Below are 288358 nucleotides of genomic sequence, written 5' to 3'. Positions count from 1 at the left end.
TTCTGTAGTTGCAGCGAGCAGGGGCTACTCTTCATTGCAGTGCGCCGGCTTCTCATTGCGGTGGCTTTTCTTGTGGAGCACGGGCTCTAGGTGTGCGGGCTTCAGTAGTTGTGGCTTGCGGGCTCTAGAGCGCAGGCTCAGTAGCTGTAGCACACAGGCCCAGGTGCTCCATGGCATGTAGGATCCTCCTGGACAAGGGCTCCAACCCATGTCTCCTGCACTGGTAGGCGGACTCTTAACCACTGTGCCACCAGGGAAGCCCAAGGATTTTATATCTATTGATTGGCATTTATAATAATCCTCTGAAGAATGACCTCCATGTTTCAATGAGGAAACTGAGGCACAGAGCAATCACAAAGCTCATGAGTGACGGAGCTCTGTTTCAAATCAAGGTAGTGTGGCTCCGGAACTCTCACTTTCTTTACCACTACATCTTACTGTCTCACAATGACCTTGGCTGTTAGAGAGGATGGGCTTTGTCATACTGGGAATGGAGGAAGTAACCTTGGAAATCCCTTAACAGAAATCCCTTAAGAACTCAAAAATCTCTATGCTACCATATTAACAAAGATTGTTTCTCATTCAAACTCTCTATTGATTGAGGGTCCATGAGGAGATAGGAATGCTGGGAGGGGGGAGTGAATGCTCAGCTCTGCAAAGTCACTCAGAGACCCAGGCTGACAGAGGTTCCACGATCTTGTAAACTCCATCACTTGAAGAAGAAAGTGGCCTTCTCAATCCCTTGGACCAGGGAAGAGAGAGGTGGGATAATCACACATGGGTTTTTCATTGCCTCAGCTGGAAGGGACACAGGTCATTTCTGCTCATCCATCATTGACTAGGGCTAGTCACATGACCCTGCCCAGCTGCAAGGTAGTTGGGAAACATAGGGGAGCCACTGGGATATGTGTAAGCATTTATTTCTTTGCCACACCCCCTGAGGTGGCTGTGATGCCTGGCTCAAGAGGCATTCAGAGAGCTCAAGAAATGTGCCTAACGAGACACAGAGTTTGGCGTTGGGCCTCACACTCAGGTAGTCTCACTTGAATTCTTGTGCTTTTTTTAATCCCATCAGTGACTAAATGTAAGTGTCTGGAGGGGTATTCTCCACACCAGTTAGCATTTATTTTTCCTCAAGGGCATCCAGTAAATGCTAACACCACCTCCAAACATAAGGTGACGCTAGAAATATCTGGGTTGTAAATATAGATAATTGTGCTATCTTTGGGAGGTGTGCTCATTAAATCATCAGGTGAAGTATCTAATGTCAGCCTGGGAGTAGAAAGGATCATGCTTGGTGCCTAAAAATAAAGAACGGATTCACTGTGGGTTGCTAATATATGTAGCTTCAAAAAAAGCAGCCACCACCTAGCACGCCTCCTGTATGTGTAAAAGACCACAGTTACACTGTTAGTGACAGCTTTTTGAAGTTTCTGGAGCTCTGCCATCACAAATTGCTCCAGGGACAGAGGTGACAGGTTGGAGGAAAGCTTCTTTCTCCCTCAGCCTGTGATCAGCCTTGGCTATTGCTGTTTATTAACCCACAGCATGAACAGGAGTAAGGGATTCGCTAGACTCCACAATTTTAACATGAAACGGCAAGTGATGAAAATTCTCACCTTGTCCAGTTGCTCAGGGTCTATCGTTTTGATAATTACATCTTAAGATATTGCACATTTTCCAAATGGGCAGCCGTATTGATGGGAAAGAAGAGGGTGCCCTGAGGTAGGTAGCCCCTACTTACATGTTCCTTGACACGGAGATGCTTTGTCCTTGGTCCCCAGGAGACCCACTGCTAGGACATGGAGACCCCATATCTGTCCTGCACCTCTGGAAAGTGCTCACTTGCACAATACGTCCCTTGTGAGCTAATGCTATGCTTGGGATTGTAACTGCATGAATATTGACAAGCCCATCCCAAACCTTTCTCTCTGACCTGGCATCTCCTCTAGTGCCCTAAGGAAACTTGGCCTAGAAAAGAGGCCAAGGCACGAGTGCCCAGGGTGGCATGCTGGACCAAAACAAGTCAAATAATGATTTAAAAAAAGCCACCATTAATGAGCTTTGCCACAAGCCCAGTACTCCTCTAAGTACTTTATATATCAATTTATCTAGTTCTCCCAACAACTCTCTGAAGCGGGCAGTACCGTTATTTTTATTTTACAGATAAGGGAACTTGAGGCACAGGGAGGTTAAGAAACGTACCCAAAGTCCTACAACTAGATAGCGGCAGAACCAAGTAGAGGAGGTCGGCAAAATGGTTTTAGAGGTTGGGTTCTTAACCAATACAGAAAAGAAAAATAAAAAGAGGTTTGGAGGGGAAAATACGATTGACAAGAGGAAAGCCATTACTCCTTCTGCCATGTTTCTCTCCTTGGCGTCCATAAGGCCCAGCGTGAGACTGAGGTTACCTTTCCCAGACTGACTGTGGTTCCAGAGGGATCTGAGCCCCAAACTGAACTGATTATTGAAACCACCTGGGGAACGTAAAAAAGGCAGCTATTTGAACACTGCCCCTGAGCTGCTAAACCAGTCTGGGCCCCCAGAAATAATATGGCACATTAAATTTCCCCAGGTGTTTCTAATGGCCAAGGAGGTTTTGGAGTCCCTCCTGTAGCAGAATTAAAAAGTTCCCAAACACAGGGATAGGCTAAAACTGGCCTGAGGTTAAGAAGAGGATCCCAAGACACATCACCCATGATGTGCACGGGAAGTATATTTTAGAATGAGCGTCAAGGCCAGATTTGAAAGGGAAGAGAGGTGGTCATGATTCAGAGTGGAAAAAGTGTAGCCGGGAAGGATCTGATCATCAGTCTGCCCCAGTCATCCCTGTTGCCTTAGTGATGGGACTGAGGTCCTTTGAAAAACACCATTTATTGCTTCTTTTTCTTTTTATACCATGTACACCATAGTAAAATTGCACATCAGTGCAAAGAAGAAAATTAAGAAGCACTGGCATTTCTAACACCTAGGGTCATACTGCTAACACTTGGGTGCTCAGAATCACTTCCTGCCGGACAGATGTACATCCTGTCTCTTTTTTTGGACAAGCTGGGGGCACCACCATTTTGCCATCTGCCTACCTGTGGCCTCACTGAGTGAGGCACCAGTGGGTACCTTGTCCCTTCGGTAATGTGGGTTTGCCAGAACTTGAGGCTCAGGACTCCCGTGTGCAAAGCTGAGCTGGGATCAGCAGGTCTGTAGGATCCAAGGAAGCCTGTGCAGCGAATGGATGGTCTGGTGGACCTGCACCACTAGTTGCCACAACTCCTGCCATGCCAGCAACACCACCATCACTAGCACCAGCTCAGAATCATGGTGTCCAACCCGGGAGGAACCTGAGAGACCACCTGGTGGTCATTTTATAAACAAGGAAACCAAAGCTTAGGAGGGTGAATGTCAAGCCGAGCAGTCTGCCTGCCTTAAGATGCCTGAAATGTAACTACGGATCTGGAAAAGGAGTCAGATGATTCCTAAGGGACATGATTAATGAATGGGCTACAGAAAAACAGATGGGCAAAGCTCACTGGAGCTTGACTTTGTGGAAATCCTTTATGACCACTGGCTCACCTATTTGTATAACTTAGCTGCAGCTTAATGGGGGGAAATCCATCCAACAGACCCAACAGGACTGCATTCCTACATTTTTTTTGGTGACAATAGCCCCACATACCCCGCCTTCCTTTCTTCCTATCTCCACCTGCAATGCGATCAGTTAGGTTTTGTCAAGCCAGAGCTCGTAATTTTGGCGTATCCTCGTATTTGGCTATGTTAATAGGGTTACTATAAAAATGTTTGCGGTGTACTGCAGGGGTTGGAAAACTTTTCCTAAGGTCATAGAGTAACTATTTTAGGGTTTGTCAGCCATAGGGTGTCTGTTGCAACTACTCAACTCTGCAGTTGTCACACAAAAGCAGCCACAGACAATATGTAAATGAATGAATGTGACTGTGTACCAATAAAACTTTATTTACAAAAATAGGTGGCCAGCCTGCCAAACAGCCTGTAGGGGGATTATTCTATGCATAATAGTGGTTTATTCCTGACAATTCTACCACATAATTATAACATATCTAGAAATGTTTAATTATTTGATGAGATGTCAAGAGAAATGACTGAATCTTTACAGTGAGAGCAAAGTCAGATTTAGTCATTGGAAAAAGTTCACTTGATTCTGAAAACTCTACTTTTCTGCTTTTTAATGACTGCCAGAACAACATTCTTGCCAGACACGTGCGCCAGTGACTCTGTGTGAATATATTCATAGTGTGGAGTTATTTAAGCTCAGACTACACAGTTCACCAGTCTAGGATATTAAAGCAGATGGAATATTGACGACCAGTTTAGCATGCTAAAGTTTCAGTCATTCTTAAAGCAGAAAATGCTCTCAAAGTAGTTAATTCTTTGTAAGAATATATTATAGTCGTTTTCTATTGTCAGTTAGTTACGAAAACAAGCTGCTCTAAAACTTAATGTCCTAAGACAATATTTATTTAGCTCATGAATCTATGGATCACCTGGGTGGTTCTTTTGATCTAGACCAGACTCTAAGCCAGTTTCAAACGGTACAGACTGGACTTGCTCTAGCTCTCATGTCAGGGGCTGGGTGGTCTAGCGTGGCCCTACTCACATGTCTGGTGGTGGGATGGCTGTCGGCTCAGGCAGTGGTGGGCGGGGAAGATGGTACAGGATCTCATGGCTGTCATTCTCCAGTAAGTCAGCCTGGACTGTTCACAGTGCCGTCCCAGGAGGTCACGATTGTGAATGGAAGCCTGAAAGGCCTAAGCTCAGAACTGGCACACGGGCACTTCAATCGCCTTTTGATTGCAAGGCGATTGCAAACAAGACCAGCCCATATTCAAGAAGCAGGGAAATAGATTCTACCTCCTAACGAGAGGAGCACAAAGTAATACTACAAACGGTGCAGATCCAGGGAGGCATGGACGTTGCTGCAATCAATCCAGCATAGTCTGTAAGAGAATAGGCAAAATAATTGTGTATTTTTTTTTTGTTTTTTTGGGTTTTTTTGCGGTACGCGGGCCTCTCACTGCCGTGGCCCCTCCCGCTGCGGAGCACAGGCTCCGGACGCGCAGGCTCAGCCGCTCTGCGGCACGTGGGATCCTCCCGGACCGGGGCACGAACCCGTGTCCCCTGCATTGGCAGGCGGACTCTCAACCACTGCGCCACCAGGGAAGCCCAAAATAATTGTTTTTTAAAGATAGGATAGGAAACCCTGTTGACAACATCATTCACATAGTTGAGCTGAAAACAAAATTAGCAAGACTGATGCATATTTTTCACAGTGTTGCAGTGTGTTCTTACTGTTGAATGAATCCAAACCATGTCTCAGGTGTTGTTTCTGTCCACCTCACAGGCCTGTCCAAACTCCAACATTTTTCTTAGTGTGTGTAATTGTGCTCTACCTTAAGAAAGCCCTGGGTATGAACACTCAAACTGTCAAAAGAGAAATTAGGATGCTATTCTTTGATTGACAGTAATTCTTTTAATTTTTAACAGAAGGTTTTATTACAGACTTCCTAGAAATGGTGAGTTTTCTATTTACCATGTAATTAACTTCGTAGAAATTTGGCATGGACGTTTTCTGGGCACTCCTATCACCAGAAACATGACACATCCGTATTTCTCTCAGGACTCCTTAAGTATTAAGATGATACTCTTAGCTTTTCTTTTTTTTTTCTTTTCGGCCACACCGCATGGCATGTGGAACTTCCCTGATCAGGGTTCGAACCTGCGCCCCCTGTAGTGGAAGCGTGGAATCTTAAACACTAGACCACCAGGGAAGTCTGATACTCTTAGTTCTGTTTCTTCACCATGTTTATAATATATGAAAAGGCCAAATTTGCAACAATAGTACCTTTTTTTTTTCTTTTTAAGGAAGTCAGACCACACTGGGCCTAGGGAAGAAAGCACTGGCCAAATGTTCAACAGAAGGGAGCTATAGCCTCTGTTCAGTGAGATGGCACAGGTACTAGAAAGAATAGCAAGCTTGGAGCCAGGAGATGTGGGTCTGAATCTCACCTACAAATATTTTCCTTTTTTTTTTTTCTTAAATTTAATTTAATTTTATGTTTTTATATAGCAGGTTCTTATTAGTTACCTATTTTATACATATTAGTGTATACATGTCAATCCCAATGTCCCAATTCATCCCACCCCCACACACACCCTGCTTTCCCCCCTTGGTGTCCATACGTTTGTTCTCTACATCTGTGTCTCTATTTCTGCCTTGCAAATGGGTTCATCTGTACCATTTTTCTAGATTCCACATATATGTGCTAATGTACGGCATTTGTTTTTCTCTTTCTGACTTACTTCACTCTGTATGACAGTCTCTAGATCCATCCACGTCTCTACAAATGACCCAGTTTCATTCCTTTTTATGGCTGAGTAATATTCCATTGTATATATGTACCACATCTTCTTTATCCATTCCTCTGTCGATGGCCATTTAGGTTGCTTCCATGACCTGGCTATTGTAAATAGTGCTGCAGTGAACATTGGGGTGCATGTGTCTTTTTGAATTATGGTTTTCTCAGTGTATATGCCCAGAAGTGGGATTGCTGGGTCATATGGTAATTCTATTTTTAGTCTTTTAAGGAACCTCCGTACTATTCTCTATAGTGGCTGTATCAATTTATATTCCCACCAACAGTGCAAGAGGGTTCCCTTTTCTCCACACCCTCTCCAGCATTTACTGTTTATAGACGTTTTGATGATGGCCATTCTGACCAGTGTGAGGTGATACCTCATTGTAGTTTTGATTTGTGTTTCTCTAATGATTAGTGATGTTGAGCATCCTTTCATGTGTTTGTTGGCAATCTGTATATCTTCTTTGGAGAAATGTCTATTTAGGTCTTCTGCCCATTTTTGGATTGGGTTGTTTGTATTTTTAATATTGAGCTGCATGAGCTGTTTATATATTGTGGAGATTAATCCTTTGTCCGTTGATTCGTTTGCAAATATTTTTTCCCATTCTGAGGGTTGTCTTTTCATCCTGTTTGTAGTTTCCTTTGCTTTGCAAAAGCTTTTAAGTTTCATTAGGTCCCATTTGTTTATTTGTTTTTATTTCCTTTTCTCTAGGAGGTGGATCAAAAAAGATCTTGCTGTGATTTATGTCTGAGTGTTCTTCCTATGTTTTCCTCTAAGAGTTTTATAATGCCCGGTCTTACATTTATATCTTTAATCCATTTTGAGTTTATTTTTGTGTATGGTGTTAGGGAGTGTTCTCATTTCATTCTTTTACATGTAGCTGTCCAGTTTTCTCAGCACCACTTATTGACGAAGCTGTCTTTTCTTCATTGTATATCCTTGCCTCCTTTGTCATACATTAGTTGACCATAGGTGTGTGGGTTTATCTCAGCATTCTATCCTGTTCCATTGATCTATATTTCTGTTTTTGTGCCAGTACCGTATTGTCTTGAAGTATTTTCCTTTTTACAAGACATCATTTAATTCTTCTTGCCTCCTGTTCATTAGGGTAGGTACCGCCAGTGTCTGTCATTACACAGTGTTCTTTGTTTACCGTGTGATTCTCTGCTGTGATTCTCTTTACAGTTTCCATTTCTGTAAAGTGGGGCTAATGGTCCTCACTTTGCCAATTTCACTGGATGGCAAGGATCAATGAAAAAAATCGGAAGTGAGTTTCTTGTCAAACTCCTGAAGCTTGAACTTGAGAGTACCTCACTTACACAGCTTTCTTCAAGATAATTTTGTATTCATAATTTTGAATCTACCAGCGTTTCTTAAGGAGGGTCCTTAAGAGAAAAAAAGAATCAGGAGGGCCCTCAATGTTGGTGTCCTCCAGGACGCCACGATCTGAGTCTGCCTCCAGACATAACATGTAAGGAAGTACTTTATTAAGACTCTAGAGCTGAGGATTGGGGATGCAGTTCTTTCATTTAAGCTTTCACTTCTCATTAAATGCATATACTTCTGGAATGGGTAGCGCACAAAATCTTATCTGTCATTTATACTCTAGAGTGAGTGAGTTAGAGCTTTTCCTGAGAGCAGGTTTTGACAGACAGAGAAAGAAGAGAAAGCATAAAATGTGAGATCCTAAAATGAGTGGGGGAGAAGCCAGAAAGAGAAAGGAGGTAAGACTTGGGCAATGACCAAACAGAAAAGATGCTGCCATCATCTCGGAGTAGGACTCTGGACACCTGTAGCTCTTGGACCTGAGGTGAGGTCCGGAGACGCTAGAGGAAGGGGTGGAAAGTCATACAACCAAATGCTAACGAAGCATTTATCTTTGGGTGGCATGAATATTTTTATTTTCCTTTTTTGTATGTGTATACTTTTATTTTCCCCCAATTATAAAATAGACATGAATTGGCTATATCAGCACTTTTTTCACATTTGAGAAAGATTTTACATTTCAGAGCAAAGAGGACAGAGAAGACACCTCACACACTGTTGTACCAAAGCTAGACTGAATGGCTTAGGGCTTAGATAATGTTTCATATGAAGGCCCTTTCTCCTGGGTGGTTTTATATTTCCAGACACACATACCTATCTGACAGAAGCATTTTCCTCATTGAAGCTGATTCAGGCTAAACACGGGTTTTAAAGCTATGTAAAATTGAATCTAGTTTTCTTAAAGATGCTATTAAGAGACCATTAGGATAGAAACCTTTACCAGGGCTCATTCAGTTTAATTCAATTCAGTTCTACAACCCTTTTTTCTCCAGTTCCGGCACGTGGGAAGTACCAAAATGAGTAAGGCTTGATCCTTGCCCTCAAGATGCTCCAGGTAAAGTGGATGAGAGAGGTGCAAAGGCAAGAGCCACCACGCTGTCTGCGATGAGTGCTCTAGCCCTGTTAACTCTGGCCCCCCCGATCTATTGCTCCTGACCCCAGAGACAGAGGGAATTTTGGACAGCACTTCCTATATAAGGCGACTTCTCTCTGTATCGCCGCCAACCTAGATGAAGATCAAACTGCAGCTCTCATTCCCCACCTTGGGTTTTAAAACCTTGGTCCCATTCTCTGGCTGTCCCATGGAGACCTCATTCCTAAGTCTGCTGGAATATCCTGGAACACTGTCTCCTTCAGACCCACCAGCCTTTCCTGCTTTGCTTCCATTAGTTTCCATTCGCACTCCCCTCTTAACAAAAAGGGGAGTGAAATTCAAAATGCCTGTATGTGATTTGCTCCAGTTTCTCCTACCTTCCTTTGCCCAAACTTCTATTAAATACCATGAAATAGAGGCACAGAATGTGGAGGGAGTGGAGGGAAAAATGAATTCCAACTGGAGTGGGGTATCTGAGAAAGCTTTCTGGAGGAGATGCTCTTTTATTTGGGCCTGGAAAGGTAGGTGTGATTTCAGAAGGTGAGAGAGATGCTTTCTGGCAGTGGGATCTCGGTAAAGAAAGGGCAAACGGAAGGTGGGTTTGGGGATGGCAGATTTGGCGTCTGCTCTGGGCTGGGTGCGCTGCTGTGGAGGAGCGTGGCTCAGGGGAGGGAATTAAAGGTGGAGAGATGATTTGCAGCTATGCTGCAAAGGGTCCAGGATGCCAGTCTGTGTTTTTTTTGTTTGTTTGGTTGGTTTTTTTTTGCGGTACGCGGGCCTCTCACTGTTGTGGCCTCTCCCGTTGCGGAGCACAGGCTCCAGACGCGCAGGCTCAGCGGCCATGGCTCACGGGCCCAGCCGCTCCGCGGCATGTGGGATCTTCCCGGACCGGGGCACGAACCCGTGTCCCCTGCATCGGCAGGCGGGCTCTCAACCACTGCGCCACCAGGGGAGCCCTAAGTGTTTTAAAGTTATCCTTCGTGCAAAGGAGATAACCCTAAAATGTGGCTGAGAGCGGAGCGTCACCGAGTCCTGTGTGAGAAGAGTGAGCACAGAATCACCCCCCCCCCGCCCCCCCGAAATCCTCTCCACACAGCTTTTATTCCTAGGTCCTCTCCATAAACTAGTTTGCCTAGAATGAAGCCTAGGAGCCAACAGTCCTGTAACAGAACTTCCTAATCAGCCCCCAGCGGCCTGCAGAAATGTATGCTCTCAGAGCCGAGAGCAATGTTTATTGAGGCTAGGCCAGATCTACAGGAGTGTGCTGGTAAGCCTCAAGGCACTGAAACTTCATGAAAAATCACTCCGTGTCCAATTTAAACGCATGAACCCAGGAGCCTGCCCTGAGTAAAGGGAACATGCTGTGAAAAGTAGATATCTTATTTTTGTGTGAAAAAGACCAGGTAGTCACTCTTGCCAACCTCCATCACAGGCTAAAGAAAGTCAGATTCAGCTCATAAGGAGGCAAACAGATCTCAGGGAAGAAACACATTAAAACAATAATTCCTCCAGAGTCGTTCGGAAAATTGCCTGTGCTGATCCATAATGGAAAAGACAAAGTGCATTTGATGAGTTCAGCTGAATAAAATCCTGGAAAATTGTCTGAGTTAAAAAAAATTTCAAAGCAGAGCTTAAAAGCATCAGCAGGCTTTTGTGAGTCGGGAAATAGCAGGCTTGCGCACACACATGCACACACACGCAGACACACACACACACACACACACACACACACACACACACACACACACACACACACACACACACACACACACACACACACACGCAGGGGCAATTTGCGTCTTAATGGTGTGTCTTTTTGTCAGATGGTGCCTCTAACCCGGAGTAGTATCTTTATTGCTCATTTCCTACAGGGAGAGGGAAGTGGAGGGCTAGTGAGAGGTGTGAATCTGAAAACAGACTCCAGGAGTGAAAGAAGTCATATGGTCTTTTTCACTGGGAGGAACCCGAGTCCTTTGTGTTTTATTATTGTTGAAAGAGTTGAAGTATTGTCTTGTGGGTGGGACTTAATCTTGAGTTTTTATGGCTACGTCTTAAACATAGAATAAAGACAACCGAAATGCATGTGGGGGGCATGTGTCCAGGGGAAGAAGCAGAATTCTTACTGTTTACCTTTACCTGTTGTGTGTTCTCTGTTCTGGGGACAGAGGCCACAAGAGGGAGGTGCAGAGAGAACTACCTGCTCACTCCCTTCCAGTCCCCTGGACTTCCTTCTACAACACCTGGTCAGGGTGTGATATAGGTCTTGTGCCCCGTGGCCCAGATCTCAGGGCACCCAGAGGTGCTGGGGACTCTGGGCATCTGTCTCCGCGGATGGGCCTCGGGTGGCAAGGCCAACCTGCCCGCTGCCCTCAGAGATTCCGGCTCAGCAACGGCTGCCGCAGCAAAGCCAGCAGCTGAAGGTCTGGGACGCGGGTGAGGCCAAGTGCATCTCAGGAGGCCTATGAGATGGTCTTAGAAAGGATGGAGCCAAAGACGGTCACGCTGGGTTATTATAAAGACCTGTACTCTGACTGGATTATCTAACAACCTTAGGAAGACAGAGCACTGTTTGTAACAGGTCTCTTAGTTGACTGGGTTTGGGGTACATCAACCCATAGAGCTTTTATGCAGGGATTGTCATCCAAGAGTGTGAAGGTAGGAAATTATTTTGAAGGCTTTGTTCAATATCCTCTCTTGTTATAATGATGCAGCATCACTATGTGTATATCCAGAGTTTTACCAGGGGCTTCTTCAGCCGGGGAAAGGGGCCCACACGAGAGCAGGCCCAGGATTGCCTTTCTGGAATGTGCCTCCTCCCTGGGTTTTAATTGAACATTTACTAAATACCAGGTCTTGTGCGAGAAGAAGGACAAGGACAGGAGCACACAGAGCCTGCTTTCTAGGCCCTCACTTTGCAGAGGGAGAGGCCTGCACTGGCCTGATGGGCTCACAGGAAGGAGGGCCCATGGTTTACTCTCAGGATCCTTGACATCTACTCGTTGAGTGGACCTCGCTCTGCTCAAGTCCTTGCTCAGATGCCACCTTCTCAAATAGACCTACCCTACTTTTAAACTATGGTACCTCTCATCCCTTCACGCTGCTCTACCCTTTTTCTTTATTTCCATACGTGCATCTGCTAACATACCAGCCATATAGTTTACTTAGTCTTTGAACTAGTATTTGTGAACAGTTTCTTCCCCCAGGAATGGAAACCCCACAAGGCAGAGATTTTTGCTGATGCATCCTAAATATCTACTTGTAACCGACTGACAGTGTAACCGTAAGCACAGTCTGGGTCCCTGGGTTACCTGACTGGGGTTGGCCTGGGCTCCCTCTGGATTGCCCCTGAGCCAGGCTGTCTGTTCTGCAGCTCAGACCACAGCTTCTTTCTCCCCATTTTGTGAAAGAGCATTGATTCCTTGTTAGGAGCTGGAATCTGGGGTTACATCTTATAAAGCTCTGTTCCTAGGCTGGGAAGAGAGATTGTTTCTCTCCCCTTTCTGATTTATCTCTGATCATGGTGTCTGGGATTTCATAGGTAAGTGCTCAATTAATGTTTATTGAAATGAAACTTAGTTGGCAATGACATTTCATCTCTCTTTTCCCAAACATGGAAAGAACCTTACTGTCTCTGTCACCCAGGATTGCCTCTCTCTCTGTGTCTCCAGACATGGCCTTGGGGAGCGAAAGGCTGGTCTGGAGTGTGTGTAGGGCGGGTGATTCTTGTTCCTCAACACTGGTCTTCACCACAACTTCTCCCTCTTCTGTTCCTAAAATTCCCCCCTAATGAGTTGCCCAAGACCCTGCAGATGCCTGCTGCCTTGCTGTCCTTGCTGACATCTCTGAGTCAGCCTAGATTTAATACACTCCTCCTTGCCGATTGGGTCCCAGATCTCCACTATCAGAAACAGTATTTACATCTCTCAGTTCCCTCCTAGGTTACCTGAGATAAGCAAGGGGAGGAAGTAAAAACAGGGCATTAGGACCAAGAGGTGCCTGTAGGAACTCGAATGGGTCATCAGGTCTTTCTGGGCCAAGAGTCACATCTTGGATTTGCACTTGGTGGTGGGTTCCCTTTCCAAGAGTCAGCAGCCTGCAACCGAGCAAGGTGAGGAACTGCAGCAGAAACTCCTTACAGCTGCTTCAGTTCTGGAGGCTGACTGCAGATGCTTGCGGCCGCTTTTCCCCTCTTGCCTGGGGCTTCTAGGAAGTGTGCAGACAGTTCGTGATACTGCATGGGATCTCTCTGTGGCTGTCAGGCGAGAGTTACGCATGGGGAAGAAGGCCCTCTCACCAAGCTAGAGCCAATCTCTGTAGCCCAGACAGGGCCATAGAGGGTATCTGGTGTTTAACCAGTTAGTCCTTTGTCCAGTTGTTATAACCAAGGGAGGGAGGCCATTCCCTCGTGCTGCTGCTTCTCTGGGAAAGTGTCTTTACAGTTAGAGCCAGATGAAATGGGGTTGAGCCAGAGTGGGAGGGCAGGGCAGGGAGTCCACGTCCTTTCAATGGGAGAACATTCCCCCGAACTAGGATTCCCCTGCCCCAAGACTTCGACTGCTGTGGCTGTCAGTGCTCACTAGCAAGTAATTGATGTCCTTTGGGAGAATGAGGAGAAGAAAGCTGAAGGAAGTAAGGAAATAGGACACTTGGTCCAAACGATGTTTCATCTGCCTTTTTTCTCGAGTCTGCTGCCTTGCCAGGACATTCCCCATACCTCTGCCATGCAGCTCGCTGTATGCCTCGTCCATACCTACTGGACAGATTCTCATTCTTCCTCTATGTGCTGCTCTCTGTGAGCTTGGGAAAGTTTGCAAAGGCTAGGTTAGTGTCATGTAATTGCAGCATTATTTACATCCCGAAAATTACACTGGATAGAAGACCCAAGTTCAGACCTGTTCCCACCAGTCAGCAGTTTGTAGTTCTCAGGAGCCTTCAGTCTCCTTGGTCATAAAATGTTGATAACCATAGTGACTTCTTTGAAAACTTTGAGGCCACATTCACATGTAAGCCATCATTACAGTATGCCCCATTATGCCCCCTTTCTTTTCTACTAAATAGTGGAACAGTCTCTTTAACCAGAACTAGTACTTTGCTGAGGTATCTTCTTGCTTCCCCTTCACATTGCCTGTTACAGCTCTTCTGACAAGCAGTGGGAAACCGCCCACTTCAGTCCCCTCTTTTAGAGGTAAAAAGCCAAGGTGGCAACTGATCTTGCTGTGAAGAGTTGAGGGATTTTTTAATTGTAAGAATCTAGGTGGTTTTTTTTGTTTTGTTTTGTTTTGGTTTTTTGCCTGCCTATAACCCTCTCCAGGTGAAACCCAACAGGGATAATTAAGGTAAAATCAACAGTAACATCCTTCATTAAACTTCCAGAACTATATGGAACGTCCATATAAAAACCTTTAACCCAAAGATTGTATTCATTAATTAAATAATAAAAAATTAAAATAGCATGCTCCTTTATTATTGCTAACTTGGGGAAACTCACCATACCCTTCTAGTCTGAATGTTGGCACACTTAGGAAACCGAAGCTTCCTCATTTATCATACTGGATTTGACAATTGGTGAGGAGTCTCACTGGCCTCTGCCCTAAAATGCATAGGTGTTGCCGTGGGAGGGAGCTGCTGTGAGTCAGTGATCTCGACTCGGAAGGCCTGGACCACCAGAAGGAAGCACATGCTGGGTACCGCGGGAAGGTGGCCTATGTCTTGGTTACACAGATCTTTAGGTGATTAAAATAATATCAAGGACTTGAAGTTCAAGTCGTAAGAAGCCTAGAACACAGAGTCCTAGATTTAGAGCTGGAAGGCACTTTAGAGATCATCTAAACTCCTGCTACTCAAAAGTCTGGTCCAAGGACCGGCAACATCTGCGTCACCTGGGAGCTGGTTAGAAATGCAAAACCTCAGGTCCCACCCTGACCTACTGAGTCAGTGTCTGTATGCAGCAAAATCCCCAGGGGGCTGGAAGGTATATTAAAGTTTTAGATGCCTGGTCTAAGCCATTCCTCTTGTTGTATGGATGAACGAAGTAAGTCACAGCAAGTCTAAGTGACATCAAGCAATGCTGATTCAAGGAGACAGTCCTCATTGGTTCAACTCAAATTTCTACCCTATTTGTATCAATGGGATGGTACCACATTGTATAAATGTGGTACCAAAGTACCACACTTCTGGTGGCAGTTTATTCTGATTGCAGGTCAAGTGCTTAGATGCCTTAGAAAAGGAAACTGTGAACATGACAGCACAGAGGAAAGTAGCTTCGCATCCACCGCCTACGGCAATACAGCCCAGTGTTGAGATGGGGTTCACCTCAGGCCCTTTGTCCTGCTGCTCTCTCTGCCTGGGATGCCCCACCTCTGAATCTTCACATGGCAGACTCCACAGTATCTCCCAAGTCTCATCCTTGGAGAAGCTTTTCTTGGTCACTCTCTCTGGACCCAACTTCTCTCCCATCCCAATCCCCTCAATCATTCTCTATCCCCATGGTCTTGTTTTTTTGTTTTTTTTAATTCATGGCAATTATTAAATGAAATTATTTAGTTTAACAATTTATTGTCTGTCTTCCTTCCCAAAGCATGTTCCTTAGATGAGAGCAGGGACCTTGCTTTGCTTGTACACTGCCGCATCTCTACTCACCAAAAACAGAGCTTGACACAGTACGTGTTCAGTAATTATTTGCTAAGTGAATGAATAAGTAATTGAGAACAAAGTTTGCCATATTCCTGGTGAAGATAATCATCAAAAAGAGCTAACATTTATTGACCTTAGCAATGTGTAGGGAGGGCACTGTGCTACAGGCTTTATACATTTTCTCATTTAATTTTTTATTATCAAAAGCAAGAACTAGTGTTGACTGCTTGGAAATTGTAACCTTAAATGTCTCTTCCTAAAATTGGGGGAAATGATTGAAATCTGGACTTGACTTGAGGATATTTCCCTAAAGGAAAGCACTGAGTGGCCCTCTGCACAAAGTGGTCCACACTGGGGGAGGATCTCAAGGATCCAGGCTGAACTGGTTGGACCAGGGAGTTCACCATACCCATTGCTGTGTCTTGGCTCCCTTGATGGTTTTTCTTTGAGCTCATGAATAGGGACAACCAGACTTAGAGGCATGGCTTGGAATGAAATGTCCTGGTACACTTTTCAAAACAATGATGGAAAAATGTACTCTTGCTTACCCCTTGCATGACCTGCAAAGCCATTTGTAACAGAAAATAACTTGTGCGTGGAGGACATGATGCCAACCAGAGGACAATCTTTGATCTTCATTTTTCACCAAAGAAACAAAGCAAACAGGTCAATTTTGGCTTCAATCATCAAGTACATTTCATGGTACCTATGGAGAGAGGAAGAGCAATAAACTTGCCCTCATGATGACCATTCAGTACTCCTCAATTTTTTTTTTTTTTGCTATTTAAAATGTCTTAAAGTGCTCAGTCCCCATCTCACTCTCCATCTCACCTTCCACCAGCTCCACACATCCATCCAGACAGCTGTGGCCGGCTGACTCAGTAGGACGAGGCCCACAACCGGATCAGGAAGTCGGCCGGAAAGGCACATCTATAACAAGAAGCAGGAGGCTGGAGGGAAAAACAACTTGAGTAAATGTGTTTCATTCCAGCGAAGAGCTTTTTAAAAAACTGTTTAACATTTAAAGTTCTATTATTATTTTTGGCATCATGTTGAGTCCATGCCTCTTTTTTGGCTACTTTGCTAGTACTTTATGTATCTGGAAGCAAAATTAGCAACCAGTTTCAGTAACTCTGGGAAAGATCTTTTGGTGTAATTATAGGAGGTATTTAAATGCTATCTAAATGTTATTTGGTATACTCATCAAACAAGAGGCACAACTTGAAATGACCATATAAAATGACCTATAATTTATGTTTATATATCATAAACATTAAAAATGCCTTCAGCATTAGTCTCTGCAGAATTATATAACTTCAAAAAACAAATCTAATAATATTTACCCATAAATTCCAAGTTAATTACCCAATGCAAAAAACAGATGGGTATACAAGACCGTGGGTGGTTCCTTCCTTCACATGGTCAGTCATGGAGCTTGGTATCTTTATTTTTTCTTTTTTTGTCTTTTTTCATAAAATGAACAGTGTATTTCACATCTAGATCAAGAAACAAAACATTGCCAGGAACACAGAAGTTCCTCTTATGTTTCTTTTCCAGGCACAACTGCCTCAAATGTAGCCACTGTCCCCGATTTCTTTTTTTTTTTTTATTCAAACAGAAAGTCACAAAAATTATAATCATCCTCATCAGTTCACTCAGTCCCATATAATTAATTTTTTTTTCATCTTGATCTTTTGTTAGCACTGTTATGAATTGATCAGTTTTCCATTAGAGTTCTGAAAATGTTTATTCATTCAGTTCAGCAGTATAGTCAGTTACCTTGAGAAGAAAGTATAATCTGCTGTTTTTGGATGGAATGTCCTATACATATCAATTGTCTATCTGGTCTGTTGTGTCATTTAAAACTTCAGTTACCTTGAAATCAGTTACCTTGAAGAAAGTGTAATCTGCTGTTTTTGGATGGAATGTCCTATACATATCAATTGTCTATCTGGTCTGTTGTGTCATTTAAAACTTCTGTTTCCTTATTTATTTTCATTTTGGATGATCTGTCCATTGGTGTGAGGTGTTAAAGGCCCCTACTATTATTGTATTACTGTCGATTTCCTCTTTTATAGCTGTTAGCAGTTGCCTTATGTATTGAGGTGCTCCTATGTTGGGGGCATATATATTTATAATTGTTATATGTTCTTCTTGGATTGATCCCTTGATCATTATGTAGTGTCCTTCCTTGTCTCTTGTAACATTCTTTTTTTTAAAGTCTATTTTATCTGATATGAGTATAGCTACTTCAGCTTTCTTTTGATTTCCATTTGCATGGAATATCTTTTATCATCCCCTCACTTTCAGTTTGTGTGTGTCCCTAGGTCTGAAGTGGGTCTCTTGTAGACAGCATATATATATGGGTCTTGTTTTTGTATCCATTCAACAAGCCTGTGTCTTTTGGTTGGAGCATTTAATCCATTCACATTTAAGGTAATTATCGATATGTATGTTCCTATGACCATTTTCTTAGTTGTTTTGGGTTTGTTTTTGTAGGTGATTTTCTTCTCTTGTGTTTCCCATGTAGAGAAGTTCCTTTAGCATCGGTTGTAGAGCTGTTTCGGTGGTGCTGAATTCTCTTAGCTTTTGCTTGTCTGTAAAACTTTTGATTTCTCCATCGAATCTGAATGAGATCCTTGCCTGGTAGAGTAATCTTGGTTGTAGGTTCTTCCCTTTCATCACTTTAAGTATATCATGCCCCTCCCTTCTGGCTTGTAGAGTTTCTGCTGAGAAAGCAGCTGTTAACCTTATGGGAGTTCCCTTGTATGTTATTTTTCATTTTTCCCTTGCTGTTTCAATAATTTTTCTTTGTCTTTAATTTTTGCCAATTTGATTACTATGTGTCTTGGCATGTTTCTCCTTGGGTTTATCCTGTATGGGACTCTCTGTGCTTCCTGGACTTGGGTGACTATTTCCTTTCCCAAGTTAGGGAAGTTTTCAACTCTAATTTCTTCAAATATTTTCTCTGGTCCTTTCTCTCTCTCTTCTCCTTCTGGGACCCCTATAATGCAAATGTTCTTGTGTTTAATGTTGTCCCAGAGGTCTCTTAGGCTGTCTTCATTTCTTTTCATTCTTTTTCCTTTATTCTTTTCCACAGCAGTGAATTCCACCATTCTGTCTTCCAGGTCACTTATCCCTCCTTCTGCCTCAATTATTCTGCTATTGATTCCTTCTAGTGTAGTTTTCATTTCAGTTATCATATTGTTCACTTCTGTTTGTTTGTTCTTTAATTCTTCTAGGTCTTTGTTAAACATTTCTTGCATCTTCTCGATCTTTGCCTCCATTCTTTTTCTGAGGTCCTGGATCATCTTCACTATCATTATTCTGAATTCTTTTTCTGGAAGGTTGCCTATCGCCACTTCATTTAGTTGTTTTTCTGAGGTTTTATCTTGTTCCTTCATCTGGTACATAGCCCTCTGCCTTTTCATCTTGTCTGTCTTTCTGTGAATGTGGTTTTTGTTCCACAGCCTGCAGGATTGTAGTTCTTGCTTCTGCTGTCTGCGCTCTGGTGGATGAGGCTATCTAAGAGGCTTGATGGGAGGGACTGGTGTTGGGTAGAGCTCAGTAAAACTTTAATCCACTTGACTGTTGATGGGTGGGGCTGGGTTCCCTCCCTGTTGGTTGTTTAGCCTGAGGCGACCCAACACTGGAGCCTGCCCTGGCCCTTTGGTGGGGCTAATGACAGACTCTGGGAGAGCTCATGCCAAGGAGTACTTCCCAGAACTTCTGCTGCCAGTGTCCTTGCCCCCACAGTGAGCCACAGCCCCCCCGCCCCCCACAACCTGCCTCTGCAGGAGACCCTCCAACACTAGCAGGTAGGTCTGGTTCAGTCTCCTATGGGGTCGCTGCTCCTTCCCCTGGGTCCCGATGTGCACACTACTTTGTGTGTGCCCTCCAAGAGTGGAGTCTCTGTTTCCCCCAGTCCTATCGAAGTCCTGCAATCAATTCCCACTAGGCTTCAAAGTCTGATTCTCTAGGAATTCCTCCCCCCGTTGCCAGACCCCCAGGTTGTGAAGCCTGACGTGGGGCTCAGAACCTTCACTCCAGTGGGTGGACTTCTGTGGTATAAGTGTTCTCCAGTCTGTGAGTCACCCACCCAGCAGTTACGGGATTTGATTTTACTGTGATTGCGCCCCTCCTACCGTCTCATTGTGGCTTCTCCTTTGTCTTTGGATGTGGGGTATCTTTTTTGGTGAGTTCCAGTGTCTTCCTATCGATGATTGTCCAGCAGCTAGTTGTGATTCTGGTGTTCTCGCAAGAGGGAGTGAGAGCACGTCCTTCTACTCCGCCATCTTGGTTCCTCTCAGCCTCCCGTTTGTTCTTAATACCAGAACCTAAATTTTTGGGGGAGTGATAATGCAGTCAGGAGAAAAACTGTATTTCCAAGGTCCCTGTGGTGAGAGGAGGGCCGTATGACTGGTGGAAGCTGTTGGTATCTTTATTTTAATAAACTTTTTATTAGGGAAAATTACAAACATATACAAAAGTAGAGAGACTATGCCCCCAACATCCAGCTTCAACAATTCTCCATTTATTGGCCCTTTGCACAGATGGTGAGAGGAGAAGTTGATGGTGTGACCCTTGTGACAGCTGGAAAGGCAAAACAGTTGTTTACAATGGCAGGGATGGGTTATCCATATTAACTATTTGAAGCTGTAAGTAAAGTAGGTAGTTCACAAACTTAATCTCGACTTCTGCCTTAAGACATCAGGCGAAAAAATTTTTCAAGTTTATAAACATTTATTATCTACCATGAACCCATCATCATCCTAGATTTTGCAATGGATATAAAGTAGTCGTTAAAATATCAGAATGGTAGATAGTTCCATTTGTCCTTCCACATATCATCTCCTTGTTACCCCATCCTGCTCTGCACCCTGGGACGCCAAATGGTACTACATCAGAAGTCCCCCGACCCTCTGACTTCTGCTTGGTTGAGCCAAAGGGTGGCAAGGAGAGGGACACCAGCAGGATATTGGAGACTGGGAAGCTCAGTGGGGAGGGTACCAGCTCACATAAGATGTGAGGCAGTGCTAAGCGGCCTCGACTATCCAGCCAATGAGTTTTAGTTGATTCAGAAAGGAATAGTATTGTCAATACTATACTACTAATAGTATTGTCAATATCACTCATTCCTAGGGAAATGTAAATTAAGCCACAATGAGATACCACATCACACCCATTGGGAGATATCATGTCATACACATTGGGATGGCTATTATTGGAAAAAACAGAGAATATCAACTGTTGGTGAGGATGTAGAGAAATTGGAAACTTTGTGCATTGCTGGTAGAAATGTAAAATGCTGCAGCCACTGTGGAAAACAGTATGGCAGATCCTAAAAAAAGTTGACATAGAATAACCATATGATCTGGCAATTCCATTACTGGGTATATACCCAGAAGAATTGAAAGCAAAGACTGGAACAGATATTTGTATACCTATGTTCATAGCAGCATTATTCAACATAGCTAAAATGTAGAGAAAACCTGAACATCCATGGATGGATGAATGGATAAACAAAATGTGGTATATACATAAACTGGAATATTATTCAGCCTTAAAAAGAAATGAAATTCTAATACATGTTATAACAGAGATGAACCTTGAAGACATTATGCTAAGTGAAATAAGACAGGCATAAGAATGCAAATATTGTATTATTCCACTTATATGAGAAATCTAGAGTAGTCCAATTCATAGAGTCAGAAAGTAGATTATAGGTTACCAGAGACTGGGAAGATTGGAGAATGGAGACTTACTGTTTAATAGGTACAGAGTTTCCATTTGAGAAGATGAAGAAGTTCTGCAGATGCATGGTGGTGATAGTTGCACAACAATGTGAATGTACCTAATGCTACTATATATATAAAAAAATGGCTGTAATTGTAAATTTTATGGTAGGTGTATTTTACCACAATAAAAAAAAGTAATAGGTAGACTTTGTAGCTTTACCCCAAAGTGAAGAAATGGAAATTTGTTTGAAGGAGTAGTTTAGCATCAGTGTATGGGATTAAAATATGCGACCCAGTCTTCCCTCGCCTGCCACTTATACGAGGAACTTTTTTTCAATAAATAGGTACTCATCATGTAGTGATGAGTAGTTGGTTGAATCCGAGGATGCAGAACCACAGACGTCCAGCTGTGATGTTATCTCAGATTTCTCCTGCGCAGGGGGTGGGTGCCGCTTTTCACCCCCAGTCACTGCACTGTTCAAGTGTCAACACTATTTAACTTCTTACCAAAAAAAACTTCTTCTCCTCCTCCTTCCTCCTCTTTCTCTTCTTCTTCTTCAATTAGTATCTTTGTGTATATAGATGCGTTCTAAGGAGAAGGTAAGAACCAGGAAGCTGGCAATGTGGAGACTCTTTCTGCAGGGAATTAGGGCAGCCCAAAAAGAGAGGCAGAGAAGGAAGGGTAGTTAACAGAAGTGCTGTGATGAGACTGTTTTTTTCCAGGTCTTGTCAAGGAGGTGGTCTGGTCCTTTTCATCGTGGAGACCAGTACCTTTAATTAGGAACTACATTTTCGTGTTTTATTTATAGAGACCTGGCCAATAATATTGGCCCAGACACTGGTTACTATAAGCAAAATTTGCCCTGAGAAGGAGGCTTAATGATCCAAGTGCACAAAGAATTCTGTAAATTGTCTCTTCAATTACAACTTGTTTCAAGGGTGAGGTCTTCAGGATGATATTTTAATAAGGCACATGGTACTTAATATGCCAAAATATCACAGATATTTTCTCCATATACATGGGATAAGCATCAAGTTTACTTAAGAACAAGTGTAACTCTGGAATAAAGAAAAGGAGGCTATATCTGAAATGAGAAGACCTGAGTTTGAATCTCAGAGCTGCAGAAAACTAATATGCAAATATACGTTGTTATTATTCCTGTTACAATTCACTTGTACATTGTTCTCACTTTATAGCAGCTCTGTTCTTTATTCCCATGGAACAGGTGGAGAAATTGGACCCGAGAGAGATTAACTAACTCGGGGAGTAGTTATTAATTGACAGACCGGTACTGAACCAAAGCTGCCTTCACAAACACCACAGCTCTTTGGGTTCCATCAGAGGTGTGAAAGGCAGGTGATCATATACGTGGATTTTCCAGAAGACGTGATCAGAATGTTCTTTTCCCTCGGTTGTCTTTAGGGCAGGAATGAGAGTAAAGTGTTGTGCCAATATATAGGTCCAACCATACCATGCATTTCTTGCTTATATTTCTTGTTTAATTTATAATTTAAAAAATATTTTCATATCATGACTATTTCAATTCAAATAGATGGATGATGGATTTAAGCTCATTTTACAGGTGGTGAAATTGAGATACAACTTGACTTTTCAAAGATCACAGTTTGCTAGTGGCTAAGTGGGGGTGTGTCCCAGGACCCTCATCTCTGGACTGCTGTTTGTCATGACCATGCAGAGGTGGCTCTATAGTGGTTCTTAGATATGCTTAGGTGGTGGGACCTGGGTGTCACACTGACCTAGGCTAAGCACCATGGAAAAACAAAAAAAACAAGCCTTCCCATGCTAGTTTTTCATGTATACAAGTTGTAGTTGCTAATGACAGTTTTTAAAAAGAAGTTCTTGGGCTTCCCTGGTGGTGCAGTGGTTGAGAATCTGCCTGCCAATGCAGGGGACACGGGTTCAAACCCTGGTCTGGGAAGATCCCACATGCCGCGGAGCAACTAGGCCCGTGAGCCACAACTACTGAGCCTGCGCGTCTGGAGCCTGTGCTCCGCAACAAGAGAGGCCGCGATAGTGAGAGGCCCGCGCACCGCGTTGAAGAGTGGCCCCCATTTGCTGCAACTAGAGAAAGCCCTCGCACAGAAATGAAGACCCAACACAGCCATAAATAAATTAAAAAAAAAAAGTCCTTGAAGAAAAACTCAAAGTTGGAAATACAGTGTTCACTAACTTTATTTTCTGCAAATAAAGTTTTTGCACAGGAAAGGACAATTGTTAGGTGAATTTTAGAATTAGAAAAGTTCAGACATGCAGATTAAGATGTTCCTGTTTTTGCTTCTGTAACCACTCTTCTGCCAGCCAGCATTTCTATGAGTCACTTACACTTCAAAGGAAAATCTAACCCTTTTGAAAAGCAAACCCTCTCAAAAGAGTGATCTCTAGTAGGAGCCAATGGTATCTCTTTTCACAGTTAATTCCAGCTGCTTCCTTATTCCCACTTCCCAAACGCAGACTCCTAAATACACAGATAGCTGAACCTTACCTTCTGACTTCATTCATTTGATCAACAAATATTTATTAAGCACTTAAAACGTGCAAGCACTATTCTGGTCTCTTGGGATATGTTACTGAGCAAACAGAAGAATCTCTGCCCTCTAGACACTTATATTCTAGCAACTTTGAAGGTAATTTTCTATTCAGATATTAATAGCATTCAATATGTTGATTTCTAAGGAAAGTAGAATCCATTATATTATTCTCAGGTAGAGCTAGTTTCTAACCACAGCCTTTCCATTACCATATCTGCTGGTAAATAATCTGAGTAAGGAATATTGAGAGGAAATATTGTCATAAACTCAATATGGGTTCTTCTGACCTTTGGGCCCTACCTCAGATAGGACAGCTGGGAGCCTGATAGAACTTACTGGCTAGTAGCCCTTAAGAGTTGAGATTAAATCGGAATCAGAGAAGTATTTTCTTCATGGCAGTCAGTGCTAAAGAAACCTTTCCTCCCCCACCCCACTCCAAGCATTATATTAATCATTCATTGCTCGTGAATTTCAGACATATATTTTGTTTTTCTGCACAGAGCTTGGTAATGATAAAAAAAACCCAAAGGGTTCTGGGTGGAAACAAGCCAGAATGGGGAGGAAAAGGAGGATGATAGACCAGCTTAATAGCTTACATCCTAAACAGTGTCAGGAGGCACAAAGACAGAAATGTTTTGTCTTTCATGTTGCCTCCCAATCTAGGCCAGTCCTTTTGAAACATAACACAGTCTTGAAAATTTTAAGAGACTCTGCAACTCGAAATCTGAAAGCGTAAGGGAAGTAGCGTGGCTTCTTATTTGCTTCGTTAAAGTGTAGGTATAAATGAAATCAGTAAGTACATTTTAAAAAGCAAATGTGATGGACTTCCCTGACGGTCCAGTGGTTAAGACTTCGCCTTCTAATGCATGGGGTTCGTGTTCGATCCCTGGTCAGGAAGCTAAGATCCCACATGCCTCACGGCCAAAAAACAGAAACATAAAACAGAAGCAACATTGTAACAAATTTAATAAAGCCTTTAAAATTGGTCCACATCAAAATAAATAAACAAGCAAATAAATAAATAGCAAATGTGAGGCTTCCCTGGTGGTGTAGTTGTTAAGAATCCACCTACCAATGCAGGGGACACGGGTTCGAGCCCTGGTCCAGGAAGATCCCACATGCCTCGAAGCAACTAAGCCTGTGCACTAGAACTACGGAGCCTGTGCTCCAGAGCCCGCGAGCCACAATTACTAAGCCCGTGTGCCACAACTACTGAAGCCTGCATGCCTAGAGCCTGTGCTCTGCAACAAGGGAAGCCACCACCATAAGCCCGCGTACTGCAACGAAGAGTAGCCCGCGTTTGCTGCAACTAGAGAAAGCCCAGGCGCAGCAACGAAGACCCAACGCAGCCAAAACTAAATAAATAGCAAATGTGAAAAAAATATTGAGCTTATGCATTTGAGAGTTCTGACTCATAAGTTAGGGTTTCATTTTTTAAAATAAAAATTGTTATTTTGAGTTAGTTACAGAGTCTATGTCTCTTTCAGCTTAAGAAAACCCAGCAGATTCTGTCCCTTGTGCCCATCATCTAAGTTCTAAAAAGAGTTGCTGTTCAGTAACTGACATGAGAAGCTGACATGAGAAGTTACAATTTTCTTGGTTTTCTAAAAACAAAATGACAGTTGACATTTTGCAACTTTTGAATGTGGGTGGGAGGATGACAAATAGCGGAACATGTATCATTAAGGCACTCTCAAGGAGACTAGACTCTGGAATGCGTGCTGGGGACAGAGGCAGGAAAGAGGAGAGAGGTTTCTCAGCAGAGCAACTGCTGGGCAGATAGGGTCCGTAGCTGACTGCCGCTGTGATTACCAAGTGCTTGGATTCTGCAGTGGCATCGAAGCAGTCTCTTGTTCAAAGTTTTTTGTTTTTGTTTTTGTTTCTTAAAGATACCTAATTAGGATGAATAAAATAGTTGTCTCCTGTGTGAAAAATCTTCACTATTGTGACTGTTGATCCTAAAAAAGATTTTTAAGTGAATTTTGTAATGTTTCATGCCTTCCTCATTGATGCATTCTAGACTTTTCCTGTCATGGAACTTCTTGCTTTAATCCTGATGGGCACTTCAATGTAATGAACGTACAACCTCTTTAGCTATAAACTAGAGGTATAGCTCTTCCCAGATTCAATTTCAGCGAGGTTCTCTTAACCTTTGTTAATTGCACGTTGGAAAGATTGCTTGTCTGTCTGCAGTGCTGAGATGTGTGTGGGTAGAAGTCAGATTCATAAAGAGGTAGGCAGAGAGTTAGCCTGAGTTACTTTATTCTGACAAGCTTGATTTTGTGTGTGGGCTTTCTGGTGGTGGGACATTGTTCGTATAAAAAATCAGCCATGAGCTGAGCTACAGGCCCTTCATTCCAATTGTAAGTTTAGGAAATTGAGTTGAAGGTGGTATTGATTAGGTACAAAAGTGATGAATTATGGTCTGTCAGGAGCTCTTCATTAATTAGCAGAATTCCCATTGGCGTTGATCTGGACTCCATAGGGGCGATTTAGGAGGCAGCTGTACCCATGCTGAAGCTGTGCCCTGTGCTACAGTCCTTGTCAGCATCCTCCACAGAGTCTCAAGTCTCTGGGCCAGTAAAAAAGATCATTCCATCACATCGTGCAGCAAATCAGCCCCACTTTCAATTCACCACTTCCCCTTCTCAATATATACTGCCCTAAATATAAATTAGCATTGCCTTAAAATTTGGGGGTGGGTGGGAAGCAAATGGTAGTAATTTGAATGGTACATTGAACACCCTACAAAAGCTTTCTGGATCTCTATTAGGAGTCTGATAACATTAACATTATTAGAATTCAAATATTACTATAAATGTACATGCATATCCTTAGTCTATCATTTATTGCCTATTCTCGTATTAGATACATATCAAATGTCAAAAGACACAGTTCTTTTTTTTCTAATGATATAAAAAGCAACATGAAAAGTATAAATTCTCATGACATGTGAGATTAAAAGCTTTGGCCAGGAAACTGTTTACTGTATTTTGTGGAAATAAGGATTAGTCAAAGTTGAATACTCTTCCCTTGAGTTTAACACAAAATCATGGCTTGAACACCATTTATCTGGCAAATGACCAGAATTCTCTGCTCAGCCCACCCTCCAACTCCTGAGAAGTTGGGAAGCCTAAGGGTTGGGAAGGCTTCCAAACCAAACATACCCTCCTAACCAAGCATATGATAAGGGAATGCAAGAGGGAACTACGGTCCCGCTGGGTTTTTCTCACAGTTGGGGTGTAGCGGAGGTGATCCAGCAGCTGTTGGGAACTAACACTGTTCTGGCTCTTTCTTGCCCCTTTAGAGGTAGGCCTACCTGACTTTCTATCTTCTGAGAAACCCAAAACCTTGGTTTTCACTCAGCACCCAATATAGACAGTATATGGTTGGGAATGGCTGGCCACAAATGAGCTTGTAGGGATATACTGGGCGGGGGGGGGGGGGGGGGGGGCGGGGTTCGGTTAGTACAGAGTATGCTGAATGCCTATCAGAATTAGGGCCTCAGAAGTAAGTTTGACACTAGGGATGCTAAAGAATTCAGCAGCCCTCTTGATTAATGTAAACTCTATTGTGTCTTATGTATGGCAAGTTCTTTTCAGAAAATTCTTCTCTGGGGAGCTACTATGTCACAAATGTTACGAAGAACTCATACACCAGAGTTCCCACTTCTTGAGAAAAAATCTGTCTTTTCCCCTAAAACTTTTTGGGGTATAATCAGAAACAGTGAACTAGATGTACACGAAAAGCATAGATGTCAACGACATGGTGTTGAATGAAAATGGTTAGTGAAAAAAAATGAAATGAGATTTGTAACAGAGTATCACTTATGTACATTAAAAACACAAACACAGAGCTTCCCTGGTGGCACAGTGGTTGAGAGTCCACCTGCCGATGCAGGGGACACAGGTTTGTGTCCCGGTCCAGGAAGATTCCACATGCCGCGGAGCGGCTGGGCCCATGAGCCATGGCCGCTGAGCCTGTGCGTCCGGAGCCTGCGCTCCACAACGGGAGAGGCCACAACAGTGAGAGGCCCGCGTACTGCAAAAAAACAAAACAAAACAAAAAACCACACAAACACACAACCAACAACATTACACCTTTTATAAGGGTCCCTGCATATCAGACACTTCAGAGTGACATGCGTATGGGAAGGAAGAGTGAGGGGGGTTTGTGGGGGGGCTGGGGATAAAGGGATTAAATGAAATAAAGTCAAGTCAGCAAGCAAAGGCCTCGTATGGACCCAGACTGCTGGGCTGTGGATTGAAGAGTGTAATTCACTCACCTCTGTGAACCCGAAGGTCAAGGATTCCTATGGGAAGAGTAAGGAGTGATAGAAGAAGTGGGGGGTCCATGGGCACAGGGAGGGGAAAAGGAACCTACTTAGGTCATGCTTCCTCCTCCATCCTGCCCTTTGCCAGGCGTTCCAGTGACGTCTGCAGAAGGGGCCATGCCACAGGGCAGGGGTCAGCAAACTTTTTCCATAGAGGACCATCTAGAGAATATTGTAGACCATACAGGCCAGTCTTCCAACTACTGGACTTGGTTGCTGTAGCTTGAAAGCAGTCATAGACAATCCATCAGAAAATGCAGGGCTGTTTTCTAGTAAAACTTTATTTAAACAACAAGAGGCAGGCTGCATGTGGCCCATGGGCTCTGGTTGGCTGACCCCTGGCATGGGAGCTGGGCCTCCTTAATTGGTGTGGCCCACCATCCCTTATGCATGGCCCAGAGCAGAGCCTCTAAGATGATTCTGTCATTCAAAAATATGACCTATGAAGACAGATGCAAAGGCACCAGCCTCATTTAAATTCAGAGAAAAAGAACCCGAGGTCCACAGGGGCTTCCGTGATAATAGAATCTGAGACACGCTGAGCATTTGCTGCTGGGATAAATAACCCGGGGGCAGGGTTCACATCACTTTTCATTTGATCAAGTCAAGAGCATGTTTCATAAGCAAATGCAAATGCTCAAGAGCTTTTTGGAGTTTGCAGCAAGTGGCAGGAATTTACATTCCGTGTCTCCCAGTGGAACAGTGTCAAGGGCTCCCTCTCCACATTTCTCAGACAACTTGGCTTAAGTCTTAGGGGCATTCCCTCCAGGGACCTCCACGCTAGATAGGAGGCTGTCTGGGCAATAGCTAAACCCATGCCTGCGGCTCACATTAAGGGAACGTAAGACAAAAGCATAAAGTCTTCAAAATGATCATTTCTACACGAATAGGCCAATCAACACTGTAGATTCAAGCACGATGGTCGTCAGTGTGATGCTTTTCAGATGTCAGCAGGAAAAGGTAAACAAAATCAAGTAGCTGGACTGCCTTTCACCTCCACCCTGGTCCCCTGGCTTCTGGTTGCTAATTATCATCTCTCAAGGCACCTGTCCCCCTCCCCCGTCTTGTTTGTCTGGCAAGCATCTCAGCCTCTCTCTCATTACTGAGTCCCTGGCTGTTTCCCAGAAGAGGGAAGACTCCCTCTGGCACTGGAAGGACAGCCTGTACCCCCTGATGTGGCAGATCTTAATTCAGTCCTGTAACAGTGTGTTTATCCACAATGATCCGTTTGTTCCCAATTAGATTTCGCCAGGCACCCCTTCCCTGCATTTGACTTGAGTCTATACTTTCTTGCTACAGCTCCAATGCTTTACTCTCCTGAGGAGAGGCTGTTAGGCAAAAAAGGACCCTTTTAAACCCTGTATAAATTAGTGTCAGTCATAAAATTCACCCACAGAATTTCTCAGGAATCTACAAGTCAAGAGAGAGGTGAGAAGAATCATTAGCTAAGTGTGCTCTTCTGATGGGGTCCGTCAGGATTTCACTCCAGGGTCTGTACATCCTGACTATGACAGGGAAGGAGTTCTCCAAGCAGACCTAGGGGGGAAAAATTAATAGTCAAAGACCCCATGGACCTGTTATTCCCATGTCTGGTAATAAATCCAGAATATTGAAATACTGAAACTTGTTCATAAAGGAAGTGCATTTTGTTAATTTTGCTGAGAAGTTGCCCTCAGTATGGTTAACTGTACCTGATTTGAAATTTCACTCTTAGATGAGATTCAGAAATATGAATTCGACTTCACGCTCCCCTAAAAGTAAATGGTACCTCTATTCAAAACGATGCCAGAAATGTTCATCTTAGGTCACCCACAGGAAGCCTTGGGTGCCCAGTAACAATTACATTTACATTTTTGGTGTTGTGTTGGGATAAAGGGAAAGACTAAGTTATACCTGCTGAGTGTCCTCTGTCTTGTCCCACTCTCTGCCCAGATCAGACGTTGCTCTTATTTTCTCAGCTCTGCACCTCTGTCTTCTTTTTTGCAGTGCTTCTATAGCTGAACCCTCCAGGCCAACCACCTACATATCCTCTTCACCTTCACAAATCTGCATTTCTCTGGAGGAGGGAAAACAAGTGTGCCTTCTCCTTTCCAGGCATGAAGGTGACAGGGAACTCAAGAGAGACCAGAGAGACACAATATTCTTTCTACTCCTGGTGAGCATTCTGGGCATTTTGTTTAAAGGGTCAAGAGATTGACCTTTGACATAGAAAACAAACCTGTGGTTACCAAAAGGGAAAGGGCGGGAGGAGGGATAAATTAGGAGTTTGGGATGAACATATACACACTACTATATATAAAATAGATAACCAACAAGGACCTACTGTAGAGCACAGGGAATTATACTCAGTATCTTGTAATAACCTATAAAGGAAAAGAATCTGAAAAAGAATATATATATATGTGTGTATGTAAAACTGGGTCACTTTGCTGCACACCTGAAACTAACACAACATTGTAAATCAATTATTCTTCAATTTTTTTAAAAAAGAGAGACTGACCTTTAATTAATAACAGTAATATAAATGCCTAATTTTATTGAATGTTTACTTTATGTCAGACGCTGTGCTAAGCACTTTCTGTGTATTTTATCCTCACAACAACTCTGGGTAGGAGGAATTCATTGAATACCTCTTTCACATGGGGAAACTGAGGTTGGACAAATTGTAACTTGCTCAGGCATGGAATTTGAAACCGGGGAGTCTGGCCCCTGTTTACAGCCTCTATGCTATAGCAGGGAAAGGAATAGAAGAGGTACCGTCCCTGAGTCTTACCACTTTGTGGTTATGCAGTTTCTCAAGGGAGACGAGTCTCCATCAGCCTGTGTAGGATTTACTCAGTACAAACTAAAAATGCCTCCTGGATTAATCCGGCAGCCCACACCTTACCATATGCCTCCTCTTCTGCAATCAGTCCCTGTCTGTTCAGGGAATGTTAACTCAGGTTATTATTAGCTGAGGAATAATTATGAATATGTATATAATTCATGTATGTAAATGTATTAATACCCTTTTCCAACCCTTAGTCTTGTCTAAAGTGTTACCATGAAGGGACATTTTTATTTCTACAACCTAAACTCTTAAGACAGAATAGAGTTTTGTTTGTTTGGATTTAGCGTAAATCCTTAGTACAATCGAGATTGGAGGTGGGTTTTTTTTGTTGTTGTTGTTAAGAGAAGTGTTTGTACCTCATCTACAAAAGAGATGCCACCAACCCCTTTGTCAGTGGAGTGCTTTTCTAGACTATCTTCCTGGTGCCTTTTTGGATCAATGACATGCGTGTAAGATGGCCAGGCTGAGCCGGGGTTGCAGAAATGCTTTTGGAATAATGCAAAACTAACTGCCCTCCGTATGGCTCAAATGGAAGACCTTGGCTCCATTGGCATTTTTCTCTAAGGGAGGTAATTATCCAAAGACAAATGCCCACACTGACAAAACCCTAGAACAACAGTAACAAATAAGAGCTGACCTCTATTTAAAGCCTTCTATGGGTCAGATGCTATGCTAAGCAAATTACACACATTAAGTGGTTGCTATAGATTTGAGTACACTATTATGCCCACTTAACAGATGAGGAAACTGAGGTAACAGGTGGTAAAATAGTAGAGACAAGATTAAAGCCCAGAGTTTTTCAGTCCTCTGACTCACTGTGAGACTCAGCCAAGTGACAACATCCCAGCTGCTCCAGGGTCCTGGCAGGCAACTAACTTAAAGAAGTGAGGTCAGCCGCTGCAAGACAACAGGGAGCGAAGGGGCTCGAACAAATGGAGAGAGCATCGTCTAGCCAAGGAGGAGCTTCCGCTCACCTCAGGCAGGCGTGTGGGCCAGGGTGCCAGGTCTTTTGATTTGTCCAGAGCGGCCAAGAAAGCTGGAGTTCAGTAAGAAATCTCCCAGTTTTTGAATGCCGGCCCCTAATTTTATAAAGGCACTGTCCATGCCAACAGCCTACACCCGCAGCTCGTGCGGAGCCCACACGTGGCCATCTCCTTCCTCCACTGCACTGACTCCACGCACAGTTTCCCCGTTGCAAAGGATTTGCTCTCAGATATTGACCTTCTGTATGGAAGTGTTCCTGGCTGCTGGGCTCGAATTCTCTGCTCAACTTTATGAGCGCATGCTGTTGAAGAACGGAGAAAGATGAGGTGAACATGCCCACTTCCGTGTCCCATACTGCAGTTTATTCAGCTTGAGTGCCAGCTGCACCTTCGAGCTCTCCTGCGTCCTCTCTGCTGGGATCAGTGTCTTCTTGGCCTGAGCTCTCGTGAGGCTTTGTACTGCACTCGGTTGTGTTCTATCTCCCTTTTACCTGGTACATTTCTCCTTTCTCCCAATTACATAGTCAGCCTCTTGGGACAAGTCCAAAGTCTTACTAATTACCCTACTCTTCCCATCTTCGCCCAAGCCCAATCTCAGTGTTTAATAGGTTTACCTTTCAAATATTTACTACATTTGCTCTAAAAATTGCAGTACAGGGAGGCTTGTCTTTGTATTCTTATTAATTACGAGACAGGTTCAGTTGCTTTAATAAAGAACTAAACATAGTTAATTTGCCTCTTTAAACCTGTTTTCTCCTCTGTTAAATGTGAGTAATTACCAGACCTGCAAGAATCACTTAATAGCTATAGATTGCTTAGCACAGCGCCTGATGCATAGACGGCACTCAGGAGAGGTCAGTTCTCGTCATAGCTTTCACAGATTGCACTCAGCATTTAATACAGTGGAGCTAGGATTTACTAAGCAGCATATGGGGTCTCATTGCAGGGGGTCCTCACATCATGGGCTGAGATCCTGAGGAACTCATGGAAGGTCTCTTTCAAATTGAGACAACAGTTAGGGTTCCACATATTCGTTTCTTGTCAACTGTAATTGTTTGCTTGAACCTGGTAACTACTACTTTCCTTCTTAACGGAAATTTTACAAAGCTAAATGATGAATATGCTAATTACTGTCTGTCATGGGCTGAATTTCCATCCCCCTCCTCAAAATTCATGTGTTGAGGCCCTAACCTCCAGTACTTCAGAGTGTGATTGTGTTTAAAGATAGGGCCTTTAAAATGGTAATTAAGGTTAAACAAGGTCATATGGGCGGGTCTTAATTCATTCTGACTGTTCTTATAAGAACAGGGAGACACCAGGGATGGGCATGAGACACCAGGGATGGGCATAAAGAGAGAAAGGGCCATCTGAAGACACAGGAAGGAAATGGCCATCTAAGAGCCAAGGACAGAGACCTCAGGAGGAACCTAACTTGCTGACACCTTGATCTTGGACTTCCCACCTCCAGAACTGTGAGAAAATGAATTTCTGTTGTGCAGTGGTCCCCAACCTTTTTGGCACCAGGGACGGGTTTCGTGGAAGACACTTTTTCCACGGAGGTGGGGCGGGAGGGTTCGGGCGTAATGCGAGTGGTGGGGAGCGGCAGATGAAGCGTCATCGCTCACCTCCTGCTGTGCGGCCCAGTCCCTAACAGGCCGTGAACTGGTAGTGGCCCGGCGGTTGGGGACCCCTGCTGTTGTGCACACTACCCAGTCTGTGATACTTTGTTATGGCAGCCCTGGCAAACTAATACATGCTTCTTCCCTTGGACCTTTGCCTCTTTTCAGTCACGTAACTCCAGAAAATAGGAAATGGGCATCTGCTTAAAGTAAGTGGGAGAAAAATGCACTTTGGGAGAAAGAGCATGTTTGCCTAAAAACTCTCTCTCCTGGCCTAGTGTTTGGGGGATTTTCTGAGGAAGGTGTGTATGGCAGATCCTGTCCATGTCCTGCCCATGTCCCCTTGGGTCTCATCGCTGTAGCACATGCCAGCCAGACGTTAAGCTGCCAGCATCACATCAGTGTGTGTGGAGGTTTTTTCCTGGTTCCTGAAACCTACCCTGTCAGTGCTCAGTGTAGAATGGAAGTCCTGGAGAATTGATGCCCAATGACCCATGGTAACTGGAGTATAACTACCCCAACTCCCTCACACTCAAACAGGGTAACTCTTATAACTCTACATTGGCTTCCAGAGTTCTGCAGCAGTATTAAGCTCCAGATTAAAATATCAAGTATTAATCTTTCTTGATAATGCACCTTTTCTTGGCTTCCTTCCTATCCCTGTTGAAGTTCTCCATCCTTCCATTGCTATTCCTGGGAGCATCTCCCAAGCAAACTACTTGCTCTAGAGCTCTTATTTCAGGGTGTGATTCTGGGGGGACCAGAACTAGGGCAACCTGCTTTCTGGCTACCTGTGTGTGCATATGAAACATCCATATTTAAAGATGCTGCTACGGTTTCTAATTTAACAGTATGGCACACCGCATTGCATTCTTTCCGTGGTAAGTTGTCCATCAGCTGGTGAACCCTGGAGCCTCTCTTTGCAGGGAGGGGTGCTCTACAGTCCTGCCTGTGGAAAAGGTTTTGCTTCAAATTAACCACTCTGCATTTTTTTTTCATAAACACAAAAGCCCAATCCTTTCAGTGCTTATTGCATTTGATTAGCCTGTGCTCTTGCATCACATCTCCATGTTGGGTAGGTGTGTTTGCATCAGTGTAGAATGATTTTAATAACTTGTCTTGTGCCTGAGCCACATATTTCCTTATGGGGCTGCTGTAACAACTGCTGTGAAGTTTTCTTTGTCCATGGGGGTGTGGTAGGGGGCTTTGCTTCCGAATAGGAGTCCAAGAGACTGTGAGAGAAACAGACTTCTTAGGAACAGTGCAAGCTGCCCTGTGTGTGCAGTAAAGCTTCTGCTAAGGACCACTGACCCTAAGCCTGCGTTACTCTCAGGCTGATGGAGTGCAGTCAGAGGTTGAGGTCTTCTCAGTGCTTACTCAGAACAATGCTAAGGACACTCCACACTAAGTAACTTTCAGCCTTCCAGGCTCCCTTAACCCTCTGAAAACTATTTACAGCAAGACCCGCAGTTCTGGAATGAGGATGGTTCTGGTACAAGGCTCTAGATGAGCTCGTTAACAAGGCCTCACCTGGCCATATGTGTAAGCTCTGCAGCTGCTTTGCCAGCAGGATCACTTATCTTTGCCCCAATAGGAAAGGTTCTGTCACAGAAGCTATTTCTCTGTTGCATCTTTTGTGAATCTTTTTCTATTAGTGCATTAATCCTAAGAAGTATTGCTGGCTTAAAGGATTTATATGAAACGTTCAGGGGTCCACCACTGTAGCGTTTAATCACCTTCATTGCCACATGGTCTTCAGCTCAGGGCTAAAGGCCAGAACCACAGTTTTAAAGAGCTGTGGCTGACTCACTCCACGCATCTCAGCCAACTTATTTACCTTCTGCTCATTTACTGGTAAAAAGGAAAGAATAAAAGTGTGTGGTACTCTACTATTTTCCATCTAATTATTTAGAAAAGCCTCCCCTGTGAATTGATTAAAGTATTATATGGAGGGAAGTTTTCAGATAGGCTCTGGGTAAATCTACAAACTCCTGTAAATCCACCCATTACCTCTAAATGGACTTCCTTTGAAGTAGGTCATTCTGTAAATTATGAGGACCTTAATCCTGTCTTTAGTTTAAACATGTTTTGCAAGAAAATTTCTCCTAGCAACGTGTTGGGGTATTAGTTTGGCCCTGATGCAAACGGAGTTAGCATTGAACTGCGAAGCACAAAATCCCTTGTTTGGTTTCCCAGAACTTTTCCTAAAATTTAAAAATATTTTCTGTGTTTCTTTGGTTTTAGTAATGGCAAGTGAGTTTATTGGACTGAAGATTCCACATTGTTTTATTATCCTAGACAAAGGCATTGAGCACCCAAACTGTTTGGGGCAGGTCATCAAAAGCAGCTCTCACCCCTGCCTGAATCCCCTTTCATCTTCCATTCCCCACATCATCATCTTGTTGGGTTTTGCTTCAATATGTTCAACTCTTCCTTTCCTCTCCACTCCTGCTTAGACTACTGAGTAGCCTCAGTTGTCATCGCCTCAACTGGGTGTCCCTGTGATACCTCCAAGTCTGCCTCCTTGATCTTAATTCCAGATATTCTAGGCAACTCTGCCTCCTGTTTCTTGCCTAATTTTCCCCACGCATGCTTCCACCATGTCCGTCCCCAGCTAAGAAACATACTGTCCTCCCTATGGATTACCACACACCTTCCAATGTACTCTGCCTGACTTTCGAGGCCCTCCACATTCTAGCCTGTCCCTAACAGCCCAGCGTGCTCTCATTTTCCATTACTCAAGACGTTTTGCTTTTTCCTGTTACCGGGAACAAGCCATGATCATTTCCAGGGCCAGTGGGTATGGGTGTGCAGCTTGTGTATAGCCCCCTGGCATTGGGCATCATGCAGAGCTGGTCATTTCAACTTCCATGATTTTTTTTCTTCCCGCTACTTGACTGTCTAAATCCTTCTCATCCTTCAACATGTCCCTGAGCCATGATGTCTTCCTTAACTCTGCCAGTTCTCACTGATCTCCTCTTCCTTTGAAGTTCTGCAAGTCTTATAAGCTCTTCCCCCAAAAAAGTTCTTAATAAGGGCTCCCCTACTACAGAAGGCAAGAACCCCCAATTATTCATCTTTCCATCTCAGAACACAGTAGGGCTTAGTGACTATTGAATAGTTTTCTCTTTTTTCAAATGTGATTGTTTTAACTCTCCCAACTATTTTCTGACCTCCTTGAGGGAATGAAGGCTGTCATCCACATCTGTAGCTCAGACGGTGCTGAGCGCAGGATTGATGTTCTATAAATATTGGTTGTCTGATTCCTGGGCACGATCTATAATTAAGCCAGAAAGAAAAAAGAACATCAAATGTTCATATGCTTCTTAGAACGAAATCAGCATCACCTCTAGTTGGATTCCAGAGATATGTGATGTGAACCAAAAGGGTGTGATCTTCAAGCAATAAGGCCCATTTCAGGAAGTTGTCCAAATTGTCCAGAGAGAAGAAATGAATTAATCATTTCTGTCACCAACAACAGTAAAGTAGATTTCAAGCAAGGCAGCTTCAATTGTTTCGAATACTGAGTAGCTATTCAAGGTTATTAATATTGCAAACTGAAAGGCAGAAACACTAGAAATGCAACATTTCTGCCCTATTGTTAGAGGCTGAAATTTTATGAGGATTACCTGTTGTCATGGCAGAAAATTATTCTAAATACGTATCCAACAGTAACTCTGAAGAGTCTTAAATTCTCTAGTAGATGCTCCAGAAAACAGCCACAAAATTCTGTCATCCCATCTGTCTTTTTCTTCTTATGGAGGATCTGTGCTGCCTTAGAGAGACAAATGCAAAATTGAAACAGAAAGCAAAGTAGCCTCCTGTAAATGCCTTCTTTACTGTCTTCTCCTCTAGCATCTTCCCTGTCACATCTGATCTTGTGATGATTGGCTCTTCTTCTTTGGGGGTATCTGTAGGATTTGAGCATCAACAGGATTGGCAGATTTCCACTTGTTTTGCCCTTTCCCAGACTGCCCTCAATCCCTCCAAAAACTTCTTTGCCAGCAGATACTGGTCCACCTGACAAACACCAGCGTGGAGTGTTAACTTATGTTCATTTTCAGGCTTATACCTTGTAGTGGTGGTGGTAGGGTGCCGGAGGGTGATCCACTTGTACTAGATAGGGGTCCATGGAAGAAGGAGCAACCCTTTAAATGGTAGTGGAATTCATAATGAATGCTGCAAATGTAAATGGGGCAGCTTACATCTGTCTTCATTTCTGGTCTGTACACGCTCACATTTAGGGAGTTAGGCTCAGCCCAGGCGTCATGGGTCTTAGGAGTTTTTGTTATTAGATTACCTACTTGGAAAATATGATGAAGCCTATGTCTCTTTCATCAGAGAAGTACACAGGCATTCTTCATATGATTTCAGGAAGTTCCCAGACCTTCTAAAATCTATGTAGCCCAGATTGAAGAGAGTAATAAAGATACTTTCTAACACACCTGCACTCCTGACTGTGCCTGCATTGTTCTAGGTACTTTACACTTAATATCTCATGTATTCCCCACAATAATCTAATGAGGCAGGTCCTATGATTTTCCTCATTTTGCAAATGATGGAACTGAGACCAAAGACATAGCCCGTTCACTTTCCACAATGCTTCCAAGTCTTCCCTATGATTTCATGGACTCTTGACTACATTTCTTCTTCTCTTCTAATGTCTACACCCTAAATAGAGATCTAAAAAGCATCTTGTCCGTACAACTTGAGAAAAACTATTAAGACTTTACAAATATTAACGCCTGTTGATCCTCTGAGTCTCCCTTGTAAATAAATATGAAATTCTGTTGTTACTATTGTGAATGGTATCTGAGAACATGTTTCAAATCTACATATTTGAAAAGTGAAACGACATCAGTTTTGATCTGAAATCATAAAACTACAGTTCCGTGTAATGCCCATCATTGCAGAGAACAACTCTGTAAGTGATGGGGAATTCACACAGTATTTGGAAGGAATGGCATTAGTCCTCAGAAAGCTTACAGCCAAAGAGGAGCCAGGGAGAACACATATGCACATAACCCAGTGGACCACGACCAAAACTGGCTCATCCTGAATCGACTGGAGAACAGAGTCAGATTCTCTCAGCCTTGACAATGCAGGTTTTGACATTTCATCAGGCATAATCAGAAACTTTATGACTAACAGCTTTTCCTAGTTCTAAATCAATAGACCTAAAAGAGCACCTGCAGATAAAAGGTTTAGTGAGCAGCTCTGCTAATAGCAGTTGTGAAGCATTTCTTCCTCAAGCCCTCTTTTCCCTCCTAAGGGAGCAGGTCGGAGGGAGAGAATCAGATGAGTGTCACATTTTAATTTCCTAAGAAAGTTCTTCATTGCTGCTCTTATCAACATTACCTCTTTTAAGTAGGTTTATTTAGAAATAAAGATTGATACGTCAAGTGTTTCTCTCTATCCGGCCTTGATACAAAGCTTTAGATTAGAAAAACAAATTGGGGGGATTGCCTAGAACACATTCACAAAGTTTGTGTGCTTGTAAAAATGTGTGCAAAATTTCATGTTACTATCCAATCACCGTGTACTTGCATGTGTGTATGTGTGTGTTTGTGGGGAGATAATTTTGATTAAGTATTCACTATGGAATTTTTTAGGTTAGACCAGTTTTGAACATAGAATAGACAGGATTTATTAATGACGACACCACATATATATTTCACTGTTTGCTAGGTGTTTTCATAGGCATTATTTACTTTAGCCTTTATTACCATCCCACAGACTAGGTTTTATTATCCCCTGTTTTACAGATGACGAAACAGGCTCAAAGAGGTGAAGTGCTTGGTGAAGGTCGCAGAGCTAATAAATCAAGAAACGTGGGACGTGACCTAGGTTTTCTGGTTGCACTTTCAGTGTTTGTTTTATTCCCCCATAGCTGTATTCAGAGTAGAAAGGATGAGGAAGTTATGTTTCGGGTGTTGGCAGTAAAGAAGGTGCTTCGGGAATAACCTGTGTAAAGATTTGGGGTTTGCCTAGAGAGGGGATTACGTGGGAAAAGTTGGTGAAGATCGTATCTAGACCATTGTTTGTTCACCAGGTCACGCGGCTTCCTTGGACCTCACCTGGGATTGATCAACAGCAGCTCCAGCCACATAGCTGTGATTTAAGAGGTACCTCATTGGGTTAGAGTCTGCATGTAGACCCTGTCTAATCTTCTCAGCAACCTGGTAGTATTAGTATTACACAGAACATATCATGGAGGCTCAGAGAAGTCAAGTAATTTAAGGCCATGTAACTAGAAGGTGGAAAAATCTGGGTTTAAACTCAGGCCCATCTGGTTGCAAAGCACGGGTCTCCCCATTCCACCACCCAGGTCCCTCGAGTAGCCACCTTTGTGGAAATCACTAGTTCCGTGTCAGGATGAAAGTGGTATTACTTCAGCAAAGGTAGCTGGGAAGTGGGCAAGGCAGAAAGCTTTTTTAGCCTGTTCACATCTCCGTCCTTTCTTACTATCAGAGATAAATTTTTTTCTAACCATGCCTTATAATAACCGTTCTCAAGTTCCTTGGTCTTGGGACCCCTTTACACTTTTAAATCATTGAGGTTTTGTTTTCTGTGGGTCATGTTTATGGATACTTACTGTGTTAAAATTGAAAAGAGCAAAAATTTTTAAATATTTATTAATTCATTTAATAATAAACAGATTATATGTTAATAGAAATATGTTTTATGAAAAATAACTTCCCCAAAACAAAACAAAGTTAGTGAAAAGAATGGCATTGTTTATATTCTTGTTAATTTCCTTGATGTTTGGCTTCGAAGGAGCTGCTGGAGTGCCTTATCTGTTCCTGCATTCCGTTTGTTGCAATATCACATGTCCGTAGCCTCTGGAAAACACCAGTGTATCCTCATGAGAAAATGAGAACAAAAAAGACAAATAATATTTTAGCATTATTAAGAAAATAGTTTCTACCGTATGGAACCCCTGCGAGGGTGTTGAGGATCCCCAGAGGTCCCCAGACCACACTTTGAGAATTGCTGCCTTATGTAACCACTTCAGTATTCACTAGGGCCAGTGAAAAAAGTGAATGTTTGGGTTGGATGGAAACTTACAGGTCACTGAATCCAATCATGCATCTGATAACACGAAATTCCATGAAGCCTGGTGTAAGCCCCCTATTTTGCAAGGGTAAGGACTATATTAGGTTCAAAATGGACTTTAAGTAGATAGAAAAGCCTTTATTATGTTGAGAAGAAATTTTACTCTGTGGTTTCCATCTTCAGTCTTAACTCTGTATAGAATGAGTCCAGTTTCTCTTCTGTGTATTCAAGGTATATGAAAACAATGACCTTGTTGTCCCTTGAGTGCTGTCATCTTCTTTAAGCTAAAGAGCTTCTTTATATTTAAGAACTTAGGAGACAATTCCTGCTCTGAGTGTTCTCTAGCCCCACATCTATATCTTCTCACCAAGATCTTTGAGTACCAATTTGAACTCATACAATGTTGCCAGAATGCTCTAAGGCAGATTTTCTCACTGCTTACTCTGTACTTAGCTTGCGTCAATGCTACAGATGTTTCAAATTCACAAACAGGAAGAAACATACTGTCAAAGGTCTCTGTCTTCTGGTTGGGTATGACCTTTGATACCCTGTTTGCTTTCCCACTCCCTTCTGCCGTCCTGGTGCAGGCTCTGCTTCCTCCAAGGCATCATTTCATCTCTCCCTTCCCTTTCACCCCTATGGGACGGCAGTGCTCTAGGTGCAGCGCTCTAAGGTTTGCAAACAGCTTTACAAGCGTCACCTCATTTAATTAGCACAGAAACTCTTCACAGAATGCATGGATGCAAGTATTATAAGGAAAACACAGAAGTTTCCATTAACCCGATTTTATAGATTACCATGTTAATACTTCATGCCTGGGATTCTGTAACCTGCTTTGCTGGCTGCCCAGCTTTCAACGTCTCCCTATTTTAAAGCACTCTACATACTGATGCTAAAATCATCTTCCTTCCCTGCTGATCTGAACATGCCACCATCTGGAGTCCATTTATAGCCTCCCATCACCCTTGGGATAATGTATTTTCCTGTGACCTTTGAGACTCTGCATCTGCTAAGACCTCTGGCTTGCTTTCCTCAACCTAGGATGACAGTGTTTGGCTAATCACAGCTTTGTTCATTCATTTGTTCATCCAGCATTCATTCATGCAGGCATTTTTTAACTTAGCATCTACAGTGTGCTAGGCACTGCAATAGACACTAGAGGGGAATACAAAAATGAAACATCTCTGCCCTCCAGGGTTTTATAGCCTCATCTAGGTCTTACATGCAAACATTTAATTCAAATACAAGACTAACTGTGATAAGAGAGGCCGTGAAAGTAGATTCACAGTAGTAGGTATACTCTGGGGTTTACCTGAGGAAGGATTAATCCCAATGGGCAGAGCAGAGAAGGCTTCTGGGAGGAGATATTGTTTGATCTGTGAAAGGATGAGTAGATTTCCATAGCAGAGTAGGGAGGATGGGACAAGACTGGCCTGGCTTTCTTGCTGTCTGTTGGTCAAGTTATTTCTCTTATTGCCTTCTTGCTCTGTCTTCTTGGGTATTTTTTTGCACCAGTGTCCTAAATACCCAAGGGCCTGGTAAACTTGCACACCTGACTTAAAAAAAGAAATTTCCAGGATGATAACAGTAAATGGCATATAAAAAGGCATGAATAGAAGGATTTTGTTTCAAGATTATGAGTGTAAGGAATAGAGGACAAACTTATAAGGAGGAGCATCCACCCTTATCAGCCAGTCTCTGGCTGGAGCCACCAATGCTAACAGTGTAAGAAAAAATGTACCATCCCTGAGGGGGATATTTGCATGACGCATAGTGTGTGATGCACTACACAAATAGTAGCACAGTATCACACAGGTTTGTCATGAACCATCTGATGGCTGATAGTTCTATTTATGATGCTTGAACACTAAAATGAGTAAGGCTTAACATTTTTAGGTTTGAAACATGTTTCATTATTTTGCTACATTTCTCTTGCCTGCATATTCATTCCATAAGAAAACAAAAATAATGTTAGTATCCAATACACAGTTATACGTGGTATTCTCAGCAGAGGCGGTATGCGCTGTATTGGGTTTCCAGTGCAAACTCTGCCTCTGACCTCCCACTGCTCACCCTTAGTCCTTGGGAAGGTCTGATTCAATCTGTTTTGATCATTACATATTAAAGTGTTGGCAGGCTTGAATAGAGAGGCGAAATTGTATTTAGGTTTTCCATTTCAGAGAGCTGGTAAAGCAATGCAAAACATCTTAAATAGAGGAAAAATTAAAACAAGAGATGTTGGGAAGGGTTGGACACCAGGGAGGACTCACCAAAGTCCTGGTAGCTATGGTGTTAGGAGACTCTTTAGCATGACATACATTGTGTACATTTATCGGGAGATACGTAGGTACACAGGGAGGGGAAAAACAAGGGAAAAAACCCAGCTAACAGATGCTTTCCTTGGCGTTCTTTTTCTTAAAATTAATTAATTAATTGGCTGTGTTGGGTCTTCGTTGCTGCACATGGGCTTTCTCTAGTTGTGGCGAGCGGGGTCTACTCTTCGTTGCGGTGCACGGGCTTCTCATTGAAGTGGCTTCTCTTGTTTTGGAGCACGGGCTCTAGGTGCGTGGGTTTCAGTAGTTGTGGCACACAGGCTCAGTAGTTGTGGCTCATGGGCTCTAGAGCACAGCCTCAGTAGTTGTGGCGCACGGGCTTAGTTGCTCCGTGGCATGTGGGATCTTCCCAGACCAGGGCTTGAACCCGTGTCACCTGCATTAGTAGGCGGATTCTTAACCACTGCGCCACCAGGAAAGTCTCTCCTTGGCGTTCTTGATAATCACATGGGATCACAAAAATTAAAGGGGGAAAACCAAGGTGAGTCACTGCTTCAAATTTCATACAAGTAGAAATGGAAAGACACATGCTGTGTGTTCTCCAAGGGCCCAGCGCAGCAAGGGGTTGAGTGTCTCTGCTCCCTTCTGTCCTCTGAGCACTGCAGTCCAGTTCCACCCTTTACTCTCAGATATTTGGACCCCAACATAGTTATCTCTCCAGTCTTTTCTCTTGAGCTCCAGCTCACCCTCTGCTCTTGCTGGTCACATTTTCACTGGGGTGCCTTCTAGTTTAGTTAGTTTAACTGCTATGTAAAACGAAAATCCCCAAAACCAGCTCCCCCTACTTCCTGACTTCTCTAAATCCAGAGCCATTTTTTTAATTGAATTTTTTTGAATAGGTAATATTAAAAAAAATTAAAAATTATGCTTGAAAAACACCTCCCTTCTTTCCTTTCTCATGTAGCCAAGTCTGACCACTTGCAAAAAAATTCACGTTTCTTCACACACATACAAATATAAGTATAAATCTCCCTTTATTATTATTTTTTTGAATTCATAAGGGAGTATGTTCTTCACACTTTTCTGAGCCATATGTTCTGGTCATCTATTGTTGTGTAACAAATACCTCTAAGCTGAGTGGCTTAAAACAATTTGCTGCTAACTCTCATAGTTCGGTGGGTTGATTGGGCTCAGCTGCGGAGTTCTTGCTTTGGCTTCTCCCCGTGGCTGCAGTCAGATGTTAGCTAGTACAGGGGTCACGTGAAGGCGTGGCTAGACCGGAGGTTCCAAATGGCTTACAAATGGCTGTCAATTGATGCTGGTTGTTGGATGGGAGCTCAGTTGCCAGAGCACATCTATCTAGACTCTCCAGATGGCTTGGGCTTCTCACAGGAAGCTGGGCTCTGAGTGGGAGCATCCTAAGAGCCAGCGTCCCAAGAGAGTAGGAAGTGAAAGCTACCAGGTCAGTTAGGGGCTACTTACAGAACAGGCACTGTTACCTCTGCTGGATTCTACTGGCCAAAGTAGTCATAGGGCCAGCCCAGGTTCAAGGCGATGGAGAAATAAATCCTGTTTTCTTCATGGGGGCGTGTCAAGATTGTACTGCAGAAGATCGTAGGGATAGGAGATGCTGTGTTGGTCATCTTTGTAAAATACAATCTGTATCACCACCTGAAGTACTTTTCTACTCCTCCTAACATGTGTCCAAGCCCTGAGGAGCTTTCTTTTATAATCTCTGACATCTAACCTCTCTCTTTTTCCACTGACCCCACTCATTCAAACCCTCATCCCTTTGTAGCTAGGTGAAAGTCAAAGTTAGCTTCCTGGTCTCCCATTGCCCCTCACTGCAAATAGCCAATAAAACTTGTGTTTTCTTACCATATGTATTTCCATAAACTTTAACTTTGATGATGTCATTCTCCTAAGTAAAAATCAGCTCTGATACTCCAGTGGTTTTGTTTGACCTGTGCAATGTTGGCATACATAGGATTTGCTTTTTTGTTTTAACTTCCAACATTGCAAAATCAGGAGAGTTTATGTAAAAATCCAGATTAAGCTCCTTTTGAAACCTGGGTCCTTATATGTGGTAAAATTCAGTACTTCAACTAATATGTTCTAGATACTGAACAAAAGGAAAAAGACTTTCAAGCCCTTGTGGGACTTATATTCTTGTTGTGGGCAGGCAGACAACAGAGAAAATCGATAAGTAAAATACATAGAATGTTGGATGGCAACATTGGAGGGCTAGGAAAGAGAGCAGGAAAGGGGCAGATGGGAAGGGCTACAATTTAAAATCACATGGTCATGGATGGCCTCACTGAAATGGAGACATTTCCGTTAAAAAAAGCTTAAGGAGTAGAGGAAGGGTAACACTGAATTCTAGAACTATGCTTTCTAATAGAGTAGCCCAAAGCCATAAGTGGCTCTCTCAATTTATATTAATTAAAATTAAATAAAATTTAAAATTCAGTTTTTCAGGCACACTAGTCACATTTCAAGTGCTCAAAAGCCACATATGAGTAGTGGCTACAAAGCAGATACAGAACATTTCCACCACTGCAGAAAGTTCTACTGGACAGCATTTCAGAGGAAGTGTATTCCATGCAGAGGGTACAGCAAGTACAAAGGTCCTGGGGTGGGGTATTGCTTGATTTGAGCTAAATAGTGGCATGCCTCTTCTGCTTACACATTCCTGCTGTTCCCTATTGCCTGTGTTATACCATGGCTATATGGTAATTGTCATTTAGCAGCTTACCCCAAGCCCACTTTCCAAAGGTCCTGTTGATATTGAGTTTTAGAACTTTGGTCAATACCATAAAATCTATGGGATAAAGTCCAAACTCCCTGGTCTTGCATTGAGAAGCACTGTGTAGGAGTGTGAAGACCAAGGATCTGGCCTAGGAGTCAGAACACATGTGTTCTATTTTAGAGCAGAGGAGGTTCATGGTGTGATTCAAAGGGTATTATCAGGGGCGATATGGCACAAGCATCCCCTAATCAGAGTGATAACTGACCACAAGTGTCCTGGAGGGCCTCTACTGGACCAGGACTAAAGGTCTAGTGGACCTTTAGTTGGTGTTTCAGGAGGGAGTTGGGAGTATGGAGTATGACATAAGGGCTCAAGGCAATGCCGAACTACCAGTGGAAGCAGAAGTATTTCCACATTATATAAGCTGGTACACTCATATGGTACATACAAATAGGATTTCAGCCTTCAATGTATGAGATAGGTATTTGGAAATTGTAATGGATGATAGAGTTTATTGTAGGGCCCTTTCCAGTAAACACACACAGCTTTAGGTGACAGGATTTAAGGCCTTCTCCAGTGTGTCACCAGCATCCATTCTGATATTTTCTCCTTCTTCTCTATCACATGATCCCTCTCTCCCACCAGTATGACACATTCAGTGCCCAATATGTTCTGTGTCCTACCACCTTGGTGTTTTTCTCATGTTTTTCCTTCTTACTCAAAGGACCCGCACCCTTCTTTCTGCCTGGTTGAAGCTTCTGGACTCAGCTTGAAGGCACAGCTCAAGCTCCCTTCACTGACTTTTGCCTGTCCCAGACCAGAAGGATTTCCTCGCTCCTGTGGCCCTCAATGCTCATTATTCACACTCACTGGGCAATTACCAAGAGTACAAGGCAATATCTTTGTTATTTTATATGTGTATCTAGTCCTGGGCCAAGTTTTAAGTTTCTTGAAGGCAGAGGTCACAGGTCATTCTTTTTTCCTTACGTGGCCATATTTCCGTATATATTTGCCAAGCGTCTACCTTGAGAGGGCTGAGGGTACAAGCAAGGGCCCCGATCTCCTGTAATTCTCATTTGTCAGTTTTATTTTTTTTAACGTGAATAAGCTTACTCAATTCTTACAAGTCTTAGGCAAAGATAGGGACCCCAGTGTCCTACTGATAAGGAGTAAAAGCGCTGGCTGGCCCTTGTTGAAGACAGATTGATCTGGGAGGTGAAGTTTCACGGCTATCTGGACATTAAGGCCCTGCTGGAATAGTTTCATTCCCAGGGCTCCACTATTCCTACCTCCTGGAATGGTGTAAGCAATGATTCACACCACAGTAGGCCTTTACGCTTCACCAAGCACATTCATCGTATGCATCAGGCATTTAGGGAGGGTCAGGTTCCAACTTGTTAGCAGAGATTCACCTCCAGGTCACCAGACTTGAACCTATTTTGCTAAACACCTAGCATAACGAACGAACAAAAGTCTTCTCCCCTTAGCCTTTAATGATGAATGTGTCAAAGAGGGGACGGCGGGGGGGGCAATTCTACCTCACTGGTGTTTGACTTGTAGCAGAATACAGAGCCTATTTGAAGTTCTCTGGCAAAAACCATTTTTGGGAATAGCGATTACGATTTTGAGCCAGGCTGTGATGGGAACGGGGAAAAAAACCATTGCGCACACGGGGTGGGGTTGGTGTGCTCCAGACTTCCCAGCTCGCTTGGTCGAAGTTCAACGCTGGCAGAGAGGAAAAGGGGGCGAAGCGGGACTTTTCAGACTAAAGGGAGTTGGGGGATGGGCCGGGCAGTTGAGTGGGTTTGGTGCTGGATTCTGGGGATCCCGCACCTGTGGAAGAGACGGTGTCCAAGGTCCGAGGAGCGGCTGCCGGGGTCCAGGTCCACGGGCGTCCAGGTCCGCGGGCTGAGGTGTGCCGCTGGAGAGGGCGGGGCGGGGCGGGGCGGGGCGGGGCGCACCTGGGCGGGGAGGGGAGGTGCGCGGGGCTGAGCCTGGCGGGGGCCGCGGCGCGCGCCATTGGGCAGCGGCGGGCTGCGCGCCCCGCGCCCGAGCCGCAGTCGCGCCCTCTCACTGCCTAGCGAAGGCTTGGACGGCGCGCGGAGGCGAGCGCGGTGAAGAAGGGCCTTTGGCGCCGCAGCCGCAGCCGCCTTCAGGGCATGAGGATGGCCGTGGGCTCCGTCAAGATGCAGCCGCCGTGCGAGAGTCCGGCCCTGGCCGCGGCGGCGGCGGTGGCGGCGGCGGACGGCGCCTTTCGCCGCAGCCCGAGCGCCCGCGAGCCGGAGCGCGAGCCGCTGCAGTTGCCGCCGCGGCCGCGGCTGCGGGACCTGCCCGCGCTGCTGCGGAGCGGCCTCACTCTGCGGAGGAAGCGCAGCGCCGCCGGGGGCCGGGTGAGTGTCCGGGTCCTGCCGGCCGGGATGGGCGTGGGCGGCGCGCACGTGGAGCCCGCGCCCACCCTCGCGGGCGACCGAGGCGGGCGTCTGGAAGTTGGGGAGGTTCCGGGAGGGGCCCCCTTGTGAGAGACTGGGCAGAGGAGGCACCCGGGACGGTGGGGTCGTGGGGTTCCCCCAGGGGAGCGAAGGTTTGCCCTTCCCCCAGATGCACCTGACTTAACCCAAGCGCACCTGGATTCAGGCTGCGGGACCGTGAGCATCTCCGGAAGAAGGGCTGTTTGCCTGTCCCCAGAGGGGGAGCTGCAGGTGTCCGGTGCCTAACAGTCGGCCAGCCCTTTCCCGACAGCGAACCTCAGGCCCCACGAGTGGGATCTCCGTTTTCAGGGGGCATGAGACGTGTGCGCTGGTGTTGGGACGCCTCGTTGCAAGCTTTGGGCATCGGCACTGGCTCTGGCCGACGCTACGGACGAGGGGGAGACCCCGGAGTTGGAAGCTCCGGGGCGAGCTTTAGCTCCCGGGTTCCCGAGTTGCCAGCACTTAGTACTCGGCGACTCCCCCAGAATCTTAAATATTGACTTCCTGCTGGTGTGTTCGATAGGATTTCCTGGTGGAGGACGGTGCCTCATTGGGTTCTAAGGGCATCTAATGGCCCGAGCAGGTCAGACGTGTTTTGCGGTTAAGAGAAGCGGGGCGGCCTGGGGTCTTTCATAAGTCACCCAGCAGGCCCTGCCGGGGCCTCTGGCCACGGGGCTGGCTTGTCAGGTGTCCGTGCTCACCGGGGCCTTGGGCACATTTTGGTGGGTTTTACTGAGCTTTTAAAAATTTGCCATCCTTAAGGAGACTTGACCGAGAAGCTGCCACAGTGTAGATTTTTTGGACTGTAAGTTAAAAAAGAAGTCTTGGTTGTCTGCCTTAAAAGATCTTACTGGGGGATTTTCAGATCTTGCAAGATAAGTTTGTGGAAACTTGAGAGTTAGGGAGAAGCACTGGGTTTGGTATGGACTCATCTGGTCAGGGAGGGGTCTGAACTGATGGAGGTCTTCGGCCTTTCTAGGCTGTGTTCCTACTTTCCTAAGAATTTTTCTTCCCGTGTGGGGATGACTGTACATGATCTACCTCAGAAGGATGTTTTGAGGATTAGCTGAGTGTAATAGGACATCTTTAAGTCCATGACCAGGGGAGTTTAGGAATTACCCACAAATGACCTTAACGTGTGGCATACAGGATTGCCTGCAAAGAAAGCGAGGAAATGTGTCCCAAAGATGTGATAACTAAATAAACACAAGAACCAGAGTTATAGACCTTGCAGGCGTCTAGGGAAAAGTAGGTCAAATCATGTTCCTATTATCCTTGACAGTTACTTTTTCATGGCACAGAATACTGAAGATGTGAGGGCAGCCAGGCAATCTGTGAGCAGAATTGCTGAGGGTTTCTTTATAAATAGATCTAGAGTGTTCATCTGCATAGAGGCTTGTGTTTCCCTTGCCTGGGATGATGTTGTGGTGGACCTTGCCTAGATACATATTTACTTAATTATTCTGAATGCAGTTACTTCAAATAATGTATACTTTATTGGCCCTTCTTTAGTTCTAATACTGTATGACTTCTCTTTGGGACATTCCAAACACATTTCATAAGTGCATGGCCAGTTTTTTTATTGGAGGAAGATTGTCAAATTTTCCAATATTGGAAGCCCATAATTTTCAACTTTTTTCCCCTCCTTTGGCTCTGGAACGACCTTTGTGTTTTTGGAACCTTCCCATCAAAGGAGTTGGAAAGGGTTTGAAAGAAAGAGAAAAATAAGTGAAATATGTACCCATATTAGTTCGTTCAGGCTGCTATAACAAAATACCATAGGCTGGGTGGCTTAAACAACAGAAACTTATTTTCTCACAGTTTTGGAGGCTGAGAAGTCCAAGATCAAGGTGCCAGCAGATTTGGTTTGGTGAGAACTCTCTTCCTGGCCTGTAGACAGCCACCTTCTTGCTGTGTTCTGACATGACCATTCCTTGGTGCACATGGAGGGAGAGAGATCTCTCTCTCTTTCCTTTTTCCTTTTTGTTTTTTAAATTGAAATATAGTTGACATACTATATTATGTTGGTTTCAGGTGTATTACATAGTGATTTGACGTTTGCATACATAACAAAATGATCACCACAAGTCTAGTTACCGTCTGTCTCCGTACAAAGTTATTGCAGTATTATCGACCATATTCCTTATGCTGTATATGACATCCCCATGGCTTATTTATTTTATAACTGGAGGTTTGTACCTCTTCATCTTGTTCGCCTATTTTGCCGCCCCCTCACCCATGACCACCTGTTTATTCTCTGTATCTTTGAGGCTATTTTCATTTTGTTTGTTTTTTAGATTCCACATATGAGCTCATACAGTATATGTCTTTCTCTAACCTTCACAGAATACCCTCTAGATCCATCCATATTGTCACACATGGCAAAATTTCATTTTTTTTTAATGGCTGAGCAATCTTTCCTTATATGTATATGCGCCATCTTCTTTATCCATTCATCTATCAGTGGACACTTAGCTTGTTTCCATATCTTGGCTATTGTAAATAATGCAGCAGTGAATGTAGGGGCACATGTGCCTTTTCCAGTTAATGCTTTTGTTTACTTTGGGTAAATACCCAGATGTGAAATTACTGGATCATGTGGTAGTTCTATTTTTAATTTTTTGAGGGACCTCCATACTGTTTTCCATATTGGTGGTGCCAATTATAACCTTAACCAACAGGGCAGAAGAGTTCCCTTTTCTTCATATCCTCACCAACACTTGTTGTTTGTTGTCTTTTTGATGACAGTCATTCTGACAGATGTGAGGTAATATCTTATTGTGGTTTTGAATTGCATTTCCCTGATGATTAGTGATGTTGAGCATCTTTTCATGTGCCTGTTGGCCATCTCCATGTCCTCTTCGGAAAAATGTCTCTTCAGGTCCTTTTTGTTTTTGTTTTTGCGGTACGCGGGCCTCTCACTGTTGTGGCCTCTCCTGTTGCGGAGCACAGGCTCCGGACGCGCAGGCTCAGTGGCCATGGCTCACGGGCCCAACCGCTATGTGGCATGTGGGATATTCCCGGACCAGGGCACGAACCCATGTCCCCTGCATCGGCAGGCGGACTCTCAACCACTGCGCCACCAGGGAAGCCCCAGGTCCTTTTTTAAATGGGGTTATTTTTGTTTTTGTTTTTGTTTTTGATGTTGAGTTGTATGAATTCTTTATATATTTTGGATTAACCCCTTGTTGGATATATCGTTTGCAAATATCTTCTCCCATTCAGTAAGGTGCCTTTTCATTTTGTTGATTGGTTTCTTTCACTGTGAAAAAGGCTTTTAGTTTGATATAGTGCCATTTGTTTATTTTTTCTTTTGTTTCCTTTGCCTGAGGAGACAGATCCAAAAATATATATATATATGTATATTGCTAAGACTGATATCATACTGTACTGCCTATGTTTTCTTCTAGGAGTTTTATGGTTTCAGGTCTTACATTTAAGTCCTTCATCTGTTTTGAGTTTCTTTTTGTATATGTTGTAAGAAAGTGGTCCAGTTTGATTCTTTTGCTGTAGCTCTCCAGTTTTCCCAGCACCATTTATTGAAAAGGTATATTCTTGCCTCCTTTGTCATAGATTAATGGACCGTATAAATGTGGGTTTATTTTTGGGCTCTCTATTCTGTTTTATTGAGCCGTGTGTCTGTTTTTATGCTTTACCATACTGTTTTGATGACTGTAACTTTGTAGTATAGTTCGAAATCAGGGTGTGTGTGATACCTATAACTTTGTTCTCTTTCTTAAGACTGCTTTGACTACTTGGAGTCATTTGTGTTTCCATACAAATTTTAGAATTTTTTGTTTTAATTCTTTGATCTCTCTCCCACTAATTCCATCTTGGAGACACCACCCTCATGACCTAGTCTAACTCTAAGTACCTCCCAAAGCCCCTCCAAACACTATCATCTTGAGGCTTATGGCTTCAACATATGAATTTTGGGGGAACACCAACATTCAGTCCATAACAGAAGGGTTTGAAGGAAAGAGAAAAACATGAGAGGGCTTCCCTGGTGGCGCAGTGGTTGAGAGTCTGCCTGCTGATGCAGGGGACGCGGGTTCGTGCCCCGGTCCAGGAAGATCCCACATGCCGCGGAGCAGCTGGGCCTGTGAGCCATGGCCGCTGAGGCTGTGCGTCTGGAGCCTGTGCTCCGCAACGGGAGAGGCCACAATAGTGAGAGGCCCGTGTACCGCAAAAAAAAAAAAAAAAAAAAAAACCATGAGAAATATGTGCCAAACCAGTGGATGACTTGTAAGTACCTGGGGTCATGTGGTTAGCCCCTTGGTTACCAGTGCAAATAAATCATGGCTTAGATCTTTTTGTGGACCTTTAGTTTTGTATCTCATGAGCCGTACTTCCAGATTACAGCTGACTGATTATAGGGACAAGTTAGCACAAATTCATTACTACTGGTAAGAAAGTAGCTTTGTGCATTACACAAGTTGGTACGAAAGTTTGCAACTTCTGTATTGACCAAGATCTGATTTAGGAATATGTGAGACTCTTGCTCATGCTGTCTTGGGCTCCCACAGATCTTGACAATCTGACATCAACTGTCATCTAATAAGCTCTTTGTGGGTTGTGTTGCCCAACCCAGGTGCCTTGTAGGCTGTCTCTTATGAGGAAAAACTAAGCTGACATTTGTTACTACAAGAACTCCTGGTTCCTTGGTTCAGTCACTTCTAATCATACTGAATTCAGAATGCAAACTGATTAAGACTCTTTGCACTGCTTTAGGCTAAGTGGGGAATGGCTAAATTTTTCTTTCGGGGAGGACCTCCTAAAAAAGTCAGTGGTAAGATAAGGCACAGATTGAATTTCCACCAAAACCATTTAATTGTTTGTTTCTTTTTTTAAACTTTGTGTTATGGAGATTATGAGAGAATAGTATAATTACTACCTACCTTCAGCAGCTATTAACATTTTGCCAGTTTTGTTTCACTTATTTCTCCTTTCCCTACTTTTTTTTAATGGGAGTTGGTATATTTTAAAGCAAAATCCTAAATATTATGTCATCTCATTCATAAGTGTTTCAGTGTACATCTCTGATAAGGGCTTTTTTCCTTAGGAAAAAAAGAAAAAAACATAAAAATTGTATGGCTTTCTCAAACCTAAAAATATTAATAAAATTCACAAAATATTAACAAAATTCACAAAATATTAACAAAGTTCACAAAAAATTAACAAAATTCCTTAATGTAATTCCCATATTTAATTTTTCTCAAAGATGTCTTTTCACTTACGATTTGTTGCAGTCAGGAATTAAACAAGGTCTCATTGCATTTGGTTGTTAGGTTTTCAAATCTCTTTTATTTTATAACAACCCCTCCCTCCCCCCCTTCTTTTTTCATGCCTTTGATTTGATGGAGATAGCGGGTCATTTGTCAGGTAGAATGTCCCGCTTCTGGGCTGACTTCTTACTTGTGGTGTTGTCTAATTTGTACCTTTATTTTCAATGTTTCCTATAATCTGGCAGTGAGATGTAGAGGCTTGATTAGATTCAGACTTAAAGGCAAGCATCCTTGGTAGGTGTTACTGTGTAAAATTGTTGCATCACATCATAAGACGTGTGATGTCTGGATGTTTCTCTCTTCGAGATATCAAGAGTGATTAGTGGGTTCAGGTAGAGTCAGCTTACCCTTGTACCTTTCACCTAATGATCGTAGCATCGGTCATTCATGATTGTAACCTAGATCCATTTCATTAGAGGTTGCAAAATGATGATGATGTAAATCTATCATGCCTCTTGCATTTATCAATTGGGATTCTGTCTATAAAGAATTTACCCTCATGAATTACTTAGGTCTCCTGAAAATCAGATCGTGTAGAAAAGACAGGGAAAAAGCTTAGTTTTTTTCCTTTTATCAATTTTCTGAGTTATGATTTAGTGCCCTAACAACCTCCCATGATAATCAATGAGTTTTTCTTTTTCAAGTATCAGTAAGATCTTGTGGATCTTAATGTCTTTGTTTCAATCCATTGAAGTCAATATTCTTGTTGATGCTCAGTTTCTACTTATCTCCTGTATACTTTTTACAAGGCCCTGGTAGTCTCTAATACCTTTCTTGCTTTCCAGTACAAGGTATTCTAAGCTTATCTTGTCCATTTCCTGCCCCAGACCCAAAATCAGCCATTTTCCAAGGAGTACTGATTCTTTTTACTGAAAACCATTTGTTTCCCCCAACTTTTTCCTCTCTTAGTGGTTGCATTTTTTTAACCTTTATTTTAAGCCTTTCATCTTAAGTTTTTGTTTCTTTTAGAATTCTTCTCATCAGATGTTTCTAAGACTGTCATTTTCTCCTCTAATAAAATAACTGGTAACTACCATTCCCTCTTTCTATATATACTGTCAGGCTGCTGGGACTGGCTTATTTTGGGCTTTGGCTGCTGTGATATTTTCTGCAGTGTTCTACCACTTTCTGCATCTCCTTGAAATCTGTTTCATTTCAGCAGCTAGAATGATTCACCAGTTGTGCCAGTTCGACTGTTCACCGAAGTCCTCCAGCGATGCTCAGCCTTTGGATTAGTCTTCTCTCCCCTGACCCCTTCCCTTTAGCCACCCTTCACTCAGGCAGGGTCCCGATGACGTTACAAGTGCTCTTCAGACTTGAGACACTGGAAGTTCTCACTTTTTCATTTATCACAGTCTCTGCCCCATGACTCCCTCTCAGAGAAGAACAGAGCTGCCCATTTCCTGTGTCCGAGCTGGAATGTTTTAGGTGTGACTTAACACCCTCCTCTGCTGGAAATGAGACTTTGTTGATTGAGAAGCACATTCTGCTCCAAATTATACCAGTATGGCCAATTTATAGTCATTTTATACACGCTTCTCATAGGCAAAGCATGTAATTTGTTCCTTGTATTTAAATTAAAATCAGTGGCTAACACTTCATAGCACTTAATTATGTGCCTTGCATGTTCTTATATAAACCTTAACCCTCACTACAAGCTTGTGTGTTCAGTGCTATTATTTGTATTCTACAGATGAGGAAACTGAAACCCAGAGGTAGCTTGCCCAAGGTCATTGAGTGGGTAGGGGAAGGGAGGTTTGAATCCAGCCAGTCTGGTTCCATAGTCCATGCTCTGACTTGACTCTCTCAAATGCACTGAGGGCAAAGGGTCTTATTCTGAATGCCCATAGCCTTATTGTACCTGCCCCTATGACCTTCCACTCTGACAGTGGTCAGTTCATGGTGTTGATAATGTCACACGTTAACTTTTCTTTCATTGGAGCACAAAGAGACTTGTGATCCACCTACTGGGATTGGGGTAGGGGAACTGAGGGCTGGGGGGAGGGAGCTACTGTGGTTATAGGTGTACGGTAACTAATATTTACTAAGATTAAAAGGTGCATTCAGTGTGTCCTAAGCAAAAACGCCCAGGCCCCCCTTGATCAATCCAAAAAGCTTGTGAATTCATCCTGCTTACTTCTTTTCTTAATCTGCTATGGTAGCCTGTCAGAAGATGAAGGCCATTAAAGGGAGGTGTGCATCTTTCAGGAAAGGTGAGTCAGGTCAGAGATGAGGGCACATGTTGGTTTTATTTGAGAAACATTGACTTCCTACCAGCTCGAACTTTGATATCATAGAACTATGTTGACCATGTCTATAAGTAAAGTAAAACTCCGTGAATGTCACCTCTAAAAATATTTGGGAAGAAGGAAAAGGAATTACAGATTCATTTATTCTATTTTAATTTCTTGTAATTCTAGCAAAGGACCTCAAGGGCAAGTTAATGCCATATTGACTTTCTTTCTCTCCCCTCTGACCCCCTCACACAGGCTTTGGTTGAATAATTAGATCAGAGGAAAAGAGCTTGGGCCACAGCTTCAGAAGCTGGGTTTGAGTCACAGGGCTATCGCTTGCATGTTATTTTCTGAGCTCTCTAAGCCTCAGTTTCTTCCTCTGTAATGAGACACACTGTAGATCAGGTTTTTGTGAGAGACAATGTATGGGACGTTTTGGACACATTGGAGCTTAAATTTTTCCTTCCCCAGCTGGATGCTTATTCTAGGCAAATGGACTTTCAGAGACATATTTCTGGAAATCTAGGCACAAAAAATTTTGCTTTCATATGCAATGTCAGTTTCCAAGTTTTAGAAAAAACGCGATGTCCTAACATATAGTGAATATTTTAGATAGTGTCTAAATACTGGTGCCATAACAAAATAGTCGAGTTTCACACTTGCACTGTTTCTTAAATTGATTTGGCAGTAATTGGTAACTTGTGCAGCTAAAAATAGACAGAAAGGTGGGAGAAAATTCACTGGGGATGACTTGGAGTACTTGTCATTTTTTTGCCTCAGTATTTCATAACAACCCTGGTTAGGAATACTGACCTTTCCCGTAATGAATATGTTACCTAGGAGTAATTTGTGAGAGGTTCTTAGATTCTATGGGAAATTGAAATAGTTAAAATCAATGACTTTTTTCCATGGCTAGTTATTATTATGAGGTATCGTTCATAAATGGGTATGGAAAAGGGAAAATCCACAGACACCGCTGTGGATTCTGGCATGTCTTTTATCAGATTGAAACTTCAATAGTCCCCTAAAGGGAGGAGGTATTTTCACTGTGAGGAAACTACAGTCCAGAGAGGTTAAGTAGCCTTCCATGATCACCCAGCTAGGAATAGTATAGGTAGAATGGAGCCCAGGACCGTCTGATTCCAAAATCTGTGGCCTTTCCCCAAAACCATGCTGTCTAAGACATTGACAATAATTATAACGTGGTGTATTGAAACAGTGGGTGCCCCAAGGAGCTCCAGTGGCACAATAGGTTAGTGCATGGTACTTATATGAAACAATGGGTGCCCCAGACATTTCAAGTTTAGTGCAAAACACAGCTTATTTTCTTTCCGATGTCTTTAGTAATGGCTTCCAGGATCGATCTTTAATTACTCGCAAGATTTGGCGATGGCTTGAGTAGCAGCTGTCCGTTATCTCCCAGCAATATCAGCCATTGTACAAGAAACATGAAGGTTTGGGATGACTCATTCTGGAAGCCATTGCTCACGTGGTTTGGAAGCTGACTAGCTCCGTGTTACAGATGGACTTGGAGATCTATAAAGCAAGTAGGTTCCCTTTCAGGAAGACTGGCAGAGGAGGTAGAATGAGTTTCTGGTAACCCAGGAGTTACATTTCTGAAGGTGACTTGTTTGATAATTAAGAAACTTCAGATTAGGAAGGGGGAAGTGTGCATACCTGGCAAAGTAAATGAACCCATTTATCATTGCATCAAGTTATTGAGAATACACAAGTATCTTTTAATAAAGTTAAGCTTTGGGATATTTACCTTTTAATGTGTGATTACCTGAAGCAAATGGCTCTTAACTTTTTTTTTTCCCGAACCCAGGCCTTTTCAGGAATCTGGGATAGCACCCTAGAAAAATGCACGTGCAGTCATAGTTTTGTATCTCATTTCAGAGAGCTTGTGGATGTTCTGAAGCCTGGGTCACCACACACCCCTAGTTAAAAGGCCCTTCTTCTAGAAGCAGCACCATGGCTCTATAATTATTTTACTTTTTATCTTCCTCTAAAAATCTGGCATAGTATGAAGTGCTCGTTCAGCAAATATTTTCCCGAATTAAAGCATTTTATTGGTTTGTTGAATTGGAAATTGCTCACCTCTAAATGTAGCAAAAGCTTCAGTGAGCCCTGGGAGGTGGTGGCGTTGATGGTGATAACTATTATTATTTAACAGATTCTTATATAACATTTATCATGTCCCGGTCGTTTGAGGTACTTTAAGAACATTAACCGATTGAACCCTCATAACAGCCTTGTGTGGCAGGTGCTCTCACTGGCTTCTTCTTGTCTAAAGTGGAAAATGAGGTACAGAGAGGCTGAGTAGGTTGCCTGAGATCACCTAATAAGTAGAGGACGCAAGATTTGAACCCAGGAAATCTGGCTCCACATTACGAGGTCTACCTGTTCTGCTGTATCCTCTCTCCAAATAAAAGGATGTATTTCCTTGATTATAGTCTCTCTCTCTTTTTCATTTTAATACTTTTGAAATAGGAATGTGTGTTAAATTGATGTGGTCATTTAATGGGATATTACTTTTTTCCTTGTGAAACTATTATTAAATTGATAGTATACCTTAAAATTTTGGTGTCTTAGAATAAAACAACGATAGTAAGCCATGTTTTAGTTTTTAAATGTAGCTGAATAGTTTATCTGTAGAAATATCAAAGTAAATCACAGCTTTAAAATGGTGCGTACAAATCACGCACTTCCGGATCTCTCCCATGTATACATGTTATTAAACTTTTGTTTGATTTTCTCCTGTTAAAAAATAAATAAAATAAAATGGTGCATACAAAGAAAACCCCTATTTGTGAAGTGTGAAAAATTGAATGAAGAGTATATTAACAATTTATCTGAGCACTGATAATTGGTTACATAATGACTTAAATGACAGAGGAAAATACATTTAAATTTTTTCCTACAAAAAGCATGAATATCCTTAAAGTAATGTTGAAGGTGAAATTACATATACATAGAAACTTTATTATTGGTTCCCTCCAGATTTTTTTTTTTTTTTTTTTTGCGGCACGTGGGCCTCTCACTGTTGTGGCCTCTCCCGCTGCGGGGCACAGGCTCCGGACGCACAGGCTCAGCGGCCATGGCTCACGGGCCCAGCCGCTCCGCGGCATGTGGGATCTTCCCGGACCGGGGCATGAACCCGTGTCCCCTGCATCGGCAGGCGGACTCCCAACCACTGTGCCACCAGGGAAGCCCCAGGTTTTTTTTTAAGTAAAATTTAAAAGTTAAACTTCCCATATAAATTCCTTTTTTTTTTTTAAACTAAGAACCTTGAGTATACCCAAATGCCAGTAGATTTAGACTTGGCCTTTGAGTCACTGTACATTATGTGGGGAGTTGGCAGATCTTATCTTTTGGGACTCAGTTAATCTTTTTTATGTTTTATCTGCTTTGTTCATGAGGCATTGGCTTCTCCTTCGTAAAATGCTTTTCTTTGCATTTTGCAACATTTGTGTTTTCTGTAGAAAAAACATAATTCAGGATTTCTAATAAAGGCAAAACATACCTTTCTAAAGTTAAAGAGTCCAGAAAACCAGGACTTCTGCAGTCTAGCTCGTAGTCTTCCTGTATTTTTTTCTAACTTGTCTGGCAACTTACGCTGTAGCCCCATTGGTGGTTTTGCTGTTCAGTTCAGTCGAATTTGACCTTGTCAGATCATTTACCTGCAGCTGTTAGGAGGTGTACATGCAAATACTTACGATTGCCCAACACTTTTGCCTTTGGTGCTGGCTGTAAATTTGTTTTGCTCTCACCTGTTACTATTGAGGGAAGTGAACGGCTTATCACTTCTGTTTGGTCTAACATTCTAAATGTTGAACATTTAGAGTTCATTATAATGAACAAACACTACAAATGGTTCACTCCATCATATTGTGCTGTGAATTTATATGTAGGTATGAAATCTTCTTTTGTAGGGGAAAAGAAAGAAGAAGACGTGTGACGTTACCTTTTAGATATTAGGGGAAGTATGATGCCTGTTTCAATCCATGAAAATAGAATTTGGCTTTGGTATAGGAGAGAGGACATTTTTCTGTGTGTTTGTCATTTAACAACTGTGTGGATAAGTCAAATAACGTTTTTGAGTCTCCGTCTCTAAAATGGAATACCAGTATTCTATCATGATGGAATTGATGGTGGGAGAGGGGACCAGTTTTCATTTCTTGGCCCTTGTCTGCCCAACCAAGGTCGGAGCAGCGGTCTCTCTCCATTGAGATGCCACCTCAACCCCCAGAACACTTTGGGGCATATCTTAGACAGAGGGAAAGATGGATCATTAATATTCACCTCATCTCTTGAGTTGAAGAGGAGGAAGATACTGCTTTAGTAGAAAGAGCATTTGAAGGAACAGGAAGATTCTGCTTCAATCGAGAATCTGTCATACCAGAAGAATAAAAAGGACATACCTATGAATCTGTTTCTAGAAGATTAAATCATTTGTTTGGCCGTAAACAGAATTCTGGGAGAGGTATCAGAAGAGAACTTGTGACTGCAGTCCTTCGTGTCTGGGGAGAGCTTACCAGGTGGTTTTATCTTTTAGATAAGAGTTTTTTTGCTATTTCTTAGCATCAATGAAAGCTATTTCTTAGCCTTAAATGAGCATCAATATTTGTTTTCCTCTACTGTTTAAAATGTATGAAAAATCTTCAAATAGCACCCATTGAAACACCGAAATTTCCTACTCTTCTTGGCACATAACTTCTTTTAAAAAAAAAAAAAAGAAAGAAAGCAAAGAAGCCTCCTAGTCATATTCTAATCTACCTTGACTATCTCATAAATTTAGAGCTTAAAACAACTCAGCACATTCAGTTCATCAGTAGTTGACTGTTCACTCCGCTGTCATTTATGTAAGACTTTACATTTGCAAAGTGCTTTCACATTCTTATTTTATTGTTTTCGTCGCTCTGGAGTAGGCATTCCTTTCGCATATAGACAGAACAAGTTACTGAGCTTTTCATAGGGCACAACCTCACCGGCTGTGAAGCAAAGGTAGTGCCCACCTCACAGGGTGGGAGTGGAAGTAAATTAATCTGCACAGCGCTTTTCAGACAGAACTGGCTGTGTTGAGAAGGCTTAGTGGAAATTGCTGCTGTTGTCCTTGCTGCTGTCACCATCATGGCCTGAAATGACAAATCTGAGGGATTTCAGGATAAAGCCCTTTGAAAAGCTGAAACAGGTCTTATTGGTTATGGTGATAGCAATTAAGTAAGAGGCTCAGACATTGGTATCTTGCTAAAGGTCACAGCGAGGAAGTTAAGAGTCAAGGGCTCCTTAGGCTGGAAGGGTCTCTGATAGGATATCTATGGTCTGTTCTCCCTGAAGCTGTCAAAAATGGGGTCTAAAGGAGGACTTCTCAAACTGTAGCATACACACACCTGAGAATCCCTGAGAGCTTGTTAAAACACATGTTCTCGGGCCCCAATCTGAGAGACTTTGATTTCATAGGTCATGGATGGGGCCCAAGAATCTGCATTTCTGTCAAGTTCCAGGTGATGCTGATGCTGCTGGGTCATGGGCTCACACTGGTCTAAAGGGCCTTAAAAGTTTGGTCCCCTTCAACATCAGAAGATTACTGAGGCTAGGAGTCTACCGCGTGTTCTGTTTGCCGCCTCCACGATGGAAGGACAAGCCAAGATGGCAGTCTGTGACTATAAGAACTTGATTGAATTAATAATATTGGAAACTCCCCCTTATTGGTTTCCACAAAGTGAGTGGCAGTTCCAAAAGCAATGAGCATTTGAAACATAAAGGGTGCATGGCAGCTGAGCGGATCAATTCTGTTTGTCAACCCCCTGCACCCTCTTTTGTGTTCTGGTCTGTACCTTGGAGTCTGCCCCCTGGATGTGCATCACTAGGGCTCGTGCCATGTGGCTTTGGTTTGCGTTCAGTCAGTGGAAGGCCGGGGAGCAGAGGAGTCGGGGTGGGTGTCTGCCCCTTCTGCTTCCTGTCTCCTTCAGTGTGGTACTGGCAGTGACCGTGACCGTCTGTTACTAGCTACAACAGGCCAGTCTCTCCTCCATCACTTCAGCTCTCTCCAGCCTCCAGTAAAGCTGTGTCTTCCCCTAGTCCCTCCTGCCTGTGGCTGTTAAAGCCTTGTCATTACTAACCCCTGTGTTCTGTAACCTCTGCTGCTGGGTCTCGGAACCTTGCCCACACATCTTCGATAGGCTGTCTTTTGAGAGGACCCTTGATTGATATAGGAGCCTAAGGAAGAGCAGTGCTGGGAAGAGTGACAGTAGAAGGTGTAGCCTTGGGTGCCAAGAACCTTGTGAATGGAGTGGGCATGGGCAGTGATTGGCCCAGCCCCTGAAGTTTAGGTCGGGGGTAGAGGTGAGGAGTGCAGGGAAGGGGACTGGCCTCTAAACGGATGCTGGGTTAACCTCAGAAGGTCCTGGGAGGTTTCTGGTGAGAAGCTATAACTGCGCCAAAATGTGACCCGAGTGCCGTTCCTGCATCATTTCTGAGCGTAAACTTGGACGGCTAGGGTTCAGAGTCAGAGAAGCTTTTATATGAAGAATCTGCATTCCTCTTCTACAATTGCCGGACAGGTTTTTTGATTTTTGTTTTCCAGCCCCTGCCCTTTTCTCAGACACCCTTAGCGTTGTTAGTCTATACACAGGAGTTCTAAGGTCTTTTTGTGGTTCTTTGATCTGGCTAAATTTTGTCACAGTATATTGAACATGTTCTGAAATGCCTGCCAGAACTACATTCACAAAGTAACAGGTAGTTGAATAGAATAATTACGCCTTCGGTTCCTTTGCCCATGGGTTCCAGCGATGGGCGTGTCAATAAGGTGAAAAACACTTTTCATGGTTTTGGCACTCAGCCACATCATCAACTCCAGTAACCTCACCATGAAGCAGGACCACAGCACAAACTCGTACCAATTCTGTGTGTTTATCAATTCTTTTATATTGAAATATTATGCCCAGGTTGAAACTATTTCACAGCTTGTAGAGATTTTTTTTTTGGGGGGGGATAGTGAAGGTTATCTTAATACCTTGTCTTAATAAATGAAATGTTTAAAGACAAAACAGGCCCTTGATCTCAAATTTTCTGTTGTTACAATTCTTTCGGAAGAAGAAAAATTCTCCATGAGGAAGAATGAATTCTGGAATTTTTTTCCCTCTTTCTGGGTTTTCATATATTTATGTGTCAGAAAACATGGCTATGTGAGGGAGTTGGGGGGTGTGACCTCATACAATTGAGGCAAATCATGAATCACCTTGTGTAACCGTGGCACAGACTTAAGGCATATGAGCCCTTTGTTTTTGCTGAATTTCCCCTCCTTTCTGGTCATTTATCCAGTAGGACTTGGTGGCTGGGCACCCAGAGAAGACAAGCCACAGAGGAGAGTATCCCACGTCTACCAGGAAGGGGATGGTGCCTTCCTAGATGGAGGCTGCCTTGAAGCGGTGATGTGTGAGCATCACCTGTTAGTGGAAGCTGACCAGAGGGAGTGAGGAGGGCTTCTAGCGCAGATGATTCCGAGAGAGCTTGTATCCTGTCCAGGGAACAAAGAGGAGCTCAGTGTAGAGGAGCGGGCATGGCTGGGCCCCCATCGTAGGCTTCTTTTCCAGTCTCAGACCCTGGGGTGCGGACGGTCCTTGCTGAACTACCTTGCTTCCACCTCCTAGAGTGGAAGACCTCCCCATCTCCCTACCTGGCGAAGGAGCCCTTCTCTTCTTAGTATCTCCATCTCTGCTTAGGCCCTGAGAAATCTCTGGGAGCCTTTGTCCTGGTGTTTTGAGGACTCATCTCCTTACTCACTTCCCTTGGAATGAGGTATCCATCTTCATTGTGGGTTTGGTTTCCTTTGGCTCTACCCTTCTTGTTTTTCTCTGCACGTCCTCCCCCAAGCTTTGTTCCCTAAGGCTTGTCTCGTGGACCGTTTTCCCTGCACGTCTTCTCTGAATCAGCTCATCCTATTGTTTGCTCTCCTTGTTTCCCTGCACAGCCCTCCTATTTCTTCATCCTTTTACCATTTACCTGACTCCAGCTGAAGGCTGTTTGATATGGAAGGGGATGCTACATGCTCTTTTTAGAAATTTGGGTGATTCATGCCCACTTTTTCATGTTAAAGATTATTAAGACTCTCAGGGAAGCCCTTATCCAACCTCCCTTAATTTTTTTTTTAAGATGATTTAAGCTCTTACAGCACTTAATTTCCCAAGACAAGAGGAACTTCTGCAAGAGCTTGAATAACCACTGTCTAGCTGGTCTCCATTGGGGGATGCAGAGTTTACAAACATTGATTTCTGATTAACATTACATTTTCAAAACTACCTCCTTTAAATAGAGACTTCTGTCCTGGTCAAAGGATGTGTTCAAAAAGGTATTCCTCTGGTGAGAACTAGGATTGTGAAATTCAAAATCAGTTTCATTTCTTAATGACCGTAATAAATGTAGAACCTTCATTTAAGCCATTAGCTGTGGGAGTACAAGGCTAAACAGAACACAGAGTAAAGTGGATTAATGATTTTGCTAATCATTCTTTTGCTGCAGGCAGCTTCTTAATAATGTAGCACCTACCCCTGACATCCCAGACTGCTGTCCAGTGAGTCATCCTCACTTTTGCATTTCTTGGTATCTTTTCTTCCTTCTAAAAATCTGTATAAGGCACCTACCATCTGATTTGTCAGGATAGCCCAGGTTTTGCTGCAGTAACAAATGTACCCCCAAATCTTTGTGGCTTAACACAGCAGCAGTTTTATTTCTTATTCACAGAAAGACCATTTTGTGTCTGGGTGCTTGCCAGGGCAGCTGTCCTCCATGTGGTGGCTCTGCTTCCATGATGCATTTCCATGTCATCACCTTCCACGATGACTGCGAAATGTGAAGAAAGAACGGAGAATTTCACAAGGGCATTTAAACGCCTGAAGGGACTTTTGCTCTCATCTCATTGGCCAGAGCAAGTCACATGACCTCACTCATCGCCAGGCATCAGGGAAGTGTCTTCTTCCCAGGAGCTCTGAAGGAGAAAAGGGACACAGGTATTAGGAATGTCTCCCTCAGGCTGCGGAAGCTGAGAAGTCAGAAGTGAATAAAGGCATAATACCAGTCTTGTAGGTCCAGCTGGGGAGGTAAACATGTTTGTAGTGTTACAATATAGTCTTACAAAGCTGTACAAATTGCAAAATACATAGCACGATAATGACTATGATAGAACAAAAAGCACCTAGAAGCACAAAGTGGGAACATCTACCTCCCTGGGCTGGAGACGAGAGGAAAACTTTAAGTGGAGGTGACATAGGGCCGGGCTTTGTCTGTTTGCCAGGTTTAGGTCTGCGTTACCTTGGTAAGGGTGGTATCTGGTCTTATCTTATGTGCTGCATCACAGTTCAACTAATCATTCGGGATACAGCTCTAAGAAATAGGCTTATCTCTTCTTTAAGACCTCAAGAAAGAAATGAAAGCACAAATGAACGCAAGAGAACAGATCTGCCAGATACCCACTCACCTACTTCAAGTCTTTGCACAAAGGCCATTCTCTTGATGAGACGCACTGGGCACCCTATTTAAGATTGTAACATTTACCTCCTTCCCGTGTCCTATTCCTATTCCACCTTCTAATAAATAATTGATAATTAACTTATTTATTTTGTTTATGCTCAGTCTTTCCCCACTAGTATGTAAGCTACCCAAGGGCAAGGATTATTGTCTGTTTCATACGTGGTTATAAATTAGACCAGTGCCTGGAGCATAGTAGATTCTTAATAATGCTTGAACACATGGGGGATATTTTCTTCCGTTAGACTTCCTCTAAACTGTACATGAAGTTGTATACTTACATTTATTTCCTTCCATAAAACTTCACCACTTTTTAATTCAATAAATATTATAGCGTACCGGCTACCATTCCCTCAGGGAGCTAGATTGGGGACCACTTAAGGAGCTCATAGTCTGGTGGAGAAACTTCTTGTAGTAATTAATTAAATTTAGCAAGTATTGGAGTGCCTATAGGTATAAAAGAGGAAGTTTGTTCTTTTTGAGTATGACATGCCAAGACTTAAGATTTGTCTCTATATGTCATGAACTTTCATGGAAAACCTCTTGCCCGGTGCTGCTTGATCCATTCCAGTGGCTCTCAGCTTTTCCCTCTGTCATGAGACGCAGGAAGCATGGTCATGGCGCTCACCTGCTTGACCATCCCAGGGTTATGTTGCATCCTCGGTCAACAAATGGTAGATTGTTTCTCCCGTAAGAATTCCACCGATCTATTCGGTATATTGCTTTAAAAAACAAATCTGCTTTGATTTAAAAAAATTAAACCTCAGTATTTCTCTTACTAGTGTTAAAGCTCTTGTGGCAAATAGCAACTAAGTTAAGGATGTCACCATGGCCCATTTAAGAATAATTGCTTTAGACAATATATACTATGAGGAGAAAGGAGATTGGGCTTGATTAGCAGGATGGAAGGGAACTACTGGGGGGAGGTAGTATTTGACAGCAGGACTTAACTTACTATACCACGCAGAGAAGACAGTAGACTAGGTCAGGGCAGAAGTGAGCATGGCATGGAGGAGGGACACTGAGGGATGGGCCTGGCTGGGGCAGGAGTACAGGGTAAAAGGGTTGGCTCTGTAAATTGAGGGAAGGTGATGAACAATCTTGAGTTTGTCTTTGTGCTAACCTTGTTATCAGCAATGGAAAGTGTCATTGGAAAACCTGTGTGCAGTAGAGGTTGCCAGACTTTGTATTTAATGCCCTAGTAAATTTTTTTTTTTTTTTTTTCCTGGTACGTGGACCTCTCACTGCTGTGACCTCTCCCGTTGCGGAGCACAGGCTCCAGATGCGCAGGCTCAGCGGCCATGGCTCACGGGCCCGGCCACTCCGCGGCATGTGGGATCTTCCCGGACCGGGGCACGAACCCGCGTCCCCTGCATCGGCAGGTGGACTCTCAACCACTGCGCCACCAGGGAAGCCCCTACCCTAGTAAATTTTTTTTTTTTAATGGAGAACTAATGTGTGACTTCAGATTTCAGAACACACCCCCTAATAAAGAACTGCTCTTCATAGTTCCATAGAAAAGTACTACATTGTTTTTATTCTTATTGTGCCTCACACTGACATTTGAGAACCACTCCATGCAGTACATATATGGGTTTGGGGGACAATATAATGTTGAGACTGTATGTGGACGGGATTTAACAGTGAAAGTTGCAGTCACCATCAGTTGACAAAAACATTTCTTAAAGTCTAGTCTAGGTGGGTGGGGTGCAGAATGGGGAAAGGAGAGGTTGAAGGCAGCAAAATCCCTTGGGAGGAGGTTGTCCAGGTGACAGGGGCCGAGGGTCTGGTGTGAGATGGAGGTGTTGGAGTGAGAGGTCTGAGAATTTGGAAGGTCAGGATGCCAGGATTTAGTGATTTCCTCTCTGTTTTCATGGGGAGCTTAAAATTAGCAAGAACTCAAAATAAGTTCCTGGTGTTGAAAGGAATATAACTGTCGGAAATATGACCAGGGCTTCCCTGGTGGCGCAGTGGTTGAGAGTCCACCTGCCGATGCAGGGGACACGGGTTCGTGCCCCAGTCTGGGAAGATCCCACATGCCGCGGAGCGGCTGTGCCCGTAAGCCATGGCCGCTGAGCCTGCGCGTCCGGAGCCTGTGCTCCGCAACGGGAGAGGCCACAGCAGTGAGAGGCCCGCGTACCGCAAAACAAACAAACAAACAAAAAAAGAAATATGACCAGAGGTGGTCTCCATACAGAAGGTCTTAGATTCCTGAGACGCTTACTTAAGAAATTATGAGAGCGTGTGTGTGTATATGTGTGTGTGTGTGTGTGTGTGTGTATGTATGTTTGAATGAAAAATTGTGTGTAAGTCAGCTTATGTGAGGGGAAATAGAGGGAAAGGGGATGCTTTTTAAATGACTAAATGGTGGTATTTGTCTTTTGGACATTTTTTGAAGTTTCTGTGTTTTGGTTCCAGGAAGGAGACGTAAAGGGCGGTCTGCTCTCATTCTTGTGGGTCCCTCAGAGTTGGTCCTGCCTTGTGGCCTCAGGGAGATGGAAATGGAGGCCTCCCTCTCTCCTGGTCCTCCCCACTTCCTCCCCCTCCAGTGCCTTGTCCTCAGGCTGCATCTGCTCAGTGCCGGGTCTCCACCTTCAGTGCCAGCTAAGCATAGTGCCAGCTGCCCTCAAACTCAACCTTGGGTCAGGCAGAGGAAGGTAACGTAGGAGATAGCCCATGTGGGAAGAGAGGCAGCTGACTAGATAAAAAGGAGAGTATTTCTTTTAATCCTGCTTGTCTTTTTCCAGTTCTTCAATTTCTGTGTATTTAGTCCAGGGAATTGTGACCTAAAGGTACCCATAGCTGCTTGTCTCAGCAGACTCAGGTAGAAAATTGCAAAGGTTTTCGAGGCTGACCACTCAAAATCCACCTGCCTTCTGCTTGACATTGAGAAAAACAAAACCCACTATTTCTTGCTTTCATCAATTTCCTGATAGCTCTTGCTTCCCACCCTATAGGATGAAGATTTGGCTCATTTACGTGACAAGTAATGTGCTCCCCCCAAAGCCTACCTCCCTCTTGCCAGTGTCCTTGGGTAATTGAGTTGTTACTGGGCCAGAGTTCAGAGGAGCCTCTTGTGTTCATCTAAACTTGCCTCTGTAATTGGACTTGGGACTGAGTCAGTCAGGGGTCTTGACTGCAACCACGAGAAACCAACTCTGAAATTACTAGAAGGGTGTCGGAGGGCAGGTCGGCCTGCAGAATTATTGCAAGACTGGAGAGGTAGGCTTCAGTAGGGGCAGGAACCAAGGATATTTCCAGAGAAGAAGCCACAGAATGTAAGCATTAAGAGCACGAATGTTGAGAACAACCAGCCTGGGTTTCTCTGCCATTCACCAGCTGAACAAACTGTAGGCAAGTTACTTAATCATTCTGTGCCTTCCAGGATAGAAATGCATTCATATTTGTAAGAAGTGCTTAAAACAGTGACTGGCAAATAATAAGCAGTGTCTCAGTGTTTGGTGAGTATGCATTTCTAGCTGAGGTTGTGCATACATATACATATATTTTGGCTTTTAGCTGCTAAATATAATGCCAGGTCGCTCTCTGGGCTGCAGGCTGCTTCCACGCCCACAACCTCTTCTTTGCCGGAACTAGCTTTTGCTTATCATGAATTGCCAACCTTTGTTCAAGGGCTTTGTTTCAGTTCTTCCTGGTTCCCTCAGACACATCGATTCTGGAACTTTATTAGCAACAGAAGCACATAAAGATCACAGTCTCTACAACTGGGGCTTTAGTTTTACTCTGTCACCCTGAGCGATAGCGTATCAATTTTTTTCTGCCACTTAGTGTCTTCTTTTTTTTTTTTTTTGCTACTATGTTTTCATGATCATTACTAACATCCCCCTTACTCTTTCCTCCTGTTGTTTTGTTCAAGGAGAAACAGCCAGAATGGAAATTCTCATAGATGATAAATCATCCTACCTCTGTGAAGGGTTTTAGGAGCCCCCCTCTTTTTAAAATGTAGCATTAATATTTAAACATATTAATATTTAATAATTAACATTGCTTATTAATGTCATTTAATTATTGTTAATATTAATAATTAATATTTTAAAGAGAACAGGAAAATTTTTTTTTTTTAATTTATTTTAGGCCGCATTGGGTCTTCGTTGCTGCGTGCGGGCTTTCTCTAGCTGTGGTGAGTGGGGGCTACACTTCGATGCGGTGCGTGGGCTTCTCATTGCGGTGGCTTCTCTTTGTTGGGGAGCATGGGCTGTAGGTGCACAGGCTTCAGTAGTTGTGGCACACGGGCTTCAGTAGTTGTGGCTTGCGGGCTCAGTAGTTGTGGCTTGCAGGCTCTAGAGCGCAGGCTCAGTAGTTGTGGCTCACGGGCTTAATTGCTCTGCGGCATGTGGGATCTTCCCGGACCAGGGATCAAACCTGTGTCCCCTGCCTTGGCAGGCGGATTCTTAACCACTGTGCCATCAGGGAAGTCCAAGGAGATTTTTGTAATATGTATTCTTTTCCCTCTTCAATTTGGTTCAAAGACAATTACATCTGTCCATTCTTTTATTGAAATAGTCTTTTTCTTAAGTAAGATTATTAAGAGTGTTGGTTATTCTGACAAACCAGGTCACAGTCCGTCTATAGAGAAGCTTTACCTAAGAAAAAAAATCAATGACTAGGTGTAGCCCATGTGTTGAATCTGCTGTTTTGGGTCCCAGGTTTAGTTGGTCACTCTGTCTCTCTCTCTGCACAAACACATATAATATCTTGGTGTATGGTCCTGCAGTTCAGCCTGTTTTTGAATATGTAAATATGAATATTTAAATATCTATTGAATAATTTAAAGATTCAGGTAGCTTAAAAATTTTTTCATTGACTTTATAAAAATTAATTTAATTAATTAATTTTTCATACACCAGGTTCTTATTATCTGTTTTATACGTATTAGTGCATACATGTCAATCCCAGTCTCCCAATTCATCCCACCACCCCCTCCCCCGCTCTTCCCCCTTGGTGTCCATAGATTTGTTCTCTACATCTGTGTCTCTATTTCTGCTCTGCAAACCGGTTCATCTGTACCAGTTTGCTAGATTCCACACATATGCGTTAATATACGATATTTTTCTTTTTCCGACTTACTTCACTCTGTATGACAGTCTCTAGGTCCATCCACCTCACTACAAATGACCCAGTTTCGTTCCTTTTTTTCACTGACTCTTTAACATGAGAACTGTAGAATCATTATAATGAAATGTTAGCATTTAATATGAATATATATAAAATAACAGTGGGCCCAGGTTTTATCTCATTTGGCAGGCTGTATAACGGGATGATTAAAAGCATTTTGTTTCAATTATATACATGCATACGTTTGTGTGACCTGGGTCACCACGTAAAATGTACTTCTTACTGTGGGTTGTAGTCAAAAAAGTTTAAAAAGCAATGATTAAAAAAAAACAGCCATAGCTTATTGCAGCTGTGTCTCTGCTCACCTAGTGGTGGGTTCCTCCCTCAGGCATAGATGAGTCGGAGAGAGCCAGACAGGTGGTTTAAAATCGAATGCATTACCCGGTGAGTAACAGGACCATGATTGTGGCGAGGTGTTTGTTGTTCAACTTGAGACACACAAGACTTAAGTGAGAGTTATGTGAAAGGAATAGCCTGCCATGAGTTATGGAATGAATTTTTAAATGGAAAACTTTAAAAATGAAGTTCCCCTCTGTGTGTCAGATGTAGTCAGCAATAAGAAATAGGGATCAACTTTTGAAAACCTTCTGTTAGTATTGAATCTTGACTACAGAAATGTGGGTGAGAGTGGAGAAAGCCCAGTTCTGTTCTCTGCAGGTGGAACCGGACTGTCTTCACCTTCCTATTGAAGGCTTTATTTATACTGGGTGACTCTGATGACTCTTGTGATGCATTTAAATATATTTATAAGGAGAAAACACAGGTACACAATTGTGGTAATTAACTCCTGGAGCTTCCTTTGCTCCTGATTACATTTCTAGCATTGCTATTTAAAACCTCATTGAAATTAAGAAATAGGTTTGACAAGGCATTGAATCGCCCCATGGCCTGGAGGCTCAGGCAATTCACAGGCAAAGTTAGAGCCCAGAAGAGCCTTTGACTGCATAGTATGGCTGTAGTTAGGTGTTTATTTACTTAGTTTTTGAGATTTTCATTTTTAAGTAAATTTGGAATTTCAAAACCTATCAAATATGGTTTAAAATTAAAAAAAATTATTGTGGTGGGGCTTCCCTGGTGGCGCAGTGGTTGAGAGTCTGCCTGCCGATGCAGGGGACACGGGTTCGTGCCCTGGTCTGGGAAGATCCCACATGCCGCAGAGCGGCTGGGCCCGTGAGCTATGGCCGCTGGGCTTACGCATCTGGAGCCTGTGCTCCACAACGGGAGAGGCCACAACAGTGAGAGGCCCGCGTACCGCAAAAAAAAAAAAAGGAAAAAAGAAAAAATTATTGTGGTAAAATACATGTAACATGAAATTTACCATCGTAACCATTTTTAAGTATTCATTCAATAGTGTTAAGCGCACTCACATTGCTATGCATCCAATCTCCAGAATCATATGTGGGTTTAAAGCCAGACGGTATAAAAGCTTTATTATAGGTATGCTTTTACTCTAGGATTTTAACAATATTTTAGTATTCTAAGTTTTTCCATTAACTCAAGCAGTGTCTTCTAATTCACGCTTCTAAAATATGTAATAGAAATAGAAGGAAATCCTTGGTTACTCGCTCACTGCTGTCCCTTCTGTGAACATACTCCTTTCTTGAAAGTTCTTGGTCAACTCAGTTTCTCTTATAACTATTTTTGAAGGAGTCTTGGCATTTTATTTCAAGGGACACGCATAATTGCAGACTCAAAATAGTGTAGAAATACTTGCATCTGCAGGACTCATACCCTGGAGAGGGGTATAACTTAGGAAATATGAAAAGGTTTCAATCTTGCATTCTTTTGCAAAAATTTTGGTCTAATTCAGTTTTATATGCGATCCATAAATGAGTTTTAAAATAGTTTTCATTCTAGCTTAGTAACTGCTTTAAAAGCAACTCTCTTAATGGACTTGACAAGGGGAGGGAGAAGCGTAAGCTGGGACGAAGTGAGAGAGTGACATGGACATACATACACTACCAAATGTAAAATAGATAGCTAGTGGGAAGCAGCTGCATGGCACAGGGAGATCATCTGCGTGCTTTGTGACCACATAGAGGGGTGGGATAAGGAGGGTGGGAGGGAGACACAAGAGGGAGGGGATATGGGGGATATACATATGCATGTAGCTGATTCACTTTGTTATACAGCAGAAACTAACACAACACTGTAAAGCAATTACACTTCAATAAAGATGTTAAAAAAAAAAAACAACTCTCTTGGTGATTTACTCTTACCTTCAGTGAAAGGTCTGTGTGGAAAAGTTGTTAATTGTTTATGTACTTAAAGGCTTTTTAGAACTGCTTTTTCTCTTACAGTTTGAGGATTTCGTCCCAATCTGCATGTTGAAGTCTGAGTACTGACATTTTTTTCTGTATTGAACTGGAGAGTTGTCGCTCAGGACTCAGAAGGGGATGTGATGGACAATGAAGCCCAAGAGGCCTGGACCAAAACTTACATTTTTTGGTTTTGTTTTGTTTTGTGGTACGCGGGCCTCTCACTGTTGTGGCCTCTCCCGTTGCAGAGCACAGGCTCCGGACGCGCAGGCTCAGCGGCCATGGCTCATGGGCTCAGCCGCTCTGCGGCATGTGGGATCTTCCCGGACCGGGGCACGAACCCGTGTCCCCTGCATCGGCAGGTGGACTCTCAACCACTGCGCCACCAGGGAAGCCCCAAAACTTACATTCTTGCTGATGGCTCTGATGAAGCCAGTGTCCTAAACACGAGGATCACAATTCATTAAAAAATTGATGTGCAGTTTGCGTATCTGAGGGTAGTGAATTCAGTATCTGTTCTCTGGGACAGAGGAGGGAGTTAGAATTTACTAGAAACTACATTGACCACGTGGCTTCATATCATGTATTAAGTGTAGCTGTCACATCATAATCCATTGTGTATCTACATTCTTCCCCTGGAAGCTGGTATCTAACCGGGCTGTGTACAGACAATTAAATTCAAACATTGGGAACGCCCAAACTATTGGTATTTGACTTTGGGGTATTTACTTCCTGAATTGTTTTCTTTAGATGTTGTTAGCTCTGAGCATTCAGAGGTTAATGGCATGAGAAAGTGATCCTAATACTTCAGCAAATTGGCCACAAAACAGACACTGACTGAGCACTGATGTTATTAGAATAGGAACTTTGGGCAGAACCCAGTCTATATCCTTTACCCACCAAGGGTCATTTAAAAATGGAAGGGCTGCCCCATCTCTTCTTGCTGTATGTTTTCAGTTTCCCCTCTTTTCATTGTCTTCTGTCACCCTTTATCTCTCCATGGATCTTGTCCAGGCCCGTGTCTCTTTAGGGCAGGCAGGGAGGGTGCGAAATGGACTCCGTGGAGAAGAAAGGGGGAACGAGTGAAAACATCCTTCCTAACAATCTCTTTATAACCTGTTGTATCTTCTTGGCTCTTTACCTAGAGGTTTATCTCCCCCTCCCAAACCCATAAATATATTAGAGCTAATGTAAGTTTGGATTTCTTTCTGACTGTAGACATGTTCTTAATCCTGTATGCATAGAGTCACCATTTGCGTCAGTGTAACCTTGCCTTTCCGTTAGAGGGTTGTAGGTGGAGGATGTGGTATAAATGGGGGTTTTATCTTTTGTTTCTGGTTATGAAAGGAATATATGTAATGGAGAAAAATTGGAAGTTTGAAAAGATAGAAACAAACAAATCTACCAGTAGCCAATCACACAAAAACCATTACTATTAGCATTTTGGTATATTCTTCTCTATTTGTTTTTTAAGCGTCCTTGACCTTACACTGTCTCTTCAGTTTTACTTACTATTTTTTATTATTATTTTTTGACTTTTCACCAAGATACTTACATATATTACAAGTTCTTTGAAATATTTGTAGTGGCTGCATAACATGTCATCAGGTGCCTGGACTCGCTCGGAGGAGGGGGGAGGAGGGGAGTGCGGGTGGCAGAGTCACAGCAGTAGTGTTTTTAGAAAACCAAGGACTGTAAAACCCTTTCTGGTGGTAAAAAACATACCCTAACAAAGTGTGTCCTCCTCTGTCATTCATGTAGGTTGTGTCAGTTAATTCCGCAGTCACCTACTTTTGGAATGTAGGGCACTTTATTAACCTTGGGTCTCTCGTCCAAAAGCAGATGATCAATGTTAACATACTTTGAATGGGGCTTCTTAAAAAATTAGGGTTGTGATTGACTCTAGCTCAGCTGAGTCAAGTTAGAGAAGATATTAAGTTTGTTTCCTAGTTTCATGCAGATAAGGAGAAAGAGTGCAGTTGTAGGTGTTTAAAATGAAGTTTAAAAAAATTTGATTAAAACTAAAACTTGGGGAAGTTCTAAAAATGGAACTCCTTATGAAGTACCTCTTAAAGTAACTATGCTTCAGGAGGAGGGGTGAACACAAAAAACTTGGAGTTGCTTTTGGATCTTATACAGCAGAATGCATGTAAATCGGCGTCTGAATGTCTTCCTCCTAGAAAGTTCGGGATGACAGTACAGGCTGCTTTAATCGGAGGGCTAAGTAGCTCTGGTGTTTGGCCTCTTTCCCTGGTTCGTCTTGGCTTTATAATGTCCTGCCTTTGGGGCCAAGGCTGCTCTCTGCTTGACCTCCCTAATCAAGAAGGTAGGTGGTAACATCACATCTCAACTTCATCGATAGTACTTAAGAGTCGTTGGTAAACAGGCCAGCAGGAGAGCTTTGGAGAAGTCAGTGTGGTGCTTTGTAATTGTCGAATGGAGGTGCTTAGACTTCTGAGACAGGCTTTTCAATTAACTCTTTTCTGTTAATACCAATAAATGTGCTTTGAGATGGTAGCAGATATTTATAAAAATAGATAAATTAAAATTCCTTGGCTGATGTGTTCAAGAAATGTTGGATTAAACAGGTTTATTTACTGCAGGAATTCTTTAACATCTTTAATTGACTTAGGGGCATTTTTCAGCTTTAATGAGGGAGAATAAAGTAAGCAACATCCTCAAAACTCATTTTGCCTCATATAATCCTTTTCTAGGAGGACCTCTTTTGATATCTTGATGTAAAAACATTTGTAGCAGAAGCGGGATTTCGTATCTAGGTAGTATGGATGAATGCTTTTCAGACTTTACTGTGGTGTGATTCACCTGGGGATCTTGTTAAGCTTCCCCTCCTTCCTGATTGAGTGCGTCTAAGGTGGCGCCTGAGAGTCTGCATTTCCCGGAAATGCTCAGGTGATGCCGCGCTGCTGCCACACAGACCGCACGTGGAGAAAGGGGGTAGTTAACTGTTGATTACTAGCCGCTGAGATGGGGCCCGAGGAAGATTAATACTTGCCAGGTGGTTTTAGTAGCGTTCCAGAAGGCTCCCTCATGAGCTGCGAGAGCTGATTGGAAGTTGCTGATGCCTCTTATGATGAAAGGAGGATTTCCAGAGTGAAACCAGAGAACTAGAGATCCCCTGATCTCCGGGACTTCTGAACACCGCTGGGTGACCTGCGGGGTATGTGCTCTAGGTCTCGTTCTGGCTGAAGGGATCACCGTTTCTCTTTGCTGGGACTGTCGCGACCTTTGTGCTGGAGTAGAAAGTTGTCGGGGAGAGACCACCGTTTGAGGAAAGACTCTATGATGACTTGTTAGAGAAGAAAAAGGGTGTCTAGACAGATGGGAAGAAATAATTTGGCGGGAAGGCAGAACGAAGGGGATTCAGTGGAGGGAGAAGGAGATCTAAATCAGTGTCAAGGAACAGAAAGAGTAAGCGTACAGTCAGGGCAAGAAACTTGTCGGCACCCACGCAGCACAAGGCTTATTACCCGTTACAGAGAGGGAGCCTGGGGAGAAAGTGACCCTGTGCTGAACCTGGCCCGTGGTGGCATCTGATGTCAGCAAACGAAGAGAAGTGATAGTTGGGGTGTGGTTGCTGGAAATACTAAAGGAAATACGTACAAGATGTGAATGAAGTTGTGGTTCCATCGTATGGCTGTTAGAGTACAAGGAAGTGGAGGCTGGTGCGTTTCTAAAGTGAATTTTCAGGCTTAAAGAAAAGCTCACGAGGGCTTCCCTGGTGGCGCAAAAAAAAAAGAGAGAAAAGTTCACGAGAGGAAGGAGGACGTGTGACCCAGGATAAAGAAAGTCTCACGAGCCTGTAGGACTCCAGGGCCAGCTCACTGAGGGCTTGGGAAGTAAGTGAAGGCCGACAGAGCTCGCAGTTTTGTGTGTGATCAGAGCCAGCAGAGGAGGAAGGCATAGGCCTGCTTCTTGCGGCAAGTGGCAGGATGCGATGCCTCTCTTCTTACCTGCAAAAAGAGGATGACGTTTCAAACGGGGATTGCACGACATAGGCAGCAGTGGAGTGCCGGCTCCTTTAAATGATTTCTGGGGAGTTAGAAAAATGACCTTTTGTGATGCTGCAAGTCCACACGTGGGATCGCAGCACCGCTGTTAGGATTGTTTGCCAAATTGCCAGTTGAGGATCTGTGTCATCACCCTGGTATCATTGCACGTGTCATGAATTTTATAAGTTGTGTATGTGAAATTGTAAACTGCCATGGTTAATATCGATCCTGTCAAGTTCTAAAATGAATTCTTAACTGAGAGGTTTGGGAATGCTAAGGGAAATAAGTAGTAGTAACCAGGAGACAGGGTAACTTGAAAGTGAATTACAGGATTTCCGCTCGGCAGTGTCCAGATCAGACATTTCTTTAAAACTCTAGGTACAGTCGATTCATAGGTGAACAGTGGTGGTGGTGGGTTGTTCTCATTGACAGAAGCCTGTGGAAATTCTGCACCTGTTTGGGAAGGGACCATGGTCCCAAGAACCTGATAAAAACTGATTGGTTCTGAGGGAGCTCCTCCAGACTCCTGAGTATGGGAAACAGGACCTCACCCCCATGGGTCACGTGGATGAGTGAAATAGCCAATGTCCAAAAGGTGCTTGCTGTGAGAATCCTGGGCATGTGCCCCATAGAAGAATTTTCTTTCTCTTCTGACCAGGAGGAGCCTTGGGTGAGGGGCAGAGAATTCTGTCAGAGCTGCTCCAGCCTTGCTTTGTCACAGGTACTCTGCCATGTCCTAGGGATGTGGATGAAAAAGATACACCCCTGTCCCCGGAGCAGCTTACAGTGTAGGAAGGGAGACCCACATTCATGTACGTAATAACAGTCAAGTTTGCTGAGTGCCCCAAAACAACAGCGAATGCTTTCTGGGACTTCCCTGGCAACCCCGTGGTTAAGACTCTGCTTCCACTGCAGGGGGCACGGGTTTGATCCCTGGTCGGGGAACTAACATCTCGCATGCCATGCAGCTCGGCTGTAAAAAAGGAGCGAACGCCTACTGAGCACGTATGATACAGTGAGCACCTTTGTAAGCCCTTTAATATTTTATGTCAGTGGTTCTCAAAGTGTAGTCCATGAGCATCAGCATCTTCTGGGAACCTATTAGAAACAGATTCACAGCCTCGCCCCAGACCTAAGGCATGCAAAACCTCTCGGATGGGGCCCAGCAATCTGGTTTAATAAGCCCTCCAGGTGATTCTGATGCAAGCGATTTGAGAACCACTATTTTAAGACATGTAACCCTGACAGGAACCTTATGAGCAGATTTCATTTCTCCCATTTAAAGAGATGGAAACAGAGGTACAAAGAAGTTAATTTGTCTACAGATGCCTGACTTTTAAGTGGTACAGAGAGGTTTCGAATCTAAGCAATGCACATTAGGAGCTCTGCTCCTAACCACCAGACAAGGCTGCCTCCCAGGAGAATAAGGTGCAACGCACAGAGGAAGGAGCTGTAAACTCCAAAAGGTAAAAAGATTAAGGTATTAAGAGCTGGATTTTTTTTCCTTTGCAAACATTTAATGAGAATTAATTGTATGCAATGAATCATCTTACACACCGTGGACATTTATAAATATGAGTGGAATATAGATCCTATCTTTAAGATTCTTATAATGAATTAGGAAAACCTAATATAAATATGTAACTGGAATCTGAAGTACTTTGAAGTAACTAAGAGAGAAATTCTGACGGGGCAGGGAGTGGGGATTTGAGCATATGAATACATTTTGACATAAACTGTACGGAAACTTACTTCTTAAATGTATGAGGAGAAAGGCATTCCAGGCTCAGGGAATATTATGTGCAAGATTCAGATGTTTGAAACAACATGTGTTCCTGGATTTGCTAGTCTGCATTACGGTATAGCTTGGAAATTCCTAATTTAAAAGGAGTTTGTGCAACTAATTGCTCCTTGTTTATTTTCACCAACATGTTTTTTTTTTTTTTTTGGATGGCACTGTGTGGCATGCGGGATCTCAGTTCCCTGACCAGGGATTGAACCCACGCCCCATGTAGTGGAAGCATAGAGTCTGAACCACTGGGCCACCAGGGAAGTTCGTGTTTGTTTTAATCTTGGGAGCCAATAATTGTTTTGACCTATTTCTTGCTTTTATGTAACATGTCAGTGAAGGTGGAAATGTACCTTAAACAGTTTTGGAGGAAATGATCTTAAATGGCAGCGAGAGATCATTTGGTTCAAAATGAAAAAAATTCTTACTGGTTACTCACAGGGATATATTGCTAGGGAGATTACAGAGCTCCTCCTGCACTGTAAATTTTGATAATCTAGACCAGGATTGGTAAAGTTTTTCTGTAAAAGGTCAGAGAGTGAATCTTTTTGTCAGGAAAACGGTCAGAGGCCATATGTAAACACAGCAGCTTAACTGTGTTCCAGTAACACCATGAACCCAGTGTGGCAGCTGAGTTTAGCCTGTGGCCCCCTAATCCAGGTTCCCACCTGTTTCACGTCGCTTAGATGAAGGCCGTGGAATGTGCCAGGAGATCTCAGGATGTCCTGTTTGGTGCTATTATTTCTGAGGTTCTGTGTATGGCTTAGTTGAGTAATTGAGAAATAAAAACCAGAACTAGTTTGTAAGTCTTCCGTCTGCCAGAAGACTGTATGTTATCACCTTTATTGTTTTGCAGGGTTATACAGTTTATGTACAAATTGACAAGAAACATCTGAGAGACTAATTTATTTCCAGAGCCGATGAAGGGAAGCAAGATACCTATTCCCGTATTTCTTTTGCTCATTTCTGACTTGGCGTTAATACAGGGAAGGAAAAGAGAACATTCTTTCCTCTTGAAGACCCCACACAAAGTGACTTATTGAAATGTTTTCCACTACAAAGAAATAATTGGTATTCAAATGGATCTTTAAGTTCTAAAACAAGCACATAAATTATTCAGTGTATAAAAATATACTCTTGCTTCATATGTGACCACTTAAGACAGAGTTGAGACACTAGAGAAAACAAGGGGGGAAGGGTGGCAGAGGTGTTGACGGGTTTCATAGGTTTTGAGGGGGTGGTATCATACCTTACTACTTGGCCTGAGAGTCTGGGTCACCAGGCGGTGTGGCAATAGGAAGAAGTTGCCATTGGCAGTTCAGCCCCTGCTGTATACTGTAGAAGGTCCTAGATTGAAGGTCCTAGGTTGAAGTCCCTCTGGGGGTTTACGAGGCTGGTTGAGGAGAGATGATCTACACATGCAAATGGAGCCGGGAGGCATATTAGTGGCAAATACTGACAAGTATGGAGTGTTTAGGGGAAGAGATTGGTCACGGGAGGCTCAAGGCTTGGGTAGGCTTCATGTAGCATTTGTGTGGATGGAAGGAAGGGCAGGATGTGGAAATGTAAAGAAATACAGGGAGCAGAGGTCATGGCAAGGGCTTGCACACAGAGGTGCGAACGCACACGGTTTGCAGAGTAAAAATCAGACCAGCCGCCTGGCTAGAGCGGGAAGTTTGCAGGAGAGATGTGCAGCCTGGATTATGTAGACATTGAGGGGACTGGCCGCTTGGGTAAAGTCTTGGGATATTGTCTGTGAGCACGTAGGGAGCATAAACTGTTTGTTTTTAAATAAATTATATTTTTTAATAACAAGATGGTATGTAAGGAGAGGTTTTAGGGGAGGTTAATCTGATTTGTGTGAAGGTGCTAGAGGCCAGAGTGGTCAAGGAGGCAAGGAGGGTCATTCTGTTGGGTAGCCAGGATGATAATGTTACAGTGAGAGCAGCTTTTAGTAAAGAAACACATGCTGTATTTTGAATTTTTTTGAGGATTTATTTGTAGGGAGGAAGGAGGCTTTTATTTTTATTTATTTATTTTTTTGCGGTACGTGGGCCTCTCACTGCTGTGGCCTCTCCCGCTGCGGAGCACAGGCTCCGGACGCGCAGGCTCAGTGGCCATGGCTCACGGGCCCAGCCGCTCCGCAGCACGTGGGATTTTCCCAGACCGGGGCACGAACCCGCGTCCCCTGCATCGGCAGGCGGACTCCCAACCACTGCGCCACCAGGGAAACCCAGGAGGCTTTTATTTGTTTGAACTTTACGTTTTGAAATAATTTCAGACTTAAACGTACAAATAATACAGAGACTTTGCCTTATAACCATCTCCCAGCTTCCCCAAATGTTAACATTTTATATAACCACAGTGCACTTGATACACAGTACCAGCATTGACGCTCAAGTAACATTGACACTCAAGTAACTAAAATACAGACCTCGTTCACTTTCTGCCAGCTGTCCTACTAAGGTCTTTATCCTAGTCCAGGATCACACTCAGGGTCACATTGCCTTTCCTTGTCAGTTTCCTTTGTTCTCCTCCAATCTGGGGACCCTCAGTTTTTCTTACTCTTTCATGACTGACAGTTTTTGCAGAGCACGAGCTAGCTATGTTGAAGAATGTCCCTCAACTTGGAGTTGTCTGATGTGTCTCATTAAATTCAGGTATGCATTTTGACAAAAATACCCTAAAAGTGCCTTTCTCAGGGTATCGTATCAGCAGGCAAGTGTTGTCAAGTCTCATGGTTGGTGATAAGTTTTATCACTTAGTTACGGAGGTGTCTGTGAAGCTCCACTGAAAGGTTACTATTTTTTCCTCAGTGTTCCTTAATAGCTTGTGAGGAGACACTTTGACACTATGCAGATATCCTGTATCTCGCCATACTTTTGTTCCTAATTTTGGCATCCATCGATGATTCTTGCCTGTAACATTTAGTACTGTGTTCTTTGCCTAATGGTGATATTCTCTTTGCCTCCTTTCGTTGCATTTAGTAATTGAAAGAACTCTATAAGGAAGAGCTGTCTCCCCACCCCTCCCCCACCGCATTTTTTTAATTCAATGATTTATATCAGTATGGACTCATGGGTATTTATCCTACTGGTTTAATGCAATACTTTCATTGTTTTGCTGCTCAAATCGTCCCAGATTTGGCCAGTGGGAGCTTCTTCACGTGGGCTGCTGTGGAAAGGGTTCATGCTAGAGTCCAGGTGTGACCAGGCAGGTTGATTTTACCGCAAGTAGGGGATTCAGTGACACGTGGAGATAAGTAAGCTGACAATTTAACTGTTGACCCCAAATCTTCAGTCACTTGATGCCTAAATTGTAAAGGTTTTTCTGTGATTGCATTAACCAAGGAAGCCCACCCGGCTAGGCAAAATCATTCTCTTGTTTATAAACGCAGAGAAGAAAGACACTTGCCCAAGGAATGAATAGAATCACGTTGATGACACTTTGGGGTTTGTTTCTGTGGTACCTATTGTATATATTTTCCCAGAAGCTGCTGGTTGTTGCCGATCTGTCTCCCTAGGCAGGCAAGATTGTGAAACATTTATAAGTATTCCTAAGCCCCACTTTAATTTTCTCCTTTAGCTTTTAAGTGGGGCAAACATGTTTATACTAGAAGAGAGTCCTTTAGCAGTGGGAAGTAAAAATTAAGTCTAATGCTATGGATATCGTTAAAAGGGGATGTCCTTTCAGAAGGTATGTAGGTACGATGCCGCTCTGGGGACGTGAGGTTCCTTGGTTTAGGGCTGCGTCTGGGATGGGGTGGATAGAAAACACACACCAAAGAACAGGTGCAAGGTGGGATTTCCTGAGACACTGGCTCTTTGTTCTACACAAGCCAGACTTAGAAGCTCAGACTCAGAGCCCAGGGCTGTTCGGATGGCTTGCACCTCTGCTGTGTTCGGATCACTTGAGTGCGTCAGGCTTCAGAGCAGCAGGCGGATGATGAGAGGTTCAAATTGCCAATTCCCACCACTGGTTTTTATAGTTTTTCTCAGACCGGGGTGCATGTTAAAACTACATTGAAGGGCTTGGGAAAAAACCCACGCAGGTCCCTCTCCTATAGGTTCTAATTCTGTGGACCTGAGCTCCTGTTTGATTATTTCTTCAGTTTCCCAGATGGTTCTAATTTACCTCCAGGGTTGCGAACTTCTGGATCTAGCAGAGACAGCTATCTGTGACATCTTTATGCAGTTATCGGAACTTGTTTGTCATGTCATTCTTAAATTAGTACATTCCATGTTATAAGATAAATGTATGCGGAAGTAACTAAAGACAGGCTTGGGCTGCAAACTCAGGTGAATTTCTTAATCTCTTTAAGTCTAGTTTTGTCATCTGTAAAATGGGATTAAAACCTCATAGTTTTTCAAAAATTAAGCAATATATTGCATGTAAAATATTCAGTACAATCTCTAGCACACAGCAGAAACTGATTTATTACTTAGTAACATGCAGCATGTTACGGTAGAGTGGTGACTTCGGAATCAGTCACAATATTCTTCCAGCCCTGGCTGTGTAACTTCCCAGCTCTGGGGCCTTAAGTAAATTCCTTAATTTCTCTGAACCTCAGGTCTCTTGTCTGTAGATGTATGAATAGGTGGGTGCAGCTCCTAATGTGGGAAAGTGCTTAAGACAAAGGAGGTGCTCAGTAAGCATTTCTGCCGCCTTCCCTTTCATTCTGTTTTTTAACACATCACAGGGCAGTGGAAAACTCTAATTTTGAGAATATCATTGACTTCGGTTTGGCCAGGCTGTGTTGAGAAGATATTGTTACAGTGGCCTTTGTGGCTGTGACTGACTTTGGGAGCACATCCCTTGGAGCCTCAAGGAATGGTTGGGCCTGATGCAGAAAGAGTTGTGGTGCCTGGCCCTGTGCTTCCACATCAGCACTTGACTCATGTCTCCAGTTTGCATTATGCCGAACTTGTGATGACCGTGTCCTTCTCAAGCCAACTTCCTGGCTGAGTGGGATTCTGTCCTTTTCACCTGGATCAACTAACTTTTTTTTTTTTTTTTTTTTTTGTGGTACGCGGGCCTCTCACTGCTGTGGCCTCTCCCGTTGCGGAGCACAGGCTCCAGACGCGCAGGCTCAGCGGCCATGGCTCACGGGCCTCTAGCCGCTCCGCGGCATGTGGGATCTTCCCAGACCGACGAACCCACATACCCCGCATCGGCAGGCGGACTCTCAACCACTGCGCCACCAGGGAAGCCCTCAACCAACTTTTGATTGAGATGCAAGGGTATGCTGGGGCTTAAAAAGGACCTCTCTCCCCAACCCAGGCCTTAGAACTCTACTGCACAGCCTACTGGATCACAGCCTTAATTGTTTTAGTGCATAGTCTCTTAACACATGGGCCCTCTAGTTACTTATGGAGATTTTTGGCTTCTTAGAATGATAAGAAATCTAAGTACACTTATTCCACTTTAACATGTTCATTTCTACTTGGTCACCCAGAGTGGGTAAAGGACAATGGCTGAAGGGACAGCAAGTTGTGTTGTGAACTGAATTCTCAAGTTATCAACAGATTTGGTAGTTCTTGTTGGTTCCTATTTTAACAAAGCAGGTCATACTTCTCTGGTGACTGAAGTGATTCATTCTTTTTCCTTTCCTTTCTCTCTCCCCTTGTAGCCTAAGTATTTTAATTCAATCCAAGGAGAGCATTAAGGCATGTCCTTTAAAAGCTGATTTAAAAATTTGCCTTAAGTCTACCATATAGTTTAGCACGATATTTCCAATGACTCTGAAATAAGTTCCATTTTTGGTTCAGACCCAGCCTCAGAGACTATTAGCATCTAACTTTAGTGGACACCTAACTTTAAAAAAAAATGAAAGTAATATATGATTGCTAACCAGTTATCTTTCTGAGTAAAGCCTTCTGAGTTTACTCTGAGTTATCCTTCTGAGTAAATAAAATTTATTATGAATTTTTTCTGGAAGTTCATTTGTGAATATTAAAGGGTTGCAATTTTCTAACACATGTTTAAAATATGAGGTTTGCACGGAATCATTTAGGGAATCATTTTCTATGGTTCATTAAATTGGAGAGGAGAAGAAATAAATTTGAATTAAAATCTAATTTCATTTGTATTGTTACTAGTCTTCTCTCTATGGTCCGTATAAGTCCTTCATGAAAGAATCATTGCATCTAGCTTAAGTAATTCTAGGAAATTGGAAACAAAGGGGGAAAAAGAATCATTTCATCTGGGCTTTATATTTGAGATATCATGGTGAGAGCCATTTAAAAGAGGACACCTGCATCAATTGGACCAGACATCCAAGATTATAGAGTAAATTGATAGGAAATTAGGAAGAAGAAATGTTCTTCCTGATTTATTTAAAATGTTCTTGAGATCCCGTGTCTTCTGATAAATGATTTCTAAGTTAGAGGATGGTATCTTGTTCACATGTATGTTTCTGGAGCTGCCACTGTGCCTGGCAAGGAGATCAAAAGGTGCTTCATAAGGGAAATGAACGGAAGTTAGTTGCCACGGGAGTGATGAGATGAAGCCCTGAAATGCTGAGAGGAGAAACAAAACCGAGGGAGTCCAAGATGGGATGAAAACAGCTGAGTAATTGAGTCTGAGGGAAAGAATATTGAATGGCGAGGGGTGCATCTTCAAGGGTGTCCTTGTGCTACTCTTTCAGGGAAATGTTGGGAGAGCAGTCCGTGAGGTTCTTCCGAGCAGTCATTCTCAGATTCCTGTAAGTTGGCCCATGGTGTTTCCCCAGTAAAATTATGTAACAGTCCTTTCACAGTGTCTATGAAAAATGAGGTAATGGATGGTCAGTTCCTCCATGTTCTTTTTTCTTTAAGTCTTTGGCACTTGCTAGTTTTAGTCAATACCAACAGCTAACTTAAAGTGGTCTCAAAAAAAAAGTACAGTTACGGTAGTTATTTTAAGTTGAACAGATCAGTCCTTTCTGGAGTGGTACAGAGAGCGCTGAGCTTCCCCGGCTCAGGTGAGTTTGAGAGCTGCTGTCCTGGAGCGTTCAGGAAACACAGCTCCCTCGGGGCCAGTTAAGAGCGGGCTTCACAGGAGTTTCTGACAACAAATCCAGGTATTGTGTCCTGTAAAAGGCAGTTCCTGTTAGGTTGCTCTGGTCGATCCCCTGTGGGCTAGGCGCTTATCTAACGCTGTTATCTAGTCGGCATGGAAGGACCCCATGGCTTTATTGACTCACCTTACCAATCTTTTGTAACAAGCCATCCACGGGGGAAGTTTCTGTGAAGTGGAATTGTGCGAGTGTAACACTAGTGTCGAGACAGCCAGATTTGGGCTGGCGGCAGAGAGAAAGGAAGCCTTTCTGCTTTCTTTTGTGGAAGTGCCCCCGCCTAATTCTTTAGAGCTTGTTTCTACCTGGAAGCTTTCTTTTTAACTAGATTATGTGAAGTAGTTGCTTTTCTGAGCTGATTTAGGCAATTAGATGAGTAATAAAGATTGTCATTCTGGTCTGCCATATTGACTTTTAAAAGGCTGTTTAGGGGAAAAAAAAATCACTTATCATGATGGTTCATCTTCAAGTTATAAATCTGGTGTAGATGCAAATTTTAAACTGTTCAGTATTTCAGTAAGCGAATACAATGCCTAGGCTCAGAAGACAGGAGGCCTAGGAAGGGCCGGTTGGGAATGTGTATAGACTAGACCAGAAGGGGTGAGTGGGTGTTTTCTTTTAACACATAGCAATTAAAAATGGCCTGTCTTAAACCTTTCTTTTTTTTTTCTTGGAAGCCATTACAGATCTTTAGCAGCGTGTACCAATTGGCATTCCTGGATAAAGAGTCTGTATATTTGTTTCAGTTTAATTAGAAGTACTATGGGAGCTGTGTGGAGTGGGCAAGGGGCTGAGTGAGAATTCTGTCTTAGCTTAAAGTTTGGTAGAAGGTTCAGACACTGGAAGGCAGTGAGTGGCAGGGTATGTTTTGTAAGTGATTCTAAGAGGTGGACGCGGCGGACTAAAAACTATGGGATCTCAAAAGACAGCAAGCTTTGGAATAGCGGTAAAGAGCTTTTAAACATAGATTGGAAGCTCAGTAAATGTTCATTTCTCTGTTTCTTTTCCTAAACCGCAACGGGAAATGATAATAGTTTTCTATTGCGCTGTACACATGTGGGTGACGGTGCTGCTTACCTGATTGTTAGGAAGGAAAAATAAGCTCCTACAATTCAACTCACTCAGCAAATAGTTGATGCAGAGATATAAATATCTGTAGTAAATGAATAGAAAAATAAACATTGTGTGTGTGTGTGAGGTTGTGTGCTAGAGGCTGTGAAAGCAAAGCAGGTTAAGCTACCAGCACTCCCTCAAGGAGCGTATGGATTCGTTGGGGCAAATGCACACGTAGAAAGATAGCCAGTACTGCAGAGCACCCAGGAGCCGCCATATAAATAGTCAGAAAACAAAGAGCTCCCAGAGGGACAAACTGCAGTGGACTGGGGTGGGTGGGCGGAGCTTCACCCAACAGGTGACTGCACAGACCCGGACTTCAGTGGGGTTCAGGGGTGTAGCAGGGAAGACGGAGGGCTTTCGCTTGTGGAGGACGGTGTGAGCAGAGGCAGGTATGAATCGCAGCTTCTTCTGATGAGTAGATCTCATGCTGAGTCAAAGAAGCTATGCACGGAGGTAGAAGAATAGAAATCTGTTGGAGGCAGACTGTGGTGGGCCCAGAGCGGCAGGCTGGGGGTTCGGACTGACAAGCAAGAAGGGGCCTACTGTCAGTTGAGGGGCTGTGTAGGGACTTCTGTTCAGTTGCGGTTTGCAGGATGGCCTGAGGGGGCGTGACTGGAGCCCAGGGAAATCCACTAAAAAGCCGAAACAGCAGGCCAGGTGTGCAGGGATGAGAGCTGGAGCTCGGGTTGGTGAGAGTGGAAATAGAAGGGACAGGAGAAATGGGATCAAAATCACACTGAGAACAAAGTGATACATATCCAAACATGCCTGTTTTTCTGTTGCACTTTTTGAAGCTGTGCTCTGTAGGTTGGGAACCGTTCCCGTGGAATATCCTGTCCCATTGGGATGAATGTTGACCAGATACTTACACTGAGTGAGAATAAAGATGTTCATCCTCCACGGCCCATGACAGTTTTTTGGCTTAGACAACTGCTGGGCCTGCCATGGTCGCATATATTGTGTCCTCATAGTACAAAGCTTTCTGTTTGGTTCTAATTTTCCCCTTTTCTTTCTTTTCATATAGACTCTATCAAGAAGAATTTCCAACCCATACCTTGAACCTGCTCCTTCCCAGGTATGATTCGTATCTCTCTTACAGCATTTTCTGAAACAGTGATTCTTCCCTTTGCTCCTGATTACGCCATCTCCTTCACCTGGGGTGGCACGGCCGAAGGTGTTTCAAATGCTCTGATACTTGAGTCATGGATAGGACAAAAATGTTCTCCCATTTTCCAAGTCCTCTACGTGAATGCATTATGAACATGGCAGAGTTCATATATAATATAAATATTTTCAATTTGCTGTATGATAGACATGCTGTATTTTTAAAATACTGGATATTTTACTCTGAAAACTTTGTGTAAAAGGGGCCTATTTATATTTATTGTTATCTAACAGTAGAATATCCCCGAATGCTCATTGAAACAAGGTGGGGATGCCTTCATTATGTTGTGTTAAAAAAAAAAAAATCAGCTGACAGGGTTGCATATTTTAGAATAACAGGAGACTGTGAGCTTTGTGAGGGTGGGACCGTTTTGGCTTTGCTCAGTACTGCATCCCCAGCATCTGGAATGGGACCTGATAGCTGTTTAGTGTTTTTTGAGTGACTGAGTGAATGCATACTGGTACATTGTCAGGACTAGTCAAGTGTCAGCTGACTCATACGTCTTTTATGGCGATACTTTCTGTTATCGGACTTAAGTTGTTTTTTTTTTTTTTTAATAGATTTAACGTGTTAAAAATAAATCATTACGTGTCCTTCACATTTTCTTCTTAGGTTGTGTTTAGGAGGTGATTACAGGAAAATTAAGGGAGTGTAAGGATAGGCTTGAAGTGTTCCGGATCAAGTTATAGTCAATATATTATCAATTTGTTTGCCTTGGGAGAAGACATAAAATATTTTGTAGGTGCAAAAAGAGTTCAGCAAGAAGCAAGTAAACAGATGTTAGCATGCACCCTCAACATATCTTCACTTTCATGAGCCTTTACTTAGACGGTTCATTTTCATTTAGCTTCCTTTGTGAAGCAACATTGCCCTGTGGACGAAGCTGCCAATTATAGAAAAAGGAGGTAGTTTATAAAGTGGGACATAGACCTCTCCAGATCTGAGGAATACCCTGCTTCATCCTCCAAGAATCAGAGATGCATGTGGACAAATCAGAAGATTAAAAAAAGAAGCTATATGAAACTTTTATCTGCTAGATGGAATTGTGAAGTAGATGAAACCAGGATGCTTGGCATTAACTGTAAACTCTGCAGTTGAGTGAAGCTTAAAAGCAAAGCACACAGAAGCCTGCTATTAAATTGTGTCATGGTGAGAGATGCTTGCTAGATAGGAAAAAATTATTTTCCCAGCTTCCAAGACATTTACAAGTATGCATTTATCAATATGGCAGAGTTCATATATAAATATTCTTCAATTTGCTGTACTGGTACAAACATTGTATCTAAAAAAACAGGTATTTTGCCCTGGAAACTCTGCGTAAAAGGAAGTTATTTATAGTTAAAGCAGTTAAGTGTTTTAAGCTTAGGGACTTGGCCATAACTTTTTCTATATAGTATGTCATTGGCAGCTCACAAATTGTCACATCATTGTTCTGAATTCTCAGTGAGTCTTTGTCTTTTCTGTGTAGATTTATGGAGAGAATTCTTCTTGTGCAGGAAGAGCACTGAGGAATATTATCATCGTTCAGGCAGCTGACCTGATAAAGGACAGGGTGAACCTCAAGGGATTTTACAGGTAACACAGTTTCCTAACACCTCGTCAGAAATTCTCCTTGAGAAAAAAACCCCAAAACATGTTAAAGACATAACCTTGATCACAGAGAGATGGGCAATTATCAGTAGGAGGAGGGTCGGTTTGTTTGAAGTATCTATTTGGGATACTGGTGGTGTGGTGACTTTCCTCTTAATTAAACTTAGCCGAGTGTTTCACAGTTGGACTCCTGGTCTGAAGATAGGGAGATGACAACTGGAAGATTACAATACCATAAAGAATAGGGAGAGTACTCAGAATAAATGATGACAAAAAAAGTAGGAAAGGGTCTCAGAATAAAGACATTTCTTTAAGTTAACTAAAGTTAGCTTTATCACAAACTCATTACATTCATTTTCTTTTTTTCCATTCGCCACAGATGGGAAAAATTCCATCATGGGCTGGCTTTTGGGGATAGTGGTTCCCAACCTATTTGAGTAAGACGACCCCCCACCCTTTTTTCTGAGGCATAGTTTACATACAGTAAAATGCACAAATCTTAAGGGTACAGCTTGACGAATTTTTAATCATTACGCACACTTACGTAACTACTATCTACATCAAGCTTTAGGGAGTTTTCAAACCCTAGATAATTTCTTCGTGTCCCTTCCCTGTCAGCAACTATCTCATGCCAACAACTTCTTTCTGATAAAAATTTGGCAGAATCAGTAATATTGGCACCATTGACCAACTGTGTAGTGGAGATGAGAGAACTATAATGAATTAACACTTTAAACTCCCATGTTAATTAATCACAGTATTTCCGTAGGTTTTGACACATTCGGCATAGGTTAGATATGATTTATTCCGTTGACAAACAATGCTTTTGTGTATATGGAATTGTGAACCTCTTGAGAAAGCTCAAAGGTCACTGCCCCACCCTCCCATAAGGAGTTCACAGCCCAGGGTCTGAAAAGCCACTGGTTTAGAACCTAGGCCAAGCAGACGCAACAGGCTGGAAGACAGGCTGTGGTGATTGTTGGATTACTTCCCGTAGAGCTCCCCCCGCCTTTTTAAAAAATAGATGGTGGTATCAACTTTAGACAAGTCTAATTTTTTTCCCCTTTTTTTTTTAAAACTGACACTGCATGTATGGGCATCCCTCAGAGTTACTGCAGGTTTGGTTCCAGACCACTGAAGTAAAGCAAATAGCACAATAAAGTGAGTCACATGAGTTATTTTGTTTCCCAGTGCCTACAACAGTTATGTTTACACTCTAGTCTATTAAGTGTGCAATAGCATTATCTAAAAACAATATACATACCTTAATTTTGAAAATATTCCTAAAGCTTGCTAACCGTTATCTGAGCCTTCAGCAGGTCATCATCTTTTCTGTTGGTGGAGGGTTTGAAATATTGTGATAAGTACCAAAAATGAGACACAGAGACACAAAGTGAACGAACGCCATTGGAAAAATTGGCACCGATAGACTTGCTAAATGCAGGGTTGCCACAAACCTTGAATTTGTAAACATGATATCTGTAAAGTACAGCAAATGAAAGTGCAATAAAATGAGGTCTGCCTGTGTAAGTCTTTGGGTTTAGTTGTCAGCAGGCTCATAGGATTCATTTCAGTTCCCACATGAGGCTGTATGTAGGATCTGTCCTTGTTCTCAGTTTTGTTTCTGATTGGATATAGATTGAAAAAGAATTGGGAGATGTACATTAATCAGGTTCACGGAAAAGAGCCATCCATCCAAGTAAGAACATGCCTAGGGTTTAGTGGGAGTAGAATGTGGAGAGAGCATGAGTTGTCCTATTTCAGACTCCAGGTGATCAGGCCAGAACCTCCTTTCTTTTGTAATCTAAGGACTGATGAATGCTCTGGGTTTAGAGACAAAGTGCTAATACGATTGCCTAGGCTGGGTCATTTTCATTTGTCTGGTAGTAAATTGAGCAAAGCGTTCTCCGTGTACCCCATGAGAATTACTTTCGCAACTTTGAAATGTTTTCCATTTATTTGGTACTATAGGAAAAATCATACTAGTTTTTTGAGGCTTCATGTAAGTGTGTAAATACCACTGCCCCACTGACATTTGAGATGAGGGTTCTCTCTGCACTACTATGAATTAATTACTAAAAATGTAACCGGAGACAGAAGGAGGCCAAGAGAAAGCGAATTTTCAACTTGAGATTAGTAAAATTAATGTTTTATTATGGCAGTCGCATTGGCCTTGGAGCCAGTCACCTCCATATCACAATGTTCCTGTCAAGTACGGCAACGCTAGTTAGATCTGCATGTACTCGGAACAGTTGCTGGATTCAGTACAAGACTGAAAATACACGGGGAGTAAGAACTGCCGTGGGTGTTCACATTCCTCCCTTCCAGGCATCTCTGATTTCTCCACTGCTCTCCCCTCAGTCCTGGAGGTTTAGGTATTTAGAATGGATTGTTGCTGATCTGGTCCGCAAGTGAAGGGGGTGTGAGTTAACGGCAGCGGCAGCTTACCTCATTTTGTTTGCTTTGGTGGTGTTAGTGATAGTGTTCATCCTTACCCCAGTGATGTTTTGCCTGGTGCAGATGGATTGTTGAAAGCGATTCGAAACATAACTTGTTAAATTGGGGATGGGGGTAGAAAGAGATCGTGTGCCCCCGAAACAGTAGCTTGCTCCGAGCGCGGGAGCCTGATTATTCAGTAATAACTACACATGACAGCAGTCACGGCGGGACCGTGTTTTAGCATATCCACTCAGCCCTGCACCTCCCCAAGACAGAGCCCTTCCCAATGAGAAGGTGGGGCTGGGTCACCGGCATCACCCGGCAGCCGGTTAGAAGTGAGGGCTCGGAGGCTGCACCCAGCCACACTGCATCAGAGTCTGCACGTCAACAAGATGCCCCAGGGGACTGACTCCTACTAAACACCAATTTGGGAATCCCTGGTCTGAGGCACGTCTTCCTCATCAGCTGTGAAGAAACAAGCCAACGCATCTGTCCAGTCACCATTTGCAATTTGACAGTTTAGTTTGTTTAGTAAATGTTTTGCTGTATCCTGCCATGTTCCAGGTGGTGTCAGACACAGAGCAGGCTGAGGAGCTGCCTGTATTGTTCTGAGAATAAGGAATAAGATGATAAAAGTGCTTTGCAAGCCCAAAGATGCGGGCTAATTGACAGAGGTGTTGAGGAATTAACACTTTAAGCCTTTAATATGAAAGGTGTCCTGTAGAAGTTAAATTTGACGGTTTGGTCTAATTGCCTGTTTTGTTGCAATCTGTTTTCTTGTTTTGTTTCAAAAAACATCCATTTATTTGACTGTTAATCTTATGTCTTAATGCCAACCTGCAACTGGAATTGTAGAGCTGGTACAATCTGGAATTGCCTTAACGGCCTCAGAGTATCTTTCAAATATTTACTCCCAAAAAGTGATACTTTATCTAAAGTAGAATATTTGTTCAGATATCTCAGCAGAAGCGTTTACTGCCTTATTTTTCCGTCACTAAAGAAAACGTAGCATCTCATGGCATTTCTTCATACTGTTGGTTACTGTGTGATTTCTAGGTATTTATAACTATGCCAATCACAAAAGATAGACAATATTTTTCTGTTTTAGGAATACAAATAAATGTTGGCATCTTTTGGTCCTTAAATACCAAATATAGGAGAAAGATAGCCTTTTACATGATACACCTCTTTAAAAAAATTTTGGGTGACCTTTTTTTCCATACGGAAGAGTGGGTTTCAATGAAATTTCTGCAAATTAAAAAAACTTACTTCAGAAAGTTTTCTTCGTTTGGTTTTTCATCTGAAGCTGATAAAGATGGGAAAGTAGGCGTGAAAGTACCGCTTGTGATGCCCAAATTGGGGCATTCTTTGAACACAGCTGTGTATTTTAAGGATTACAGATAGTATTTCTTGCATGTGGTTAGTGGAATCCATCATCCAGGTTTATGGGTTTATGATCTACGCTGCTTGGCAGATTGCTTAGATTATGTTAAAAAGGTTAACAGTCAAATGTATTGTTCTTTGAGACAAATATTAAGATTTACTCTCCGTTTAAAGATCAGAAAACAAAACTTCATACTACTCACTGTGGTATAGCCTTGTCTAACCCTGGAATTATTTTGTTCTCAAAGAGATGAGATAAAAATGTGTAATTGCTTGAACCAAAGCTGATCACCACCAACTCGAGGTACTTGTCTTACCAAGGCAGAAGCATTGTCTTCAGGTAAAGGGCTGCTAAATTTATCCCTTCATTTATTCTAATGTATATATTCAGAGACTTTACCGCGGGCCTGGACTGTTCTGATGTTGGCAATTAATCGTAAGTTACATACACATAGTCCGTGTTCTCCTGAAAACTGTTCTCAAGGGAGATATTATTCATTTGGAAAGATGTATAATTGCTAAATGTTACGTACACATAGTCCCTGTTCTCCTGAAAATTATTCTCAAGGGAGGAAAAGAGATACTATTCATTTGGAAAGATGTATAATTGCTAAATGTTAGGTGATGCGAAGAAGAAATATAAGAGGATATAATTGTAAACTTCTGTAAGGCAAGCGATATTTGAACTGAAACTGAAAGATGGATAAGAGGTCCGTGTCATTTATTCTTGAGTTGCTTGTTTAAAAGCACATGAAAGTGACGGTATTAAATTTCATTTTTTTTGGCAAATGGGTGGCAACCATGTCTTACTGGGAATGGCTTTGCTTTTGTCCAGGAGAAGCTGCGTTGGGTCGGAACTGGTAGACTGGCTTCTAGAACACTGTCCTTTGGTCCAATGCAGATCTATGGCCATAGGGGTCTGGCAGCTCCTACTGGATATGGGAATTATGTCATCAGGTTAGTGTTACATGTTTTGAAGGCACAGAATCATTATGTTGTTAAGCTACTTGACCAAAATGTGTTTGATTTCCTAGATGATATTATAACCTAGATGGAAATTGTGTTTGCTGGTATATTTGCATTCTCTTATAAATGAATGTGACAGTTCATCTTGTGTTACTTCTCACACCTTTTGTAAAAATAATTAGGTACTTGTTTCATTAACTACTACCTGTAAGAGTCTTTCCCTTACGCCCTCTCTTCTCTACTTAAAATGATGCACACAATTTTTTTAAAAAATTAGTCACATCTTTAGTTGCTCTAAATGTGTGAGTTGTCTTGCTGTACTTAGAATAGTCATCGGAAACTGACTTTATGAGTAGCATGTGTATGCCATTTTAATTGTGTGAGTAGTCATAAATGATCTATGAAAATAAGCTGTTAGAACAGAAAATTGATGTTAACTAGAAGCTAAAATAGATGGTGGATATCTCTTTTCTTTGTTCAGCCAGGGAATGGAAGACTTAGAAGTCAAGCAGTTTGGATTCTTTATTTATCTCTATCACTCAGGTGCTGGTTTGTCACTGGGAAGCCCTTTTCTTCTATAGATGAGAAATATTGAGGGTCAGAGAACATATAGTAAGTTTCAGAAAGGCACACGCCAGGTCCCACTGTGGAAAAGTGGTACAGGTGGGGATGTGGGTGTAATCTTAGTCGGTCACACCTAGCACCTGATGCTCTTCTTTAGGAAAACAGTTAACTGCCTTTGAGGGATATAATTATCAGCTTGCTTGTGTGGTTCAGGTTTCTGCTGAGCAAAACATTTTGTGTTAATATTTTTTGGAAAAGTCTCCACGTCTTGATTTCTTTTAAAATAGGGTTTCCCAACCTTGGTAGTGTTCACATTTTGTGCTAGATAATTCTTAGTTAATGGCGGGGGGGGGGGCACTGTCTCGTACATTATAGGATGTTTAGTAGCATCCCTTTCTTCCACCCACCAGATGCCAGTAGCACCCCCTAGTTGTGGCAACGCAGAATGTCACCCGACATTGCTAAATGCCCTCAGTGCTGGTTGAGAACCACTGATCTAAATCTTGCCATAGTGTTGTATTTGTGTACCACCACAGTATTTAAAGGTACTGCTTTGGGACGCTAAAAGAAAAAGTTTCTTCTACTGCCTTTGAATTGCTGTTGATTTCACCTGTCCCTGAAGTAGAACAGTTGTAATATACACGTGAATGTGCTGGCCAGAGCTTTAAGTAATAAAAATAGGGTGGTCAGTAAGTCCTTTTTAATTCAATGAGACTGTGAACATGAATGGACTTCATTATCGTCCTACCCCTGGCTTCTCCCTCATACTTAGTAGGCCTTTCAATTTATTATTCAGTTTATGGCTCTCTAAATGATATACTTTACAAAACTGATCCATGCCTTTTTTGCTTCCAACAGTGGACCAACATTTATGCTTTCAAGATACCTATGTTTTCTACCAGTTTTCGTCTGATGAGTGTAGCTACTTGTACTGTGAATTTGAAAGAGAAGAGGCGTGGCAAAACGGTGTCAAACTTTTACTGCAGCTGGTGCCTCTCATTCCCACTAGAGCTGGCATCTGTGAACTGTAAGTAGATGCTGTTTTGTTCCATTGTAAAATTATTCTCACTTAGCGAGCCATCCCTGTGTCTGGGGACTGTGCTCTGCTTTTTAAGATCATCTCCTTTAAGAAGTAATTGTTTTATTCCCATTTCTCAGATGCAGGTTCAGAAAGGTAAAATGCTGAAAATTCAGTCCAGTTAATAAATGACTGAACTGGTATTCAAACTCCAGAAGTCCATGCCTTACCGGCTGCACCACGCTGCTTCTAGTTTAATCATTGCTATATGAGTAGATGGTATAAGTTGGGAATAAACATGATTTAGCTTAGGTTGGAATAAAATAATAACTGACATCCTCTCTCCAAGTCGTGACTTTCCTAAGAAAGAGCTCAACAGACATTTCTGAAAATAATCTAGAAGCAACAGCTGGCAAATTAAAACACATGAATCATTATCACATGAAGATGCTGAGTCACTATATGATTAAAATGAATTAAAATTAATTCATTAGACGGGGTGTGGGAACAGGACTTGAGTCATGATATGATGATTCTGACATGCCTTTGTTTATCCACAGCATTAATGACAAGCTTATTTCAGCATGATGAATTGCAGGTTAAAAATTTCAGTTAGCAACTTTTATGTATTCAGTTTCTAGAATACCCTGAGATTAGCAGGGTAAGTGGTATTATCCTCATCTCATGGGTAAGAAAAATAGGTTCAGGGAGAAGCACCCACAACCATAACAAAGATGAGTTACTCTTGTTTAAAAAAAAGACAGTACGGAACAGTTATTACAGGCTTTTAGAAAAGAAATAAAATGTCAGAATATTAATGAGATACTAATAGGTTGATTGTAGAGGATGCATTTTATGTCAGGAACTATGCTAAATGCTTTATATTCATTATTTCATCAGTTTCTACTATTTTAAAGTGAGGAAACTGAGGCATAGAGATCAGGTAACCTATCTACAGTCACACAGTGGTGTGTGGAGTATTCCATGTCTGTCTGGCTGTAACACGCACACTTTTAACAACTGCTAGAGTGTGTGCCCAAGAGTTATGGGGGTCATTCTGAGACGTTATAACCAGAAGCTATAAAAATGTTAGACTGACTCTGAAATGGTTATGAATCCAGTGCCACTGGCACCACTGCTGTTTATAGAGGACCTTGCCATGGTGAAGCAAATATAATGCATCATTCGATTGTCTAAGTAAGGAAGATGTTTCTTAATGTAATGTGGTCTTAATGTAGGTCAGAAGTTGCCCAGGAATAGTCAAGGAGCATTTCAGTAAATTTTAAAAAGCTTTCTAAGAAGGAGTGGAATGCTTTTTTTTTTTTTTTTGTGGTACGCGGGCCTCTTACTGTTGTGGCCTCTCCCTCTGCGGAGCACAGGCTCCAGACGCGCAGGCTCAGCGGCCGTGGCTCACGGGCCCAGCCGCCCCGCGGCATGTGGGATCTTCCCAGACCAGGGCTTAAACCCGTGTCCCCTGCATCGGCAGGCGGACTCTCAACCACTGCACCACCAGGGAAGCCCAAGTGGAATGCTTTTTAAGCTAGAGGTGGCTGTGACTCTGTGGGACTGGCCCTCTCTGGCAGCTTTTCTTAACCATTTCCCATCCTGAAGTCGGAAGTATGCGCAGTCCCAGGGGGTGTACCCAGATTAACGGGGTATAAGGGTGTCTGAAGTAAACTCGCAAGCAGTCCTCATGGTTTATCTCCTTTCTCTCCCACTGAGGAAGCAGTTTGGAATGCCAGCGAGATGACCTTTTTACAGGGAATCCCTGAGTCTACTGTAGGTTCTAAAGATGAAGCTATTTAGAAAATTTGGTTCCTAATATTCCAGATTACTTGCAGTCTTTTGCCACACTGATCACTGTATACAGTGTCATGCCTCTGGGGTTGATAATCACTATAGCATGCCTTATCAGCACATTTTTTTCTCTAGGTGTGAACTTGTACATTTGGGGGTGGTAATTCCTCTGGGAAAATTGGCATTGGGGAGCTATAGACCTGTTTATCCCATATTATAAGTACAAACTATAAAAAGATAAAATTACTGAACCCACTGCAAGTCTCTTCTGGAGCAAATATATGTGTGTGTGTGTGTGTGTGTGTGTGTGTGTGTGTATTTTTATTTATTTACTCTATACTAGAGTTATAAGCAAACTTCTAAGCTCTGATATAATGTTTTGGGCCAAATTTTTGAAAGCTAAAGTTTAGGTTATCCAGACTTGGAGTAAACTGTGGTCAGAGAAAAGATGTCCAGGGACATTGTCCTCTGCCAGTTGGGTTGTCACAGCCCTTCCTAAGGTTCAACACATACGATCCCATCATAACTTCTGCTCTAATCTGGTGATCTCCATTCATTCTAGCCCGTTTATTATAAACACCCGTTTATTCCCTCATGGCCTTGTGAAGTTCTGCTCTTTCCTTGTCAAGTTCTACCCACCCCTCAAGGGGGAGTCCAAGTCCTACCTTGACCACAGAACTTCCATGATACGTGCAATCTATGATCAGCCCTAACTTTTAGTAACCTACTGCTCTTGCTGTTTGTTTCAATTTTTTTTCCACTCTTCTATGTCATTCTTAGTCCTACGGTATTCATTCCACTGTATTACCCATTCATTTTTACCTATTCTACCGAAATGCCCTCTAAAATCCTCTTGACTAATTAACTTACATTGTCTGTTCACAAGCTGAAAACCCGGTCCTGTGGTTCTTTTAATAACCTTTTTGAAGTCTGCCTGTGCAGTTCTACATTGGGGTCGTTCTAATTTGCCGTCTTCTCTCTAAATCCCTTCAAAATTATGTGAGGAAACTACTTCATGTCTCTATGTAAACACCGTTCTGTAAAGATTCATTTTTAAAAAGAAAAAAGAAACATAGATTTTTTTTCCCATTTAAAATAAGATGTTTAAAGCAGGAAGGAAAATGGAGCTAATGCAGGTTTCTAGGCTAATGTGAAGAAACAAAATTCCTATGCTATACAAAATGACTTTTCTATCCAAACTGAATAGATACTTTGAAAAAAGTGAGTGCATTTGCTGTCAAGGGTACTGTCTCTGGGGGAAGAAAGAACAATCGTGGTATCTTATTCGAACTGAAAGGCAAATCAAATCATCCAGAATGTCCTTTTTCCTAACTCTTTTTTATTGGGGTGGGACAGTTAGGAACGCTGAAGTAACATTGTAGGGAAAGGCAGCCTAATAATTCCTCCAGGACGAGTAAGACATACTTCTGTCTAACGCTGACTTGGAGAATTTAGGCTGTGCGGGAGCTTGGCTGTTTTAATTCAAGTCCCTGTATTACAGCCCTCCCAGCTTGCCCAGGGGTGGGAGTGGTGGTGCTCTGAATAACTGAGTCTGTGAACCTTGATACATAAAACTATATTCTGCCAATTACAGGGCAGTTAACACTTATGCTGCTGTTAAGAGTCATAGAAGATTGCTAAAATTTAACTTATGCTGCAATCAGGCAGGGAAAGGAAAAGGTAACTTCTTCATTTTTCTCTAAGCGTTGTGTTGTCCACATGAGCTTCTGTCCTGCTGGACAGCCAGAAAGAAGGAAAAGAGAAGCCCCATAATTTTATCCTAATCCAGTAAAATGATTCTAATAAGGAAATTTAAAAGGTTTCCTTGTTAGCTGTTGAGCATATTTTGGTAAAAAGGTTCAGTCTCTCTGTGCCCTCTCCTTGTTCCTCAGCAAGACAGCCCCTGGGGATATGGTGAGTGGTGTGGGCCCTTGACCCTAGCAGACCAGGCTTGCCTGTCAGGTTGGCCCTTTCCCATCCGCACTGATCTTGCCTAGTGACCCCTGAAGTGTGACTGGGGTGCGCTGTTACTGTGGAGCCTACTGTCGGTTGGGTCTGTGTGTCTCGGCTTGATCAGTGCCCGGTGGTCCTAGCTGATGCGTCCTCCTGGAATGTCAGCATCAGCTGACATTCTGATGCTCCTGAGGTCTGGCTGCGGCTTCCACAGACACCCCATTCAGTCGCCTGACCTCTGCTGAAACAGCTCTCCCTCTCATTGCATCCCACCCTGACCTTCCCTGACTCTAACCTGTGTGTTACACACACACAACACACACAACACACACAACACACACACACACAACACACAAACCAAAAACCCCACACCTGTTCGTTGTTACTGTTAATGAGCAGAGTACTTAATTGGATGGTGTGGCTCACCTTCCATTCCTCACTCACCAACTCTAGGAAAAGCTCAGCCCAGAGGATTGAGATGAATTTGTTAACATTCATGACTCCATGCTCTAGGTAGAGAAGCAGAAGGGCACTTGAGGTAGATGGTACAGTGTGTAGGGCAGGAAGTTAGGAAGACGGGTGGCATGTTGAGAGGGTACAAGGCAGCTTGATGTGGCTGGAGCAGTGGGTCACAAGCAGCGGTGGGGGGCGAGGCTCAGATCGATTGCAGGGGTCTGCACATCTATAGGGAAGCTAAGCATTGTCTTTGTATTGAATAGAAAGAATGACTTAACTGTATATAGATGCTGCCGAAATAAGTAAAATACAATTTATTTGAATTCACGGTAATGTTTTTGTCATATAATTTGCTCAACAGGTACAGAGTTTATGGGTCTGTGATCTACTCCTATGTTAAAATGGTCCCCCACTTAAAAATGCGGAACAAATGGCTTGGTCACTTGGCCTAAGCTGCCCTGGCAGTGACAATAATACAAAAAATAGCAGTAATAGTTAACACTCACATGTACTTACCACATGCAAAGCACTAGTCTGAGCATTTTACAGATGACTCATTTAATGCTCACAGCAGTAGTTTGGAGTTGTGATGCGGAAACTGAGGCAAGATAGCTTGTGTAACTTGCCAAAAGGGCAGGCCTCTGTACTTGGTGGCAGGCAGCAACATGAATTGAAGGCAGAAGGTGAACTTGGAAGTGATCTTCATGGCACTGGTTCTCAACCATGATACTTTAAAAAATAAACAGGTATAACCTGAGATCTCCTGAATCAGGATTGGAGTAGAGAGATGAGACATGGGTATCGGTACTTTTTGTAAAGTTCTAAATGTGAGGCCAATGCATGCTAAGGTTGAAATCTGCTGTTCTATAAAGTTAGCCTTACAGAAAACTCGGTTAAGTGATAGGAAACGTGAAAGTTAATTAAATCAAAGTCTCAAAATACTATGTAAAGAAGCCAGATGAATTGTTTCAGAACATAAAGATTTTATTGAGCATGGTACCTATTGCCACTTGGGTGACACTTCTGAAATTCTGTAACTTTAGCTTCATAAGCATTTATATCTGGAAGGGATTTCCTAGATGATTGAATTTGCTCCTCTTAATTTTCAGGTAAGGAAAAGGGTCTAGTCTCTACTGAGTAACTTACATAACAGCATTTACTGACGATCAGGTTTGTGGAAAGTGCTGTGCTTAGCCCTGTAACAGATGTGACCATGTGTAAGTTATGTAAGGCCTTTTATGAGGCCAGCTGTATTACGACAAAGTTCAGAAAAAGAATGTAAACACAAAAGTCTTATCAAATATTACTGAATTGGATCTGGCCATATATAAAAATGATAATACATCATAAAATGATATCTATCCCAGAAATACAAGGAGGATTCAACATCTAAAAATCAGACAATGTAATTCACCAGATTCAGTCCAAAAAAGAAAAAACTATACGAGAAACTCCATAGATGCAGAAAAATCATTTGAAAAAAACTCAACATCCATTCATGATATAAATTCTCAGAAAAGTAGGACTATAAGGGAATTTCTTCAATCTGATAAAACCTTACATAAAACTTACAGCTTACATCATGCTTAATAGCAAAAGACTGAATGTTTTCCCACTAAGATTGGGAACAAGGCTAATGCATTGCCTCTTATCACTTCTTTTCAATACTAGCCAGTGCAAGTAAGGCAAGAAAAAGAAAGAAAGTGTATGCAGATTAGAAGTTTGAAAAAAAATAAAGCCATCTCTCTTTGCAGATGACATAATTATATACATAGAAAATCCCATGGAATCTACAAAAAACCTACTAGGCCTGATAAGTGGGTTTAGCAAGATCACAGGCTACAAGGTCAGTATAAAAAAATGTATTTCTCTGTACTGGCACAAAAAGCATTATGAAATACTTAGGTATAAATCCAAGAACATGTGTAAAAGTTGTATGTCAGACACTTCATAAGCCTGATTTAAAAAATCAAATTGAAGTAAGTAGAGGGTCTATCCATGTTCATGGATTGGAAGATTCAGTATTGCTGAGACGTTAATTCTCCCCATATTGACCTGTCTTTTCAGTGGCAGTCATCTCCTGATCTGTTGGCCTCACCACACATGCATAATAATAAAACCTACGTTTGGAAACATTAACCTCTAAACGGGGAGTGTCCTGGAGCTCAGTCTTCAGACATCTTTTTCTCTTCTCACTCTGGATGTACCCTCACCCAGTCACGTATTTAATATCAGCTCCACAGTGATGACTCCCAAAATTCAGGTTCCTGCCTTCTCTTAGGACCTTATATACAATAATAGTACCACCACCAACTACCCTGTCACCTCTGCTCCCTTTATTCTCCTTATCCTGCCTAACGTGTCCTTTTCTACCTGACGTGTACAAGCAACATGAGAAATCCATTGGCATCCTTAATTTCTGCAATGGTGCTAGATTAACAGCCTCTAACTGGGGAGATCAACTTCACGTTTGTCATTCCTGTGTCCCAAACCTTTGTATTCCTCACTTTTCCTAATTAGGTTCTCATTTTATGAACCTTGGAAAGGAGGAGAGACTGGATGAGTACACAAACATGTTTTGTGTATTTCTCAAAAAACTTTTCATGATGGAACTTGGCATAAGTTTTGTATTAGAATCAGGTGAAGAAAATGTTCATTTATCACTTTAAATTGTTTTGTATAAAAAATGCTGTGAACCCAGCTTGTCTCAGTCTTTGTTATTACTCATCACCCCCTCTCCGAAGGAAACGCTAAGTCCTCCAAAATTTCCATTGTTTACAGACCAGACTTATTCCAGGTGTGGGAAGAGACAGCTCCTCTTTTTGAGAGCACATCAATTTAGGAACAGTACAGGAATTTTAACAACAATCGAACTTTGGGGCGTGCTTGTGCCAGCGTTCGAAATGTAGCTGTTTAATTAAATATGAAGCATTAGTTCTCAAATCTTCAATATAAAATGTGAAAGAGATACTAGTAATAACTAACTTTATTCAATTTTAGATGAATGTGTCACTGTATACCCTGGACCTTAATAAAACCTGTCACATTCACAATTTACTACTGTTTGGTAAATTTCCTCTATAAGCATAACTGATAACCTGATGCTATGAAAAAGTATCTTCTCTTGAGAAGGTTGAACAGGTGTTTGTATTCATGATGTCAGTGATCTCAAAAAAATCCGACTCTCCTTCTTCGACCATCCCACTTTTTCTTTTCATAATAGGAATTTGCTTTGTTAAGCAAAATAGATCTGTCTGGTTATAGATATTATGGGAAGATGTAGGTGGGACAGTACTTGAGTGTCAGATATGACACCTTCTTATCCCCTTGGGGTCAGTAGGTGTTGGTTTCAGTACAGATTGACTCTGGGTCCCTTGAGGAACATTCTCTTTTGTGGCAATGATTTCTTAGGGAAAAATTTTTTAAAATCTGGCCCAGGAAGTAATTCTGATAGAGAAAGTCCCTAATACTTTTTCTTGCCTGACATTCAGCAAGTGTGGAATGGACTCTGGGTTGTCCAAGAAATCGTGGATTCTGGCATTGTCAGCTGACTTACCATCATTTCTTCCCAGCATGGTGGGAAGAACTCAGACTCATCCTTCTGCCTGGGCTCTGGGTCCTACCTGTCCTTGGACACTTCCCATGCCTGCTTTCTCAGTTCCTCACTCTCTGTTGGCTGTTCTCCTTTCTCAAACAAATGGTTCTCTCGATCTTAAGAGGACGAAAGCAAACCTACCTTTGATTTTATATCTCCTTCTAGGTACTTCTCCTTCCATCATGTTCACTTTACAGCCAAAGTTCATGGCCTTCAGCATAAAACCAAAACTCTATAGCAGCAATAGACAGGCCCTGACTGTTCTGTCCTCGGCTTTATCTCTTGCCGTTGCCCACTTCCCTGTGCTGCTCATCCTGCTGAGTTCCAGGGCCACTTCTTTTCCATCAGAACCTCACCTTGGATATTACTTCTCCCAAGATGCCCCTGAATCACAGATCAGGCTAAGCAGCTCTCACTTGTGTTGGCAGAGTAGCTTAAAGATGGATTTTCCTAAGCCCACTAAGTATGATGTGCTTTTTTTTTTTTGTATATGTGTGTGCTGTGCATCTCCTGTTTGTCGTGGGATCGTGTTTGAAAGATTCCTGTAGAGTTTGTCTTGGTTCTGGTTTATTCCATGCCCTAGAAGTTCACCAGCCTTTAGCAGGGGTAGTCTGAGGTTCACACTAAAAATTGTGTTTTCCTCAGGTCCCTCCAGACCAAGCAGGGCGGGGCAAGGCAGCGTCAGCCTGGCTCAGGGTGGGAGGTGGTGGACAGGCCTGCCCCAAATTCCCCAGGGACATCCTCTTCCTGATTTGGAGACACGCGTGCGCCCCACCTTCATGAAGCCTCAGTCTAGAATATTCTCTGTTTAAGGCGGAGGTTGATGTAAGAGTGTATGTAGGAAACACTCAGAAACAAATGACAGCCCCAGGGATGGCAGTAATAGCAACTTACATGAAAACTGATTGTTCGTGTCCTCTGTCATGTGCAACATGCCTGGGCCTGGGATCGTGCTGGCTCACGTGTGCCTGGAAGGTCATGTGTGACACCTCACCTGGCTTAGCACATGCCAGTTATGCATGGTCTACACCTCTTGAACCGCTAGACTCCAAATGTTTGTCTATTTTATGGCTGTTGGACACATTTAACACATTTTCCTTCAGGAACCATGTTATGTGTGGAGTGGTAGCTCTTGGCAACTCAGTGAATATGCCACTCAATATTGAGACGTAGATGGAGATAGATAGAACTTGTGCATTTTTAAAGTCACATCAATGTACAAACGCAAAATGATATTATTTAGATAATATTTCTATAAGAAGTGCTTCCAGTTTTCCGTCCTGAAATCCCAGGAAACCTCTTCCACTGTTGAAAAGGAAGTAGGATTTTCCAATTACAGGATGATACTAGTTGCTTTTGAATTTTGAGTCACAAATATTTTGGTCAAAACCTGATTAAGGAGTGTGGGTTCTATCTCTCATATAGAAGATTTATGGTAAGCTTTATTTTGAAAAACGTCATTGGAATAATCTCAAACTCATTACATAATTCTCATGAAGGAATTTTTGCTAAGAGAATTTTGGGAACCCCTGCAGGAATACCAGCTAACCCAAGTTTCTAGAAATTATACTGGACCTGACTGGTATAAAATGAATTCTACCGCCCAGATAATGCCTCTTGTGTGCTACTTCCTAAGGCTTTTTTTGTTGGAAATCAACCCTACGTGACTGTTTAGCCCTCTCAGAGCTGAGAGTTTGTGTTGGGAGACCTTCTGCGGTGGGGAATTTCCTGCTGCTTTTCTGATGCAGTATGAATTGTGTAAATGATTGTCAAACAGTTGGTCAGATTGGAAACTGTCACTAAGACTGTACTAATTATTTCTTAGGAGAAGATGAGGAAGTGAGGGTGACCATTGGTTGCTGTTATTTTATTTAAGATATTTTCAAAGTTAACAGCTCTTTAGAGTTTGGTATAAGAAAGTCATTCATGTTGGATTTTAGAGACAGGGAGGTCACTGAGAGGAGGGACTGCTGCAGGGAGCTGGGAGGATGATGGAAGAGCTGAGGGAAATAGCTCGAGTATAAGCAGGGTCCTTCAGTTGAACTGACTGCAGAGAACAAGCTAATGTCTTGTGCTGTGGTCGTCCGGGGATGGTGGCTGATAGCAGAGCATTCCCTGAAGTTTAAGGTCCTCAGATAATTTATTCAATGAAGATTTATTGAATGCTTCCTATGGACTGTGTTGTGTTCTAAGTGTTGGGGATGGAAGCAGGAACAAAACGGACAGAAATCTCTACTCCCGTGGAGCCTATAGTCTAGGAGGGGAGAGGACAGGCAATTTCATAAACAGATTTATGTTAGTTAATGGTGGAAAACTTTATGCAGATAAACAAAGTAGGAAATGAGCGATAGCGATATGGGTCAGGAAAGGCCTCTTCAGGAGGTTGACAGAGACTTGAAGGATGTGAGGGAAGAAGCAGTGTGCAATGTGAGGGAAGTGTTCTAGGATAAGGGGACCGGCAGGGCAAGGCCCAAGACAGAAGCATTAAGGCAAAGCAAGAGTGACTGGAATGGAGGAGAGAAGGGAGAGAGGTCAGCCCCTGTAGAGACTTTGGCTTTATACTGAGAAGGACAGAGAGTCAGTTGAGGATTTTGAGCAGAGCGGGGACATGGTCTAACTTACATGTGAACAAGACCACTCTGGCTCCTGGGTCGAGGTGAGAGATCCTGTGGCTGGAGCAACAGCAGTTGGAGTAGAGGTGGTGAGAAATGGTCAAAAGGGTGATATCCCTTGAAGGCAGAGCTGATAGGATTTGGGGATGGACACAGCGTAGACTGTAAGGCGGGGGGCGGGCCGTTGGGCTCAAGGATTACTTCCAACTGGAAGGATGGAGTTGCCTGTAGTTAAGCGGGGGAAGCCTGTAGGGAGGGCAGGGGTTGGTTTTGGTTTTGGTGGGGGTTGAGTAGAATGATCATGTGTCCTGTTTGATGGTTAGAGGGACAAGGGCAGAGGACCAGAGGCTTTTGCCGTTCCTGTGTCCTCACAACGGCACCCTTAGATATTGCAGACCTCGTGCATTTACAAAGACTAGGCATTAGGATTCGACACACTAGGATTCACAGTACGAGGATCCGGCACTTGCCTTGGAGGGTTACGGGGTCAGGCTTGGGCTGTTGGCAAGCAGAGACCTTGAGAAGCAGCCGTGAGAATTCACAAAGGGGACCCCCGTTGTGCCAGAGCTTCCTGCTGGCACAAACCCTCAAGGATGGGTCTTCCTTCCTGTGGCCACTTCCTTTTTTCTTCTCTTTCTTATGTCAACTTGTCACTGCCATTGGTGGCTGAGTCCAGCCAGGGTTTCTCTGTCCCCTTCTCCAACCAGAGTCTCTCTTCATCTCTTCTTCACTGAGCAGCACAGCCCCCTTTGGTAACAGTGGGACAAATATGCAAGTACAGTCCTCCCTTGGTATCCGTGGGGGATTGGTTCCAGGACCCCCATGGATACCAAAATCCACGGATGCTCGAGTCACTTATGTAAAATGGTGTACTGCGTATTACAGCTGATTCTTTCCCTTATTCTCCCTTGCCCCACCTGTTTCGTTACCTGTTTTGATCTGACAGGTGAGGACTTTGTCTTCACTGAGTTGCACTGATGTGTATTTATATCATAAAATAATCAGAATTTATCTCATTTTGTAAAAATACATTTACTGGGGAAAGAGAGTCTGGTACTTCTGGGCCTTTGGGCATTAAGCCGGGGAGGGGCCACAGTGGTGAGGCAGGAAGGGGAGTCGGGGAGCATCACCCTTCTCTCTTCCTTCCCCCCTTTCAAGCTCTCCCACTGCTTGCCTGTCCCCCTCAGTCCTGCTCCCACGTCCCTTCTCTACGCCAGGTGCCATGCAGATACCTGCTGGTGCAGGGCCGACCTGGGACTCCCTAGCGGAAAAGAAGAGTCTTTCTGAATTGTCGAGCAGGAAGTGGGAGAATCCCTGAAGGTGTGAGTCTGGAGAAAAGCAGGACCAGATCAGGGTTTTAGAAGGAGAATCCTGGCATCTCTAGGAGATGGGGTACAGGAGGAGAGGCAGAGACAAGTTGGTTAGAAGGTGGTTAAAATAAGTTGTGGAGGTGAGGGCCTGTCAGCACGGCTCGTGGGGAGGAAAGTAGGAGAGCAGAGCAGAGGAGGATCTGGTGACTGGAAAGCGGTGGGAGTGAGTGCCGGAGGCGGGGAAGGGCTGCAGGGTGACACAAAGCTGAGTGGTGACAGGCGCTGGCAGAACCGGTGAGGGCAGGAGGCAAGAGGATGTCAGTGGAAGTTACGTCGAGTTTGAGGAGCCTGTGAGATTCCCATGTGGGTGAAGATGTTCTGGGATGGCCACTTAGAGCCACATTGAAGTTAGATGGAAACACAGGGTGAGCGCGGGGAAGATTCAGGGGCTAGAGAAGGACTTGGGAGCTCTGGGTATAAATTACGGTGATTGAGGGGATAAAAATGGGACACGGGCTGTGGGACAGCTCTCGGGAGAGCATCACTCTGTCTGTCTTACATGTATTTCCTTTAGAAACGTTTCTGCCAAGGCATGTTTTGTGTTGGAAGCGTGATGAAGGATAGTTTTGCTTGAACAGAGACAAATTATTTGTCACTGAGCTAGCAACAGCTTGGCCATTACTCATCAAATAGCCACGATCAGTGACATACACAAGCGCTTCCCTTGGAGTTTTGAGTTCCTTTCAGCAGTTTGTTGAAAACACATTCATGACAGAATCTGTGCTAATGCGAAATACGTCATGCACGTTACCTCATCCTTCAGGTGCTGCTGGGGGCTGAGAGGCGTGAGTGGGCACGACCCGCTTGCGCTTCAACACAGACACAGACGGGACGTTGAAGCCCTTGTTTGATGCTCTTGTGTCTAATGCTCTTGGCTCCTAATTTCCTCTCAGATCTGTTTGTCACCTCAGCATAATCTTATAAACCTAGTTTGGTGGCTTATGTTATAAAGGGTTGCAAATCTCTTCTCAGTGTAACTTCGTGTGTGTGGAAACCTTGTGAATAGGTCATTTTAATAATAAGGCTCATTGTTTGAAATGTTCATTATCAAGGTCATGTTTCAGATGCTTTGCTGCGCTAGGAATGAGATTATTTGACAACATGCCCACTGTTTCATATCCAGAACCTGCAATTCTTGTAAAGGCGGTAGTTTGTAATTCATTGCTCTGACTTGAAGGGTGGGATTTTTTTTTCTTTTGAAAGGGTTTAATAACATTTACAGAAACAGGAAGCCAGTGCCAGAATTGATTCGACTGGCTTTTCTTTTCTTAAAGAGCATCTTCCTAGCTGTCTTAGGAGCCAGGAGAAGCCCTCCTGCCCCGCGAGGCTCGCGCTCCAGCTGGCCCACTGCAGTTCCCGAGACCGAAATCAATCACTGGACTGCCAGTGCCGTACCGCCACTCTGCAAGGCAATTACCACCAATCCCCCCCAGTCCACAGGTGTTGAAAGGAATTGCCTGTGGAAATAGATCTGGGAGACAATTACATATATTCACTTGGCATTAGTCAATGTTTTTTTCCTTTGACCAAGTCAGGAAAAAAAATGTAATTTTATAAGATTTGTCTGAAGTAGATAATTTTTTGTGTTAGCATGTACATTCGTGCGGTGAAAATTTTTCATGAATTACATTAGAAAGATGATTTTTCTAAACACACTGATCTTATACTGTGTATTATGTTGTATGTCTCCTTAGTTATTTAACACATGCATAATTTTCTTCTCAACTGGGCTGTGGTCTCATAAAAAGGACCAAAGTGCTTCTGCTATTGTATTGAACGTAATTCCTATCACAGTATTAGGCTTATAATACACCATTTCATAATAAATCTGTTTGGGCTGAAACTCAGATGTAGTGGAAAATTCATGTTTCATATTTTTGGAATCTGGATTTCATTTAGACTGAGCGGGAATGTCAGTGCTTTACGTTATATTCGCCATCCACTTGTGCTCTGTGCATGCCCGTGTTTATAACTCTGGTGTGTCAGGATTATTCTGTGGTATCATTTGGAGAGCAGTACGCAGCCCTCAGGATTTAATTGATGTATGGGAAAGACGTTCTTGCTAATTGATTTCGAAGGAACAGTTGGGCTGCAACAGAGCTGTGATCCGATGGCATTATTGTCACCGTGTTACTCGCATGGGCACTTTCACTAATGTATTAAGCAATAATGCTATTATTTACCATGTATTCCCCATCACTTGGTGAATAAATTTGAACAGCCAAAGCTGAAGAGTAATTTATTCTTTGTTTTTCAAAGATCTCATCAGAAAATTGAAGACTCAGAAGAGAGCAGCGATGAAATTCTTTGTCGTCTAACGTCTGCGGTAAGGCCATGTGATTTCCCTGCCCAGGGGTGCAGAAATAATGAGGGGTCTTTGAAGGGCGGCAGTCTGGGTAGTGGTGTAGAGAGACACTTGCCCTATGGCTGCTCATCACTGTGGGAGGCCCACGTCAAGGCAAAAGGAGTCAGTGGCATTAACTTGTTCTCTGATGCAGCCTCTCCCGCAAGATCATAGATGCTCTTGGTGGAAAGTTCCTGGAACCTTAGTGGAGGATTTTTTTTTTTTTAAATACAGTATGACTTAACCTAGGGAAAGTTGTGACCTGCTGCACAAAGGAGAAGAGACTGTATGTTTCATTAGGAAAAAAAAGATCACTCCAACCAACAAAAGATCAAGTCCTCAGTTTTTAAATGTAGTAGATTGCAACATTTTCATTATGTCTTTTAAAGCCATTAATTAGAGTCAGTAATTGACTTGTTGGTTGAAGGAAAGCTTATCCCCTTCTTCCTAGAAAAAGCTGGCCATGGTCTCTCATCATGGAGCTCCGGTTTTTGACAGGCTCTAGCAATCCTATCTCACAAGATCTTTATCCATTGGCTGGGCTTTCTGGAAACTTTTGTAGCCTTACCAAAGATTCTTGAGTTCTTCTTTAACTGCATTCTTTAAGCGGTGCTTGCCTGAAAGTCATGCTGGCTTGGGTTCTATATGTGGAATGAAACTGATCTTACACAGTTCTTACACTGAGTCTTGGCATCTGGGCACAGCTTGAAAGTTAAAAGTTGTTTTTCCTACTCTTCTGGAATGAAGCTTAGAAAAGTAACTTTTGGCTAAATACAGTGCTCAGTGGTATAAAACTTCACATGAAATGAAATCTTGACAGTGTGTTATGAAAAAATATTTAACATGACCTTTGCAGTTTAAAATATTGACCAAAGAGGAGTGCCTTTTAGGTGCAAAATTGTTAACAGCCATCTGTTTAAAAAAAACACTCACTACAGACCAAATACTATGTGAAACATTGTGTGTGTGTGTGTGTGTGTGTGTGTACATACACACACACACATCACACTTCACAACAGCCCTGTGAAATAAGTGGCGTTATCTCTGTTTTACAGACATGAAAGCTTCTAGAGGTTAAGTAACTTGCCCAAAGTCACCCATCTAGAAAGGAACAAAGCCAGGATCTAAACTTACAATTTTCTGCTTCCTAATCATGTTCTCTTAACTACTACACCTCATTTTTTGATAACGTAATGCAGTTAGTAGGTAAGTTTCAGAAGCAGCAGACAGGTAAGATGTGGTTCCTACAGCTATACCAGGAAGATAGGCACATTAAAAAGTTAACCTATAAAACAGTTGACAATTGAGCATCAGAAATCGTGGTGTATAGATGGTAAGTCCAAGAACCATAGCAGAGAGCCTCAGTGAAGAAACGGAACTTGAACCATCATTGAAGGCAATCAGGATGTGAACAGGTGACAAAGGATGTGTACTCTAGCTGTAGGATTTATTGTGTGCAGGCAGAGGAATGGGAAAATACAGTGGGAAAATAGTAGACCCATCTGGTTACAGAGGAAGCACCTAATAGAGATAAGTGAAAGACTTTTTGAACAACAGATTAACATGATGAAGCAGACATTTAAGAAACAAGAAGATGAGTTGGAAATGGGGAGACTGGTTGAGAGGCTGATGAAAACCTATTATACTTTCTGGAGGTTTTGGGGGGAACCAAAAGAAAAATGAGTTCAAAAAGGAGCATAAAGAAGTTTTTAAAAGTCAGTAGGACAGGGCTTCCCTGGTGGCGCAGTGGTTGAGAGTCCGCCTGCCAATGCAGGGGACACGGGTTCGTGCCCCGGTCCGGGAAGATCCCACATGCCGCGGAGCAGCTGCGACCGTGAGCCGTGGCCGCTGAGCCTGTGCGTCCGGAGCCTGTGCTCCGCAACGGGAGAGGCCACAACAGTGAGAGGCCCATGTACCGCAAAAACAAAACAAAACAAAACAAAAATCAGTAGGACAGGTACATGTAGAGGAGGAGTCAGATAACCGAATGGAAAAGTGAGGATACTCTTAGGAAACTGAGTAAAATGCATGGAAGGAGAGATGACATAATTTTGCACACACTGAGTTTGAGGATATAAGGATGTAAAAATATTCGGGAAACACCTGGAGACGCGAATCTGGAACTCAGAAAGGTCAGGGCTAGAGTTATGGGAACCAGTCCAGGTTGTCGATGGAAGAGCGTAGTGGAAGATGGAGTCTTGGGCAGCACCCATGATAAGAGGGCAGTAGGGAGATGAGAGGACAGTGAGAGGTGGAAATACTGAATGGTTTATACCATGAAAGTTAAATTCAAGAAAGCCTCTAAAAAGGAGGGTGGACAGCAAAGTGTTGGCTATGTATTTGGTTGAGGTAATCTTGCTAGAAAAAATCTCCAAGCTAAAAGACTGAGTAAACTGAGGTAAGGTACTAGAGTGGGAATGAGAATAAAGGGTAGAGGAGAAAAATTCACGTCTTAATTGATGGCTCATCGGCCTGGAATAGTGAAACTGTCTTCGAACCGAGAACGTGGACCTTGATTCTTAGTTCTTCCAACACTATGACCTTGGCCAAATTGAGTGCTGGACTAGACAATATCTAAGTTCTAAAATTCCTCTGTTCATTGTATAAGCCATTTATGAAGGGACTGTTTGCTTCACCTCTTCACAATGTAGTTATTCCTGTTGGCTTTGGTATGAAAACTCTGTTACCTAGCTGTTAACACCATGTAGGAAGGGAGATGTTTGCATACATCAGTCAAGTAACAGTTGTCATCTAGCATGACCTTTAAATGCATTAAAGGAAAGCAAAAGTGACGTCTGTAATGCAGACTTGTTAAAGTGCTCTTCAAAAGGTTTGTGTAATTAGGGGGCACTGGAAAGGGGGCAGCAGTTTCCCGCAATAGAGTTTACTGTACTGCCCTGTATATTCACCTCCTTTTACTCAAACTTCAGGGGTTTGTATGTTGCTATCTTTTTTTTTTTTTTTTTTGCGGTACGCGGGCCTCTCACTGTTGTGGCCTCTCCCGTTGCGGAGCACAGGCTCCGGACGCGCAGGCTCAGTGGACATGGCTCACGGGCCCAGCCGCTCTGCGGCATGTGGGATCCTCCCGGACCAGGGCACGAACCCGTGTCCCCTGCATTGGCAGGCGGGTGGACTCTCAACCACTGCACCACCAGGGAAGCCCTGTATGTTGCTATCTTTAAAAAAAAAAATCCTCATTTTAAAATAGTTTATTTCTTAGTCTCAGGTTAATCAAGAGAAAGGTCCTGTCATCTAAAAAAATAATACCTAAAATTCTACCCTGGAAGAAAACACTAGTGAGTTTTCATATTAAAGGAACATAGGAAGCCAATGTGTATAAAAATAAAAACGTCTTGATAATTCAGTCAAGCACCTGACATCTGAAAACCTAAAGAAGAAAATTTTGTCAGAAGTTTTCAGCTTAAGGAAAAACGACATGGCTATAATAGACTCCTTCCATTATGTTCAGTCTACAGAAACACTCTGGGCATTATTATCTGAAAATCCTCTGGCTTTCCCTGCGCTACGTGTGGTTTCTGCCTTAACGTCTTAGCTTCCTTTTTAATATCTTCTGACCTTACACATTTTGTTGACTTGAAAATCTTCTCTTCTTCTTTTCCTCTGAGTCTCTGTTAGTCTGATAAAGCTGGCAGACCAAGAAGGGCCCTTGGATGACATAGTCTCCCAGTTCCTGTCCTTGAAGTTCTGAGCATTATTTTATTTTATTTTTAAACATGAATTCTCCCAGTGTATATGCCAAAAGGAGTGTTCAGAGTTGATGACATAGATTTTATATACTTGTTTTACAATCCAGGATAAACTAGACATAGGGAAGAATTTACAGTGAATGAAATATTGCTTTCAAAGTCATAGTTCTTAGGATGTAAATTTAGGAAATAAGCTAAACTTTGAGGCATTTTAAAGAACTGAAAAGTACTTGGGCATCATCTGAAGACAGGAAGTGGAAACATGGACATCCTTAAATAGGAGATAAAAACTGATTCTGGACTTATAGCTCATGCTTCCTTAAAATCAACATCCTAAACAAACCATTTTGGGCTATTTCGGGTACTTTGGGCTAAATTTTCTTGATGGAAATTGTAGAGATAAGAAAACACAAACATCTGAGTGAAATTCATGATTTTTATTCACATGGTCAAACTACTGAGGTGATGTGAGTTAAGCTAAGTTGTCAATTTTACATATTAGATGCTTATTTGATGCCATGGTTATATGAGTGACGTTTATAAAAGGACAGGGGTAGGGCATGTGGCGTGGTCCTCTGTGCTACTTGGTCCAGCGAAGTCAGCCATCACTTGGATGGTAGAAGAGAACAGTGTTGAGTGTCTACAATAAACGTGAACCTGGTGGTGGTAGTGGCGAAGAGTTTGTGGCCATATCTTGAGAGATGAATTCAAATGACAAATCAAGCATACAGAAGTTAGGAAGAGAGGTCAGTGTGGATGAGAACAGAATCTAATACCCGGGAACCATTTAACTAGACACTCTGACACCCTCATATTCCTTCTCAAAGCTGATGTAGTTGATAATTTTCAGCAGTTTAGATTTCTCTGTTGGTACGTTTCTGCTCTGTCCTGTTGCTTATTTTCTTCAGCTCCTCAAACTTTAATGTAGAACCTCTGCGTTTGATGCTCTTAGTGGTATTTTCCAAATTCCTTCTCATGGGGTATATTATCACTCCTCTGAGAAATACCACTGAGCAATCAAACCCAAATTATAAATGGGGTGACTGCTGTAAGTTCTAGAAGATCTTGAAGCAGATGAAGCCCCAAGAAGCCAATAGCCATACTAAGATATATAACTTGTGGTGCAAGTGTTAGAGAAAAAGATATCTGCTATGGAATTTTTTTTTTTTTTTTTGCACCTCTCTAGGGGGAAAAAAAAAAAGATGTGGTTATAACTGCAGCCCGTTGTCAACTTCGCAGAAAGGTTTTTCACTGCTCAGTGTCCAGAAGTTGGACATAACTCCATCAGTTTTCACATCAACCATGAACTCGTTCTCTCATGCTTCCTAGCATTCTTTCTAGTAAAAGTCATCTTCTCATTTTTTCCCTATGTGGGATCCTGCTTTACAGGTAAAAAGGATCTGATTTTATTCTCATTAACTAAGACCTGCACTTACCCTGGGCCTCTGATTCTTCTCCCGTGTCATCTTTTCCTTAGATAGAATTCTCTTGGGAAATACTTCTCATGGAGGCCCAAGGAACTGCGTCTTAATGAACAACCAATTGTCTTGTATCACCAAAAGCATGATACTAGGAATCTCAAAGACCCCAACTTTCCAAGATTCTCTGTCTTGTCAACTCTCTCATTCTCCTCACGTGCCTGTCCTCGTATCTTGCGTTCAGTCATTTAAAACTCCTCTCCTTTGCCATGTCTAATCATTCACCTGAACCTTCCACTATTTTCTTTCTGGTGTGTCTTTCACAGGACTCTGTCTACACCCTTTCCGGGTCAGGAAGCGTATGAGGTGGCTAGGATTCCTTTAGTTTGTTCTTCTTGATGAATCTACAAGTTGGGTTGATACGTTGGAGAAATTCCTTGTTGAACAATAGTATCTGAAGATAACGGTGACAGCTTTTTTTGATTGGAAACGTTCACATTGGTACCAGTTCAGGAAGCAGAAATCGCATGGGATTTGAGTTTCGCTGTATCTCTAAAGAGTTAGAATTTTGGAGACTTATTTAAGAGGTGATACGTCAAGTTAGTTAGGTCTAGAAATAATTTTAGGGAAGGTGGGGAGAATCTGTCACATTGAGTACCTGACGAGCACAGTCCAGTGATGAATTTTGCCACATTTAGAAATGCGTTTTTTTAAAATGCTGAAATACTAATTTCCACTCACCGTTTTTCCTGGCTATCTGCCTCTGCCTTTCTGAGGAATGGAGAAGCAGTGTAGTTAATCTCCATTTTCTAAATCTATCACAGACTTGAGTGGGCATGTTTGTTAAGAGAATAAAAGTGACTCTGCCAGCAAATGACTAACCTTTCTGGCTGCCACAGGATTGTGAACATCTTATATTTCTTGTCTTTAGGGAACATAAAATTCTTATGTGGAATTGTAGCCTGGCTCCAGCCCTTCCAGTGGCTTCAGAGCTACTATGTGATTTGGGGAAGGGCCGGGTAGATTAAGTTTTGAGAAAGTGTCAAGTGAGGCCCTGGAAGACAGCTCTGGTTTCAAAGAGCATTAAGAAGGCCCCAGAGGACTTGTAGCACATTCTTGGTGTAGTATTCCTTGTTCTTGGTATTCATAAGAAGCCGTGGGGCTTGTTAGTACCTTCCCTCATTGTGCTTTAGAGCTACCCTGATCAGCTGTTACAGTGTTCAAGGTGCCTTTGGCCCTGGATTTTTAAGTCTCTAGGACCACTTGGAGAACTGGTTAAATAAAGCTCCTTCAGTTTCCCTCAGGGAGGATCTCACAGGAACATGCCACAAAGCCCATGATTGTCAACATGTGAACAGAGAGCTGAATGGTATTTTTCTCTCCTTTGTCAATAAAAAAGGCTTAATATGTTCTATGTCTATCATACATCAAAGTGATTTTCTTCATCCTGGGAATAGATCTCTAAATACTGAAAGATACAGATGTACATGCACACCACTTTTTAAAATAGTTATTAAGTTATTGTCTCTATTTCCAAAGAAACCATCTGCACATGCCCAGATCATGTGGTAACCTAATTTAACTGTAGCCTTGTCAAGTTGGTTTTGGTGAACAGCATAATACATGTCTTTTGCCTACTGCAATGAGCCCAGTGTAGGGATATTTATTTAAAAGCATTAGTTCAGAAAGATGTCAGTGTGCAGAACCCATTCAAGAATAAAACGTGTCTTGATGAATCCCTTGTTAATAGGGGAAGAAGTGTGTGATGCTTTTTGGGTATCTGTTCCCAAGATGGAGATAATAATTTTTACCTGCAATACGCATAGAAAACATAAGCATTTTTAATTGACAAGGAATAGAAATAGATCATTTAGCTATCAGTTTGTATATAAACAAGGGAAAAATAATCTGAAAAAAATATATATGAAGTGAATCACTTTGCTGTATACCTGAAACTAACACAACATTGTAAATCAACTATATTCAGTTTAAAAAATTTAAAAGTCCAAAAAAATTGTATATTCGCAGTTGTGGGTTTGTGAAGTGTTCCTGTGAAACCCTATCTGAGGGAAGTGGAAGGAGCTTTAAAAGGTGATCCATGAATATTTCGTGTTGGGTTTCTTCTTTGTGCACTTGTTTAAAATAGAACTTCTTATTGCTGCTTAGATGAAATGTAATTTTGCATACTTAACTCAATGGCATAGCTTTAAATAGTATGTCCATATGTGAAGCAGGACCAGGAGGCATATAAAAAAGTGAAAACTACTTGAGTTTTTGGTGGTAATGGAATAAGGTAGATTTTAAATTAGTTTGTTATTTTATGTTGTTGTAAAAATCAGAATATAAGGAAATTTTATGTGGATGCTGGGTAGAAATTGGGTGAATTCTATTCCTATATTTGTAAGTGTCAAAAGGGTGGTAAGGGCTTCCCTGGTGGCGCAGTGGTTGAGAGTCCGCCTGCCGATGCAGGGGACACGGGTTCGTGCCCCGGTCTGGGAAGATCCCACAGGCCGCGGAGCGGCTGGGCCCGTGAGCCATGGCCGCTGAGCCTGCGTGTCCGGAGCCTGTGCTCCGCAACGGGAAAGGCCACAATAGTGAGAGGCCCGCATACCGGAAAAAAAAAAAAAAAAAAAAAAGGTGGTAAATTTGGTAGTGAGTTGTCATTACTGTGGATTATACTTTGCAAATTTTAAAAGTTTATCTGACATTTTGGATTAACTTGAATATAAAGACTTAATAACTTTTTAAAATTCCAGAATAAAAAAGATGCCCAGAATGAAACCACTTAGAAATAACTCATTATTAACACTTTAGTGTTTGTTACTTTCTAGGTTATTTTTCTTGCGTGTATATTTTTTGTAAAATGTGTAAAAAAAAATGACCATTTTATTTTGTGGTCTGTTCTTTTCACTTAATATATTTTCAGTGTTAACAGTACCTCCTACAACATTTGTAGGGGTTCATAGTACCCCATTCCATGGATTTATCATCCCCTGATTTTTGAACATTGTGGTTATTTTCCATCTTTTCTATTGTAAACAACACAGAGATGAACCTTTTTTTTTTTTTTTTTTGGCTGCACTGCATCTTCGTTGCTGCGTGCAGGCTTTCTCTAGTTGTGGTGAGCGGGGGCTACTATTTTGTTGCAGTGCGCGGGCTTCTCATTGCAGTGTCTTCTCTTGTTGCAGAGCACGGGCTCTAGGCACACAGGCTTCAGCTGTTGCAGCACACAGGCTCTGTAGTTGTGGCACGCGGGCCCTAGAGCATGTGGGCTTCAGTAGTTGCAGTGCGTGGGCTCAGTAGTTGGGGAGAATGGGCTCTAGGTGCGTGGGCTTCGGTAATTGTGGCGCATGGGCTCAGTAGTTGTGGCTTGAGGGCTCTAGAGCACAGGCTCAGTAGTTGTGGCACACAGGCTTAGTTGCTCCACGGCATGTGGGATCTTCCCGGGCCAGGGATCGAATCCGTGTCCCCTGCGTTGGCAGGTGGATTCTTAATCAATGCGCCACCAGGGAAGTCCCAGAGGTGAACTTCTGTGTGGGAAAATTATTGAGGAAACTTGCTCGCAGATGTTAATTTATTAGCCTGTTGTTCAGAAGACCAAGTGAGATCTGGGTAAAAGGCAAAGAATGGGTGGTTTTTGCTGAGTTCTTACCTTGTGCAGGCATTCTGCTCATGCTTTTCATGCACTGTCACATTTCAGCCTTGATAGCAGAGTGTACAGTCATTTGCATTGGAGAGATAAAGCATTTGGAGAGATAAAGCATTTGAGAGTCCACATTAATTAAAAATAATAATTTAGGGTTCAAAAAGCAATTGTCTCTATTATCTTCACTTAAAAGGCTTCATAGTTACTGAATAGGTCTCAACCGGTTGTGTTTGGGATTTGATTATAATGTTCCCTTTTTTTTTTAATTGGAATATAGTTGCTTTACAATGTTGTGTTAGTTTCTGCTGTACAGCAAAGTGAATCAGTTATACATATACATATAACCACTCTTTTTGGATTTCCTTCCCATTTAGGTAACCACAGAGCATTGAGTTCCCTGTGCTACACAGTAGGTTCTCAGTAGTTATCCATTTTATGTATAGTAGTATATAGAGTTCCCTCCTTATTTGAAGAAGTTTAGAAAATGAAACCTATGCAGTTATATTAAACAGCATTTTAATTTTTAACCCGTTAGGAATCATTAAATAGTGTAAACATGGCTGCATGGTTTAGTAATTTAGAAATTTATTCAGACTGGTTCTCAAGTCTTCAGGTTCCATTGTGTGAACTCAGAGGTGTGCCCTAGTAAAGATGTTACACCAGTTAAATCATGTTCCAGGACTAGACTCTATTAACATGTTACTATGAAACCCTAAAAAGATGTTGAGGGCTAGCTTTTCAGGAGGGCTCTGAGGATCTGTGTTGTCATTCTGTGGTAGGTAGAATGGTCCCAAAGATGAATGTGCTGCTTGGCACCTGTAAATATTACATTACATGGTCAAAGGTACTTTGCAGATATAAGTAAGGCTGCAGACCTGGATTGTCCGCATGGACCCAGTCTAATCCAAAGACCTTGCTCTGGTAGGCATCAAAGAGAAACAGCAGAAGAGAGAGTAAAGAAAAAGCCTAAGCACGAGAAGGATTCAGCGTGGTGTCACTGGCTCTGAGAAGTAGGAGTCCACGTGCAAAGATCAGAGAGAGGCCTCTAGGAACCAAGGGCAGGTGCCAGGTGACAACCAGAAAGGAAATGGGCACCTCAGTCCTACAGAAGCAGGAACCAGCCAACAACCTGCATGCACTTGGAATTCTCTCCTAAAGCCTCTAGTAGGGAACACTGACCTGCCCATGCTTTGGTTTTTGGCCTCATGAGTCTCTAAGCAGAGGATCCAGTTGAGCCGTGCTGTCCCTTGACTCCTGACCTATGGAAACATGAGTTGATAAATGGATGTCCTCTTTCTTAAGCTGCTAGACGGGTAGTGATTTGCTACGGCAGAAATACCAAATTAATCCACACTCCTTGTTGAATACATATTTGCAATCCCTTGATTCATTAATCAGCAGTTATGTCTCAGATGTCAAAAGCTGCCAGGCCACAGCTAGTCAGTTGATCCCTCTGAAGTTTCAAAGTGAATTTTTAAAGCTAAAGTCTGTCTTTCACACATCTGTAAAAGCTTCGGAATTCTGTGGAAATCTCAAAGCTTATTTTTAAAGCTTTTAGAAGTACCAGCACTGTAGGCACTGTTCACAACTTTTCGGTGAAACATATCAGTCCCTTTTATGCTAGTTGCAATGTGGGGGCCATGTAGGTGGAATGTTATAAGCAGAAGCATTACTGGTTGTCAGGGAGTTCAGAATGTAGGTGGGAAGAAGGGTCTTAAACATAGGAAATATTAAAGCAACTACAGATTGGACTTTGCTCTTATAATTTATTGTTAAGCTCAACTATATTACTTACAGTAATGTGATGATGATCGCTAACACTCAGATAGTACTTACTGTTTCAGGCACCATTCCCAGATGTTTTATAGGTATTAACTCATTTAATGTTCACAGCAGTCCTGTGCTGTGGGGTGGAGAGGTGTGATCCAGCCTCAACAAACAGAATCCCAGAATTTCTCTCAAGGTTGGCATAGGAGATTTCCTAGTCCTGTTTTAGGCTTTTGGATCTTGCGTTCTGAATCTTGTTCTTCCGGGAAGCCCTCCTGTGTTAGCGGTTTTTGTAGATAGACTGTCTAGTTGGAAAGGGTCTTAGTTGATCTGGATTCATGCCAATACAAGAGTTTCTAATATCACATCCCTGCAAGGTTCTATAGGACCTACCCCTACAGATGGGAGATCCTTACCATAGAAGATCCCTAGAATGTCTAGTGTTGAACTTATACTCTTGGTACAGTTTAGAAACTTAGTTCCAAAGAGCACGATGACTGAGAAAAGACATGTAAGGAATGACATATAATGTGAAATAAAAGACATACTAAGACATGAGTTTGCAAATTATATTGTCTTTAAAGATACTTTGTTAAATACATTATATCATATAAATCTACTGAAGAATCATTTAAATGTGACACAGATTGAAAATACTCTGGTCTTACCAGAAAATGGAAAAAAATAACTTGAGACAAAAAAATGTTTTAAATGTAATGATGTACGCATAATCAATGTTTTATTTCATTGTTATAGCAAAACCCAGAATGTCCAATGTATACTTGTTTCCTTAAAACACTTTTCATATATATGAAATTTTTATTTGTCAAAAAATTCATGTTGATCAGCAGTTAGGGCTTTGGGGAAATTGCTGTATCAAGAATTGTAAGAGCATCTTTGAAGGCTGAAGGAGCAGATACACCTGCTCTTTTGAAAAGATGTCAGTGTCATTTGCTTGCTCTTTTCAGATTTTATTCAGCCAGTACATCTATAGCTTCTCCTGTTCTTTGTGCCATGAAATTTAGGAGATTTCCACAGGAAGGAATGGACTCCAACAGTTATTTTTCATCTGTTTGTTAAGATTTGCACTCCCTCTATCTCTGTTGGGTAGATTAGATTGCTATAATATCACCACCTGTTCAACTGCTGGCTGACAGATATGGCTTCTCCCAGGAGGCTCACGCTTGTTCTCTTTTTATAGTGGATGATTTGGATAGGAGGCAGTCATAAAACAAATCTTTAGAACAAACCCTTGGTCGGGGTGCTTCTGATATGTACCTTCCCTTATAAAGCATCTTCTGTTGAACCTCACGTAGTAGACCATTTCCACTGTGATAGCTCTGATCATTTGAATGTTCGTAGGGCTAAAACATGCCTTTCTGCAGCTTCTCTCCACTGTTCTGAATTTTACCCTCACCCTTCCAAATATTTGAAGCTAATGATCATGCTCCCCCTAAGTCTTCTGTTCTCAGCAGCAGCTGTGAACACTTGACTTGCATTCCTGATCACAGATACGTGTCAGGAGTGGTACTAGGAGTCATGGTCAGAATGATGAGTAAAGGAGTCTATTTCAGTGGGCTTGCAGTCTACTGTTGGAGACCCTCAGCTAAAGAGGAGATTTCACTAGCATGTGGTAGTGCTACAACTGAGGTACGTATAGAATGCTATCAGAGAATAAACAGGGAGGACTTCACTCCATTGGGGGAGGTGGGGGACTCATGAGAAGACGACAGCTAGGTTGGGACCTGAAGGACAAGTAAGTGACAGCCACACAAAGTGGGGAGGTGGGGAGGCATTCCAGACAGAAGAGCACGTGGCAAGTCTCAGAGCAAAGAAAGACCATGGTGCGTTCACAGAATTGCAAGTGTTCTATTTTACTAAGGCTGGAAGATGGATTCTTTTTTTTTTTAAAGACATGGATTGTAAGAAGAGGTATGGAAACAGATGATACTAAAGACCAGAAGAAAAGAATACTATATATGCAATATTAGACACTGGACTCTGTCCTGGTGTCATGGGAAGTCTTTGAAGAGTTTTTTAGCGAGAGATACAAGATTATATCTCATATAATATATGATGTGGTATGAAGAGAGATAAATGAGAGACAGCGGTCTGAGTTGGGAGAAGATGGTGGGCTGAGCTAAATCAAGGGTACCTCACTTCTTGGCTTGAGACCCTGGATACATGGTGGTACCATTCACTGACTGGGGGTATGGGCCGTGGAGCAGATTTATGGGGTGGAGGAAAGTGGTAAGACAGTGACTTCACATTCGGAAATGTTGAGTTTGAGCTGCTAGTGAGACATTTAGGTCTTGGAGGTGGATGGATATGAGACTTTTGGGCCCTGGAGGTGCAGATATAATTGAAGCCCTGTGAGTAAATGAGGTTGCCTAGAGAGAATGAACGGAAAGAGAAGAAGGTCTAGAGGGCTAAGGATAGATCACTGAGGATCATCAAAACCAAGACAGAGGAAAGGGAAGCCTTGGGAGAAGAGAAGTAGCAGTCAGAGAGAAAAGAGAAAAGCCTGGAGCATATGGTGTCATGGAATGCCAGTGGTCAAGAAGAGGGGGGTGGGTAACCTGCCAAACCCTGCAGAGAGGACAAGGGAGATGAAGACTGCGCCATCCATCTCACTGTCTACAAGGAGGTGACCACCCTGTGGTCGTCCTCCTTTGGATGCTCTCGACTCCTCCTAAACCTAAACAAATGGTACTTCAAAGCGTATACAATCCAGATGTTGATTTCTCTGGAGTCCATCATTTTTTTATGACCTGAATGTTATTTTAGTAATATTCCTAAAAACATCGTTGTCCACTTCTAGATAATCACATTTCCATTGTTAACGTATACTATGCTTATGATCAACTAAAAATTATCACATCTTTTTCATGTGAATCTGTCTCATAGTAGATCTATGTATGCATAGCAGACTTAAATACCAGACTTAAAAAGCCTGCGTGTAGGACTTTATTCCACTTTATTTTGTTAGTTTCAGGACACTTCTATATATGTATTAGTCTTTGAATGGTCAGCTGTTGTCTAAGTTATAATAAAATGAATAGGCATATCTGTATGTGTTCAACAATGTCTATATGAAATTTTAAAAATATCCCTAATAGCCTTGAAATAGATGAATAAGCATAAGCATATTTTATCATTCCAGCATGCTTAGCAAACACATCTTCGATATGGCGAGAGCAATTATTAGGAAAAGAACTATTTGTTAAGTAAACTATTAGATGGAGAGCAGTACTGTCTAGACAGATAAATAAATAACTTTCTTAATTTTCTAATTATTGGTTGACATTAACAGGCAATCACAAGTTTATCCATGTGTCATTCTTGTGGCAATATTAACTCTTCAGAACAAAATAATGAACTTGGAAATAGGAAAACAGGCCTCCAAGGAACAAAGAAAATTGTTCCTGAGCCCATGGTTATTCCTTCATAGGACAGAAGTCTAGCCACCATCACTGCTCAGTTTGTGTCTTATCCAAAAGTACGTTGATGGCTTTAAGAAGCATAGTTACTTATTTTTCTAGAATTCTTTAAGTCCATAGTATCTTAAGATTTTATAGTGTTTTAAAAGTAAGTACATTTGGGAATAAAACAGGGAAGAGTATTGGCTTATGTTTCTTCTTACATTTAATTTAGGTAATTGAGAAAATGGGTTCTGTGTTTTAAAAACATTTCTATCATGGTATCAACATTTAAATGTTTCTAAGATTAATAGATTTACTAAAAACCTTTAGGGAATTTGTGAATTCATGATCCTATTTAAAATTTGTTTTTAAGAATGGCCCTGTGGTTAGGTAAGACTTTTGCCACTGTTGATCTGTCCTCCCACAATGACCTTTGCTGACTTTCCATCCAGCTTCACACTTGGTTTTCAAGGGTCTGTTCCCCCAGGAAGCCTGCCATGTCTTCTCAGTTAACCTCTCCCATGGACGTGATCCCTGGCGCTCAGGGTTTGCATTTGACACTTCCTGTTGCCTCTTGAGTCTTGTACTGATGCAAAACAGCTTTTCGAGCATTTGTATTTTGAGGCTGAAGGCACTATAAAGTGCCAGAGAAAGAAGACAAAATACTGGAACTAAGACTGGCTCTGATTCTTGTTGAATTTCAGGGCTATTTTGTGAACAGTCCTGCTGGTTATTGAAGATAGGAAGCCAAAACATTTCAGCATTTTAAAACATTTTAAAATTGCTGGTGAGTACCCAGAGGAGAGAGAAAAATTAGAGATGTGTTTTATCCGTCTCCTAATTATCCTCTCTTTAAATATTCACAAGAGCAAATATACCCGGAGCTGCAGATGTGTTTTGAGTTACATGGTTCTTTTTATACTGAGTAAACTATGTTTTAAAGTTTAAGCTTCTTAAAAAGCTCCCTTGCAATTTTCCTTGTGCTTGAGTAGATCGTGTCTGTCAAACTGCTGATGTAGTAACTGAATCTTATCATTTGATTGGATTATATCATAATTTAATACCTAAAACACAGTGAAGGCCATGTTCCTTTACAAATGAATTAAATTAGAGGAGAACAAAATAAAAAGTAAAGATTGGTTGTCAGTTGAGATGATTATAAGATTAAAAGGTTGAGTCTCGGGGAAACTAAGATATTAAGTAGAGCAGTGCTTCTCAACCCTGGATACAACCTAGATAGAATCACTTAGGGAACATGGAAACAGCAGCAGCAGCAAATACTGTTGGCTGGACCTCTTCCCCAGAGATTCTGATTTAGTTGGGGCCCAGGTATCAATTGTTTTCTTAAAGCTCCCCAAGTGATTCTCATGTGCAGTCAGGTTTGAAATACATGAAAATCCAAGCTATTTAAAGAAAGTATTTCTTGGTAGACAAAACATACTGACTACATAGGTATTTGACAAGAAGATACAAGAGAAAAAGATGGAGAGAAACTTTTAGTGTAAAGTTAATAGAGGTTTACAATCCATTATTGACAGCTCTGAAATATAAAAGCCCTGAAGAAGAATAGGGTTTCATAACTTACTTGGTGGCAAAAATCTAACCTAAATTGAATATATTTAGTAGAAAATCCTGAGGCCTTTCCTAGTCTGTCTTTATCCCATTTAGTATGAATAATCATACATTTCATTGCAGAAAATTTTTTTTGGCGGGGGGTGAAATAGAAAAGGATAGCTTTATTACTTTGCCAGGCAAAGGGGGGCACAGTGGGCTCCTGCCTTTAATGTGTCCCCGCAGCAATATTAATGTGTCTGATTTCTTATAATAAGTTACTGCCCAAGACCTCACTGAGGGTGTGCCCTAGATAGGGTACCTTTCTGAACTATATAAAATATTGAATTCTGGAATACATCTAGCCTCAAGGGTTCAGATCATAGTAGGGAAGGCTTGTAATAGGGAAGACCAGTGTAATAAGGTACTTCCTGTCAGATTAAGAACAATGCATTTCTTCTAATTTCCTAGGCGGTGGTTTAGCATTAAATAAAAACAATGGCGAATGTCAGAACATGGCTCTTGGCTCTATATGTCCACATTTTTTTTGAAACTGATCTGAGAAGAGGGTTCCACTTCTGTCATGTTGAGAGAAACTTATGTTAACCAACAACACAAGTAGATCAAGTAGAAAAAATAATCATCTCTAAAAGACTTTTCAGCGTAACAAACTACCGCCAAATGTCATGGTTTAAAGCAACACATACTTATTATCTTAACCAGTTCCTGAATGTTAGGAATTCGGGAGCATCTTAGCAGGGTGGTTTTTGCTTTGGATTGTTATCAAAATGTGGGCCAGAATTTCAGACACCTGAAGACTTGACCGGTGCTGGAGTGTTGTATTTCCTTTTCAGTGCCAACAGGTCCCTTATTGGTGCTTAATGAAAATTCTAGTCCCCGTTTCTGCAGTTGTTCAAAGTTTTAGTTTTCAGTATAAACCTAACAGTTATTTGCTAAAGGAGGCTTTGAGTCCTTCTAATATGTTCTGAAGATTTCTGCCGCGAGTCCCTTCTTACTGGGGAGTGCCTTCCCTTTGCATTTCCTTGTCCTTCCTCAGGCAGCTTTTTCTCTCCCCTAGGTTCTGTCTCTGTTCTCTTAAGGTTACCTCTGCATCCACCTCCTGTGGATCACTGAATGGGTGTTGATGGCCCTGGATAGTGTGATGAAAAGATGGCTGCCTTGGAGGAGCTTCTGCCCAGAAGACAGGCATTAGTCACAACTGAAAATGATGAATTACATCATTGCTTGTGTGTTTAAAAAAAAAAAAAAAAAGTGCGGGGAAGATGCTCTAGGAGCCTCTAACGGGATCTTACCCAGTTTGTGTTTTGCTTGGTCTGTTCTTCCCCCTTTGTGTTTTGGAGGAAGAGTAACCTACCCTTGGGGTTCTGGTCAGGAACAGTTTCCCTTGGGGGCAGAAACATAACACTTTTATGTCTTCCCTGACTGCAGATGTTCAGGGGATGTAGTGTAGTACAGTAGAATAATCTCATTTACTTTATGTGGAAAAATACAAAAAAAGGAAAAAGCTTAGGTTCCTTGTAACTTTAACTGTGAAGTTCTTCTCTTTCTCACTGCTCATCTCTCATCTTCTTGGCTTCCCAAAAAGTGCTATGTTGGTTTCTTTCTCATCCCCTCTCTCCCTTTCTTTCTGTACCAAATCTTTGAAAAGATGTAGTTTTATACAGTTTGGGGAATATAACAGTTTCCTTTTCTGAGCTATTTCTATTTTGAGCCTTATTTCTAATTCGAGAAAGAAAAACTGAAGCTCTCATGACGAGAATATCAAGTATGGAAAACTGATGGAGGGTGGAGAAGACAGTTTTTGATCCTCTGTATGCAAATTAAGTGATCCACCTTCTGCATCCTTTTCCATCTCTGCTTTTTTCCTGTCTCTGAGCCACAGTGGAGTCTTCCCTAGAAGCTCATAAAATCAGGACGCCATCCACAAGGTCCCAGTGAGTGTTTCTAATCTGCATCTTTGTCTACCCCCAAACATTTGTGACACTGTAACAGAGGAAAGTTCTGAAGAGAGATGCTGTTACTACGATAAACCTTACACGTAATTTCAAATATATAAAATAGGCACTCATTTATGTTTTATTTTGTTGCTGTTTTATTACTACACATACAAGTATTTATCAAGGCTTTCCTCTGATTAGTCATCACTCCTGTCCCCCCAGCTCTCTTTTCCCCCATAAGTTCTTCAACTATAAATTCTTCTACCCATGAGTATTTTTGGGTCTCAGACTCCCACGGTTAGAAAGGGACGGATTATCTTCTGATTACAATATAATTTTCCTGAGAAAGTCTTAAGGAGTCGACGAATCAGTTAAATCAGGAGTATATATACCCTTTTGAATGGCACTCATACTAGCCAGCCAGGGAAAGCACGGCAGTAAAGCAGTATGGCGGGGGGCGGGGCGGGGAAGCTGCCTTCTTCAGGGATGATGATACCCTGGTCATTGTGAAATTGGTCCTAAACAGAGTCCGAGTGACTCACTGGGCTACTTTTGCCTTCACGTACATCAATGTAAATTAGATTGATTTCAATAGCAAATCTTTAACCTTGAGCTTTCATGCTCTGCCTTTAAAAATGTCATTAGTATAATAAGCTGCAGGACCCTTCCAAACTCAGTATCACCACCCCTGCAAACACACACACTCACACTCTCACACACACACACACACACACACACTCTCACACACACACACTCACACACACACTCACACTCTTCTAAGCTTAAAAGATTGTGTCCTGAAGAGGAATGAGCTTGCTTATTATGAAAATTTTTTGCTATCAAACATAGATTTCCCAAAGATTATCCCCGTGTTATCTTTTTTTTTCCCATGTTATCTTTGAAAGTGACTGTGGTTATCTTCTTCGGTCTCTGTTTTATGTTACTCTTTGAGAATGTTTTTGAGAAAGGATTTAAGCATATGTGTTGGGGAGAGAGAGAGAGAGAGAGAGTAAGCAAGCAAAAATCTGGACAAATGAGTGAGGTTTAAGGCACTTAGGGTATTAAAGGTCATCTTGCCTATCCCCATTTCACCTGCCCTGTGTGTTGATAGCACTTGCTTTTATGCAGCATAATATCTGAAATGGTTGCTGTACACCTGTGAAGCCTCAAGTGATCCTTCATTGTATTCAAACAGAGGTCAAATTAAACTAGGATCACCTACCTCAATTTTTCTAGAATTTCTCTATAAACTAGAATCTTTGAGAGATAAAGAATATTTAATATCTTTGCCACAGTATTTTGCCTGTTTTAATAATTTATTTGCATTATTTCTGAATGTTACACAGTTACGTTTTTGAGGTACTTCTCATCATCATGGCATAAGTACCCATGTTTTCCAATGTGTACATTCTGGCAACTGTTTAATTTCTCTTTAAAGTAAGTCCATCAGATTCTATGAGGGTTGGCCTAAAATTCCTATGCAGAGGTTTTTCCATATTATTAAAAACAAATAAACAAAAACATGGCAGCAAACTTAATGCAACAGCTCTTAACTTTGGTTGCATATCTAAAAACAAAGCTACATTTTTCTTCTTCTAATTTGGTTTTTCCCCCTAATATTTTATTAGGTGCAGAGAGAGCTAGCAGCTGTTATTGCTTTGAAAGCAAGGAAGTCTGGTGAGTAGTCTTTCGTGGGGCTGGAGGAAGGTTCTGATTCTTTGGGGATATTTCACATGTCCTGTGGTTGTGAGCAGTTGAATGTATCTCAGGAAGCTTTGGTATAAAATGCAGAAAAGTGTCTCCATTATGTTTTAAAAATTATTCTACCATCAAAATAGCACAGGTGTATATCTCGTTCTTTAAAACTAGATATACACTGCCTTGCTTTATTTCATACTTCATGGAAAAGTGAAATAAAAAATTTAAAATATGTTTGTAGTCCACTGCAAGCATGGAAAAAGTCTAGGTACCCAGCAAAAGAAAGCAAACCACATTGCATTACCTATCATAATGACAGAGGAAACTAAATAACGTAATGGTGGTCTCTTTTTTATATTTTTCATCTCAAAGTAGCTTCTTATAAAAATAATTGAATTATCTCATAACATTTAATAGCAAGCGTTTTCCATAGGGACTGATTGTGTGGCTCTGATTCCTAATACCTTAGGAAACAATCTGTGGATGTAAGAAGTGGAAAGGAAAAGGGAGCTTTCAGATACATCTTGAGGAGAGAAAGCCAGGCTCTGCTGAAATTCGATATGAAGTAGAGACTCAATGAGGTAGAAAAAAACTTGCTTTGAAAGGAGGAGTGTCAGGAGGAGGCATCCTTTGCTGTTCAGAGGCAGGAGGTCACTGCTAAAGTCTTGTTCTAGTTTAACTTTAATGTTCAACTAGAATAAGACTTAGATAATGTTAAACTAGATGTTAAACTAGAGTAAGACTTTTCAGGTGAAGACTCTATGACAAAATCAAAGAGTTGCCAAAGTTTGAAGAAATAAGTGGAACAGAAATGTCTTCAGAACAGAAATCATACATTTTACATCTTCCTTTTTCTAGCTAGAAACTGTAAAAATTTGCTTTTCTCTCAGTGACCTGGAATCAAACACACCTTAGTATGAAGTAGCTTATTGTGTTTATACTATATCTTTGTTGATTTGGCTGATGTAGAGGATGCAGAGACTGGGTGCTGTAAGGGTGGTGGAGAAGAGACACAAGGAACAGTAATCTGGACCCACAGAGCTCAGGCAGTGTGAAAAGGGCTCCTCCGAGGACAGGGATTAGATCATGGGTGTCTGCATAGGTGGAGGCCAAGATGGAGAAAGGACACCAGTATAAAGGTTGTAGGAGGGAAGTCTTAAAAATAACTTGTGCTAGAGCTGATGGTGGTTCCTGTAAACATAAGGAGACAAAACTTACAGTCTGTATGAGTTGGGATGACAGTGCCTTGGAGGATAGGGGTTAAAAAATTTTTTTCTTAAGTTTCGGAAAAAGTTGGGAAAATAATCAAAAACATATATTCTTGGGCTTCCCTGGTGGCGCAGTGGTTAAGAGTCCGCCTGCCGATGCAGGGGACACGGGTTCATGCCCCGGTCTGGGAGGATCCCATATGCCACGGAGTGGCTGGGCCCGTGAGCCATGGCCGCTGAGCCTGCGCGTCCGGAGCCTGTGCTCTGCAACGGGAGAGGCCACAACAGTGAGAGGCCCGCGTACCGCAAAAAAAAAAAATTTTTTTAATGTAAAAACATATACTCTTGTCATTGCTGGAGAAAAACAGAGCAAGTAAATACAGATGGGTCTGGAGAAGGGGGTTGCTAATTTACACAGAGTGGGATGGATAGGCCCCCAGTAGGGCACATTTGAGCAAAGACGTGAAGTCACTGAGGGGTGAACCTTGTGGACATCCAGACAAGAGCCCTGGGCAGAGGTGTGTGAAATGAGTTTGAGGAACAGCAAGGATGTGAGAGTGGCTGCAGCCAAGTGAATGAGGCAGAAAGAGGCAGGTTTTGGGTGTCAGGCTAAGAAGTTTGAACTTTCTGGAGGTGAAGAGAAATGAAGAGGAGTAAGCAAGACCCACACACAGTAGCTTGTGCAAAGTAAAAGACTGGTATGAAGTTGACTTTATTACACCATCACGTTAACATGTCTGTTTTCCTTACTCATTTCATCTGTGGAGCTTGGAGTGTGAATACTACATTGGCAACCTCTCAGGGACAGAGTGAAACACAAATGCACCAAGGATGGGGACATAAATTCATAGTTTTTCAGAAAAGCCACTTTTCAGTGCGTTCTAGCATAGTTACTCTATAAGCCAGTAACTCCATGATTGGAGATCTAGCTTTGGGCGTGATCAGAGACGCATGTGAATATTCAGATAGAAGAAACCTATTTCATTGCTTATTTTAACAGTAAGAAATTAGAAACAACCCTTAAGTTCCCATAATAGAGAAATGGTAAAATTGATCCATGAAATGGGATGTTAAACAGTTTTTTAAATGATATTTCAAAGAATTAATACAGTAAAATGTTCAGTGGAGAAAAGTGTGTGTAATGAGCGTGTATTACTTGTCTTTATCATAATGAAAATAGCTTCATTTTTTTCTTATTAGTATAGCATAGTCATTGAAAAACTTTGGTAATACATGAATGTATGAAGAAGAAATTGAAAAATCACCCATCATCTCACCAACAGAGATAACCAATAATACTCTTTTCTGTATGTATTTACAGATATTTCTCTATTAATATGTAGATATTTTATATATAATATATGCAGTTTTATAAAAGTGATAATTTTTTACATGTGCTCTTTTATTTTGTGATAATTGTATATTCATGTGCAGTTGTAATAAATGATAAGGGATGACACGTTCCCTTTACCCAGCTCCCCCCAATGGTAACATCCTGTGAAACTCAAGTACAGTGTCACAATCAGGATATTGACATTGATACAAAACATTTACATCACTGTAAGGATCTTCCGTGTTTGTCTTTTATAGCTACACTAACTTTCCTCCTACCTCTGTTTCCTCTTTAACCTCTGCAATTAGCAATCTGTTCTCTATTTCTATAATTTTGTCATTTCAAAAATATTACTTAAATGGAATCATACAGTATGAACCCTTGTAGGAGTGGCTCTTTTCACTTGCCATAGTTCTCTGGAGATTTATTCAGGTTGTTGTGTATATCAATGGTTATTCCTTTTTATAACTGCATAGTATTCCATCATATGAATGTGCTACACTATATGTAACCATTCACCCATGAAGGGCATTGGGGTTGTTTCCAGTTTGGGTCATTATGAATAAAACTACATGTGTAAGTTCTTGTGTGAATGTAGGTCTTTATCTCTCTGGACTAAATGCCCAGGAGTACAATTGCTGGATTGTTTGGTAATTGCATGTTTTGTTTTTGTTTTTGTTTTTTGCGGTACGCGGGCCTCCCACTGCTGTGGCCTTTCCCGTTGCGGAGCACAGGCTCCGGACGCGCAGGCGCAGCGGCCATGGCTCACGGGCCCAGCTGCTCCGCGGCATGTGGGATCCTCCCGGACCGGGGCACGAACACGTGTCCCCTGCATCGGCAGGCAGACTCTCAACCACTGCACCACCAGGGAAGCCCTGCATGTTTTGTTTTTTAAGAAACTGCCAAATTGTTTTCCAGAGTGGCTGAACCATTTTACATTCTCACTAGCAACGTATATGTGATGTAGGTTCTTGCATACTTGCCAGCATTTGATGTTGTCGCTATTTTTTAAAATTTTAACCATTCTAATAGGTGTGTAGTGACATGCTAAAACTGTAGTTTTAGTATGCATTGCCCTAATGGCTAGTAACATTGAACATCTTTTCATGTGTTTATTTGCCACCCGAATGTCTTCTTTGTGAAATGTCTGTTCATATCTTTTGCCCATTTTCTAATTGGATTGTTTGAGGGTTTTTTTTTTACTGTTGAGTTTTGAGATTTCTTTATTCTCGATAGCAATCCTTAGGCAAGTATTTTCTCCCAGTCTATAGCCTGTCTTTTCATTTTCTTATCAAAGTCTTTCACAGAGCAAAAGTTTCTAATTTTGGTGAAGTCCAATTTATCAATATTTTTTAATGGATCATGTCTTTGGGTTAAGTCTTTGTCTATTCCCAGATGCCAAAGATTTTCTCCTGCATCTTTTTCTTCCTTAGAAGTTTTTATAGTTTTATAAAAGTTTTATATTTGAGTTCATGATCCATTTTGAGTTAGTCTTTGTATAAGATGTGAGACTTATGTCAAGATTCTTCTGTGTTTGTTTTGGCTTATGAATGTCTAATTTTTCTAGCACCATTTATTGAAAAGGCCATCTTTTCTTCCATTGAATTGCTTTTGCACCTTTGTCAAAAATATGTTGGGCATATTTTTGTGGGTGTATTTCTGGATTCTCTGTTCTGTTCCACTGAACAGACTCCATTGGTATCCATCAGTACTAGCCTTGATTACTGTATCTATAAATCCACTTTTTATAGGATTCATTTTCATGTACTAATACAGTTCTGTATCATTTTTGTTAGCTGTTGTATGTTTATATTGATACCATACAACTTATTAACTAATTCTTTGTTGTATGTTTAAGGTTTTAATAGTTTTCCTATTATGAATGATAATAGAAGGGCTCGAAGATATATTCTCGTATATATCTTTTTGCCCTTTACCAATTAATTTCTCATAATAAGTTACTAAAAATGGATTGCTAGGTCAGTAGCTTGGTATGGGGAATGTTAAAATTTTGTTTTTCATGTCCAAGACTTCAAGTCATCTGGAATTTATTTTAGTGTATGGTGTCAGGTAGAAATCCAGTTTTATGTTTTCCTTATGCTAAACCAGTTACCCCAGTAGTGTTCATTGGATATGATGCTGACTCTATCGTATATAAAGTTTATATATATATGCTTGAATTTATTTCTGGTCTCTGTATTCCTTTGATCTATTTATTCCTTTGAGTACACTTTCCTGTTTCAGTTACCAACACTATAAGAAGACTTTTGGGGGATTAAGGGGTAAAGCAAGTTTCTTCTTATTGTTCTGTTTTCTTCATAGCTTTATTTTGTCAAGTTCCATGAAAACCCCTATAGGGATTTCTTAAAGTGTATTGAATTTATAGGTCATCAGATAAATTTGACACTTTGGAGATAAGTATTTGCATTCATGAACCTAGGATATCGTTCCATTGTTTTCAGATCTTCAGTACTGTCTTAAAAATTTCTCCGTAAAGCTTTGTACATTTTTTTGCTTGATGTATATTTTGGTATCTTGTAGTTTTGGTTACTATTATGATTTAACTTTTTTTTAAAAGTTATACTCTTCTTATTTTGTGAAGGTTTCTCATTCTTTGTCTTTCATGACACTGTATAAAAAAATAAACTTTACGTTTTAGAGCAGTTGTAAGGTCACAGAAAAATTGAGCAGAAAGTACACAGAGTTCCCATATCCCCCCTGCCCCAACATGCACAGCCCACTTACTGCCATCATCTCAGAGGGGTACATTTGTTATAATCATTACTCTACATCGACACATCAGTATCACCCACAGTCCTTAGTTTACTTTAGGGTTCACTCTTGGTATTGTACATTTTATGGGTTTGGACTAATGTATAATGACATGTATTTATCATTATAGTGTCACACAGGATAATTTCACTGCCCTAAAAATCCCCTCTCCTCTACCTGTTTGTGCCTCTCTACTCCCATCCCCTGGCAATCACTCATCTTGTTACTGTCTCCGTAGTTTTTGCCTTTTCCAGAATGTCATATAGTTGGGATCATACAGTATGTAGCCTTTTCAGATTGGCTTTCTTCACTCAATAATAGGCCTTTAGGGTTCATCCATGTCTTTTAATGGCTTGATAGATCATTTCTATTTAGCACTGAATAATATTCCATTGTCTGGATGTACCACAGTTTATGTATTTGTTCACCTCCTGAAGGACATCTTGGTTGCTTCCAAGTTTTGGCAATTATGACTGAAGCTGCTATAAACATCTGTGTGCAGGGTTCAACTACACACCCACGAACACATAGTTTTCCACTGCTTTGGGTAAATAGCAAGGAGTGTGATTTCTGGATCGTATGGTAAGAGTATGTTGAGTTTTGTAAGAAGTTGCCAAACTTCTTCTAAACTATCTTCTGACTCTACTATTCTGCATTCCCACCAGCAGTGAATGAGCATTCCTGTTGCTCCATATCTTCACCAGCGTTTGTTGTTGTCAGTGTTGCACATTTTGTTGTTTTACTTTGCATTTTCTTGATGATATATGCTATGAAACATCTTTTCATGTGCTTATTTATTATCTTTGTATCGTCTTTGGTGAGGTGCCTATTAAGGTCTTTGACCTATTTTTCAGTCAGGTTGCTTGTTTTCTTACTGCTGTTGAGTTTTAAGAGTTCTTTGTATATTTTAGATAACAGTCATTTTTTCAGATATATTTTGCAGATGTTTTCTCCCAGTCTGTGGCTTGTATTCGCATTCTCTTCACATTGCCTTTGAAAGAGCAGAAGTTTTTTATTTTAATGAAGTCAAGCTTACCTTTCTTCTTTCTTTCATTGATCCTGCCTTTGATGTTATAGCTGAAAATTCATACCATACCTAAGGTCATCTAGGTTTTCTTCTGTTACATTGTAGAAATTGTATAGTTTTGCATTACATTAAGTCTGTGATCCATTTTCAGTTAACTTTTGTGAAAAGTGTAAGGTCTGTGTCTAGGTTCTTTTTATTGTGTGTGTGTATGTCCAGTTGTTCCAGTACCATTTGTTGAAAAGACTATCCTTGTTCCATTTTATTGCCTTTGCTCCTTTTTTAAAGATCACTTGATTATATTTGTATGGGTTTATTTCTGGGCTCTGTATTCTGTTCCATTGACCTATTTGTCTGTTCTTTCATCAGTACCACACTGTCTATATTACTGTAACTTTATAGTAAGTGCTGCTGTTGGGTAATGTCAGTCCTCCAACTTTTTCTCCTTCAACATTGTGTTGGCTATTCTGGGTCTTTTCCCTCTCCATATATAGTTTTGAATCAGTTTGTTGATCCACATCTGTTATCTTTTCTAATTGGTTACTTTTGCTGTATGAGAACTCATGCTTTTGTGGCTAGCAAAAGTGTTGAACTCAAATGAATTCCACTAGCTTGTTTTAAAATTATCTTGGGTTTTTTGTATGGGCAACTACAGCATCTGTCAATTATGACTGTTTTCTCTCTGTCTTACCAATCCATATAACTCCTTTTTTTCCCTCATACTATTTCATGAGCTAGGGTCCTATGATGTAAGTTGAATAATAAAAAGATAGTTGGCATTCTTATTTTGTCCCTGACAAAACTGAGTATGTTTTCTGATTAGAAAAGTAGTATAAGCAAAGAAGATAGTTTTAGAGAAAAACAGACTTTTCTGTCATACATTCCGCAAACCACAACAAGTTTGGGAAACAATCTAGGGGCAAAAATAACCAACAAGGTGATATTAAAATATTCAGAGAATTCAAATATGGAAATAAGGAGATATCTACCTGATTCGCCCTACGCTCTCGCTGTTTGAGTTGGCATTGAGAGTGGATGAAAAATAAGTGGCAAAGTATGAGAGCCTAAGTCATAGGTTATTGCCTTCATTCCTTTATCAAATTCTAACTGAGCACCTACTGTATGCCAGGAACACTGTAAGGCATGAGGGTACAATGGTGAGCAAGGACAAATATGGCTCTTGCTATTTTTAAACCACAATGTATGTTTCATGAATAAAAAACATTAAGTCAATAGCTGTCTGAAAACGGAAAATGGATTACTGAGTAGTTAGGAGATGATAAAATGAAGAACTATTAAGCACAGCCTTAATCAAACAGAACTGTAGCTGTAGAATGGTACTTCCTACGTATGCTCACTGCTGTTTTTTAAAACTATTTTGAGTTTTTTTTTTAAGGAAGAAGAAAAAGAAGCTGGTATACTTCTAATTAAAAAAGTATTAAAATGATAGTTGTCACATCTGGGGCTTGACAGAAGGAATTGATTACCCTAATATCTGTCTTGCAGTCAAACTGTTAATTAGGGCTCAGGTGGTCATGCCAGATTTATGTCTCACTGCGAAGGGTTATTAAAACAAGAATTAGTATAAAGAAAAAGTTTTTGGTTTCAGCTCACCATACAAACAGAAATAAAAGTAACTGTCAATCAATAGATTGTATAAATGATTCAAGGCTCTAGCTTAGTAAAAAATCCATTTTGTTGTAATTTTCTAAGAGGCCATCAGGATGTGCCTTTAGTTTTCTCCTCTAAATGCTAACCCTAGTGAATGTGAATAGCATTTTAAGGCTTTACAAGATTTTTAAAAATTAGCACAGATATCTTTACACTTCTTTCTTTTTTGTTGAATGGCTTATTCTACTGCTAATTGCTCACCAGTTAGAGTCTTGGGAGATATGTTTCTTCCCCTTTTCAAGGGAATCTACAGCCAAAGCATGTTTAGCTCTCATTATCTTTAGATCATATGAAATTTGTGCCATGGTGGGCTTCTATTTCTGGAAAGCCAGAAATCTCATATTGGTAAACCCTCTTGGCAGTTTTTATGTTTCACTCTCTCTGCCTAGACCATATCTAGTTAAGTGTTTTAAAACTAAGTAGCAAGGATATTAATGTTTGGGAAAGAAAGAAGAGGTTCTAGGCTCTGTTTATACCATTAAATGTCATTGTGACTTTTGTAAAGTGATTCCAATTTGTATCGTGAGGGGGTAGGTGTAGAATGTGGGAACCTTAGAGATTACTTCCAGCTCCAGCGTTCAATTATAACAATGAGTATTTTCATTAATTTCCTTCATTATCCTTAATGGAGTCACAACCTTGGGAATATTTTATTCAGGACTCTTTTAGGTATAAGCGAGAGATAAACAAGCTGACATCCACCAAGGAAATTTACTGTCTCAGGGAATCTGTGGAGTTAATCAGTCTCAGCAGAGAGAACCTCTTTCTGGTAGGTCCGACAGAAGTCTTGGTGGGGACCTCGGTGGAAGGGTGGAATGCCCATCTCTGTAGCAGTGGACACATGTTTGGAGGGCAGGATAGAGAGGTTTCAGGATGAAGAGGTTAAGTCAGCCTCCCACGAGACCCACGGACTGAGGCTAGGGCAGGTATGGCTCCCCAAAGAAAACCAGCAGAAGAGGGAATGGCTACTGGGCAGGGTACTCACTGCAGGGGAATTGTTTGTATTGTCCCAGTCTCACGGTTTCGAGGTGAATTGTTGTGCCGGAGAGCACACAGGCTAGAAAGGCTACAGCCAGAGCGCAAGCCCAGGCTTTCCAGCACCCAGTCTCTGGTTTTCCCAACTACACAATGTCCCCTCCCTTGTTAGGAATTTTTTGGATTATGGGGAGTAAAGATGTGGTTTGTGAAAAGGAAAAGAATAGAGTGAAAACTGACATTTTTCAAGTAGTAGATAGGAGCAGTTTTTTTCTTCTTTCTCAAATCATCCAGGGATTCAGCTTAAAGTGTTATTTTTGTGCCAAGATTTATTATTTCTTTGGGATATTAAAATATATATAACATAAAATTGTATAAAATGGTTTCACCTGTTGTGTTTAGTTTTAGCTTTTAAGAAACTTTCTTATTTTTAATAGACCAGAAAGGATGAGAGGGAAGCCATTGTTTTACATTCGTGTTAAATTGTTTCTCCTAGCCTTAGAAATCCTCTCGTTTGTTTAATCATGTTTGAATCCTGTGCTGAAGCTTAAATAGGCATTTGAATGAGTATGTGATTTCTGCAACCTGGTTATTACTATTTGCTATACAATGAACTGTGTGTGTGCAAAACGTTCAAGCAGGCGACCCCTGGATCTGGTAATCATGGTGGACCCATCAGACAAGCTGAGGGCCTTTTATCACCCTGAGAGCCTGGCTAAATTCCCAGCTTTGAAGATTTCCTGTTGGTAACAATCACTGGTCACCAATAACACGTTGTAGGAACTTGAGCAGTTTTAGGCTCCCGCCCGTCTTTAGGCCCCTTGTCTGTGGGATTGGGGGGAAGTCAATGTTGACAGGAAGCTCTGCAGTGAGGCTTGAGGTCTGACACAACTGAAGAGACATATTCTCCTTCAGGGCAGAAGCTTCCCAAAGAAAAGCCATCCCTGTCACTTTGTCATGAGAAATGAAATAGATTGACTGATTATTTTTAACAGCAGAGACAGGCTTTTCCTTTTGCACATTTAGAAGAAAAAAATAACCATTAAGCCTATGGAATTGCTCCAACTTTTATGGTCCTCTAACTTTTTACTTTTTAGTTGATAGATTCTTATTTTAATGTAGCGCAGTGTTTGACTTTATCTTTAATCCTCTCGTGAACACATTGCTCATATATAGGAGAATGCACAATAAAATGGGATTTCAGAGTGTAGATGGTAATAATAAAATTAAGGGGCAGCAAAGACAGGCTTACGCACTGGTACGTTTATTGCTATCTCAAACTCCTTCTACCTTTCTGGTTTTCTGTGATTAACTTGTTATTGAAAAAATTTAAATGCTCTTAAAAGTAAAAACTGTAGGGCTTCCCTGGTGGCGCAGTGGTTGAGAGTCCGCCTGCCGATGCAGGGGACACGGGTTCGTGCTCCGGTCCAGGAAGATCCCACATGCCGCAGAGCGGCTGGGCCCGTGAGCCATGGCCGCTGAGCCTGCGCGTCCGGAGCCTGTGCTCCGCAACGGGAGAGGCCACAACAGTGAGAGGCCCGCGTACTGCAAAAAAAAAAGTAAAAGCTGTAGTAGTCTTCTCTTGAATAATTTTTTCATCTAATCTCTAATAATGAATGTTCAAGCTAGAAAATACTAGTTTATAATGGCAGAAGTCTGTTAGCTGTATTTTAAGCAATTACGATATTATGCTTAATTTTTAGTGATATTTCCAATCACTTAAAATTTTCCAAGTCTTTCCCAGCCTGTCCTTATAGGGCGCACCTTGTCCTCTAAGAATTGACATTTCCACATGGTTTGTGTTGTGTCCTTTCCTTCTCCTTTGCCGCCTCCCGGATGCTGTGGGGGCAGTGGCCATCACTGTCCTTCTTGGTCAGCACAGACCCATACTGATTGTCTCGTTAGCCCCACTAACAAATGTGCTATTTAGCATTTGTCAACCAAGAGGAAAGAAGTAGCATGTGTTTTCCCCTAAAATATTCAACACAACATTCTGGTCTTCCTGATTGATTGATGATCTACGATGTTTTCCCAAGAAGAGAGAGCTTTGCCTAACACCACGCTGATTGCTGAAGTTTGCAAAATCTCCACCCGTCTTTGGTGCAATAATAACTCCTGTTCTGACATTTCCAGAGACTCTTCTGCTTGCTGACGGATTTTGCACATTCACATCCCATCTCCACCAGTGCATTATTCTTACTGAACAGTGATCAATTCAGCGGTTGCCAAGTTGTATCTTCCTTTTTTATCTAATGGCATAAAAGCATAATAAGAGTCTTGAAACAGTAACTCTCAAGGCAGTGCAAAGTTAAAGGTTACTTGAAAATGTAAAAATCTTACAACCCAGAAAATAATAACAACGGTAAAACCCAGGAACAATTGAAAATGCATGAAGCAGACGCTTTGTAAATTTTTCCTAACTCTCCCACTGGGATACCAAGAAAATTGCCTTTAAAAAAATAATCCCATGACACTGTCTTTTGTAATTAGAGCTATTAAGTCGAAATGATAAATAACCATTCAGTGACATACATTAAAAGAAAATAGCCCTTTGCCCTCCTTTCTCCTGAATAACCAGAGATCTGAGAGTGTCCAGCATAGGAAGTTGCACTCCTTTAACCCTGAGGGTTGCTTAGAATTTAGGAAATTACAAAGCAAGGCAAGATGATTTTGTTTTTCATCCTTCCACATGGTCATGTCCATTAAGAGAGTAAATGGAACTCATTTGCCAAGGAGGTGAATAATTATAATAACCACAGCAGAGTGTACTCGGGAATGCAGGGTTTAGAGACCTCTGTTTTAAAAAATGCACTGCAGGGGCACTTCAGTGGCGGTAGGTAATGTTTTATAAGGCTCCGTAGACAAAGGTATTTATCACTTTAAATGGGAGCTTGTTCATGTTTTCGGGAATCAGATACTGGGAAGGAGAACTGAGCACTGATGCTCCTGAGTCTCGTGTGGTCCAGGACAATGATTTTACGTCATTCAGATTCCTACCTGTTATTGCCTGTGTTTTATAAATGCGGCCGACCCTTGGGAAACGGTTTTCTGAGGTTTGGAGCAGAAAGGTGGGTGGAAGGTGGGAGAGAGGAATGAAAGGGAGACTCAAGTTTTCTATTCGAGTGTAGAAAAAATGGCTGCTAGCACTGCAGCTCCTGGGAACATATTTTCTGTGAGGAAACTAGATGAGTATAATGAGTGTACCCTGTGCATAAATTCAATATTAGTTCTACACCCAAGGTCAAATGAAAGTTAATGACCATTTGCACACCAGAGATCTGAAACCCACGTTTTCTTTCTTTCTCATAATGACAAAAAGGAGAGCAATTTATATTTAAATTGCTTTAAATTTCAAAGCATAAACACAGAAGTCTCCCTGGTGCGCTTCTTCCACCAGTGAAACTTCCTGGCAGGGCTCGACTTTCATAAAAAATGTGCTCCCATCCTATGGCCGTTCCCCAGTGTGGACCGTTTTCTGTTTTCTGTGGAACAGCCCTGTTCCTACCCTGCTGGGTTTGTGACACCAAATCAGAGCCCAGCAATGCAATCAGGGCCACTTTCTTTAATGATTTAGGTTTTGGATTTGTTGAGCTAATTAGCTGACTGAGGCAACTAATGGGTGTCTTTAATACACTGTTGACGGGGTAGCTTCTCCAGAGCCTGCTAGCTCCTTTGTTCTTGGTCTTCTGGGGTTTGGGAGCTGCTTCCCAGAAGAACATGGGATACATGCCACCCTGCATCTGGAGGCCAGCCTGAGAGGCTAGTATGCTAATTATGAAGTGCCCCAAAAGGACGAGCATCCACTTAAAACCCTGTATCTGACTAATTCTGTGGGCTCGAATAAAGGTGTACATTGATGGGGGACGGGGTGCATGGGTGAGGGCAGGGAGGGGGATTGACCTGTGATCCATTTTTACAATTTATGATGTTATGACTGCTTCTCTGTATACCCCTAAGGTACCAAATAAAAGCAGTCTGTAGATGTTTAAAAATATTAAATATTAGAATAGTTAGGGAAATATTAAAAGAAAAAGATGATTGGATAATTAAATGGAAAGCTATGGCTAATGGCTAAAATGATCTCTTAGGAACTAAAATATTCCTTAAGAAGTGAAATCCTTGCTATATGCTGTTTTTATAAAGTTATGAAATTCTGTGGTCTGGTGAACACAGTCTGCTACCAAATCTGGCAGGCCTGGGCATGTAGTCAGGAAATGTTTTGATTCTTACACTGGCCAGTGTTCACTCCGGCAAGTCACTGGCTTCCCTCAGCGTCAGTTTCCATTTTTTATAAAAGGAAAGGTTGGGCTTTGTTGAGGCTAGGGGCCATGATGGTCCTGCAGGTCAGGTCCTAAGTACCAAGTACTGGGCAGCTTTACTTCTCTTAAGCATACATTGCTGTCTATTTAGTAAGAATGTAAGAATAACAACTGCTGATAGCTTAATTTCTTCTCCAAACATTTTTTTTACTTTTAGACTTTTTCCTTAGTGAAGCTCTACACAAGGCCCTCTTTCTAGCCACCCCCCCCCCATTCAGGGAATATTCTCTGCTGTCATTTGTATTGACAAGTAAGAGCTATCAAGGGAAATCTTTGTCTTGGCCACAGAACCCAGGTATTGTCCATCATTCGTCACATTAAAAGACTAATTGTATAAACAGCCATGAAAATGGAGCTGTTCTCAGTAAAACTGAAAATGACACAGGCACAGCGTGTACGAATATAAGTTAAATAACGTGTTATAGTATGTAACACAAAGCACGCAGTTTGATTCAACTGAATCCTACCAGAAAAAGTGATGCCGTGATGACAAAAAGTGAAATTTACTTAATGTACTATTCTTTCCATTTATGTGACCCATAAATACTTAACATTTGAGAATTTCTTACTAAGACATTGTCTTTGTAAGTGGCTAGATAATTGTGGTTCTAGCTACATGGGATTTTCAGATAGTTATAAAGATACTGCATTTTTAATACTGCAGTGATTGAAATCTGTTTTTGGAATGAGATTGGCGATAGAAATTTTGACCCTGGCGACAATGAAGGCTTATATTGTACAACTTCAACTTCAGCATATACATTTTGACATAAGTCCTTTTGTTGGAGATGAGGAAACAGAGATGGATAGATATTTTAAAGAATAATCCTAGGTTTCCTTCTGACCAGTTGCATCAGAATTCCTCATTAACTAAACGAAATTTTGTTTTTCTAAAGCAGGGTTCCTCAAATTTAATTTGCCTAGCAGTTACCTGCAGCACTTGTTAATACTGCTAATTCCTGCCCTGTCAGCACCCCTCCCCCACTCCAATTGAGTTTGGGTGGAGACCCTGGTATCTGAATTTTAACCACTCTTCACTCCTAGGTGATTTAGATGCCATGTTTTGACAAACACGTTCCGAAGTCTGTGTGATCTGCAGTCTCAGAGAGTGAGTTGGTGTTTTATAAAGGGTGTTGGTCCCATGAACCAAGCATGGTAAAGGGAATCAAAATGTTACTTATGCTTTTGCTACTAACTCATTTATTGGACACCTGCCCAACATTTTAGTCTTTCTTGACCTGAATGGAAATTTTGTCATGGGAATGGTAACAGAATTAAAAGCTCTTATGGCATTGCAGTGAAACCTTTGTAAACGAAGAGAATTATTACCAAGCTTTATTTGGTGGGCAGACTCGGGAATAAGCAAACATTCTCACTGAAGTTTCTACATGAAACTTACCAGGAAGACATTCGTGTGGGGTTGGGGTGTTCCACTAGTTTAAAGAGGAAGTGAATTTAACCTTGGCTTTGAATAAGGGCACCTGAACCAAAGCCATATCTCATAAATTCTCCAAGTTGACAGAACTAAAGAGATTGTCTGGTTCTCCTTTGGCCAAAAAGGTGCTAACTTCTATCTGTTAAAAATGCAAACATTTAATAGAAACAAAGCATTTGCTTTAAGACCTATTAAAATTAATGGAGGAAGTTTAGACCTTATCATGTTATTGTTTTCTAGTAGAAAAATGACTGTGAGAAATTTGGGATTAATGTTTTTTTTTTTTTTCAGTAAACATTTGATCTTTTTATTTTAAGATGCATTCTAGGTATTCCGTGTATAGGCATGTGGAGATAACAAGAAGGATACTGTATAATTATTATCTCTTTAGATCCAGAAATTAATAAGCTGTTTAAGATTTTCTTCCTCAGTGCTAGCTGTTACAGTGAGATTGTTATCTTTTTCCCCTTAGGAACAGAAGGAAGTTTTTAGAGATGTTGCCCATTATCTTCCATTCTAACTGCAATAGAGAGAAAAGCATGACAGATAGAATTGCCATCTTAATTTTATATGTTCCTATCTTCTTCATTTTGATTTTTAGTTTTGTTTTCCTGTGTTTAAAAGGCCCATTTCTATATCATAGTTCTGAAGGTAGAGCTAAGTAAAGGTTCTTTTCCTCTGTCTGAGGGGGACCTCATAGAGCAAACACAAATTTATCATATATCAGTAACAAAACAAACTTCCACCTTCAGGTGGGTGGCATTAGGGGAGATTGGAGATTGTCCTTAGTTCATGGCTGGAAACCCCTCTTGCTGACAGTGGAGGTGGGTTGGTGGGCATTGTCCCAAGCAGCCTGTGGGCCCCGGGGAGTGTCTGTCTACCTTGTCTGGTCAGGCATTAGAGCAGCACACCTAGGCTGTAGGCTTGGACACTGGGCACCTTGGACCCTTTGGTCCTCTCAGAGTCATCACTGAAACTAACTACAGGTGTGGAATTCAGGCTTATCATTTGTACCTAAATCCACGTTGTTGAAGCTACTTCATTTTACTAGTAACAGGCCTAAATGAATCAAATAATTTCAGGGTTAGTCTTGTAACCAAATGGACAGTCTAGTAGTTTTATCAGTTTTATATGAAAAGTCAAAATACATATACTTTTATTTGAGAGGAAATATGTCTGGCTTAGTGCCTTCATCATGGATGTGAAAAGTAGTTTGGGCTGATAACCAATGCTGTATCAAAACTTTTTTCTTTCCACATATATCCTGGTTTGATTTTCTTATCTGGTAATCTTATGCAATTATTTTATTTTATGAGCCATTGGAGCAGTTACACTAATACTCAAAAATGGTAATGTAACAGATTGTCAGAGGTATTCACTGCACTGAAATATAGGTGGGAAATGCTTTGTTCTTCATTTTCAACAGCTATGCTATATGGTCCTATCTACTGCCAGTGAGCAATATTTCAGCTGTTTCTGATTTGAACTTTTGTTGTGGTAAATGTTCTGTTCAGGATGTTGGTCCTGCCTGGACCTAGTTTAAATCTCCTCTCTTGGACCACTTGACTTCTGGCATGTGAGGTGGTTGGAGCCCCACGGTGCCCCTGGGCTCCTCTGGTCTCTGCAGAGGTGCCCATGCCAGTGGCTGCTGCCTTGTGGGATTTGCAGCGGCAGTCAGGGGCCCATCTTGACTGGGTCAGTGTCTGGACCTTCCTGGCTCTTCGGCTCCATATTGCCTCTTGCTGGAACTGTAATCCCCACTGCTTCCCTGCTACATGCTCCAACCAGCCCCTGGCCCTTTTTGAGGGCAGGCTCCATCACAGGCCTCTGTTTCCCAGGCCATGGAGACACTTCTGAGTCCTTGCAGACTTCCCGGTCAGGGAAAGAAGAGCAACTCAGAAAAGTGAGCTCTGCCCCTTTTTGCCCCTAGCCTTACGATGCTCACTGCTGATCCACTGTGTGTTTGCTGGCCACTGCGTGGGGCTGGGGTAGGCTTCAAGGCAGTCTCCCCTATGTGCCACGGCCCTGTCAGTGTGTAAACCAGCACCCGCGGTCAGTGTCCCTTCAACCATCTACTCACCTCGGCCTCAGAGCCCAAGCCCACCTGGGGGAATCAGGACTGCTCTGACCTTCTGTCTCTGCTACCTCTTTCCCCTGTCCCAGCCCACGGTCCACTTGCAGCAACACAGGGACAGCCTTGAGCTTTTCTAGCCCATTACTTCCTGACTGTCCCCTTGAGGGGAACAAACCTGTGGCTTAGCCATCCCAGGAGAAAGATCTGTCACCTGAGACTTCTAGAGTTGGTTCTTGATGTGCAAAGGAAGGTGATATTCTCTACAGATTTTGCCCTTTCAAGTCTGTTGTCTTGCTGCACAATTCCACCTTGGGTGTCAGAATACAAATGTTATTGGCTTCATTTTTTTTTTTATATTCAAGTTTTTAATTTTTTTTAATTTATTTTTTATTGAAGTATAGTCGAATTACACTGTTGTGTTAATTACAGCTGGACAACAAAGTGACTCAGTTATACATATATACATATTCTTTTTCATATTCTTTTCCATTGTGGTTTATCACAGGATATTGAATATAGTTCCCTGTGGTCTACAGTAGGACCTTGTTGTTTATCCATATTGGCTTCATTTTTATGTTTTTTATCTTCTGCTCTACCCAGCTGTAGGTGGGTCTGATTAGGAAAAAGTTTCCATCCAAGGATGAAAATTCAGAAGAAAAAAGCGCATTACATGTTTTATACCATAAGTAGTAGCTACCCTTGATTAAGCCCTTGACCTCCATCCTTTCTTCCACACACCCACCCTGTGGAGTCACGGTTATTATCATCCTCTTTTGCAAATAATGAGGTTCAAGGTTGGTGAGTTGATATCACTTGACAAAGGTCGTATACTAGAAATAGCGTAGGAATGATGCTGTATTTTTTCCCAACTGTGTAATAAAAGGAAATTTCTTTAAATTTTAGCGGGATAGATTTCAATGAAGGTTAAGGAAAATTTTCAAATCTTCTTTCCTGGCCTCCTCTTGGCCTGTCTGGTTCCCCCCCCCCGCATTGATTGATTGATCGATCGATCGATTGTACCATTTGGTGTCTTTGCTTGTATTTGCAAACACAAGGACTCTTAGGGGATTCTTGGTGGTTCCTCTGTATGTTTTAGAATTTCACTGTGATGTCAAGGGAAGCTTCAGCAGTAGAACTGCTGACCATTCAGGAACAACAACAACAAAAAGAATGAGCATCATGTGAGTAGCAGAAAGTTGTAATAAACGTTATCTTTGAAATGTAGGTTTCTTGTCTACTGTAAAACCTTAGTTAACAAGAGTGTCCATGTAGATCTAACCTGTTGTGTTTTCTGGTTTACAGTCCCTGAGGCAGAATTTCTTAGCTGTAAAAAGGAAATTAAGGGATTCCCTGGTGGCGCAGTGGTTGAGAGTCCGCCTGCCGTTGCAGGGGACACGGGTTCCTGCCCCGGTCCGGGAAGATCCCACATGCCGCGGAGCGGCTGGGCCCGTGAGCCATGGCCGCTGAGCCTGCGCGTCCGGAGCCTGTGCTCCTCAACGGGAGAGACCACAACAGAGAGAGGTCCGCGTACTGCAAAAAAAAAAAAAAAAAAGGAAATTAAGAGACTCAGTTCAATTCTGGCTTAGTCCCTTACTGTGAAGTAGTGGCTTCCAGACGCTCATTTTCTTATTCTGTGAAATGGAGCAAAGGGCACCTGCCTCTGGGACTCTTGGGGGTGGGAGAGAGTTAGATGGCCTAAAGCATGAAGCTTCTCACTGGCATGTAGTTAGGCTTAGAAGTAACTTTCTTTTACTCCCTAAGATAAATCTTTTAAAATTTTAATTGCTCAGCAAAACTGTACAGAGTAGTGGAGTGCACTAGGATCTTTTTTAATGAATGAATGTCTTGCAGTGTCTGAGCATCATTGCTGCTCATATCTTTTATCACGTGATCAGCCTGAACCTGTCCTGTCACCAGGGCACAGTCCTTGCAAGGCACTTAAAAAATGAAAGCCTTTCTGTCTCCCGAGAAAAATGTTGAAGAAAATTTTTGCTAAGGTTAATTCGTTTGTTTTTCATTGAGGTTTTCTTTCTTTTTTTAAAAAACATTTTCTAGAATCAATGACTTTTTTTTTAATTTTATAAATTTATTTATTTACTTTTGGCTGTATTGGGTCTTTGTTTCTGTGCGAGGGCTTCCTCTAGTTGTGGCAAGCGGGTGCCACTCCTAATCGCGGTGCGTGGGCCTCTCACTGTCGCGGCCTCTTGCTGCGGAGCACAGGCTCCAGACGTGCAGGCTCAGTAGTTGTGGCTCACCGTCCCAGTTGCTCCGCGGCATGTGGGGTTTTCCTGGATCTGGGCTCGAACCCGTGTTTGCTGCATTGGCAGGCACACTCTCAACCACATCGCCACCAGGGAAACCCTGAGGTTTTCTTTTAGTTGGATTGTATACAAGCCATCTTTGCATTAAAAGGAAACTTGTTCATTTCTGGTACATTTCCTCTCAAGAAGGGCAAGGGAACAGGCTGCTGGGCTCAGGTACTGATGAGCTCTTTATTACCCTTGCCAGTGGAGCAAATATTTATGTTCTAATTAAAGGATACACTTTGCTCTGGTGAGATTATCATTTTTCTCTGTTGAATAACTTTTCCGTTGGCTGGATATGTATTAAATGTTACTCCAAAAAAAACACCTAATAGGTAAAAACCTGTGACGAAGTGGAGGAAAGGAAGTTTGGAGGGCCGCCTCAACTACAAGGCAAAGGCCTAAGAGTTGAAATGGAATTCTCTGTGCCTGAGGGCAGGGATAAATCATGCAGTCAGTGAGGCAGCAGGGAAGCAGCCAGAGTCCCTCTCGGTGGCTGGAGGTGCCTCCAGCCAAGTGTGGGGAGTGTGGAGCGTGTGATGTGGGAGATGGCAGAGATTCCAGCCTCCACACTCTAGGTTGATTATGATGTCTGGGTGCCAAGAATTTCCAGAATTATCAGCACACCTATATTCAAATGTTAGTAAAAAGTAATACATTTCTTTTACGCAGCAAACATTTATCATCTGCTCTGTACAAATCCGTGGGTTGGGAGGCATGGCTAGAGTTGGAGGGGAGGGGATGTGTAGGAGAGCTTAAAAATAAGTATGTCATTATGGCTCTAATTTTCAAAGAGACTGAAGTCCTAGTAGGAAATTCAAGTCAATTCTTGCTTAGATTGTTTGTAATAAACGTAATGATGGTGATGTTTCCTTTGCTCACATCGCCTCACTTGCTGCTAAATGACTTCCGAGTTCCTCAGCCTAACATCCAAGGCCAACTAACTCTTCCAGCTTTGTTCTCTGCTGTTTCCCAACACTGTCCTGTTCCCTGGTCCCATCCCGTGCTTTTCTACACCTTACGTCTGTTTATGCCGATTCTCTATGTAGACTGCCTTTCCTCACCACCTCGTTCATGTGTCAGAATCTACCTTTTCCTTGAAGTCTCTTTCATAATCTTACCCTCTCCCTCAAACTGGTGTGACATTTTATTCTGTTTGTTTCTGAATTGGTCACCTTTGTTCAGTTAAGTAGACCAATACTCAGCAGCACAGTTTCTAGAAGTTATTCTCTCCCCTTGAGGAATTCGTGATGTAGATGAGTAAAGACAGATGTTTATGTAGCTAGTTATAAAATACTGAGATGAAAGAGCATAACTGTATAGAAAAAGAGCTTTGTTAGGCCAGGAAGGAAGGACTCCCCATTTTGTCGAGGGCCAGGGGTACAGGTCGTGAAGACGCGGAAGGATTCTCACTAGAGGGATGGGGTTTGAGCTGGAGAGCCCAGTGGACGAGAATTTCACCTGGTGAAGGTGGCAACAAGGGCATTCCAGGCTAGAAACAAAGAACTGTGGGGCGTGCCCTGGGAGAGTGTGAGACCCAAATGCCCAGCCTTCAAGGCCAGGTTGAGGCTTCAGCCTGAATGACGGCCAGTGTTTAGTAGAGTAGGGAGCCCAGGTGTCAAAGCTCTCAAACCTGCACAAACTTGGGCGGAGCCCTACTGCATCAGAGACGCTGGGATCAGGCTGTGGAGTCTGATTTGGCATTGAGCTCCCTGTGTGACTGTCGTGTTCTCCAAGGGGTGAGAGGCAGGAGTCTAAAGGGATTGGGGGGGCGTGGCAGGATCAGACTGGCGATTTGGAAGTGGACCATCTGGGTGGAGAATGTATTGAGGGAGAGGCTAGCTGATAAGCTGTGGTGGTGGCCCCCGTGAGAGGTGGCGGGGTCATGAGCTGTGACAGTGGCAGGGAGGGAGAGGGATAGAAACGTTTTGGAGGTACAAGTGACAGAATCTAGTGAGAGATGGAGGTGAGGGATGAGGGGAAGGAAGAATATGAAGACGCCTGGTGGCAATCTGAACTAAAGAACAGGCCCCCAGAGGAGGAAGAGGCTTGTGGGATATAGTGAGGGTCATGCATGTGACCTCAGACCTTTGTGTCCTCACATCCTACTAAATAGATGACTCTTTCTTGAGGACAGAGGTGGTACCACTACACCTATCATAGCAGCTTGTACGGAGCAGACACGTGACGGTCTGTGAAATGAACATCCTCAGTGTGTAACCAGAGATGCAGGCCTGGAATTCAGAGAAGAGGGCAGAGATGTAGACACAGCTTTGGGAATAACCCGCATAACAGGGAAAGTTGAAACCATAGGAACAGATACGATCACTGAGGAAAGAGGCAAAGAGAGAAAAGACAGCCTGCAGAAAACTTGCATTTTCAGAGTTTCAACATGATAAGGACCCAGAAAAGAATTTTAAAACAACAGTCTCAAGTTCAGCTGACAGGCTGAACAGACTGGGACAAAGATATAGTGGTTATTGGTCAGCTTTCAAAGTGAAGTTCAAATGGCACTGGTTGGGCCAGATTATAATAGTGAAGTGTGGTGGGATTGTAAATTGGTGCAGCCACTGTGGAAAACAGTATGGAAGATCCTCAAAAAATTAAAAATAGAACTACCATGTGATCTAGCAATTCCACTTCTGGGAATATATCCAGAGGAAATGAAAACACTAACTTGAAAAGATATCTATACCCCCATTTCATAGCAGCATTATTTACAATATCCAAGACGTGGACACAGCCTAAGTGTCCATCAGTGGATGAATGGATATAGAAAAAACCAAACTCACGGAAAAAGACATCAGACTTATAGTTACCAGAGGCAGAAGGTTGGCGGAGGGGGAAATGGAGGAAGGTGGTCAAAGGACACAAACTTCCAGTTCGAAGGTAACTAAGTACTTGGGATGTAACGTACAACAGGATGACTGTAACTAACACTGCTGTATGTTACATAGGAAAGTTGTTAAGGAGAAAATCCTAAGAGTTCTTATCAAAAGGAGAATTTTTTTCCTTTTTCTTTTGTTTCTTTTCTTTTTACTGTATCTATAAGAGAAGATGAATGTTAGCTGAACTGATTATAGTAATCACTTCACAACATATGTAAATCAGACCGTCATGCTGTACACGTTAAACTTATACAGTGATGTATGTCAATTAGTTTTCAGTAAAACTGAAAAAAAACAGACAACTTTAAACAGTAAAAAAAAAAAAATAATAAAAATACTGTATGGAATGACTCAGTGGTGACTACTGACCACTATTGTTCAAATTTTCCTGCAAAAACATATATAGTGATGAGTTGAGGCTTGCAACTGCTTTTTCCCTTACTTTTTAAAGATTAGAAAAGATTGAGTGTTTGGAAGCATTTGTGAATGTATGTTGGTAACTAAAAATGAATGTACTCTGTCAGTGTATCTTGCTGGCAGCTCATTTCCATGCCCTCTCACGGGGAATACACTCCTTGTTGAATGTGGATGGAGTCTTGTTGAGAGACCTCCTAAAATAAACAAAATGACGTTTCTCCAGGAATGGTACCAGAAAATAGCTGGTTACTTGGATAGTGAGGAACTAGATTCTGCCTCTTGTGGCCTGAAGATACCTCTGTGTTTTCTTCACATTTTTATGTTCACAACCCACAGGACACACAAAAGAGCTTGACCTGGCACGTAGCTAATTCACATTTGTGAAAAATACTAGTTGCAATGCCTTTGACTTTTAATTTTTTTTCCTATTCTTTCTACTGTATTCTGTTGTATTTCATTAAAAAAAAAATGAAAAGGAATCCTGGTCAGGATCCACATGAACGAATTTGCAGATGTGTAGTTTGACCAGCCTGTTCTGCTCCATCCTTGACCGAGGGCGACTTGAACTGCCACAGATACATACGTTGTATGTGGGAGGACCAGGACAGGTTCCTTCACCTCATCTGTAAGATGAGGATGATTTTACTTGCCCAACTATTCAGGTTGTGTGAACATCAGATGAGACCCTTCCTGAAACAGCTTTCCCTCTGTAAAAAATACCACATAGTGAAAGAGGACATTATTGCCAAAACTTTAATTCTTGGCAAGTTACTCTATGAATTATTTTTCTCAACTGTATTTGCTGATTTCTCACATTGGAACTTGAAGTGCTAAATTTCTGTCTGTAGTAAGATTTTTGGTTGGTTTGTAAATTAAAAAAAAAGAAAAAGTTTGGTTGATTCCTAAAGAACGCTCGCAACTCTAGTCACATAGTGCATTACGGTCATTGTGTTTAATGACCTGCTGGTTTGGCTTCGACCTTTACACGATTGATCAGAAATTAAGTAAGCATCATTCTGATAGAGTATCAGTCCCCTGTGTGTTTAAATAATAGTTTTGACAGCATTATTAGGAGAGTTTTCTTAGCAACCATCCCAGTAAGTCGTGGGGAGAGAGAACCTATTGTCCCCAAGGCAGCAAGAAAGTGACATTCAGGCAAGCCCTGGCATCCTCGGAGGCTGTAACTCCTCTTGAATTGCTCTTGGCTAACTTACAAATAGATACAATTAAACTAAGTACTTTTATGTGAATTAGTGCTAATTAATCCACATATATTCTTAGTTCTCTCGGGGGCTCTCATGTTTACCATTCAAAGCATACGCTTCAGAGCTTGTGCTGTAACTTTTGTGGTGGTAAGTTATTTTCAAAGGTCTTTTCTGGCTTTTGGACTCTGTGTGTTGAGAGATAAGGGGATGGTTTATGTTGGCAGAGTGTGGCTTCGAGCTTCCCTCGGTCCCAGAAGCAGTCATTCCTGTATCTGTGTTCCACTGGAGGGAACTGTCCCAGAATCAATATTTGCATAGGAAAGTTTCCCCCAACATTTTCTTATTCTAATCAGATAAACGAACTCAGTTCATGAATCCAAGTAACTGCTTCCTCCTTGTTCTACACGAGCCGCACTATGAGAAGGCAGGAAGAGAAGCTGCCCCTTATATATTCCTAGACATTAATCTCACATTAAACGGTCAGTAAGGCATTCCCTTTTAGGTGGCTATGTGGTCCATGAGACTTCATGGGAGTGATTATAAAATCCTCTGAAGGTCACGATAAATAAGGTGTTTTCCCCAAGTGGTGTATGTGAAACCCTGGCTAAAATGCATTCTTGGAATCATATTTTTTCATTATTTCCAATAAAATTATGTTACGTGTTATAAGAGACCACACTCTTTTCTTCATTATCAAGGTGCTGAGGTTAAGAGTCTACTAGAACTTTGAGTGTCTCTTCGTTACCCACATTGCAATCAGTTGCTGAGTGACCTTGGCCACGTGCCTTTAACTTGTGTTTCTAATTCTTGCTCTGTTAATCAACATGTAACTCTGGGCAGCACATTTTGAGGTCTTCAGACATGTGATAAGAAATGGAGCAGTGTTGTTGAGGATAAGCTAGAAATACAGGACTGAATTTTTATTTTATCCCAAGTGTGCTTTTCTGCTAATCTCTTCTTCCTTTGGTTCTATTTATATGTACTAAGAATTATGCCTAAATAGTGTGAACTCTCAATCATGAAATTGCTATTCACTGTCCTGCATATTGTATGATGCAGTATAATAAGGTGAGAAAAAGAAGTGCATAGACACCAGAACATTGTTGCTTTAGAAACAAAAACGTGAATGTAATAGGCAAAAATACTTCAAAATTTAATTTTCTTTATTTTCATCAAAACTGAAACCTTAAAGGGCAAAAATTCAAATAAAGCATAAATTAAGTGCCAAGGTACGGTGGATACTTCATGTGGGCCAAGTTGTCCCCTGTAGGTATATTACTGAATTGCCCTCCAAAAACGTAATTCCCCATTACAGGATGAGGAAAGGCTTCTTATATTAGTTGTTAGTTTGCTTATTTCTACAGCCCATTGCATTTTTAAGTGGAGTTTCAGATGTTATTTTGTATTTTATTTTCCCCTTTTCATTTGTGCCTCTAGTTTTTCAAAGAAAACAGGAGTGTTTTTCTTTATTCTTAAAGTTCCTCCTAACTGGGCAACAGTAGCGTCAATGGAATGTTTTGTTGAAAATAGAAGAAAAGCTTCTCTCCGATTCCACTCTTCCAGCCTTGCCCTTAAATGCTCAGCTGGTAGGAGTTATCCTAGTTATCCGTGGAGTTTAACAGAAGACTTTCCCTCCCCTCTTTTTTAATAAATGGTTATGAAAGACGTAGCTCATATATGTAGGTGTAGTCAAGTTGTGCCGTTTTGGTCACTTGGGGAGACATTGTTCATCTCAGTTAATTTTTACAGAGCTCATGCTGCGTGCACAGCATTTTAGGTGGGTGTCATCATAAGCACCACGCAGTGGGCGTAAAAGGCATATAAAAGCAAAAGGTGTGTGAAATAATATTTTTAAAAGTACAGAGCAAAGAGCATAGTACTTAAGAGTACACAAAACAGTGCAAACTGGATCCAAAAGTACAGTGGGTGACCTCACTGTCGGTGAGGTTGCTGTGTCTGGGGCCTGCTTTTGATGGAGACGGCAAGAAGAGTAAGTGGTACAGTGTGTATGAGCAGTGCCTTATTCTACTTACAAATCACCCTGGATTACTTTTTCTTACTCATCTCCCTCCCCCACCTGCACAGTCCCCTGCCTCTCATATTCAGTTCATTGCCAAATGAACTCAAAAACACAGTTCAAGTCCTCCATGTTTCTTCAGCTCATTGCCGCTTCCCTAGTCCATGCCCTGGTTATCTCTAGGCCAGATGTTAAGCCACGGTCACCTAACTGGACTCCTTGCTTCCTTCTTGCTCCTCATAAGTCTGGTCTCCACAAAGCAGGCAAAAAGTACCTTTGAAAATAGACGCATCATACAGTTCCCTATTTTAAAATTCCTTGGTGTGCCTCCTCATGTTCTTAGACTAACATCTGAATTGACCGTGGCCCATGGTCTCTCCAGGCTTGTCTTGCATCACTCTTACCTGTCTCGGGCAGCTCCGTCTCAACCTCGGGTCTCAGCCCACATATCACTTCCTCAGAGAAGCACCGTGCATGGTCTGCTCTCCGCAGTGACCTCCCCCAGTTGGTTTTCTGTCATTTCACCATTTATCATGATCTTTAATCTCATCTTATTTTTAAAGATTATTATTGTAATAATTATGATTGTTACTCGTTGGAACAGTAGTTGTTAGCTCTCCCCCCAGCTAGTGTGTGTACTTCATGAGGTCAGGAGCTTACCTGTCTTGTTCACAGGAATGACCCCAGTGCCAGGCACCTAGTAGGTACTAAGTACATATTTGTTAAAATGGAAGAGCAGGCTATACAAGGAGAAAAATAATGAAATCCTAGAGTTTGGATCAGAGCTGGTACAATACGTTCTGATGTTAAATGTCAGGGTGAAGTTGGAGACGAGGAAGAAGCTGGAGAATTCAAGGAAGACCTTCTGTGATGAGCAGTGTTCAGACTTGATGAGATAAGTGATACAGAGGCCAAAGCAGGGCACTTATTGTTATATTTTTTGAGACTGATTATTTAGCAGTTGTGCTCAAGCCCGATTTTATTAGGGAGAGGTTGGAATCAGGGGCTTTGTGGTAGGGGGTTATTGCACCGGTGCAGAAAGGGTGACAAGGACTTGGATAGGGAGATGCTGGGGAAGTATGGGAGAGGAGGTGGATTCAAGACTCCATAGTTTGGAATTTTGTGGTAACAATGCTCTGTACAATCCAAATATAAAATATTTGCTCCTCTAGCAATCCCACTCCTGGGTATATACCCCGAGAAAACTCTAACTCGAGAAGGTACATGCACCCCAATGTTCATAGCAGCACTGTTTACAATAGCCAGGACATGGAAGCAACCTAAGTGTCCATCCACAGGTGAATGGATAAAGAAGATGTGGCACATATATACAATGGAATACTACTCAGTAATAAAGAAGAATGAAATAATGTCATTTACAGCAACATGGGTGGACCTAGAGATTATCACACTAAGTGAAGTAAGTCAGATAGAGAAAGACAAATATCATATGATATCACTTATATGTGGAGTCTAAAAAAATGATACAAATGAACTTATTTACAAAACAGAAAGAGACTCAGACATAGAAAACAAATTTATGGTTATCAAAGGGAAAACGGGGGGTGGTGGATAAATTAGGAGTTTGGGATTAGCTGATAGACACTACTATATATAAACTAGATAAATAACAAGGCCCTACTTATAGTACAGGGACCTATATTCAGTGTCTTGTAATAACCTATAATGGAAAATAATCTGAAAAAGAATATATGTATGTATAACTGAATCACTTTGCTGTACACTTGAAACTAACACAACATTGCAAATCAACTATACTTCAGTTTGAAAAAATCATGCTTCATTATATAACAGTAAACTATTAGCCAAAAAAATCACATAAAAAAAAATATGATGTTCTCACATGAACTGGATAGAAGCCTTCACCTTTACCCCAGCTCCCCCTTGGGTGAAATACGAAACTGACATGGTGATGTCTTGATGGGTTTAGGTGACGAGGAAAATTGAGATCGGATTGCTCCAATGCCACTGATTTAACAAATGAGATAATGTACATGAAAAGTGCCTAGTGCTATTCGTTAAACTTTTCATCCAAATAATTTAAAAAGCAGTACTGATATTTACATTTTGGGACTCTACCTAACATTATTTTTTCCTGCCAGATTGCCATCTGAAAAGAAAATGACCTGAAACAATTTTCTTATGATGCTACATTTGTTTAATATTCTTTTTCTTTTTTTTTTTATTTAAGCAATTGAACAAGATGAAGAAAACAGTGACAAACACGTAACTGTGACAGAGGCTGAAGGTGTTGCAGATCCTCAGGTGTGACAAGTTCTGTGACAGCCCCTCCTTACACCCTTCTTCTGTGGTGAGAGTGGTGAGATAGCACAGGTGTTTGCAGATGATACAGGTCTCACCTCTTGTGTTCTGTACAATAGTCATATTATGGGAATGAAGCACTTATTTTTGATAAGAGATATTTCACAAGAAAAACCTAAATTGCTCTTCATGTTTATAGTTTGGTTCATGGGGGAGGGACAGTTTCGGAGACATCCTTCACTTCCCAGAGACAGCAAGCAAAGTAAGTGAAGAACCAGGGGAGACCGCTGTAGGGTAGATTGTCCCCTGGAGATGGCAGAGGAGAATCAGCCGGCTGACAGCATGACAGCCGGGGCAGGGCCAGACAGATGAGTGCGATGCCTCACCTGGCGAAGTTTCTGTGCCCACCCCCAGCATTTACCTCGTGGTATGGACACGCTTTTAGTAGCAGCTGACCTCCAAATACTATGGCAGCATAAAAACTTTGGGTACCCTACCGCTATCAACTGTTAACTTTATGTAAGGGCAGAGCATTTAGAGATTCTTTGTGGGGACAGCAGGGCGAGAAGCAGAACAGATGGCATAAGGACATTCTTTTGCAAGCCCTCAACAATTCAACTCCACTCCTCAGAGTTCCACCCCCTTGACACCCAGCTATAGCCTTGTTTGATATGGCTAAGTACCTAGCTACCATAAGCCAGTTTGTTAACCCTTTTGAGTTTTAGGTGACTCATCTCTGAACCTACCTGATAGGGGAGTTGTGAGGATTAAAAAGAGAAGTATGTTGAATAAATAAGCCATTGCATTTTATTATACATAAGAACGAGAAAGAAGTGGGTCCAGGGGAGTGTACTACTAAGAAATCGATCATGGTGTGTAGAGAGCCATGGGTTGATTGATCTACCCAGGCAGAAGAATCGGAGCTGCTCTATCCTCAGGGGGAAAGGAGTGGAAAAACTCTGGAAACAGACGAGCCCGTGTGAGCCCTTACTCCATGCAGGGCGTTGCTCGGTTCTACTAGCTAGACGTCCAGAGGAAATGGCCTCTCAGGATTGCGGTGATGGTATGCTGGTATCACGCGGGTCCAGACTCATCAAAATGGATACATTCAATGTGTGTGACTTTTTGTATATTAAGCATACCTCAGTAGGCCTGGAGAAGAAAAGATTCTTAGTTTGGTTGACCCCGCACACTTCACCTTTAAAGTTGTAAGTCTGTGGAGTCTGGTCAGAATAATCACATTAGCTTTCTCAGCCAGGGTTGCAGAGGTGGTCATGTTCTAGTAAGTTCATATAAGGACTTGTCTGGGATTGTTTTGCCGTGGTGATATTCAGAATGCTGCCATTCACAGGCTCATACTGAAATTATACTTCAGGCTTCCAAGCAAACCTGGGCAAGGATAGCTTTCTCAAAGGTTTCTTAAGGCATTAAGTTATTAGTAGGACAGTTTATTATTTAGTGTCTAAATTTAAACTGCTATTTTTAATTTATTTTGGACTTATTCTGTGGACAAAAGTCTGTTTTAACGCAATTTTATTCCTCTGTGTATCTCAAATGGATGCATAGACCTTGTTCTACGAGGTTTTGTGGTTTTTCTTCAGCAACGGTGACATCTCTGCGCATCTACAGAAGGTACAGAGGAATGGAATCATGAAACCAATTGAAACCAGTGAATCGATAATTAGATCAGGAACAGATTCTCTTTAGGTTTGGAGAGTTATGAGCTAATTCACTGGGATGCATAATTATGTAGTCTTCAGAGTATATTTTAAACAAGTTAAGTGCTCACTGGTTTCTCATTCCTTCCCCGTACGTGATGAATTATGTCACTATGGGGAAAATGTCCCCTGGCTGTTGAAAACTTTGGGTGTGTAAAGGGTTAAGGCAGTCACTAACTCCAGAGAGACTGGGCCTTGCTGTACCCACGCTTACCACCTACCGGAAAACTCTAGTTCTCTCCTCATATGTTGATTCCTTTCTTTCCTTTCTCTCTAAAAATATCTTTTCTGCCTAGGAAACTCCCTATTTCCATGCAGTGATGTGTAGGAAGAGTGAAGGGAGCATGTAGCCTGGGGTTTACATCCCAGCCCTTCTTCCTCATAGCTGGTGCCTGGAGGCAAGTTCTTTATTGTCTCTAAACCAGTTCGTTCCTGTAGGGTGGCATCCGTGTCTTTGTCACCAAAGTGTCCCCACCATGCTAGGCAGTGGCTAGCATGCTTGGTTTTCATCTTTGTAAAGTGGAGATGTTATAAAGTTGTCATGAGGTTGAAATGAAGCAACATAAAAATGCGTGCCACCCTGGCACATAAAAGAGTTTCCGTGAATGTCAGGCAGCGTCCACGAGGTTAAGAGTGTTGTCTCCTGGGCCAGGCTGCACTGTCACAGCAACCCTGGGCAAGTTACACTACTCCCTGGTGCCCCATGTTCCTTTTCTGTAAGAATATTGAGAGTTAACACTTAGATAGTACTTCAAACGCACTCTTCTAAGCTCTTTGTTTTTATTAACATACTTAAACCTCACAACAAACCCTATGAGGCAGATAATATACTTACCACCACTTCACAGATGAGCTGCTAAGTGGTGGGGATGGGAATCCAGCCAAGGTAGTCTGGCTCCTACATCCTTGCTTTTAACCCCTATGCTAAGCTGCCTTTCTAGCATCTGTAAAATGGAGACAATTGTTTTGAAGATCAAATGAATATATGTGACGCAGTTAGAACACTGCCTGGCACACAGTAAGTATAGCCTCCTGGAGTTATTATCATTGTCATGATCAGTATCACATTGCTTTCTGGTCTGAATATTTAAGGTATCTAACAGGACTGGGCTGCAGTGTTGCTCTGTCTGCCATTGTGGTATCTGCACTTACAGAAAACATTCTAGACCCTTCACTCATTGTAACCCTTTATTTAGGACTAAAGGATTAAAGAATCTTTATCAAATGTATAGAATTTTTGCAGGTTCTAGTGAGATATTCAATGAGTAATTTATAACATGCTGAACTTGGGAAATTCTTGCTTTTATTCGGGTGGCCATAGACTACTAGATTCAGTAATTATTTTGTCTCCTATTCCTCCATTGGAATCAATCATTTTAATATTAAGTGATAATAACTGTCAATTATACAAATCGATTGCCACATAGTTCATGATTGTTTTATCAGCAAAGTGTGATTTAAAAAAAAATAGATTGAAGAAAGCTCTTATTTAAGGTTGTGATAGCTATCATAGAAGACAGATGACCCTTTTCAATCCTTTGTGTTAGAATTTATTAAATTTACTTATTCTCTCTTTTTTAAACTACTTTATTATTTGCCAGCTTTGCTGCTCTGCTTAGCAAAATGATCAGTAATGTATACAGATCTGAGCTGTAATTTCTCTCAGGTCAAAACAAGCTAAAATATTGGTGACCTCCCTATTCTAGTCGGAAAATTCAAGGAATTAAATATATGTAATGAATGAACCCCTTACTTCATCGATTATGTAAATACGTAATGTATTTAGTCTCATCAGAAGAGATAATTATATAAGTGTAATAGATTAAGAACATATTTAAGGGAAATAACAGTAATAAATTCCACGCAGCTACGGTTTCTGCCTCCTTCCCTGCCCCCGGCCCACTTTGGCAGGACACAGTATCACGCGGTGTTTATAGAGGATGGGTCTGTGTGACCAGTGTGGTGTATCAACACAGATAATTCCACAAGGGAGGGGGACCAGAGCAGTGAACCCCCCCTGAACTTGCACTGCCTCATCTGTACAGTGAAGGACTGGGAATCACTGAAAGCTTCCTAAGGCGCTATGATGCCCCAGCATGGTGTCTGAGGCCCGTCCTAGTGATGCCCTGGACATTAGTAAACCTGCCTTTACCATCACACTTTCTATCGCCTGTACTTTTCACTGTATGTTCTTTTCTTGATCCTTTCCACAGTTATCAAAGGGTGTATTTTTCTATTCCAACCAGTAGGAAATTTGTCATAGTTTTCTTTCTCTGGAGAAATTTGAGAAAGTGGATAATAAAATGAAAATTTTAAAATTATTCATTTATTATGAATTGTCTTCTGAATTTTCCTGGAAAGAATTCTACTTTCTGTGTTGGAAATAGGTAACGTATTACACCATCCCAGCCCATCAGTGTTTTATTCTGTCATTTGGACTTTGTGTTCAAAGTAACAAAAAAAAAATTTATGAATTTCTATTCAAGATTTAAGTTTGCAGAAATGAATCTATTATGTAATAATCAATATGAGTTTACCCGAATACCCTGAATTTGTATTGAAAAGCATTCTGTTATCACAAAAGTGCTTTCATGAAAGGTGGATTCTTTCATCCTGGTTTTCCTTCCCTTGATAGCAATTTTTGCATGGTGTTTTAGAAAAGGTGATTTTTAAGGTTATGATAATGCAGAAAATGCTTCCATACATAGAACTTGTGCTCTTTCACCTTATGTCATAAAGGCTGTTCATTTAGTTTGCAGTTTTTCCTAAGGGACTTCTGTCCAAGTTTCATTTCACCACTGAAAGAATGGACCAAACATTTCTATGACTCCATTTATAAAGGAAACAGGCTTTTCATTTACATTGATAACATTTCTCTTCTCAAATACTGAAAATGATATAAATAGCTTTAATTATGCATTACAGAGATTTTTTTTTTTCAAAGCAGACCTTGAAATAAGGCTCTTAAATAACTCTTCTGATGGTTACACATTAATCTTTTATTTTTTGCTGGCCTAACAGTGTTAGGTAAACTGTTTATAGTTATTTTCACACAGATAAATTAAGTAGTCCAGGAATGTGAAAGTCTAGATCAAGGGCTGTTATCTTGCTTCTCCTACCATAACAAAGCTCTCAAAATATATTAATAAATTCATGGCTTTTTTGAATTAAATCACTAAATTACAGAACTGTGAAAGGAACCCCCCAGAGAACATCTGGTTTAGTGTGGTATTTCCAAAGAGAACTGTCTTATAAAACTATCCAGGATGTACGGGCATCTCTCTGGGATTAAAGTTCTCTAGGGAATGAAGAAGCTTTCATAACCCTCCTTGAAAGCTTTTTTTGATAGTTATGTGTAAGGAGTGCTGTAGAATTGATTATCTTGTGAAAATGCATCTAGAAATTATGCAGAAACCAGAAAATCAAGATAGCAATATTCCTTTCTAAATTATAAGATGATTTAATTATAAATAAGAAATAATTGAGTCAATCTGAAACCCATTTTTAAAAGTAATAGCATTTTGTGTTTAAAATACATAATTTGTAAACCCAAGTTATCTGGTTCTAATAAAAATGTATTTCCTCAAGAAAGAAAAGTCTCTGTTTAGGATCCTAAGCAAAAAACTCATGTTCACACAGAAACCAAAAAAATAGTTAAGGTCTCTTAAATTTCCTGTGCTCAGTCCTACCGTTTTTTTGCTGATGCTATTATCAGTTGTTTTTTTAAAAATACATATGGCACCCACAGACAGAAGGAAAGACTCTCTCTCCAAGTTGGAGTCTATGGAAGCTTAGCCCGGTTGCTTTGGAGCCTGTGCTGGTGAGAAAAGGTAACAGGCTCATTCTCACTCACCAAATTAGTTAGCTCACGGTGCTTTCCTCCTGTGTGCCACCCCTGCCTGGCCCCATCCCACAAGTGCCCTCTATTACACAGGGCTGCCACACTGGGGAGCAGAGAGAGATGGGGACCAATCCATCACTCTACTGAGTAAGCAGCCCCGGAGCAGGTCCAGAGCTTGCAGTGTCCTTAACACCCTCTATCCTCTAGCAGGACAATATATTAAACACCGTGAGGATGACAGGGATGGAGACAGAAGAAATCCTAGTTGGTCAACATAAATGAATTTTCTAGATAACAAACATATTCCTTTAAGTGTCAAAACATTTAAAGAATGTTAATAATTTTTGTGTAGAAATTTCCCTGAATAATTTCCTTGCCTTCATAGTTTAAAGGAGCGTCCTTAACACTGCTGATCTAGTATTGATTAAAAGAACATCTTCAAAATTGGCCCATGTATTCAGCATTATCTCAGGTTATGGGCTCCATTAAAATCCTGACAAACCAATACACGCTAAGGAGGACAGCTAGGATGGTAAAAGGATCTAAAACCAAAGTCAAGTGGGCCCTTATTAATGCTTGGCAATCTGATTCTACTTTCCTTGTCCGGTTGCCTCTTCTTTCAGGTCAGGAGTTGAGAAACCACAGCCTACTGCCTGTTTTTGTAAATAAAGTGTTATTGGAACACAGCCATGCTCATTCATTTACATACCGTCTCTTGCTGCTTTTATGCTAAAACGGGGCACTTGGGTAGTTGCACCAAAGACCACACGCCCCACTGAGCCTAGAATATTTACACTCTGGCCCTTTACAAAAAAAAGTTTGCCAACCCTTGGAACTGAAATGACCATTACATGCCTTCTTTTCTTATACTTCCAGGATCTTCTCACAGTCCTTACTCTCAGCTAATCACCTGACTTATTTCTGAAATAGAGGCCTTCAGAAAAGAATTTCCTCGTTCCCACCACCAGATATGCTAACCTACTGGCATGTTCCCCCCGTACTCCACCTCCCCTCCTATTACAGTGAGTGAAATACTCATATTCATGTTTCTGAGAGTAGGTCTTTATGCTCTTTCCTTCTCAAGGACATTTCTCCTAAAAATGCCCTGTGTCTTGCCCACATCATCAAATTTCCCTCTACACTGTATGATTTCTAATAAAGATAAATGTGCTGGAATATCCCTCACCCTAAACAAGCAAGCAACATCACTCTCTAACTAGTGCCCCATTTCTTTTAAAAAAAATTATTTATTTATTTAGGCTCTGCTGGGTCTTAGTTGCGGCACGTGAGATCTTTTTTTGTTTTAGTTGTGGCAGGTGGTCTTCTTAGTTGCAGCATGCGAACTCTTAGTTGCGGCATACATGTGGGAGTTCCCAGACTAGGGATGGAACCCGGGCCCCCTGCATTGAGAGCGAGGAGTCTTACCCGCTGGACCACCAGGGAAGTCCTAGTGCCCCGTTTCTTGAAGTAAAACTCCTCAAAAGAGTTGTCTTTCATTCTCTGTTAAAACCATGTGAATAAGGCTTTCTTCCCCCCTACCACTTTTTTTCTCCAAAAAAAAAAGAAGTTACTTTCAGGGCTTCCCTGGTGGCACAGTGGTTGAGAGTCCGCCTGCCGATGCAGGGGACATGGGTTCGTGCCCCGGTCTGGGAAGATCCCACATGCCGCGGAGCAGCTGGGCCCGTGAGCCATGGCCGCTGAGCTGCGCGTCCGGAGCCTGTGCTCCGCAACGGGAGAGGCCACAGCAGTCAGAGGCCCGCGTACCGCAAAAAAAAAAAAAAGTTACTTTCAAAGTCACCAGTTACTTTTGTTAAATGCAGTGTCAGTTGTTTTGAACTCCTTATTTGATGTTTCAGCTGCACTGGAAACAGTTTTTCACTCCCTCCTCTTTGAAACACCGCCCTCACTACTCACTGGGTTCTCCTCCTAGAGCCCCTCCTCCTTATTCTCATCTTTCCAATATCTATTAGACTCAGCTCATGGATTTCTTCTCTGTTTACGTCACTCCATTGGTAACTTCAGTCCTTCCTCTGGTTTAAATACCATGTACATTATGATGACTCCCAAAGTCCTATCTCCAGCTTAGACTTCTCTGGACCTCCAGACGGCCAACCCGGCAGCTCCACTTGGATGTCTAATAAGCATATCCCTTACTAGATCTCCCCAAGTCTCCCAATCTCAGGAAATGACAACCCTACCCTTCCAGTGACTCGGGCCAAATATCTTAGAGACCAATTCTGCTAGCCCTTACTTTGAAACAGATCCAGATTTTAATCACTTCTCCCCATCTCCACCACTACCACAAGTTCCAAGCCATTTCTTGTCTGAAGACCGATCTCCTAACTGGTCTTCTAGCTTTAACTGCTTCCCCCCACCTTAACAGTGTTTTCTCAACCCAGAAGAGAGAACGATCCTGTTAAAATGTCAGATTATTCCAATCCCATGTTCAAAACATTCCTAAGTATTTCCATCTTGTTCAGAAAAAGAATGTAAACCTCTTACACATCCTGTAAAGAAGCTGCGTGTTCTGGTCGGCTTCACCTCTCTGAGCAGTCCCACCGGGCTCTCCCTTACCGGCTCTGCTCCAGCCCTGCTGTGCCCTTTGCTCTCCATTGAACGTGCCAAACACACCCCAGCCTCAGGGCCCTTGCACTTCTGTTCCTCTGCCTGTAACATTCTTCACTTCCTTTATATCTCCACTCAAATGTCAACCAAAGAATCCTTCCCTGACATTTCTCTCTTAATAACATTTCTCTGTCCCTTACCCTGCTTTGTTTTCCTTCATATCATATATTACCATCTGCCGTTTCATATCTGGATGTTATATAATCCACATCCCCTGGTGAATATAAGCTCCATGACATGTGGGACTTTGTTTTTATTGTTATTATTGACCACTGTATCCCTAGAACCTATAATAGATCTTGGCACATGGTGGTGGTTCAAATAAAATCAGTTGAGTGAGTGAGTGAATGAAAGGAGGATATCATAAATAGTGGTATTTAAATATTTGGAAGTTTGTCATATTGGATAAAAAATAGACATACTTCCAGTTGCTTTAAAGGCAATACTAGTACTCATTGTTTGAAGTTCAGTGGTTTCAGCGTTTTGTCTAGCATGATAAGGGACTTTCCAATAATTCTGGCTCTCCAGCACTGCACAGGCTGTCTTAAGATAAACTGAGATCCTTGTCCTTGGAAACCTTGGAGACAAACTGGAAGACCACTTGTGAAGGATGCTGTAAACATAAATGTCTGACTTTGGTGGAGGAATTCCACTTGCTGTTCCATGGGAATCTGATTTGGGGCACGTCAGTGATTTTGTTTGTTTCCTTCCTGTTTGTTGGAGAAACTGCTAGTTAAGATGATGTCCTTGCCCTTAGGAATAAATACTTAGTCATTGCTTTGAATGGAAAATTCCGTTTTTCTGATGCCCACTCAACAAAATGTGTGTCTTTAGTACAAACTGTTAAGACCCTGAAGCTGTGATCACTTGCTGCCCCCTTCTCCATATTTGGTCATGTTGCTGGGTCCATTCGAATCCTATAGATTGTATAGCGTAAAACAAAGACTTGATAGTTTCGGCTGTTCCTGCCAAGAGTAACTTCTGATTTCCTTTTAGATCGTGTCCTGATATGTCAGTGTGAACCATTTTTGAAAGAATTTGAGCAGAAACAGTTTGTAATGTGTGTGATATAACCATTTTTTGTTTCTGATCAAAGTCCTAGATTCTCCTTCTTCATATTATTATTATTTGGTAACGTGGGTGTAATAAAAAGTATGATGCTTTGTGGACCATTTCTAAACCCTGATGAAATTTGAAACTTTCTTTTTGCAGTTTATTTTTAATAAACTTTTCCACCAGATTTTATGCAACATTGGAGGTATTTTAGTAATAATGCCCCATAATAACTTTCCAGTTATGAAAACAGAAGAATTATCTTGTGATCTTCTTGTGAACTGTGAATTTGTACATGGAATGAGCTGGTGGAGCTGAGGAATTAGGAGGTTATGTACTGTTATTTTTAGTACTCTATCACTTCACCCTTATTGCCAGAGTAATTCCTGGCTAACTTTCCCATGAGTTTTTAACCTCTTGCTGGGCTTATGTAACAGGAAACAGGCTGTCAGGAACAAATAGTGGCATATCAGGAGCGCCCTTTAGTAGCAAATGATTTAGTTTGCTCTGCCTTTCACTCTCTTAAAGTAGACTGATAAATGATCTCACTTTAAGTCTTTTGGTGAGGCATTAGGTTAAGATACTACAATCTCAATTTTGGAAAGGCAAAATATTTTACCAAGACCATGATTTAATCCAGACGACAGAGAAGATGAGTCTGTTATAAGGTGAACTTTGCAGTGGTGTCATGTCCTGGGACTGTGGATTTAAGTATATCTTTGCTTTTTCTCCAACTCTTAAGGCTGGGGTGATATGCAAACTTCAGGAGAGAGATGATATCGGGCGAATTGAACTGGTCCAGAAGCTGGCAAGAGAAAACTGTCAATTTTTGCAGACGGACAAAAAAGAACAGGAGAAGTCTGAACATGTAAGCCCTTTTCCTCTTGGGGATGCGGGTTTGAAGGGGTGGAAAATGTTTCTACCTGCTTGTATGTTTGAAGGAAAGAATATTTTATTTTAAGTTCTTTAGGTTTGGGGGTTTCCCCCCCCCAAAGCATGCTTCTTAGTAAAAAATGACAACTACTATAATTTTCTAAGCCAGTGGTTTTGTGAGAGATCTCTTCACAGAAGTAAATCATGTAGAAATATAAGAATGCATGGGAGCAAATATGAATGCATGTCTATTTGATGGCTTTCAGGTTTGACTTGGGGAGTTTCACCCCATCAGATAGTGTGTGGAATATGAGTTTTGAGAGAACATTACGATGTACTTTTATATTTAGCACAGGGGGTGAATCTAGTTATCAAACAAATGCATCCTAAGTCACAAGAGACAGATAAACATGGACGAACAGTTTCTAGATGCTCACACTAAGTGAGAGAGTCAGAAGGGAGTTTTCCCAGTATCTTGTGAGCGTTCGTGTTCCAACAAGAGTTATATTGTTTGGATGTAGTTCAACTGGAGGAAAGGGACGCTCTGCTCAGTTCTCCTGAAAGCAGTTATTCAGATTGAGCCTTAGAACTGAGAACGCTGCCGTCATGCTAGGGAGACAATGGGACCACTTTCTTCTGCTTTACATTGTGGTCTGTTGACTTCTTGTTGTTGTTTGTAAGGCTTCACTCTCCGTGCTAAGCTCTCCAGGATTGCTCATGAAGGGGAAAAATTCCTCAGTGTTTATGAACATCTTTTTTCTCTGACTTTAAGTTTTTTCTTGGAGTTTTATTTTCAACCCTTTCCAAGGGGGAAAAATATTGTTTCGTGCTTTTTCTGCTCCAAGGCCATCAGTAGAAAGGCCAGGGATTTACTGAGCTGGAGGGGAGGTGAGAAGTCCAAGGATGGCACGCTGTTTAGTTTGATGACGGTAACGCGTCTCTAACCATTCGGCAAGTCGTTAGCATCGGTGTCTCAAGGGGGAGAATAATTAGCAGTTTCAAAGCCTTGTGATTGCAATGATCTTAGAGGTGACCATTGGCTTTAAGTGCGAGTGGAGGTCTCAGGAGCCTTCACCTCGGTGGGTACTACTGAAAAGTTAAGGGACTTGTTGGAATTGTTAAAAAGCACCCTGAAGGTTGACTGCATGTATATCTAAGACTGACCCCTAACTTCTTCTGCGTCCTTAGAATAGTTGAATATCCTGGTTCATGTCCTAAATTTCTCAAAACAATATTCCTTTCGATTCATTTTAATTAGAAGAGCAGTAGTTTTCATATGCTACATTTTATTGATTTCAAGGTGCACTTTCCTCACACATCTTAGCATTTCTGAAATCAGGATGAGTCTTAAAGTTGATGATAGGAAAACATGTCCTAGTTTAACTGGGAATATTTTTCTTTCTTAGTGGTCCTTAAAATGTATGACATAGTTTACAATGGATTGCATACTCAATTCAGTGGATCAGTGACAACCTGAGGGGAGGGTGAGATCTTTTAAAATCGAACCAATAGGAGATAGAGTACCACTTCACCAAGATGAGAAATCATCAGCCTTAGGCCACAGACAGCATTATGGTTATTAAAAAGGTACCTGTGTTGCCTTTGCCTTATTAGTTGAATCCAGAATATTACAGTTACAGCTAATGAGCGTATAATACACTCCAAATGTATAGTAACAGAAATCTGAACTCAGTGCTCTTTATTATAAGGACTTTTACCATGAGACGGAAATTTAGTGGTGGAAGGTTTGCTTACGGTTTGCTTACGTAACTCTGCTGGCGGTTGTGTACTCACTAGTCTCTTTACACCTTCATTTTAAGATTGTAAAAGAGAACACTAAGGTTTTTTACTTCTTGCATCAATGTCATAATATTGATGCAATAACAGCTCTGAAGTGTGTACATTTCTGAGAGGAAAGATGAGGTATCAATAAATATTGGAATGATGGCCTTTTCTGTGTAGACTTTTCCTACTGAAGCTGAAAGTCAGGAAAGGTGACTATGAAGGACCTTTCTTCCTTAGTGATAAATACAAACTTAGCCATTTTGTGGTCTCCCTCCTGCAGGGTGACACCGTCTGAACTGATCACCCCTCAAGGCTGAGACTTCCACAGTACTCTACCAAACAGGATATTTGATACTAGGTGCTTCTACTTTTTACAATAATTTATAAGGAATAAAAGTCATCTGGTAGCTTTTTTCACTCTTTTATGTCTTAAGCACTTGTTATAAAGATACCTTTGCTTGCCCACTGAATTCACAGTGTCCATGAGATGATTGCAGCATTTTCATTTTTCCTGCCCTCATTTTCTCTTTGATAGCAGTCATCTGTTCTTGTTCATGAAAACTCAGTTATAACACACAGAATATACAGAGGAAATTGCAGTTTACTTAATGTAAACCCGGTCTGCAGTTTCCTATTCTTATAACAATAACGACCAAACCCTAGAGTTACATACAGATTTCCTTTCTTTTGTGATTCTCAAATGCGTCAACTACCTCATCTACCATTCCTGGGCCAAAATTATTTAAGTGCACAGTGGTAAAATTTGAGTTAGAATCCCAGTTGCCTCTTGAGCCATTCTTTTCACTAAATGACTTTGTTTCTCCAGTCCTAGAATGTCACATCCCCTTTTGTACATGTATGCCAAAATGAGGCAACTACTTTGTGGTACTACTGCATAGAGATAGACATGAATTTGATGGAATAAAGCTTTTGTTGCTGGTACATCTTGTTACAAATTGAAGGGGCTTCGAGATTTCTGACTGGGCATAGCTAATATCTTTTTCAACTGGTAAACGCCATGATTAGGTTATAAATGGATGCAATTAGAGAAACACTTGACTCTGTGCTTTTGCCAAGGGGCTTCTGAAACTTAAAAAAAGTTAAATGTATAATTATCACGAGTTTCTCAGCAAGCACTTAGTTTTCCTATTTTATATTAACAAGCTGTAGGCAGAATTAGCCAGCACTCAGTCCTAAGTGTTGAAAATTATGTGAGAACTTTAAGAAGGGGACAGAAATGGCTGTTTCTTATAAACATTATGAGAGTGAGATTAACATTTGGCCATTAATTCTCTAAAGAAATTGCCTCTTATGTGGGCATCATATATTCTAGGCTTAATTCTATGATTATATCCATAGAGGAAGGGGCACGTGTTACCAAATGGGGACTTTTGAGCTTGAGCTTGAAGAATGACTAATGGTCATAGAAGGACAGGACAAGGGAGAGCAGTTAAGGCAGAGGGACCAGCAGGAAGGCACATGAGTTGAGCCCTGGGCAATTCTTAGGAAATGAGGTGGGGTGAGGTGGGCTGTAAGTTGTGAAAGACCTGGCAGTCCACTCTAAGGAGTTTAGACTTGCCTTTCTGGTGAAGGAAAGCCATCAGAGAAGGGAAGTGGCATAATCAGGTGTGGTCTTTTTAAGATCTCTCTGGCATTGATTTAGAGGAAAAATTGAGTGGGGAACAGGGAAGTGTTGGAGAGAACCCTTAGAGAGCTATTGTTGTGAGTCAGGTGCGAGATGTAAGCCTGAAGCAGGGTGGCAGCTCTGGGAAATGAGAAGGCCACAGATGTTGAGTCGTTTAGATGGTAAAATTGGCAGAATTTGATAATTCTGCCAATTATCAATGGGGGATAATGGGGGAATGTGTGTGCTAATTTATACCAAGCAGTTTTTGAATTTGTTATTACAGTTTCCTGGTACAGACATGAGAAAGTTCTGTTTATCACCAGAGTGGTTGCTCACCTTTGCCAAAAAGCCACATAGACATTTACCTTGTTTTGTTGTCCTGCAGTGTGTTTCAAGTGTCTGAGATTTATGCTACAGAACACTGTTTATCTCGTTAACAAATTGTTTGATGGAGTTTCTGGCTAACAGTATGGAGACTACTTCTTCTGAGACCCAGATACTTGGACAATACCTTAAGCACAGAGAATCTCTGGCAACCTCAAAATGAACTCAATTATTTGGCCAGAGCTTTGGCATTGGCTGCAATGATGTGTGTGCCTCCTTCAGAACTAACTGTGATTTTAGAGATGCTCTTCTAAGCCATAGTCCGAGTTGGTGTTTCTATACTGTTATTCTAGAATACTCTTGGTCGTTTATTCATTCAGTACACCTTTATTGAAGCCGATGTTGTAGGGGATCCAGAGTAACCATGGTGGTTCCTACCTGAAGGAGTATAGTCAGGTTGTGGAGAAAAGATACTGACACAGATAACAGCAATACAAGGAGGCAGTGGTGATAATCCCCAGAGAGATACATGGGTGTCAGAGGAAGAATTTACACGTGGGGAAACAGGATTCTTTCTCATGGCAGAAGTTGAGTTTGATGTGGACCTTAAAGTAGGTTTTAGGTTGGATTTAAACAATCCAAACTGAAGAAGAGCATTCCTGGAGGAAAGAATAGCATTAGAAAATGCACAGAAATATCTAAAAATACAACGTATTTTTTGGAAAGCGAAACCATTCTGTCACCAGGGTACCAAGAATGGGGGTAAGGGAGATGGTGACAAGGATTCAGGAGATGAAAAAGTTAGTGAGAAATGAGATTGGGACCAGACTGTGGAGGATTTTGAGGGCTGAGACGTTTCACTTCATTCTAGAAATAATGAAGAGGCATTGACTTGTTTTGTTACTTTTCGTAAGAAAGTAGGATGAGGGGGCCCTTCTGTGAGGTAAACGATATTATTTCAGTGTGATGAGTCAGAAAGCTGAGGCTGTTGAGTGATTAAGCAGAGCTGGGGTAAGTGTGAACTCAAGTCTGACTGCCCCTGGGTGGCATCTTCTCTCAGCTGTCATCACCGGAGGGAGGCCTGGTAGGAGGACAGGAAGCTGAGATGACAAGAATCATGATAGTCCTGAGAAAGAGGCACCACTAGGAGGACAGCCCTGAAGGAAAGACAGACAGACGGCTACATATTGAAGGGATGGTGGTGGTGAAGTGTGGGAAGGAAAAATGAAAAGGGAATGCTAAGCTACTAGCTTATTTTGAGTCCTAACTTTTTAAAGTGTATAAACTGTTCACATTTAGTATCTGTGAAATAGCTGGATTAAAGTATACATCTAGATGTGGTTGCTGTTTAATGGCATACCGCCGCACTGTTTACCAGAAAACCGAAACTCAGTTTTTCCCGAAATGTCGTTTATGCTTTGTAGTGTATTAACCTGTAGAGTAGAAATACTAACAAGCAGCTCCTGAACTTGACTTCCTAATTTCCAAACTGCAGAAATGAAGGTCTGTAAAACGTATGTGAGAGCCGTGCTAAGTGATGCTTTCCCTGGGGACCCTGTCTGTATCCCTCCCTCTCCCCACCCTGCTTTCTTCAGTTCCTTTGTTATGTCTGGGGACCCACCCTACTTCCTTCCCCTTTTCCAATTCACTCATGAAATATGGGTGGGAAGGGGATTTTACACGTTCTGAAAATGAATCTTGGCATAGTCGGCTGCCAGGGTAGGGTCCCTATCTCTCAACTTCAACCGGAATTTCCTTTCCCCTGTTTCCTGCAGCCTCATCCTGGACTCCTGCTTGCGTCAAAGGGTTTGCTGGTTGTGGATTACTAGGGCAGAAGTGGGTTGGAGTATTCTGGCTACCGCTACTCTTATTGCACACACTAGAAGTTGGTCTCTGCATTTCATTTGGTCTGTTGCTTAAAAAAAAAAGCAGCATAATATAAAGTGAAAGCCCTCTTTATACTCTGCGTGAAATACTAAAAGGAAATGGTTTTATCATTCTGTATTCAAACTTGCATTATACATCTAAGCGAGTAAAGTTAAGACCAATCATGGCATTATTTGAAGTTCACCAGTAATTTAGTTTAACCAGGAAACTAAAGACAAATAGAATGTTATAACATTATTGCTTAGTATTGAAAGCCAGAATTCAAATGTATTAGGCAAGTCATAATATATTAAGTTGCCCACTGCTGAGAAATTCTGTGTAGAAACCATGTATTTTTCTTAATGACAAAATCCCGACTTTGTGTTGGTTTGGTACTAACATACATACGTTTTTAGAGGAAATAGGCATCCTTAAGTGAGTTGTTTTAGTTCATTTTTAATCTGGATTCATTTGGTCACAGAGTAACCACGAAAGTGATAGAAGATAGGTCTTGCCTCCAAGAAGTTTACAGTCTAGCTGGAGAAACAAATTCACACTTGGAAAACAAGTGAACCACACACTTCCCAGGCCTTCAGGGAGAGGGAAATACCTCTGGTAGACCTATCCACAGTGGCAGCAATCCAAAAAGAAGTTCTCTGTTTTCAAAAGCAAGGTTTACAAGTTTGGTTCACTTTAAATTCTGCTTTGGTTTCATTTTTTTCCTTCCGGAAAAACGGCAGCCGGTGGACATCAGTGCTGTGCTCATGCCGCCTGGGGGGCCATCTGCCCATTAGCTGGATTTCTAGGTTCTCACAGAAAGCCCACTGCAAGTCTCAACATTTTAAAAATATTAGTTTCAGTTTTTAACGTTTTTAACATTTTAAGCGGAGAGGGACTTGTCCTTATGATACTCATTTATTTTTCTGAAAATATTCACGTTTCTTTTTTAAAGGCCCAGTTAAGAAAATGGACACTGTCTCAGTTAGTTTGATTTATCAAAGCCATATTCTCAGTGGATCTTGGATTCCCTATGGTACAGATGCTGCTCCCCAGGTTTATTCATTTCTTCTACTTGTAAAAATAAAATAGCCATATCATCTTTAGTATGTCTAAGAAATCTTTAAGGAGAAATATTGAAAAATAGGTTATTTTTCCTTGACTTTTGTTCCTCTCAGTGGTGTACCTCACTCCAGACCCCTGGCAACCTTATATTCTTTTTTTCTCTACCCCTATCAAGGCCTGGTCTGCATTAATATAGCAATATTAATACTTTGTAGGTTGTTGTCTGATCAGGTAACACTAGAAATCTTTGGTGGTTTGGTTTCATTTGAATTTATAATGGGTGCTTTAAGACAAAAGGGTAGAGAAAAGATGCACAGACAGATGGACAGTCCTTCACAGAGAGATGGACAGTACTTCATGACAACTGTGTGCCACTGAGGCTCAGAGAAGTAAAACATGGAGACATCAAGGAGTATGGAGACATAGGTACCAACATACATTGTGCCTTGATTCCCCAAAGACTGCCCTGATACATCACTGCTTTTGGGGAGATAACACTGCAGGAAATTCAGAGGCTGAGTTCACAGTTACCTGCATGCTAAGTTCCAGGGTGCTGTGGAAGCTTGTCACAGGGAGCTCAGCTGGTCTAGGGAGACAAGCATGTGTCCCTGAGGAAGGGAAAGAAGAGAAGAGAAGAGTCAGAAGAGCTACCAGGAGAAGTGAGGAAGAATGGGCATCCCAGGCAGAGGAGAGCGAGCATGGGTGAGGACAGGAAGGGCCTGATGCAGAGAGAGGAGGATGCAGCCCTGCAGGCAGAACTAGTGGCTGAAGCCAGGGGGTCAGAGGGCGGGGAGGGCCAGAGGATGCAAGGCATTACCTAAAGGCCTAGCCAAAAACGGCGTGCTAAGAGCCATACAGAGCTTTTGTGAAGAATGTAAACAAGAGAGAGAAAGATGATTAGATGTGACTTTTTGAGATTCCTCTGCTGTCGTGTGGGGATGGGTTTGCTAGCAAAGAATGGGTCACGCGCACTCCTTTCAAAGCTTTCTGACTCTCCTTTCCTTATAGTCCTCTCTTGATTTTACTACATAAAACAGGAACCAGCATAAACAGTAAAGCTTTGCTGTGAAGACAATGTCCAATGATAGCTCTACTCTTACTTATTTAAATATACTACATCATCATTTTTCTTGAAAAAGTTGACTTTGATTCAGTCCTGCTTTTATAGAAATGAATTTTGAACTTGCATGTAATGTGAATACTCTCTGTTAATCAACACCCCGCAGGCATGTATGTTCACATTAAATGTACTTACTCTGCTGCACGATATTTGCTGCACATTGATTCAGCCAGAGTGTGGTGATTTCTGAGAGATTCAGATACTTCAGTTGGTAAAGATGAGGAAAAGAAATTTATAAAAGATTTCCATGTGGGATGCAAAGAACCTTTTTTTCCTTTTGCATTGGGAAGTGGGTGGAAAGGAAAAATTCCATCTGGCATACAGCAGCGCTAGATGTTGTTCTAAGATGGCAAAAATAGAAGATTGCTGAAAATATCGTAACAGAACATAACAGACTGTGGGTAAATGTACAGTACATATTTTTCTAATAAATCATGTTAAATACCCGTATTTTACTTAAAACATGACCATGTTCTTATTTGTCGTTACATAAAAATTTGTCTTTAATTTAAAAAAAAATCACCCACTCCATTACTGTAGCAAAAAAAGACTTGTTTGGGTCTGTAGAAGTTAATGCTGTCACACTTAGGTTTACCTGGGATAGGTTTTTGTGGCTTTTTTCTTTTTCTTTCTTTTTTTCTTTTCCAATCTTTCCCTCCTGTATTAAAAAAAAAAGGAGAAATAAGATATGACATGTCTGTTCATTTATTGTACATTCCTACGTAACTAAGTGAACAAGGCTCAACAATTTTAACAAAGCCTTGTAAGTATCCTCTTTGTTCAGGTTCCAGGAATGGCTGGGCATGACTGAGGTGAGCTGAGTCAGGATAAAGGATCAGGGGCTCTTCCAGATCCAAGAAATAAAGAGAGGGAGTGAACCACAGTTAAGACGAGCAGGAAGTGGCTCGGGGGTAGGGATCTCTAAGGAAGGTCTCTTGAAAACTTAGTGAGTCACAGAAGCATATCTTAGTGACCTCCCAGGTAGCGGTGGGGTGGAAGGTGTCCAGGTAAAATTTGACCCTGTGAGATCAAAATCACACAGATGACTCGTTAAACCTTGCTTGATCTTGCCTTGGCTAGGATTTATAGAGGCAAAACAAGGTTTATATTGATACTCTTGTGCATAAAGCATTCTAATGACCCCCAAATGGTACAATGCATAATAAAATCCCAAACTGAATTTTGTGGTTGATGGATGCTATCACTTTCTCCCTGCTCGGTGAACTTACTGTTACTACAGGTCGGGGGATTGTGATGATGTGTTATTTTTTGCAATCAATCTGAGTATCCTGGAGTTTTCCTATGAGAATCATAGGCATTGGAAAGAACTTTTTTGATGTGATGCGTCTTCATTAGGTAAGAAAAAGTTTCACCCAGAAACTGGTACCTGCTAAACAGGATTATAAAGAGTATCCTCTGAAATGGGCAATAAGTACTTTACACTCCATTAATTCTGTCGGAAGTTCATTAATCACAAGAAGATTTTGAAATATTTCCATTGATAATATTCTTCTCGTAAAATGTGTACCTTTTAGCCTCTGTTATCAGAAGCAAAAGATCATTAATTAAAATAGTCATTATCGGAGATCCTTCAGGTTTGTTAGGGAAAGGTGTAACTCAATCTTTGTGCTTTTAACTCTTTGTGTTTCTGAAGGTATATGTTGTGGGACTCTAATGGAGACTAGCCTGACTGAAATGACCCTTGCTCCAATAAAGCATTTCTGCTGAACTACTTCTCTCCTACTAGTTAGCACTTATCCCATCAGAAAATTAACACAGCAAGTCCTGAACACAGGTACAGTTTTGTCAATAAAAATGAATGGGAGCATTCAGTGCTTCTCATTAAACACTCATAGGGAAGCACAGATCTAAAAATGATCTCCGTGTTAAAACAATACTCAGGTATAACTCTAAAATCATGGGAACCGAGAGGGTAATTGAAGGCATGGAGATAATACTGTCTCCTCTCGTAATTTGTATGACTGGAATTTTAAAAGATGTACATGAATAGAACTACAGGGTATAGAATGGCAGGGACAGAGCACGCATGGCCCAAGTTGGTGCTGATTTCTACCTACAAGTTCGAGGTTAAGGGGTACACCGAGGTGGACAAGGGAAGCTTTTGAGCTTAGATGAGACAGAATTCTAACTAACCCTTAAAATCCAAGAGAAGAAACTTTGGAATAAAGTAGAGAGCCAATTTTATTCTGATTGTCTTTTAAGGAATATACCTGAATGCCAGATGCTTGCGGGCAGACACCTTTCATGACTCGTTGAACTGGTAAATGCCGTTTCCATTGTAATTTGTCAGTCTCATCTGACTTGTATCCCAATTTTAAGTAGACCCCACTTCTGTGCCAAGTCAGTATATCTCCAATTCCTGTCCTTCAGTGTTATTCATAATCTTGGCATATGGAGGAGATGTGCAGAGACCTGAGAAAAGTTCGCCACACCCTGGAAAAATCCTTCTTAATAAAGATCTGACTGGCCCTAGGTGTAGTCAACATCTGCAGCTGCTTATTCCCCTGGCCCCAGCCTCTGTGGTTTGCCGTTTCTGCATCTGAGCTCTGACTTCTGTTTTTATGTACCACACCTGGCTATGCCAGAATCTCCGGGGAAGAGTGTAGTGAGTTTTGTTGACCCCATTTTGGCCTAAACCTAAGTTTTGAGAGGGCTCCAATCCAGAAGAAAAGCCAAGAATGGTGTCTTTTCCTTCTGAGTGATGGAGCATGGCAACTGCAGACCTCCCGGTCTGGGGGACCCTAGAAAGAAAAGAAGAGTTAGGTAGCACAGGCCTATGGAAGACTCAGAGGGAATTAACTGTGCATTCCCTAGCTGGATATGGTGACCCACCGACTCCGGGGAATTCATTCACTTAGCTAACTGCAGTGAGGTCTTCAGACAGACACCAGCATCCCTCATCAATCAGACACTTAGCTTCTCCATCATTAGAAGTTTATTTCAGATTCCCGTGTTTGAGCTCATACAGATGATTAGAAAGAATCCTACTAGATGAAGATGGAGACAGCCAGAGAGCTGTTTAGCTTGCTGCTACCAGTAGTGGGTATTCAGCCATGGCACATAAAGTTGACTTTGTCTAGGGCCTAAATAATTTTTAATTTCAGTAGAACTTTCTCCTTTTCATATATAGAGCAGATTTTTAAAGTACTTGGCCAAGATTTATTCTTGCCTATATTCATTGAGAAAAGCATTTGTTAAGCACTGATGAACCAGGCATCACACACAGTAGAACAGAGACATAAGTGAACAAGATATGATTTGAGCCCCCAAGCCAGCCACTGTTAGTGAGGGAGAAAGATGAGAAAACAAAGACACGAGAGTGAAGAAGGGCGATACGCAGACAGAAGAAAGTAAGGGGTGTACTCTGAATACGGTGTTTGTTTCTAGAAAATTGTTTCTTTGCCTTCTGGTGAGGCATTTGCTAAATTAAACATCCTCTCTTTTACTTCCTGGGTTCTGACCACGTAAGGACACAAATCATAAATGGCAAATACCACAGATCTCATATCTAAAGAGAGTTGCATATTGTTGGTGTTTACCATTTTCCTCTCTCCCCATTTTCTAGTTACAAAATATATTTTAATTAGAATATTGTATATAGTTCTTGTCCTGTTTTACTGATTGAATTTGTTTTTGAAAACAAGCTTCATTCTTGAGGTTTATAGGTGTTTGACAGTCCAGAACAAGGCATCAGGCAACTTGCAGGAATTTATAGCACATTTCTGTTAAAGACTGTTTAAAATTGTTCTACTAATAGTAGAGTAATACGTGCCTTTTGTAGAGAATTTAGAAATCATAGAAAGCTACAAGGAAGAACAGAAAAATTTAGTGAGAACTAGCTACGATTTCCTCTCGCCTTCCCAATTATATCAGTGTATACATTATGAGGCTTTCCTTACGTTTCCGTAACATACTTCACTTACTTACTCTTCCCATTTGGGGGCAAATAGGTTTTCAAATTTTTGCTGTTATAAGTGATCTGAGATGCACATCTCTAAAAAAATCTTTATGTAAATTTATATTTCTTAAGGATAAGTTCCTAGCTGAGTAATTACTACTCACAGGTATGAACTGCATTAATCTCTTTTATGTTTTTCGCTCAGCTACGCTCCATAAAGCTTGTTCCAATTTTCCCATACATTAGCACTACATTAAAGTACTTATTTTGTAATACCCTCACCCACATTGATTATTACGATTCTTAGAAGGAGAAACTAAGTATTCTTCTCGGGCTGATGGCAAGGACCAGTATTGTTCAAATTTACATTTCTTTTCTAGTGAGGTTGAATACTTGCAGTTTATATCAATCCAGTTATATTTCTTCTGTAAATAATCTATTCACCTCCTTTGCCCATTTTTCCATTGGGATTTTTCTTGTTGATTTGAATAAGCTTTTTATATGTTAAGGACATTAATCTTTGTAATATTTGTTATATGTAGTTTTGCCGAGTTTGTTTCTTATTATTTTTATACATATATGAGCAAAACTCTTGATTCATGTTTTTTTAATTTCAAAAATCACCTTTAAAATCAGAGAGTTCTTCCCAATTCTGTGGCTAGATACTCAATTTTATTTTCTTCTATTTCTTCTAGAGTTGCACTTTTCACTCAGGTCTTTCATATAGCTGGGATTTATTTTTGTAATGTAAAAGTAAGGTTTCTTGATCAGTTATCACATGCGAATTTTTTCATATTTTCAAACTTTTACTGTTTTGTTACCAGCATTAAAAAATCTATTTTATTCTTGATAAATTGAAATTCTGTTAACAAACTCCCTACAAATTAAATATATTGAGCATGAATTTAGTCAGTCATATTACCTCTCTGAGCTTCAGTTTTCTCATCTATAAGGGTAGTAGATTGGACATCTACGATTTCTTCTAGCTCTAAAATTCCTGTCTTAAATTGAAGACCCGCCCCCCCCCCCCCCCCCAAATCCAGCAGCATTCGTGCTTCTGAGTGTTGAACACTTTGCGGGGAAATGTTGCCATTTTAAAGTGGATACCAGTTGATTATTCAGGAGGTTTTGAATAGCCATCTTTTACTCTGATTGACTATGCCTATCAATGCCAATAATCATTCTGTTCTTTTATGTTCTAAAAGTACTCCTGTGGCTAGAATTTCTAAAAATTTACTTTTTGGGAAATGCTGTTGGTATGGACAGATGGTGATCTAGCATCCTGCCAGAAGTATCCCTGCTGTCAGGGTGTTAAAACCATATTTCAAGTCATGTCATTAAATATTTGGAATTGTTTTTCTGAGTTCAGAATGTCCTGAGCAGGACTGAGATATAAAACTCCCAGATAATGACAAATTAAAAAAACTTCCAGATCTTTCTGCCTTGAACTCCTAGAAATAAGAATAAAGGGGTCTGTTTATTTATACTGGCTAAATTCATTAACCGCTATGCACAGCCTAGCTCCAAACCACTGTTTTTTAAAAAATGCAAATTTATCTCTCTCCCCCATTTCTCTCTCATAAAGAATATTTCCTCTTTGAGGGTAATCTCCATGTTTTATTTGAACTTTTACCCCCAGTGTCTAGCGCTAGGCTTTCAATCAATATTTGCGGGCCTGAATTCGGTCAAGAGGACAATTGTGAGTGATTTGAAATGTTTCCCAAGTTCAAGCACTCAAACCGAATCTCTGCAAAACCAAAGTTGTATCTCTGCAGATCGAAGGTTTTCATCTCATCTCCAGGATTCCGGTTCATTGGAGATTTAAAGTTTTAAATTGAAGGGTTTTGTACCATGGGGAATTAACCTGGAAATGACAAGCAGAAAGGACAGGGAGGTTCATCACAGTAGTCAGTTTGTAACTACGGACAAGCTTTTGGGAGAATACATAGTTGGTAAAGAGTAGACACAAACTTTCAAACTTCAATGAGTCATAGTTTACAAAGCAAGGCTCTTACTGGGGCAGGTTTGTATATGAGGATTTCAATCCTCTTTGGCATCCCAAGTGCACATTAATATTCAGGAAAATAGAAGATTGTTTTGCTGTTCTTTATTATCAAAGTACTTCCATTTCTTTTCAATCCATTCCTCTCTTCCCGCACATCCATCCTTCACTCCAGAAAAAGAGGGAGAAACACCTACTCCATTGCAACCGAATTCATTTTTGTCTTACTTTAACCTTCTCTCTTCCTTTTTACCTTCTAATTTTGTTTGTCTCTCAAATAATTGTACCAGTATTCCATTGCAGTTTAAATTCCCTTAACCTGTTTTAACACCAACTTTCTGTGGCTGTGCAATAAACCAAGAGTGACACAGTCCTACCTTTCTCCCAATCTTGTTTCAAACTGTGAAATAAATTTCTGAGATGGTTCCTGCTGAGACCTAAGGCGTGCCTCTCTAAAAGCACCAAGGAATGTGCAAAACATGAAAATACAAGAGTGTTTACTTAAGATGCTTTGTATCTCCTTGCTTCCATGCCATGTGATCTTGCAGTTGCTACGGTAACTAGGAATTTTTCATTCCATAACTTGTATAAGGACTGAGGCTGCCCTTTTTATTACTGCTTGCCCTCTCTAAAGTTACAATGCACGCACGTGCACACACACACACACACGCATATTCACAAGCACGCACGTGTAAATGCACATTTATATACACACAAAAGTGACTTGGAAAGAGTTCCTTGACTTGAAGCATTCCCATTTTCTAAGTGTATTACTTTACACTTTATTTACTTTCAATTTAAAATTGTTTTCCAGCTTTATTGACGTATGATTGACAAAAGTCATATTTAAGGTGTACAATGTGATGTTTTGATATATGCATACATTGTAAAATGATTACTGCAGTCAAGCTAATTAACATATGCATACCTCACGTGATTACGTTAGATTTTGTGTGTGTGTGTGTGTGTGTGTGTGTGTGTGTGTGTGTGTGTGGTGAGAACACTTAAGATGTACTCTCTTAGCCAATTTCATGGATCCAGTACTTTTTAAATTTGAAGAATATTTCCACTGGGTCTGTTCACAGTTAAGAGCTAGCTTTCTCAAGTTATTTCAATTTATAAATTAGATCTTTACTTAATCAGGATGCATTTCCAAACACAACTGTGTTTCCTATAAGAGGAATTTGGGAGGAGAAGCCAACGCCATAGGAACTAGTCAGGGGTGGCTATCAAGGGCTGCTGTTAAAATCCATATTGTCCTCTTTTTACTCAGATTTTAAAGGCTTCTGTGAAACTGCTGCTGTGAATTAGTCAAACCCCAGGTGACAAGTATATCTGCAACTAGTAACTTTGTCCGAGTCATAATTTGCCATAGGTTTTCATCTCATCTTTAGGCTGCTTGAGGAAGGTGTCAATATTGATATTTTCCCTTCAGAATAACTTCATAAGTGTGTCACACACATATACACATACACACACACAATGATATAAGAATTCTTGGGAACTAGAAGGTATTTCTAAAATTTATATTTGTCATTTCTGTAAAATTTCCTAGGAAGCAAGATTTCAGATTTTTTGGTTGTTTTAAATCTCAAGTAACATATGTATTGTATGTTCAGGGCCATCAAGATATACCAATATGTACAGCTGATTCACTTTGTTATAAAGCAGAAACTAACACACCATTGTAAAACAATTATACTCCAATACAGATGTTTAAAAAAAAAAAAGATATACCAATAATGCGAAGTGGAAATAAGTGCTGTTTCCAGCACTAAGTTATCTGAGTTTTTTGCAAAGTGGCCGAATCTGTCGTGAACATATCGTGCAAACTGTCTGCATGAACGCTGTGGATTGATGGAATTCACAGGTTCAAAGTATTGATAGACAAAGTTTTTTTCCAGTGACCTCAGTATGTTAGGAAATGCTTAATGATCTAATTTAGAATTTGAAGGCATCCTCATTTCTTCTGAATTACCTTCTAATAGGCCTCTGTCAGATCACATATGCACAAGGCAGTGCCCTCAGTTGCCCTTTGACCTAGGCTTTTTGAATCCAAGGGGTAAGTCTTAGTGACTTCCCAGCCCAGCCGAGCCTTTGCATTTTCCCGTGGGCCCACTAACCAGGGAGAGTGTATGTACCTCTGAGTCTTAGCAGAATGAAATAACCACCATATCTGGGACCAAGGGGCTGCAGAAGTGACGGAGTGCAGCAGCCTCACCCCGTGACCACGGCTGACATCACGCCTTGCTTGTTGCTGCAGGTGTTTTATCTTGTTTATACTTTAGACTTGCTGATGCTGAAGGATATTGACTGCTCCCTTGCAGATAATCAGGAACCCCGCCACAAAACTAGGGCCTTGTAAGGCATTAACTAACTCTTGAAATTTCTCCTTTCTACCCTAGCCTACTCTCTGAACTGAGTCCCTTGGAACCTCTTCCTCCTTGCCTTTGCCGACCTCTCTGTCCTTGATCTTGGGCCATCCCAATGTCTAGAATCTGTCTGCTCACCCACCATTCACCAGGCCATTCATTCATTTAACAGACAGTGTTGTTCTGGATGGAGGGACAGCACAGAGAACAAGACAGACCAAGCCCCTGTTCCCATGCAGCAGATATCAGAGTGGAACTTGTCCTGCCATTTTGCCTTTCTCTTCTCCTCTCTATCCCCACCCACAATCTTGTCATCAACCAAGAACTTGCATACTGGATCTAGAATACTTTCTGGGGAAGATTTAATAAAATTTAAGATTTTATGATAAAAAACAATAACACCTGTGTGATTTAATAACTCTCAAGGGTCACATGGGGAGTGTCGAGTATGAAGCAAAGTGTAGGATCTGAACTGTAGTAAACTGATGTAAATATTAGACCAGAAAGAGTGTTAAGAAAATAAAACGTGCAGGAATTAGATTAAGTCAATTAGGGAGATGCTAATATAACTTACCCTAAAGCTATTAGGGTTTTTTTTTTTTTTTTTTTTTTTTTGCCGTACGCGGGCCTCTCACCGTTGTGGCCTCTCCCGTTGCGGAGCACAGGCTCCGGATGTGCAGGCTCAGCGGCCATGGCTCACGGGCCCAGCCGCTCCGCGGCACGTGGGATCTTCCCAGACCGGGGCACGAACCCGTGTCCCCTGCATCGGCAGGCGGACTCTCAACCACTGCGCCACCAGGGAAGCCCAAGCTATTAGGTTTTTGAGTTGTTTTCCTGACAGCAAGGTGATGGACTCCATGACCTATATGGTGCCATCTAACTTAGTGACAAGCTGACTTAAGCTTCTCTGGAAACTGGAAGGACAGGTTTGCTAGATCATGTACATTTGCATCCCCTCCTCCATTCTCACCTCTGCTCTGTGCTGGTTGGCAGTGAGACCTGACCCCCATGGACCTAACCCGCCGGGATCTCTTGCCTTCCATCTCCAAATGGGGCTCGGGCAATGGGAGGGGTCATAGGGGATCCGAGTGTAGAAGGAGACGGGGTCAGGGTGTTTCTTCCTACCTTGTCCAGCTTTCTGCTGCAGTTATGGCAGTGACTGCACCCCTCTGGGACTGCAACTCCTCCTTGCAAGCCTCTCAGTTACTTCTCCAGCTCCCTCCCAATGGGATCCAGTACTCACTCTGACTTCCTCTTGCCCCTTCAAGCCCAGGGGTGGTTAGTATCTCCCTTTGCTGGTCCATGGTTATCTCACCATATTTTGGTTAGTTTTATCAAACCTACCCATACTTCTGTAAATAGTCCCTCCATTAAACACTTTCAGAACCTTGCTGAGTATGCCTCTTTTCTTCCAGTGTCCAGAATAATCCATGAAGCTAATAGTGTATATCAAAATAGACTTGTGATGGAAAAACAGTGCCTGTATTTCAGGATATTACATCCTATCCCCATCTCCTCTGCTCTCTTGTGCAATAGGTTTACTAGCTGAAGTTGGCTTCAGGATCAAATTCCTAGCCTTGCCCTAATTGTAGGGTTCTTAGAAAACTTGCTTTACATGATTATTAGAGGCAGTAACATTTAATAAATACAGTTCTTTTCTAGCAGCCAGAACTTCCTATCCAGTCTTGTGTACTCGTTTTTCTGTGGGAGTTTAGTCACGTTCCGTAACAACTTTGTGTTTGCTTTCACGCTATGGAAGTCAGACTTGACCTAGATTTTGTAAGCTTGGGGATGATGAATTCTATTAGTCCTATTTAGGCGTTAGTTTGAGTTATTAATCACAATATGTGTAGGATTTTTTAAAAGAACTAATTATCATTATTTAAATACTCTCATTCTGCCAGAACCATCTATACAAACGATGTGTTTGCCGGGCCAGAACTTTGTGATATGGTAAATCTAAACCACTACTCACCTTGACACATATCTTGCTTACTTTGTCTTTCCCTTAGCTGCTCTCTTAATCAGGTCTATCTTGCCAGCAATATCCTTCTTACTTTTTTTTTTTTTTTTTTAAAGATCTGTTTCCTTTTTTTTTTTTTCCATGAGAATAGAGAGTCATGAGATACATTGTCAGCAAATTCTGTGAAGGTTGTTCTCAGACAAAATTGTTTTTGGCCAGAGGAGATTTTTTTTTTTCAGATAAGTATTCCAGTTCTGCTGTACCCACATTTAACGGTACAAGAATAGATGCGGGCATTGGTGGTTTGGTTTGCTAAGCTGTGTGTGAATTTCCGTAGGACAAGACGAGGAGAGATCCCTAACCACTAAATCACATGCCACTTTCCTATTTAGGAGAGACAGCACTTTGGGCTTCTGTGAGAAAAGTGATGTCAAGAGAACTGAATTCTGTAGGATCTAAGGATTGGAAAAAAATGCCGAGGTTATCTTGTCCAGCCTCACTCACTGAAGAACCATCTTCACTTGTCAGTAATGTTATTGACAAGCTCTGCTCCAGTTTGAGACAGAGCTCATTCTGCCTCTGCCATCAGTACTTCCTTAAACTGAGCCTCCATCTGCTTCCTCGATCTAGCCACCCAGTAACGGAAGGTAACTTTTCTAGAACATCACAGGTAATCCTATGGCACCCTATCCCACAAGGCAGGGTAGCTCAGAGAGTGAAAATTTCCTGCTGTGGTTTCATTCTCCCCATCTTTTTGTTCTTAGACATTCCAGCTACCCGAACAGTACCTCAAAGGGTGTGTTTCCCAGACCCACTTGTAGCTCCTTGGCGCAGAGTCCCATGTATTTTGATCAGCAAAGTCCTGTGCCCAGAGGCTCATCACAGCCCTGTTTTGTTTTGTTGGAGGTAAAATTTGCGTAGCATAAAATTAACTATATTAAAGTGTACAGTTCCATGCCTGCCCAGTGCTTGAGCCCATCAGGCCGAAGGCAGCTTATGCGCTGGACGCCCTGCTAATCTTAGGCTGCATGTCTCTGGGTACCCAAGTTTTGTGGGCATCAGACCCCACTAATCCCTGCCATGTTGAACTCTGTTCCTGCCAGCACTGCATTTCCCCCTTGCCAGGGGTATGAGCTCCGCCCTGGCTGAGCTTGCTTAGCTGTGGTCCTGAGACTACGTTTGGTCCTTGGCATCCCTCTTCTCCTCTTGGAACTCAGCATGACGTAGACACACCTGTTGCCTCACCTGCCAAGCAGATTAGCCTGCTTTGGCTGCCAGCACCGGGGTAGACCAAGTCCCCTTCCATACTTCCATACTTGTAGTCTCTAACGTGTATTAGTGACCATCTTCTGTGGTTCTGGTTAAGGGCTCTATGGTTGGGTCTGCCTGGATTCAATCTCAGCTTTACCACACACCCTCACACAAGTAACTGGCCAAGTTACTTTATCAAAATGGGAGTTTTAACAGTATGTACCTCATAGAATTGTTGTAATGGTTAGATAAGATAATGGATGTGCAACTCTTAGCTTTGCTGATGTATGGTAAACCCTCAATAAATGTGATAGATTTACCTGCCTGGTCATGGCTGGATCCCTCCCTTGTTGCCTGTTCCTAGTGGGTCTGTTAGTTGCATATGGCAGTGCTGTCTCCTTAGTTCTTGAGCTGTGGTTACCTCTACCACTATGAGATAAAACTATGTTAGCTTTTTAAAATTGTCTAGTAGCTAATGATTGCATGATGCTTTACACTTCACAAAATACTTAGCCATGTTTCCTCTTAAATATTGGCCAAGTTTTGGGGCTGCCTTAGTGATCCTCATATTAACCACCCTCAGGCCAAGATCCTGAATTAGAGCAGGTTGTTTTGGTCTCATAACCCCTTGTCTGTCTATATCACTGTCCAGTGTGATGAGCATGCAGCTCTTCTTTTCAGTTTACCCATATCTGTTTGAGTGTCCCAAACACTCAAGTTGACGATCAAGATGCAGAACAGCGCAGGCCACTGTTATCCACAACGCTAGTAGTTGGATTACCCTTCCTTAGGAAGAGCACCTCTCAGCAAACTGTCCCCTGTACTGACACCATCAGAGTTCAGCACTTGAAATGTATCTTTTGAGAGTAAGCTGCTGTTCTCTAAACCTCTACTCAAAATTGCACTTTTTTTTTTGCGATACGCGGGCCTCTCACCGTTGTGGCCTCTCCCGTTGCGGAGCACAGGCTCCGGACGCGCAGGCCCAGCGGCCATGGCTCACGGGCCCAGCCGTTCCGCGGCACGTGGGATCCTCCCGGACCGGGGCACGAACCCGTGTCCCCTGCATCGGCAGGCGGACTCTCAACCACTGCGCCACCAGGGAAGTCCCCCAAAGTTACACATTTATCCATTCCTCATTTTGTGTGTTCATTGATCCATGTGGGTAAGGTTCTTCAGGTATTTATGAAGTGCCGAGACCTGGCTGTTTGTTGGGAATTCAAAGTTGAAGGAGATACGGTGCCTGCCCACACGTGAGCTTATGCTTTAGAAGGGAGACAGAAAAGGTCATCAGTATGTGCTTCTCGGAATGCTGAGCCCGAAGGAGTCATGTGACACTGTGGGGTTGCAGAGAAGGGCCAGCCGCGTAAGACGGGAGGTAGACGGAGCAGGTTTCCTGGAGGAGGTGGTTCTTGAAGAGAACTTCGTAGGAGGAATGAAAGTTCGACCAAGGAGTTTGGGAAATGAAAGGCGTCATAATAAGCTGTTGGCTCTAAATGCCATCTCAGTCTGTTTGGGCTGCTGTAACAAAACACCACAGACTGTGTGGTTTATAAGCAGCAGAAACTTATTTCTTACAGTTCTGATGGCTGAGAGATCCAAGATCAAGGTGTCAGCAGATTCAATATATGATGAGAGCCCACTTTCTGGTTCATAGATAGCTGTCATTTTGCTGTGTCCTCACGTGGCAGAAGAGGCAAGGGGTCTCTCTGGGGCCTCTTTTATAAGGGCACTAATCCCATTCATGAGGGCTCCAAAGGCCCCACCTCCAGGCACCATCACTTTGGGGGATAGGTTTCAACATAGGAATTCGGGGTTGGGGGAGACACCAACCTTCAGTCCATAGCAAATGCCTTCCTACCACTAAGTTAGCATCTTCAGTTATGGTGTTCACAAACTTGAGGGAAAGCAGCATTGCACCTTGTGCTACTTGTATGACTTCTTGAGTGCCACGGCATCAAGCTAGATGGTTCTGTGCATTCTCCATCTGAAAGCTTCTCCGGTGCTGCCTGCTTCACACAGGTTTGATGATGGAACACTGGGTCACGTGAGGAGTGTTGAGGATCCTGGTTGGAACCGAAGGGGGCAGAAGGGGGATTTTAGAGGGCACAAAATTCACATCTTGCCCAGTTCACACTTCAACCCACAGGGTGACCTGTTCACGCCCACACCCTTTTTTCCATGTGCCCTAGACTCAGGGACAGTACCATTTAGTGAATGCCTTCCCATTGTTGTGTTAGTTATATGGTCTCTTATATGTCAGTTGCACGGGAGCTTAGTTTGGTAGAATTCTGACAGATGGAGCAAGTACAGCGCTCAAGTACAAAACACAGTTATCTCATGTGATGAGCATCATAATAGGAAAGTGACTAAGTAGAGAGGGTAGGGGCAACCTCAGAGGAGAGTGACCATTGAACCACGTGAGATCGAATTCTGTCTTTTAAAGGTAATCCACTCGCTCACTCACTCTCTTGCTTGAACTTGCACGCTCAGTAAACCGTTATCAAGTTAATATCATGTGCCAGGCCCTAAGCTGTGTGTTAGGAAGAGAACTAGAAGTCACAGTCCCTGCCCTCAAGATGTCATCATTTCGTGGAGAGCGCAGAGGGAGCAGATAATCAGAGGTCAGTGTGATGGATGTCATGTCAGCGTTCTTTGGGCATCTTATCTGGATAGGCAGTGTTACCAGCAGGAGATTGTCAAAGAAGGTTACTTAGATGCAGTGATAAATATGAGTGTCATTGTGTGGAACGATTTGTACCTTTTGGGGTTCATAGACTCCAGTGAGACCTAGAACTCTGGACTCTCCCTGGGAAAATGTGCCTACACATAAAAATTTTATATACTTTCAGAAGCTTCTCCGAGTCACTAAAGCCCATCCATGAACCCCCAGCTAAGCCCTCTTGTAAGAGTTGATACTCACAGAGCATCAGGGACACAGTGCCATGGAGAATACCAGTGGCTGCTTTATGTCAGTACTTGGGAGAGGAATATTTTCCATTATCAGAGATAATGGAAAATCAAGCAAGTAGTTGTGACAATTCCAGCAGGCCTGAGAAATCCCTTAGTAATGACTTTTTCTTGCTAGTGCTGGTGACAAGTGAAAATATAAATGCAGTCAGAAATTTGGTTCAGGACAGCATAGACTTGCTAAACTGTGAACATCAGTTCTTCACCTTACTTTTTAAAAAAAAATCAGTATTTTTATTACCCTATATGTATTTTCATCTTAAAAATAAATGTCTTTCATGTGAATAAATGAAAAAAGAAAAGTTGGATTTCGAAGTATAAAAGCTGATCTTGGTCAAGGAAGTTAATCTAAAGTAAGTCAAAGGGACGGGTTCTATCATTCATTCAGAATTTGCAGGCAGGGGAGCAGTGTAGCCATAAAAAGAAAAGAAATCAGAGCTAGTCACCAAAGAATAGAACAAAGAGATGAGGAGCAGAGAAAAGCTGAAAACCCTCCTCTGTTTTCATATTTTTCATGGCCTCTGTTCAAAAGGTCCTGTGAGTCTGATCAAACATCTTTCCCTCCCCTCCTCTCCCCTCCCCCTTTCAGCTGAGGATACCTATTTATTTTTACACTTCCTTTCCTCCCCCATCTCCCAGCTCATCCCAGACTGCATCCCATAGGCAAAGCTGTGAAGAATCCATCTGGCCTGGTCCTTAGAGTTTCTTGTTCTTCCTACCATCCCTTCAAGAGAGTAGGGCAAAGACCTGGTTTGTGCAGATCTAGGAGCTAAAGTGTGTGTCAGGGAGCAGGGAGAATTCTCACTTAGCCTGTACCAACCAGAGCTGAGCGCCCCCATGCCTTGGCTGGGGCGGGCGGTGGGAAGCATGGTGCCTTCTGGGAATACATCCCACTCCCCACTGCACCTTCCTCTTCAGTGTTGCACCTACAGCAGTCCCTTCTCCTAAGGTCTGTGCCCCTTGCACTGGCATTCTTTTTTTTTTTTAATTAAAATTTTTTTTTAATTTTTATTTTTTGGCTGCACCGTGCGGGATCCTAGTTCCCCGACCAGGGATCGAACCTGCGCCCCCTGCCTTGGCAGCACAGAGTCCTAACCGCTGGACCGCCAGGGAAGTCCTCGGGCATTTGTTCCTCACCCATCCTCTCATCACTTTCAGGAACATCCCTGGGTATGACTCTCTCATCCTCCTGACAAGGAAATGCATTTTATCTTTGACTCCAGTAACCATGCTCTCCACACTGCACCATGCCAGTGTCAGGGCGGCATCTTATGACCCTTGTCCATGGTCACTGTCCTCTAGCCAGAGACCACCAGGAGCACACCTGTAGTTGAGTAAGTTGGGTTTATTGCTTTTGGTATAGTGATGGAGCCCTCGCACCGTGGGGAGCCTCACAGCAGCTCAGTACAAGACGGTGATAGAAGAAAGGACATCCCAGACTTGGGTTTGTGTTTGGTGACTTTGGAGAGGATTTCAAGTAGCAGGACTTTGCTCTAGATCAGGAAACTGGGCAACTCTGTGACGATATCTTAAATCTTATCTATAGGGAGAGGAGCAAAGCCAAAGTTGTCACTGGGAAAGAAGCAGCAGTCGCTACTCACTCGCTGGGCTTTCTGGTATTTTCTGCCGTGATCAATGTTTATGCTTTGTCTGTGTTAAGATATGACTTCCGAGTGGCTGTGTTTTTGTGTTGTCCCACCACCGTCACAGAGTGGCCTCATCTGATGTTGATTTTTCGCAGAATCAGTGACATTTAACAGGAGAACACAAGGCCCAGCCTGAGTGCCAGGCCGGCTCCCAGGTGTTAGGGGCTGCTTCTCCCTTGCTCCGTCTGCCCTGCTCTGAACTGCCCCACTTCAGAGATCAGCCTCCTTGATGAAAGCCTCCACCTGCTTCCTCCTCGACTGCCTGCCTGCTCTCTTCACTCCTGTGAAGGCTTGTCCTCGGCCCCCGCTTATCAGCTCCTCTCTTGGCGCACTCCTTTCCCTAACCAGACAGACGCCCTGTGGAGAAGGGCTGTTTTGCGTGTGTGCTGACGGCAGCCCACAACACCTCTCCTCCCTCCCTCCTGGTGTCTCCTATGCTGATCTCTTCCCCTGGTGGGCAGAGGGGGCGTCATTCGCTGTTCTCCTCTCAGGTTTCTCTTCTTTTAATTTAAAAATTGTTTTTTTTAATTTATGTTTTTAATTTAAAAATTAAAAAAAAATTGTTTTGGCCACACTGCGCAGCATGTGGGGATCCCAGTTCCCCGACCAGGGATCTAACCCGCGGGCCACACCGCACCACCCTCCCACCTCCCCACGGTGGCAGTGCGGAGTCCCAACCACCAGACCAGGGAAGTCCCCCCCACTCAGATTTCTGAGCACTTTGGCAGGAAGGCCTAAAACCATAAACATATGTTTTTCCACCCTCAGCAGCACAAAGCTGCCTGGCAATTCCTCTTTTCATAACTTGTTTATTCCCTGTTGCAACCCCTAAAGCCATTTTTCCAACAGTTTTCAGGCCCAGGAACCTCCCCTTCCAGAAGATGGTCGGAACCCCCACTCTACGGAGATGATAGAAGGCATCTCATTTTGTCTACCTCAGCTACCTTATTTTCCCTGCTCTAATTTTTTTCTAAATTTCCACCCATCTTCTTTCCCGTGATCCTCTCTGGAAGGAGGAAGGCTCGATCCTGTTGTAGCCTAAACCCTCCATGCACGTTCCTGATCTCTCGCCCCTTCTCCTTAGCCCCTCACCTTGCCGACTTCCCCAGCCAGGCAGCCTCTTCAGCCTGACTCCTTCCTTTTGAGATGAAATTCCAAGGAGGCGGTCTTGCCTGTTTGTGCACTTCCTTCACATCCGCTTACACCTCAACACTCACCTTCCCATTGTGGTCTCCTCATCACTTCCTCCTAGACTCTTCATCTTGGTGAATTTGACAACGTCAGACAGCCTTTGCCCTTGACTCTCCTGAGTCAGTGCCCTCCACCTTCTCCTGGCTTCTGTTGGTTTCACTGCTTAGTCATCTCTTTGGTAGGTTTCCTCATGACTCTGATCCCCTCCCTCTTCCTCCTTCTTTCTATGTTTTCTCTTCCTAGTTCCCTTTCTGTCCTGCTTCCCTTCAACAATCTCATCCACTCCCAAACTTGAGTAGTTCACAGATTTATCTCTGTCCTTGGCCTTTGTCCAGAGCCCTAGTTCTCTATTTCTAACTGCTTGCTAAACATCTATAGCATGATGTGTCATCAGTACTGAAACATCAGTTGTCTGTAACCAGGTTCATCATTCTCAGCAGAACCAGTTTTTTTGTCCCCTTTAATGGCATTTCCATTCTCTTTCACCCACAGATCTGGGATTTGATCTGTCATCTTTGACAGTCAAATCGCATGGGTTCTCTACCTTTGCTTTCTCTCTTGCATGTGGCCTCATCTTGGGGGAGCTCACCACATTAGACTTACGCTGTTATGGAGCTATCACCTTGTCAGTTAAGGGCAGGGCATTGGTCTTACTCACTGCTGCTTGCCCCTTAGTGTCTGCCACAGTGCCTTACCCAAAGCAGACCCTCACTGTTTGTTGAGTGGTTGTCTATAAAGTAAGCATTTTAATGCTTTACTTGCATTTCATGAACTGTTTGTCATTGAACATATTTCTTGTCATTAGTTCTTTAAATACTTTTATTCTTAACCAAGCAAGCACCAGAGTAAAGTTTCATACCCAGAACTTCAACTCTGGTACTTATGCTGTTTTTCAGGAAGAGCAGTTAGGTAAGGGTACATAGGTTGGTCAGGAGGTGTTAATTTCACCTTCCTTCTTGAGAGCCGGGTATAATACATACGGTTATTACGTTTTCACGGCAATTTTAGATAACTTCCATCTCCTTTTATACATTGATTTTTCTGCTTTTTTTGCTTCTTTATTTTTTAACAGGTTTTCAAAATGGAAACTATCACTGTGACATAAGATGCTATTGATAGTACATCAGTATGGTTCAGCTATTCCCCTGCCCAGCAGAGTGTAGCTGCTCTGTGCACAGCCCTGTAATACATATTAGTTACACAGACATTAGAGAAGCCCTTCCCATCCATATGTATGTGCATGGCCCGCGGAAGTTAATAATGCCGTATATCACATGCACGTAGAATGTAAAACGTACTTCAGAATGACAGCAGGCTCATATAAAATGAATATTGGCTTACGACGAGAGGAAAGCTAGGGAAAGATTTTTGTCCTTTCACACCTGCTCTTTACTGAATTATTTGTTTCTGTGTCTCAGTATCCCGGACTCACATTCTGCCCCCCCCCCTTTTTTTTTTGTCAATATTACGCTCCTCTCACCAGCCACCTTGCTTCACTTCAGCCACATGGATAACAAAAGAACCCCTTTGGAGAAATGAAAGATAGCAATTATACATTGGTATTCATGTTACAGGAGTCACACTGCCATCCTCAGGGAGTTTAACAATGAATATCCAGTATTAATTGCCACAGTAACTGTGCGTCTGACCTTGCTGAAGTGCAATACATCAGTTTTACATAGTAAAATTATTTGCCACTAAGAGATTTAGAAAGGATGATCTTAAAATTATATTGCTGTTTAGAATGACTAGTATTTTTTGTTTTTAAGAAGATCTTGGGGGACTCAAATGACTAGGTCACTACATTTTCTTAGGAATCAGCACACCGGGAGTTGAAATCATCATTTTCCCACTGATTTGGTTGGCAATGACGACAAGAATAGTGCCTTCCTATTCTTATGGAAGGTGAATAAATACATCGGCATCTCTGATAAATCTATGGAACTGATAATAAGGCACGAGGACATAGTACTTTTTATCCAACGGGGGGCGGGAAAATGTTCTTTTTGTGTGTTTGTACCTAATTGAGGTAGGGTTTTCTGCCAGGAGCAGAAACACAGAAGCATGCTAGGAACCCTAGGACGTGTTTCCCTTTTTAAAGAGGCAACATAATTTTTAAGGTGAAGCCTCTTTGCTATCAACTTTTCTTGCTTCAATCTTCTGCTCAGATCCTCAGAAATACAGACGGTAAATATTTTTACAGGTGTTTCTCCCTACCCCCTCCGCCCCTACCTGCCTCTGGTTGGGCGCCACCCATCAGGAGAATTTCACACTCCACACTCTGGAAGCGTTTGTCACTTGGGTGTCACTTGGGTCGGCTCCACACTGCTGGGTCAGCAGTGAGCCCGACTCTGACAGAGCCACGTCAGCGGGCCGTGTTAGGCTCTGGGCTGTGGAAGCTGTGTGTGCAGAAATGAATGATTGTTCAGCCTTCTCTCCGTGTTAAAAGGGACCGCGGTGAAGAAAGTCAGTGCATTCACCCGTGACATCCGAATTTCAGCCTAGATGAGGTTCTAACTAGAGATCCGTTTTTGCTTGTATTCTGGCAAAACAAGTATGTGATAAATATGAAGGCCACCTCAAGTTTGGGAGTAAAACAGGAACTGAATGATAGAATGAGTAGTTTTTTTCCCACCTTAAAATAAGGCTGTGATGTAAATGAATATGATATATATCTGCTACATCTGCTTAATATGGCTTGCTCATTGTTTTAGTGTTTAAATGATGTTTTATATGACTTTCTAATTTTAATATAGTGGCAGTTTAAGAAGTATTAACCAGGTAAAAGAGAGTATAGCACACACGCAATTAGTATATTGTGTTTTTGAGACTTTGAACTTTCGATTTCTTAATTCACATCATTCAGGTAGTTTTAAAAATGAACTCTGAATCCCATCCCCACTTCATTCTTTTTTCCAGTTTCCTTTAAAGTATTTATGTCTTTCTAATGCTTTATGTATCCATACAACTTGAGCCTGGACCCTGTACCATTAGAGGGAGATCCTTGACCAGGTTCCTAATTTGTTCTGAATCTGTAAAGATATTAGGTGGGAAAGCAACTTGAGAAAGTGCAGCTTTAGTTAGCTTCTTTTTTTTTTTTTTTTTTGCCTTTTAAATTTTCTCTCTGTTTTTCTTTCTTCCATCCATCACTCCCATCGGCAATGAAAGCAGGATGATGAAGTGACAACCGTTCAGGTTAAAGAGCAAGACCGGGACGTCCTGGTGCTGAAGAAAGTGCAGAGCTGCGGCCCAGCCCCCCAAGCGGGGAGTTTGGAGAGTGATTGGAGGTCAGAGTTCCCACCCAGCCCCGTGCTCCTGTTTCCTTTTCCCTGCCTTCCTCCCCTTCTCCCGCTCCATCTCACTCGCTCTCTCTGCCTCCTCTATCCCCCCCTCCCTCCCTCCCTCCCTGTTTTCTCCGCCTCTCGAGCCCAGCGTGCTAGCTGACTGCAGAGCTCTTAGCAGCCAGATGGACTCAGTTCCCAGTGAAAGGACAGAGATGGCAAGATCTTTGAGCCTTTAGGGGATGCCTTTGTTAGTAGCCGTGCACAATGGGCAGCTCCCGGCTGAGAGTCTTTGACCCTCATTTAGAGAGGAAGGATTCTGCCGCGCTTTCAGACCGAGAGCTGCCCTTGCCCACCTTCGATGTGCCTTCTTTCAAATACATTGACGAGGAGGACGAGGACGAAGAATGGAGCAGCCGTTCACAGTCCTCCACTGAGGATGACTCCGTGGACTCTCTGCTCTCCGACAGATACGTGGTCGTGTCCGGGACCCCAGAGAAGATCTTGGAGCACCTTTTGAATGACTTGCACCTGGAAGAAGTCCAGGACAAAGAAACAGGTAAGGCAGGGGGGTGTCTCCTGCTTCCAGACTCACAGCTGCGGCTGCCCTTGTCAGTTTCCAGAGGGGCAAAGCCTCCGTCTGTACTGTAGCTGAAACCAGAGTGGGCTGACCCAGCATATGCTTCTTGGGCCTCCCCCTTAGCCTCCTGCTGTTTTGTTTAAATCCAGTAAATGGACGCACGTAGATCCAAGCAGCCGCCTGGGAAGTAGCTGTACAAAGAAAATGATACGAAGGCAGATGTTCTTGTTTCGCTGGCCGTTTTTACCACATCTCACCTAAAGGCAGTTGGCGAGAGGCCAGCATTTAATAGCCAGTGTCCAGTGGGAAGGAATATGAGGGATGGGGTTACCAGCTATAGCGTGCACCTGGCTTGTGGGAAGCACTGAGCTGGGGGGAGTAGCCTCCCTGCCGAAAAGTCAACAATTAATGCAACTACTCAGCAGCTATTAGCTTAGCAGCAACTTCTGCCTTTTTCCATGTGGTTTACAAACTGCTCAGAGCAAGCCCTGCTGTGCAGGATATGATATTCATAGCTTCTCAGACCAGAAACTGTAATTCACTGAAGTCTTGTTGATCAGGCTTCTTGTCCTTTCTATTTAATCTGGGAGCAAAATACCCACTTAGCTTTTTCACCCTTGCACTTCTGGAAACACTACCGTTGCATGATCTACCCAAACTTCCTTTATCACACAAGGGCAGTGCTTGCTTCTCTTAAGCAAAATTTATCATTTGTTCCAGCCTGGAGCAGTTATTCCAATGAACAGGCCTCTGGCTGTAGCCTGAATTCTGCAACTTGATGCCCTGACTAAAATACACTTTTTGCTGCCACCGTAGCACCTGTGATGCCGCAGTTTGCAGTATATCAACTGCGTCAATAAAAGGCATTTTTGGTTTTATTAGTACAAGTAACTCCTTAGGTTTTTCCCATGCAGGAAGGGTTGTGAAATGACAGCTTAGGTGGGAACAAGAGTTTCCTTAGGTCCCAGTAGTTTTGTCTGAACTTAATTGATGTCTGGGTCTATACTGCATTATAAAGGACGTTAAGAGAAACAAAGATGTGTGAAATATGTAATAGTGTTTTTATCAAAAAGCCAAAAATGACTCAATCACGCATCCTACATAAATGTTACTGTTTGATCTTGAAATTCAAATAAAAACTTTATTTTGCATATCTGTGTTTGGGGAAAAATAGCAATAGTTGTCATTTATACACAAACAAGCTAAAAGAGAAACGTATTGTTGTGGCATTTGCTGGGTGGTTTTTGTATGTCTATCTATTAATATTTTGTGCGTTTGAGCACTATTTCCGTGTTCTGCTTCATCAGAGATAGTCATCATGGAACTGGCCATAATTTTCCGCGTACTGGTTAGCAGACTGCTTTACACAGGTGGTTTGGACTAGATTACAGGCAAGTTATCTGCCACGAAGAGGACACCTTTGAACGTGCGTAGCAGTTTGGGGGACTGAATGCGTTCTTTTTAATAGCACTGCAGTTCTATAACACAGGACTTTGTGTCTAAGTCATATTAATAAGAGTAGAAATTACTGAAGCCAGTACTAGGCCTACTTGATTTCTTTTTTCTTTCGTTCTCACTGTCATTAGTTTTTTGTGAAAGATGGCCTAGGTACCCACTGACAAGTTACCCCTGGGAATGAGAAATCACCCTAATTCCTGTTACTAATGCCAGGAGTGGCCTCCTGCTGGGAAACAGTGTTGTACCTGGTGTCTAGTGACTGGTATTCCCAGTTTCTTCTCGATTATACCAACTCTGGGATCAGATGTGTCCCTCTTGCCAGGTGCCGAGCAAAGCTAAAAGGACCACGACTCGGTGTGGCCAAAGCCGGGCAGGTAGAGCCCCGCAGGGGTCAGTCTCTCCTCATTCCTCCTCATTTCCTTCGCGTTTGCAGAGGACACATGTAAAACTTCAGATGTTTGCAGGGACACCTGAGGGGGAAAACAGTAACAACTCTTCCTCTGATCAAAGGAGAGTTTTATGAAAATGAAAAAGTCAACTTTGGAGAGAGATTGACGTGTAATATGATAGGGACACCTAAGTGGGAGCCACATGCAGTTCTTCCACGCTTCACGAATAGCGCTTGGAGAAAATACAACAGAAGAGCCACTGGGTGGCTTTTGTTGGTAACATTTTAAAAAATATAAATCTCAAATCAATTTCATTTACAAATTGAAGAAAAGTGGTTATGAGTTCGTTCTAGTTTGAATACTAAATGAGTCACATATTTAAAGTAGTTGGGGCCCCTTGTCACTGACAGCGGTGAATGTTAGTTCTTTATCTTGGTCAGGCTGGCAACCCTCACTATAAAAGGTCTACGTGTGCAGGAGTCTGAGTCGCGTAAACATATGGAAGACAGATGGAGGAAAACGAGAAGGGGCTGCACTAAACGTATACAGCAGCGTTTTTATGTTCTTGAGCGCCCCTTTTAGGGAGATGGAGCCATATGGAGCCGGGTGGGGCCATATGGTGGTTATCCACATGGCCCCAACGGCAATGAGGAAGAAAGCATTCATGGGAAGAAATAAATGGTCCTGGAGGCTGGGATGAGCCTGTTCTGGACTCTTACATTCCTGTACCCACCAGAGGCTGGGCAAGTTAACCAAGCAAGAGATGCAAGTTATTTCCATCTCTTCCCCACAGAAGTCACTTCATTGTGAAAATGTAGGTGCAAGGCCCAATAGGCTAAGAGACCTATACTCACAAAGGACAGGTTCAGGTGATTAGTAATTGCTGTCTACATGCAAGTGGAAAAAAAGTTTACTTAACTGAATGGAATAGAAATAAGAGATACTGTATTTTTTTGTTATTACCCAAATCTAGAATAGAATGGAATAGCAAACAATAATTCATATAGTATTCTATCACCATATCAAACTGAGTTTCAAAAGCAAAAAACATTATTAGAGATGCTTACAAGCAACCTACTAATGATTTTCATAAATGATTTGATCCACACAACACTTACCATGCTTAGTTTCATAATCCCCTACGTGCCTACCTTTCCTCCCTGGTATTACCAAACAGTCATCCTGGGAATATCTGGAATGAGTGGATGGATGGATGGATGGATGGATGGATGAATGAATGAATGAATGAATAATTCTTCATTGTTTAAAATAGAAAAACTGTTTGAGTCTGGTAACTGGATACCTATTTGTGAACATTGAAGGACTGCAGCTGTTTTCAAAGATTACCTTTTCTTTCGAGGTTCAGGGTCTGACTTGAAGCGTTTGGAATGTTAGGGAAAAATCAAGCAGCTCTATCTTTCATCTTCCCAGAAATAGGGCAGACGTCACTGGGCATTCCCAGCCCAGGAGAATTACAAGGAAGGCAAGAAGCAAGAAAATGTGTTGTGAATAGAGGAGCTGGAGGGGTAGAGGAGCAGGTCCCCACCACCAGCCCCGTCTCTGGAAAGGATCAAATGTGTTTTGTCTAGAGATGCTTCTATTAGGAATAACGATTTCTGTTCTAAGGGGGGTGACTGGGGACAACACTGTGATCAGATGGATACATAGAGAAAATCCTTCTTACTGCCTTTTCTTTCTACATCTGCATTATGATGAGTCTACCTTAGGGGAAACACAAGAGGAAATAACATTATTTGCTCCCCTTTTTTTCCCATGTCTTGGGTTTTTATTCATCTTTTTGAAGCAAATGTGCTTATGATTACAGGTTTTGAAGAAAAAACAAGCAGGGAATAAGGTAGTGGGAACAGGTAAAGCATATTAGCCGATTCTTACTAGGCTCGGCCTGCTTTCTTCCAGGTATGGCTGTTCTTACTTCATGAGGTTATCGTTCAGTATATTGTGTACTCAGTGTGGAAATGTCTGCTCATCCTGCTTTGACCACGGAAGGCATGGACGCCTCCGTGTGGGTGGTGTACTTTCAACAGCACCTAGTAGGCTGATTACATCATGGAGAAAGTGAGTCCCTTACCTTTGTAACGAGGCAACCACCTCCGTGAAAGTACCTGGTTTATATCATAGGAGTGTCTCACTTCATTGATAGGGTCCCAAAGCTATTCTCCATTGCCAGCTTAATGGCTTTTTTTGGGGCATTGCACTGATGGAACCTTGAGTGAAGCTAGGGCAGGCAAGCCATTTTTCATTTTCTTTTATCTTCTTTCCCGTTCCAGCACCAAGCGTATCCTAAATACTTGATACATATTTCTTGTGAAGGAAAATTAAGAATGCCTTTTTCCTGATCGTTGGAAATACGGAAGACAGTTTAGGTGAACTTCTTCCTTAATTTCCTTACCTTTTAGGATTTCTGGAAAGATGTTTGGTGCTTCTCTTCTAGGCTTGCTTTTACAGGTGGCAAGACCTTTATAACGCTGCGGCTGCATGGCTTTTGCAGGACTAAAACTTTTGGTGGGTAGGCATGGAAGTTTTTAGATGGTGGTAAGCCTCGCCGTGATTTTGTGCGATTAACATGCATGTAAAATTATCTTGGATCTATCTTTTTATTTTTGTGGTATCATGTAACACATAATAGACCAGTGGATCTTATCTGTGGCTGTATCATTAGCAGCACGTGGGGCATTTTTCAAAATATCAATGTCTGGGTCCCACCCCCGAGATCCTGGTTCAGCTGACCCGAGTTGGGGCCTAAGAGTTATGGGCTTTGAAGGCTCCCCAGATGAAGCTATATGTAGCCAGGTGTGAGAGCCACAGAACTAGGACAGTGACTTTGTCTCTCCACTTTTTTCAGAGACATATTCAAAGTGTCCAATAGTTATCAATTTGCCCCTGAGAACTACGGGCGTCATTTCTCCTTTCCTCCACCTCCCCTCCCCACTCCCTCTCCTGGTCTCTGTGTCCAGCCTCCTATCCACTGGTCCCTGCCCTAGAGCCTCTGCAGCCTGAGTTCAGAATTCACAAACCTGCATTGCTGGTCCATCCACTGAAATGGTTTTGAAAAAAGAAAACAATCAGAGCGGACAGAGGTACTGGCCACACAGCTGTTAGCTCTCAGTTCTTGGAATGAGGAGGTGACGGTATAGTGAACAAAACCCATTTGGATTTTTGCAGGGTTCTGTCACACTCCAGGGATCTCTGGGTGGTCCTTCAGTCTCACAGCCAGGAATGTTACTTCTGTAAGAAATGATGTTCTAAGGAAGGAGAATATGCACGCAGCAGAGTAGAAAGGGTACCAAAATGAGATTCTGAAGCCTTGGGTCCCCAGATCTGGGCTCCATTAATAGACCAACCTGAGACCTTGAGCAAGTTATATGTGAGATGAGTTCTGACATATCTTTCATCACTAAAATGATTTGATCTAAAGAGATTTATGTCAACCCCTTTCCTTTCAAAGTATGTCACAGAACCGTAGAATTCTAGATCTGGAGGAGACCTTCACCCTGCGGTCGTTTTGTGCTGACCTCACCATCACTTAGGCTTTGCACAAGGGCTGAGGCGGTTTGGCGTGACTTCATGTTGCCCTGTCTTACTGCTGTGTTTCTTCAACCTCGCTCAGAGAGTAGTTAGAATGTTGATGGGGTAACAGGCTTGGAATTCAAGGCTCAGTGGCCATACCCGGTGATGATTTAAGTGTGTTTGTGTATAACCTTGTCCAATGGGAAACTTTTTAAGTTCCTTTGGGAAATTATGCTATAACATTTACAAAGAATAGCTTTGGTTTATCACCTACCAGTAATAGCCGTTTGCAGAGAGTTTTACTATTTTGGGATATTCAGAAACAGTCCGTTGCTAGAGAAAAGCAGCGGTTTTCCCCCAGTGATGAAATACTCTGCATCCGGGCTCTTATACTAGCCCTCCCCCTGTAATTCCTTTACTTTTAACTTTACACACTGCTTCTGTAATAAAGTACAGCAGTGCATATTTGAGTGTTCAGTTTCTATATGCGGGTGAATGAATACCATAGAAAAATTTAATTCCTTCCTTCCGCAGATATTTTCGACCTCTTACGTAGGCACTGTTCTAGCTGTGGGGCATACAGCTGTAAACAGAATACACACAAACTCCTTACCTTCGTGGGGCTTACATTTTAGTGGAGGGAGTCAGACAAAAAGCAAATAGGGAAAGAGTGGATGTTCGTGGTGCTAAATAACCAATCTCATTATAGACACAAATTTGGGAGAACTATATCCACATGTCTTTAAAAATGAAGAAGCTAGAGGATGTTTTAATGCGTTTAAAGTAGTATAGAGAATGAATGTGAAATGTCTGGTCCTATTCAGCAAAGTTCAGAACCAAAGGAAATAGACTTAGTTGAAAAAATAAATAAAAGGAGCTGGAAGTAGGTATAAGTATCCCTGGATGGTACTGGCGACAGCTAGGAGCCGTAGACTCTGCAATCCGGGGAAATGGTTGATGTCAGCCTTTTACCTTCTTGACCTGTGAAGGTAGCTTTCTCAGAGACAAATAACTGGACTAGGTTGCCACTCGAGGTCTTTTTCAGCTTTATGAAACTGTCAGTGTTAAATATTAGGTTAATTTTGTTTGCATACATGCTAATGAAAAAATCAACGAAAGACTAAATAAATTCATTAACACCAACTCCAGCTGCCCTGGGTGTGCCTCAGATGCAGATGAGAACCCCACTGTTCAGCGAAGGCTTGTGTTTTCAGATAAAGCGAAGGCTTGAAACAGCGATCCACGGTGACAATGAAAATCCCCAAAGCGCCATTGAGAGAGTGCTAGGAGTAAAAGTGCTCATATTAGAATATTGGTTTCTGTTCTGCTTTATAAGCTCTGTGCTTCTGGTTTGGTTTGGTTTGGTTTTTTGGCAGTTCCCTTAGCTTCTCTCCTAATTGCTAATGTGGAGAATGTAATGTTTTTGCCGATTGTAATTGAAGCATTGGAAGACTTTATAAATTAATACTGACTAAGTGATGAGATAATTAGAATTGTGTAGAAATTTCTTTCTCATTTGCCTCATGTATGAAATCAAAGAGTTTAGACCACATGACATCTGAGGCCCCTTCCAAATTTGAGAGCCACGATCTGACACCACGCTGTTTATCGAAACATCCCCTCCACTAGATGGATGCTTGTACGGGATGATTATCTCCATCTAATGGACGTAGACGCTAAGGCAGAAGTTAACTAAGCTGCTTCAGAGATAGAGTGGTCATTTGAATCTGAAAGTGAACCCAGATGTATTCCTAGCTTTGTCCTAGACATCATTTTTGCCTAGTGGCTAAAATCTTGAATGAAAGGCAGAACTGAAATAAAAAACCTCCCATTCGACTCTAGCTGTAAACCCCAAATCAGGCGCTTCAGTAGCCACTTAAGAGGGAGCTAATCTCCAGCACAAAGACCTGCTTCTTGGTTTCCACCTGTGAGCGAGGTGGCCACTGGGTGGGCTCACTGCTTCAAGAAGGTTACACAAGAGAGGGGGTGTGGGGGAAGAGGTCCTAGTTGCAGCTGATGCTGTATCAGACCACTCACATCAGATAATGTTAAAAATCAGATTATGACTGTGAATTTCATTTGAGGTGTTCATCTTCTGAACTAATCTGTTCGCACCACCTTTGAACATGTGATACTATATACGATAACAAGGGAATTGATGCTTTTACACTGCCAGTAGATTGTGGGTTAATTAATACTCTTGTTGGTAATGAAGCAAGGTGAAATGCAGTGAGACAGAGATGAAGCATAAGGTCATTAGTGTACACTGATTAATAGTGAAAATGTGGAAGTTTTCATTACAGCATAACCAATGGGCAAAAGAAGATGTTTAATGGATAAAGATGTAAGGAGGAGTACAGCCTACTCTTCAGGGATACCGTCCCCATTTCGAATGAGACTGGATCATCGGAGTGCATTTATTAAATCGCATCATTTTCATGTTTACTCCACATGATGTCTTCCAGTACTTAAAGTTCAACTCTAAGTCTAGAGCACCCTAGAAACAAACTGGAATATTGTAGGGCTGTGAGAAATTAATTTCAGGAGGATCTGAAGATAGGAAATGGAAAAGGAAATACACAAGGGGCGAGAATTACCTCAGAAATTAGATCTTTAGTCTCCTGACTATAAGGGTTTTGAAAAACTTGTGCATCTTAAGAAGAGTTTTTAGACTTTCTTCTTTGAATACTTCTAAGGAAAATATCAACAACTTTCTGATGGGCTAGAGGGAAGGCTGTGTCCTAGAGTTGGGAAGTGAGATAGAGGATCTTTGAAAGTTTCCTTCACACATTATATTCTAGATGAAATACACATGTGACTTCTTGTTTCTGTGAAGTCTGTCCTGCTGGTGATGTCCTCAACCCCCCAAACCATGAGGGTTTTCCTATGTAAATTGTAGCCAGAACAGAAGGCTTAGAAATGAATGGACTTTCTCTTTTATTCACCTTGGAAATTTTATTTGCTTTATTCCCCTTATTTACATTTTCTTTGCTTCCCCTAAAATTGGAGCTTTTCCTCCAACTCGGGTGCTCGATTTGGTACTCATCTTTTTAGGTAGACAACTGTGGGGAAGCTTAGGTATTTCTTTCTTTGTAGTTCAGTAAATTTCTAATTTCCTAGAATGGCTGGTGGATAAATTATTACAAATAACAAAATACTCTGGTACACTGAGAGTTGCCATAAATATGTACATAAATTGTCAATTTTCAAAGAATCGTAATATGTACATAAATTGTCAATTTTCAAAGAATCATAATAGATAAAATTACAGTCTGTTTTTAAATGTAAAATATAAAGGCCCTTTCTCATAAGTCACAAAGTTCATGTAGAATAGTCTTCGGTTTTATAATTACATGAATAAGATATTGGCTTAAATCTGTATAGTCTCTTTGACATAGGGTGAAGGTTCCCTTTTTTTTTTGTAATTTTTAAAAATATATATTTTTATTTTTTAATTTATTTTGGTTGCTCTGGGTCTCAGTTGTGGCAGGTGGGCTCCTCAGTTGCGGTATGCATGTGGGATCTAGTTCCCCGACCAGGGATCGAACCCAGGCCCCCTGCACTGGGAGCACGGAGTCCTATCCACTGCACCACCAGGGAAGTCTCTAAAGGTTGCTTTTTAAACACAAATCCAGTATAACTTGTAGTTTTTCTCATAAAGATGCGTTTGAGAAAGGTAATAGCTTTGTTTAGTTTTCTCTTTATATTTTGTCTCTCTAATATATACCCTCTAAGAACAAAGGCTGCTACTTCTATTTTTCTATCTATAGTTCTATAATCTATAATTTCTGTAGCACAATTTCTCAGTTGGGTGCTGATTTTCTTATAAATTTCTTTTTTTGTTCTTTTTAAAAGGAAAATGGATTTTTATTTCTTTAAAAAGAAAATGCTGTTCTTAACTCTTAAAGTTTTAAAAATGACCATATTTTCTCAGTGAATTTGGGGTCTACTGGCATATTTAATATTGTACTTTAGTAGAAACACTTGTGATTTTGCCAGCGTCCCGCTATATTTCCAGAAACTTGTTTAAATGTGTGATGTGAGTCAGGTATTTTTGGAGCAGCGAATTGAAAGAAGCAACACATTCTGAAATTTCTGGAGACAAGATACTGTGTCAAAAGTCAGTTTGACAATCGAGTAATTTTAGCAGAATCATAGTTTTAATGTAACATCAGCACATGAAATTACTCGAGACTGTGCTTAAGACAATTCAAAGGATGAAAAAACTCTCTTTTCTCTCTCCCTCTGTTTCTCTCCCTCAGAGATTTTGTGTGTCATCTCTCCAGTTGATGGATTTAAAGTGAGATTATCAGATGTTCTTGTCTGTATTTTTTAATGCTGTGACATCGTCCTCAGTCAAAAATTTAGCATCCTATCGGAAAATGGGGAAAAAAGTGATTTTTCTATATAAGAGTATGGATTTCAGATAGTCTTGTAAGTGTGAGGAAGGAATGCTAGTAAATAGCAATTTGTTGATTATAATCGCTGCATGTTAATCTCTCACAGCATGTTTCAGTCAAATTATGGCCTCATGTAAAGGGTGCAATGCCACAGAATTGCTGTAATTGACAAGCACATGTCTAAAAGGAATGTTCTTCAAGTGGGAGAATTTTTGCCTTTAACGTACCTATAATTGAGCTTTCCTCATTTCTTTTTGCAGTCTTTCTCATTATAACCTTCCCCTCCCATTTCCCATTATCCTCATTTTTTGCCCTTGGGGCTTTCTCGCTCTACAATTGAAACGATTCTTTTCATTCTGTTTGCAGCTTTTTTGCCTTGTGCTTAAGGCTGCTATTAGGCTGGCCGTCCTTCCACCAAATCTCAGAAATAAATACGAAATTAGACAGAATTGGTAGGTATGTGTGAACGGAAAGTGTGGTGGAAAACTAAAATACCATGTTGTAATCCCCAGAATATCTTGCTGTAATCTAAATAGCGACAGAAAATTACTTTCAGAGCCATCCTGTATCCTTTTCTGTTTCAGACTTATCCTTCTTTTCAGCATTCAGGATACTTGGTCAGTCTTCTAAGTTTTAAATCTTTTAATCCTGTAAATGAGCTTCACTTAGTGTGAAGATGAAAAGCATCAGTTAAAATTGCCCATCTCATGTCTGGTTGGATATTTCTACCTAAATTCTCAGTCTAACAGTGAACAGGGTTTTAGGTGAGTGGCTGTATATATCAGGGCTCATGATGGTAGTTCTAATATTAAAGCATCTGGTGTTTTCCTTCTTGCTACATCCCTTTGAATGTGCCTTAAATAGACTTGTTATGAAGAAAGATTTACATAGTACATAGAGCAAGTTAGGTTTTCCCCCCAAATTTTCTTCCTGTCTTGCTTGATATCACATGGCTTGTTTTTGTGTAGCAGGCTTATAGATATCATAAATACAGTGTCATGATTTTGTTAAGAAAAAAAAAGAAGAACAGGGTGAAGATATTTTCATCCTAATTTTGGATCTTTTCCCAAGAACGGAACGTACGAAGTGTGACTCCTTGTGTCTTAGTTCAGTTTGATCTGAATTTGAAGGCATTGCAACGTCGTTTTCATTTACCACTGATGACTTTTGTAGAAAGATTTTAGTAAGCTCAAGTTCTGCCAGTGCTGATTGGCGTGTTGTGAGTGCGTATCTCAGAATTATTGTGACAGTTTACACTATCTGACAGTCTTCTGGGGAGGTTGTTTGTTCTTTTAAAAAATAATCAAAAACATAAAAGGCAAATATGTCTTCATCAGCACATTCTACAAATCCACAGTAATGAGATCAGGATAAATTCACAGCACTCATCTCTCCTTAAATGTACGTTCCCTGCTTATGATAGCTGAGAAACTTGAGAACAAGACCACACTACTGATCATGTGTTTGAGTTCCTGAAAATTTTCTGTGGGTGTATATTATTTGTGATCAGGCATGGCTGCATACAACAGAAAATCTCGAACAGTGACATAAACAGGTTACGTATACTTCTGTCTCATGTGAAAATAAAAATAAAGAAGTGCAGTCCAGAGCTGGTAAGGCCCCTCTGAAATCAGCCAGGAGTGAGATTCCTTCCAGCTCTTTGTTCCAGTGTCCCTAGAGTCTGACCTGCATCCCACGAACCAAAGTGAATATAGCATCACAGTCCAGGTAGCAGGATGGAGCTAGTTAAGAACATACCTGTTCATCACACCTGGCTTCTGCTTCTTTCTCATGGACCAAAACTTAGTTGTGGCCACATCTAGCTACAAGTGAGACTGGGAAATGTATTGTTTGGTTTGGTTTTAAGCTATCTGGAGAGCAGTATGCCCAAGAAAAATCAAAGTTTGGTTCCTAAAGAAGAGGAAAATGGCATGAAATTTTATGAATGGCAGCTTATGTTGTTTCGATACTTTAGACCCGAGGCCATAACTATATATTTCTGTCCCTTCAAAGTAATATAAACACATTGTAATTTAAAGTGCTGTATAATCACTTTTTAAAAGCCTATAAAGTGGTTTGGATTAAGTCTTATATGCTTCTCAACAAGTGACTATTGACACTAATCTCATGTATTCTTTTTTTTTTAATTGATGTATAGTTGATTTACAATGTTATGCCAATCTCTGCTGCACAGCACAGTGACTCAGTTATATATACATTCTTTTTTTATATTCTTTTCCATTATGGTTTATCACAGGATATTTAATATATTTCCCTGTGCTATACGTTAGATAATCTCATGTATTCTTAATTCTCAAGGTTTACTTACCAGTAAGTACCTTTCTTGTGTGATTTGAGCCCCTGAATTCATGCTAGAGAATTCTGCATTTTTCACTCCAAAATTCTCCCTTCCAGTTGTTAGAAATATTTTTCATAAAAGAAATTTAACATATACCAAGAAATAGTTCATGTCATATGGTTTTGAAGAAGTTTTTTTAACAATATCACAAATTAAATTTGTTCTTTTAAGAGTAGGTTATAGTATACAATTTTATATAATTATATTATTGTACTCTTGGTGATATTTCAGAACTCATATGTACCCATTACATACCTGTGTGAGTCAAATCACCATGAATCATGCTAACAGAAAGGCTTAAGGACGTTCGTAGGCTTGTAAGTAGTACATTTAATTTAAAACAAAACTGACTTCTTAGAACCACTTGAGACAAGGGATATGTATGAGTGCCTTTAGCCAAAAGGCAAAAATATCTTGGCCAGTGACAGTTGATACATGTTTAATGGTCTGTTGATCCAGATGTTGGGCTGACAGGTGATAACTGAGGTGAGGGATAGCCAAGACTTTGACATGCAAGTCACTTCTTTTGATTTGGGAAAGAGTGAACAAAACGTAATGTGACTAATGGTTTTCAGTATCTACAGTGTCTAATACGGAGAAGTTTATATAGAAGAAAAGGAAGAGTTTTATGGTTTGACCTTTTAAGAAAATTGTTTTCCTTTCTGCCTTTACATTTCAATTTTTAAAAATATAAATATGTATAATTGGTCGTTAAAATATCTTAAAAACATTATGAATCTGTGGACTGTCTTAATCCTTCCATGTGATTGTCATTTCCACTTTTAGAAAAGTAAATTGGCTGATCTCTTATAGCTATTTGCTATTGCCAGGTGTTTGCTAGAAAATAAAAACAAAATAACAACATTTGAGTAGGAATAAAGGAACTGTGGCATGCGCATAGGTGGAAAAAGACGTCATAGGGCCATCTTTGGCAATTCAAGGCCAGTAAAAAGACCAGATTCCCGTATCTATGATGCTTTTCCCTGTCCAAACCCAGGATTCCATGACTTTCCTGTACTTCCTTTCCCCTCACCCCTGACATGGACGGTTTGTATCCACACCCTCAGGAGAACATTGTGCAGTGAGAGCCATTGCTGTGGCTCAGCACGCCTTGGGACCTAGGCCCCTTCCGACATTAACTCAGTGGTTATTCTCTATACTTATCTCAGTCTCAGTGTCATCATCCCGCTAAAGGTAAGACCTACCTTCTAAGGTGGTTTTGAGGAACACAGATCATGTGGGTGACGCTTGTGGTACAGCCCACAATATGTGGTCCATAAAGGTTGGCTGGTATGGTTATTGTCATACAGACTAGCCACTGTCTTCCCCCCCACCAACCGACGTTTCCCCGTCACCTACTGAAGCCACCGCCGGCTTCCTGGGGCACAGTAAGGAATAGGTGTGGTTCAAAGCATGGTTTGGGGCTCTCTGGGGCTAAAACATGTGTGCTGGGTGGCAGTGGTGGGCAGGGGTGGGGTATGGAGGTTCGCTCAGACATTCACATGGATGGAATATTCATCAGGCTGGAGCTTGTAGACTGCCCGTTGTGGTCCTTTAACGATCTCACCAGTCAAATTCCAAATCCTTGCAAAAGCTGAGACTTTATCTTACAACTTTGTCTTCACCAGAGCAGAGAGCCCTGTGCTCAGCCTTAAGTGATAGGTGTTTGGTCATCCGTTTCAACCAAACCTTTCTCTGTGACCCTAAACCACAAGTCTCCCTTTCACCTGTGTGAGAAAGATAGCAGCCACGTGATATTGGAAAGAAAGAGTTCTAATGACTGTTCTGGAAACCAGACACAGAGGCATGTCTGCTGTCAGTCACTGGTTGAAATACATTTCCTAGAAATGTTTTCAAACACAGGCAATACATTAAAGTAAATTTTCTCGTATCGGAAGTGTTCAGTTTGTGTAAGATCTTGTGCCACATTGCTTAGAAAGAGCCTTAGTTGTGTTTCCTTTAAATGAGTAAGTTTGCAGAATAGATTTTTAATTCTCAGGTTTAAAATAGGCAATTGACTATCCATTGCTAAACTTTATTTAAAATAACTTCTCTCTAGTGTCCGTAAAATTTCTTTTAACTAGAAACAAAAGTAAATTAGTAAATAAATAAAATTTTACTTGTCTGAAATTCAGCACTAATGATTCACAATGACCAAGGGAAAAAAAATTAACACTCAGAATGGTGATATATTTCAAGTTTTGAAAGAAAACTGACAGTAGAGATTCTTCTTAGTGCTCAGGAGATAAAAATATCATACCTTGTTTTAAGTTGAGTCAAGTATTAGAGTTATTGCTTGGAATAACCATGCCTGAGACTTCTGATTTAAGATTTTTTTTAACATCTTTATTGGAGTATAATTGCTTTACAATGTTGCATTAGTTTCTGCTGTGTAACAAAGTGAGTCAGCTATATGTGTACATATACCCCATATCCCCCCCTCTTGCGTCTCCCTCCCACCTTCCCTATCCCACCCCTCTAGGTGGTCACAAAGCACCGAGCTGATCTCCCTGTGCCATGCAGCTGCTTCCCACTAGCTATCTATTTTACATTTGGTAGTGTATGTATGTCCATGTCACTCTCTCACTTTGTCCCAGCTTACCCTTCCCCCTCCCTGTGTCCTCAAGTCCATTCTCTACGTCTGCGTCTTTATTCCTGTCCTGCCCCTAGGTTCATCAGAACAATTTTTTTTTTTTTTTAGATTCCATATATATGTGTTAGCATACAGTATTTGTGTTTCTCTTTCTGACTTACTTCATTCTGTATGACAGACTCTAGGTCCATCCACCTCGCTACAAATAACTCAGTTTCATTTCTTTTTATGGCTGAGTAATATTCCATTGTATATATGTGCCACATCTTCTTTATCCATTCATCTGTCGATGGACACTTAGGTTGCTTCCATGTCCTGGCTACTGTAAATAGAGCTGCAGTGAACATTTTGGTACATGACTCTTTTTGGATTATGGTTTTCTCAGGGTATATGCCCGGGAATGGGATTGCTGGGTCATATGGTAATTCTATTTTTAGTTTTTTAAGGACCCTCCATACTGTTCTCCATAGTGGCTGTATCAATTTACATTCCCACCAACAGTGCAAGAGGGTTCCCTTTTCTCCACACCCTCTTCAGCATTTATTGTTTGTAGATTTTTGATGACGGCCATTCTGACTGGTGTGAGGTGATACCTCACTGTAGTTTTGATTTGCATTTCCTGATGGTTAGTGATGTTGAGCATCCTTTCATGTGTTTGTTGGCAGTCTGTATATCTTCTTTGGAGAAATGTCTGTTTGGATCTGCCTGTTTTTGGATTGGGTGATTTAAGATTTAAATTAATTTTTCTTTGTTTCATGACATTTTAGAATATTTAATTGACAGGCACTTAGGAGCACAGTTTGTAGCTTAAGAATGCATATGTGATGTTAATCATACAAGATGCAGCAACTCAGGTCGATTATGTTAAACTGAGCAAATCTTCGAACTGGATATTAATTTTTTTTTTGGATATTAATTTTTATTGGTAGATGCTGGCAGATTGGTATTGAAAGCTTCATACCCATGACAATTCCCATGTTCTCATCTATATTGTTAAGTAAAATGATACTTGCATTGATCATGAAGAAATTTGTCTTCCTGGCTCATTTGTGAGAGCACCTGCCGTTACTGATCAGTGAGCTACACAACCACAAGAAGAGTCTTTGGGGAGAAACAGCGTGCTAGATGGCATGAGAGCTGAGTGTCAACAATATCCTTAGTTCTCTTCAGTCTATCAAGAGTATGCCTCTACCACTTAAGGGGCATCTCTCTAAAGCCAGCACACCAGGGACCATCACACACCACATCCAGTGGCCTTTGAATGCTCTGTCTCATGGACCTCCTTCCAACAACTTTTGACTCTTATGATCTGCTCTCTTTACCAGTCCTTTCTTGTTGGCTTCTATCACATTTATGTCTCCCAATTCTCCAATTTCTTCTCTTTTTAAGCTCATCTTTCTCCCACCATTGCCCAAATATGAACATCCACCCTAGCTCAACCCTCAACCTCTTGCTTACATCTTCCTAGGATTGTCACTGAGAATTCATGTTGTTCCCAAGCACTCTCTTTATACAGTTGCTCCCATCTTCATCTAGCGTTCTTTAGCAAACTCTGGTCTTCGATAATTTTGCTCAGTAGTTCCATTTAAAGTAGCCTAGGGAACCCAAGCTCAGTGCATTTAAAAGTAAACTCATCCTCCCTCTCCTTATTCTTCCTGTATTCCGTTGGACTTCCGGGATGCAGCAGGTGTAATCTGCATCTCTTGTCACGTCTCACCTTGAAAGTCTTCATTCACTTCCCTTTTCCTATAGAACAAGCCCCAGGCTCCTTAGTCTAGAGCTCAAAAACACTCCAGGAATTGGCTCCAACTTACTTTTCTACTTTTCAGTTACACCGTGTGACCTCTTCCATTACTGTTTCACAACTGTACCATAGACTGAGACTTACATACTCGCGTGTCCCCAGACAGTTCATGTGAACGAATGAAGCCAACCAGAGCAGAACTGTGCTAAACTGGGGAGGGCACCCTGCGTAAAGAGCGCAACTCAGGTCTAAACCACGGTTGCCATCTGAGATATGGACGTGGTGTTGCCAGATCTCTGATTTTTAAATATTGTCATCTAACAGAAAACATCTTTAAGGGCAAAACAAGGCTCAAAGGCCACAGGTTTGTGACTCAGCCACAGGCACACACCCATTACCCACTCCTTTGCTTACATCCTTCACCTCTTTCTCCGCCAATTCTGCTCAGAAGTTCGGAGGTCGTCTCACACGCCACCTGTTCGGTGCAACCTTCCCTGGCCTGTGGAGTCTCTCCTTTACCCCCTGTGACATCTATGTTTGGTGTTGCTCAGTTGCCGTGTTACCTTACTTAGTTCATCCCATGGGGATACACGTCTCAGCTCCCTTTCTCATTATGAGCCTGAAGCCATGGACCAGCGTTGTGCTTCCCTGTATCAACCCCCAGTGCCTCAACCAATGCCTTATGTATAGTCATTCCTCAATACACAGTTTTGGTTGGTTGACTGGTAGCACTTGGAGAACTGGGACAGGACAGACATAAATAATTTTAGGAAAATAAAGAACAGGTAGTATTTATTCCATGCTTGATATATGCCAGATTCTTTGCCAGATGCATTAGCTGTCCTATTTAACTCAGCTACAACTCTGCTAGGTGTGGATGTGACATCCACTTCACGGTGGATGACTTAACTAAGGCCCAGAGAAATTAGGTACTCTGCTCAAGGCTACCCAGGTAGGAATCCAGCTCTCTGACTCCCTTTGCATGCTTTACACTGTGTTCTGAGCTTCCCAGCGGACTTGGCAGATACATGAAGTGTGCCTGGACACTTGAGAGCAGCTGATTGGGGCTGGGACAGCAGGAGCTCATGGGGCCCGTCCACTCTGTAACAAGAGTGACCTGCAAACTGACCCTTTCTCTGTGTGGAGAAGATAAAAGTGCTGCTGTTATTACTCCATGCTGCTTCTAGTGCCATTTTTAAAAGGCAGCATGTGCGATTAAACTTAGCCAAGAACATAAAACCTGCTGTATTCAAATCACTCTTTCCTAAAGAAATATGGTGGGATTCCAGAACCATATTTTACAAGTTAAAATGAAAACGGATTTCATTATTGGAAGAGGGCCACGCAATCCGTATCGTAAGTTCCTGTCGTTAAAGGGATGACTTTTCAGGTTTGATGTAGAAACAGCATTAAATGAATAAGCCTTTCTTGTGCAACCAATATCTAAAAATAAAACTAGATCAAGATTTGACAGTTTTAGAATGGCTAAGCAAGACCCTGGTGAAATCGTAAAAGTCTGCAGGAGTTAAGTGAATTGAAAAGCTGTGGTGAACAGCTGCATTTGAGGCCATGAATACTGCTTTTTGAAATGTAAAATACACTGAGCGAGAAGCAGAGCTTGTGTTGGTGGCATCGCACTTTAACCTGTGATTCATACACGAACAGTAAGGTTTTTTTGTTTGTGCTTAATCACATTACATGGACGTTTTGGCAGTGCTTCTCAAAAAATAATGGTAAGTTGTAACATTCCAGGGCCAGAAATGGGCGCTTTCGTGTACAAAGCTTTTCTTGGCTCCTTGGAATAGAGGTTAAGTAGAGCATGTTGTAGAGTACCTTAAATTTCATTGCATCTCAAGTAGAAATGTGGGTGAAGCAAAACTACTAACAGTACTTTAGGGGATATGAGTTAGTAGAGAAATGTTGAATATTCACATTGCCTTACTTAGATTAAATGGCTCCTATGGGCAATTGTCTGTCAAAACTCTTTTCATTTGCTTTTTGGTAATTCACTGTAACTGGTGAGTGGTTTCATTACGGCAGTGCATTTTGCTGGCGAGCGTTGAAAAATAACTGAGGTAGATTTCTCTAATTGTTTCTAAGTCACCCTATATGCATTATGATTTCTAGACTTCCGGGTTTGTTTTTATGTTTTTGTTTTTTCTTTTTTTACCTCCTCCCTCCCCCAAAAAGGCATTAAGCTTAGACCTTTTGGAAACATTTAGACCATTTTCTTTAATTTGATTAAATTTATATAACAGAAACCTTTAAAAAGAGTCTGTACCAAACCAATTACCGTTCCACCTTGACACTACTCTGGGATATTCTAGGAACACTTGTATTTTGCAGAAATAAAATGGAAATTTTTAGTGCTTGATACACTTAAAGTGATAGTGAGAAAATTTTTTAATTTATGCATATAAGAAAAATACATTCAAGTAAAATCAAATAAAAATAGATAATTCTTTTCTTATGTCTTAAAGTTAAAACAGTAACAAATGGAAGGGAAAAGTTCTGTATTAATTAACATTATGGCTAATTATAGACCTGAATTTTAGAGCCATTTCTATCAAGTCTAGATTTTGACAGCATATTGATATATTTTATTTCAGGTTACATTCTTCTTAAAACTGTAATAGTATTTTCCCTCCAGTTTTGATAGGTATTAGCATGTTACTTTATACTGCAAAGAGTAATTCCTGTATTTTAAAAAGCCACTACAAAATGTTATGTTATTTGGGGAAAGAAGAGGGGTATTCCCAAAAGGATGGCTGAGTATTTTTGTCAGTGATGAGCCAAGAATTTGGGATTAGATTTAGAGATGGATTTAAAGAATAGAATTTCAAAGAAAAGTTTTTGGTACATTAATACCTAGGTATTCATTAAGCTAGAAATCAAAACGAATGCATCTTTTTATTCAGAGTGTTAGTCTGTATGGCAATGATGAATGTGTTTAAATGAAAGATGTTTTTATACACAAAGGTGCTTTTCTACCTAGAGTCTTAAATTACTATTAATTAAGCAGCATATAATATAATAAATAATTATAGTGTTTTAATGTGGATGCCAGTGGATTTGCTAGTCTTTCTAAATGGCCATTGTTGGCTAATAGTCTTCAGGGGATCATTTATATAGCCATTGTGGTTCTAAAAATATCTCTAAATAGCAGTGGGACAGCCTTTTTTGAAGCATGGATATTATAAAATGCACTTTTATTTGAAGTGTGCTGTTTTGAGTATATCACTCAATTACTTTCATATGCGGCAAAAAAAAAAATACCAATGTTGAAAAGGAATAAAGGAAAGCTCTTTGTATACAGAAGAATTTCAGAACAATATGGTAGTTAGAGAAAGATTTGAGTTAGGAGTATTGGGAATCTGTTCTATTCATTGGATTTTTAGCTATTCTATTCATTAGGTTTTTAACTGGAGATGTTTTTATGTAGCATCATTATTTTTATTTTAATTAATATTTCTATGGCAGAGAGATAATTAGATAAATGCTGATGAATATTAAATACGGTAGTAGCTTAGGGGAGAGAAGCATTTCTGGGTCAAAGCCCTCAACAAAATATTATCTTATATGAGCTGATTAATTGAATTGAATGCCAAATGGTTTTGCCACCATCCAACCAAACTCTCACAGCCACTCAGTTCATTATCTAAGGCTCTTCCAGAATGGAATGAATGCTTTTGTCAAAGTTAATGGTGCTCTTTTTAATGTGAGCTACTCATGGAGGAAATCTTGACTAGAGAATACTTCCCACCTCACTAAATTAGCTACGTGTAAGAACATCCCAAAGAGTCTGAAACTGAGTGTCACACCAAGAATTTTACATGCTGAATTGTCTGAGGTTCTCAGTGCCGTCGCCCAGTGGTTTCTGTATATTGTGGGTTCCAATCTGTAAGGGCCCATTGGAAAGCCTGAAGTCAATTCTAGGTTCTAGGCTGCTCTATGGTCCTTGCTGCCTGTGTCTAACATTGAATGCAAAAAAGACTTAATTTCCAATTAGACCAGAGAAGCTAAGGATTCTCATCAACCATGTTTAGTACAGAGATATGTTATAATTTGTGAACATAACTGTTTAGTAGCATCCCAGAGTGATAGTTTTCAAGTTGGATTCCAAAATATCCTAGGGGTTCAGACATTATGCCATTGTTGGACCTTAATTTCAACTATTTAAAAAACTGTAATGAGGGAATTGCTGGTGGTCCAGTGGTTAGGACTCCGCAGTTCCACTGCAGGGGGCATGGGTTCGATCCCTGGCCAGGGAATTAAGATCCCACAAGCCTGGAGGTGTGGCCAAAAAAAAATTAAATAAAAAATAAAACACTGTAATGAAAGAGACACAAAATTTCACATACACATTCCAAATTTTTCACTAGGATGCCAGTGATTGACTTGTGCTGCCAGGTTAACTCGTTTGGGGGTAGATTTTACAATAAAGCTTCTTCTGCCTTTTTGTGCATAGATTGGAAACTTTCGTAAACAGGGACTCCAGTAGAGAGCTCCTAGCTCTGCTGTGCATATCCACTCACATTCAGACTCCTGTGCATATCCACTCACATTCAGTTGTGCAACCAGCCACATTCCCAGTTTTCCTGTACTGGGCTTAATATATGCCCAGCAAGGCCCAAGCACATCTGTTTGAGAACTTGCTTTTCCACAGAGGAATAGTGGGTTAGACCAGTGACTGTTCACATACTACAGTGTGATACAACATTATAAGTTTAGGCTTAATTTACATTTTAGGTGCCATTTGTCAAATTATTTTTTTTTAGTGAGGAATACTGATACTTATCTATTATAAAAAAAATAAATACCTTTGAAAAAAATTACCTAATACTCTTCATTAACACCTCTGGTTCATTTTAATTAAGGGCCTCTTGCCACTAGAAAGCAAGCTTTTTTGGTCAACTATTACCATTTTCAGCCACTTACCTGTTTGGATCAGAACTATCTTGATATTTTGCAGCATAAACAAACCATGGAAATAAATTAACCCCTGCAGTTCATATAGGACTGTAGGTGTCATTCACAACCGCTTTTTATCAGAATTTTGTGTTCTTCAACACGGCCTTTTGTTTTGCATTGATAACTTTTAAAGAAACGTTGCTGGTTATTTCTAAAATTCTGGAATTTTTCTAATCTTCAGCATAGAGCTATAGAATTCTGTATTGGGCAGTTCTTTCTGTTTCCACATTTGTAGTGTAAGAGAGCATCAATGCTATTTAGGATACAAGCTCACTATTCTTACAGTTTTCTACTATATCAAATAGCTAAAATTTTGATATCCAGAATGTAAATTATATGAAAATTACATAATATTTTTAAATGAATTTCAAGGAAAGGAGATTGGTTAAAGGCTACTATAGCAAAAGGTCTACTTTGCATTCTGACTGTAGATCTTTTCTATCATTTTTGAAATTTTATTGGAGGTCACTTTGCCTGTTCAGGAGTTCCGTATTATATGTAAGCTGGACTTTTCGAAGAACACTCAGGCAAAGAGGCAATAACAGTGGAACCTGTTTTTGTAGGTTGAAGAGTTAGAAAAGGAATTAGGAGGGAGTATGTCATGGTCCATTTTACGTGCTTTCTCTTTCCTTTTTTTTTTTTTTTTTTTTTTGCGGTACATGGGCCTCTTACTGTTGTGGCCTCTCGCGCTGCGGAGCACAGGCTCCAGACACGCAGGCTCAGTGGCCATGGCTCACGGGCCCAGCCGCTCCACGGCATGTGGGATCCTCCCGGACCGGGGCACGAACCCACGTCCCATGCATCGGCAGGCGGACTCCCAACCACTGCGCCACCATCTTTCCATTTTTAACTGGACTTAGTTCTGCCTCTCTTCACAACAGTAAGAAAATCACTCACCACTTTCCCAACTTCTTACAGATGCTTTTGAGAGATACAGGTGAATGGCCTTGGAACCTGACGTGTGTCCTCTGGGTTTTATTATCCATTGTTCTTGTCCTAGACTTAGGTAAATGGCTTTAGAAAGCCTTTATTTATTAGAACATATAAGCGTCATTCCCTGTAGGTCTGGAGTGCATACTTCAGAAATCTTATAAAATTTATTTTTAAAAGCACTTTTTTTAATGCATTGGTTTTCCATAACGTCTATACCCAAAAATATAGATGATGTTTTAGGGAAGGAAAAAAAGGTGACAAAATTGTATGTTTAGAGAGCCTTGTAATAAAAAAAAAAAAAATCTCATTGCTTGAGGCGTTCTATATAAGAGTTTTAAAAAATAACTTTACTAAATCATGTATTTTGTGGCTAAAATTCCCCTAACCTCACCCCTCCCACTGCCACCACCATTTGTCATATTCCTTCTGTGCACACTGTTCCAGGGCCTGGCTAAGCAGCTGCCCCTCTTATCACCGATTTGCTAACCTTGTGTTTATTTTCCTTTCTTTGCAGAGACCCTCCTTGATGACTTCCTTCTCACGTACACGGTCTTCATGACAACTGACGACTTGTGCCAGGCGCTGTTGAGGCAATATCCTTCATTAACTTCAGGATGCTGTGTCGGCTTCCTCTCAGACAGATGTCTCACATTAGGAATGAACTGCCTTTCTTCATTTACTCAGCCCCTCGGTAGAGTGTGGCTATGTTAAATATTCATGTCATGATAGCCAAGGTGAAAGATGAAATGAAACAGACCAGGCAGGGGGAGCTGGAAATGAATGCAGAGCCGCTGTTTTCACGTTCTACGTCGTGGGTAAATTGTGCTGTCGATATTATGTTTTCTTCAAACCTACGTCTCAAGACTTTAGAATCTGGAGATGAATTTGGCCTGCTGGGTAAACACCAGAGTCAAGAGGTTGAGTGGATTGGCGATAACTGAAGTTAGAAGACCATCAGTCAGTTAGTGCCAGACCATGTGATGGGAAAACATACATATGTGAGTGTGTGTTTCTGGGCAAGTATCCCCGGGGGAGACAAGGATTCCCCACTTGGGAGGTCTTATCCCCGTAATCGACTGTCATCATTTCAGAGCTTTGTCAGGGCATGCTCTCTTAGGATGATGGATGTGATTAGAAGGTTGCTGACCAGTTAAGGAGGCTTTAGGATTGCATACACTAACTAGAAGAGTTGCAACAGATCAAAGGCTGGAAAGCCATGCCAAGGAAAGGCACTCAAAGTTTCCGAACGAGTGTCTTGCCTCACAATGTTTAAGGAAGAGTTTTTTCTTTATCATTAGTCAAGCCATGATAGTTACAGGAAAAGAGGAAAAGAACATTTGCATAAGTGGAAATAATGTAAGATAAATCTTTATATTATGCCTTTCAAGAGAAAAACTAGAAGAAATAGATACTTTAATAGATTCTTTTTGTGTTTGCTGGAGTTTGTTTCACAGGTAGAAATCAAAGAAATCAGATGTCCTTGATGTACTTTTTTTTTTTCCTGTGTTAGTTGCTTTAATTTTATGGTGACATAACAAGGATTATAAGTATTTTTTCTCCAGATATAGCCATTCTAAAATGTTCAGTGTTAGCTATTACTTTTCTCCCCATTTTATTTTTTTATTGAAGTATATTTGATTTACAATGTTGTGTTAATTTCTGCTGTACAGCAAAGTGATTCAGTTTTTTATATATATATATGTATAGTAGTATTCCATTGTATATATACGTACCACATCTTTTTTATCCATTCAGTCCTTGATGTCCTTTTGCAGGTTGGGGAGACAGTGACTGAATTATGTTTTAAAATAGTTACAAAGCCTGATACAAAATTGATTCCTATTTTGCAATTATATATCAGCATTGAAGAATAGAGAATCCTGTCCAGTAACCCCAAAACCTACCTGTGTTTGGTATCATAGCATTTTCTATTTCTAGCTAACTTTTCAGTGTGTCCAAGATACTCAGAATGATAATTTGGGGGGCAAAAATGCTAGGTTGTTTTGGAAAGCGCCACGCTTCTGTCTCATTCCTAAGGCTTTAAGCATGTTGCCTTTGAGGTTGTTATTTTTATATAATTTTAACAGCATAGTTAATACATAGTCATTGTATACAAATTGGGAAATGCTTATAAGTATAATAAAAATAATTCATGTTCTCTGAAATCTCGTTACCTTAAGAAGCCACTGTTAACTATCAGTATATATCTTTCCAGGTAATGAATATATAAATAAACATAGTTAATAGAAATGGGTGATCCTAACGTATACTTTTCTTACTTACTTTCCTACTTAACAGTATACTGTGCATGTCTTGTGTCCGTAAATATAGTGCTGGACCATCAGTTTTATGGCTATAGAAAAGCCCTTTAAGTGGATATGCAGTCATTTATTTAACTGTCCTTAATGGTTGAAGCATTTAGGTTATTCCTATTTAATATTTTTTTATTCCAGTGAAAATGAAAATTAGCAGCCCTTTTTTACTTACATTTGCACGCTTATCCATTTCTCTTTTTTTTTCACATAAATTCCTAGGGTGAGCATTTGAATCATATCACAAATTATGCTCCAGAAATCTGTGCTCATTTGGCGCTACTTTAGAATGTGAATTTCTGATGATCAAAGTATATCTGGCCCCGTTCTGATCTAACTTTTATGGAAACAGTGTCCACCTATGTAGTGAGGCCAGATCTTTTGGAGCCTTAATCTCTTGTGATTAATGGGCCACCTAGGGTCTCTTGGAGGTGGCATTAACCCATGCTGCCTGTGGAGCTATGTCAGCAGCTGTCAGTTCTGTCGTCCAGTCTTTATCCTCATGGCCTGCCACCATGTTATGTAAATCGTTTTCCTGGGCTTACCCTCTTCAGTGCACACCTTTTACTCTCCCTACACATGTTCTTTTCTTCCTGCATGTTCAGGTACTTGTAGATTTTTTGGAAAATGTGCCTTAGCATAGTTTGTGAAAGCAAGAATAAACGGATCTCTTCACATTTTTTACTTGCAACAATGTAATTTCCTTAACCATTTGCACCTATTCTGCTAAGAAGTATCAAGGCAAAGAAGAAAACTCAGATGTTCCTTGTCGGAAACGGAAGGTCTTGCATCTTGTTTCCCAGTGGATTGCTCTGTACAAAGACTGGTTACATGAAGATGAACATTCAAAAATGTTTTTAAAGGTAATGTAAAACATCCAGTTATTGAGTAATTCTTTTATGCCAAATGACTCATTTCAAAAATCTCATTCGTGGGCTTCCCTGGTGGCGCAGTGGTTGAGAGTCAGCCTGCCGATGCAGGGGACACGGGTTCATGCCCCGGTCCGGGAAGATCCCACATGCTGCGGAGCGGCTGGGCCCGTGAGCCATGGCCGCTGAGCCTGCGCGTCCGGAGCCTGTGCTCTGCAACGGGAGAGGCCACAACGGTGAGAGGCCCGTGTACTGCAAAAAAACAAAAACAAAAACAAAAATCTCATTCGTAGGTTACAGTCATCTAACTTGTTTGTAATATTGAAGTTATGATTCGAAGTATTAATTTGTTTTGACCTCTGAAGCCTGATATTCCTTACATAGAAGAAGGCAAGTTTTATCGTCACTCATTTAAGGTTATTTATTTTATATAAGTCATGGGAATTTTGACTGCAAATGAAATAATTAAGGAACGTAAAATAAAAGATACTTTAAAACTTGATACTGTTTAATATGTTGAAATGTATTATAACTTTAAACTAACAATTCCCATATCTACAATAATGGGATAAAACATTTATCATTTAAAACCTATAGTGACAATGTATACATTATGAAACCTTTTCAGGACCTGGTATATTTTGAGATATTAGAGCAATAATAACCTATAAAATAGATACTAACCTAGATTTATATTTGAAATTGGATAAACTGATATATGTGTCTAATCATTAGTGGGCTGCAGTATCTTTTCAATACCGATGATTCTCTGGAGATGGCTTCTAAACAGTTGGATTCTTTTGGCCACCAGAACCGTATTAGCTGTGCAAGTTAACACAGGGAAGGGGTACAGTGAATTTGAGCAGGGAAGAGTTCTATTTCAGAATAGGCAAGTATCTAAACTGATTTTGCCTTTCATGAAGGAAATCACTTTGATTTCAAAATTCAGATATCACTTAGACATCCAGTTAAAAACTGGTTTAAATCAAGTCTCTGACTAAACTAATGTTATTTTCAAATCAACTGGGTAGTTTAATTCAATGGATTTTTTCACTCCCAAATGGTTATGTGGATATTATTTCTAAAAATTTAGAACAGGCATGGAAATTTTGAGTAGCCAACCAGAGATCTCTTTTAAGTTTCCACCATTCCCTACCTATAGCCTTTAAAAGCTTCCACAGAGCCACACCAGTTGAGCGAGGGGCTAGGAGGTGGAATCCCACTCAGGATCTCATTGGTGCCTGGTTTAACCCCCAGCATTGTTCTGGATTCCACTTATTTCCCTGAGCAGGTTAACCACTCTATGAATCTTAATCCTTACAAAATAGGCATCAAACCAATTAAGCTGAAATCTTCTTTTTCCCCCAGACCATATACAGAAATGTACTGGATGATGTATATGAATACCCAATACTTGAAAAAGAACTGAAAGAATTTCAAAAGATACTTGGAATGCACCGTCGTCAGTAAGTAATTTTCCTCATCACAGTTAGTAAAAGAAAGCAGCACATGTGATAGAATTGGGGGTGTCTCATATGTACCATTTGGAACATTTTGAATCTGAGATTTATCTTGATTCCTTAGGTTCTCCAGTAGTAAATATTTGTTTTTATATCTCAAGATGAATGAACACTAAATCAAGCTTATTGGCTATTTTTTTTTTAACCCTGTTTGGTATGGTAGAAATAAACTGCGCCATGACAGTCTGGGTACATAAGAACAGTTATCTAATAAATTATTATTTAGTTTTAAAAGTGTCAATATTTAACTTGTCATTTGGGGGAGCTCATAGCTATCTCTAATGAATAGGAAAAACGTTTTATAAATAGGTCACAGCAAGTCATGGTGCATTTTTAAAGTTCAGTTTTATGGATTCCCTGAAGTTTCTTTATCAATTCAGAAAACTTAAAGGAAAGCCTTTATTCAGTGACTTTTGTCATATCCAAGGTGTATCACTGAGGTGTCTATCATTAGTCTTTCATATTTCTAATACCTAACTTTACTCTGATTTACCACTAACTCTTCTTATTAATTTTGGTAAATGAAAACATCAGGTCATTATTCAGTTTTCAGATGTAGCTGCAAAGTTAATCTGAAGGGAAAAATTGTTCTCTGATTTACAATGTAGTTTCTACTTTTTAAACATAAAACACATCTGTTGTCAAGTTGTGAAAAACTTCTATTAAGATTTCAGCAGTCACAAATGCACTTCTCATAGAAAATGTTAATTCAGGCCTTTCAGATTATCGATTTGAGATTTAAAGCCTGACTTAATTTTAGTAAAGGGAGATCTATTTAGTAAAGGCTATATAAAGAATTTTAGGGTGCAGACAAATTATGTATAAACCTTAGTCCCAATCAGGAAAATCGCACATTTAGAAATTCAGAAATGAGGGGCAGGGTGTTAGAAATGAATGTTGTGAATTTTGGTGGTCATCTTTTATCACAGTCTACACTGTAATCAATTTCGGTAGCCTAAGACTAGTATGAAAATATGAACAAACAAATGAAGCAAAAAAGAAAAAGAAAGAAACCTTTACATCAGAATAATCCCCTACATGGAAGTTGATCTATGCTGTAAGGCAGGCCTTCTTACAGTTGGGAAAATTTAATTCTGGTTTAGTACACATTTAACTGCATTAAATAAATAAATGGAATTTAATACATTCCATTTAAAAACTTACATAAAACTGGGAAATAAAAGATTTAAGTAAGAAAACTGTCTAAGACATGATTCTTGCGTCTTTGGTACAAGTGATGAAGTATCTCTAGATTCTGGGATAAGATTTGAGCTGGGGACCTGCAGAAGATCCCCCAGTTCCACCACACACAGAAACATCCTGGAAAAGATCTGTCTTGGCTGACATATTTAGCTATCTAAAGAACAATAATTTCACCGAAAATCTAGCCAAATATGAGAAAACTTAGAGTTTCTGTGGAAATAAATCCAGTTCTTTCCTCAATGCTCAGTTTCTATGGGTAGAAAGCAAAATATACCTGTTGAATAAATAGCTTCTTTTCTTCCTGGTTCACTGGAAATCCAGAGCCCAGTGTCAAGTGTGTTATGCGTAGTAAACTAGTGAATACTGTGTGTTTTATCTTTTTGAAAAGCAAAAACCTCTGCCCGCTGCCTGAAAAGGAGTCTCTGTGACAATCACTACATTATTCTGGGTTTGAGACAAAGACTGATGTCTCGTCCTTTTCCTTTCAGCACTATAGATGAATATTCACCACAAAGGAAGGTAAGGCAGCCCCTTCTGTCTGAAACGGGGCGATGTGGTTTGGAGGCCTGGCCTTGGCCCACTTGGTATTTCTTCATAATTAATGAACGCTGCCTCTAGCAGAGGAGGGCCAGGTGTGGAGCCGGGGGCTGCACCTTGCCTGCCCACTCCTACCTCACCTAGCTTTCCCTGTGCTTGTGCAGATGCAGTTTCAGCCAGGTGCCCTAGACTTTATGACATTCTGAATTTCTGTGGTGCGTTTTGGAGACTCAGAGTTTCCCCAACATCCCCAGAATGATATAAATGTGATTTTTAGTCATTGATATAAAGATAGAAAACCGTCTATGCAAGACTCTTGCCTGCAAGAGTAAGGAAGTCTTGTGAGAAGAAGGTTGGAACCCTTCAACCCACCAGAAAGAGAGATGGTAGCCAGAATGAATGTGTTTCCTCTTCAACTTGGGGGGAAATGCTAAATGAGATGTCAGGCACAAGTTTTGCAGGAGCTGATATATCAGGTGATGGATAATCATAATGGATCACGTACCTGTTTCTCTTAAGCAAGTCACTGCACTACAGCAGAAGTGTGAAACCATCTCGACGTGGCTTTACCCAAAAGCAAGGTTGCTGTTGGGATGGGGAAACCATGTCTCTCTCAGGAGAAGCAGCTATGGATGTTTGTAGTAGCGAGTGTTAAATATCACGCCCATATTCTCCGGCATGTTGCAGAGAATCATTTGGGGGGCTTTTTCCCTTGGCCGAGGTCTATCATGTTGCTCAGACTCTCCACCTCCACGTGCTTGGCCGAGGTCTATCATGTTGCTCAGACTCTCCACCTCCACGTGCATTAATTGAGGCAGCTCCCAGTTTATTCATCTAAGATTAGATGGGTGGATTTCATATTAAAAAAAAAAAATTGGCACGCTCTTTTGGAACATGTTGCAAACAGCTCTGTTTTTCCAAAAGGCAGCAATACATTCATTCATTGTTCTTGTTCTCCCTTCTTGCAGAATAAAGCCCTTTTCCACCAATTCAGTCTTAAGGAGAACTGGCTCCAGCATAGAGGAACTGTGACGGAAACAGAGGAAAGTGAGTACGGTTTGAACAAGGCTCTGGGGCAGGTGGAGTAGCAGCTAATCACCATCATTCTCCAACTTGAACACATCAGCCTGCCTTTAACCCTTTCTAGCTGCCACACCCCTAAGACACGCATGTTAGCATCCACAGTGATAGTTTTTCTTCTCTTGCTGTGGGCGTTACAGTTTTCTTTATCACAGAGTACTGTCCCAGGTAGGGAAAGGAGACTGCAAAGAGCCCCCTGCGTTCTTGGGGAGATGTGCAAAATGGACTGGAAAGGCAACCTTTCCCCTTGGCTGCCTTCTCCCCTGCTGTCAGCCCATCGCCTGTGACTCACTGGAAAGTCCCTTAAAGCCACCGTGCAGGGCTTTGGCTGAGTCAATCCCTGAGATTTAGAGAAGAAAATCTTGGAGAAAATAATGAAAGGAAGGATGTGCAGTCGAAACTCCTCCAAGGCAAGGCCCTGCCGGGCAGTGCCACACGTCCAGTGTGTCCTCAATCAGTGCTGCTGGCAAAAGGGCTCGTGACGCACCCTGAAGAGGGCTGCTCCATCAGTGCAGGGGAGACACCTCTGTAACACTCTGAAGGTGCTGATGTACTTTTTATTTTAAATTTAATTAATTAAGTTATTTATTTATTTTTCGCTGTGTTGGGTCTTCGTTGTTGCACGCAGGCTTTTCTCTAGTTGCGGCGAGCGGGGGCTACTCTTTGTTGTGATGCGCGGGCTTCTCATTGCGGTGGCTTTTCTTGTTGTGGAGCACGGGCTCTAGGCGCACGGGCCTCAGTAGTTGCAGCAGCCAGGCTCAGTAGTTGCGGCTCGCGGGCTCTAGAGCACAGGCTCAGTAGTTGTGGCGCATGGGCTTAGTTGCCCCACGGCATGTGGGATCTTCCCGGACCAGGGATGGAACCCACGTCCCCTGCATTAGCAGGCGGATTCTTAACCACTGGTCCACCAGAGAAGCCCCTGGCGTGCTTTGCTACATTACTGTTTTATAACGGAACTGGAAATGGTTTCCTCCTGTTTAGATAAAGGTTGAGTCAGGGGCAGAGCTGGGAAACACAGCAATTCAAATGTGCATGCTATTGTGACTTGGAGACTTTCTCTTTTAATTCGCCTTTCCCGACAGCGCTGAAATTTTAAGTGTGGACGTTGAATATTTATTCAACTTATTGAATGTTTAAACAACAAAATGTCACAGGATACCTCTTGTGTTCCATTGTTTGTGTATAACCAAACATGATGGCACTCGTTGGGTCATAGTGTCACCTGTACCAAGTGGAGGAACAAATGGAATGACCTCACCTCCTCATCTCTCAGTTGCTGACCTTCCTTTCCCATTTGTCTTACAATTAATTGTATAATCTTCCAAGCTGAGTTTCAAAGAATCTGAGTATTTCAAGACCTCCCCCCTCCTCCTTTTGTTCATCATCTTACTGAGCAGGCTGTAAACTTTCCTCACACTTAGTAGTTTGTAGACTGCAGCTTTGCCTTGCTCCAGAATTCCGTCTTTTTGTGGAAGGATAAAAACATTTTGTCTCTCACAAGTCTGTTGACAACACATAAAACAGCTATTTGTTAGATGCTACGGTTTTAGTGACACACCCAACCAAACCCAAAACAAAATACTGTCAGTGCCTCTTGGTGGCGTGTTTACTTTGAGGTTTGTACTAGTGAACCCCTAGTTTGTCTTTTGCTTCATTCGCATTTCTGTGCAAACATTCCTGGGTTTATTTCTGTGGTGCATTTAAATTGCATATGAAATTTCTCTAGGACCTGCACTCCCCATTTTTTTTTTTTTTTTGCAATCTAGAAGAGAAGAATAAGTATATTATTGTCCGTCTGTCTTTAGTAAAGAAGCTGGTGTTTTATACATTCAGAATGGCTGATACAAGAGGCAAATAACGTGTCAGTTATTTCCATTGCTACAGTTTCTGCTATTAAATCATAAAGAAACATTGTTTCCAGGGCCCATTCACCCTGATAGTGATAATGTCCTAGTAATAATGATTAGTACCACAGACAAGAAGAAGGAAATTAAAAAGGCTGGAAATGTGACCTCCATTTGAAAACTAAACTCACTACCACCTTGATATGGGTGGAGGGGCGGCACGCGGAGGTTCATTCTTATACAAGCAGGAAGGCTGAAGCCAAAAACCATAGCAAGTGACAGATTTTTTAGATAAGCTTATGAGAATTCAAATAACAAAATGTGGTGGTCTTTACTGAGCCACTGTGCCTGTCCAGAGGTGAAGTGTACAACAAAAGTGTTTGAATTAGACGCTTTAATAGACTGCTTTGGGAGATCACAGTAACCCTCACAGAAGGGACTCCGAAGTCTAGTCCCTGTTGCACAGATCCCACTGTGTTGTGGCCAGGCTGCCTCTACCCTGAGCAGACGCTTTTGCGTGATGTGGGTCTCTCGCTACAGTATGGGATGCTTAAGCACTACTCCACCTTGCTCAGCAGCTTTATCACGTCTCCGTCTCACGTGTGTGCAGGCTCGCATTGCTGTGCCCTCAGGCACCCGTGTGCACACATATATATGTAAATCTAGCTGTGTCTGCTCTGTACTGCAGGGAATAGTGTGGCGGGTGCCTCGATTTGGGTGAAACGTCTGTACCTCATGGCCACAGCTGTTCTCTGTCTACTCACAGTTCTTTCACCTCATGCAGTTTTCTGTCACGTGTATATCACGGAGCACTCCTATGTCAGCGTGAAGGCAAAAGTTTCCAGTACAGCCCAAGAGATCCTGAGAGTGGTGGCGGAAAAGATCCAGCATGCGGAAGAGGATCTGGCTCTGGTAGCCGTCACGTTCTCTGGGGGTAAATTATTTTCTGTCTTTGAATATTAATCTTTCACTGGATTGCCTCCAGGAGAGAGTTGACATTTTTATGGAGTAGACGTGCAGCGCGTCCCTTCTGGGTCTGCAGCTGGATGAGCACTCTAACAAGAAGAAGCCACCTACCAGAGGTGTTTCCATGACAACAGTTGGGTACCGTTGGATGCTGAATTTCCTCCCCAAGAACTGAGCAGAGAGGCGCGCCAGTGTTTTGAAATATATTATAAAGCTTTACATATTTTGTACTCTAGATAAGCCTTCTGTTTTCATATTTAAATTAACTTGGGAAATTGCTAAAGGATGAAATTACTTTCCGAAGAAAAAAGAAAGGCAGCCTTGAACTAGTCTTTTTGCTGCCTGACAGTTTAATACTTAAAGACTCCCTGTTGAAGGAAATAAAAACTGTACAATAAGCCGAAAGCTCACAGGCAGTGTTCCTTCAGGCAGACGTGGGGAGGGAGCCCTGGTTATAGTTTTTGCCTCTGTTGGGCCTTATTTATCCTCAGAGAATGGTTTATTGTCTGTTTTGAATAAGATCACACAGATTACAAGCTGATACTATTGATCTGTGAGACCTGAACAGACCCCTGCGTTTTCACTGGAGCCTGTCAGATCTCAGTGTCACTGGCCTCCTTTTTTGGCTTACGATCTTTATTTAATATCTCATTAACCCTGAGAAAAATACAAAGAAAGTGACTTAGTCCCAGTAGTTGAAAAATGGGAGTACTGTGTAAACTAACCAGCCAGAGATGGGGCGGGCCGGGGAGGGGGGAGCAGATAAAGGGCATTCCTGTTTACCCTTTGTTACCATTCTAGAGTCAGGAGAAGAAGATCAGAATGTATTGTACTTGATGCGAAAGCATTATGTGATGGAACATTGCCTCTTTCGCTTTGTGACTCAGAGGCAGGTAAAATGGGCCTACAAGCTAGTTGATTACATATTCAAACAAATACAGCCCATCTCCCCTGTCCTAGTTAAGTGAGGCACTCCTTCCTCTCCCTGAGCGTTGTGCCTCCCATCAAAACATTCTCTAAAGAAAAAGAGCAAAAATTTCAGAAACATGTGGACTACATGAATTTTAATCAGGGAGTAGTTGAATGTTTAATAAAATATATTAGGTATTCCAGATAAATATGATATTTGTATATTAATTTTAAGTGACCAAGGATATTACATGATTCTAAACAGTATTAAACTTCATCAAAATCAGCATTTGCCTCTCAAGGCAATACCATAACAGAAAGTAATCATTGGGTCCCCATGCAGACAGAAGGTGCTGGAGAAAGAAGGACCCTGAGAGAACCTGGTGGCACAGCTGAGACCCACACCCCCTTGGAGGCTGACTCAGAGTCGGCCCAGGGCCACACGTGAACCTGGGAATTAATGAGTGGGTCTTTTACTACCCAATATCTATTTGATGGCTGTGAAATACGATTTTTACACTCTATTAGATTCATCTGTCGTTCTAATGTGTATAGACTCATAGCGAATCATCACTAGCAATATCAGTTTATCTCTTGAATTATCTCACAGGTTTGGAAATATGCCGTCATTTTCCATCCATTAGTAGTTTCGTCTGTTAAGAACCTTTCTGCCTGCAGCTTCACATCCACCAAGCAATAATGTTCTTATGAAGAAAAAAAGCCCACAGAGCTTAATGTATTCCTTGCTCTAGTTACGTAATTTTTAATAAATGTTTTAAATGCTACATCAAAATGAAATGACAGTGAGATCTACAGTTATTTTCTTTTTGTTAAAAGAAGTTTAGAGATATTGGCCATGTTGTAGGTTTTGTGGACTTTTCTAAAAGGACCGGTATTATTACCCTCACAGCTTTCAGTAGGTTTCCAGCTGTTTTGTACCCAAGTTAGGTATATATGTATGTAGTAACAGAAACCTACCCAGTTACTCAGAGCTTAAAATCCTATCACTTTTCATTGTTCATGGTGTAGTGACAAATCTGAAAGTAAGAAAAACACTTCTTAGCAAATGGAAAAATTACTGTCTGAAAGCCATGGCATTTGCAGAATGCAAATTCCATAGCAAATGCAGAATGGCTCTTATAAAGTCAGATTTAAGGTATATATGGGCACACAGAGGGTTGCAAGAAATTGTAGCTAAAGAGGGAGGAGATAGAAGAACGTCAGAGCCCGGCCATGTGGGACCATTTACTGCCGACGTCAACAGGCCGACATGACAAATACTACTTATCTTTGCAATGCTGGGCCATAAAGAATGTATTCGAGTATCATTTGTGTACTCTGTATCAAACAGAAATGTTCAAAACAAAATCTGGCGCTCGAACTGATTATCTAGAAAAAGAGATGTGGCATATTGTATTTCCAACCATGCTGGGTAACTGGAGGGCTACCTTAGGAGAGGCTGATTATGTCACAGTGGAATAAAGTTGAGTATCACTTTGGTCGATTCCCGTCTGCATCTTGTAGGTGGGGGGAGGACGTTTTTCTATGAGAAGCCTATTGTGTTATATAAGAGTCCAACTATGGTAGAAAAATGGCCAAAGGACAGGAACAATAGGGGAATAAAATAGAAGTAGAATAGATGAAAAAAAATAGGTGAAAATATTCACCTTTACTAGTAGTCAAGAAATACAAAGTAAACCGAGAATCTATTTTTGATTTTAGCAAAACAGTAAACTTATTCAAAGGAATGGTGAGCGTTGGTGGGTGTAAGAATTGGAAAGCAGTTTGGCAGCTTGTATCAAAAACTTTAAAAATGTTCCTTCGCTTTGACCTAGGAATTCCACTACTGGGAATCTGTCTTAAGAAACTCATCTATAAGCAGCCAAAGATTTATGCACAAAGATGTTGACTTTGGCAGTATATATATGGCTGCTGTAATAAGAGATCGCATTTATCAAACCCCTGTTATGTGCTGGTCCCTGTGCTAGTATTTAGCATGGTTCTTGCCATCTAATTTATATGACCAAAAAAACTGGAAACCATTAAATGTTCAACAACAGAGGAAAGATTAAATGATGGCATAATAGACAGTTATATAACCAGTTACACATGACATGACACTATAAATAATTTTGACAAGTGGGTAAGTAATTAAAATAGGAATATAAAACCACATAAGGAATAATTACAAATGCGTGTATCTATAGTGATTATTAATGCAAACATATAAATAATAATTTTGACCATATGTACATGTGTGCACACACATATTTGCATAAAGATCAGGATGGAAATATACTCAACTGTTACCAATATTACTATCATATGGTTACTTTAGAGTGATGGGATTGTGAATGAATTTTACTTTCTTCCCTAAGCTGTTCTGTGTAAAGAATGACTAAACGTTATAAGAATGAATCGCAGAGGGTACCTCTTTATGGATTCTGAGCATTGATTTTCTGGTATCATTGTGTAGCATGTGCAGAACTGAATTAAATCTACTTCACATCCCATTTATTTTTAAATATTTTTCTTTGGCAAATTTCACTCTTTAGATGTACTGTGAATGCCTACTAGGTGTTCTTGTGTTTCTAATTACTCTTTTTTGTAAATAAAGAAAAGCATGAACTTCAGCCACATGACTTGGCCATCTCCAAGTCCCTTGAAGCATCTGGTCGGATATATGTCTACCGGAAAGACCTGGCTGACACTTTGGTGAGTACCTTTAGCCTTGTACTTGAAACACACAGACCCACACGTCAGACTGAGACCATATATTTGTATGTTTGAAAATGAATGTTAGAAAAATACATCAAGCTGTTTCCTCCTGTAGTCAACAATACACTTTTCAAACAACACTGCGTTTGCAAATCAAAGGCAGGCCCATCTTTAGGGACTCTCAACCCCTCCTAAGTCAAACGCTATTTCTCTCTGAGTCCCTGTGAAACAAGGGATTTGAGAGATGTGACTCTTTCTCTGATGGAATCTTAATTCCATTCTTCTTTTTTGGTGGCTATATGGAGGTTAGGCTGAGGAACGCATCCTGTGTGGATTTAAAGGGAAAGAGACTCTGTCCTTAGTTCCTGTCCACTGGGTCCACTTTGAGTGAACCATGGCACCTAACCGTGCAACATCAGATGCCACTGAAGTGTAAGCGTACGAAGAAATATAGAACCCACACTGTATGTTATTTTCCATCCTAAATTTAAGAACACTTACGCCTAACTAGATGATTTGTTGTTGTTCCTAAAAACCTCGGTCTCATGGTTGCTTTCGCAACGGTAGGGTCAGGCCTCAGATCCATCGCCCATAAAAAGTGGGCTGTATCAGGTCGTGATTGTATCATCCAGACTTATGGTCCTGGTCTGTCCCATGGAGTCATCACAGGGATGGGTCTTTCCATCTGGCTCCTGTTGTATATATAATGGAGGAATCTGTATACCATGTGGGTTAACCAAAACTGCTTATAATAAAAGTATCTTATGTAAAATTATCTGCAAGATATCAAGCTAGCATAATGACATTAGTCACTGTTATCTTCACACTTTGTACCAGACACGTATGTACTAGGTAATTTACATAGAGTATGTCATTTAACCTTCCTGCTAACCTTGTGAAGTTCAGAGAGGCTGAGTGACTTACTCTAGCTTCCCACAGCCAAGCCAGGGAGAGGGCTAGGATTTCATTCCAGTTATATTTGACTCTGGAGCTCCTGCACCTTCCTCCTTGTACATCGTGAGGGAGAAAAGGAGAGGGAAATCCTTTGTCTTACTTGGGATTTCCCGTTGCTGGGTGTCCTTCTGCAGGTCACCAGGCCTGTGTCTATACACGATGTAATTCCACCAGTGGAACTTGACAGACAGGATGCTGCACAACATCTTTGAGTAGATAATGAGATTGATGTGACTGCCCACCGCCCTCCCCCGCACCTTGTGAAGGAGGAGAATCTAATATGCAGTTGCCCTAGGCTCCTGGTGATGGAAGGACCCACACTCTAATTGTCTCCCACCCCCCAGCCCTCACCCGCCACACACAGACCCCTCATGCGGTTCCCTCGTGTGTGCTCCCAGAGCGCTCTTCTGCTGCGGTCGAGGGCCTCAGAAGGGTAGAGGGCAGGCCTGGGGCAGTGTCTTGTGGGATAAACAGCTGCTGTGAATTCCGAGTTGAGCCAGATGCTATCCTGTACTCGGATGCTTCCCCCACCAGCTTTTTGCACCACCTAAAAATTTCCCATTGGAATCAAAGTTTAGGTGATTTCATCTCCAAAAGATTTCATTTGAAATGGAACATTGTATGGGAAGGATAACATGTGAAACCACTCATATCCACTGTGCTTGTGCATAGATTAGCCTTCGTGGAAAGCAGGAATCATAGCCCTGAATGAATGGAATAGAGAAATAGAAAGTGTTTCTTGGAGAGGGCAGTGGACTACCTGAGTAACCAGTGGGCAGTGCCAGGATAAGGGGCACATTTAGGCAGAAAGTAGGAGGGATAAAAAGCCAAGTGAAAATACCCTTACACCTCCAAATTACTAAGCAGAGATCTGTGTTACTTCCCAACTTGTGGCTCTTTGAATGTCTGCAGTGCAGCCTGGTGTCCATCTGGTCCCAATCTAGCCAGACCAATTCCTGAGAAACCTGGGCTTTCCCCCACCTCAGTGTTTGCATGCACATCATTCATTCAGCCCTTACTGAGTTCCACCCCGTATCCACACTGCGGGTAGGGGGACAATTTGTACCTAAACCTACTCTGAAGAGAATCAAGTCTGTGGAAAAACTTCTGAAGGTCTTTTGTCATTTTTTTAAATTAGGAAACCTTTACATAAATATAAGAATTTGAAAATGCTAGTAATTTATTTTGCAGTTCAAAAAATAGAGACTAATATTTGGATTCTGAAATGTTCCCTTTATCCTGCTATGGCATTTATTTTTGCAAAGTCCCTTTCTTTTTTTTCCCAAGTCATTAACTATTTTAACGTCACTAGCTGTTCAAGTCAGATGGGAGAATTTATATCTTAATTAGAAAATATCAAATATTTTTAAAAGGTGCCAGATAATTTTAATACATTTAACAGTGACAATAGATTTAAAATTGTGGTGGCATTTAATAATTTTACGTCAGATTTTAAGGAAATACTATTATTACCAAACTCATATCCATTTGTATAGGGAAAGCAATTGATACTTTAAAATAATCATCCATTGGGCTTCCCTGGTGGCACAGTGGTTGAGAGTCTGCCTGCCAATGCAGGGGACACGGGTTCGAGCCCTGGTTTGGGAAGATCCCACATGCCGTGGAGCAACTAGGGCCGTGAGCCACAACTACTGAGCCTGCGCGTCTGGAGCCTGTGCTCCGCAACAAGAGAGGCCGCGATAGTGAGAGGCCCGCGCACCGCGATGAAGAGTGGCCCCCGCTTGCCGCAACTAGAGAAAGCCCTCGCACAGAAACGAAGACCCAACACAGCCAAAAATAAAATAAATAAATTTTTAAAAAAACAAACAACAAAAAAACTCTTCCCTTAAAAAAAAAATTTTTAATAATCATCCACCATGGTATAAATGAAGTAACTTATTTTTTATTTCCTGTTTAAAATTTTTTTTTTTTTGCTTTCCATGGGCATTTTAATAAAATTTGTAAATGTATGTCTGGGATGAGACTCGTCAAACATATTTTCTGTAAAAGCCATGTCTGTCTTTATTGAAGTGCACTGTGACATTTCTTTTGTTTGTTTTTATACTCACCCTGCTGGCACATTAATTCTTACCAGAAGCCAGAGTGACTTCAGGGCTTTCACTTTCATTATGTTGTCTGCCCGCGGCAGTGTTTTATAATCAGATTTGTGTGTGTGTGTGTGTGTGTGTGTGTGTGTGTGTCGGAGGGAGGGGCAACTCAGTGAAGTATCATTGATCACATTCTACGGCTTCCAAGGCTGTTTGCTAAATTGGTTGTAACTCACAGAAAGTGAACGGACCAGGGAAAATATTAAGTGCGCTGAGACAAGAGTTTTTTTCTAATGTGGGCTTCTAATGCCTTTCGATAGCCAGACAATTCAGTGCCAAATATTTTGGAACTGACTGAGGATTCTTTTACTTTTGTCTGTCACCTTAGAATCCTTTTGCAGAAAATGAAGAATCACAGCAAAGGTCGATTAGGATTTTGGGAATGAACACTTGGGATATTGCTCTGGAATTAATGAATTTTGATTGGAGCCTCTTCAATTCAATTCACGAGGTGAGTAAGAAGGGAAATGATAAAATAAATGCTTGTGCCAGTATAACTGTGAGTTCTTTTTGAAGAATATTTGTTTGTGACTGGGTTTTAAGAAGATCCGTCATCTGGTGATCTAGTTATGCTTTAGGATACCGTGGCCCCAAAATATTTGGGGACTTTAAATATATTAAAAGACTGACCCAAACCTAGGAAAATCAGAATACATGATCATGCTTTATTTGCACCTAATATTGTTCAATTGGATATTTGTGTTAATGTAGTATAAATATGCTATTTTTTTGTTTGAAAACATGTATTCATATATATATATGTGTGTATATATATACACATATATATATATGAAGGTCTAATGGGGTGGAAGAGACATTTTATATTTGATACCTTTGATATTGACATTTTTATTTTTCCATGAGCTTTACAGAGCTTTACAGTACTTATATGAGAAACACATTTCTGTATGTACCTACATGCACACACACACGTTCCCAAGAACATTCTGTACACTTAGACTATGCTGCAAGACTTCAAGTACTCTACTGAAAATTTTGAGATATATTTCAAATTTGTATGTCCATCAACCTCTCCCTTGAGGACAGGTTAAACATTTATAAAACAGTAGATGCGGGGCAACATGCTACTGACATTTGATGAATAAATGTAGCTGGTGGAAAGGCTCACAGGAATCAGGAGATGAAAAACGAGGCAGCTCTGTGCTACAATATGTTGCATTTACTTTGCTGTGTAGTGAAATGTTTCATTACAAGAAGGCCTTTCCTCCTGAAGAAGGAACTCGTGCCCAATTTAGGGACCCCCAAGCTTCACTTTCACTTTGGAACGTTTTTTAAATGTCCTCATATTTTCTCACTGACAACATTCCAACCTGATGATCTAAATTTGAGCAAGTAGTGAACTGGTTCAAGCTAAATGACTTGTGACTTTGCAAATGGTAGTAGAGTGGGATGTGTCCCTGCTTATGTGCTTATGCAATAGGAGAATGTGAATTACTCCTGTAAAATATACACGCACACCCCTCCGGTTAGAAACACATCTCTTCCACTGCTTTGCGTATGGTCAGTCTATGTCACTAGTTACTGGTCTGACTCGATTTTGTCAGTTTTGTACCTTGTCCTAATCTTGCTGTCTTTCTGTGATTTGACAATGTCTTATGTCAGTGGTTCTCAAAGAGCGGGTACCCAGACCAGCATCATCAGCACCCCTGGGAGCTTGTTAGAAATGCAGATTTTGGCCAGAGCACAGACCTACTGACCCAGAAAATCTGGAGGGTGGGGCCCAGCAATCTGTGCTTTAACAGGTCTCCAGGTGACTTGGATTCACACTGAAATGTAAGAACCCTTGTCTAGAGAACCTACCTGTGAGGGTCTAATGTAATGATAGTCATTTGCACTTGAAGTTGCTCATAGAACAAGTTTGGGAAGTTTGGATTTGATTCAGCCTGTGACTTAAACTTTAGAATGTCTGAGGTTTTCACGAAAAGTGTCATCCTTGCATTCTAAAAAATTACAGTTATGTAAGTCTTCTGCGTGAAGGCTTTTCTGGAAGATAAATTATCTTGAATTTAATATATTGTTATTTGTTATATCTAACATGTTATGATATGACAGTGCCTACCTGAAGTAGCTCTTAAAAATGAATCGAATTTTGTATCAACTTGACTCTGTGCTACAACAATAAACAATTGTATGAATACATTGTCTTTCAGCAAGAGCTGATCTACTTCACGTTCAGCAGACAAGGAAGTGGGGACCACACAGTGAACCTGAGCCTCCTACTCCAGAGATGCAATGAGGTCCAGCTCTGGGTGGCCACGGAGATTCTGCTCTGCAGCCAGCTGGGCAAGAGAGTGCAGCTGGTGAAAAAATTCATCAAAATTGCTGCTCAGTGAGTTTCTAGTGGTAAAAAAATGCAGTTCTTCTCCTCTCTTTGAGAGGGTACATTATTTTCCTTGTGATGATAAGAAGGGATGAGATGGCAAAGGGTACTATTGAGTTAAGTGACCAAATGATTGAAAAGGTCTCTTTTTGAATATTTCTCTCTTCGCCTTTGAAGTATTTATATCTTAAAGTAAAGGTCAAAATACTAGACCAAAGCACTCTGCTCTATGCTGTAGAAAAAAGCAGGCAGTGCACACATGCCCCATCGTGCAGCTAAATTACCCTTGTAGCCAGGTGAGCTACAGTAGGTTAGGAAAATGGGGGAAGGTGATGTGAGGGCGGTGAGAACCATTGAAAGTCAGATGCATTTCAAGATTCTGCTTTTGGCTTCTTGATGCCCAGAGTATGAACTTTGCAAACTCCTTAGCAGGCTCTGCACTGTCTGGTCGCACCTGACCTCTGAGCCTCACCCCATGCTGCAGCCACTCTAAATGGCTCTCCCTTTCCCATGCAGACCATCATCCAAGCCTGGACATGTGTTGTTAGCTCTGCCAAGAATGGCCACTTCTACCCAGCAAATTGCTATCCTTCTTCAAGACCTAGGTCATATGTTGCTTCCTTCCTAAAATCATCCCTGACTTTCAAATGCAGGGTCAGCTCTTTCTTACCCTGACCTCCCCCTACCATGCACACGTTTCTTTTTTCCTTTTTTAAAAAACTTCTTTATTACTATTGATTAAACTTACCTTTTTTTTTTTTGCGATACACGGGCCTCTCACTGCTGTGGTCTTTCCCGTTGAGGAGCACAGGCTCCGGACGCGCAGGCTCAGCGGCCATGGCTCACGGGCCTAGCCGCTCCGCGGCATGTGGGATCTTCCCGGACCAGGGCACGAACCCGTGTCCCCTGCATCGGCAGGCAGACTCTCAGCCACTGCGCCCCCAGGGAAGCCCTAAACTTACCTTTTTATATAGAATTCCTTCAGTGGACTGTGTTGGCTTCCAAGGGACAGGGACCATTTCTAATCAATCACTGTACCTGGGGTGCCTAGTACTGAACTTGGTAAATAGCAGTGACTCAGTAAAGTCGGTTGAATGACATTCTAGTAACTTCCTGGGAGCATCTCTTAAAATACCAGATGAATATTCTGAAACCACTCTTGGGACAGCTTCCCAACAGAAACAGGCAACATGAATCAAAATCTTTCCCAGTTCCTTCTACCTTCCAATCTTCCCATTTTTTTTCCTTTGTTTTTCAAAGTAGTTTTTATATCAAACCGTTTCTGAGTACATGTCAGTGTAATATATTTAGGAAATATGTATTGATCACTCATTAATGTTTGCACATCCATGCAGGGTATTGTGGGGAAATCAGAGTGAGCCTGCACCCAATCGGCTGGGGGGATACTTTCTATAACTCAAATGTCTAATTTTCACAATAGACCCTGAGGGTGCCCTATTATGAGATGAATTTCTTTCAGGGGCTTTAGAGGATGGGAAGCGTATATGCCAAGGGTGTGGGAAAGGAGGATTAGAAAACCATTTGGGAGAAGGTAGCATTTTGAATTCTGGGTATGAATTCAAAAGAGCACACTGTCCGTGGAGGTCAGACTCATGAGAGAGAAGCAAAGCAGTTCATTGGAGGCAGAGAGCGTGTGGTCAGAGAAAGGAACCTCATCCAGTTTGGCCAAAGCGGAAGGTATTTGTAAGGAAGTCGTGGGAGACTGATCTAAAAAGGAAGATGGGGCCAAATTGTAAAGGATGTTGAATTTCAGAATGAAAAGTTTAGACTGAATTGAGAAGGTGGTAGGGATTCTTTGAAAGTTTTTGTGCAGGAGATGGATACGATCCAAGTTGTCCCTCAGGAAGGTTGATCTGAAAGTAGCACCTAGACGGAACTGCCGGTGAGGAGACCCCAGAAGCAGGATATTTTGTCTACTTAGGTGAGAGATAATGGCGGTTCCCGACCTGGTGTTTGATGTGACTGGTGGTGGAAGGAGAGATAGATAACAGATCTGCCTAAATCTTGGACTAGTTTTATGATGAATGCTCCTTTTTTGTTTGTTAGGCCAGTACATTTTCTATAATAGCCTGTGACATTCTTAAATGTGAGGCTCTTTGGGATCAAAAACTTTCTTATAAATGCCAGTTGCTTGGTGAAATGGGACGTGAATGTCCTAAGGAGTAAAATGACACCACATAGCTTAGTTCCCAGTATAAGATTATATCTGTCCTCAGGGAAATGAAATATGTCTATTCACATCTTCTCCATATGGCCCCATGCTCTTGAATTGTTTGCTGTACTGGTCTCTATCCCTGGCCCATAGAATAGAATGCCAACAGAAACACAAAGTTAAATTCTTCATAATCATACTGGTAGGAATAGCCAAGAGAAAACAATCATGTCGGTGATCAGGAAATGTCTTCCCTGCCTAAGGCATCCTATTTGCATATTCATGTTTCCTTCCTTCTTACCAGTCCCATCCCCCCACCTCTGTGGGTTGAGTGGATTTTATTTCCTTACACAAAGGAGTGTTAGACTGACACTAAACTGGAATGTTTTAGTGTCAGTCTGTTCTTACCTTGAAATGAACGAACCTTGGTAAAGGAAGATTCCAGATGGGAATGGTAACCCATATTTGTACTGTATCAGTTCGTCTTATAGAGAAGTCTTTTCTATATTAATTCTTTTTTTCTTTTTACAGATTCAGATGTTAGGTATATGTGGGTTTTTGTTTTTTTAATTTTAGGTGTGACTAAAAAAGAGATCTGAACCAGGAAAATTGTTTATGGGGAGATAAAAGATAAAAAGATGAGACTTATATCTAAGATTTTGTGTAGATAAATGATTCTGAACACGAAGAAGAAGAATAAACTTTTTATAATGACTAATAATAAAATGACTTCCCCGAAAAGTCTTGTTTTCAGCTCCGGCAGTTGCTGTCTGAAAGGTTTGCTGTATACTCTGCATTTGAGTGATGGGCAGAGTATAAAAATGTCGGGTGGGCCATGACAGAACCAGTGGGGCTTCCATCATGCAGTAAGGTGGGAGGACCGGGAATAAGGGGAGGGCATCCAGTGCCTCTGGCATAGGGATGGGGCACTTCTCGCTGACCTCAGCGTCTTGGCGGGGGAGCCTGGCATCATCTTATGAAGAGATGGAGCTGACTCAAGTCTCTTCTGGCTGGTGTGAACTTGCCAGGGTGTGATGAGACAGAAGGGGCGGAATGAGGGAAGAGAGAGGCGGAAGTGAAGCAGAGTTGTAGTGCTGATGCCTTTAGGCACCAGTTTCTCAGAAACGGGAAGATTTCTGAACCATAGACCAGGGAAGTGTCCTGTTTGTTTGTTCATGGAATATACCAAGCAGGGTCTACCCAGGAGACAGTTGGCAGAAACCAGCGAAAGGGGCCAGTTAGACTGAATTTCAGGTCCTCTTGCCTACTGGGGAACTATAGGCAGAGTCCAAAGCTGGACAGGAAGACTGAAAGGAACAGACCATGCCTAGTGGAGACTCAGCAGTGAGTCTCAGGGGCTTGCAGGACTGTGTTCACCCAGGTATTTTGGACACTAGGTGCATAGGCAGCAGTGCCTTTCCTGGTTCCCCTGTTAATGGAGCTAGAATTTCCAAAATGCTCGCAAATGGCTGACCCCCACTGCTTTGGTACCCACGCGCAGCTGTACTGGGCAGTGTCCAGTCCATGAGGCTGGCTCTGGGAGCAGGCAGGTTTAGGCAGGACCGGCCAGGGCGCAGCCACCTCTATGTATTACCACTTTAAGAGCCGAAAACAGTTTCCTGGTTCTGAATCAATGCTCCTGTACACACCTGTGCGACTGGAAATCAGTATAGTTTTGAGAGACAGAAGTTTTTAATATGTGTTGAGAACCTTTAAAGTCATGATAGCTTTTGATCAATCATGTAATGACTGGAAGTCTAACTTAATTTTAGAAAATCATAAATACAGTAAAAAGTTTTTTTCACAGAGGTATTTATTGTAGCATTTTACATTGCTTTGAATTGTATTGAATTGAAAATAGATTAAATGTCTACAACAAGGGAATAAGTAAACAAATTATGAAATAACGTTTTTGATGAAGTGTTCTATAACCATTAATGATAACAGTGAAGAATCCATAATATATTATATAACATGGTATAAAACTGAGAACTCGGGATGCAGAGTTGTATATACACTGTTCCCAAATTCCATTTGAGACATTGATGGAGATGTCATGGAAGAGATGACATGTGAGGGCAGCTCGATCAACACACACTAGGGACTTTTTATGCCTCTGGCTTACTGCTAAGCACTTTCATCTTTTTTCATATTTAATTATTAAATCAGGGTAATTTTTAAATTTTTAAATCTTTCCTCAGAGAAGTCGTTTTCTAATACATCCTAGATTAAGGAATATCTGGAATTCACAGGCTGTTCCGGCCAACCTGGAGGCCCACCCTCCCTCTGCTGCATCAAGTCCCTCTGCTGGCTTTGAAAATTAATGGAGTTTTGACTGATTAAGTTGAAGGGCAAGATTGACGTTCTGCAGAGCATATAACCTTCCAGAGTGAATGGAGCTCAACATGGTCTTATTTTGCATTTTATTTCCTTTATTCCTTAAATGAGAGATGTGAGTCAGCGTCCCCGTAATATATGCCGTATTTTAAATACATACATAACATAGCTATTTTGTTGAGAGCAAAGAAAATATGTCTAAATGTAACGGGAGAGGGCCCTGTGAGGTAAGAGGGTCTTGTTTCTCAAAAAAGAAAGACAACATACAGATTAAAGATACAGAATCAGGGGCTGTTATAATGAGTATGGGATATATACAGAAATATGAATATAAGAGCTTTCAGTTAAAACTGTCAATGCATCCAAAATAGATTTTTAAAAGGGAGGAATCTTTTGAAGTATCCAGAGGGTATCAAGAACACAGATCTTTTCCTAAAGGTAAGGAAGCATTTGGAATCCTTTCATTTGTGTTGAGGGGATACCGCCCCATCCCACAGGGACAGTCGAGACTGTGTAGGTCACAGAGCAGAGTTCAACCCTGCCCTAGAGGTTGAACTCTGTGGCCTGGGAGAGTCTTGGCAGCTTTATATTTTGTGATCATCTGGTGAAAGGACATTGCCTCAGAGTGCCTTCTGCTTTCTTTTATTCCATAGCTGCAAAGCCCAGAGAAACCTGAATTCTTTCTTTGCTATTGTGATGGGTCTCAACACTGCTTCTGTCAGCCGGCTGTCCCAGACCTGGGAGGTGAGCCCTGGGGGTCCATATGGAGGGTGGAGTTGGGGACAAATAAAACTGAACAGGAAGTGGTGCAGCTAACAGTCTATTTAAAATAAACGGTTTAAATGAGATATGTAGCACTAGAAAAAAATGTTAAAAAATTAGTGTCTCAAGTCGTCAGGAGCTATTTTCATCAAATGGTCTTCAAAATGGTTCTATAATATATATGAAAGAAACACAACTTGTAAAATGCTTCCCAGCTAGAATTAGTTTTCTGCTTTTCTCCCGTGATGGCATGGTTACAGTTCCCTGTTGGTCATTTCAAAAGCTCACCTGTGTGTCCAGAAGCAGAGATGCTAATGAATTTAAGCTACCGGTCTTCTCACTTGTGGGGCCTCTGGCAGTATGTTCATGTGGATGATGGATATCTTTACAAAATCTGCAAAAGTAATTTTGTATTCCTTTTTCCTAAGGAGGACTCACAAAATGTTTTAAGTTTCGGGCCTCCCCAGTCCTGGCTCTGCCTGTCAGGGCTGTATGATGAAGGCTGTTTGGGTTCGAGGTGGGAGAGGGCCACTCAAGTTAGCGCACGTTCTGAAACGTGGACTCTGAGGGTCTGCGTGGGAAGAATGGAAACTGGGGTGTCCCTAAATGTAGCCAGACACGGATGTTGGGCCCTCTGCCTCCCCCATGACTCCAACGCCTTCTTTCTTTGGGCTTTCGTTTCTTTCTCTCTCCATTCGCTACTGACTGTGTACCTAATTCCCCGTACCATTTCTCTCTCTCGTCCTTTCTCTCTCACCATCAAGTCTTCTCCCTTACGGGTCCAGCCTGCTGTGGCTCGCTGCGGCTCCCTCGGCCTCTCCCCACCCTCTCAGATTCAGCTGTTCTTCCTGCCTACCCTGCACTCTTCATGGTCCCCCGTTCACACTCCTGCAGGAGAGAAGCTGACAGGCCGACTGTTGTTTTTCTCACATTCCATCTCAGCGACGGTCTGTGGGCAGCTTTGGGGTTCACCTTCTTTCGTCAGGGGCCACACTCTGATGGAATGTGCGGTGGTGACCTGAGGGTCAGGGTCAGTGCTCCTTAAAGGGGTTCAAAAGAAAAGCGACAAAAGGCTTGCATCTCTGGTTAAGCAAACCAGATGCGCACACACTTCATGAGATTCAAGGAGGTGGGCAAAAAAAGCCACAGTTGATCAGAGCAGGAGGAAAACAAGTGGCTAGCAAGGGTCCGGGGAGGAGAGTGGAATTTTAAATTATACACAGAAAGAAGGCTTGATCTGCAAACACTGAAAGGAGAACAATTCAGTGAAATTCACATAGTGTGTATTTCACGTGCACAGTGACCGCCTGCCACGTGCGCAGCTCTGCATCAATGCCGTGGCAGGTGGAACGTGGCCAGATTAGCACAGGGTGTGCTGTGGTCAAGAAGGTCTTGAAGTGGTTCCAGGCGGACCCCAGCAGAGCAATGGAGGAATCATGCTGTCTCAGGGTGGCTGAAAAGCCTTAAGCAGCAGGGCCTTGGAAGTTGAGTCGGGAGTTGCTGGGGGCATTGGGGTGGGCCTCCCTCGCAGAGGTGAGCTCCGTGTCTCTAGGCCTGGAAAGTGATCGCACTGTCCTGAATAGGCAGTATAGGAAAAGAAGTCGGTTTAAGGAACTAAGACAGAGGTCAACAGACATTCTGGGGAAAGAGCCAGATAGTGAATACTTTTAGGCTGTGCAGGCCATGTGGTCTCCACCGCTGTGACTCGACTCTGGCATTGAGGTGCAAGAGCAGCTATGGTTAGTTGATAAATGATGAGCATGGCAGTGCTCCAGTAAAAGTTTATTTGCAAAAGCAGATGGTCAGATTTGGCCCACGACTGACCCCTGGAGTAGACAAGTTTGGCTTTAGGTATGTTGAGTTTGAGATGACACCGGGATATTCGTGTGGAATATCCAACAGACTAAGATACGCAGCTCAGAGGAGCAATTGCCATCAGTTGCAGGTGTCTGTGTTTTACCTTCTCATTTGATTTGTCTTTCATTAATTAATAAAATTTATCATTAATTTATTAATACACGTGTATTGGTGTGTGTGACAGTAGCTGCCAGATCACACAGCCTGTGTGCTGTCCAGATGCAAAATTATCAATGTGATCATTTTGAATAATTTAGAAGTCTATTGTGGGGTCTACCTCATTATTCTGATTTGTTTTAGAAACAGAAAATCTCACAAATCTTCTAGAACAGTCATAAGTGTTAATAGCTGGAGTTTGCTGAGCACCGACCACAGACTGTACACTGCCTGTGAGTTATCTCCATTTCAGTCAGACAACGTGGAGACTCACTGCAGACGCACAGCTAGAAAGGGGCAGAATTCAAATTCAGAGTGACTTACTCTGAGGCATCTAGCTTTTCACTTCACCATGTTAAAGGAAGGCTGGGGTTTCCCTGGTGGCGCAGTGGTTGTATGCTAACACATATATATGGAATCTAAGAAAAAAAAAAAAAAGGTCATGAAGAACCTAGGGGTAAGACGGGAATAAAGACACAGACCTACTAGAGCATGGACTTGAGGATATGGGGAGGGGGAGGGGGAGGCTGTGACGAGGTGAGAGAGTGGCATGGACATATATACACTACCAAGCGTAAAGTGGATAGCTAGTGGGAAGCAGCCGCATAGCACAGGGAGATCAGCTACATGGTTTGTGACCGCCTAGAGGGGTGGGATAGGGAGGGTGGGAGGGAGGGAGACGCAGGAGGGAAGAGATATGGGAACATGTGTATATGTATAACTGATTCACTTTGTTATAAAGCAGAAACTAACACACCATTGTAAAGCAATTATACTCCAATAAAGATGTTAAAAAAAAAAAAAAGCGAATCCTCCTGCCAATGCAGGAGACACGGGTTCGACCCCTGGTCTGGGAAGATCCCACATGCCACGGAGCAGCTAAGCCCGTGCACCACAACGACTGAGCCTGCACTCTAGAGCCCATTAGCCACAACTACTGATCCTGCATTCTAGAGCCCATGCTCTGCAACAAGAGAAGCCGCTGCAATGAGAAGCCCGCGCACCACAATGAAGAGTAGCCCCTGCTCGCCGCAACCAGAGGAAGCCTGCACGCAGCAATGAAGACCCAGCGCAGCCAAAAATAAATAAATTTATTAATAAATAAAGGCAGGCTGGAAAATTCCAGGCCCTTCTTCCTTAGGCCCCAATTTTTATTTGGGAAGATGACCTATGTTTCCATCCTCTGTGAATCTTCATGCCACCAGTTGGTGATCTTTACAGTTCAGTGATTCTATCCATCCAAGTGCAGGCTTCATCATTTAGGGTTTTCATGGGCTTTCACTATTTAGCCCTCTGCTGTGAAACACAATTATATCATTTATACAAAAAGCATCAACCAACGTTATTATTTCCCACTCAGCAAGACTGTTTAAGAAGGTGAGAGCAGGGCTTCCCTGGTTGCGCAGTGGTTAAGAATCCACCTGCCAATGCAGGGGACACGGGTTCGATCCCTGGTCCGGGAAGACCCCACATGCCGCGGAGCAACTAAGCCCATGGGCCACAACTACTGAGCCTGCACTCTAGAGCCCACGAGCCACAACTACTGAGCCCACATGCTGCAACTACTGAAGCCCACGTGCCTAGAGCCCGTGCTCCACAACAAGAGAAGCCAACGCCATGAGAGAAGCCCATGCACCGCAATGAAGAGTAGCCCCCGCTCTCCACAACTAGAGAAAACCTGCTTACAGCAACGGAGAACCAAAGCAGCCAAAAATAATAAGTTAAAAAAAGAAAAAAAGGTGAGAGCATTTGTCAGAGGTAAGATACAGAACCAAAATCCAAGTTTTTATTAGAAGATCACCAGTGTGTGGAATGTTTAACCAGCTGGATTCCCAATTCATGTGGCTGTTACTTATTTTAAACTGGGAATGATGAAAACTGCATAATGAGAAGCAATCAGGGTAGAACCAGATGATAGAGCTATTTATGTTCAGAAATGTGACAGATATAACACAACTTAATGAACATTTCCCTTAGTGCCTCTCAAAATAACTGACTTCTTTTGACCTTTTCTTGTTTGTTTGTTTGTTTTTAGAAAATCCCGGGGAAGTTTAAGAAACTTTTTTCTGAACTTGAAAGTTTAACAGTAAGTAGTTGAGCCGGAGTAGACTTATTCTTCAAACTGATTGCTGGTGTCCAATTTCTTTCTAGATTTCAGTAGTCGGTATCTGCACTCTACCGTGTCAGGTAGCTTAGACTAGTTCACTTGTGTATGAAAATGTAGCTTTGCTTCTTACGGAGTGAAGCAAGTTAACACTTCTTCCTCTCCATGGAAAAAGGTAGTGAGACTGGTCCTCTTGGTATGATATTCAGAAGGCAGATTTTGAAGTATACTCAATTTTCAGTCTCTTTTCAGATCACAATAAAACTGTTCTCTTGTTTTCTCTGCATTATCTGTGCATTACGAGGGCAGTTTTTCTTTGCAGTGTGCTTAACAAAAGGCTGTGGGGTTACCTCATGGCAGAAACTATGGAGAAGAAACTGTACTTAAGGAACCTGTTTGAGGGAAGAATAATAGGGCAATCAAAAGGTGTCTGACCTTTGCAGTCATTTCCCATTCTTGTCAACCAATAACTTGACTTTCATTCATTGCCTAGATTTCCTGCCCTAATTTAGGGAGTTAATTCTCCTAGGAAACCTTTATCTACTTTGTTCTTAGGAAGAACCACTCTATATCTAAATCATGTTCAAATGGTATAGTAAAAGTGGATTTAGAATTGTTTCTATAGCGCATTGATTTTTCTTTCTCTTTGTAATCTTCTTGGTTCGGCAGGATCCTTCCCTGAATCACAAAGCCTACCGAGATGCATTCAAAAAGATGAAGCCGCCCAAAATCCCTTTCATGCCCTTATTGCTTAAAGGTAATGGTTTTCTATCTTTTATGCTATGTAATTCCATCTTCCAGAAATGTATCACTCTACAGAGGGCTAGAAAAGGAATCTCAGTTTATTTCTTTAAAGTAATTTTGACATTCAGACCTAACTGTGTTGGCTTGTGATTGTTTTTCAAATGTTCAATTATTTCTGAAATGCTTAAAATACTTAATTGTACTTAAGCAGACATCAAAGTGTTTTCGATTGACTCACAGAACTTGGCACTGGAAACGTTTGTGTTTTTACTTTACTCTGCTTTAAGCATCGTCTTATTTGAGTCTACAGTTCACTTAATTCAACCAAGAATAAGGCTGGCATAAAGAATCCAAACAGTGATCAGTCCCGGTCTACGTTTGCAGCTTAAATTTCAGAGATTCAACCCATGGCCCGCTGCTGTGTGAGAAGTACCTTTGGTCAACCCAGGCAGTGTAGCGTATGAACAATTTTGGTAGGGAATGTACTTCCTTCTTTCCAGGAGTGAATCCAGTTGGGAAGGTATCTGACAGCTCCAAGTTAGTCAACTAACTTGTCTTCTGTAGAGAGCGCCAGATCATTCATCATGAAACATGTTAGTTAAATTTACTAACGCTCTCAGGGGTCTCTTTCAGACCCGGGGGATTAATGAAAGGCAAGTTCCTTTTCATCTGGCCTATGCTCCTGACATTTAGTATATCTGTGTGCTTTCCAGGAAAAGCGGGTTGGTCATTTTTCTTGGCTGTGTTTTCATTCTTTCCAAGGGATTATAGGAATACTCTTTTAGATTGCCTTCACCCTTCAGAAGCTTGTAAATTCTGCTGGCTCAGTCCCCGGTGCCTACACCCATAAATGTGATTCTGGAAGTGAAATACCTGGGAACTGGATTGCTGGTTGGCCTGGCCGTCTCCTCCCTCACCTCCCCCCATCGCCAGCCCCACTGGCAATGAAGCTGATGCTCCCTTTTCGGCTTCTCTCAAGAACAGCCAGAGCTTGGAGAAGTGTTGAGTTGCTATGCATCCCTGCAGCTATTTATTCAATCTTCATCTAGTATAAAGCAAGACTTTCTGGGAAACAATAATGGATTAGGACAGTTGAGAGTCACACAGAATGCTTCCTTCGAGCTCAAAAGGTTCTGCGAAATGTAAATGGATGAAATAAGGAGAGATTGTAAAGCCAGAATACCAACTTAAAAGTTCATTTAATTTTTCATGTTTATTTCTAAGATAAGTTTATTCAGTCTCCTGATTTTTATTTAAAATAAAACACCAGCTGGAGAGCGGGGGTGGTGGCCTGTGGGAAGTGACACTTAGAATTATTTAGACACAAAGAGGAAAACTAGGAAGCGAAGACAGATCTGGGAAAGGAATTGATTTTAGGAAGACAAAATTTTGAAACAGTGGATGTTTTTAAGGTAATGAGAAAACAGTCGACAATGTCCCGTTAACTTAATTAGATATGAGCTGAGCTTTCTGCTATACATTAGTGGTTTTTCCCCCAAGGTACTTAATGCAGTCAGGTGCCTCACACTTACGTCTTAGCTTGGATGCAATTTTCTGCTATACTGAGTTTATCTAGACCTCTTTGTCGGCAGCAAAACAAATCTCCCTTTTTTCTTTTGTCTGTGTGTGTGTGTGTGTGTTTAAATTTTTTTTTTAATAAATAGGTTTTTTCTATTTTTTTGTATACAGCAGGTTCTTGATAGTCATCAATTTTATGCACATCAGTGTATACATGTCAATCCCAAACTCCCAATTCATCCCACCACCACCACCACCACCCCGCCGCTTTCCTGCCTTGGTGTCCATATGTTTGTTCTCTACATCTGTGTCTCTATTTCTGCCCTGCAAACCGGTTCATCTGTACCATTTTTCTAGGTTCCACATATATGCGTTAATATACGATATTTGTTTTTCTCTTTCTGACATACTTCACTCTGTATGACAGTCTCTAGATCCATCCATGTCTCAACAAATGACCCAATTTCACTCCTTTTTATGGCTGACTAATATTCCATTGTATATATGTACCACATCTTCTTTATCCATTCGTCTGTCGATGGGCATTTAGGTTGCTTCCATGACCTGGGTATTGTAAATAGTGCTTCAATGAACATTGGGGTGCGTGTGTCTTTTTGAATTATGGTTTTCTCAGGGTATATGCCCAGTAGTGGGATTGCTGGGTCATATGCTAATTCTATTTTTAGCTTTTTAAGGACCCTCCATACTGTTCTCCATAGTGGCTGTATCAGTTTACATTCCCACCAACAGTGCAAGAGGGTTCCCTTTTCTCCACACCCTCTCCAGCATTTATTGTTTGTAGATTTACTGATGATGCCCATTCTAACTGGTGTGAGGTGCTACCTCATTGTAGTTTTGATTTGCATTTCTCTAATAATTAGTGATGTTGAGCAGCTTTTCGAATTTCCCTTTTTTCTACTGAAAATACATTCTCTCATTCACACTAGTAAATTAAACTTTTTTTCATTAGAAGCTCGAGTTTAAAGAAGCACTTGTTTTTCCTTCATCTTAATTTTTTGTCATTATAAAACAACGTTAGTACTCTCTTGCATTTAAAGGTACTATTTTTGTCTGAAATAATTTCCAAAGGAAAACAGGATGAAACTTTTAAATATGGGTGTATCACGTCTGAGGTAAGACATTTTGGAAAACATAAATGACATTCTTAGCTTTTGTTAAATGCAAAATTATTTTAAAATTTGCTGTAAACTAGAGCAACCAACATTTCATGAAAACTTCCCAGCCCTCCCCTCTTGTGCCTCCTGCTCTGCATTGCTTTTGGTTACAGAAAGAGACCAAATTGAACTCCTTGGGTGTTAAGAAGGATTAGGGCTCCCATGTTTCATTTTTTGAGACAGTCAATTCCCAATACCACGCAGATTATCAAGTGAGCAGGTAACCTAAAAATGCTTCCAGCCATCAGCTTTTCTACTTCCCAGTGAATTTCTTACTTCTGATTTACTTTCCCCCCCTACTGTGGAATCCAGTTCAGAAAGTAGTGAGAAACCCTAAGTAAGTGTTGGGGAAAGGATCCAGCTGAGCTAAAGGTCAAAAGCAGTTGAATAATCTGTATCACGGCGTTTTGGGAGATGGTAGTCCTTCCAGTAGAGTGAATAATCAACAGGTGTCTGAAGGTAAACTGAGGTCGTGTTTGTATCTTGGGGCACAGATTATTATGGCACATTTGCGGGGTGTTTAAATAAATAGAATGTTGAGGTGCTTGTATATTTTTTCCTTCTCTTTCACTTGCCATCTCTTCAAACGGAGTCCTTTCATCCCCCGTCCTGTTATATGAAGTGTTAGGAGCGTGTTCAGATGTCTCCAGATAAAGGAGTCTGGTAGTTGCTCATTTCTAGCACTCTGAACCTGGTGGGTGCCCTGAACTGCTTCACAGCCCATGACTTAGGTTCTGAGACCCCCGTTTTTGAGCTCAACCACGTGTATTGGTTTATCCCTCTCACACCTGCCTCATCACACACCTGCCATTCATCTGCATCAAAACCTTCAGCCATTTGACCCCCTTCTCCTGGGCAGCAGCCCCTTTCAGCCCCTCTTGCCTCCCCACCTGGCCAGACACACCTTCCCTGCCTTATCCTCAGGCCAGCATCAGCCTAACAGCCCCCCACCCTCAGTAGAGCTGCCGTCCTCATGCGCTGACCTCGACAAGTCCTTGAGAGTTGAGATTAAGCAAGATCACCCACGCAGAGGAGAGGGAGGAGATAGAAAGAGGGACAAAGGAAACACTGTAAAAGTTGCAGAGGCCCCCGTCTCCCATGAATTCAGCAAGGTGGCTGTAACGGGTGGTCAGAAATGTCCAAGTCCTTTCCGGTACCAGAGAGGCACCGTGGAGAGAGCAAGCAGGCTGCCTGGGCTTGGGTCCTGGCTCTGAGACTTAGAGCTGTGATCATGGGCCAGCTGTGCTTGTTCTTTGGACCATCCTTTCTTCACATTCTTTTCCTGCTAGGGCTTTTACCTTATAATCTTTTGTGAGGATTAAATGAGTTAATGCTATGTCTGACGCTGGTAATAAATATAAGCTGCGTTATTATCATCATCTTTGGGAACATAGGGAGGGGATGACAAACCTTGGAACACTGGGGAAATGGACCAAGAAACTCTGACAGGGCATTTGTAATCCGAATTCTCCGCGAGTGAGGAGTTACTAGGCTCGTAGGTGGTGTTTAATGTAGAGAGAGTACACACAGTGCTTTGCTTGCTGTACAAACAAGGTACAAGCTAACTGTGTTGGCTACTCTTTCTCTAAATATTGTGTCAGAGGTTGAAAGCTTGCAATTCTATTCTGAAAGCAAAACAGTGAAAGAAAATAACCAGAGAGTTTGTCAGATGACTGTGTAATTGTGAATTGCTTCCCTGCTAAGACATCAGTTTAAAAAAAAAAAATCAAGGGGAAAAAACTTAGGAAAACGTTGCAGTCTGGTGGGGCTGGAAGCTGTGAATAAAGAATGCCATGAGAAAAGGGTCGTCTTCAGTGTAGTCTGTAACTGTGGAACTGGTGTTGCCCCCTGGTGGGCAGTCAAAGCTCAGCGGCTGGGTGTGTTGCAGGCAGATTTCCCAAGCACCTATCTCGTAATTGCCCCATAGGGACCAGCAGAATCAAAGTCTTGATTAAATGCAAATGCTTTTCCTTTCTATTTAGAGGAATTTTAATCTGTTCGTTTCCCTCTTTATATCATGTTATTTTAACAAGATTTTTGAAAATGATGTTCATTTGGTTTGTCCTCCATGTCTGTGATTATTTGCATGTTCTTTAAATTGTAGTATATTTCTTACTTTGATTCTCCACTGTGAGGATTCCCTAATGCTCAGTCACTGACCCTCTGATTTGAGTTCTTATAAGCCACCCCCTTTCAGAGCTTCAGTTGCTGTTATTATTGTAACTAATCCTTGTCTCTTGAAGAGACACTCCAGTCAGTTTTGCGACCAAAAGGAGATTTTTATTTGAATATCTTCTTTCACTTCAAATGCAGTGAGGCTCAAACAAAATTAACATTCCCGTCCTCTGAAAATGTATCTTCATCCTACTTTCCTTATGTTGTTTTCATCAGTGAATAGGCCCAGAAATCTTGCCTTTTCCAAACCTGTCCCATTCCTCATTCACTTCAGATACGCAGTCAGGCCCTGGCTTTGAAAACCAAAAATCTAAACATTCAAATCTAAACCTTAATGCTTTAAGTAAAACAGATCCGTATACTTTGCCAGGGATTGTTAAAAAGCAAACACATAAATATTAAAATCCTTTTTGTTTCTGGGGGTTCAGTTCTTTTCTGCTCGGTGTTCTGACCTAAAAACATATGGACCAGTTAAGTGATAGAATAGTGTTAGTGGATATTAAGCAGGTTGAAGTCAAAGCCTGCAATGTAAAAGCAAGATACATACTTGCATGAGTGTTATAATGTTTTCTCTCCACATGCATACATTATGCCCCCTCACATCAAATACTATTGAGATTCAATTTCAAGTTGCCTGGTCAATTGCATGAAATAATCCATAATGTTTAAGAAAAATTAATAAGCTGCATTGCATCTATACCTCTTCAACTCTGAGTCATGATCCGTTCCTAATGGTACATATCTCTTTTTGTTTTTAATTTTCAGATGTAACGTTCATTCATGAAGGAAATAAAACATTTTTGGATAATCTTGTCAATTTTGAAAAACTGGTATGTAAAACTTCACTATTTCTCCTTTTTCCCACTGTAAGGGAAGTGTATGCTTTTCTGCGCCAAGAAACAAATGGTTTAAGTGCTTTTCTCCTCTGAACGCGCGGTGATCTATCTGCTGCATGTTGTGCATTATCAATACAGTGCATTCCAATTAAAAATAAGTGTGCTGGCAAGTTCTGGGGCCAAATATGAAAATCTGCTTTTTATTTTTGAAAACGGAACTTCATTCGATTGACGTCAGTGGTTGAGTGTATGTGTTTGAACTAGAATGAAAGCTGTAAGGTTCCTGTCAGCAGGAGTTCAGTCTTGAGGTTCAGCCTTGTTGCTTTAAAGGCATCTCCCTGTGTCTTGGCTTACGCTGCTTCTGAGGCACGGGACAAAGCTCTCCTTCTGGGGAGGTATGTCCATCTTGGATATGAAGATGGAATTTGTAGGGTCTGCATGGGAGGGGAAAGACCACCCCTCTATCAGCCTGTGGACAGATGGTGCCACTGTGGAGAGATCACCTCGTGCAAAGTGAGAAAGTGAGCTCACGAGAAAGGGGTCCCTGGCCAGTCCCTTCTTACAAGTCACTGAGACGCCTCTTTGAGAACTGTTTCCAGGACATTCTCAGGTGTTTTGTCATGCAGCGGGTTCCTACTAGCCTTTCTCACTGGCTGTGGGCACAGGAGGAATTGCCTGCAACTGTGAAATAGGAGTGCCCCAAAGAGACCCTGGGGACCACAAGAATGGATGTGTCTGACAGATGAACTTTAGTGTCATAAGTGAGCCTGCCATGCACGGTTAAAGATGGTATCAGGGACCCCTGTCCGTAGACCCTGACCTTTGAGTGACCTTTTCAGTAATGGTAATGGATTTCTGTGAACTCTTTCAGGAATGGACCCCCGGTTCCCTGTGAGACTGGGTCAGGCATTTGAGAGAAGGTTGAGTGAGACAGGGGCCATAGACCATGACCAAAGAACAGTACCACCTGATGAGTCCAAATGAGGTTTGGCCTCTGACCTTTGGCTCAGAGGTGCCCCGCTCTAACTGTGAGGTTAACTCGCCACACAGGGGATGAGGTGGTGCAGAGCCAGTACAGGAGGCTCTGGTACAACCTGAAAACCCAAGCAGCTGAATCTGGAAGACTGGCGTCTGGGGATAGCTTGCCTTAGCTCAGTTTTAATGATCTGAGGGTGATCGCTTTCTTGCTCATTAGTTTTGAAGTAGACATGTGCATAACTTTTTGAGTCTCTCTCTGCACTAAGTGCTTTGGAATCCAGCTCAGTTATTTTAGATACTACAGTCAAACCAACACAGCCGAAATAGATATTTAAAGTATTGGGTTTTCTTGTACTTACTCTTTAGAGATTTGTTCTGGTGTCACCCAGTAATGTTCTGAAGATCCCAGGGCCCCACTTTGTAGCCAAAGACTGTAGGCCCTAACGTTCTAGTCTGTAGACAGGTTGATCTTCAGTGTTTGGTATTAATGAAATGATTGCAGGAATAAGAAGCCTCTGGTCAATACTTATGTCAAATCTTGGCCAACACCTCTGCTTAAGAACGCCAAATAAGCTTTGGCGAGCATGTAAGAGATGTGGCACGAGCTGTGTCACACCAAGTGGAATTCCCTCTAAAGGTCTAGTACCCTTCCCTCTGACTAACCCAGAGGAAACATGCGAGAGCCAGTACACTGTACACTGACTGTGGTCAGTTGTTAAGGGTACAGTGGTGGTTGGCCCCCTTCCCAAAGAGAACCAGTGATTTGGTTAAGTTCATTGTGTCATTTCCCCCCCAGATGGAGCTCCCCAAGTGAGAGAACAATTCAGTAAAGGCAAGCATGGGAAAGAACGATGGAAAGCTTCCTACACCCTCTCTCTTTCATTCTGACCAGCGTCTCTTTTTCTTTTCCCCTGCTTTCTCCAGTGGTCCAGTGGAAGCCTTTTAATGCTGACTCACGTAGTCTAGGATCTTGCTTTCATAGAGACAAGACTTAAAACTAACCGTGGGGACTGAAACAAAGTCTAACTAATAGTACTGCTCCTAGGGTCAATAATTGTATGTACCCTGAACCCTTTAGTAAAGCTTAAGGAAATAACAGGGCATAAATAGGTAATCTTTTATTTTAAATTCCTGAAGAGAACTCTTATTTAAAAGACAGCTAGAAGGTAAGTGCAGTTACACATGCATGCAGCAGGCCCACGGCACCCAGGCGCACCCATCAGTCGCTTGCCATCACATCATCTCTAAAGAGAGCAGATTTTGTAGTGTCACTGGGTTCCTGGTCCTCAAAGCAGATGGCATTTAAGGTACAGCATGCCTCATGCTGACCCCCACCTCCTTGCACAGAGACGACAGGCTGAAGTCAGAATTTTTTCTAGACAAAACTGTATTTTACATTGTACGTAGCCCTATGTTGTACTTGGATGCTGGAGAGTGAAACTGAATTTCCTAGTAGAGTCAGTAGTTTCAGCACGTTTCTTAGCAAAGGACAAGGTTTCACTTAAGCTATTGATAAAATAGCATCATCTTTCACAGTAATGAACCAGTAGAACCTAACTGAATTAACTTGTGGGAAGCCAATTCCTCATGATGGATATTAGCCAGTGAGCAGATAATTCAGTGTGTTATCTTTATCAGGCTGATCCAGGCCAACACATTAGGTCAGAGAACACGAAACCCAGAAGTGCTTATTGGACCTAATAAGTTTTCCATTGTTCCCCACACTGCCTCAGCAGCTCCAAATGTTTCAGCCTCAGACCATTAAATAATGAAGAAACAAATGCTTTCTCCTTTTCTTCTCTTTATCACTCAGTGTTAAGAGCATCATCTTTTATCGTAGCTTCCTCCCCGCTCCCTTCAGAAAACCTAAAGATGAGATCAGGGCTCTGGTTTCAGTGCTGCCCTGAGTACCTGACCTTACATCAGCTGTGCAAATGGCACGTGATAGAAATCAAGGTGACGCCATACCTTAAAACAACGACAGAACTGTCCTGGGAATAGTGGTAAAATTGGGGGAAGGAAATTTAACAATACATTCTCAGACATGAGTCAGGTCTCGTTTCCTTTACAAACGCAACTCGAGCTGTTGCTGTAATCACTGTCCTGTTTATTTTTCACTATTGAGTAGAAATACAATAGAAATGCAGCCTGTGAGAACAATTTAATAAGTAGGTCATATTCAAATAATGTTTCTGGAGGTCTGCTGAATTTTAAGTATATTTATTTTTAGTTTTAACATCATTATTTTAGCAATCATTTGCTGAGCGTTTGCTGTATATAGACGATCCTCTGTTCAATGTGTGTAGGCAGGACATGAAAAACAATGGCCCGAGGTACAAACTACTATGTATAAAATAAATAATATACAAGGATATATTGTATAGCACAGTAATAATAGCCAATATTTTATAATAACTTTAAATGGAGTATAATCTGTAAATTTTGAATCACCTGAAACTAATGTTGTGCACCTGAAACTAATATTGTAAATCTACTGTACTTCAATTGTTAACAAAAATATGATGGCCCATTTAGGAAGGTTTGGAGGACCAGATCATGAATAACGTTGATTCTTGAATTACAGGGTTATGTTTGGATTGTGTATGAAACAGTGTGGAGTCACTGTTGCCTTCCAGAGGACTAGAACATGAGGACAAGTGTTTGGAGATTGTTCTGGCAACCGCGCAGGAGGAAGTGTAGTGGAGATTGGTCTGGTCCTAAATGCCGTGTTTCCTTTACCGTGGTAGAGAGAGCTAGAAGGCGGTTGCAGGTACACAAGTATGAGGCGAGGGGATCTTGTCCAAAGGAAGGAGCTGTGAGTTTAAGCAATCTTTGCCTGGAGATCAGTAAGAAGCTTAGAGAAATAAAGTAGAAAACTGAAGACTGTAAAAGGGAATGTACATTATAAACAGAAAACGGTCTCTGTAAAGATATTGATGTTTTAGAAAATGTACCTGTTTCATAAATATCTCATCTCCTGTCACCATTTGAGTTACTTGAGTCTTTGATTCCACAAAACTTCTGGCCTCCATTCAGCAAGTGTGTGTGAGGCCACGTGTGTGCCGTACGGTTGGTGCTGGGTACACAAAGCCCTCTCGTGGTACTTGCTCTAGAGGAGGAAGAAAGTTCCACAAAGTGATCACAGCAACACAAACCCAATAAACACTGTACACAGAGCAGTGGGAAGGTTGAGAATGGAGCTTCCCAAGTGCAGGTGAACTCACAAAGACTTCATGGGGAGAAGGTGAAACACCTTCTGAAGTAAAAGCATATGCAAATGTGGACAGGTAGGTTGAGGGTGGACACGCTGCATTTGTTTAATATATTTTTTAAATATTTCTTTTTTTTTCTTTTAACTGAGGCATGTATTGATGTACAATATTATATGTTACAGGTGTACAGCATTGTGATTCACAGTTTTTAAAGGTTATACCCCGGTTATAGTTACTATAAAATGCTGACCATATTCGCTGTGTTGTACTATCTTTGTAGCTTATTATTTTACACATAATAGTTTGCACCTCTTTATCCCCTATCCCTGTGTTGGCCTTCCCTCCTTCTTTTTCCCCACTGGCAACCAACCACTAGTCTGTCCTCTATATCTGTGAGTCGGTTTCCTTTTGTTATATTCACTAGTTTGTTTTATTTTTTAGATTCCACATATAAGTGATATCATACAGTATTTGTCTTTCTCTGTCTGACTTATTTCACTTAGCCTAATACCCTCCAATCCCATCCATGTTGTTGGGAATGGAAAAATTTCATTCTTTTTTATGGCTGAGTCATATTCCATTGTACATATATACCACATTTTTATCCATTCATCGGTTGATGGACACTTAGGTTGCTTCCGTATCTTGGCAATTGTAAATAATGCTGCTGTGAACATTGGGGTGCATATGTCTTTTGGAATTAGTGCCTTCATTTTCTCTGGATATATACTCAGGAGTGGAATTGCTGGGTCATATGGTAGTTCTATTTTTAGTTTTTTGAGGAACCTCCATATTGTTTTCCATAGTGGCTGCACCAATTTACATTCCTACCAACAGTGTAGGAGGGTTCCCTTCATGTCCTCACCAACATTTGTGGTCATTTTAATGTTAGCCATTCTGACAGGTGTGAGGTGATATTTCATTGTGGTTTTGATTTGCATTTCTCTGATGATTAACAATATTGAGCATCTTTTCATCTACCTGTCAGCCAAGTGTATGTCATCTTTGGAAAAATGTCTGTTCATGTCTTCTGCCCTATTTTTTTTTTTTTTTTTTTTTTTTTTTTTGGCAGTACGCAGGCCTCTCACTGCTGTGGCCTCTCCCATTGAGGAGCACAGGCTCCGGACGTGCAGGCTCAGCGGCCACGGCTCACGGGCCCAGCCGCTCCGCGGCATGTGGGATCTTTCCCGGACCGGGGCACGAACCCGTGTCCCCTGCATCGGCAGGAGGACTCTCAACCACTGTGCCACCAGGGAAGCCCCTTCTGCCCATTTTTTAATCGAGTTGTTTTCTTGATGTCGAGTTGTATGAGCTCTTTATATATTTTGCATATTAACCCGTTATTGGTCATATCATTTACAGATATTTGCTCCCATTCAGTAGGTTGTCTTGTACTGCATTTCTTAACAGTATGTTTTCCCATGGCTCAGTTAGAATCTGTGCAGCCGGGGTTGAGAGCCACTGTTTCTGAAGACAAGGTCAAATTTTCTTTTGTAATCCAAACTCAATATATATTATCAATTAAAGTTAGGCACCAAATATAGCTCCTCTGTTTACACCCAAAGGTGTTAGACCATCCACCCAGCCTCACAGCACCGCTAGTTCAGCAACACCCGAAATGACCCTTCCGCTGATGTGTTTCCTCTTTTGCCTTCCAGCATATGATTGCAGACACTGTCCGAACACTGAGACACTGCAGGACTCACCAGTTTGGTGAGTCATTGAAGTTGGGTATGGCATGTTAGTCTATCATCCGTTGGTATGGACTGTGGCCATATCACAAGTATTGGTGGTAAAAAAAAAAAATTGTAAAATATAATATGCACATCACATGCATATACTGTATTCTCTCTGTTTCATCACTGCATGTTTGGGAGGCAGAGGAGGAGAAGAAATGGCAGCTTTTTATCCTCTCCTGGCAGCAAGTTTACACTGTACAGCGTGACTTTAGACGGTCAGAAGCTCCCACTGCACCCCTGACCCAGAAAGTCTTGTTTGCTTGCCTGCTGGCTCAGAATTACCCGTGGGTTTATCAGGGGTGACCCTGTCCTTAACCTCCTTGCTTGGAGCCTTCCTGGAATAGGAATATAGTTTGTAAAAATGCCTAAAGCTGCCTTGCAGAATCTTTTCTCCTCTCCAATGAAAACATCCTGTTTGGAGCTGCCTTTCACTGAAAATGTATTTTTCTGAGCGCTTTTGTTGACTCCCCACTGAGACTGATGTATGTAGGAATATTTATTCCTTTTTAAATCTCAAGAATAATTTACACTGTGTTTAAATGATGTTAAAACATTGCAGGAAGGAAGGAAATCAACTGTATTGAGTTCAAGGAGCTTTTCACATGGGCAGTGGGATCCTGACCCTCGTGCTGGTGAATGGAGATTATAGACCCTGTGGGTGCAGAGCAGAGAACTCAGGCTCGGAGAGGCTAAATTTCAGCCGTTACTCAGACCGAGTACCTGACTGCCCAGCCCGTACCGTTTCCTTCGCCTTGTGCAGACTTTATAAGTATAAAGGGCAATTAAAAAAACAGAGTTCAGTAATTATAGATCAATCAAAAGTGACCACTCAGTAAAACTTACTTTGTTAAGCAATACATCCTCATTGTAAACCCATTTTTTTCAACAATACAGAAGTGTCTTTAAAGTAGAACAATCAAAGTCCCACTTCCTGAGGAAAATGTTACTAACAATTCGGTACATATTCTTAAGAATTTTCGTTCTGTTCATGCCCGTCTTGGGTAGTAATACTGTCCTCCAATGAAGCAACTGAACTTCTGTGTGGATTACAAAGTTTCTGTTTGAAAGAGAGAATTATAAACACAGGACCTAATTTTCTAAGTGCTCACATCAAGGAATACCATTTGATACATGCTTATATAATTGTCCATTAACTACCCAAGTACAATGCAGTTTCAATAGAAATAGCAATAACACTGTCATGGAGATTCATTCAAATGTACAAGCATACTGTTGCTGATGAGTAAAGGATTTGTATCTCTTTCACCCCCCTCCTTTGCTTCCCAAGTATTTATGGGTACTCAGCTAATTCTGAGACCTCAGTCTCACTTACCAAGGGATTCCGGTCTATATACACTGCAGGTGTGGGCAGGAAGGTTATACCAGTGGGGCTGGCCTTGACCTTGCCAGCCTCCCATCTCCAGAGAGTAAGTCTGCATAGCAAAAGGCAAAGGAGGAATTTACATAACTCTCAGGCCAGTTTGTGTTTTGTATTTATATATCTTTAAAAATCAAGTTTGGAACTGAATTATCGAAATTCAGTTTGACAGTTTATAGAGGCAGAGTTAAACAACGTCAGCCCTTGGGATAAAACAATGTTCCTCAAGCCACTTAGAGATTCCAGAGTGCCATGCAAGGGTCACTTGTCATGGTTGGAAGCATTCCGCCTGCCGTCTTTTTAAGGCTGGAAAGTTAACAAAACTATCTCGGTAGCATCATGTTTTCTAAACCAAACAAGGGGGAACGGTAAAACTTTAACTCCTGGTGCTTCTACTTGTTGAAACCAAGAAGCCTTGCTTCTATGTAACCTAAGAACTACAAGCCGTCCATGACATACAAGCCCTAAATTATTTCCTCATAAAACGTATTTGTCACAGAGGAGGAAAAAATGCGTTTTCACCAAGAGATAAAATTTCTGAATTAAAATGCTCAGCCTCCTGGGGGCCCCTTTTCTGCCCCAGCTGAACTCCAGCCTCACCCCCGGCTTCTCCTTCTGAAATCCCACAAAGCAAGAAGACTCACAGTTACATTGTCTCACTGGAGGGCAGCTTAGCCCATCTCCCCAGGCCGTAATGCGTTTTCTGTTTGTTCCTGACCATGGGAAGTGGGCCTGCCCCACTGTCCAGGCTACTTTATCTCTGGTTCCTTATCAGAGCTGTCAGCAGCATGGCACACACGGGTTCACAGTGCACCAGAGCCTCTTGTGGCCCTTTAACCGCCCTGCGTCTGGGAGTAGAAACTCCCTCGCTTTGTCCTTCGCTGCGTGGACGTTACCCCATCCACACACATTCTGAACCCGCTTTGCCTGTACACCAAACCTTTAGTCCACTTCTGTGATATCCGTTCATTTGATTGTTCCCTTAATTTTTTTCCCCCCAAAATAAGGACACCAAAAGATTTTCCTACCAAAATAAGGACATACAAAATCAAAAAAAAAAAAAAAAAAGAAGAACTAATGTGTCCATGCAGTCACCAGGTTAGCAGTGATTTCTGACAGTTCCAGCCTGAGATATAAGAACCTGTGAAAGCCATTTAATGGGGCAGTCACTGTGACAAGCTGCATGGCGTGGGAGCCGAGACCATGGACTTGGGGGCCTCACGGCCTGGGTTCTGGTCCTTCTCTGCCGCTTACCTGCTAGGTCTGTGCTGTTTCACGTTCTGTAGAGGGAGATAATAACAATCACTAAATACTATATAATGTTAGGAGAAATTGCTCTATCAATGTTGGTAGAACAGACATCTTGCCAGTCTAATTACCTGACCTGAGGCATCTGGTCTGAGCTGGAAAAGCATCTCTGGGATTAGGATAAAGATATCTCTTCTGGGACTCTGACCAATGCGAGTCTGCCTTCTGGGTTTACCCTACGCCTTCAGGTGGGGTGTTACTGGTATTCAGAAACAGCATTACTGCTCTCATGAGATTGACTTTTTTTCCTTCCCCAAAATAGGAGGTGACATATCTCCAAAAGAGCACCCAGAGTTAAAATCCTACGTTCACCACCTGTGCGTCATTGACAGCCAGCAGGCCCTGTTTGCGCTCTCGCACAGGATCGAGCCACGGGTGTGAGCCCCCCCCACGCCTCGCCACCCTGGAACCGCAGCCCCGGGAGCTCCGGGGATGGCAGCGCCGAGCACGTTGCTTTCCTGAGAGAAAAGAAGTTGCTGAGTTTTATCAGCGTATCACAAGACATACACAGGAAAGCCAGCCAGAGCGTGCTCGCGAAGTGATGTCAGCTGCCAGAGGTGCGGAGAGGCTGCTGTTGGAAGGGGAAGGCAGAAGCTTTCTCGAAATGGAGAAGCCTGGTTTCTTAGGATCACCTTGTTGAACCAATCCAATGTTCACTTTGAGATGCGCCAGCGTCAAGACGAGAGACCGTCTCCTGTCATACGGTGACCAGGTGTCTCCGTAAGAGCATGTGTGAGCCTGGGAGCAGTTTTACTTTGCCTGGTTTCTTAGGATCACCTTGTTGAACCAATCCAATGTTCACTTTGAGATGCGCCAGCGTCAAGACGAGAGACCGTCTCCTGTCATACGGTGACCAGGTGTCTCCGTAAGAGCATGTGTGAGCCTGGGAGGAGTTTTACTTTGCCTGGCAGCAGATGCCTGTTTCTAGGCTGTCAAAGCGGGAGCTCATTTGAACACCTGAAGACAGTGACGGCATCTCTAGGTTTCCAGGGAGACGCACCGGTCTCTGTCTTTATGAACTATGACATCACCAAAAGCCACTTGTGTCTAGGGAGTTAGTGAGGACTGGCAGCTGGCATCCCTGCTCTGATCTCCAGAAGAGAAATGTCAAGGCATGCATTTCTTGGCATCCACAGTCACTTAGCGATGTGTGCTCGCAGGTGAAATGCGTTTCTGCGCAACTGATTCACAACTGTAGGCAAGTTAGACTAAGTTGCTTTGCCAACACGGAAGAACAGTCACCTTTAAGAAATCGACGCATTGAATTTCTGGGGATTTTCTTTCCACGTGCAAGCAGGCTCTCATCTCGGGTACCATACGATTTTTGACAAAAGCACAGTGCCTGACACATTGCAGGCACTCTTAACTGTTCCTGGGGGTGACGGTCACAAAGGCCCGCCTTTTTGTGCCTGGCGATGCCCTCGTGTGTTGCTTGCTTCCAGCAGCCTCATGCCCATACTCTGGAATGAGAACGGCCCATACAGGGAGCTTAAGTGGGATGTGATGTGTGAAGCACTTAGCTCTCCCTGGAGAAGAACAAGGGGTTAAAATAGTGGTGATCGCCCATCTTTCAGCAAATGAAAAGAACCCCAAAGATCTAAATGTCTGATGTATGTTGGACACTTAGAAGTCCTATAGTCTGCCTCCCAACCAAGGCAGGGAGCCTTTCTATAATCTGCCTTTTTTTTTTTTCCCCCAAATTCTCAGAGTCTTTTAAGTCTTTTTATTCCCGTTTTTACAGGTGGGGGCTCCTACAGTAAATATGACCTCTTGCTGTTCTCAAGAACTGGTTAGAGGATTTCCCTCAACCTTCAAGTGAACAAAAAAGCCTGTGAGATACAGTAATGAAATCCACCCCTGCCAGCTAGATCCTTGTCACTTTGCTAAAATACAAGGGCCCTGCTTTGCCTGTTAGGTTCATTCATTTTCCACACATGTGATCCTGGTGCCCCTCTCACCCCTCCTGCCTGGTCCCCTCCTTGGTGCCTGTACAGAATCGCTTCTTCTTGTCCTATCAGCACCTCATTACTGAGATGTGTCCAATGCTTTCTTACACCTTTATAGCAATGCTGTTTCCTGGGCTCGGAGCCGCACTGAGCTTGAGAGATCCCTGTTAGCAGCCACAGGGAGCAAATTTGGGGTAGGACTTTGAAAGAGAGTCTGTCCCAGCATGTCAGGCTTCAGTCCTGAACATTAACACGGCTTTATAGAAAGGCACCATCCAGGGCTAGTCCACTCAGAGAAATGCCCCAGGCTCCTGGGAATGGAATGAGACCCATTGGAGGAGATCAGACGCATCAGAACCAGGGAAAAGAGACTTTTCTCATGACTGATCAAACACTGGAAAAGCGCTCCCCTTGGCAATTACTGAGGACTCTGTGGGCTTACGGCACCAGTGTGTGTTCTGGTCTTTTCTCTATGCTCAGGAGTAGCATTGGGCCATTCTAATCCTACAAGGCCATTTTGACATCGTCTCTTGTGTTTTACAGTTTAAATGGTTATTCACATTAGATCTGCATTGCTCCATCTAAAAGTATTGCAGTTGCTCCAGTGGAGAACTATTTTAGCACAGCACCTGCTGCTTGGACCTCAACTCAGATGTGTGCATGGCCAAACGAATCCACACGTACATCACACCTAAACAGATTTTGAGGGTGTAGTCGGAGTACCCCACGTGGTATGGGTGGAAACAGACTGGGAGAGAATGGCGCTTGCCCGCCGTTTCCTCCAGCCATGGTCTTAATGGCTCTTGGGGCAACAAAAGGGAAGGATTTTGTTTTGTTGAGATGTGCTTTTCCATCCCTGTCTTCTGAAAGTCAAAATCTCTAAATCTTCCTGAAATTTAACAACGATCTGCAGAGGTCTCCCAGGCAGCAGCTCTCAGAAATTTCAGAAGCAATGAGAAGACGTGAATCTGGAATCAATGAATTCAAGGCAGAATCATGGGAACCAGATGTAGCTCAACATGAAGCTGTTTCTAATGAGTCTGGAGCTGTCCAAGTGAACAGGCTGCAGGGGACTTAAGCAGGGTCCCTGTTAATAGGGGTGGGTCATATTCCCTCTGCATATATCTGCCAAGGCCTCTTTGGAATAGGTTTTGTTCTGGCCAGAAGGGTGGCCAGGAGGACCTGTAAGCTCCTTTCTAACTCTGTTAGATTTTCACAATCGCACGAAATCTCCATTCACTCTGAAAAATCTCCTATCACCTGAGACCTTCACCAGCGACGGGTGCGTGGGCACTTCTGAGGGGGTTATTTTCGCTATGGCACAATTTTCAGACAGTCCTATGGGTCTTTGGATCTGTCAGCAAACCAGCCCTGCTTAGAAGATAGCACAGGGCAAGTTCCTATCGGCAAAATCACAACCACTCAAAAAAATGTTTTTAATTTTTCCATACCCATTTGCAGATGCTCCAAAGACTACAGTGTTTTATAATAACTTCACTCTTCCTTATAATCTGTATAATTGCCAGACGGTTGTAGTGATACATATTATGGCCTGCGTTCACTTTAGTATCTCGTTAGAATGAATTCATTTTCCTAGACCCCTGTCCACAAGCAAGTTGGGTGCAGAATACCTTAAATTCAGAAGCATAGGGACAAAGTAACAACCCATACCTCCCAGCTTGTAGGGAGATGTTGCACTAATGCATACTCACCTCCAAGTAGGGAGACACAGTGGCATCAAAGAGAAGGTGCTGGTGACGTTTGATCCCTGGAGCTGGGCTTCCACTGCTGCCCCGATCCCTGCCCAGTGGTTTTGTTGCAGCCATCTCACACACCACAGATTCCAAGTGTCCCTAGATGGCAGAGCTAGTCTGAGCTTCTCAGAAACTAGGCAAAAACATTCAAATGGGGAAGATCAGGTCCACTCTGGTGATCTAGCATGGATAGCATTTCTTTTAAATGCTTCAAAGACATGTCCTTAAATTTTCAGCCTGCTTATTAACGAGTGAGCCATTGTGCTTAAAACTAGTGCTGGAAAAAAGTTTTTAAAAATTGCCAAAAAGTTAGATGAAAATGTACTATATAAAGCAAAGCTGTATATACTAAACATTTTTTAGCAGAGTAATATTTATTTGCATAGCCTATTTATTCGTATTCCACTGTTATCAAATACTGGGATGAAATCGATGAGACCGCTGTGACATTATCAGCTTGCATTAACAGAAGATAGAAAACCCACAATCAGGGCGTCTACCTAACTTCTCAGGGACTACACTTTGTAGTTTTCCACCATTAGAAGAGCTGGTAAATATGAAACATTTGTGGAATTACCAGAATTGCCATTAACAGTATTTTCTTTCTCATATTTCATGCTTTCTGCTTCTGTATATATGACTGTGCTGTGTATTTATCAAAGCTAGTAAGCAATAATTTATATGTAAAAATGGCCAAGCAATATAAGGTGAAAACTTACATGTAAGTCACTGTTACCTTATCTTGTATTTTCAAGTGTTTTTTTTTAAAAACTGCTTTTCCAAATATAAGATGATGTTAAAGATACTATTCATGCCTCAGAGCTTCTTGCTTTGTGATGTTTGGGGGCTCTGCAGCCTGTGTTCCGGCAGCGTATTATGCTCAGATGTGTGGAACTCAGAAATCATTTACTTGCTGACAGCGCTACAAGTAGGTGAAGCGATTCTCAGGCGACCCATGGAAGCCTACATCACTTGTGCTGCCATTGAGTTATCGTAGAACCTAAAGACCCTGGAAATCGCATCGTATTCTGGGATGTGGAGACTCCAACAACCCCTGTCATTACCTCACCCCACTCAAGTGGGACCACGTACTCTCCCTTCCTTACCAGCCCAGACACTGAGGCAAGCTCCAAGCCCTGGTGGTGACGCCCTAGGCCTGGAATAGCAGCAGGACAAAAGCTACGGGTGGGACGATGAAGCAAAGGGGTGGTAATGATGCTCTACTGGAATGGAAAGATGAGGGTCACATACACTGGGGTAGACTTATCCTTCAGACTGTTCTCTCCCCCTCCCTCCGGAAGAATTGTACATCCTGCCCATTGACGTCAAGCTCGGCCTTTGGCATGTGCTGATCCCTCCCCCTGCAAGAGGATTATGTCGTTCACCATGATGATCTGAGAACCGGCTAAATGTCTTCCTCTGTCCAGTGAAAAACGGGGAGAAGCAACCCGTGTGGCTTGGAGACCGAAGCTTTGAGATAACCTGTGGCTGCCATGTCTCCTCTGCTAGGAGACCCACAGTGTCCAAGCCCAGAGTCCACTGGGCTCTCCAGCTTGTGAAGGATGTGTCACTTGAGTGAGAAATAAAACATCATTAGAAGCCACTGCACTTGGGTGGCAGGGCGGGGGAAGGTGACTACCCGGGTGGAATTTCACCAAAGCTGACTAATACAGTCTCCAGGACACTGCTTTCTTGATAAACGGCCCTTTCCCTCAGTCCACGTCGGGGTGATAGTACTAACTTTGCACATTACCTGATGGATAAAACCGCCGGCTGTCCTCTATCCATGCAAAGGGCTAGTGTTTATGTAGGAAAAGGGAAAGACCAGATGATTCTCTCGGGTTCTTGATCACTAGGAAGGGGTACTCTCTGTAACAAGGGAAAATGGGGAGAGATGGCAAAGCGGGGGGGGAATGGGCTCTCAGACCTTGGGGAGCAGAGAGAGGAGGACCACTGAGCTTGACTGCTTCGTTCTGACCCATCCTCACTACATCTGTGGGCTCCGGCCTGGATCTGGAGCAACGCAGGAGATGAGGGGAGGATGGAAGCCCTAGGCTCCAGCTTCAGAAGGGAATCGGAGGGGAAAGGGAAATTCCCATTGCTCAGGATTCTCGGAGATTTTCTTTGCTGGGATTGTCCGTACTGGGAAGATGAAGGCTCCCGCAGACTCAGAAGCTGGTTCTTGTTCTAGCAAACCTCAAAATGAACTTTCTGGTCCTGGTGCACTAGCTACAAAATCGGACTTTGGAGGATGAGAGCTCCAGGTCTGGTCCAGCTCTTCGAAGTCTTCTGGATCCCCAGTGAGCCACTTGTGTATTTGTTTTCCATTTACGACTTTAGACGAATGAAAGTCCTAAAGCTTTAGACTTGCTGATGTCCTTCAGTAAAGCATCCCTGCTTCTGAAGGCAGAAGGTGCGCCTTAATAGAGAAGACCCTAAGACAGACCCCACCGTGGAGCCTTACTCGCCTGAGATGCAACCCTGGGAAGTGGTATTGAGCCCGCCTCTCCCGAAGGCCCCTTTCCTGCTCTGAGAAGTTTAGAGGTTCCCAAGTTGTCTGTGTGTGGTTAGAGGGTTAGAGGCTATAATCTCTAGTTAGAACTTGAGTGAAAATAGTTACATTCTGAGAAAATCCGTGCAGTGGTCACCTCGGTCTTGAGAGTTCCAACCAAAAAAAAAAAAAACCAACAACAAACAAAATAACTCAATGCAGCAGAGAGATTGAAGGCTTAAAACCAGCGAGCCCACATGCAAGAATTAAGACAGTGGCAAGATCTTTCCCAAGTTCTACAGCAACGGTGGCTCTTTGGGTCTCATAACAGGTAAATCCCTTTCTCCTGGGAAACCTTGTATGGCCAGTGACGGCCAAGTTCAAACCATGGGAACGAACTATCTTGATTCCTCACGTCCAGCACCCCTTGCTCATCAAGTTCTCCACCAGCTGCTCTGTCCCCACTTTCCCTGCATGAGGTCAGGCGTTCACTATCCATTACTTAATCATTACAGTAACTGTCTACCTAGGCTTCCTCCCTTCAGTCTAAATTTCCCCCGTCAATTTTTTTTTTTTTCTAAAATACAGATCTGATCGTGTCTGTCCTAGCTCAGAATCCTTCAGCAGCACCTTCCAAGCTATAGAACTGAACCTCAATAGCATGCAAGTTCACATTCTGGCCTCTACTTATCTGTCCAGGGCCAAAGAGATTGGGAAGATGCCTCCAGAAGACGAATAACTCGGCATCCCCTTGAAACTGCTATTCTACTCGGGGAGATTCATTGATTCATACCAGTAAGAATGCCAGCTGAAAATAACATGCACCTGGGACTTCCCTGGCGGTCCAGTGGTTAAGACTCCACACTTCCACTGCAGAGGGCATGGGTTCAATCCCTGCTTGGGGGGCTAAGGATCCCGCGTGCTGCGTGGCAGTGGCCAAAAAAAAAAAAAAAAAAAAAAAAATGCACCAAACGTTTGCTAAATAAATCAGTGTATGTGAGACTTATGTGCTCCTTTTCAGATGTGAAATCTTGAAGCCAGGCTGGGAAGAATTCAGAGCTAGCTGGGGTTGGGGCAGGGGCTCTGACTGGCTTTGCCCAGATCGCCAGAATTGCCTTAAGAATCCTGAGCTCTTTCCTACCAGAGCTGTGCAGACAGACCTCAAACCAACTAGCAATTCGATCCTCAGATGGAGGCTCTGAGAGAAGACCTTTACGATCCCTTCCAGCCCCTGGCTGTTAAGAAAACTGGTGCAGATCTGCGATTGCTAGAGATAATTGGTTTTGTTTTGTTTCAGGAAGTGACTTGGCTGATGTGGGAAGAAAGAACTGTTCATGATCCTTTGTATTCCGTTGACCTGGGCTGGGCCCCAGCTGGAAGGGAAAGGCAGTGGGATGAGGGCGGAAAGGAGCGCCTCGCCCCTTCCCCGTCCTGTGCCTCGTGCTGACTCCACAGTCCTATCAGAGATCAAGGCCTGCAGTAAACAGCCAAATAAAGCCCTGGAGTCAACGCAGCAGGGCCTGCTACCGAGCACTAAGCTGGCCGCCGCCTCCCGAGGGGTAAGGAAGGTCCACAGCAAAGGCGAACCTCGTCGTTTCTGCTGTCACTGTGTTCCGGGCTCCCGCAGCCTGGCCTCTCCCTGCCTTCTCTCCCAGGCACCCAGCCTGGACCCGGCACTCAAGTCTGGCCAGGCTCTTCTCTCTTCCACCCCCCTTCCCTACCCCCCAAGGAAGGCGCGTGCACTCCCAAGCCCTCCTGGAGGACCCCATCCCCCGCTGAACCCCTTTATCCCTGTCTGAATTCCTACAGCAGGTCCCACAATGCAGCATCTGTCCACCCATCCTACATGGGCTGCCTCGAGGGTGAGGAAAAGGGTTAACAGTGTAGCCTCTGAGGCCAGACTGCCAGGTTCAAATCAGGCTCAGGCATTTTCGAGTTGGGAGAACTGGTGGAAGTTTCCACCTTGATCTTAGCTGCTGTTTCTGCACCTCAGAAAATGGGGGTTCATATGCCTCCTCCGTTACAAGGTTGTATGAGGAAATGGATGTAACGCCCTTAGTATAATGCTTGGTACATAGTAGACACTCAATGAAAATGATCTATGGTAACTAGGATGAGGATGTTGATGAATCCTGGATGCATGCCAGAAGATTTGCACCCACGTTTCTCCTCTGCTGTGGGCCCATAACTTCTCATCCTCAGTTCTCTCGATTGTCCAACAAGATGATGAGCAACATCTTTGCCGCCAGGCAGCTGTGCAAATGAAACAGACAACGCGTGTGAGCGTCCTCTGTACGCGCTGAAGTGAGATACAAACGTGAGGTTGCCTTCTGAATCCCCACACGCTTTGCTCAACACTGGGACAGAGCAGTGACTCCCTAAATATTCTCCAGTTGATCTGAAGGAAGATGTCTGTTACAGCCTGCACAACTGGGGTAATGGTGTTGTTAGTCTTAACATTGTCATTAACATATTGACTCAGGAAGAAGAAAGGCTGAGCAGACCTGGAGCCTGTGCACATCGGATCAAGGGCCACGACCTCTCTGCGGGCTCCATGAAGCTCCCGGAAGGGCTTTTCCTTGGTCCCACTCCACCCCTTTCCCTGTTGTCCCTCTGCTCGGACCCCAGGCCCGGGAACTCCAGGACAGCAGCTCCCCTCACAAGCTTCAGGTGTCCTGGCAGCAACACAGAAGCATCCTAATTCTGACATGAAACTGAGAAGGACCAGTGCTCACTGTTCTGTACTTGTGTCCTCTGCAGTTGGGACAACTTTCTCCGGGTTCGTTTAGTCAGTTGGTGTGAGCACGAAAGGGCTGAGCCTAGACTCTGAGCCCTGGCTGGAGATGAAGTCCCCTTTGTAAGGCAGAAAAGCAGGAGAGGCCAATAGAAGAAGGGACAGCTCACCCTGGGCCTGAGGTAACACTTGCCAATGTTTAACTTCCTTTAAATCAACCAGCAAGCCCGCCCCCTCTCGTTCATTAGTAACCTGTTAATCTGCCACAAACCTCATCAACTCCATCTAATGTGTATTTTTTGAGCACCTACTATGTGCCAGGTACTTTAGGTGATGGGAAAACAGCCACAAACATAACAAAGATCCCTGCCTTCATGGAGTTTCGATCCAGTTAGAGAGAGACAATAAGACAGATAAGGAAAATATGTACTAGTACATCAGATGATAAGAAGTTCCTAAAGAAAAACAGCTAAAGCAGGGAAGAGGATTGCAGAGTGCCAGGAAGAGGGGGGAAACGTTCGACAGGGTAGCCAGGAAAGGCCTTTGTTACGGGTTGAATCGGGTTCCCTCGAAGCTCACGGGTTAAGGTCCTAACCCCCAGGATCTCAGAGTGTGCCTTTATTTGGGGACAGGATCTTTACAGAGGTCATTAAGTTAAAATGAAGTCCTTTGGGTGTGAGCCATCAGGTTGGACCGGTGTCCTTATAAGAATGTTGAATTTGGAGATGCACGCAGGGAGAACGCCATCTCCAAGGCAAGGGAGAGGCCTGGAACAGACCCTTCCCTCGGAGCCCTCAGAAGGAGCCAGCCCTGCCAACACCTTGCAGCCTCCAGGACCGCGAGACAACACACTTCTGTTGTTCTAGGCGCCCAGTTTGTGGGACTGTGTCATAGCTACACCAGGACACTAACACAGCCTTGCTGAGAAGACCTGAAAGGAGGGCGAGCCGCAGCGAGGTCGTTTTGGCCCCTCCCAGTGTTGTGGTGTTTGCCTGTCCGTGGAGCTGGTAGTGATTCCAGCACATTCCTGAATGCTTATGGCAGGGTAAATCCAAGTCCCCTGTCCCAGAGCAGGTTCCAGGTAAGCAGGCCTGAGGTCTGCGCCAGCAGCAGTCAGTCCAGGGGCCCCGGGCCACCATTGTCACATTCTTCCTCGAAGCCCTGAACACTGTCCACCGTTCAGCGGAGACCAGGGGAGGCATTAGCTGAGCCCTGCTCAGCAACGACACTGTCGCTGATGGGGGAACTGAGAATCCTTGTCCTCTGCTCAGCCTTCACCCCCCCATCGTCACCCCAACAATCCTGCCAGGGCTAAACTTTGACCACTCCCAGATGCCATGAGGGCTAAGCATTTCCCTCACTCTCTCAGCCCTGCTTCCCCAGCCGTATATAAGCAGCTGGAACATGACCAGGTGTGGCTTCAGCGGGCAGCCTGCCACCCCAGTTTGGGGTCGGGGGGGACAGAAAGCAAAGACAAAGCTTCATTTCCTTCCCTCCCCTTCTTTCCCAGGAAAGAGCCTTAAGGGCACACCCAGAAGGAACAGAAGGGCAAGTCCCCTCCATCACTCGCATTGGCCCCAGTGGTCGCCACTGGGCTCCTTTTATTTTTTGGCACAGGCAGGGTTGGGACCACAACTTTTCTGGAAAGGACAGGGTCAAGAGGCTGGGATCAGCCAGCGGCCCTAGAGGAACCCGTGTTTTCCATTGTGCATTGAAATTCCCGTTTGCCCGGGGCCGAGCTGCCCCACAGAATCAAAGAGGTCAATAAAGGCCAGGGACAAAGCACAAACACAGCCTGGAAGCCAAAAGACGCCCATAAGCGTGGAGATAAATGGGCATTTCAGAGTGGTGCAGGAGGTGGGTGTGGGGCATTGCCCCTTCTCTGGCTGGCAGAGCCTGGCCACTGGTTCTCCAAATAGCCCTTCCACTTTGGAGATGCCAGGTTGTTGTGGACCCAAGGCTTGACTCGTTCTGGGTCACAGTGGGGAGGATTGACAAGAACAAAGGCTCCCTCTGGACGACAAATACAGCACTTCCTGTATTTCATGCTCTGGTACTCAGCCCTCCCAACGTGGAGGCACTCTTTTTGTTTGTTTGTTTGTTTTTAACTTTATTTTATTGAAGTATAGCTGATTTACAACGTTGTGTTAATTTCTGTTTTACAGCAAAGTGATTCAGTTATACATATATATATTCTTTTTCATATTCTTTTCCATTAGGGTTTATCACAAGATATTGAATATAGGTCCCTGCGCTATACAGTAGGACCTTGTTGTTTATCCATTCTATATGTAATAGTTTGCATCTGCTAATCCCAAACTCCCAATCCATGCCTCCCCCACTGCCCCTCCCCCATGGCAACCACAAGTCTGTTCTCTGTATCTGTGAGTCCGTTTCTGTTTCGTAGATAAGTTCATTTGGAGGCACTCTTTTTTGACAGGGTTATGTTTCTTTTCTTTTAAGAAAAGTTCCCACTCTTAGGGGTTTTTTAAATGATGCAAATTCTGGCAATTCAGAGCTGCTTAGCGTCTTCAGTTAGATGTTAAAAAATAAGCCCAGTTTTCTCCCACTATTTCCTCTGCCCTTTGGTTTATTTCATTCAATATTCCAGTAGAAAGATCCCTGGAGTGTGAGTCAGGAAACCTGAGTTCTGCTCCCTGCCCCGCATTCTTCCAGGAGCTGTGACCTTGGGCAAGTCATTTATGCTCTCTGAGCCCAATTCTCTTACATTCTGAGATGACGTAGAATCATAGGGAGGAGACACAGCTTGGTTAGTTCACTATGTCACCAGGTAACAGCTGTTTTGATTCTCTGTTGGAGAGTTCACTCAATCATTCATTCATTCATTCACTCATCCATCAACTAGTTAATATATGCAGGAATCATGACAGGCATGAAGACGCAAAGTTGAATAAGACGTGGTCCCTGCCCATGAAGAGGCAACATGCTATGGTGGAAAGAGTGCTGACTTTCTGAGGTACACAGCCAGGTCCCAGTGCTAATTAGCTTTGTGAGCTTAGCTAAGTTTTGATAACTTCTCTGAGCCTTCGTTTTCTCCCTGGTATAATGGGATTATTGTATAGGGTGACCAAGCATCCCGGTTTGCCCTGAGACAGGAGTTTCCTAGGACACAGGACTTTCAGAGCTAAAACCTAGAAAGTTCCAGGCAAACTGGGATAAGCTGGTCACCTACATGAGAGATGAATTGAAATGACACCTAGGTAGGGCCTAGCCCAGTGCCCAGCATCTAATAGCTGCTTTATCAACACAACCCTTTTGTGGATACACACGCACACAGCCAGACACCCCCCCACATAACTCATCACAAGATAAAGAAAGGAAAAAGAAAAAACGTAAACAAATAAATAGGCTCTCGCTAAGGCGGCACAAGGGAGAGCAGGGCTGCTGAGAGGAGCCAGGAGAGGCGGCGGCAGAGGGCAGGAGCCAGGGGCTGGCTGCTGAGGGGGGAGGTGGACTTGGTCCGATGAGGATGCTGACTAGGGAGGTGCAGCCTATGCTTGAAATATTTGTAAATACAGGAAAGCTTAAGAGCTTTGAGCGCTTAAGGGGTGTTCTGTGTGGCTAGAGCAAACAGAGAAGATCCTAAAGGTTGGTCTGATTCATCTCGAAAAGGCCCTGTGTGCGATTCGAAAAGGCTTGGACATCATTTTGAAAGTTTCCGAACACTTTCAATGATGCATCTTTCTGGTGGAAAAAAGGTTGAAAACCGACACCTTTCCCAATACATGTATACTTATGTATAAGTAATGCGCATGTGTTGTGTAAATAAATAAAGCATACAAAACCCCAGAAATGTTTAAAGAAGCAGATAAAAGGTAAATATAAGTAGAAGTTCTGTTTTCATTCTATGCTCCAACAAGTTGTCTTGTCTGCTTCCTCTAGTACACATACCCCGTTTGAGAGACCATTACTGTAGGCGGGGGAGAGTCATGGCAGGTTTTAGATGAGAGCAAAAAACCTGACATGATCAGATTTGATTTTTGAGAAATGACCCTGGCTGCTTAGAGAAGGGCCTGGAGGCAGAGAGGCCAGTAGGAAGCTGTTGTCAAAGTCCAAGAGAAGGTTCCAGTGCCCCGGACTAAGGTGGCAGCCCAGGTGTGCAGGGAAGGTGACAGATTGGGGAGGGATTTAGGAGGTAACATCAAGAGGACATGTGACTGAGAACAAATTTGTTGAGTTAAATAAGTTTATGAATGCATGCATCTTGAAATACGTCCACAAGGAGAGGTGTGCCCTGGAACTACATTCAATTCCGGTGACTGTTTTCTTTGTTTTTGCGGTACGCGGGCCTCTCACTGCTGTGGCCTCTCCCGTTGCGGAGCACAGGCTCCGGACGCGCAGGCTCAGCGGCCGTGGCTCACGGGCCCAGCCGCTCCCCGGCATGCGGGATCCTCCCGGATCGGGGCACTAACCTGTGGCCCCTGCATCAGCAGGCGGACTCTCAACCACTGCACCATCAGGGAAGCCTTCAGTGATATTTTTGATCAATACTCCAGATGTGATGCAGGGAAACAGGGCCATGCTATGACTTTTGTGGGCCCTAGACACTTTGTCTTCATGAGCCCCTTCCTGCATTAGAAATAATAATATATATGTGTATATATATGTATTTATATATATGAAAGTATATTTAACAATTGCACTGTATAAAGTTGAATATAATCAGAGAGTATTCTATTCCTTGTTTTCTCATGATTTTAGAAGAAATTAAAATACTTCCATGGGTTTCTAAAGGTATCGTGGGCCTTAGGCCCTGTGCCTGTGGCGCCCAAAGGATAAGCCAGTACTGGAAGCCCGCCAGACTCTGGAGATGCTGAATTCTGGCAGATTCAGTATGAGCATGGATCGCCATCTAGTGGTCCGCATGCTTGCAAGGCAGCCGAGCCTCTTCTACCCTATGGAAATAAATTAATCTGTAAAACTTTCTCTCAGCGTCCCAGATCAGACCCAATCCCTCGTGAGCAAGCATCTCCAAACTGCCCTGGATGCTGGGTTTTGAGACTGTCTGGCAGGAAGCCAAAGCAAGACCTCAACACCACGATGAGAGCCCAGCAGTGCCCCCAAATCACCTAAGAGCCAACCGTTTAATCTTTTCATCTAACAGGTCATTTAATGCAGCAGTAGTGTTCAATATTTTTGTGCCTGAGGCACTACAGTGAATGGGGGTATAAGCGGACACCAGTTTAGGAGGGAAAGTTTTAAAATACTTCTAAAAAATCAGTTTTGCCATATTCTCTCAGTATTTGTTGCTTTCTTCTCCACTGGGATTCCTTCTGTATCTACAAGGCAGAGTTATCCAGCATTTGGTAAGTGACCAGTCTTTCTTTGTAGCCAATTTGAGATAACTTCATACAGACCATCACCTGTTCTTTTCTGCAACTTGAGATTCACTCAACTGAGCACTTCATCTGCCATGTCACCAGAGTGGGTACATCTTCAGGGAAAGGCAGAGAAAGGCATCAGAGGAGGCTCAGTTGTGCACCCCGTTGTACAGAATGTGGTAGCACACTGTCCAGCAACCACTGGGGTAATGTCATCCGCTTCCTAAAGCTAGGATTCGGGAGATTTTCTTCTCAAAGACATGAAGTTGTAAATTGATAATTGCTACCATACACATTTTATGGGTTGGACTGTTACCTCCACAAATGCATTTGTTGAAGTCCTAACCGTCAGTACCTCAGAATGTGATCTTATTTGGAAATAGGGTCATTGAAGATGTAATTCATTAAGGCGAGGTCATATTGTAGCAGGATGGGGCCCCTAACTCAATATGACTTATACCCTTATAAGAAGGGGAAATTGGGACAAGTCTCATCTCATTTTTTATGCACCTCGATTCATAGAGGGAAGATGGTGTGAAGACACGGGGAGAAAACAGCCATTTACAAGCCAAGGAGAGAGGCCTGGAATAGATTCTTCACTCACAGACCTCAAAATTACATATATTATTTTAAAAAAATAAAACATACAGCCAGGATTGAGAACTATTGGCATAGAAGATTCTTTTATTTCTCTTCATCTATCTGGTCTGTATCCATCCTTTACATTTCTTCTTAGATTCCAGTTTCTCTGGCAATCTATATCTGATCTGATCCCTCTCTCTTTGCTCCCTCCCTCTCTGTCCACTTGGACCATGTGCCCATCTTTTGTATTTCCGTTGCAACTTCAGCAAGCTCTTACAGTACTTTTGAAAATTGCTTTGGTCTATGTGTATATTAACGTGGTGTATCACATTTACTGTTTTGCAGATGTTGAACCATCCTTGCATCCCAGGGATAGATCCCACTTGATCCGGGTATATGATCCTTTTAATGTGCTTTTGAATTAGGTTTGCTAATATGCTAGTGAAATTTTTGCATCTATATTCATCAGGCATATTGGCCTGTAGTTTTCTTAACTTATAGTGTCCTTGTCTGGCCAGAGTAATACTGGCCTCATAAAACGAACCTGGGAGTGTTCGCTCTTTTTCTGTCTTTTGGAAGGGTCTGAGAAGGACTGGTGTTAATTCTTCTTTAAACATTTGGTAGAATTCACTCGTGAAATCATCTCATCCTGGACTTTTCTTTGTTGGGAGGTTTTTGATTACTGATTCAATTACTCATTATTGGTCTGTTCATATTTTCTATCCCTTCGTAATTCAGTCTTGGTAGGTTGTAAATTTCTAGGAATTGACCCATTTCTTCTAGGTTATCTACTTTGCTGGCATGTAATTATTCGTCATTATCTCTTATGATCCTTTGTATTTCTGTGGTGAGTTAGTGGTAATATCTCCTCTTTTGTTTCAGATTTTATTTATTTGAGTCTCCTCTTTTTTTTTTTTAGTTAGTCTAGCTAAGGGTTTGTCCGTGTGTGCGTGCAGCTCCTGACTTAGAGCTCTAGATGAAATGAGCCTCTCTGGCAGCGTCCACACAGCTGGGGGATCCAGGCGCTCAGTCACACACTCACATTCTCCCACAGGAGAAATCACAGGCGGAGAAAGGCTCTCTGGCCCCTGAGCTCAGCTACCCGGGGGAGGCATGTTATAGGTCAAGTCAGCTGTTCTTCTTACCCTCTTTGATGTGTCCAGTCTCGGAATTTTTGTTTTTCCTCCAGTGATGCGCTGGAACTTCTCTGCTGGACTCCTGGACTTCCACAAAGTCTCTCTGATACGTGAATGACTGTCAGATTGGTGTTCTTTGGGGGGAATATAGTAGAAAACGTCTCTCTTCTGCCATTTTGATGATGTCACTCCCCAACAAATACCTTTAAAAACATAAACTAACAACGCTTACTCACGAAGACGTAGATAAGGGACTTCCGTGGTGGTCCAGCGGTTGAGACTTCGCCTTCCGATAAAAGGGGTGCGGGTTCGATCCTTTGTCGGGGAGCAAGGTCCAACATGCCTCACAGCCAAAAAACCAAAACATAAAACAGAAGCAATATTGTAACAAACTCAGTAAAGACTTAAAAAAAAAAAGAAATAGATAACATGGTAGTCCTATATCAACTGAAGAGATTGAATTCATGGTTTAAAATCTGTATCAATTTGCCTGCATCCAATCTGGAGCTTAAAACCACACAGGAGGTTAAACAGGGAAAGTTTAAAATGAAGAATCATCAAACTCTGATAAAAGAGGACCTATAAGATAAAACCAGTGCTGACAAGGATGTGGAGTAACTGGAACTCCCTTACATTGCTGGTGGGAATGCAACATGGTGCAGCCAGTTTGGAGAACATTTGGGCAGTCTCTTATAAAGTTTAACAGATCCTTACCATTCGATTCAGCACTGCCACTCGTAGATATTTACTTAAGAGAAATAAAAAGCTATGTCAAGACAAAGACTTGTCCTTAAATGTTTATAGATGACTTAGGCATAAGAGCCAAAAATTGAAGCCGCCCAAATATTTACCAACTGGTAAATGGATAAACAAATTACAGTATATACAGAGATTAGGAAATCATTCAGCAATAAAAAATGACAAACTACTGATAAGCACAATGTGGATGAATCTCAAAACATAATGCTAAGTGAAAGACATTAGACCTAATGACTACATACAATATAATTTATATACATTCTAGAAAAGGTACAGTTATAGAGACAGAAATTAGATCACTGTTAGGGGCCAGGGATTAGAGGAATGTATCGAAGGTACAGATGCACAAGAAAACTCCTGTGGTCTGAATGTGGCCTCCACCACCCCAGATTCATATGTTGAATCCTAACTCCCAAAGTTGATGGTCTTAGGAGGTGGGGCCCTTGGGAGGTGATTAGGACACGAGGGCAGAGCCTGTATGAATGGGATTCACGCTTTATAAAAGAGGCTCCAGAGAGATCCCTAGCCCCTTCCACTGTGTGAGGTTACAGAGAGAAGGTACCAGCTATGAACCAGGAAGCAGGCCTTTGCTAGAACTTGACCATACTGGCACTTTGATCTTGGACTTCCCAGCCTCCAAAACTGGGAGGAATCAGTGTATGTTCCTTACAAGCTCCCCGCTCTGTGGTATTTTGTTATAGCAGCCTAAACAGCCTAGACAGGAACATTCTGGGGAGATGGAAATAGTGTTTTTAGTATGTACGTTTCTCAGAGCTCAACAAATTGTACATTTAAAACTGGTAATTTTATAGTTTGTAAATTATTTCTCAATAAAGCTAATTTTAAAAAATTAGTAATGGCAACCCTCTAGACCACCCTAATTAAAATAGAATTCCTGCAGATAAGGCCTACATGCCTTAGGGCCTTATTCTAAGTGCAGTCTGGGTTGAAAATGACTGCCCTATGCAGAACATTTGTGTGAAGGCCAGCTTCACTGAGGCATCTCAAATGGTACGGTATCAATAGGAACCTTTTTTTCAACAACTCCTCCCACTGGCCTCTGTTAAAGCATCAGGCGGGCTCCCTCCACATCTCAGGCTGACTCTTACTTTCCAATCACTTTGTTATTCTAACAGTCTTCTTCTGGTTACAAAAATTCCATGCTGTTTATTTCTAAAATTCCACTCTCCTGTCAGTATCACCCCCTTCAAGGCAGGGCAGGGTGTTGGGATCTGAGCCTGCAGAACTGGAAGGGGATGGGCATGCTCTGCGGCCCCCCACCCTTTCTTTTCTCTGCAATTACCTGCTGAGGGGAAGAAGAGCCAGGCTGCAGTTCAGGAGGTCCCCAAGACCACCCTCAAGTTCCATGATTCTCTAGAAGGACTCACAGAACTCAGAAAAGTGACTGTACTCACCATTATGACGTATTACAGCAAACGGAAGAGCTGTGTTGGGCAGAGTCCAAGAGCGACCAGGTGTGATTTTCCATCGGTCCTCTCCCAGTGGAGTCATGGAACTGTGTTTACTTCTCCCAGCAGTGATGTGTGGCAACGTGCCCAGGTTATCGCTACCGGGGAAGCTCACCCCGGCCTTGGTACCCAAGGTTTTTGTTGGGGGTCGGTCATGTCAGCATAGCTGACCACATATATGACTGACTTCAGTCTCCAGCCCTTAGAGGTCAAGCTGATACCATATGGCCCAAGGCCTCCATCATAAATCACATTGTTGGCGTAGACCATTCGTTGTGGTCCAAGGCAACCAGGTAAACAAAGACACTGACCAGGCAGGCTCTTCCACGGGCTCAGAGGTTAACTGAGGAGCCTCACGTGGGTCCAGGCTTTCTTTGGGCAAAAAGGTTAACCCTTTACTGCACGCTGGTTTACCTTTATGTGTCTGCTGATAGCAGGAGTTGGTTCCCCTTGCAGGTCTGACTCATTGTCTACATAGATCCCATATGAATGCTGGTAGCCCCTCGGACCTGGAGAATCTGGGAACTTGGTTGCTTACAGTGCCCTGTATCCGTTGTTATCACAGCACCACTTTGTAACCTCGGGAGTCAGAAATGGATCTCAATCAGCATTTCGTACCATCCCATGAATATAGCAACACATACAATTTAACATTGAATTCAAGACATCCCTTATTTAAAAAAAAAAAAAAATCACTTGGCCATTTTTCCATAGTGCAAACTCCAGCTTCCTCAGTTCCTCTACTGCCTTCCTTTTAGGAGGAAAAGCAGATCCTTCCAATTTCAGTTCCTTACCGTCCCCACTACCAAAGTTTAGCTCCAAGCCAGACTCTGCAAGTCCAAACCCATTTGGGAACTGGGCAGAATGAAAGAGCCTTTCATTTTTCCAGGATCCACCCTCAAAAAGGCACTTGTGATGGTAGATAGCAATTCCTATCCCTATGTTACAATTACTGTTGCATTATTAGTCATTAACCATGGATGTTCCCCTTTTCAGTTGACCCTCCACTGCTTCTAACATGCTGCATGAACTATGGTTTGGTGCCTAAATTCTGATGGCTGACAGAACACCCACTGGGACCAGGCATTTGTTGAGTTTTTACTTATGTTCTCATGGCCATGAGCGTCTGTCGGTGAGGCAATCCTCTTTGCAGTGAGATAATGTCGCCCGTGTTTTACTGTTTGTCTTACTGAATAGCTTTGATTTGCTTTAAGTAAATATCTTATGAGAGTGTCTTTCAGTTGAATTGCTTCTGCAGATGACATGCAGCGTTTCATACATACTGTTTCCATCTGAAAACAGCTAAGCATGCCAGCACTGAGGAGACATCCCTCAGTGTGTGATGGAGCATGGCAGATACATACACAGGACTGGGGGCTCTGTCCTGCAGCAGGACAGAGGGTTTGCCCTCAGGGCCAAGGCATGCATCTAGTGAGAAACCACGTGGGCGACCACAGGCCCGCTGAGGCACAGGTGGTCCCAGGAACAGTACAGGCAGACCTCGTTTTATTGTACTTTGCTTTATTGTGCTCTACAGATATTTTACAAAATTGAAGGTTTGTGACAACCCTGCGTGGAGCAAGTGTCTCAGTGCCATTTTTCCAATAGCATTTGCTCATTTTGTGTTTCTGTATCACATTTTGGTAATTCTCAAAATATTTCAGACTTTTTCATGACTGTATTTGTTGTCATGATCTGTGATCAGTGATCTTTGATGTTACCGCTACACCTTGCTGAAGGCTCAGATGATAGTTAGCATTTTTTAGCATTAAGGTATTTCAAAATTAAGGTATGTACGTTATTTTTTTAGATGTAATGCTATTGCACATTGAACATAACTTTTATATGCACTGGGAAATCAAAAAATTTGTGACTTGCTTTGTTGTGACATTCACTCTGTGGTGATCGTCTGGAACCAAATCCACCATATCTCTGAGGTCCGCCTGTACTGTGATTTGAAGGAAAACACGGTGGATGCAGTAAGACCAACTGCTCAAAACTCCGTGCTTTCCAGCACTTAGTTCTCGGGCAGGATCTGAAGCAGACAGAGTTCAGCTGTGAATAACCAGAGTCACACTTGCTGACCAGACTGTGATTGACGTGCAGGCTGGCTTCACAGACATGTGGCCTGCTTGGGCTGTAATGCTCTGTGGCTTCTGTCCTGAAGTTCTGAATTATTTTAGTTTTGAATTTGTGTTTTGTAAGTGAAGTCTGATGGGACAATGAAACATGGGCCCGGGGTTTGGAGGCTCCTCAGATAGCGGTTTTTGCCTTTTAGCGTGGCTTATAATTTTTTTGTCGTGAGCCGGGACATGAAGTACTGGGTACAAGGAACTGAAGGAAACAGGCCATTAGTGTGAGGCTTTGTGTTTATCTGGCTTGGGGTTGGGCTGTGTTTTCTGTTTGCTGGAGCTGAAGGTGTTAGAGGCTAATCTTTCCTCCAGTGTCCTTGTTTTTACCTCTCCTGTTGCCCTTGGATTTCCCCAGAGGCTTCTTAAATCTTCTGAGAGGCACAGTTCTCCCAGCTGTATCCCCCAGTTGTTATAGGGAGCCCTAGTGATGTGGATGGAAGGTGATATGGAGGGAAAGCGTCTATGGTCCTGTGATTAGATCACAGCCCTTTTAGTGAGCCTGGGTCCAGGCTGTGACCTTCACAAGAGCTTCTCAGTTTTGTTTTGCTTGCTTCCCTTTTCGGCAAGACAGGGAGGCTAGAGAGGGCTGAGTTGGGTATTTCCATTCCCCCAGGTTGGTTAGAATCTGGTAAAACCTCAGCAGGTTGGGCTCTGGTAAATTGGTTTCTTTTGAGCGCAGGCCTTGTTAATTAAGAAGAATAGAATTCTCCAGGTGTATTTAATAAAGGCTATTTTCCCCTCCCCTGCTCAGAAGTAGGAGGGGCTTTTTCTGGGAGCTTCCCTGTGAGAGCCTGGCAGAGCTCCTTCAGGTAACACGCAGAAGTGTGGGCGCCTCCCAGGAGCTTTAACTCTCCAGCAAGTCATCAAATACACTTCAGCCTTTCCTTCCCGGGCACTGGTTTCCACGGACATTTCTGCTCTGGTAAGTTGTGATTCTCTGCGTCTGCCTGTCGGTCTCTCCAGATTTGGGGGCAGTGGCTTGTCCTGCGACCTCAGTTCTCTGATGGACCTAAGAGGAGTTGTTGAATTTTGGTTTGTTCAGCTTTCTTGGTTATTTTGTGGAGGAGAGAGAGAACTTTCAAGCCTCATTATGGGCAGAGCTAGAAACTGGAATTCTAATTTCTAGAATTTCTAGAAATTCTAATTTCTAGAAGTTATATGAGAAGCAGTATGGTTGTGGGAAAGAGCATGGGCTTTGGAGATGTGGACTGTTCACTGCCCTACCTCTCCTGGCTGCTTCACTTAAAACCTCACTACTTAGAGCGTGGTCCATGAACTGGCCGTATCCTCCAAGCTCAGGAAGAGCTTGTTAGAAAAGCTGCCTGTTGGGCCCCATTCCAGACCTGCTGAATCAGAGCCGACAGCGTAACAAGACCCCCAGGGGATCCCTGTGCATGTTAACATTGGAAAAGCTCTGACTGGAACTTACTTCACACCTTTGAGCATTCGTTTTTTACCTTAGTTCCCCAACTGTGCACTGAGGCACCCTAGTGAATTCACAGGGGGTTCTCTGGGATACTTTCACATTTCTTGGGAAACACAACAACATTGGTCCAATGCTGTGTGAACCACTAGCTTGAGACGGTTCATTTTCTATCTTAAATCACGACGTGCCTTCTGTTGATGTCATGTTAATGACAAGCAAAAATTGCAGCTGTGATAAAATACTAGAACTGTATGAAAGGAATGTGGAAGGAGAAATGAGTTGGCCGTTGTATCTGATTCTAAAAACTGAAGATGTGCAGGGCCCAACAGGTGCTAAGTAGTTAGACTATCAATGTGGATTAAATTGTTTGAACCTGACTACATAATAAATAGAACAGTTAGGTATTTCCTTTACTAGGGTTGCTGACACGCTAGGAGGACCATGAACTGAGAAAGTCTGGGAACCTCTGGTTTAACATTTGGTTCATTACTTTGTAACTGAACCAAACGGGTCCACTGGCCTGTGCAAAGTAAAGCCAGTCTATTGACACCAGGTCGTGGTGAAGGAAAGTGCGGTTTATCGCAGGGCACCAAGCAAGGAGTCCAGGCTTTCAGGGAAAGGTTTTTTTTTAGCCGTACGCGGGCCTCTCACTGTTGTGGCCTCTCCCGCTGCGGAGCACAGGCTCCGGACGCGCAGGCTCAGCGGCCATGGCTCACGGGCCCAGCCGCTCCGCGGCACGTGGGATCTTCCCGGACCGGAGCACGAACCCGCGTTCCCTGCATCGGCAGGCGGACTCTCAACCACTGCGCCCCCAGGGAAGCCCCAGGGAAAGGTTTTTAAAGACAGGGTAAGGGAGGGGAGTTGGGAATGCGTGATCAGCTCGTGGTGAGGTAATTGGGAGTTAACAACATCAACCTTTTGGTTCCAGCTGGTCTGGGGTGGGTCTACGTGCTTGTGGGCCGCGTGCAGTTAACTTCTTCCACCTGGTGGAGTTTCAGTAGCTGCAAAACAGCTCAAAGGATTTGGCTCAGAATATTATCTACAGCCTTTGAGGAGGAACTAAAGGTCCTCGACTTTGTTTAATGGCTAAATTACCATTATTTTGTCTTGCTTGACGTTTCCCTTTGCTTCTAAATCTTCTCATGTCTCTAATTAAATATATTCTTTGGAACTTCAGGAAGGCCTAGGAGGCTAAAGTTTTTCTACAAACAAGAGGCAGGCAGAGGACCTGAGGGGGTCTCTGTCCTCGAAAGACCCCATAGGGTTCTACTCGGTTACAGCTTCTCTTTCACTTGATTTTTGAGTGAATTAAATGAGATAATGCCCATAGATGTTAGTACTCTTCAGTCTGCCCTTATTCAATCTGCTACTTTACTGTTGAATTTCATCTGCATTCTTTAAAGACATAAGCAAAGGCGTTATACCCAGGTCAATGAACCCCACCCAACAAGCAGGATAGGATATATTTACAATGCCACGATCCGCTTCACTACTGTGCAGTGCTTACATGTGTATCATTCTTTATTGTTCACATACACAACCTCCTTGAATTTTAACGGCCTTATGAGAAAAGCCAAAGAGGTATTATTAAATCCATTTTAAAGGAGAAAAACCAGAGCCCTGAAATTCAGAGACGTTGCATAATTGCACAGCCTCACACCGCAGAGTCTTACTAACTCAAGACTGGTGACCCTTATTTCCCTTACTGCCTGGAGGGAAAAGAGGATAGTCAAGAACTGGATGTGATGTCAGTAGGTAGTTTTAATTTAAACTCTACAGTTGGTTGGAATGCTAGCTTCCTATTGGAACAGAAGGCCTCTCTCTGTTAACTACTGAAGTCAGCTAACAGCAGGCCTAAGGGTCACACTTGTGATGATGTGGCATGATTGAGCCTGATTAACTCCCCCAAGTTGCCATGAAATTGTGCAGGTCCTAGGGCAGTGGTGGAAGTCAGCCCGGCCTGCTGGGATGATTCCCTTTGTCACTGAGCAGCTGCCACTGAGGAACACTGTCCCTCAGATGATCTCTACCTCCTTGGTGAATTGGAAGAAGTGGTGCAGGCTTTAACATGGAAAGCACCTTGGAAATTGCATAAGACCCCACTCCCTTGATAAACCTGGCTTGCCAGCTGCCTTGGGACAAGCTCTCACAAAATGGGCTCCAATCTCCAGTGCCAGGCATGGTGTAGAATGGGGCTGGCAGGAAAGAAGTGGATCCCCAGTTGCTCAGGTAACATGCACAGAAGGAAGGCTGAAGCAGCCTGGCTCCTTCCTGCTCTCTGGTGAACAAATAGAAGCGAAAGAAGTTACTCTTTTCCAGAGGCTGGGCACTGTCTAACCATCAGCCACATAACTACGCTGTGAGAGTGATGAAGGGAACTTTTATTCTGCTTCACTAACACTCATTTCATTTCAGGTGATTCAGTGAATCTCTCATACACACACATACACACACACACACACACACACACAGAGTTTTGGAGGTCTGAGTAGATCAGGGGACTGGTAATAGACTCTGGTCCCCAGGACAGGGATGCTTTTGACCAGGAAGGGCTGGGACAATTCATGGAAGGCAGCTGAGGCCTCCACAGAGAGCTTTAGAGATGAGGACAGCTACGTCAGAGCTGAACGCGCCATTGCCTCTGGATCCCTCATTTGGTTCTTGTCCAGATCGGGAGTGACCAGAAATGGTGACCATCTGTCCGCTGTCTGTTAGCCTCCAGCCAGGGCCAGGGCGGTTTGAGTCACACCACCACTGCCACCCACCCCGGCCTCAGTCCACTGGGTGGAACGTTCGGCTTTGTTTCATTTCTTGATTCTCAGGTTTAACCCCTACTTAAGGAGACAGTGTACAGAATCACTTTCCTCCCTTCTTTTTAAATAACAAAATCTCCCATTTATTGGGAAACCACTAGTACAAGCATTATGCTCCGTGTCTCATCCCAAACGCCCCCAAATTAGTTTGCTAGCACGGCCGTCAAAAAGTGCCAGAGACAGAGTGGCTTAAACAGAAATGTATTGTCTCACAGTTCTTTGGGACCGAGAGTCCCAAATCACGGTGTGGGCAGAGCCCTGTTCCCTCTGTGGTACCAGTGAAAGATGTATTCCAGGTCTCTCTTTCTCAGTTTCTGGTAGATCCTTGGCTTGTGGCAATATAACACCTTTCTTCATGGGACATTCTCCCTGTGTGCTTGTCTGTCTCCAAATTTCCCCATTTTATAAGGACACTAGTCATATCGGATTAGGAACCCATACTACTCCAGTAGGACCTCATCTTAACTAACTACATCTGCAATGACTCTATTTCCAAATAAGGTCACATTTTGAGGTATTGGGCGTGAGGGCTTCAGCATATGCATTTGGGAGAACATAATTCAACCAATAACACCCCATACCCAACTAACAAATGAAGAAACTGAAGCCCAGAGGAGTTAAATAAGCTTTCCGGGGTCACGTGGCTAGTGAGTGACCAAGCTGGGATTCGAACCAGAGGCCCTTTATTCAGAGAAGTGGTTTGCAAACTGCGGCAGGCACCAAGATGACTGGAGCCTCATTGAATGCAGACTGCTGGACCCCATTCCCAGTTTCTGGTGCAGGAGGTCAGCGGTGGAGCCAATGCATTTGTATTTCTGACAGGTTCCAGGTGATGCTGCTGCTGGTGGTGGTCCGTACTTTAAAAACAGCTGCCCTAGCGGTTCTCATACTCCAGAGTGCATGTAAATCTCTGGGAGCTTGTGTTTTGTTTCTTCTTTTGAGCAGATCCTGTGACCCACTCCAAGAGATTTTGATTCAGTAAATCTGGATGGGACCCAGAAATCTATACTGTTGACAAGCAAACCCAGTGATTCTGAATCAGTGATTAATGGCCACAGTTGAAGAACAAGGTTCCTGTTTCCCAGCCAACTCCCCATATCCTCAGCTTTACCTGCACGTTGGAATCACCGGGGAAACTTTCAGAAGTACTGAAATGATGGCTGGGACTCAGCCTTAAAGATTCTGATTCAGTTAGTGTTAAGGGGTGGCCTGAGCCACTGGGTTTTTTCAAAAAAAGCTCTTGCAGGTGACTCCAATGTGCAGACCAAGTTGAGAACCATGGCCATAGCCACAAGCATGAGAAAGAGCCCCTAGGGGCTGGTTACTGTGGGTGAGGTTCCAGACATTTGTCTAGGAGCCTAGAGACCCCAGGACTCAGCTCCACTTCTTCCCCAACATTAAGTCAGAAGGCCTCCTTGTTACTAAGGTCTTTGCAGCCCAAAAGCCTATATCTTTTTCCAGAAAACCTTATGAATTCATTCATAAGAGGCAGTGTGGTGCCCTGGTTAGCTGTGAGGACTCCATAGTGTGACCCCATGTACATTATGGGATGACTGGCTTTCCTTATCTGAAAACCTTACCTCCTACAGTTGTAGTGAGGAATAAGTGGGTTACTATAGGTGAAGATCTTAAAACACTGCCTGGCACACAGTAAACTCCAAATTAGTGTGTTTTAGAATTGTCCATTGAACAAATACGTATTAAGCAGCTACTATATGCCAGGCAC

The 288358-nt window shown here is 42.2% G+C and overlaps 1 protein-coding gene across 3 annotated transcripts; it reads left to right on the top strand.

Moving 5' to 3' along the window:
* Positions 1-47732: 47732 nt before the first annotated feature.
* Positions 47733-262488, top strand: RAPGEF5 (Rap guanine nucleotide exchange factor 5; the record flags this gene model as incomplete). 3 transcript variants are annotated; one of them, XM_082662272.1, is made up of 26 exons in its annotated part: positions 47733-47963; positions 87476-87526; positions 89085-89191; positions 93864-93985; positions 95417-95585; positions 109619-109685; positions 128801-128849; positions 156724-156797; positions 166774-166899; positions 195171-195286; positions 195751-195839; positions 218750-218828; positions 221266-221410; positions 222785-222882; positions 224628-224658; positions 225645-225723; positions 228385-228534; positions 232093-232190; positions 235584-235706; positions 237427-237605; positions 242760-242850; positions 246917-246967; positions 247655-247742; positions 253363-253427; positions 259282-259336; positions 262311-262488. In XM_082662272.1, 26 exons carry the CDS (start codon positions 47733-47735, stop codon positions 262427-262429), a joined length of 2652 nt encoding a protein of 883 aa, XP_082518398.1. In that variant the 3' UTR covers positions 262430-262488. The 3 variants fall into 3 exon arrangements, with proteins under 3 accessions (XP_082518398.1, XP_082518399.1, XP_082518397.1); XM_082662273.1 differs by having other exon boundaries at positions 195168-195286; positions 262314-262488; XM_082662271.1 differs by having other exon boundaries at positions 195168-195286.
* Between the last annotated feature and the right edge of the window lie 25870 nt (positions 262489-288358).

The sequence above is a fragment of the Grampus griseus genome, assembly GCF_964374135.1.
Source record: "Grampus griseus genome assembly, chromosome: 9".
In the NCBI taxonomy this organism is placed as follows: Eukaryota; Metazoa; Chordata; class Mammalia; order Artiodactyla; family Delphinidae; genus Grampus; species Grampus griseus.
The sequence above is the reverse complement of the archived record's forward strand: the minus strand, read 5'-3'. Positions and strand labels throughout refer to the sequence as shown.